The 218,783-nt window shown below is 41.8% G+C and overlaps 1 protein-coding gene across 1 annotated transcript; it reads left to right on the forward strand.

Moving 5' to 3' along the window:
* Window positions 1–12,112: 12,112 nt before the first annotated feature.
* pdxka (pyridoxal (pyridoxine, vitamin B6) kinase a) lies at window positions 12,113–179,442 on the forward strand. Its single transcript, XM_034009600.3, has 11 exons — window positions 12,113–12,439; window positions 34,201–34,255; window positions 64,465–64,569; window positions 82,490–82,573; window positions 83,124–83,158; window positions 87,264–87,349; window positions 114,740–114,785; window positions 142,204–142,315; window positions 153,828–153,964; window positions 154,107–154,173; window positions 177,027–179,442. The coding sequence occupies exons 1-11, from the start codon at window positions 12,359–12,361 to the stop codon at window positions 177,137–177,139; spliced, it is 921 nt and encodes a 306-aa protein (XP_033865491.1). The 5' UTR covers window positions 12,113–12,358; the 3' UTR covers window positions 177,140–179,442.
* The last annotated feature ends 39,341 nt before the right edge of the window (window positions 179,443–218,783 follow it).

Consider the following 218,783-nt stretch of genomic DNA (forward strand, 5'->3'; position numbering starts at 1 on the left):
CTAGGAGGAAGCGTACGATCAACCTTACCCAGCGCCTTTTCTGATCGGGAAGGAGATTTACAGTTCGAATTCTTTCTCTCTCTGTCACAGTACCGTATTATTTCACAGTGGGACTAATCCAATCTTTTGTGCAGCCTTCATACCTAGCATTTGTTCTACAATGTCCACGCAGGCAGGTAATGTCAGATCCTTGCTGATTGTATGAGGCTTTTTTGATTTGGCGATTTGCAGTGATGCAGCATATGATGCTTTGAGGGCTTTTTCTGGAACAGTTGCACTTTTCTTTAAACATGTGGTTTGGCGAATGTATTCTTTTTTTTCAGAGAAAAGAATCCTGTCCTTTATTTGTAAATTCCAGGGTTTGAGCAGTTAGGTGCCATTTTCATTTTCATGGATTCATGCTTTCCTACGTAAGGCTTTCAATACATAGCATGCACTTAGGAGCTGGGTCACTTTCAGGCCCACATGGAATAAAACCAAACTCAATGTAGTTTTCATCGTATTTCCTTGAAACGGGTTTGCTTTTCTTTTCAGGCTGAGGCAACGAACTTGAGCTTTGCTCGTTTGTTCGGAATCGTTTTAAAAAGCCATCCATTTTATTTTCTTATTTAAATTCCTTGTACAAAAAAAAAAAACACTCATCAAAACAGATTGTGACAGGGTGGCTGTGCGGTAACGTCAGGTCAGAAGCAGAAAGGGAAACACTGACACAAGGCAGTACTGCAGTTCAAAAAGATGCTGCACGCGCCGTTTATTCAAATAATACAAAAATAAGATGGACTGTCCTGGTCACAAAAGCAAAGTTTGTGGGGAATAATGAACATTTTCTATACTTTTGAGGCATAAGCAATTAGGAAATAACACTTACTACCCAGGAACAAAAATTGTGTTACATAGTGTTATTAAATTGTATTTCAGTAATGCAAAACAGTGATATTTGTCTCATTTATTATTTAATCATACAGTATTGTATATATATATATATATATATATATATATATATATATATAGTTTAAATTATTATTTTTTCTGTTATGTGTAGTTGGCGACCCACCTCAATTCGTCTCGCGACCCACAGTTTGGGAACCTCTGGTTTAGCGGATGCCACACCTAGATGAAATGGATGCAGTAACAAGTGACTGACTTGACGGATCTTAGACGGGATCTGGCAGCTGATGAAAACTGGCCATCGCGTTGGCGGAGAGCATTGACTAAAGTAACCGCTGTACAGGAGTGACCCACTCCCACCGACCAGCGTCAACTCCGAGGGTTCTTGGGTCTTGTGCTACCGCCGGTTTGTTCAGGACTTTGCCAGTATCGTTGCACTTCTGCACCAGCTACTGTGGAAGAAGGAACCGTTCATCTGGGCTGAAGTGGAAGCAGAACTACAATACTCGGGCCCGGGGGAGACACTTCACTGCAGGGAAACTGGTTTGGGTCTATCATCCTCAGTGCAAGCGGGGCCACTGCCCCAAGCTGGACAGCTCCTGGCTAGGACCGTGTAAAGTAATTGAGCGCATTGGAGAAGTTGTGTATCACATTCAACTGCCACCCCATGGACGGCAGGTAGTGTTACACTGACACCGGCTTGCCCGCTACCGAGTACATGGAACAATACAACTCGACCCAGCGGTACCTGCCTCCCCCTTACCCGGGAGCCCCCCACCACTGCAATCAAGCCCCAGCTCTACACTGTCAGCGGAGTCCCTGGACACGGGATTAGCCAGATCGGATCCCCCAGCTCAACAACGGCCCCAGCGTCAGCACAGACTGCCCCTCCGCTTCAGAAACTGAGTGATGCAAAGTGTGTGTGTGTAGCAGAAGCAAGAGAAAAGCCAAGAAGGTAGAAGAAAAGAGAAGCTGAGTGAGTGAGTGACCAGGACAGAGAGCAGAAGACGGCGAAGCAGAGGCTGGAGAGAAGCAGCGTGAAGCCGGAGAGAGCCAGAGTAGCATACAAGCTGAGTGGCATGTAAGCAGACCGGGAACGAGTGAGTAGCCAAGCTGACAGCGGGCAGTCCAAGGTGGGCACATATCCAGCTCGAGAGTGGGCGGACCAGAGACCGGTGACAAGTGTACAGCCAGACCGACAGCGTGGAACCAAGCAAAGCAGCATGTATATCACCCCGGGAGACTCGAGAGCTATCCATAGACCAAAAGGTGCTTGTCAGCACCCGAAGACCAAACAGTGCTTATAAGCGCCAGAAGACTTGTCAGCGCCAAAGCAATTGAGCAGAGAAAAGAAAAATAAATGATACCCCTTGGTGCCGTAGAAAATAAGAAACATTGCCTTGTCTCCTTCCTTACTGCACACACTAGCCTTTCCCAGTGGGAAACGCTACAATATATACTGCATATATATCAGACTTGTAGGACTCAAGTCCAGTACTCAGACTCAAGTCGGACTCGAGATGCATTTTTTGTGACTTGGACTCGATTCACGGCTGCAAAAGACTCGGACTCGACCTTGTGTGACTTGGACTCGGACTCAAAAATTCGGGCTCTGTGACTAGGAGATATTAACGTGAAGTCCTTTTTTATTTTCTATTACACAAGTAATATTACAGTTACTAGGAAGCTGCACAAAAAAACAAAAACATAAACAAACAAAAAAAAACAACATTATCCAATCACTGGTTAGCCCTGTTGTCTTTGCAGCCAATCATAGTAAGAATAAGAAATTGAAAATGAGTTAGGTTGTTGAGTAAACACAAGGCCACACAAATCCAACTGCAACCATCACAGACCAAGTTTTTTTCTCTCTCTCTTTTGCATTAAGTTTTATAAGGAATAAATAATGTCAGCGCGGTAAGTAATTATTTGGCTTTTAACGAGCCTTTCTCTTTACTACTTTAAACCTTGTTTTAAGTTTTTTTAAGCACTGTAGAAATACATTTCTAAAACTGTATTCTTGAAAAATACGCAATTTGATTTTGCTGAGCTCCCTGAATCTCTGGAATATAATTTATTTGTTTGCAGTGAAAACAATAGAACATTGGTCACCTTAATAATTTTTAGTTTACTGAAAGAATAATCATATAAGTTATAAAAAATACTTTTAGAGCTCTTAATTCATCAGAAAGTCGCTGTGTGATTAAATATTCCGTGCTTTGCTAATCTCCACTCGTTCCCAGCACACGCTATCACTGTTTGCACGCAACGACAATTAATTCACCTGGCAAATTCAGTGTAAAACTAGGCACTAAAGTCTCAAATCAAAAATTGCCTACCGTCAAACAGGCAGATATCAGACCGATATGACAGAAGGACTGATTGATAGCAAAAAAAAATGGAACAGAATAACTTAATACCAAAATGATAATAATTTATTATGGATGCGGGAAAAACACATTAAAAATACGCTGTGCAGCGTCAACTAATTGTAGAAGTATAAATACTCCGGTAAACATAAATAACATTCATCATACTCATACTTTGACGGTTTTTGTTTTATTTCCCTTTAAAAACTGCCATTTCTGAAAATAATACGGTCTCAAGCATATTCAAACTGGTAGAAAATGAATAAAAACATTAAATTAAATCTAAAACACACATTTTCAGTATAGTATAGTAACTGAAGAAGACATAACATGTGCAATGTAATTTATTTTTGCTCGTAGTGCTTTCTTGTAGTGATCTCAAAACAACGCATCACGGCACCACCTGTTTTCTTGATAGTGCAAAATATGCATTTCGAACGGGTCCGCGGCACCGAGTTTTATTTTTCTACACTTTTTTAAACTCACGGTTGATGAGTCCTGGTCGATTTTGATTCATGTTTGTGTAATAAATTAAAAGTAGACAGTCTAAACTTTTTGTCAGTGTAGGCCCTAAAGTGTACGTCATACAGAAGGGCGTTTTTTTTCGTTTTTTTTCCTTTACGCGATGATCTCAACACCTAAACCAATCAGGGCCGAGCTGACACTTAAACTATTGGTTGTTGAAGGTGTCTATAATAAAACGTAATTTAAATCAAGAGCCAATCATGGTCGACATTTTAGATATTAAGGCGTTAACATTGTACGCACTTCCTCACCAGCTTGTAATTTTTTGAACAGCTCAGTATAGTCTTTGTTATGATGTGGAGCGGAGCTCCCAACATTCCATCAGCGAGTACTATACTGGCGCAGCAGAGCAATACTTTATTGTACGGAATTAGGAATAGAGTTATTACATTTATTAAAGTTATTAAATTATAAAAATGTAAATGATAATTTATATGTACAGATTTTGAGTAATGGAGTTATACACGAAATATATGTATTTGCCGTTGCTAGACAAAATGATCGACCCCTGAAATATGCGTGTTGTGATATTTTAATCACTACTTCATCCTTAATTTAAAAAATCAAGAACTTAAATTTTAAACAAAAATGGTGTAGAACGTAATGGAATTAATTGAAAATAGAAATAAAATGCGTGAAATTAAGCTTAGACAAACTGCCTATCGTTGTACGGGGGGGTGAAACAGTGCCGCGGGTCCAGCAATGCTGAACATGAACTAGGTCATTTAAAATACGCTAGTACAGTAGTTGATATAGGTAAACAGTTAAAAACTATAGATAATGTTGATATAACATAGATCTGACATATGCTTGTGTGTGTGTGTCTGTCATTAGACTGCCGTTTGAGCTCATATCTCCTGTGTAGGTTGAATATTTTTAGGCTCGGTAGTTTTAACATGTAACAAAACGTCACAAAGTGGTCATTTGCATATTAATTAAATACTTATTTTATTTATTTTAACCATTGTTGTTTTAAACTACTCAACGGCAACAAATATGATACCAAATTATATATTATGCTTTAAATATATCAACTTTATAGAAATGACAAAGTTGCAATTGTGTAACAATTTACACAAGTTTAAAATAGATTAATATATTAATAAATTAAAAATGCTAAACACTTTATTTATATACAAATAATCACATTACCTGCCTTTTCAGTGGCAAATGCACTCTTTACAAATTCTTAACATGTAAAACATTGTTATGATGACTTTTGAACCCTAAACAAACACTATAACACATATTGCAAAACTGGAATAGTTATAATTTCTTAACAGACAAATAAAAACGCTTTTAAACAAGCTATAATATGTTATGTTGCGATACATTATAAACAAAACCCTTGCATTTAAAAATGACACCTAACCCATTTTTTTTCAGTACAGATTTACATACAGACACGTGTCTGTAGGTGCCACGCCTTCTGGGCAGTCCTGACACTTGGGTGAGATGCGTTTTTAGGGGCAGGTTGTTGCATTAAAAGAAAAACTAACTTTCAATTGAAAAACACGACCAAGCTTAGCGTAAACTTTTTCTTTAATTTATTTATTTTTTTTAATTTTTTTAATTTATTTTTTTTTAATTCAGAAAGCTAAAGTCAGTAGAGTGCAACACTTAAATCCAAGATGGCCGCCGAGAAGGAAAGGGTAGCAGGATTTGGTGCATAAAAAAGCATTTCTACACGTTTTAAATCATTTTTTATATATTTTAATTTTAGATATGTTTAAGTTAGGTAAAAACTGTTAATAATAACCTATTTTTTTTGTTTGTTGTTGAAATCTAAAAAAATATGTGGCCACCGGATGGTGCTTAACTGATTTGTATTTAATTGTACAACGAGTTGAAAACTGCCAAGTTCATGAGTATCAGACAGCGCTCTGAGCAGCGTGGCCATATAGAGGCAGAATTGCCAGGTGCATCTTTGAGCCAACCTACTATTATGAACCCACACAAAAGGGAAATACATAAATATAATGTTTTTGTGTAAAAGAGAAAAGATAAAAAAATACATTATCTGAAATCAAATTAACATAAATGCATCATTGTATTACAGACTTAATAAAAGTGCAAATGCAATGAAAGTGAAACATAACGTTTCTGTTTTGCAAAACAAATAATAAAAATAATACTAAATGCACTATTTAAGAACACAGTATATATACAGTTCCGGCAATGTCTAAATCAGATTGGCAGATTTTTTACCTTAATTGAAGTAAAAGTAGATGCTATGGCCAGAGGTGAAAGTAACTTTAATTTCTTACCTGTGTTATTTTCAGGTACGTGTTACAAAGTGGCACGCGGCGCACTGCGCTTGCCTAAACAACTTCCGCTAAGAAAGCAGGGAAGCGCCCATTCAAATCTGTTACGTTATGCTGTTTTCGGTCTTTTACATCTTTTTAAAATTGATTTTATTATATTTTTCACTATTATGAAAATAGTATGCAGATATTTATCATATGCAATATATTGGGTCTTGTCCATTTTTTTTACTTGTGAAATCTTGCAGTTTGAATTGTTTTTTTCTTTTTAGAGAAACTGATTGTCTGTTTCCAATTTAAGTTTGCAACAAAATATACTTGTAACTAAATCCATGAATTTCTTCTGCCTGGGTGTTATTAGCTACTTTCCTTACAGACATCAGGCATTGGATGTCACAGAATTGTCTAATGTTGAATTCAGATAAAACACAGCATTCTGAACAATTCCCTTTGTACCCTCGCTACAAAGTATTTACCATGTTAGCCAGTTCTCCTAAGATGTAATACTCACTAGCCCTGTACTACTGTACCTTGTGTTCCCTAACCCAGTACCCAGAACTCAGAACAAACATTGAAGCAATGAGTCACAAGCCACCTAGACCATTTATTATGCCTTTGTTCACAGACTTTACCAAAGCAATGTTGTCATGGACCCCAAAATAAGCAAGAGAGAGATATGTTTCCCAACAGCTACTACAGCACAATTTTTCATTTCCATAATCCATTGATGCATTTCTGCTGTAAAAATATTCTCTTTCATTCATTCTCATTACCCTGGTCCAGTCACACTCTCCATATTTTTTCTCAAACATATATATATATATAGAACATAAGAACATAAGAAAGTTTACAAACGAGAGGAGGCCATTCAGCCCATCTTGCTCGTTTGGTTGTTAGTAGCTTATTGATCCCAGAATCTCATCAAGCAGCTTCTTGAAGGATCCCAGGGTGTCAGCTTCAACAACATTACTGGGGAGTTGGTTCCAGACCCTCACAATTCTCTGTGTAAAAAAGTGCCTCCAATTTTCTGTTCTGAATGCCCCTTTATCTAATCTCCATTTATGACCCCTGGTCCTTTTTTCTTTTTTCAAGTCAAAGAAGTCCCCTGGGTTGACATTGTCTATACCTTTTAGGATTTTGAATGTTTGAATCAGATCGCCGCATAGTCTTCTTTGTTCAAGACTGAATAGATTCAATTCTTTTAGCCTGTCTGCATACGACATGCCTTTTAAACCCGGAATAATTCTGGTTGCTCTTCTTTGCACTCTTTCTAGAGCAGCAATATCCTTTTTGTAACGAGGTGACCAGAACTGAACACAATATTCTAGGTGAGGTCTTACTAATGCATTGTAGAGTTTTAACATTACTTCCCTTGATTTAAATTCAACACTTCTCACAATATATCCAAGCATCTTGTTAGCCTTTTTTATAGCTTCCCCACATTGTCTAGATGAAGACATTTCTAAGTCAACATAAACTCCTAGGTCTTTTTCATAGTTCCCTTCTTCAATTTCACTATCTCCCATATGATATTTATAATGCACATTTTTATTGCCCGCATGCAATACTTATATATGCAAACGTAATACCGATCCACAAAAAGGGAGACAAAACCGAACTAAGGTAACTACAGACCAATAAGCCTGACTTCTATTATATGGAAACTTATGGAAACTATAATAAGATCTAAAATGGAAAATTACCTATATGGTTACAATATCCTAGGAGACAGTCAGCATGGTTTTAGGAAAAGGAGATCATGTCTAACTAACCTGCTTGACTTTTTTGAGGATGCAACATTGAAAATGGATAATTGCAAAGCATAAAACATGGTTTATTTAGATTTCCAGAACGCTTTTGACAAAGTCCCGCATAAAATATTAATTCTCAAACTGAACGCAGTAGGGATTCAAGGAAATGCATGCACATGTATTAGGGAGTGGTTAACATGTAGAAAACAGAAAGTACTGATTAGAGAAGAAACCTCAAAATGGAGCGAGGTAACCAGTGGTGTACCACAGGGATCAGTATTAGGTCCTCTGCTATTCCTAATCTACATTAATGATTTAGATTCTGGTATAATAAGCAAACCTGTTAAATTTGCAGACGACACAAAAATAGGAGGAGTGGAAAACACTGTTGCAGCAGCAAAGGTCATTCAAAATGATCTAGACAGCATTCAGAACTGGGCAGACACATGGCAGGCAATAAAAATGTGCATTATAAATATCATATGGGAGATACTGAAATTGAAGAAGGGAACTATGAAAAAGACCTAGGAGTTTATGTTAACTCAGAAATGTCTTCATCTAGACAATGTGGGGAAGCTATAAAAAAAGGCCAACAAGATGCTCGGATATATTGTGAGAAGTGTTGAATTTAAATCAAGGGAAGTAATGTTAAAACTTTACAATGCATTAGTAAGATCTCACCTAGAATATTGTGTTCAGTTCTGGTCACCTTGTTACAAAAAGGATATTGCTGCTCTAGAAAGAGTGCAAAGAAGAGCAACCAGAATTATCCTGGGTTTAAAAGGCATGTTGTATGCAGACAGGCTAAAAGAATTGAATCTGTTCAGTCTTGAACAAAGAAGACTACACAGTGATCTGATTCAAGCATTCTGATTCAAGCATTGGCAAAATTGCTCAAGCTCTGTCAAGTTGGATGGGGACCGTTGGTGAACAGCAATTTTCAAGTCTTGCCACAGATTCTCAATCGGATTGAGGTCTGGGCTTTGACTGGGCCATTCTAAGACATTCAGGTTCTTGTTTTTAAACCACTCCAGTGTAGCTTTGGCTGTGTGTTTAGGGTCATTGTCCTGCTGGAAGGCGAACCTCCGTCCCAGTCCCAAGTCTCTTGCAGTCTGAAACAGGTTTTTCTCTAGAATTTCCCTGTATTTGGCTCCATCCATCTTGCCCTCAATCCTGACCAGTTTCCCAGTCCCTGCCGATGAAAAGCATCCCCATAACATGATGCTGCCACCACCATGCTTCACCGTGGGGATGGTGTTCTCAGGTTGATGAGCAGTGTTGGCTTTGCGCCACACATAGCATTTTGCGCTAAGGCCAAAAAGTTCAATTTTGGTCTCATCAGACCAGAGAACCTTTTCCCACATGTTTGCTGTGTCTCCTACATGCCTTTTGGCAAAATCCAAACAGGATTTGATATGGTTTTTTTTCAGCAATGGCTTTCTTCTCGCCACTCTTCCATAAAGCCCAGCTTTGTGGAGCGTCCGGGTTATAGTTGTCCCATGGACGGTTTCTCCCATCTCAGCTGTGGATCTCTGCAGCTCCTTCAGAGTTACCATTGGCCTCTTGGTTGCTTCTCTGACTAATGCCCTCCTTACCTGGTCACTGAGTTTTGGTGGATGGCCTTCTCTACGCAGAGTTGCGGTTGTGCCATATTCTTTACATTTTTTAATAGTGGATTTAACGGTGCTCCGGGGGATGTTCAAAGTTTAGGATATTTTTTTATAACCCAACCCTGATTGATGCTTCTCCAGAACTTTATCCCGGACTTGTTTTGATAGCTCCTTGGTCTTCATGATGCTGTTTGTTTAGATATGCTCTCTAACAAACTCTGGGGCCTTCCAGAAACAGGTGTATTTAATCTGAGATCATTGCACACAGGTGGACTCCATTCAACTAATTATGTGACTTCTGAAGGCAATTGGTTGCACCAGAGCTTATTTAGGGGTGTCACAGCAAAGGGGGTGAATACTTATGCAATCAAGACACTTCAGTTTTTTATTTGTAAATAATTTTGAAAAATATGTAGATTTTTTTCCCCACTTCGACATTATGGACTATTTTGTGTAGATCAGTGACAAAAAATCCTAATTAAATCCATTTTAATTCCAGGTTGTAACACTACAAAATGTGGAAAAGTCCAAGGGGGGTGAATACTTATGCACGGCACTGTATATATATATATATATATATATAGAGAGAGAGAGAGAGAGAGAGAGAGAGAGAGAGAGAGAGAGAGAGAGAGAGAGAGAGAGAGAGAGAGAGATTTTGAACTTAAACTGGGACAGTATGAAGATATTGTGATATTGTGAATAACTTCCAACGTCCAAGCTACGGGGAAGCTCCGCAGTGGTTCCCAACTCTGGCCCTCGAGATCTAATCTAGTCCAGGTTTTTACTCCAAGCAGATTCTAATCTAGTTAATTGAAGCTGTTAAGAGGCAATTAACTAATTTAGTACCTGGTTGGAATAAAGACCAAGACTGGAATAAATCTCAAGGGCCAGAGTTGAGTACCACTGCTAGTTCTAGGGTTTGTATTTTTGCTTTGGCAATGTTTGCTCTAATATCATATTGAAAGTGAATGCAGAGACTCATGGTGCTATTCAGAGTGGAAACTTTTACTTTCAACAAACATTTTTGTGAATAAATGATCTTATTGTCTTTGTAATTACATTTCTACAGAACAAGTATAGTTCTTACTGAAGATGATCTCAAAGTTTAAAGGGATGACCAAATTAAATAGAGATTTATCCTGCCTCTAAAGCAGCTAATTTAGAGGTTTTTTAAAGAAGGTAAAATGAAAACAAGGACGTGATTCTTTTTTTGTAATTGTTTTAAACTATGTGTATCATATACAGTACTCAACTATCAATGTAAATATATTTTTTAAAGAAATTTAATGGGCCCCTGCAGACCTGGAACTATTGTTTAATTATTGCTAAAAACAACATAAAATGTATACTTAAAGAAATAAATGTTCTGAAACTTTTAAAATATTTTTACAACATGAATTTCACAAATGTGAAAATAACTACCGGTAGTTAATACATTATTTTGTATTATTCACCTGTTGTGAACTGAAATTATATAGACTTATTTCGAAAATATATATTCCAAATACTTTTGTCATATTTTACAGACCCTCCTATTGTTGCGATGGGCTATTTTGATGCACAACAATAAGAGGGTCTGTAAAATATAACAAATATAAATATAGCAATTCATAGCTACACACGAAGCGATATACAAATATCATGGATGAAGCGAATAATTCCAACACAATACAACGGTACCTTAATATGAGCCGTTATTGTTAGACCAGTAGTCTAACCTCTTCAGGCAGCGAGAATGAGGATAGCCGCCAGTTCATTTAGCAACATTCAGTGGATAAACCAACCCAATTCGGTTGCAAATATGAACGTTGATGACTGTTCAGTAATTCTTCAGATTTACACGGCGTTGTACAACCACTTTGTGATGCTACTGGTCGTTCAACCTTCCCTTTAGTCACATACAGTGTAATTGTACTGTAAGTTATATAGTGACACAGCAGCGTGCATGAAAATACAATATTCTGTGTTACGGCGCGACGATGCTGGGGGGGGGGGGGCTAAACGGGACGAGATGAACATCCAAAGATAAGTTATGAGGACCTGGGACCAGTGTTATAAAACTGGTACGTCTAGATATATAGGCCTACATGTTGTTATTCATACAAGAAGGTAGGGCCTAAAAGTATATGTTTTCCTAGGGCATCGTGATGTGTTAATCTGCCCCTGCCTGTGTGGCGGGGCTGCCTGACAGGCGCTTTCTGCCTGTTTCGATTCGCATTACATACAACTCATTGTTCCGAATCAGCACAGCAGCTGCAGAGCTGATAATGCTCCGTTACGACCAATAGAAGACTTTCACTACGCGACACAAAAAAGAAGGACCCACGTAGTCTCACCGTAGTTGTCCAGGAACTTGCAACACCAACCGCTTCAGAACAAAATGCAAAATAAGTATACTATGCTTACAAAGTATCGAGTGATAAAACTCCAAAAAGACAGTAGGTTTATTGTGTATATGATCTGAGGTCTGCGATACATACATTTTTTTTGCTCGTTAAACAGTAATATTAACTTGTTTTCAGTAGATATATGTCCCTACTCAATTTTATTTTAAAGTTAAAATAGAAAACATTATTAGGGGGAGAAGAATTATCACTGTCAGTAAAAACAGATTTAATGTAAGTAGTCCGAGAGTTGAAGATAAACATGTCGCTAGCTACAGAGCAACAATTTATATTTATTTGCAAAAATAATCTCACATTTTGGTCACGTTTAATGGTTTTAATTTTTAGACTCGTGATGCAAGAGGTCTTAGGTGTCCGCCTTAATTGCCTGAAGAATTTTTGTCGGTCTGGTCAATGTGTCTTTCTGTGTTGCATGTCCTTCAGTCCTGCCACAGTATTTTTTATACTACTTATCTCAAACATATTTCCTGAAAGTAGGACCAGAAGCTAATACTCGGCTTAACAAATTGTTTATTTTGTATACGTCTTTTTAAAACTACGCACAACATGGATTGCAGGGTGCTGTCAATTCAGAGTCATGTTGTCAGAGGGTATGTCGGTAACAAATCCGCGTCTTTTCCATTGCAGGTAAGAACAAATATTTGTCTACAGTATTTGCGTGTAACGTTTACAACAATGTAATATTATTTGGAAAATATTATAACGTAACGTTACTAGAGAATTGTACCATATGTAAAATGTAAGGTCACATGCAGTAGGTATAATTACTCCTACTAATTGTAATGCATGCGGATAATTAAAATTTTATATATATATATATATATATATATATATATATATATATATATATATATATATATAAACATTACCGCTCGACGTGTTGTGTGGCATGTTACTGTTTCAGCAAACAAAATAATATAGACAGGTCTAACTGAAAAAACGTGTCAGTGTTTTACGATTCTGGTGTCACTCATACCAGTTGTATTTTTTAAAAAAAAACAAAAGTTACTGTATGGATCTGTGTGTGTCTACATCACATGCTGGTTGTATATTGTTAACCACACAAGGCTGTTTTTTTTTTGCTGCCCTCTGCTAAATAAGCTGGGGGGGAGGGGTGGTGACGACGACTTCGCTAATACGTGTTGAATTACTTGCAGTAGGAGAATACTAGTGCACTGTTCTACTGTAGCATTAATTTGAGTTTTCTAGATCGGCTTCGATTTTGGTGTCTTGGATTTCTTTTTTTCTTCAATTCGCCGAGGCCGTACCAACTCTGACGCCGTTAAAATGACACTATACAATAACACAATAATTTAAAAATTAAGCGACGAGTGTATTTATTGCAGATGATAACTCATTATTTGCTTTATATTGCCCTCTCAAAATGTTAGATGTGCAAAAAGCCAGATTTTAAAGAGATCAGCTGTTAATATTACCATTTAAACGTGATACACACAATTAGAATAATTAAAATCCATGACTGTTCAATGTTATTTTTGAATGGCGTTAACACAGCGCAATACATTGGCCTATTCTGCTAGTATTATCTTGCCGAGCACACCGATGCAGATTTTTGTATCCCCATAGAATTCTGTATCCGTCATATTTTTAAAGTGTTTACTTGACACCGGTTCACTTGCAGCTATTACAATTATAAATTAATAGTTTGTCCACACAGGTAAACGGTCAATGAACTCGAACTCTTTATTGTGTTCTCCACATGGCTGTTCTACATGTGTTTTCTTTCAGGTCTTTTCACTCTGAACCACACAACTCGCGTACACGTCACATATTAGTGCCGACGATACCAACATTAACCAAGGAGTTATGGACTGTACCATCTTTTAACTATCAGGTGTACCGCTCCATATACTACACCCCCCTTCTTGAAAGACTAAAGCTATTTGCTTTACTACTTACATTTACATTATCAACACAACATTATTGACAAGAGCATTATTAACGGGGTTAGAGGTTACAAGCACATAACCCAGGAGTGCAGACTTCACCTCTGCCTCGGGTCTGATCATATTGGAACTCTTGTACAATGTCCTGCTCTAGTACAGTAACGGTTCTGCGTGTCTTGAGCAGAGTCGGTCTCTGAGGGTTCCCGGTTTCTCTTATTTTCATGCTCCCTGTCTTGTGTTGTTGTCCCACCTTTGTCTCCTCTAGGTTCTTGAAGCACGTTACTGTTCTCAGCCTCCTCCCTTATAGCCTCTGTGTCTTTGTTTGTCTGCTGCCCTGTTTGGTCTCAGGTGTTTTCTGCTTCTACTGTACTTTGCTCCTGCCGGTATGACAACATTATAAGACTGCGGCTCATCTCGGATTCTCTCTACTGTGGCAGGTTGCCATCCTTCAGCTTCCATGCACACCCTCTCTCCCTCCCTGAGAGAAGAAAGTGGTGATAATGATCATTCAGTCTTGTCATAAAACCTTTACTGTTGCCTACGAAGTCTCATTAGACTCCTGTGCACATTTTGGGGCACTGTAGGTTTCAATGCTGCGTTGCTGGCTGGTGGAGTGGATCTCAGTACACGGCCCATCGGTATTTGTGCGGGTGAGTATTTTAACCCTGTGACAGGCGTGTTTCTGAGAGTGAGTAGAGCAAAGTGTGCATCAGTGTTCATTGCACCAAGTTCTGGAATAGGCTTTTCACTGTTTGAATGGTCCTCTCAGCCATGCTGTTTGATTGCTGGTAACCTGGGCTTGAATGTGTTATTCTGAATTCCCAACTTCTGGCAAATTGTGCCATTTCCTGACTCGCAAACGGAACATGGTCTGATATTAGTTCTTTTGGTATGTCATGCCTTGCAAACACTGCTTTCAGCTTGTTGATAACAGTACTGGTCTTTTTGTCTGACATTCGTAACACTTCTGGATACTTGGAGAAGTAATCCACAATCAAAAGATATGAGTGTCCTCTAAAGTAAAAAATGTCTGTCGCTAATTTTGTCCACGGTATGTCTGGCACTGAATGTGGGTGAAGTGGCTCCCTGTGGTTGCTTGGTAACCTTTCCTGACAGGCATCGCAGGACTCGACCATCATTTGCACCTCCTTATTCATCCCTGGCCAATACATCACTGCTGTAGCCTGTCCCACAGACCTCTGTATGTCCTGGTGTGCTGTGTGGAGTCTTCAAAGCATTTCTGCTCTGAGCTCTCTTGGTATGATAATGCATTTGTTTACCATCAGTAGATCATCTTCAATGTATAGTGTGTCTCTGAGTGACCAGTAGGACTGGATCCTGTGAGGTATTTGCTTCCTCCTCTCAGGCCATCCAGTGCTGTGCATTGTTATCAACATTTGCATGTCACTGTGCCTGCTCGTGGCTTGCTTCAGCTGGTGCAGTATGTCCTCACTGATTGCTTCATGTACACCTATGGCATATATGACTTTCTCACTGCTGAGGTCTAGGTCTTTGTTGGCTGTGCTGTCATGTACTGCTCTGGACAATGTATCTGCTATGAGCTTGTCCTTTCCTGGGGTGTATACTATCTGTATATCATACTTTTGTATTTGCAGTAGCATTCTCTAGCCTCGCTGGTGCCTTCCCGATGGGTTTGCATATTATGTCTTCTAAGGGTTTGTCGTCTGACTGGACTTTCACAGGAACTCCGTACACATATTGGTGGAACTTCTTCAGCACAAACACTATTAGAGTTCTTTCTCAATTCTCTGCATTAGATAGTGATCTTGAGGCATATGATATAGGTCTGTATCCTTGCAGTAGACAGATGCCTAGTCCATCCTTTGATGCATCTGCCTGTATCTCAGTTGACTCTCTTGGGTCATGGAACAACTACTAAGAAGTACTCTGAGAGGCGCTGTAAGAGCTGCTTCATTCGGAATGTAATGAGCCAAGTATCGCGTCATTCCTAACAATGTTTGTAAGACTTTTTTGTCACTGGGAGCTGGCATGTGTGTGATCGCTTCTATCTTTGAATCATCAGGCTTGACCCTGCCTGCGGTTATGATGTATCCCATGTACTTCACTTCACTCACCAGTTACTGGCTCTTGTCCCGGTTGAATTTCACATTGAGTTTCAAGGCTCTGTCCATCACTCGTTTTAGAATGCAGTCATGCTCCTTTTTTGTCACTGCTGCTATTATCATATCATCTGCAATCACAAAGACTCCATCAGTGTTTCCAAAGTGCTCAGAATTGCTGGAACACTGGAATTTCACTGGCTGATTTAACACCAAATGGTAGTCTGTGGAATTTATATCTGCCCTCAGAGTACTGAATGTACGCAGTTCAGCAGATTCATCGTCTAGCTTGATCTGCCAGTACCCATCCTTCTCATCTAGGATAGTAAATAGCGTCTTACCGGCAAGCTTGCACTGTGTCTTCAGGTGTGGGGATGGAAAAGTGCTGCCTCTTAATGGCTTTATTTAAATCTCTTGGGTCCAAACAAACCCTGAGTGATGACTAGACTGTTGAACCACGCTGTCAGTGTTGTTACTTTACTGATTACTCCATTCTCCTCTAACTGAGTTAACGTCTCTCTGTTTATCTGTCACAGCATATGGTATTTTTCTACACCTGTGTATTGCTGAAGAGATACTCGGGTCTGTATAAATGTGGTGAAAACTAGAAAATTCACCCAGTCCCTCAAGCTCTTCTTTAGTGCTTAGTGCTTTTAGACAGCGTGTCCACTTTTCTAATCAGGTCAAGATCTACACCTTCTTGTCTGCTCTGTAGAGGTGTTGTGGAGGCACTGGTGATAAAGAACTGTAAGCCAGCCTGCTTGTGTGAAGCCTGCACTTTCAGGGTCACTTCTCCCTCTGGCTTGAGCTGCGCACCACCGTAAGCAAGACAGTATTAATGTGTTTCACATTTAGCTTGCCTGGGAGCTGGTCAGCTACTACTTTAGGAAGTATGCTTGCTTCTGCCCCTGAGTCCAGATTGAAGTCTACTGACTGTCCTCTAATCTGCAGCTTTTCATACCAGCCTTCATTGCTCACAGCATGTCTAAAGCATTTACATCTTTGGCTTTCCTGTTTATCGGGGTGTAAGTCGTTTGCGTGTTGCACATGTTTGCAAAGTGATTTTTTTCTGCCGCATTTACGGCACTCTGCTTTATACGCTGGGCATTCTCTAAGCTTGTGCATTTTGCCACATCTCACACACATGTTTTTAACTTGCACGTGTACTGTCTGTGGGGCCTGCTTGCGGTCTACTTTAGCTCGCTGTTTTCTAACTTGTTGGTTTTTATTTTCCAAGGAGTGCACAATTTTTTTCTGAAGATATGTGTTAGACATTACTTTTGCTTGTGCTGTGGTTAATTCTTTTACACTGCATATGTCAATAGCTTTCGCCAACGAAATTGTAGTAACTTCTCTCTGAGTCTTCTATCATCAGTCATGCTGAAGACGATTTTGTCTCAACATGAGACCTTCTGATTCTTTAAATTCACAGTTGTGAGCCGTTTGTCTTAGCTCCGTTACAAACTTGTCTATGCCAGCATGCTCACTAAACTTGTGTGCCCAGAACTGATGCCGCTGAAGCACAGAATTTTTCCTAGGTGCGCAGTAATTTTCAAATGCTTTTAAGACCTCCGCTACCTTTTTATCTGCTGGGTCTGCATAGACTATGTTCAAGGTATTGTATATTTCAAGTGCTTTGTCTCCGATCGTGTGCAACAATACCACAATTCTTTTACTCTCGTCTAGCCCCATAGCTGTAAAATATAAGCCTGATCTCTGTTCCCATTTGCTCCAATTCTCAACAAGATTACCTGTCAACAATATGGATGGAGGCGGTGTAAACTGTTCCATTCTTTACAGGATAAACAGTCCCGAACAAATGCTTAATATAGCTTGTTTGACTTACGGTTACAGGCCCTCTGTTTTGGGTTGCGACGTGATCCAGTCCGCTGTCTCACAACTCATGTTTCTTCAATCCAGGATCTTATTTTCCTCTTCTATTTCTGACACCATGTCATATTTTTAAAGTGTTTACTTGACACCGGTTCACTTGCTGTTATTACAGTTATAAATTAATAGGCTTTCCACACAGGTAAACGGTTAATGAACTCAAACTCTTTATTGTGTTCTCCATATGGCTGTTCTAACATGTGTTTTATTTCAGGTCTATTCAAACTAAAAACCACACAACTTGTGTACCACATCACATATTGGTGCCGACGATAACAACATGAACCAGGTAGTTATGGACTGTACCATCTTTTAACTATCAGGTGTACAGCTCCATATACTACAATCTCCTTAGATTTGATGCTTGCGTAGCTCAAGATCGCTGTACGTGAAGCTTGATGTTTCTGAACAGTATTTACATGTAATAAAAATAAAATGTGTTTTATAAGGCTAATTTTAATCAAGGGTTTCATGTATTGAGCAACGCAGGAGGCTGAGCGTACTGTAGAAAATCAGTGGTGTTAAATGTGCTTTTTTATTTTGCTACAGAATTTTATATATATATATATATATATATATATATATATCATATGGGAGATACTGAAATTGAAGCAGGGAACTATGAAAAAGACCTAGGAGTTTATGTTGACTCAGAAATGTCTTCATCTAGACAATGTGGGGAAGCTATAAAAAAGGCCAACAAGATGTTCGGATATATTGTGAGAAATGTTGAATTTAAATCGGGGGAAGTAATGTTAAAACTTTACAATGCATTAGTAAGACCTCACCTAGAATATTGTGTTCAGTTTTGGTCACCTTGTTACAAAATGGATATTGCTGCTCTAGAAAGAGTGCAAAGAAGAGCAACCAGAATTATCCCGGGTTTAAAAGGCGTGTCGTATGCAGACAGGCTAAAATAATTGAATCTATTCAGTCTTGAACAAAGAAGACTACGCGGGGATCTGATTCAAACATTCAGAATCCTAAAAGGTATAGACAATGTCGACCCAGGGGACTTTTTTGACCTGAAGAAAGAAATAAGGACCAGGGGTCACAAATGGAGATTAGATAAAGGGGCATGCAGAACAGAAAATAGGAGGCACTTTTTTACACAGAGAATTGTGAGGGTCTGGAACAAACTCCCCAGTAATGTTGCTGAAGCTGGCACCCTGGGATCCTTCAAGGAGCTGGGATCAATAAGCAACTAACAACCAAACAAGCAAGATGGGCTGAATGGCCTCCTCTCGTTTGTAAACTTTTTTTATTTTCTGATGTCATGCTACACATTTACGATTGGATTTAGGTCGGGGCTCTGACTGGGCCACTCAAGGACATTTACCTTTTTGTTCCTTAGCCACTCCAGTGTAGATTTGGCTGTGTGCTTTGGGTCGTTGTCATGCTGAAAGGTGAACTTCCGTCTCAGTTTCAGCTTTCTTGCAGAGGGCAGCAGGTTTTCCTCAAGGACTTCACTGTACTTTGCTCCATGCATTTTCCCTTCTATCCTTACAAGTGCCCCAGTCCCTGCCGATGAGAAACATCCCCATAACATGATGCTGCCACCACCATGCTTCACAGTAGGGATGGTGTTCTTTGGGTGATGCGCTGTGTTGGGTTTGCGCCAAACGTAACGCTTTGCATTTAGGCCAAAAAGTTCCATTTTAGTTTCGTCGGACCACAAAACTTTTTGCCACATGGCTACAGAATCTCCTGAGTGTTTTTTTGCATACTTCAAACAGGATTCAAAGTGGTCTTTCTTGAGTAAAATACAACCCAGATTTGTGGAGTGCTTGGGATATTGTTGTCACATGCACACTTTGACCAGTCTTGGCCATAAAAGCCTGTCGCTCTTGCAAAGTTGCCATTGACCTCTTGGTAGCTTCTCTGATCAATCTCCTCCTTGCTCGGTCATCCAGTTTGTAGGGACTTGGTGCTCATGGTTGAGTCTTTGCTTTGAAATGCACTACCCAGCAGAGGGAACCTACAGGAACTGCTGAATTTATCCTGAAATCATGTGAATCACTACAATTCAACACAGGTAGAGACCACTTAACTTGGTGTGTGATTTTGAAGGCGATTGGTTACACGTGAGCTAATTTAGGATTGTTATTACAAGGGGGGTGGACACTTATCCAACCAAGCTATTTCAGTTTTTATTTTTAATTAATTTTCTACAAATTTCTAGAATATTTTTTTCACTTGGAAGTTGTGGGGTAGGATGTGTAGATTAATGAAAAAAAACTATTTTAACCACTTCAACTCCAAATGTAAAAATGAAACCCCTTCCCAGGAACCAGATTTTGAAAATAATAATAATAATAATAATAATGTTTTCAAACCTGTAATTGCTATAAAACATATGATGAATAAAACACAAATAAATGACCTAAACTGTGTTTTTCATTAACCCTTTATGCTGCTGTGTACTACATACCCATATTCAATATAGAGATAAAAACGTTTTGTTTTTTTTAACAATGAAAACAAAAACGCTGCTAATAACAATAATAATCCGTAAACAGTAATTATCAAACAATTTCAAAACATGTGCCAGTATTGACTTGCTCTGTGTTATTTATTGAAATGTTCAATACAACAGAACCCGGGGTTACTTTCGCAACCACTGCATGTTTTTCGTTCATCTTTTCTTTTGTTTTCATTTTTGTAGCAAACCCTGTACCTTTTTTTGCGGTCTCTGCTTCGCTTGTGTTGGAGGGATAGTCACAAATGCGTGTACACAGCTACTTTGCGCAGGCATTGTGATGGATCTGGCTACCGCATTGCCTGTACCCAGCGCTGTGTTTTGATAGTATTTCGTCACAGCACTGCTATTTCAAACTAAACAGCTTCCCGTTTGCAGCTGGCTTACCTGTAAAGTAGCTGCATGCTCTTCTGTTTGTACAGTTTGTATTGTTCTTCACTCCACATCCTCTTCATCATAATTGCTGAGTGATAAGTTAGCATCACTGTCGCTGGTATCGAAATCCTCCGAACCAACTTCACTCCTGTTGCTCATTATAGAAAGACCACGTATGTTGCCATGTTTAGCTTTTGCTAAAAACTATATAAACTATAACTAAACAAGTAAAACTAATTATAAAACAAAAAATAATTTAAAACACCATATATATATATATATATATATATATATATATATATATATATATATATATATATATATATATATATATATATATATAATATATATATACATATACATACTTGTAAAAGCTGAAGGGCTTCCTGCAAAATCTCAGCCTTCTAAACAGCTACAGACTGGAATTGCTACATGACACGCAATTGGATAAACATGTCACCTGACCCTCCCCCAACTTCCATTGCACATTCCACAGTACTAGCACTGCTTTAGAGAATGAAACCTGAAACGCTAGACTGAGAGACCGATCATAGAATAGAATGGGAAACTTGACGTACGCAGGTACGGCATGGTACTGTAAGTGGGTTTTCAATTGACGTACTTGTGTACGTCATGGTGTTGAAGTGGTTAATGCATTTTAATTCCAGGCTATACAACAAAAGGTGAACATTTTGAAAGGGTGTGTAGGCTCTGTGTATTTGTAGCGGACAAAAAAATGGAAACGCCAATGTAAAGTCATTTAATAGGGCGTTGGGCCACTATGGTATCACGCTCTGTGGAGTTCTCGGCGGACCGTTTTTGGCTGCTCGCGCCCCAGCTTGAAATTTGCAGTCAATTGATCTGCAGTTGCTCGCCTGTTTTGCCTTGCACTTCAAATTAATGTACAGATATTACTATCCTGGAGTATGCGCTTCTGCCCACAGGCTTATGCAGAGCTTATACTTTTAACCCTTTGTGGTCCTATGTCGGACCAGGTCCGACATTACAATTTTCCCTTTCCGGTCCAACGTCGGACCCTGTCCGACATCATCAAAAAGACGTAAAACACAGGTCTCAAGTTGTTTTTTCTCCGGAAAAAGCCGAGAAAACCATTCAATGGCAATTGAGACCGAAAAAAAGGGGCGGATCTGAGTAATACACAGAGATAGATAGCTTCTTCTGCATCCAGCGCTCAAAGAATATCACGGACATTTGCAGTGCTTTTTGAGATGTTATAGTAATAAAATAATGACATGGATCACATTCTTGAGGAGTTTGGTGATAAAACGAGTGATCAGAAGTTGATTTATCAGTATGCACGACTATGAAGAGGTATGTGAAAAATACAGCGAACAAGGGGTGGGGTGGGGCTGAAGATGCAGTACTGAGTGTCCTCTTGATATGCAGTGCCGTTTAAACCTGTTTTACTGTGAAAAAAAAACTTTTAAAAGGCGCATCTAAAATAAACTGCGTGTGTGAAAATAAATTGGACCTGGCACACCTGAGACGCGTTGAATAAATGGACAGCAAAGGGTTAAATGTCCTGTATTATCCTGTTAGGTTGCTAAATAACTATGTTTTCAATGCTAAGAAACGTAGGTCTGGCAACATTGCAACAAACTGTAAACATGCATGAATAAAAATTAGCCACCCTCACAGTTTGCAAACACAAATAATCAATGACACTCAAGTGTCAAAAAGAGAAACAGTTGCAACTGAGGATTGAAAGTAATGTATGCCAATAAGACAAATCAAAAAAACTAAATCAAGTGCAATGGAAAAAAAAAACACAAGACTTGCCATAAAGATTTTAGCCTTTGTGTATAATATCTGCAATGTCAACTTTATTTGGAAACTACTGCACTTGTCCTACTTTATTTATTATGATTTCCATTACACAAGAGTAGATGTTAAAACTTCATGCTGATTTGAACTCAGCTCTCGCCAAGATAAGCACCAACTAAGACGTAGCTTTACAGTAAACTAATGTGATCCATCTGTGTCTATCCATTTGCGTTTCCTTCCATCTGATGATGTAGCTGTCCTTCTGTCTGGTGTTGATGGCTGAAGTGTAATGCTGGCTCCAGGGATCAGCTTATTTGCCTCCCTGGCGCCTCAGCACACACGGCTGCGATGCTGGTTCCGGGAATCAACCACAGTGCAGTCTCCCCAGCGCATCAGCATGACAGTCATCTGGATAGGGTCATCTCTGGGGTCTTCAAGTGGGCACCTTCCATCCTCAGTGTTTCGTCGACTAGCCCAAACACCTCAAGAGGGCTCGACGGTGATTCTGGCGTCCCAGCATCACCCCCCTCCGTCACCCACTCAACTCAGCCCAGCTTACTTACCCGTACATCAGCGTTTCTTTCTTTCTATTGTGCTTGAGATCCCCAGCCAGAATCTTTCCGTCTCAACCACAGCCAGTTGCTGCTCCTCTCTGCTGCTTCAGATAAGTTCTTCACTGTGCGACGCAGCTGTTGGCCACTGAATCCGACGTCTCTGAGAAACCGGGTTGTAGTGTGCCACAAATCCTCGACAACCCACCTCCACTGGGTAAACCCGGACTCTCCATCCTCGCTGTTCCGCTTCAGCGGCTAGTTGAGCATACCGCAGTTTCTTCCTTTCATATGCCTCATCTACAGCATCCTCCCATGGCACTGTTAACTCTACCAGATGAACAAGATGTGCTGATCCAGACCAGACCAAGACAATATCTGGTTGAAGGTTAGTGGTGGCAATCTCAGGTGGAAAAATAAGCCATCTGCCAGCATTTTCCAGTCTCTGGTAGCTTCCAGTTGTCCTGGGCGAGGATTGGTTTTAACACCTTTTCTTGGTGGCTCTCCTGGGCGGAGGAATATTGTCTTTTGTGTGTAATGTTTTGATGGAACTGGTGGCAACTTATTGGTCATGTTTATGCTGGTCTTCCAATGCTAAGGCCAAACATCGCAGCACCTGGTCATGGCGCCAAGTAAACCGTCCTTGGCTAAGAGCCACCTTACATCCTGTCAAAATGTGCCTTAATGTAGCAGGTGATAAACACAAGGACATGATGGATCCTCTCCTACCCAGAGGTTTAGGTTCTGTGGTGATGGGAGAACATCATATGTTGACCTGATGAGAAAACTGATCCTGCTCTTTTCCATTGACCATAGGTCTTGCCAGCCAATCTTGTGTTGTTCCACACTCTCCCATCTCATCCATTCTCCCTGCTTGGCCTGGGAAATGGCCTTTACACACCTCATCCTCTCCTCCTGCTTTTGCACCTCGTTGACTACCAGCTTCCTCCGTTGAGCTGGGGCTGCCTTGTGCCATGTAGGAGGAGCTGAGACCAAGACCCCTCTGAACTTGCCCTATGATATCACCAATTTGAAGGGCAGCCTTTGCATCCTCCCCAACTTCCTTTGCCACCCACTTTCTTCCAGTTTTCAACACAGGTGCTGCCTGTGTTGCCACATCACTTTATATACCGGTATTAAGCGTAAACATCATAAGGATTTGAACACACTTACACATGCAAGTGTGATACTTTGAATTCTAACCCAAGTATTACATGAAAATGAATGATAGAACAAGCATTGGTTTGTATGATAGTGATAGTCACTAGAATTGTTAATTATTTATATAAGTAAGTACAGTGTTAGTCAGAGCCACCTATTTAAATGTTGCGATACTGTCGCAGTGCGACAATGCAAAATGTTGCAGCTTTGCAATCCCTGTTTTTTTCTGACTAAATCAAATTTGTTTTCCATTAAACAAACCAGCAGGAAGTGCTGAGGCCAATCGTGTGTATTTTCAGAGCGTTGCTAAAAGGCATGGTTTGGAGTTCTGCTCCTAGTCAGTGATTGTTCACACTCGTTCAAATGGGAGGAGTTACAGTTATTTAACTAAAGTCAATATAGCAGGTTCTAATATAATGATTCACTACCAAATTATTATACAGTCCTGTTAATTTTGTATTAATACTGTGTATGCATGAAAAGTGAAAAAATGAGTGTTGAACTTTAATAATGCACTGAAGTCCAGTGATAATCGAAACAGCTTAGTGATAAGATGGCAATGGCACATATCTCGCTATGTAATCGGTGTGTGGAAAATCAGTCATACTGTGTATGTTGTGCACATTTGTCAGAACTTGTTTTCTTCATTCTGACTTTGGCCAGGACGTGGTTAAAGTGTCTATTGCCACTTGGGCAGATGGAGGGGGGAAAGCAGGGTACTGGAGGCTACCGCAATGACAGAATGTAAGTGAAACTGAATTCCCAAATGCAGTGTTTATGTGCAACTGAATCAATTCTGTCCTGCTAAGAGCTGAATTTACATCCCCCCCTCTATATAAATGGAATAAACATTCACATGTAGTATAAAAATACTGTTATACAGAACAGTAATCATGTTACGTTACACGTAACTGAAGATGTTTGTGATACATACAGTTGCATTTCACAACTGCAGTGGACTTAGTCAAAACAAAACGTTAGTTCCTCTGAGCCTATGTCAACAGCCTGAAGGCCCTGCAATGTAACCACTGGGACCGTAGGTCACCCTGATGGTTGACATACACCACCACTGTTGTGTTGTCCATCTGGATCAACACATGCGTACCGCTTAGCACCAGAAGGAAGTGGTGGAGAGCAAGGGAGTCCGCTTGCAACTCCAGCATGGTTATGTGCAGGGATGTCCAGTGGTCTGGCCAGGATCCACGTCCTCTCCCAAGTTGGAGGGGTCTGTCGTCACCACTTGGTGGTTTAACACTACTCACATTCGCACACCTTCACGTAGGTGAGAGGTCGTCCTCCAACAGCATAGGGCTGCCGAGCATGCATGAGACAGTCGGCCAACGGTGTTTGCTGCGTTTGATGTTGAGGTGGAACGCATTGAGCCACGCTTGTAATGGGCGCATGCGAAGCAGACCCAGCTGAATGGCCGATATGGCTGCGGCCATCAGACCCAATAGTTTCTGGCACAATAGGAGGGTGACATGCGATCCCTGTTGAAACGGGGAGAGACAACCCTGGATCGCTGCAACTCTGTTGTCTGACAGGTATGCGCGCATCGTACTGGAGTCCAGCCGGAGCCCCAAGTACGTCGTGCACTGCACCGGTGTAAGCCGACTCTTTGCATCGTTGATGGTGAGGCCCAGCCTCGCCAGATGCTCTGTCACGACCACCATGTGGGCCACTGCTCCCTCTCACGACTGGGAACAGATCAACCAATCATCAAGATAGCGTCCACGCACTTTTGAAAACGTATGAGGGAACATGAAAGTACGAGTCCCCTAAGTCCACAGCGGTGAACCAGTCGTTCGGCTGGACAGACTGGAGAATGTGACGTTGCGTCAGCATCTGGAACCTCCTTTCTTTTAAGAACCCATTGAGACCTCGGGTCTAGGATGGGGAGAAAGCCGACATCTTGTTTGGGTACCAGAAAATACCTTGTAGTACCCCTCTCCGTGGGAGGTGGGGTCTACGAGATGAATGGCTCGCTTGCACAGCAAGGCAGCCACTTCCTTCTGAAGTACCGAGGCCAGGAGAGGGTCTGTCACGAAAGTATTCGTGATACCACGAAAGGGAGAAGGTCCCAAGCGGAACTGAAACACGTGACCGTTTTGCACGGTGACGAGCACCCAGGAGTCTGAGGTGCAAGCGCGCAAGTACTGCAGCTGTTGTGCTGAAAAGGGGGTCTGAGGCCGCCAGCCTTCAGGGCCCGGTTGTTTGCTGCTGGTGTGCCTTGTAGGCGATGCCTTAGTTCACCCAGCAGAGCCGTGGGCACTGGAACTGTTCTGGTGATAGTCCGCGTCTGAGGAGCTCGCCAGCAATTTGACCTGCCCCACGTGGAAGCGCGGGGAGGGAGCAACGCGGCCACTTGCTGGGATGCCTCGCGTTCCGGATGGGATCTCCTCCACAGCTGGCCCAAAGGTATGTCCTGGGGATATAGGCACGTCTAGCCGCATAGCCTTATCCGCATCAGGAACTCTGGCTTGTGACAGCCACAGCTGTCTACGAGCTACAATCAAGCTAGCCAGACTCCGGCCAAGAGCTTGCCCTTGGAAACTGGAGATCTGTAGCAGCATGCTACAGCGTTTCCTCCATGAAATCTGGGAAGACCGGGAACTTTTGAGGATGAGGAACCATCACCTGCATCCAGAACACGGACCGGCATGGTTCTGCCGCCGGTGTCCAGGGGACCTGCGGGAAGGCTGCAGCGCGTCCCATAAGTGCCGAAACTGAGCTAGACAACGGGGGAGCACTGGCTTCTGAGGCTACCTCGAAGCCAGGTTCTTCCTCAGCAGGGGTTTCACCTACCTGCATGTCGGAGAAGATGCTATGGAAAGCGTGTTCTCTTGCGTCAGCTGGGACGCCTCTTCCGATCCACCCTGAACTCCTATGGGGCATATGGCAATTGGGGCTGCAACGGAGCCTGGACTGCAGCCGGGGCTGCAGGTGCCTGTTTGGCCAATAACTCCAGGACCTGGGCCATCTGGGCTTTGAAGTCCATAATGTCTCTCGCCTACCTGGAATGCTTCACCCTTCTCACCTGCGGAGATGGGGAGTGACTAGTATGTACCAAACGCGTATTTCATGGTGAAGATGAAACTAAAACCCGTAGTTAATTCCAAGATCTTACGATGAGAGTTTTGGTTTTTAACCATACTTTCCTCAATGTTTGTAAGAATGCTAATTTGAGGTGTGGTTTTATGGTATGTCATAAATGCTATCTTATTTGAAATCTGCCAAACAGAGTCCGATGGAGGTACGTTTTGTCCTCTTTATCGAATTAACCAATCCTAAGAGGTTGCCAAGAGCTTCTCTGATTAGTTTTCCTAAATGCATTTAAGCTTATGTTTTGTCCTATTTTCTCGGTGCTCTCTTCCATTCAAGAGGTGTTCTCTCACTCATCCAGGACGTTCTCTCTCATCCATCCAAGACGTGATCACTTCAGGGAATGTGTTCTCCCTTCATCAAAGGTACTCACTGCCAACATCCTACGAAGAAGAAATCTATGTCACAGCCTGAGTGAAGTACCCGTTGCTATAGAAACCATCTGATACGATCTTACAAGCAACGTGTCTGCCTAACTTCCTGCCTGCTGGTCGACATCATTAAAGCTTTGCATCTCCAAAAAACATTTGAGCAAGATCAAGTACTTTGTTCTAGAAACTGCCATTTCTCCACTCAAATAATTGAGTGCATTTTCCGAGACCCATACGAGACCACGGTTAGTTGTGGTCTTGTATCTCCACATGACTGTGCATCAACTAAAGTATCCTGTTCCTGCTTGCAAGATTGCGGTTCTGTTTGAACTTCCCTCTACTGAAGTCACCACAAGACATCCAGCTGCAACTAACTACTGAAACTGGATACCTGCTTCCTGCAACACTGGGAACCTTGTTGCGTAACTATTAAATATGAACTCTACTTTTCATATTACTTCAATTTGGCGCATAGATTAACACTAGAACTGCCGAGATTTCGGACTGCATACAACCGCCGCACCTGCAAAATGTGCGGCTCCATTTTAAAACGGTTTCGATATGAAAAACAAACAATCGGATACAACTTATTTAAGAACATCATACATAACATTTTCAGAGCAGAAACACCGTATTTACATTGAAAATTAAACCTTTTTCTTATTTTTTTCAAAAAGAGAACATATACAGACGTGCTCAAATCTCCAGACTGCAAGTTTCAGCTCTTTCCATAGATGTTCGATAGGATTCAGATCAGGACTCATAGAAGGCCACTTCAGAATAGTCCAATGTTTTGTTCTTATCCATTCTTGGGTGCTTTTAGCTGTGTGTTTTGGGTCATTATCCTGTTGGAGGACCCATGACCTGTGACTGAGACAGAGCTTTCTGACACTGGGCAGTACTTTTCGCTCCAGAATGCCTTGATAGTCTTGAGATTTCATTGTGCCCTGCACAGATTCAAGGCACCCTGTGCCAGGCTCAGCAAAGCAGCCCCAAAACATAACCGAGCCTCCTCCATGTTTCACTGTAGGTATGGTGTTCTTTTCTTTGAAAGCTTCATTTTTTCGTCTGTGAACATAGAGCTGATGTGACTTGCCAAAAAGCTCCAGTTTTGACTCATCTGTCCAAAGGACATTCTCCCAGAAGGATTGTGGCTTGTCAATATGCATTTTAGCAAATTCCAGTCTGCCTTTTTTATGTTTTTCTGTCAAAAGTGGAGTCCTCCTGGGTCTTCTTCCATGGAGCCCACTTTCGCTCAAAAAGCAACGGATGGTGCGATCAGAAACGTACCTTCACCTTGGAGTTCAGCTTGTATCTCTTTGGCAATTATCCTTGGTTCTTTTTCTACCATTCGCACTATCCTTCTGTTCAATCTGGGGTCGATTTTCCTCTTGCGGTCGCGCCCAGGGAGGTTGGCTACAGTTCCACGGACCTTAAACTTCTTAATATTTGCAACTGTTGTCACAGGAACATCAAGCTGCTTGGAGATGGTCTTGTAGCCTTTACCTTTACCATGCTTGTCTATTATTTTCTTTCTGATCTCCTCAGACAACTCTCTCCTTTGCTTTTTGTTCAGTGTGGTGCACATAATGATACCAAACAGCACAGTGACTACTTTTCTCCATTTAAATAGGCTGAATGACTGGTTACAAGATTGGAGACATGTGTGATACTAATTAAAGAAACTAATTCGTTTGAAATATCACTATAATCCAATTCTTTATTATCTTTTCTAAGGGGTACCAACAAATGTGTCCAGGCCATTTTAGAATATCTTTGTAGAATAAACAATAATTCATCTCTCTTCACAGCTTCTTTGCTTTATTCTATGACATACCAAAGGCATGCAAGTATACATGATAAAATAGCTTTTAATTTCATCACTTTTCAGGAGGAATGAAGCATTATTTCAATGAGCTGTAAGGGTACCAACAAATTTGAGCACGTCTGTACATAAACATGAAAAACTGTAATAAAATAAACCTTATGCAATAAACTTCTGTGTAAACGGGTGTAGAAAGCTGTATGCACATATACAATTACAAAACATAAATAACTAGTAATAACTTATGCAACGTGAAAGCGCTTTGAGTGAAACAGAGTTCAAAGGCTCTGTCTGTCTGTTCAGAGTTTTATTACAGCTTTCTAAGTACAATCTACGTTAAAAACACGCTTTTTGACTGTACCAGTGCATTTGCCAAAGACTTGCCTTTTCACAACGGGCGCAGACATCAAAAATTCTGTTTTTATTGCATTTAGCAACCTGGCATTATCTTAGATATGATAAGTTTTAAGCATGTGATTCCTTATCTAAATAATGTTTGTTGAAATGTATATTAATGCAAGTTACTACATATTCTGGATTCAAAGGTTGTGTGCTATGCAATACTGACTGTTAAATCTCCTTTCTTCTCACATTAAACTAGTTTGACCACTAGTATTTAGGAATTCTCTATTTTGTGTTGTTAATCTGTGCTTTATAAATTGAGGTAGTTATACTCTTAACCCTTTGCGGTCCATTGTCGGACTGGGTCCGACATTGCAATTATTCCTCTCAGGTCCTTTGTCGGACTGGGTCCGACATCATTATAGCAACGCAAAAAAACGGGTTTCTAGTCGTTTTTTCTCCGGAAAAAGCCGAGAAAACCATTCAATTGCCGAGTGGGAGCGACAGGAGCCGAGACAAGTCGGGGGGGGAAAAGAAAAGGTGTATCTCATGAATAGTCATATATATGGCCCTGGTATCAGATAACGGGACGGTCATAGTAAACAAGCTGGCTGAGTGCGTCAGCGCACAGAGACTATCATGGACATTTGCAGAGCTTTTTTCAGATGTTATAGTAATAAAATAATGACTTTGATCGCAATATTGAGCAGTCAAAGCAGGCTCATCCTTTTCAGCTTGTCGCTCATACAGCAAGTTCTGTTACCGTTGCATCTGGAAATACACAGGAGCAATACTTTCCAGGTGCACTCACCCTAGGAGACGTTGATGTCATTGACTCCGCCCCCGAGGAGGTCCTTTTTGAGTACATAGACGGCCCCTCTCCCATATACACATGCAGATGCCGTACTGAGAAGGATTTCATCCTCTCTCAAAGTACAAACCTTCTTGGATGCAAGGGATACAGAAGCATTGAAGGGTTCCCCTTCCATGAGGCAGTCTAGAGGCCTGTTGAGGCAATTTGGCAAAGATCAGCTACTGCACCATGCCTGCCCAGAGTAGATAAATTCTAGGCATTACATATGAGACACACGCAAAGGTGCCTCCTTTCTTCTTGGAACCACACCCTGCCAGACTCCCAGCGCATCAAGGTCCCCCAGGGGCAGCCACAGAAGCCAGGTGGTGGCAGCTTTCACCTCGGGTATGCATAGGGATGCCGCTATCTCCACATTCACCTACTCTCCGTCTATATACATACGCCTCCCTGTTGGGGTGGGGAGCACACCTAGCAGACGCTCAGTCCAAGGCCAAACAGAAATCTCGCCACATAATTATTTGGAGCTCTTAGCAATCTCCCTGGCACTAAAGCACTTCACCCCAGTATTGAAACAAAAAACAGTACTAATCCTCACAGACAACACCAGTAAACCATCAGGGAGGCACAAGATCAAGGCACCTCTGCAGTCTCGCCATGAACATCTGGAACTTGTGCAGAACACAGGACATCTCTATAAAGGCAACTTATTTACCAGGACTCGACAACGGCGTAGCAGACCTGCTCTGCAGGGTAATGGCACTCCACAAATGGAGGATTCGGCCAGACATCCTAGAGTGGGTATTCAACGAACTAGGTCACCCAAAAATAGACCTGTTTGCAAAATACCCAGCTGACACTTTTTGCTCCCATGTTCACCAGGATGCAGCAATAGCAACAGGCGGTCTGTCCATGGTCAAATGACCTGATGTACGCATACCCGCCCTTATCTCTAATCCCAGAGGTACTCAGGAATAAGGAGCCAGTCTCATATTAGTAACCCCCTACTGGCCAAAGAGGTATTGGTTCTCTGAGATTCTACAACTAACCGAGACAGGACCCATGCACTTTTCACTAAATCCCGACCTGTTATTTCTGAACAAGGGGAGGCTACTACACCACAATCCAGCACTTTTTCAACTTGCTGCTTGGAGATTGAATGGCAACAATTGAGGGATAGGGGGCTATCTGAACAAGTGGTAAACATCTTACTCACTTCAAGAAGACCATCCACATTTCAAACCTATACAGGTAAATGGAGGGAGTTTGTTTCCTGGTGCAAATCAAAATCCTTGCACCATTCAAACATTCCCATTTTGGAATTTTTATCTTACCTCAGCCACTTATTCCATGTCATTCCATGTCCTCCTATTAAGGTACATGTTGCTGCAATCTCCATCATTTTACCTGGCTAGGATAATCACAAGGTGGGCTCCCATCCATTAGTTACCAGATTTATTAAGGGAGTAAACCATCTAAAACCCCCGAGTAAACATCTTATTCCACAATGGAGCCTCAGTCTGGTACTTAATGAGCTCTTAGGACCACAATTTAAGCCCATGGCAATTTGTGACATGAAGTATCTGACATGGAAAACGGCATTCTTGATGGCAGTGACATTGGCAAGAAGAGTAAGCGAGCTCCAAGCACTGGTTATTGACGCACCATATTTTCAGTCCTTAAGGACAGGATTGTGTGCAGGACTAATCCTCAATTCTTACCAAAGGTTTTAAATGAATTCCATATAAATCAAACCATAACATTTCCAGATTTCTACCCAAAACCTCACAAATCAAGGGAAGAAGCTAGACTTCATCTTATAGAAGAGCCCTAAACTTCTACATCCACAGGATCATCGGTAGCAGACCAGCAGAGCAACTTTTGATCTCATTCAACTCATTAGACACACTAGAAAACTGTCTCTGAACAGACGATTTCTCACTCCATTGAGTTCTGTTACAGGCTTGACTGCAAAACCGTTCCAAAACCCATCAAAGCCCACTCAGTAAGGGGAGTGGCTACTACTTGGGCAAAATTAAAATCTGTTTCGATTCAGGACATATGCAGGGCCTCCACTTGGGCATCTTTTGATACTTTTATCAAACACTATAAATGCAATGTGTCTTGCACTCAACCTAACTTTGATCGTTTGGTTTTATCTGTGGTTTCTTCTACTAGCATCTAACCTACCACCCTTCAGTCTACATACTTGGGTATAGTTCACATTGTGTGGAGTTCATCAAACGAGGTAAGAATACGAAGATTACCTGTAATTTTGGTTTCTTCATTGGATGATGATTGCCACACACCTATAGCCCCCCCTCCTGCCCCCCTTCTCTTTTCATTACTATTTTTTCTTGTTGTTTGGTTTACTTTGGTGACATTCGGACAACCTGACTTGGATTTGAGGTGGGGGTTTTATGGAGGAGGAGCATGTATTTGACGCCAATGAGGATTATAAAAAGGATCTCTGGGAAAGAGATCTGGTTCTTTCTTCTGACCCAAGCGACATGGAGACCGGAAGTTCATGTTGTGTAGTGTTATTATTATTATTATTATTATTATTTATTTCTTAGCAGACGCCCTTATCCAGGGCGACTTACAATCGCAAGCAAATACAAATACATTCAAGTGTTACAATACAGGTCATACAATAAGAGTGTTCATCATCCAGTGAAGAAACCATATTACAGGTAATCTTTGTAATCGATGTTAAATTTTCACAAGGACTGAAAGATCTGAAGTCAATGGATATTACTCTGTAGAGTCCATTGTTTGTGTTCCTATTGCGATTATTCCATTTGGGGGCAATAATTGGAATACAAGTGTGGCAGGATGGCTGATGTTGTGATGTGTGTGACGTCAGGTTCCAGGAAAGCAGTACACCAAGGGCAGAATGCGGGGCAAAACACTGTGTGGCTGCGCAGTTTTTTTATGAAACAAAATAAAGACTTTTCAAAACACAAAATAAAAGGGAACGAGGGCCAAAAAAACAGAGATACAATACAGAAAATAAACAGAACAAATACCTCATCAAAACAAAGGTAGCAGTCATTTTCTCACAATGCTGTCTATCTCCTTCAAACTCTCCAAACTCTGTCTCTGTCTCTGTTCCTAACTCCAACCAACACTAATGAGCCAGGAGCTGGGCTTGTATAGCAGGTGGTTAGGAGTTAATTGCACAATTGACAATCAATAGACTCCTGACCACCTGCATCTGAACAATCATCCCTGAATGGGAATTAACCCCATCCTAGCCAAACACTAATACAACTGCATTTTAACTAATACATAGCCGGTTTTCAAACAGCAGAATATACAAAATACCAACAATAACAATAAAGCATAATACTAATATATAGGAGGGGGGTGGGCACCCCGTCACAAGAAGTTAAAACAAAATTAGTAGTTGGGATTAATTCCCTAGATACCTAAATTAAGTAAATATGCGCTACAACAGTTTGGTACATACAGGGTCAAAGCCATCTTAAGTCTGTGCTCAAGTGTAAACAGGTGGCTCAAATGATAAGAATCTTTTAATATGATACAATCTATGCCAGCGCAGGTCTGAGTTGTAAGTGTAAATGCACTATAAGTGCCCACCAGACTAAATAAAAGAAAGATATATATTATTTTGAAAATCAGTTTAATTTTGTTTAAACTGAAATCTAATGCATTGTTTTTCTTGTGTGTTTTTGTTTCTCGTAGGTTCTGGGATTTGAAGTGGACTCTGTTAACTCGGTGCAATTTTCCAACCATACAGGTACAATGACAGTCAGGTTTATTACTTTCAGGTGCCTGATGGTCTTTGACCAGGTTGAGAAAAACATGGTTGGAACACTGCCATGAAACTCAACCATGTTGATACACACTAAAGAAGGACAATTGATTATAATGTTTGAGGAGGCCATTCTGTTTTGTCTGATTCAACCAAACCTGTGTGTGTGTTATTATATATATATATATATATATATATATATAATATATATAATGTGTGTGTGTGTGTGTTATACAGTGTTTCTGTAAATGTTACAGTGTTTCTGTAAATGTTAAATGTGCAAAGTGACAGGATAAGTTCTCTAACATATTTATGTAACACTACATTTTAGTTGTATATAGAGCCTCGGGAAATGAGATCGTGGTCTCAGTGATTTATGATTTCTGTTCATTTTAAAGCTAAAACAGGATTTTCTGACAAGTTTAAGCCACATAACTTGTCTGAAGTAGATTTATTTGTTACTAACCAATTAATGCAGAAGTCATGTCATTTAATTAAATTGACACATCTTGCAGTATTCTCTATCCATTAGCGAACCAGTGTTATATTGCAGGCACAATTGTATTGGTCATCCAATAAAAGTAGATGAGTAATGCTAAAACATGTGTCCAGTCTCCAAAGGTTTGTGGCCTCACTGGCCTGAATATTGATTCTGGTCACATACCTTCGGAGATTGACGATGCTCACCCATCCATTCTTTAAACAAACTTTGAAATTAAATTGCAGATATTCAGCAGACCTATCTTATCTGCCAATTTGCACAATAAGTACATATTGCTAGCCATACACACTGTATTGATATTTAAAAGCAGTGTCCAGAATGATCTGTTACTGCCCTGGTCATCCTTGATAAGATTAGGGTGTTGATCTTGATTTATTTTTTTTTTTTTTTTAACTGTCAGTCATTAAAGAGTAAGTAGCAGGTTTCTGGAAAATATAGCACCTCAGTCCCTATCGCGTGGTAAATTTGTATTTCTGTTCATTTCCAGAACAATGTATTAATATGATCCTGTTAAAGCTTTCCTATATGCCATTAAAACAGTCAACTAATATCAAGAAATGTTGTTTACAGTACAAGTAACAGAAAGGTGAGCATTTAACTTATTTAATTCATAAGGTTGATGCATATTCAGCAAAAACAAATATTTAGTTGGAAATTTGAGCCTATTCTTTATCCCAGTGCTGGGATTAAACATACATATTGTGTATAGGAATCCTTGTCTTTCATTCTTTTAGAAGGCACTGCAAACGAATGTTGATGATGTTGATTACAACCAAGAATTGAATGCTCCAACCCCCCCAACCACACACACACACACACATATACCACGCAGTTGCACAAAACAGACTATTCATAGTTGCCAGCCCCCAGGCTTTTGCCTGTCTTGTTGCTAAGCAACGAGTATCCATACTTATGATTATCTTGGTGATTCACCTGAATGTGACATCACTGTTCACACAGGAATAATATAATCTGACACAATACCCACAGAGGCAAAGTAGGTGTTGTTAAAGGGTGTATTTTAACATAGTCTTATCTAAATTATTTATATCATTTTGTGCTTTCAGTCTTTGCATAAGACTTTTTAAAGACTATTTTCCTTTCTTTCTGTCTGCTGTTTTTATACTTATGATAGCAAAGTTGATTTTTTTGTGTAAAGGACTACCTTTTTTTAAAGGTGATAGTCAAAGGTATTTGAACATTACCTGTTTTACTGTGAAAAAAAAAACTTTTAAACAGTGCGTCTAAAATAAACTGCTCGTGTGAAAATAAATTGGACCTGACGCACCTGAGACGCACTAAATAAATGGACCGCAAAGGGTTAATCACCTCCTCATATAACATTGTGCAGTTTAACCACTACAGCTCTCAATAAAATAAAATGTTTGAAAAACTGTGCATACATTATTTGTAATTCAGCAAAATGTGACATTACTGGTAGGGGGTGAATACTTCTGCAAACCACTGTATGTGTGTGTGTGTGTGTGTGTATATATATATATATATATATATATATATATATATATATATATATATATATACCGAGCATCAGCGTTTTTTTTATCACCTATTATAACACATTTACTTTAAAAAATAAAAAAGGTATAGAAATTATGGACATTGATGAAATGTTTTGGTTTCTTTTTAATCACTCGATCCTCCATCCTTGACCATGACATGCTTGAGTGACTATGACTGAAGCATATGCACTTAATCACCTAATTAGTGAGACAGTTAATTGGACACTGGATATGGAGTGATTTCAGTTCTTGAATAAAAGCAATAAAGAAAATCACCGAAAAATAAACAATATGCCACATCTGTCGAGAGCAGCGCCTTTGTGCAATCGGCATGTTGGAGGTTGGACTAGGGCAGCGTATTGTGGCTCGCCATCTTGGGTGCTCACAGCCAGTAATTTCAAACCTGGCGAGACGGTATAACCAGACACACTCTGTCAATAACAGGCCATGAACTGAGAGACCAAGAGTCACAACACCTGCCCAAGATCAACAGATCATTTTGCAGCATCTTCGTGATGTCAATTGTTAATCAGCACAATAAAATGTCACTGCACCTGCTCTAAAACAGAGTTTGTCATTTTTCGATCACATCTAGTGAATTTTATCCAAATATAAGTTTCTTTTGATGCTCAGTTTGTGTGTGTAATTTTATATATATATATATATATATATATATATATATATATATATATATATATATATATATACACACACAGTATATATGACACACACACACACTGAGTGTACAAAACATTAGGAACACCTTCCGAATATTGAGTTGCACCCCCTTTTGCCCTCAGAACAGCCTCAATTCGTCGGGGCATGGACTACAAGGTGTCGAAAGCGTTCCACAGGGATGCTGGCCCATGTTGATTCCAATGCTTCCCACAGTTGTGTCAAGTTGGCTGGTTGTGGAACTCTACTCCGAATAGCTCGTTCCATCCCATCCCACAGATGCTCAATTTGATTGAGATCTGGTGACTTGGCAGGCCACTGCAGTAAGCTGAATTCACTGTCATGTTCGTGGAACCATTCCTGGACAATCTTAGCCTTGTGGCATGGGGCATTATCCTGCTGAAAAAATCCATTAGCAGATGGATACACACACTGCTGCCATGAAGGATGCACCTGATTGGCAATGATGTTCATATATCCTGTGGCATTCAAACGTTGCTCCACTTTTATCAAGGGGCCCAATGTGTGCCATGAAAACACACCCCACACCATCACACCACCACCACCAGCCTGCAATGTTGACATGCGGCATAATGGATGCATGTACTCATGTGGTTTTCTCCGTACCCGAGTCCTCCCATCAGCGTGAAACAGCAGGAACCGGGATTCATCAGACGAGCCAATGTTTTTCCAATCCTTCAGTGTCCAGTGTTTTCGTTCCTTAATCCACTGCAACCGCAGTTTCTTGTGTTTTGCTGAAAGAAGTGGAACTCTGTTAGGTCGTCGGCTACTATACCCCATTCGTGTCAAGGTATGACGAGTTGTGCATTCTTTTATGGGTCTTTCGGCACCATTGTTGTACTGGACTGTCAGTTGACTAACTGTAGCCCGTCTGTTGCTCTGCACAATTCGTGCCAGCCTCCTTTGGCCTCTTTCAACAAGCCGTCATCGAGCCGTTTTCGACCACTGGCCTGCCGTTGGCTGGATGTCCTTTGCAGACCTGCTAACCTCTACGCATTTTGCGTATCCGCTACGCATTTTGAGTTGGCAATACGCGGGTATGCTTTAATCAGAAATGATACACAATAATACGTCATCCATCGAATGTCAGTAAAAATTTGATTTTAGAAAAATGAGCACAGCATTAACAATGTGGTTAAGTATACAATTACATTGTAGATAAATGCTGTTTCATTGTGCTTTAAACAAGTCATAACCGGTTGGTTTGTGATTTTATATTGAAGTTCAGTAAGATCATTAATGTAGCATTATGGAATTTGTTAACGGTAAAATATTTTTTTATGTAAGGACTGGGAATCACCGACCCGCATAAGTGTAATCCTGTTTAACGGTACAGCTAAATATTTATGAAAAAAAACGGTCATACAAGTAAGCGTTTTAAAGTGGGACTTAATACTACTACGACTAATAATAATAACGTAATATCAGAACTACCAATATATGCTTACTGATATTAACTTTTTATGAAGCGCTCACTATAAACAAATGGGTCAAGTCTTTTTCGTTTATTTTATTCTCTTTTAATCGCTGAAATCCATTTTACCCTCCTGTCTGGATCAGCAGGAATCCTGTAGAAGGAAACTATATTTCTGTCCAGAACAAAAGAATCGGGCATTACTGTAATGTTACAGCGCTAGGCATTTTGGTCATCTTCCACAGTAATGCTGACTGTGAAAGAGTGTTCAGCTTGGTGACCAAAAACAAAACCCAACACAGAGCCAGCCTGAGCACAGACATGCTAAGTTCACTGGTAACGCACAAAGTCATGATGTCAGCGAAGCAGCAGGTGTGTCACACACAAACCTTTAGTGACACCTTGCTCAGGAAAGCCAAGTCAGCCAAGTTTTTTTTTTCCTTTTTTGAAAGTGCTTTGTTTCTCTGTTTTAGAAGCTTATACATTTCAATTTGTTATGTTTTGACAGTAAATAAAATACATACTCAAAACTCACCAGAGTGTAGCATTTAGCTGTTTTATACCCTAAAACAATTCTTGGGGGAAGCCCCCCGGACCCCCCCCGAAATGTCCGCGTGAAAGAGTGCTACTCAAAAAAATATGTCAAGGTTGGCAGGTCTGCCTTTGGGTGGTGGACCATCCTTGATACACACAGGAAACTGTTGAGCGTGAAAAACCCAGCAGCGTTGCAGTTCTTGACACACTCAAACCGGCGCGCCTGGCACCTACTACCATACCCCTTTCAAAGGCACTTACTGTAAATCTTTTGTCTTGTGCATTTACCCTCTGAAAAGCACACATACACAATCCATGTCTCAATTGTGTCAAGGCTTAAACATCCTTCTTTAACATGTCTCCCCTTCATCTAAACTGATTGAAGTGGGTTTAACAGGTTACATCAATAAGGCATCATAGCTTTCCCCTGGATTTACCTCGTCAGTCTATTTCATGGAAAGAGCAGGTATACCCAATGTTTTGTACACTCAGTGTATATGTATGTGTGTGTGTGTGTGTGTATATATATATATATATATATATATATATATATATATATATATATATATATATATATATATATATATATATATAAAAATAAAATTAGGGTTGACTGTAGACCTATATATACAGTCAACCCTAATTTATACAGCCCGGTAAGGGCCATGGGCACGGGTGGTGTTATAGTGAGGGTCAAAAAAAACAAACAAACAAAAAAACCTATGTTTGCAATAAATCGTTTTTTTGGGGGGGTTATCAGGCCATTTAAATAAACATTTATCTCTTTACATTCATCCTTTTACAGTCATAATAGTCTTTTTACAGTAGTTTATATCATTTCCCATCTGTATGTAGCATAAGTGATTTACTTTTGAGGAAGTTTATACTAAAAAACAATTTTTTTTTTATAAAAATAAAAAAAAACTATGATTTCAATCTGTTCAATAATCTGTGTGTACTGTGTGTGGTACGACCCGTCTGCTGAAACTATCTATTGAATGATGAAATCTGCATTTACTGTATTTTCACAAAGCAATTTAAACTCAATGCCTCAAGTAGCATTATTAAAAAAAAAAAGTTTATGTACAGGCACATTTTTTTTTAAAGAAAAAGTAAAACTATTCTGCTCTTTACAAAACTGATGCAAAAACCTCCACGTAAACAAACAAACAAACCTCTTACCGTACCTTTTTCTTTTTTTAAACTGGTTTGTAAAAGTCATTTGTTTTTGACTGTGACAAACAGGACTTGTTCTAAATCACAATGCTTTGGAAGGCGTTGTTTTTTTGCTTGCAGGTCTATCGAAGGTAAGACATTTGTTTTTATTTATTAGAATGTCTCCAATCCAAGATGAGCAGTCCGCTTCACGGTGTGACGTGTATGCCTAGCAACGCGCCACCGCCATTCTTGGAGGGGAAAACAAAAGCAGGCTGCGTAGAGTTTACATAGAGTTCCACGTACTTTCGGAACTTGGGAAAACCAATTTTTTAGTGACAGAAATGGCATATGATTATATCAAAAGTCTTGATGCTTCAGTTAAAAGAGGTATAAGGTCAAATTGTGCTTGGTTGGGATTGAAAAATGTCCGTACAAGCTGCCAGCAACTGTAACCCTGGACCCCTGCCTCTCCTACTCCCAGCACTCCACTCTAGCACGCACCTGCCGATTTTTTCCTGAGCAACATACGAATCCGACCCTTCTTCACCAACTACTCCATGCAACTCCTCGTCCAGGCCTTGGTACTCTCCCGCCTAGACTACTGCAACTCCCTCCTGGCTGGCCTCCCTGCATCCACCACCCGTCCACTCCAGCTCATTCAGAACTCCGCTGCTCTGTGTCTTAAGAAAAATGGCCCCTTGGTTCCTGGCAGACATACTGAACAATGTGACCTACTGATTAGAGGACCGGACCCTGAACTGGATTAGGCTGAGCGGACAGTTGAATTATGTACAGATAATTCACACGTGCAACAACAATCGTTTTGACACAAGGAAGACATTAAACTAGCGATGTCCCAGTGGAAAAGGACATTAAAACACCAAAGGACTGTGAGTTTAAAAAAAGGCAAGATACACAAATGATCTCATGAAAGTGACTATCTAGCAGAGTGAAACAGACTATAAATATCCAAGCCAAATGAAACATTTTGCGCTCCACATCGAATGCTAAACAAGGTGCTGTCACTCTGCTAAGCAAAGCCGCAACTCCGGGACTGAAAACAGACCCAAGATGAGGAAGCAAGCTTCAAGCGAGTCAACCACCAGAAGCAAGACTGAGGCCCGGCTAAAGGACGGCCGTAAAACTTACAGAGACTGTTATCAGACAAACAAGTCTAGGTCTGCTGTACAACCAAAACCACAGTATCCAAAATAAACTGTGCCCTGCTACCTGCGTAGCTAAAAGATTCAGCGAAGGGACAGAGCGGACGGGCGCTGTTGTGGATCCTATACCGAGGATTGAAGACTTTGTTGCAGCTGTTGCACAATAAAATGTCACTGCGCCTGCTCTAAAACAGAGTTTGTCATTTTTTAATGAAAAAAAACGCAATGTGCTGTGCAGTAACTCCACTTAGAAAGCTCAAATTTGTCGTTTTTCTTTTTATAATACTTTAGAATACAATTATATTTTTTAATATTGCTTTTTAATTATGCCAAAAGCCCCATTTATATTATATGTTAGACATCATACAGTGGTTTGCAGAAGTATTCACCCCCTACCAATAATGTCACATTTTGTTGAATTACAAATAATGTATGCAGTTTTTCAAAATAACTTCTTTTATAGTGGCTAAACTGAACACTTTTTTATGAGGAGGAGGTTAAATGTCAGCAAAACTTGCAAAGAAAATGTACAAAATGAAATTTATTGGTTGCATAAGTATTCAGCCCCTTAAGTTTGTACTTGGTAGAAGCACCTTTTGCAGCAATTACTGCTATGCACAGTAGGATGGTGACATTTTTGCCCATTTTTTTTTTTTTCCCCACATGTCTGCAGTATCATCTGCATGCTTTTTCGCAAACTCCATACGTGCTTTAAGATGAGGCTTTTTGAGTAATGGCTCCTTTCTTGCCACCCGTCCATACAGGCCAGCTTTGTGTAGGGACTGGCTCCCATCTCAGACACAGAACTTCTTAATGATGGACTTCACTGTGCTGAGAGGGATAATCCGCGCTTTTGAAATTTTCTTGTAACCTTCTCCTGCTCTGTGCCTCTCTACCACTTTATCCCTGACTTGTTTCGAAAGCTCCTTTGTCTTCATGGTTCCGTTGTTGGATCACTATGTGAGTTGCAGCTTTAAAGTCTTTATATACCTGAGGGAAATTATCTACAAGTAAAACCACTTTGAGTACACACAGGCTGAAACCATTTCACTAATTTTGTGACCTTTCAAACAAATCATTTGCACCTGAGCTGATTTAGGGCTGCAGTAGCAAAGGGGTTGAATACGTATGCAACTGAGATGAATCTGTTTTTCTCTGTAAATCTTACTTATTTATATTCTATATGCATTTTTTAACTATCAATGTGGAGTAGTTTGTGTAGATTCTACATGTAAAGTCTAATTTGAAAGCGTCGTGGAGTACACTCAGGTGCCAACAAAATGTTAAAACTTTGCAGGGGCTGAATACTTCTCCAAAGCACTGTACGCAAGCCTTTTTTCTATATAAATAGTGCACAGGTTTTGTAAAGGTTGAACTTGTACTGGCTGACAAATGAAACATAGTTTTAGTTTCATATGACACCTTAATAAAAATCCACACACAGCATTCCCCACTAAAATATTGTGGAGGGCCACAGAAATAACTGCGATCATTGGCGGGCCACATATACATATTATAACCCCCTTATCCCCAAAGATTAAAAATGGAATACGTTTTTAATTTACCTTTATTCGTTGGAACTTCGGAAACGAGTAAACTTGCTTATAATATTCTGATAACGTGGTTCGTAGGAGGTGGTTGAGTCTGTTACAGTGCTTGTTCTTTATTGAGCTCATTGCCGAAAAGCTGGCTTCACACACATATGTGCTACCAAACATGGACAGTCCTTTAAAAGCACAGGATACCAATGTGGGGTATTTTTTGAGGTACTTCAAACCAGAATTCAGGCACAGAGCATGTCGAATGTATTGCTTGCATGTCGACTGTATCGCTTGCATGTCGAAGTTAGCTTGAAGTTCCAAAAGTTAAGAGTCTGAATTGGCAGTTGCTGCCCCCATTTGTGCCAGGTCAGTAGAGGTGGCTCTCACTGGTACAACAAAAGGATTTTGCAAAAAATAGAACAAAACCTTCCTATTGCAAAAAACACCAAATCATGCTTCAAACCTCTCCCTCAGTTGAGTCATGTACGTCACAGATATGTCAGATCTGTAGTGATCCTTCAGCTCAGGTCGTTAAGTGGTGATGCACACAAGTTTGGGGAAATGGTGTGTGAACTCTGCGCTTTGCAAGTCGCTTATCAAAAGTCCCACTTTGCTTTGGAAGGAAAGCACACATTGCAGCATGTCACTCACCATTTTACATTTTCCTTTCAGGGAGAGATTCAGGGTGTTTAAATGCCCAGTCATATCTGTGAGACAAGCTAGTTTTAATATCCAGCTAGGGTCGGAAAACTTTGCTCCGTTTTTTGCCTTGCTCGGTTAAAAAAATCCTGCCTCTTCCACGAGACAACCAACGAATCTCACTGTGCAGAATGATGTCGTTATACTCTGCATCGCAGTGACTGAGAAACTCGCGGAAGAGGCGGTGGTTTAAGGCTCGTACACGCAGGTAGTTAACATGACTTGAGAGAGTTCCCCTTCTTTTATCTTTGCAACCAGAGCATCTTGGTGAATTATGCAATGGTATGAAATAAACTTTCCAACACCTTTGGCTCGTCTGAGCAGCGACACTGCACCATTTTCACATCCAGTCATTGAAGGCGCTCCGTCTGTACAAACTGAAACTAGCCTATCACACTGTACATTATGATCATCAAAGAAATCTGTCAGCTTCTCACATACATCTCGCCCCTGAGTGTAGCCTTCAAGAGGCAGTAAACAGAGCATCTCCTTCCGAAACACACCATCTGACTGATTTGGAAAACGTACCAATACAAGTAGCTGTGCAATATTTCGGACATCGGTGGTTTCATCCAGTGCTATACTGAAGCAAGGCGCCTCGTTCAAGTCAGTTATCAGCTGTTCAAATACATCAGAACCAAGAACTCTGCGTCGCCTTGTAGCTGTACTGTCTGATAGCTGCAAGAGACGGATCTCTTTCAGTATTTTGTCCTTGTTTGGAAAGTTAGCGTAAAGAATTTTAGCAGATTCAATGAAGCACTCCTTTACGATTTCCGCATCACTCAAAGCTTTCTTATGTTTGAGTAAAATCCATTTAATTTGAAAAGATGCTTCAGTAACTACCGATTCCTGCCCAGTTGCCCGAGTTAACAACTCCTCCTGGTAGTTCAGGGATGTTTTCAGTTTCTTTACTTGCTCTTTTCTAATTATAGATCTCATCGGAAAGCAGGCTGAATAATCGCTGTGCACTGTTTTAAAATTCCTTTCCAGATTGCTCCGTTTCATTACTGACAAGGCTTTCTGACAAATCAGACAGATGGGTTTATTTTCTAACTTGATAAAAACTCATCTTCCCAGACAGAGTAAAGTTTTCTGTATTTAAGAGAAACATTTTTATTACTCCTCACATGTGTGTCTTATTTGTTGAATGTGAGGACTTGGTGCCTGGCACGAACCGTCTTCAGAATCAGAGAGCGCTGGGGAATCGCTTGTTGTACTTTGACTGGGAGCAGTATCGGTGGCTTCAGTAGAAATCTCTTCATTTTCATATCTTGCTTGTTTTTTGCAAAATAAAAAACGGTCCTTTTTTTTTTTTTTTTTTTTTGTTTAAATAAATTTAGTCGTTGCCAATTATTTTTATTATTTTCTCCCCAATTTGGAAATAGCCAATTATTTTTAGGCTCAGCTCACCGCTGCCACCCATGCGCTGACTCGGGAGGGCGAAGACGAACACACGCTGTCCTCCGAAGCGTGTGCCGTCAGCTGATCGCTTTTTTTCACACTGCGGACTCACCGTGCAGCCACCCAAGAGCTACAGCGTCAGAGGACAACGCAGCTCTCGGGCAGCTTACAGGCAAGCCCGCAGGCGCCCGGCCAGACTACAGGGGTTGCTGGTGCGCAGTGAGCCGAGGACACCCTGGCCGACCTTGCCCTCCCTCGTCCAATTGAGCACTGCCCCCTGGAAGCTCCCGTCCTTGGTCGGCAAAGGAATAGCCTGGACTCGAACTTGCGACGTCCAGACTATAGAGCGCATCCTGCACTCCACGTGGAGCGCGTTTACTGGATGCGCCACTCGGGAGCCCAAAAGCTCCATTTTTTAAGGCAGCTTTCAATCACTTTTCACAGAAATACAGTAAATGTTAGTATTAAGAAATAAATCATTATTTCCTTACCTTTTCTCATCCACGGAAGTGGGGAACCAGCCATGTTGGTGAGGGAAGCTTTTACTGACTTCCCTGGGTACTGACTTCCTGTAGTCAGGGCAGTACCTGTAGAAGATATTGAGAGGGGGATAGCTGGTTTTAATTAAGTTTCCCTCTGCTTGTTTTAAAGCATAGTTTTAATGCACATGCTAGATTGATGTTTAGTTATATATATATATATTCATTGATTTCTTTTTGAATACTTTGATATTTATTATTCACTATTTGCTGGTTTGTTTCTATATAACCACCTGTATAATGGTTTATTCTGGGGGAGGGGTAGGCCTGGAAGGGTATAAAGGCAGTTAGTTTGTAAGTCAGGATCTTCCTTTTGTGTAGATCAGAGGGCAGTTTTGCAGCTCTATGGTTGGACTCAGTTATTGGAGTCAGTACCTGTGATTAGGTAACTATAAATAGTTATTTTCGGTTTCTACTTTTTCTTTCTTCAAATTGTTTGATATTTTGTTCAATTAGCTTTTTGTTATTGTTCTTAAATAAAAATAATTAGTTTTGCACCAAACTTCATTGTGATCTGTGTGCTTCCCTGCAAATCAACACCAGGCGCTGGCTGCACTCTCCAACAACGTTGCTTCTGCGAATAATGGATACGTCTGTTCTTGTACTTGTGATCTGCAGCAGAATTTGTTGTCATTTTAGAGGGATTGTGGGAAGGTTCCCTATCTGCTGGCTTGTAGACTAAACCGACCAATTGCAGCTCTGTATTTTTTCTTTGTAAAGTTGATACAAAGAGAAAATGAAATCATTTCCAGGAATAATTAGAATGTGCTCAGTCTAAAACATATATTTTTTTGCTAGAGGATTTATTGTAGTAGAATAAACAGAATCTTTCCAAAATCATCCAATACCACTTCAAGTAAAGAATTAACTGTTTTCACAGGCATGAAAGAAAAAGATTATGCAGCCTACCTGCTGTTTTCATTTACATTGATAAATGCAGAACACATTTAAGCCACTCTATGGATGGGGATAAGCCTAGCGTAAAACTGATTTGAATTGAAGACAGTATCATAGCTACATGCTTGTGTTTAGTATTTGTTTAAAGGTCACTATGAATATGTTCTCATAAAACGAGCTCAGATCACTGCTGGATACCCGTTGTTGGTGGAAGTATTCTTTGTATTCTGGGAGTAGGTAATGACTAAATCAGCTACTTACAGGCTTATACACAAACACACAGATACTGTACTCCTACCCTTACTCTGGAAGAACCACATCACGTTAACAATGACCAAACATATTTTACTGTACCATGTTTTTATGAGTGTCTCATTTTTCTTATTTATGCATGCATCAGATAGCGTGGAATGAGGCTCATTTTAAGTACTGCAATTGCAATTTAATGGATTTATTTGACCTTCAGCAATTTCATTAACTGCAATATTGTATTACGTTGTGTGCAAAGCTAGAGAAATGTGACAAGAGTAAGGTTTATATACAGCAGTTTAGAGCTTTTGATGCCGCACCTGCCTAAACCTTGTGGGGAATGACAAACTGAAAAGCTTGGTAAATTAACACCAGACTTCAAGTGGAATACTGTTTTTAACCTGTTTCTTTTATCTTTCCTTTAATGAGACTGGGGTTCTGTGTATTGTAAATAATAGTTTGGGAGTGTAAATAGTGTTGTGTTTGTATAAATAATTGTGGTTTTTTTTGTAAATGTGTGCAATGGGGAAACCTGACGCTCTGTGTGGAGCATCCTGTCTACTGTGTTGAATACGGGAAGAAGCAGCATGCGTGATTACCAGCTACTGACTCCTATCCTGCAGGGGTGGGGGCAGAGCAGAGCGTCATGAATAAAAGGGTCACGATTATGCACCTCAGGACTGCTAAAAAGCCATAGGGGTCAGAGCACTGCTGCTGCCGAAGCACTGTTCCGTCTGTGCTACTGAAGGACTGGGTTCAGGAAATGAAGCGACCAACTCTCACGACGACCATGTGGATATTCCAGGGTCTGGGGTTTGTTACGGGAGAAGGAACCCACAACTACCAGCGATTGTGTGTACATCCCGATGTTGGGGTTGGGTGAACTGCCCGAGGGACAGGGAGTTAGTTTCGGGATAGTAGCTCCCACCCAGTATAATGCAGACTGGTGTGTAAGCGGGACCTCAATTAGTGTTACCAGCAGCTTTTATTTATAGTTTTTGTTTTGCCTTTTGTACGCCAGGCCGTATGTTGGTAGCGTCATGTGTGGTTCCTGTAAGTCTTTGATTATGTTTGTGTGACAAACATAGGCGCTGCACACTGTGGTGCACGGGTGTGTGTGGATGTGAGTGAGAGTTTGGTGGCTGGTGGTCATCTTGGTGAAGGGGCAGCCTGTAACCAAGATGATCCCTGTTTGCACAGCCACATAGTTTTGATTGTTTGATTGTGAATGAGAGGTGAGGAATGTGGCCAGGTGGTGATTTGATTGGGTGATTAATTGTCAGTCAACCACTGGCCACATGGTATAAAAGGAGACAAATGATGAATGTATGTTTGAGAAAGGAGAGAGACGTGAGTGTGTAACAGAAAGTGCATAGAGTGAAGAGTGGAAAGTAAGAGTTTATGCACCGGGATAGCAAAGCTTGGTGGTATTGTGTTTATTTTGAAGAGTTTTGTTTTGTAGTGTTTTGTTCGAATCTTTGATTTCTTCCTGTTTTGTTTATTTGTTTTTGATTTAATACAAGTGTGCAGAAAAGTGCGTAACTTGCAGTTTCCGAGTCTGGGTCTACTCTTTCAAAGGCTGCAGATCAGCCTTGCCTAGGAAACTACGCCACATGTGGTGTCGGGGTGAGATAGTGCCCCCTACTGACCCAGCACGGAACTGCAAGTGGGGGGAAAAAAAGATAAAGATTTATTAGAAAAAATGGAACAGCTTCTCCAGAAGTTGCTTGACGTCCAGCAGAGGGTGAAGAGCTGGTGCCATTGCGGGTTCCCAGCATCTAGAGCCAAAGAGGGAGGAGCCGCTGCCGTCTCCAGAGCCAAAGGGGGAGGAGCTGTTGCCATCTCCAGAATCGGAGCGGGAAGAGTCATCGCCACCGTTTACGGGAATGAAAGAGGAGGAAGGAGGTGTGTGAAGGATTGCGGCTTTGTGTGTTACACACAAGGGGGAGGACGCATGACTGAGTATAGGCTCTGCACATGGGGGTGCACAGGTGTGTGTGGGTGAGCTCTTGTGTGTGTGTGTGTGTGTGTGAGTGAGAGTTTGGTGGCTGCTGGCCATCTTGCTGAAGGGTGTGGGACATATTCCCTGAAGATGATAGTACATGAACGTGCATTAGAAATGTAACTGGATTCATTAATGAAACTGTGTGTCTTGAGAAACAGGGCAAACTGCTGTGTCTTGAGAAGGGGGCCCCTTGGTTCCTGGCAGACATACTGAACTATGTGACCTACTGATTAGGTGACCAGCGCCTGAACTGGATTAGGCTGAGCGGACAGTTGAATTATGTACAGATAATTCACACGTGCAACAACAATCGTTTTGACGCAAGGAAGACATAAACTAGTGATGTCACAGTGGAAAAGGGCATTAAAACATCAAAGGACTGTGAGTTTAAAAAAGGCAAGATACACAAATAATCTCATGAAAGTGGCTATCTAGCAGAGTAAAAAGACTATAAATATCCAAGGTAAACTAAACATTTTGCGCTCTACATCAAATGCTAAACAAGGTGCCGTAAAACTTAGAGACTTATCAGACAAACCAGTCTAGGTCTGCTGTACACCTAAAACCACAGTATCCAAATGAAACTGTACCTGTGTAGCTAAAAGATTCAGTGATGAGGACAGAGCAGACGGACGCTGTTGTGGATCCTATACCGATGGCTGAAGACTTTGTTGCAGCTGTTTCTTGATTCTATCGAGAATTGAAAGCTTTATTGCCGGGTTTGATCCAGTGTAGGATTGAAGACATCATTGCGGAGAGGAGAGTTTTTGTACTGGACACTTCAACAGATTGAGTTTCCAAAACAGCAGACCAAAAGTCTAAGCTTTAAGGAACCGTTGAGTATAATTCCAGTTACATTTTCCTTGTAACTACATTAATTAATTGTAACACATTCACATAGAATTGTACTGTTAATTGTGTATAATGTGATATCTTGTAACAATTGTAAGTCACCCTGGATAAGGGCGTCTGCTAAGAAAATAAATAAATAAATAAATACATAATTATTATTATTATTATTTAGTTTGCACACTTTGCATGTGAAATAACTTTTAGTGAAACTTGATGAAGTAACTATAAGTAATCTACCTCATATTGTTGTATGAAGAATTTCTTTCAAAGTAAACTTGCCATATACTTAATCTATATACCATTAATAAGCTTAATGTGATATATTTTAAGATTGTCTGCATCATTTCAGTTGAGGATGTGTGTGTGTGTGTGAGCAAGCTACTACATCACAGCCTGCTTGCTTGCTCGAGTGCTGCTGGTGTGTGAGAAGACAGGCAGTGTCATGTTTTGTGCTTAGACTAAGATATTTACATTCTGGCTTTTCTGATTTCTGTTTATTATTTGTGTGCTTAATTAAATACTACTATTAATTTGAACATTCCTTGTGTCTGTGCGTGAATGTGTGTTAATAGTAAATCCTTGATCTTTGTAACATTAAATATTGTTTAGTAAGAGAACTAATCAATCCAGATAAATATTAAATGATCAATTATTGAATTGTTCTTACAAAGGGCAACCTGTGAGTCCTGAAGTGACGATTCCTGTAGCATGTAGTGCGGCAGAGGATAAGCAAACCTCTAAAGGGCCCTGACCACAACATGCTGGACTACACTGTTATGTATGCACCAACGCTGACGCTTTGGGACTCCTGACGCTTTGGGACGCTGACTCCTGAACGTCATATACCGAGTCCTGATGGGATGATTCCTGTAGCATCTACTGATGCAGAGGATAAGAAAACCTCTAAAGGGTTCCCCTTCTATGAGGTGGTCTGGAGACCCAACAGGCTATATGGAGAAATCGCCTGCATACATGTATGCTGATGCTGGGAAAAGAAGTTTTTACCTCTTGCAATGTAAGGACTCAGACTTAAAATGGGTACTAGACTCAAATAGAAGGTGAGTATGGGTCTGTGGCGGTGTGTCCCGCCCCTATATATATATGTGCGCTGTTTTATTATTATTTGTATTATTATTGTTTGCGGCACAGATATAAAGCCGCTGCCATTATTTGTTATTGTTTTGTATTTTTTATTTTAAAACCTCGTGAGGATGTGTGACTGATTAGCTACTGATTGTTTAACTAGCTGACAGTCAGCATCCTTATTAAACTCGTGCAGACTATGGGGTAGCAGTGTGGTTAGGGCTCTGGACTCTTGACTGGAGGGTCGTGGGTTCAATCCCAGGTAGGGGACACTAATGCTGTACCCTTGAGCAAGGTACTTTACCTAGATTGCTCCAGTAAAAACCCAACTGTATAAATGAGTAATTGTATGTAAAAAAAAAAATAATAATGTGTAAAAAATATGTGATATCTTGTAACAATTGTAAGTCGCCCTGGATAAAGGCGTTTAAAAAAAAAAAAAAAAAATAGTTAACCCCTCGGCCAGAATATAAAAGCCTGCAGCCGCCTTTATTCGAAGAGAGTTCGGAGTAGAGAAAGAGAGCAGAGACGGGAGGTAAAAAAAGTTAACGATTGCTAAGCGTGTTGGTTTAAACACCATCACAAGACTTATTTGTTATCCGTTTATTTGTTTGGCCAACGCGCCTCTTTGTTTTGTGTCTTTTGTGTTTGTTTTATTATTTAGTAAAATAACTGAACACCGTAGCGTTTCAGTTCTCACCCGCTACTTCCTGAGTCTGTGTTTCTGGTCTGACGTCACCTCTGCAGCCATGCTGTTCACAGGGTCTTGTACCAGTGAATAAATAAAAATGTGTAGAAGACCTCTTATCTCTGGTCCAGATTTTTAATCCAACCAGCACTTAATAGTTTATTTTAAAATAAACACTGCTTAATATTGCATATGAAACACTTAACATAATATTTCCACATGCATGTTTTAAATATGATACAAATAACTACGACGACTACTACTACTACTACAAATAATAATAATTATAATGATAATTTTTAAACATACTTAATTTATCAGTGAGGGGATTTGAAACTGTACACACTCACAACCAGGCTTTTCACGCTGCCACCCAGAATGCATAAACTGTGGGGTTTTCACATAATTAACCAGAAAATGTTCACAATCAAGGCTTTTCCGTATTCACACCCATGATGCTATGATAATATTGTCTACAAGGTGCTAGAAATTTCAATATGATAATGCAGAACCTAATTCTAGAAAATGCTGGATTGTAGGTGAACATTCTTGGAGAGTATAAAAGGGTTGAGCATAGGATGATTGCTGTCATTACCAATAAGTCAATATGGGAAAAAGTAAAGAGCTACCTGAAGATCATAGGTAGAAAATTATTTATTAGCATAAAGCTGGAGAAGATACACAAAGATTTCCAAACAGTTGAGTATCCCAAATTCACAATTGTTTCTATTGTTAAGAAGTACAGACTCGTGGTACTGTCACAACGCTCCCTCGGTCTGGAAGAAAGAAGGTTCTTTCACCAAGAACAAGTAGAAGAATTGTGAGAAAGGTTAATAACAATCTGAGATTGACTGCCAAAGATATTCAAAGTGAATTGGCTGCAAGTGGGACTGGGGTTTCCATTTCAACCATAGGTCAAGTATTGCATGGTGAAGGTCTCGGTGTTCGCAGGCCAAGGAAAAAGCCACTGTTATAAAAACATCACAAAAAGTTTGTAAAACGGCATTTGAATGATCGATAAGAGTTCTGGTCAAAGGTTTTGTGGAGTGATGAAACAAAAACCGAGCTATTTGGTCACGCTGATAGTCGTTATAATTGGAGAAAGTCTGGTAAGGCATAGAAAGAAAAGAACACCATACCTACTGTCAAGCATGGAGGTGGTAATATCCTTCTATGGGCTGTATTTCCTCTAATGACACAGGAAATTTAGTTCCAATACATGGTAAAATGGATTCCATAGCATACCAAAAGATATTGGCCAATCATCTGAAACCCTCTGCTACAAAATTTGGTTTAAAGCGCAACTGGATGTTCCAACACAATAACAATCCAAATCTACTTCAGAATGGTTAAAGAAGAATTAAATCAAGGTTCTAGAATGGCCTAGTCAAAGTTCCGATCTAAATGCAGTTGAGAATCTTTGGTATGAGACTGTGCACAAGTGAAGTCCTTGGAATTTGAATGAACTGGAACAATTTTGCGTTGAAGAATGGTCAAATCTCATTAAAGAATCATGCCAAAAGCTCATTGACAAATATCCTAATCGTTTAAAAGAGATTATTGCTAAAGGTGCCTCAACTAGCTATGAATTTCATTTTGCTTGTCAGGGTATGAATACTTTTGAATTTGCATTTTTTGAGTTATGCAAACAAAACTTTTGTACAAATGATTTTTCCTATAATTTGTTTTCGGGAAGTTTTTAGAAATTATACATTTTCATTGGGGTATGTAAACTTTTGATTACAGCTGTACAGTTTATATACAGATATGATACAATCATTCAATTAATTGCACTTATCTAGATACCAATTAATTAGCACTAAACATGACTATTCAAAAATGATTAAGACTATATTAATTAACATTCTAATGACCACAATTAAGTTTGAAATTGACATCCAGTGTTTAAGATCTAATTAATGATTAGCTCTTTAAATACAGTGCCTATAGTAAGTATTCACCCCCCTTTGGACTTTTTTCACAGATTATTGTGTTACAACCTGAAATCTTGATGCATTTAAATGGGATTTTTTTCCTTTGATTTACACAACCTACTCAACACTTTGAAGAGGCAAGAGAATTTTTATTGTGAAACAACAGTTAATGAAAAATAAAAAAAACTGAAATGTCTTGGTTAGATAAGTATTCACCCCCCTGAGTCAATACTTGGTAGAACCACCTTTGGCAGCAATTACAGCTGTGAGTCTTTTGGGACAAGTCTCTACCAGGTTTGCACATCTGGATCGTGCAATATTCGCCCATTCTTCTTGGCAAAATTGTTCAAGCTCTGTCAAGTTGGATGGGGATCGTTGGTGGACAGCAATCTTCAAGTCTTACCACAGATTCTTAATCGGATTCAAGTCCGGGCTTTGACTTTTTTTTGTTTTTAAGCCACTCCAGTGTCACTTTGGCTGTGTGCTTGTGGTCATTGTCCTGCTGAAAGGTGAATCTCCGTCCCAGTCTTAGGTCTTTTGCAGACTGAAGCAGGTTTTCCTCAAGGATTTGCCTGTATTTAGCTCCATCCATTTTGCCCTCTACCCTGACAAGCTTCCCAGTCCCTGCCAATAAAAAGCATCCCCATAGCATGATGCTGCCACCACCATGCTTCACAGTAGGGATGGTGTTATCTGGGTGATGTGCTGTATTGGGCTTGCGCCAGACAAACGCTTTGCATTTAGGCCAAATAGTTAAATTTTTGTTTCATCGGACCACAGAATCTTTTGTCACATCTTTTCATAGTCTCCCACATGCCTTTTTGCAAATTCCAAGCAGGATTTTACATGGGCTTTTTTCAGAAATGGCTTCCTTCTTGCCACTCTTCCATACAGGCCTGATTTGTGGAGTACCTGAGCTATTGTTGACACATGGACAGGTGTATTTGATCTGAAATCATGTGAACCACTTTTATTGCACACAGATGGATTCCATTTAACTTATTGTGTGAATTCTGAAGGCAATTGGTTGTACCTGAGCTTATTTAGGAGTGTCATAGCAAAGGAAATGAAGAATTTTCAGGTTTTTATTTTTAATTTGATTTGTTTTTTCACCCCCCCCCCTCCTCCATTTTTTCACACATTGAAAGTGTTGAGTAGGTTGTGTAAATCAAAGGGAAAAAAATCCCATTTAAATGCATCAAGATTCCTCAAGACTCACCTCTTCAGACAGCACCTGTAGAACTTCTCTTTTTTTTCCCCCTGGACACTTATCACTCTTCCTTAAATGCGCTTTACTTGCTCTTATCTGCCCCCTATTTTACTGCATTTAATCCTGTACTTTAGAGTACTGTAATCTGTCAAGTGTTATTTAATCTGTAGTATTTTGTATTTAATTATATCCTGATGTAACTATCACTGACACTGTTATCTGCTCCATTATTGAATCGTATTTTGTCATACTTGTACTTGCTAGAACCAAAGTCATTGTATTTATCTTGCTCTTAATTGTATAATTACTTGTCCTGTGATCCTTGAAATGTATTTTTGTTTACGACTGTAAATCGCCTTGGAAAAGGGCGTCTGCTAAGAAATAAATAATAATAATAATAATAATCAAGATTTCAGGTTGTAACACAACCAACTGTGAAAACATCCAAGGGGGGTGAATACTTACTATAGGCACTGTACATGTTATCAATTAAATATCTCAGTTACATACATCTATTAAGAATAGAATATCAAGCATAAAAACAGATCATAATTAATTTTCAATTTCACATTAGCTTCTCATTGTGATTTCTCTTACAGAATAATTCAATCAATAGTGGAAGCAATCGAAATATATTCATTGACAATCACAATTGTTATTACACTGTGTCAATTAAAGATAAGATCTCAAATCCAAACATTCATTGAGATCATCTGGTTCCATAGTTCTAGTGTGAGTGTGAATATCCAATAACCTTCTCTTCTTAATAGTAATTTGACAATATTACCTCCCCTCTCTGGCAATACAATTTTTTCAAGTGCTATAAATTTTAAAGAAGAGGCTGAACCATGTTTCATTGCCTAATAATGTCTAGCTATTGCGTAATCTGCATTATTATTACGGATAGCAGCTTTATGCTTCTAAGATATTTATTTTGGTTTGTCCAATGTATGCAAAGCCACATGGACACTTCAACATATAGATGACATGAGTTGTATTACAGTTGATAAACCCCTTGATTGTGTATTTTTGACCTGCATGTGGATGATTAAAGTGTTTCGTGTTGTACGTATTGGGGCAATGGATACATTTACCACAACGATAGCTGCCATGTATGGGTGTTGTTAACCAATTCTTTATAGAAGGTGATTTATACATTGAGGATACAGCTGAGTCTTTGATATTTTCACCACGTATAAAACAAAATCTTGGTTGTGTAGTGTGACAAGCAGGCTGTAGTGGTGACGTCAGACCCGGAAGTACTGCGAGGTGAAATGTGAATTGCACTGTTGCACGGTTTAATAAGTAAAAGGTTTTAAACAAAAACAGCACACGGCACTTGAGGCCAAAATAAACAGACAAACAAAACGGACGAACACTAAACAAACAAGTGCCGTGCTGGTCCTCCAGCACCACGTAGTAATTGCTGTTTCTTTTCTTTAATTTAAATTCAATTACATTACTCTCCTCTCCACACTCGTTCTTCACTCACCAAACACACAAAACCCAGAGTGAGTAAAATGTGCATCTATATTTACTATTGTGCCGGGATTCAATTACTAATTAATTATTCACTTGAATCTCAGCACGTGAACTAATTTGTCCAATCCCGTGCTCACATACGATTACATACTTTATCTACATGTGAAGTGCAATCCCTGGACCATAATGGTATATTTTTGATCACGTGTTTTGGGTGGTCGTTACTAGCATGCAAAATCGTGTTCCTATCAGTTAATTTTCTGAAAATTGATGTATCAAATATACCCTTTATATTAATCGATATGAATAAATCTAAAAAATGTATTTCGGATGAGCTGTGTTCCATTGTAAATGTTAAATTAGGATTGGTGTTATTTATTTAATCTTTAAACATGAACAAATCAATTTCAGAGCTAGTCCAAACCATGAATACATCATCAATGTATTGCTTCCAAAACAACACATTTTGTAGGAGAGGATTAGAGGCCTTGTCATTAATGAATAAGCTTTCCCAATGTCCCATGTACAAGTTAGCATAATTCGAGGCAAAGGACCAGCCCATTGCTGTGCCCTTAATTTGCAGATAATATTTGTTTTTAAACAAGAAATAATTTGTTGTCAGGACAAATTTGGTTAATTCCAATAGGTAGTTAATGTGTATGTTTTCTTCCTTTAAGAGAAAAAATGACAAAGCCTGTAGTCCCCCCTCTGTGGGGTATATTGGAATACAAACTTTCAACATCAAATGTAACAAGGATAGCATTACTAAGAACTGAAAGTTGTGCCATTAATTTGACTATGTCCCTGGTGTCAGATAAAAACGATGGTAACCGTTTTACAATGTTTTTAATAAAATAATTAGTAAACAGACTTAAGGGTTCAGAAATCGAATTATTTCCTGATATTATAGGTTTCTAGGAGGCTTCAACTGATCTTTATGGACTTTAGGTAGCATATAAAAAAATGGCGTAATTGGATGTTCAGTTCTTAGAAACCCAAACTGACCTGTGATCCAGCCACTTGTTTTAGCTGATTCCGGTACGGCATCTCTTTAATTTGTAAAATGTAACAGTGGCTTGGTTTATATGCACGTGAACATCGACTCTACAGTCATGACTGTGTGACGTTGTCACACGAATACATTGTGAAACAGCAAAAGGACTTTTGGCAGCATGACTTTAAGGGCAGGGTCAATCGCTGTCTCACAATAAAAATGTAATGTAACTTTTAGATGTTCCACAAACACACACACATATACAAATTCTAAGAAGTAAAATTTGTACAGCAGTGGGCAGCAGTGTGGAGTAGTGGTTAGGGCTCTGGACTCTTGACTGGAGGGTTGTGGGTTCAATCCCCAGTGGGGGACACTGCTGTTGTACCCTTGAGCAAGGTACTTTACCTAGATTGCACCAGTAAAAACCCAACTGTATAAATGGGTAATTGTATGTAAAAATAATGTGATATCTGTATAATGTATAATGTGATATCTTGTAACAATTGTAAGTCGCCCTGGATAAGGGCGTCTGCTAAGAAATAAATAATAATAATAATATTTTATATTATTGTGTGTGTGTGTTGAAAAGATAACCAGACAAACAAGTAGCTAATATGTGGCGTAATTCAGAATGTGCACAACATGTGAATTAATTTCTCTTGTTAAATGTTTTTATCTTAATGGCAATGCATGAAGTTCTCCTCACGATATTCAGAGTCATTCTTTTCATACTTAGTAAGCAGACAGGCATTTAAATATCCCCTCCCCTAAATGACTATGAATTGAGTAATCTGCATTGGTACAGCCAATTTTTTTTGTCCTAAATCAAAACTGCATAGCAATGCATTTCCTGAAAAGTACTGCAAACACGTTGTGAGGAAAACTGTCATGACTTGTGCATGTAAACACCTCCAATGGGTCTGCTGGTAGGGGCTCATAACAGTTGATATTATTTAATTGTCTTAACCCTTCATGTACATAGTCATCATTGTTTTGGACGACTATTGATTCCCCTTTATCAGCAGATTTGATTACTACGTCTTTATTGTCTAAGTTCTTGGGTAACTTTTTTTTTTCTCAGCTGAGCTAAGATTAAAGTTTTTAATTTAATTTAATTCTTCCAGAGAGCAGGTGAAAACGTGCAACGGATCAAAAACTGAGAACCCCTTATAATGATTCTCGATTATGTAGTCCAGCGGTTTTCAAACTGGGGTACACATACCCCTGGGGGTACTCGAGAAAAATCCTGTAATGGCGGGCAACAGAATTTTTTTTCTTTTTTTTTTTACCACATTGTAGTACTTTGCGACTTAGCAATCGAATTAACAATGTTGAATCTCCTTTCAAATAAAACCACAGCCGTACTGGTGTACGTTTCCTTTCTGTTGGGCGAGGTTAACTATAAACACTCGATAAATCACATATTTAAACAGCAGGGCGGTGGTTCTGCAGTCTGTAGGCTAAAAAGGAAAAAAAAATCATCGTATGATGTTGCTTCTTTTAAAAATGTGTAGTATTTACTAGGTATGTTTACTTTCTGGAGTTTAAATGTTCAGTGTTTGTAGTTTAATCAGTTCAGTGTGTTTTATCTAAGTTTATGTTTTTAAATAACAGTGGGGCAGTTTACAAGCAAAATCTGAAAAACGTGACAACAGATCTCTCGCGCTTTTATGGTCATGACAGTTCTGCTTCCACGTTTACATGAGAGTTTATTTTAAAGAGAGAATTTAGTTGTCCAAGTGCAAACAACCTCATTAAAAATAAAATAATGGGAGGGTTTATTTAAATATCACCAAATGCGCTGAAAAGAGATGCTGCGTGATAAAGGATATCATTCAATAATGCACAGGGGTTTACATGAGGCTTTACGCGCTAGGCAGAGATGAAGAGAAGGTTACCCCCATCTGTCTAGAATGCAAAGGGCTTGCAGTTAAAACGGTTCATGCTACCAAGAAGAAGAAAATAATAATAGTTATTACTATTATTGTTTAGAATTAAGTGCCATGGGGTAGGCACCTGCAGTTCTCTTGTTATTGTGCACAGAAATTTGGCGTGCAACGCAACCTCTTGATCAGCGTGGTCCAGCCTTTCCAAGAGGTGGCTGTATTGCCGATCCTGCCTGGCAGCGGTGCATGCAATCAGACGGTACATCCTTCTGTACTCAGCAGCTACACCAGCTACAGCGGACATTTTAGTATAATTCGAGCTTACCAGCTTCTCAGCCATAATGCTGTTTGTTTACTTATAACCTCGTGGACATGCAGGCAATACTGATACACACAAAGAATTAGAAAAAAAATTACTGTCTTCTTGGGCTGTACAAAAATGTTCTGTAATCACATTTTTTTTTTACAACGCTGTCCTAGCTGAACAGAAGCCAAATAAAAATAAAAATACACTTTTTACTGCTATGGCATCTGTTTTTTTTATTTCATAACTACAGTGATAGTTATAATTATTAAGATTAAACTGATAAAACAACAATCGCAAATTCTGAATATGTGGCAACGAAGCCAAGCACCCCAGATAGCCAATCGTTACACTATTATCACTTTCTATTGCATTAAAAATGCACATTAAATGATAGGGGCATTAAAATATACAAGAACCAATACATGCTGTAGACTTTATTTTATATTGCAAAATCAAGAATAGGTCACCACACGCACACAAACTCAAACAGAGCGATTTCCAATTTAGAACAATGTTAGCCTCTTATATGCATTATTTTCAATGTATATGACTGCATACTATTTAGAATTTTGTGTGCATCCAAATAAAATTTAAATTGGCTATTAACCAATAATTCCAATATTTGTGCCAAAATTAACATAGCACAGTTGTGATGATAAAGCTTCATCTATAATAACCAATGCGCTTAAATTTTACAATAACTGCTTGGAAGCCGTAAAGTTGCTCGCAACTCTGGGTTTTTTTTGTAACTTTTAGTCCTATTCGTTCATTTTAAAATACAGAATAACATACCCTTGTGTGTGGGCTGCATTGTTTACTAATCAGGGTGCAGTTTTACTGAAATCTGTGATAAAAAGCAGGCACGTCCATCACATTGGTAGGTAAGCATTTTAAAAAATATATATTTTCAGTTAACACCAGTAAGTACTTAAGCCTAGTAATTAGAAAATACCATTTTTTCTGTTTTCATAGGTATATTATGACCCTATCTCAGATGGGGGTACGCGGTAGACTAGATTTTTTGGAAAGGTGTACAGGGCCTACAAAGTTTGAAAACCACTGATGTAGTCCAAGCAGAGAGATACTGTCCATCTAATATATATATATATATATATATATATATATATATATATATATATATATATATATATATATATATATATATATATACACACTTTTTTTTTCATAGAAACTTTTTTGTACTAACTTTTGTACTTGATAACATTAATTAAAAAATCCAATTGATGCCTATGATTAATACATTTTGTGACTCATTTGAAGCTATTAATATGTTTCAATATTAACTAAATTGAGTTATTAATCAAATGTTACTTGATTTAATTACTGTCTTGTTCACAGTCATCTTAAAATAACGTTAGAATATGTTTTGTTCAAAATATATATATATATATACAGTACTGTACTGTGTGACTCACACTTGGACTCTGACCCTGATGACTCAGACTCGAGGTTTGAGGACTCAACTGCAAGTGATGTTGAATCCTGGAAGTGATGGTATGGCCCCCACAGAGCCCTGATCTCAACATCATCGAGTCTGTCTGGGATTACATGAAGAGAGAGAAGCAACTGAGGCTGCCTAAATCCACAGAAGAACTGTGGTTAGTTCTGGGCCAACCTACCTGCCGAGTTCCTTCAAAAACTGTGTGCAAGTGTACCTAGAAGAATTGATGCTGTTTTGAAGGCAAAGGGTGGTCACACCAAATATTGATTTGATGTAGATTTTTCTTCTGTTCACTCACTTTGCATTTTGTTAATTGATAAATATAAACTATTAACATGTCTATTTTTGAAAGCATTCTTACTTTACAGCATTTTTTCACACCTGCCTAAAACTTTTGCACAGTACTGTATATATATATATATATATATATATATATATATATATATATATATATATATATATTTTCAACAAAACATATTCTAACATTATTTTAAGATGACTGTGAACAAGACAGTAATTAATCAAGTAACATTTGATTAATAACTCAATTTAGTTAATATTGAAACATATTAATAGCTTCAAATGAGTCACAAAACGTATTACTCATAGGCATTAATTGGATTTTTTAATTAATGTTATCAAGTACAAAAGTTAGTACAAAAAAAAATGTGCATCTCAAAACCTAGCCCGTAAAACTGCATTCTTTACAACTCATAAGCAAAAACATCATTCTATGAACAAACTTAACAAATTAATATCCCAAAACATGTCTTTTTTAAAATACTGAACCATCTAACCACCCATTAGTTTAAGGCAGAATTTTGTGAGACAGACAGACTTCAACACGTTCAGCTTGTTCGATGTGGAACAGGAACAGATTTTAGCCTTTTGGATGACAGCGATTTGAGGATGCTGTTTGTGCATTGTGGTGATTTTGTTTAGACAGAAAGTTCCAAGCAGTAGTTACATCATATATAATAAGCTATAACATTAATATTATGGGTCAAATATATAAAACATCTCACTATACAGTACAGACCATCGTATGTTTATTGTATTTTGCCAGTATTGCATGTACAGTTGTAATGTATCTGTTAGAATACAGTGAATTGGCAGTACAGCTATGGTCAAAAGTTTTGCATCTCCCTATAGAATTACTTTCTTCATAGAGTCGAATGAAGCGTTAAGATACTGAATTACATACTGCTTTGTAGTTTTCCATACTTAACAAAAAACTGACATTTTAAAACGTGACATTTCGAAATCCAACATGCCTTAAAAAACCAGTATGGCTTTCAGTAGACTTTTGCGATATCGTTCTTTAGTTTCTTTGATTACATGATGTTAAATTTAAACATCTAAATTGTTAATATAAGCTTTTTTTATTATTATTATTTTTTATGATAATTGTCTCAATGTCTCAAAAAAAATTGTACGTGATGCAAAAGTTGTGGCCATGCTGTACCTGCGGGGCTCCACCATGTTCCACTGAACAATAGTAATAAAACTGAATACAAATAATCTCTCTTAGCAAAAATATAAATATATATATATATATATATATATATATATATATATATATATATATATATATATATATATAATGTGTGTAAAAACGTAATAGTTGATAGTTTTCAAGCGAGGACGTTTAATTTTACTATAACCATTAAAATGAGAGAGCAGAGGAACAAAGGGATCTCTTGTCTTTCTAACTTGAACAGAGGCTGAGATATGAGCAATTAAAATGTAAGGGAGGTACCTCACACTGCTGCCCCGGGAAGTCCTGTCTGTCTTGGGCAAACCTCTCCCAAGTACTTGGCGGTGACTGTCCAAATTCTGTCAGATTATTTATTTTTTTGCAAGAATGAAAGTCCCGAATCCTTTTTCGTCATGTCCAATTCTTTTTTCGCACTAGCGAAAAAAGTTTACGAGAAAAGAATTGAGGGTATAAAATCTTTATTTCTTAACATTTTATAATATATATATATATTTTATTTTTTCTAAAAAGACACATCGCAGACCGTCAGGTGTTCAAACGAGTACAACCGACCCACTGTTGTGTCTGTATGCTGCCCAGCTGCTGACATAACGTTTAAATAAAAAATAAAAAAACGGAACAAGATGGCGGCCTCCCCTTTCTGATGACAAAAGAATAAGGTCTGACTAAAAAATATATTTTTTGTGATGGCCACATTATCCAAAAAAGTAGAAATCCCATAGAATGGTGGATGAAAATGTTAATAACTTTTTTTTTTTTAATAAAGTTAGTCGTTGCCAATTATTTTTATTATTTTCTCCCAATTTGGAATGGCCAATTATTATTTGAAGCTCAGCTCACCGCTACCACCCCTGCACTGACTCGGGAGGGCGAAGACGAACACACACTGTCCTCCGAAGCGTGTGCTGTCAGACGCCACTTTTTTTCACACTGCAGACTCACCATGCAGCCACCCAAGAGCTACAGCATTGGAGGACAACGCAGCTCTCGGGCAGCTTACAGGCAAGCCCGCAGGGGCCCGGCCAGACTACAGGGGTCGCTGGTGCGCGGTGAGCCGAGGACACCCTGACCGACCTAACTCTCCCTCCCCCCAGGTGACGCTTGGCCAATTGTGTGCCGCCCCCTGGGAGCTCCCGTCTACGGTCGGCTGTGGAATAGCCTGGACTCGAACTCGCGACGTCCAGACTATAGCGCTCATCCTGCACTCCACGTGGAGCACCTTTACTGGATGCACCACTCGGGAGCCCCCCAATAACTTTTGAACTGATTAATATTTTTACACGAAACAAACACAGGTATACTCAGTAACCCTAGAGTGTTCTACCACAAAAAAAATTCCCAACAGTATTGGTGCAGGACGAGGGAAAAAATCTTTATCTCAAAAACCGCACAAGCTACTGGAATGGTCCATATCTACACCAGGGTACAGGTCATACCATTTTCCAGGCAAATCTGTCAAACGACTCAAAAGGTATTAAAGGGCACAAATTTGAGTTTAACATTGAATCCATGGTCAAACTCTATAGCTATAACTATAGCTACCGCACCCCTATAATATATCGTACACCCTCGCTATAACAAATCTGTTGGGTTCCAAGCCTTTTGTTCGTTATATCGAGGGGTTTGTTGTAGCAAAAGGACAATTAAAATGAACGCTAAACTGTTGGAGTAAGTTAATGAGATGAGATTGTGAATAACAGTAGAATTACATGTACCTATTCGTCTCATGTATGCAGTGTTCTGCCTTTGCTTTATCCTATTCGTTAAATAATTAAAACGCAGTACAAAAAGCAAAAATCCTGAATTGAAGCTAAACTTCTTATACCAGGCTGCTAAGGGCAGCTATTCAGTCTACCTTTTACAGCATGCACTCTGAAGTGCGGGTTCTCCCCACACTTTTTGGGAACAGAGTGCTAAGGGCAGCCTCCCGTCTACCCCTTTTAGCACATCTGCTAGTGCTGCAAGTCCCAATAACATTTCATACTTGAAAGGGAACATTAGGTTATATACCATAACCCTGGTTCACTGAAATATAAATGTTATCCATTACCTTTCGAGGTCGCTGTGTTCACTCCAACCAGCGGGCTTGAATAGAAAATTGGTGCTGACCCCTTCTGCTTGCGGCACTTTACCTACTCGGGGTCTCCGAGCCTGATGCAGGGGGGGAGGGGGGGCTCTGTCTAGCAGCTTTGACATATGACTCGGGCTACACAGAGGTATATTCTAATCGGTAATGGATAACATTTCTATGTCAGGGAACCAGGGTTATGATATATAACCTGACGTTTGTTTATGTAATACTTTGTAGTGTTGCTTTAGATTATTACAGTTTCAGTTGGTAACATTTGTGGGTGTTGTTCTTGGAAACCTACCTACATTTTTATGATGCTTATCTGCAATGTGGAGTTCTATCCTTGGTTGGAATATGTTACTGACATTCATTGTTCTTAACGACAAATCAATTTTTCCCCTTTTCCCAGGTTATGCGCACTGGAAAGGGCAGGTTCTGACAGCGGACGAGCTCCATGTTCTCTATCAGGGTCTTAAACTTAACAATGTGAACCAGTACGACTATGTATTAACAGGTAAGTCATTTCAATGCACCTGCACCTACAACTGCTAATATCGCTGTGAACCATTTAAGTTTCCAACTTCATATTTTCAGTGCTGTGGTCCTAGAAGATCACATTGAATGAATGAGTCCTGAGGTGTGAACTGTAGCAGATTTATTTATTTATTTAATCAGAATATTACACATCCAGGATTGCATCCCTGGTTTACTCTCTCAATGGTTAATGATAATGTACACCTAACTGTTAAGGTGTATTGAATCACTAATAAATTCATGATTTATTCACACTAAACTGACTACTACAGAGTCAATAGGTGGCAACTGGTTAAATGATCTGCCTAAATACATTAACCCCTTTACAGCCAAGCGTTTTTGTCATAGATGTCACCTCGCAGCCAAGCATTTTATGACCGTTTTTACCATACTGTCTTTAGTGCTGTTAAATACATTTATTTTTTTTATTTCCAGACTCTTGCCAGAACACATTACCAAATATTAACCCTAACAAAACATTATTTGTAAGATCATAATATATATATATATATATATATATATATATATATATATATATATATATATATATATATATAAATTATAAAAAAGTTACAAATTTAAAATGTTTTTTATTTTAGGTATTTTAAGATAAATGAAGCACATAAGTAGACAACGCATTTTGTTTTTTTTTAATGTATTTATTTATTTTTATAATCCCTGCCATTGTTGTGTTTGATTACACACATCAAATAAATAAATGTGCAATAAGGGGCATTGTACATGGAAAAAACAACAGTATTTACTCCCTTTTTTTCTTTTTTCTTTCATTCCACATAACAAAAACTAGGATCACAACATAAAAGAAAAACTAAACATTGACCACTATACAAGAAATGTATTTTGTATGTTGGGCCACTGTTGGAAAACGTGAGTGAGGCATTTTGGAATGATCTGTATGACAGACAGAAATGGACCCTGATTGACTCTCTTCCCAAATATCAGATAGAGATCACTATTTGGCAGCTTGTGTTGCTTGCAACACAAATCTGGACTCCCACACAGACAGAGCCATTTTTCCACTTGTCCAAATTCTGGCAGGGTGGTTAATCGTTGGAGCTATTCAAAGTTCTTAATATAAATGCTAAAAATACAATTTCATGTATAATTCAGGGCTTATTCAAAGTATTTGACCAGTGCATTCACAAGCAAAAATGAATGAAAATGGTTATAACATTGATTACATAAATTGAATAGTTCAAATGAATCTTTACCATATCAAGTTTCATTTAACCGTGTATTTGACAAACAGTTATACCATTTCAGAAATAAAAAAGGTTCCCTTTCAAGTACGAAATGTAACCATTGCCGTATGGGTATCTTAGTGGGTTTTAATGTAACTTTAAAATTGCTGCTTTTGTATATACTGTTATTTAAATATGTTATTAAAATGGTCTGATTGTGGCAGTTGTATGTGTGACATGCTATACTAATGTATTGTGGTTTGTTCTTTTTTTCTGCTGTGTACTGTACAGTACTTTGGAATACTTTTTGTATAAAAAGCGCTATATAAATGCAATAAATCAAATAAATAAATTTACCTCCTAAGACCCCAATCTTGAATATTGTATACCAAAGCTGCTCAGTGAGTCTGTGATGCAGTCATGGCCCGCCCCCGAGGTATCAAAAGGACTGCGCTCACAGATCTCAGTGCCATTTTTCCTTTCATGACTGACCTGATCATAGGGTCTTGTTCAGATAAGTATATATTTGGCATTTAATGTCGATGTAATAGTTTTTACTAATTATGTGCATTATGTGCACTACAGCCTGTTGCTTGTTGCATCCCGCTACGACCTTGTGCTGCAAGTGAAGCCAGCAGCTCGAGTCGTTCCTTCGCAGGTATCCATCAACATAAGTCAGCTGACTTTGTGCTCTCCCCGCAGGCTGCATAGCTCTGAAAAAAGCTAATTTTAATTCTCGTTTTTGCTTTTTAGCACCTCACGAGACGTTTTATATTATTTATGTAACTGTTTAATTACTGGGTTTTTTTTAGAGAGTATTTTCTCTTTGTGTGTTTTCTGTTCTTTTACAGATTCTACGCGCAGGCCTGTCTGCAACTTGGTGCTCAGCACACATGCAGCAAGAGCAGCTGCTGGGCTCAACAGCACTGTGCAGAACCGAGATACTCGCTTCAGTTGTTGTTGTTGCTTTAAGCAATTTCAACCACAGTATCTTGATGTCGTTTTGGTGACAGCTTTATAGCATCACCATTACGAAGGCTGTTTGTCCATTCTAACAAGCAGGCTTCCCTCAGTCTTGTGTGTGCTACTGACTGAGTGGTTTTGCCAGTGACTTTTACAGGTGAGCATCCCTGTACGTTGCCACCCCCGGTGACTGTGAACTGATGGACCCATGCCGAACCGGTACTTAGGTCACCGACCCACTCCACTCCCTACCCGGTACTGAACCGGGTCTGAGGTTACTGCACCATCCCCGACCGTACCCATACTGACTCAGTGCTAAAGTCACCGAACCGACCCTGTACCGTACCCATACCGTATCTGTACCAACCCGGTGCTAAAGTCACTGAACCGACCCCATACCGTAGCTGTATCAACCCGGTGCTAAAGTCACCGAACCGACCCCATACTGCACCCATACCAACCCGGTGCTAAAGTCACCGAACCGACCCTGTACCGTACCCGTACCAACCCGGTGCTAAAGTCACCGAACCGACCCCGTACCGTAGCTGTACCAACCCAGTGCTAAAGTCACTGAACCGACCCTGTACTGCACCTGTACCAACCCAGTGCTAAAGTCACCGAACCGACCCCGTACTGCACCCATACCAACCCAGTGCTAAAGTCACTGAACCGACCCCGTACTGCACCCATACCAACCCAGTGCTAAAGTCACTGAACCGACCCCGTACTGCACCCATACCAACCCAGTGCTAAAGTCACTGAACCGACCCCGTACTGCACCCATACCAACCCAGTGCTAAAGTCACTGAACCGACCCCGTACTGCACCCATACCAACCCAGTGCTAAAGTCACCGAACCGACCCCGTACTGCACCCATACCAACCCAGTGCTAAAGTCACCGAACCGACCCCGTACCGTAGCTGTACCAACCCAGTGCTAAAGTCACTGAACCGACCCCGTACTGCACCCATACCAACCCAGTGCTAAAGTCACCGAACCGACCCCGTACTGCACCCGTACCAACCCAGTGCTAAAGTCACCGAACCGACCCCGTACTATCTCGGCATTCCATGACAAGTAGTCTGTGGATTTGGAGGCTTTCCATCCACCTCCTTACCAGTCTGACAGAGAGTGACAGCGCCATACGCTCTGTCCAGTGTAGACCCAGGCGTACTACATTGTCTGCTATGGAGCTAAGTCCCATGGGCAGCAGTGTGGAGTAGTGGTTAGGGCTTTGGACTCTTGACCGGAGGGTTGTGGGTTCAATCCCCAGTGGGGGACACTGCTGCTGTACCCTTGAGCAAGGTACTTTACCTAGATGTGGCTCCAGTAAAAACCCAACTGTATAAATGGGTAATTGTATGTAAAAATAATGTGATATCGTGTAACAATTGTAAGTCGCCCTGGATAAGGGCGTCTGCTAAGAAATAATTAATAATAATAATGGTCAAGCTCTGTCTAAGCAGCGGCTGTCCAGATGGATAGCAGACACGATCATGACTGCCTATGAGCTGGCCAACTTGCCCCCTCCAGAAAAGCTCACTGCCCATTCCACCAGGGGCATTGCAACTTTGTGGGCTTATTCCAGGGAGACAGTCAGCATGGTTTTAGGAAAGGGAGATCATGTCTAACTAACCTGCTTGATGTTTTTGAGGATTCAACATCGACAATGGATAATTGCAAAGCATACGACATGGTTTATTTAGATTTCAAGAAAGCTTTTGACAAAGTCCTGCATAAAAGATTAATTCTCAAACTGAATGCAGTAGGGATTCAAGGAAATGCATGCGCATGGATTAGGGAGTGGTTAACATGTAGAAAACAGAAAGTACTGATTAGAGGAGAAACTCCAAAATGGAGCGAGGTAACCAGTGGTGTACCACAGGGATCAGTATTAGGTCCTCTGCTTTTCCTAATCTACATTAATGACTTAGATTCTGGGCAGAAGTGTGGAGTAGTGGTTAGGGCTCTGGACTCTTGACTGGAAGGTTGTGGGTTCAATCCCTGGTAGGGGACACTGCTGCTGTACCCTTGAGCAAGGTACTTACCTAGATTGCTCCAGTAAAAACTCAACTGTATAAATGGGTAATTGTATGTATCTTGTAACAGTTGTAAGTCACCCTGGATAAGGGCGTCTGCTAAGAAATAAATAATAATAATAATAATAATAATAATAATAATAATAAATATTAAGCAAACTTGTTAAATTTGCAGACGACACAAAAATAGGAGGAGTGGCAAACACTGTTGCAGCAGCAAAGGTCATTCAAAATGATCTAGACAACATTCAGAACTGGGCAGACACATGGCAAATTACATTTAATAGAGAAAAGTGTAAAGTACTGCACGCAGGCAATAAAAATGTGCATTATAAATATATGGGAGATAATGAAATTGAAGAAGGAGTCTATGAAAAAGACCTAGGAATTTATGTTGACTCAGAAATGTCTTCATCTAGACAATGTGGGGAAGCTATAAAAAAGGCCAACAAGATGCTGGGATATATTGTGAGAAGTGTTGAATTTAAATCAAGGGAAGTAATGTTAAAACTTTACAATGCATTAGTAAGACCTCACCTAGAATATTGTGTTCAGTTCTGGTCACCTCGTTACAAAAAGGATATTGCTGCTCTAGAAAGAGTGCAACGAAGAGCAACCAGAATTATCCCGGGTTTAAAAGGCATGTCGTATGCAGGCAGGCTAAAAGAATTGAATCTATTCAGTCTTGAACAAAGAAGACTACGCGGCTATCTGATTCAAACATTCAAAATCCTAAAAGGTACAGACAATGTTGACCCAGGGGACTTTTTTGACTTGAAAAAAGAAACAAGGACCAGGGGTCACAAATGGAGATTAGATAAAGGGGCATTCAGAACAGAAAATAGGAGGCACTTTTTTACACAGAGAATTGTGAGGGTCTGGACCCAACTCCCCAGTAATGTTGTCGAAGCTGACACCCTGGGATCCTTCAAGAAGCTGCTTGATGAGATTCTGGGATCAATAATCTACTAACAACCAAACGAGCAAGATGGGCTGAATGGCCTCCTCTCGTTTGTAAACTTTCTTATGTTCTTAAGTTCTTATGTTCTTATCTGCTCACAGGCTTGCTGAGGAGCTTTGCTATACAATTTTCAGGATCTGGGTCCTTTAGGAGGTAAATATCCATACGGTGATGGTTACATTTCTATTTCAGGGAACCAGGATTATGATAATTAAACATTATCAAAGGTTTATAAAAACTAATAGCAAAATAATTCAGAGTAGCAGTAGTTTTCAAATAAATCCACAAATTCTAGTTAGTTATTTAAAACAATCTATATTTTAGAAAGCATAGACGTGATTTAACAGTAGTTGATTTTGCACAATATATAATGTCATGGAAAGTCTTAATATGAGCTAAGTAAGTCTTATAATTTTATAAAAACATTCTAAAATGATTTAAGCATGTTCAATTAAACACTTAACATTTTTAATACATTGCAAATATTATCACTAGTTAGGCACAATCAAAACGTTATGAAATATATAGTTACCACTGCAGTGTGTGTGAGTGTAGTTATTTTAGCAAAGAAATCCCTCACAGCACGTGGAGTCCGCTGGATGCAGAAAAGTTTTCTTTTTGTTGGAATAAAGAAACCCGCAGTCTTTGAGTTCACTTGAAGCAGTGTCGATTTTCTTTAGAAGTTAGTTCCGTGGATGCAGAATAAGTTCAGTTTCTGTTCATAAGGTTGTTTAAAATACGCTCTATTTTCAAGTATTTAATACAAAATAAAAAAAAAACTCATAGCATCAGCTTGGTTGCAGGCAGTCTTAAGGCAGGATCTTCTCCAGAACCAGGAAACAGCAAACAGCACGTCAGAGGTGAAGTGATGGAATGCCCTGTTGATGTTTTGATAAGCGCGTCAGAGAGAGAACGAGAATGTCCTGTGTTGAAATGTGAATATCCAGGTAAAAAGGAGTGGTGCCAAGGCTACTGTCACTCAATTGGATGACTCTCCCAGTCATTTGATTGGTGAACTCTCACTCAGGGGTGTTTCCTTTCGAATGAGGTCTGCTTTTATCTTGGCATTGTAAAAAGGCAACGTCCTTCCTTGTCTCATACAGTTTTACATCAGATTTTAGATAAAATGTCTTTTTTAGTCATAACATGAATGTAATTTCTCATAATCTTTTATAAGTTTCAAATTCCTTCGCCCTACATGATTTCAAACATGCTCATATTAAAATGTGTCGTCTTGTAAGAATGAGATTTAAAAACATGCACCTTACTTAAAATACTTTTATATTTCCATTCTGTTGTGATATTTCATTGCAGACTTTTTTGAATGCTCATTCATCGAGTTGTTTTAGCAAAATATGCTTATAAGTATTTCAAATGAGTGACAATCTTCAGTTTTATTGTAAATGTTTTCATGTCCATTCAGTTAATCCAACAAAGTCTTGTATTTAGTAACGTTTTTGAAGGCATGAGCACTTTCAGAGCTGCAGATGATAGCTCTGGATATTCTTGTCGCACAGAAATCCAGAGGTTGCTGAGAAAACCTGAGCTTCAGTGTCTCGTCACAAGAAAGGTCCATCAATGTTTCTTCTGCTTTAAGTGGCAAATTAGCCCTTGCAGTCAGTAATAAAGTGGTTTCTAATCCACCCCTCTGCTTTCCGATCCTTTTCAGGGAAGTACTCTCAAAACTGTAGCTGAAGACTTTCCAGGTGGCTGACGATAATGGATTGTAAGTCACTCTTTGAAAAGGTGCTCCCATCAAAAAAGTTAACTAATAAATAAAATGCTTCCAGACTGCCACGATTTACGCGATAGTACCACAAGGCCAGCTTCTTGATCCAGCTTTCGATTTTGTCAATGAGAGTAAGGACATACTGTATGTATCTCGTCCTTGGAGTGACGTGTTAAGGATATTCAAGCTATCGGAAATATCTGCCAGGTAATCTAGCAAAGCAAGCCATTTAGCATCCTCAAGCTTTTCGGCCAGCCGAGAATTGTTGTCGGAAAGAAATATTCTCAGAACTTGTTTCAGAATGGGTGGCATTTTTTGTTTTTTAGAAACAAGGTCTTGCCTCTGGTGACTAACCTGCTGTTTTTTCCTGTCATGGCACCAGCACCGTCATTGCAAATGCCTACACAGCGCTGCCATTCCCAGCCAGCATCGGAGACAAAACCATCCAAAAGAGCAGAGTTCCTGTCATCTTCAAATCTAATGTAGGTCAGCATCTGAGCAGCACCTGACACATCAGTCGTTTCATCCAACTGAATAGCAAAAAAAATAGCAATACTTTGCTTTACTTTGACGATCACTTGCTCATACAGGTCAATAGCCATACTGTGAATTCGCCTGGCACCAGTGTCATTAGACAGGGGAAGCTAATCAAGCTGGCTGGCAGCACTTTGTCCCATCATAATCGAAACCACCTGCTTGGCACACGGTAGAAAAAAAGTTTCTCCAATATTGGGGGGTTTACCAGTTTTGGCTATCCAGTGTGACACAGCAAAAGATGCACAGAGAGCCTTCTCGTTAGTTGTAGCCGCCAACTTCAGTACTTTCGCCTGGCCCCTTAGCTCTGTCAACTTTCGCTGAAAGAAATTGATAGGTTTCCCTTGAAGAGAACTGTGCTTTAACTGCAAGTGTCGCAACATTTTCAATGGTTTTAAACTCTCCTTAGCCAACACTTCACCACCCACCACGCACTGGCTGAGGATCCTCTTCAGAACCAAACCAAGTCAAACCGTATTCCAAATATTTATCATACTTCTGGGATCTTGTTTTTTTGCTGCTGTTGGATCCTTGTTGTCAGCACTTGTTTTGCTTGCAGTGCTGCTCGACTCCCCTTCATTACTACCGTTTCCAATATTCTTCTTCAGAAAACACTCCATTTTAAAATGCTGTGGCAAAATATTATTGCTATGGTGAAGAAGAAACACGGACAGATGAAAATAAAAGGATGCATGCACCAAAACACACAATAAAATAAAAAGGGTAAAAAAAAACAGTCTTGTACGCTATACTTTCTTTATCGTTTTCCAATCGGACAGAAGCTCCCGCCAATCTCCAAACTAGCTTGTGGAGCACAGATTTCACCCAATAATTATACCCCACAGCCACCCCACAACTGCAGCATTTAATCAGCCCCCAACCAGTCACACCCCCTTTATCCTGTAGCGGCAAACGCTACAATATAGTAAAACTTTCTGAACTCCCTTCACAGCAAATATAGTCGAGTTAACACTACAGAAGTGTATTTCACTGATTGGCTGACATGCAAGACCGCTGACATGTAACAGCGGAAAAAAGCCTTAGTTGGTTGCTAGGTAACCAGTTCAGAACATTCAGACAAAGGCAGGAAGAGAAAATGAGGACCCATTAGGAGTAAAAAGTGCCAAAGAATATTTTCAAAGAACGAGCCTGGAAGCATGTAAAGTTTGTGAAAACTCAACCCCCCCAGTCTCCACAAACACAGACTACAGATTTTAGAAATGGTTTAAATCCTGTGTTCACAGACCCAGATATATTAATGGAAGGAAAATAATTGTATTAATAACACTATGTAACACAATTTTTGTTCCTGGGTAGTAAGTGTTATTTCCTAATTGCTTATGCCTCAAAAGTATAGAAAATGGCTATTATTCCCCACAAACATTGCTTTTGTGACCAGGACAGTGATATTTTGAAATGTACCTATTTCCAATGAGAAAACGGGCGAATTTGTGTCTTTTCGTTCACATAAAGTCAGAAAAAAACAACATCTGAATCCAAATTAACATGTATTTATACTAAAGTAATACAAAAATGACTACAAAAGATTTAGAAAAGAGTAGTTTTTCGAGATTTACAATTATACTGTAAATCACTTTCACGAATCAGCCCCCAAATGTAGTCTCCCATCATGTTCTCGTTATACTGTCCTTGGTAGCGGCGTTCAAAGTCCAGTATATCCTGGTGGAAGCGCTCGCCTTGCTCCTCCGAGTACGCTCCCATGTTCTCCTTGAATTTATCAAGATGAGCATCAAGGATATGGACTTTGAGGGACATCCTACAGCCCATTGTGCCGTAGTTCTTCACCAGAGTCTCAACAAGCTCCACATAGTTTTCGGTATTGTGATTGCCCAGGAAGCCCCGAACCACTGCGACAAAGCTGTTCCAAGCCACTTTCTCCTTACTAGTGAGCTTCTTGGGGAATTCATTGCACTCCAGGATCTTCTTTATCTGTGGTCCGACGAAGACACCGGCTTTGACCTTTGCCTCAGACAGCTTAGGGAAGAAGTCTTGAAGGTACTTGAAGGCTGCCGACTCCTTATCTAGAGCTCTGACAAATTGTTTCATAAGGCCCAATTTGATGTGCAGTGGTGGCATCAGCACCTTCCGGGGGTCCACCAGTTGCTCCCACTTGACGTTGTTCCTCCCCATAGAGAACTCAGTCCACTGTGGCCAGTCCCACCTGTGGTAGTGCGCCTTGGTGTCCCTGCTGTCCCAAAGGCAAAGATAGCAGGGAAACTTGGTAAAACCGCCTTGGAGACCCATCAGGAATGCCACTATTTTTAAGTCTCCTATGACCTTGATGCCATCTCAGAAAAATGCAGATATGTATCCACTTAGGCAGCTGGAACTAAACTGAACTGGTGGGCTTAAGGCTCCTGTATTTATACTACTATTTATATTACTGGAAAGTTCTAGAAAGTTCTAGAAGTTACTCCAAGTTTACTCAGCACTGAATCTATCTGGAATGTTCTGGAAAATAGGTAAATTTCAAAATATCACTGTCCTGGTCACAAAAGCAAAGTTTGTGGGGAATAATAGCCATTTTCTATACTTTTGAGGCATAAGCAATTAGGAAATAACACTTACTACCCAGGAACAAAAAAAAAAAAAAAAAAATTGTTACACGGTTATACATTTTCTCCACAGTGATTTCTGGCAGACACAGACATGTGTTTTTCTTGCATTTGAATACTGTACATGTAAATAAATGTTTGTTCGGATATTTGTCCCAGCACTAAAACATATTTGAACTCCACATATTCAATTCTGGAAACATGATCGTCAGTCTGTCAGATGACAGAATCCAGAGGCTAACTGCCCGCTTGGAGCTGTTTCAGCTCAACACAGCAGTGAGGGTATTGACCTGCCAGATCCTTCTGGGCCTGATGGCAGCAGCATCCAAGGTCCTCCCCTTAGGGCTCTTACGTATGCGTCCTCTCCAAGCCTGGTTCAACCACAGGGTCTGGCACCCTGTCTTAGAATGCCACCGCTTACTCACAGTTTCTCGTCAATGTATGGAGGCTCTGTCGTGGTGGAAACAACCAGCTGATCTATGCTTGGGCACAGCTCTTGGCAGTGTCACAAGGAGTGAGGTGGTGACTACAGACGCTTCAGATTAGGTTGGGGTGCAGTCTAAAATGGCTTGGGGGTACAGGGACTGTGGGAATATTTTGGAGCTGCGCTCAGATCGTCTGGCCCTGCAGCATTTTTTCTGAGAGATACATGTACAGTGCCTATAGAAAGTCTACACCCCCTTGAACTTTTTTCACATTTTGTTGTGTCAGTGCCTCAGAGTTTCATGCATTTAAATGAGGATTTTTTCCCACTTATCTACATACCATAATCCACACTGTTTAGGGGGAAAAAAAGTTTTTATTGAGAAAAAAATTATATATTAAAAATACAAAACTGAAAGATCATAATTTGATAAGTCTACACCTCCCTGAGTTAATACTTGGTGGAAGCACCTTTGGCAGCAATTACAGCGGTGAGTCTGTTGGGATAGGTCTCTACCAACTTTGCACACCTAGATTTGGCAATATTTGACCATTCTTATTTACAAAACTGTTCAAGCTCTGTCAAGTTCATTGGGGAGTGTTGATGGACAGCAATCTTCAAGTCATGCCACAAATTTTCGATTGGATTTAGGTCGGGGCTCTGACTGGGCCACTCAAGGACATTTACCTTTTTGTTCCTTAGCCACTCCAGTGTGTGCTTTGGGTCGCTGTCATGCTGAAAGGTGAACTTCCATCCCAGTTTCAGCTTTCTTGCAGAGGGCAGCAGGTTTTCCTCAAGGACTTCTCTGTACTTTGCTCCATTCATTTTCCCTTCTATCCTTACAAGTGCCCCAGTCCCTGCCGATGAGAAACATCCCCATAACATGATGCTGGCACCACCATGCTTCACAGTAGGGATGGTGTTCTTTGGGTGGTGCGCTGTGTTGGGTTTGCACAAAACATAATGCTTTGCATTTAGGCCAAAAAGTTCCATTTTAGTTTCGTCAGACCACAACACTTTTTGTCACATGACTACAGAATCTCCTGAGTGTTTTTTTGCATACTTCAAACGGGATTCAAGGTGGGCTTTCTTGAGTAATGGCTTCCTTCTTGCCACCCTACCATACAGGCCAGATTTGTGGAGTGCTTGGGATATTGTTGTCACATGCACACTTTGACCAGTCTTGGTCATAAAAGCCTGTAGCTCTTGCAAAGTTGCCATTGGCCTCTTGGTAGCCTCTCTGATCAGTCTGCTTCTTGCTCGGTCATCCAGTTTGGAGAGACGGCCTGATCTAGGTAGGGCCTTGGTGGTGCCATACACCTTCCACTTCTTAATAATCGTCTTCACCGTGCTCCAAGGGATATTCAAGGCCTTTGATATTTTTTTATACCCATCCCCTGATCTGTGCCTTTCAACAACTTTGTCCTGGAGTTCTTTTGAAAGGGCCTTGGTGCTCATGGTTGAGTCTTTACTTTGAAATGCACTACCCAGCAGAGGGAACCTACAGGAACTGCTGAATTTCTCCTGAAATCATGTGAATCACTACCATTTAACACAGGTAGAGGCCACTTAACTTGGTGTGTGATTTTGAAGGCGATTGGTTACACCTGAGCTAATTTAGGATTGCTATTACAAGGGGGGTGGACACTTATCCAACCAAGCTATTTCAGTTTTTTTCACACATTTTCAGGATGACTCCCCTTTTGAAAAAGAACGCTCAGAGACCAAATTCCAATCATGTGTAATCTTGTGTATAGGGCAATTTACATTTGACAGAATGAGCTAACAAGTTACACCATGTTATATACATAAATATGTGGATATTTATATACATACATATATCAATTAAAGATCAGAGGGTAGTTTATGGTATAGTTTATTCTATATAGAGCCCATTTGTATGCGTTTTTTTTTACATTTTACATTTTAGTCCTGCTAATAAACCCTAAGAAATTATGCCCCTTTTTAAAATTAAATTCAGTGTTAAAAATATATATATATATAAAATATATTGTCCTCATTTTATGCTTATTTTTTTAAACATTTCATTTACATTTTAAACATATTAAATATATAACGTTAACATGGAAAACTACATTTTGTGTTTTTGTGCAGCAAAACAGCGCAACGTATAATTATTATTTTCTTCTTTTCTGGGCGTTCTTTTTCAAAAGGGGAGTCATCCTGAAAATGTGTGAAAAAAACTGTTCTGCCACCATTTCCGATCACCACAACCATCAATTTCAAACTTCTTACATATAAATCTTCAATAAAAAATAGGTTGTGGCTTGTTCTACCGTGGGGAGGGGTATCTCAAAAACTAGAAGCCTTTTCACGATTGGCCGCAACACTAAAATACCTCCTGACAGAGGACCAACGCGGTGGAACAACGTGTACAACATGAACCCGGTCACAGTGAGTACGGCGTATTGTGTTTGTTCCTGGATGTGTTGTGGTACAGGACTGGTGCTTGTTTTTAAGAAACCCGGCTGAAGCCAATGGGGTAACGGAACGGGACAGTAACTAAAAGCTCACAACATACGGATATTTTAAGTGGGGCTATCCACAATGGGATTGATATCCATAAGAGAGGAACCCTGTAAGGAAAGATATAATACAGAATTGTGAACAGTACTCTGACTGTGGTTACAGTACAGTTAATAAATTATTAAATTTGAAGAGCAGTTTGTTTTTACCTTCACAAAAGGTTGGCTGGGCTGTGCAGTTCTACAAAGGACCACCGGGGTAAAAGTAAGTATAAACCTGAATGTAGTGAAGCCAGAGGGACCTGACTCCACAGCACCTGGAAAGAGAGGAAAGGGGACACAGCAACACAAAAAAGTCCATAATGTCAAAGTGAAAAATAAAATATACAAATTGTTCTAAATTAATTACAAATATAAGCAGGCTGTGTGGTCCAGTGGTTAAAGAAACAGGCTTGTAACCAGGAGGTCCCCAGATCAAACCCCACCTCAGCCACTGACTCACTGTGTGACCCTGAGCAAGTCACTTAACCTCCTTGTGCTCCGTCTTTTGGGTGAGACGTAATTGTAAGTGACTCTGCAGCTGATGCATAGTTCACACACCCTAGTCTCTGTAAGTCGCCTTGGATAAAGGCGTCTGCTAAATAAACAAATAATAATAATGATAATAAAACAGAAAATAATTGATTGCATAAGTATTCACCCCTTTGCTATGACACACCTAAATAAGCTCTGGTGCAACCAATTGTCTTTAGAAGTCACATCATTAGTTGAATGGAGTCCATCTGTGTGCAATTAAGGTGTTTCACATGATTTCAGGTTAAATACACCTGTTTCTGGGAGGTCCCACAGTTGGTTAGTACATTTCCTACAAAAACTACATCATGAAGACAAAGGAACATTCAAAGCAAATCCGGAATAAGGTTCTTCAAAAACACTGATCAGGGGTAGGATATAAGAACATTTCCAAGGCATTGAATATCCCCCCGGAGGTTCTTTAAAAGCACCAATCAGGGGTAGGATATAAGAACATTTCCAAGGCATTGAATATCCCCCGGAGCACAGTAAAGTCCATTATTAAGAAATGGAGAGAATATGGCACAACTGTGAATCTGTCTAGAACAGGCCGTCCTCAAAAATGGAGTATCCGGGCGAGAAGGACACTAGTCAGGGAGGCCACCAAGAGGCCTATGGCAACTCTAAAGGAGTTACAGTCTTCCACGGCTGAGTTGGGAGACACTGTGGATACGGCAACAACAGCCCGGGTGCTTCACAAAACTGGCCTTTATGGGAGAGTGGCAAAAAGAAAGCCATTGTTGAAAAAAACTCACATCAAATCTCGGCTAGAGTATGCCAGAAGGCATGTGGGAGACTCTTGAGACCAAGTGGAAGATTCTATGGTCTGATGAGACCAAAATAGAGCTTTTTGGCCTCAACGCTAAGCGTTATGTTTGGCGCAAGCCTAACAACGCATATCATCCTGAGAACATCATCCCTACCGTGAACCATGGTGGTGGCAGCATCATGCTATGGGGATGCTTTGCTGTGCCAGGGCCTGGAAAGCTTGTGAAGATAGAGGGCAAAATGGATGCAGCAAAGTACAGAGAAATTGTGGAGGAAAACCTGCTGAAGTCTGCAAGAGACTTGGGAGAAGATTCATCTTCCAGCAGGACAATGACCCCAAACATACAGCCAAAGCCACACTGGAGTGGCTTAAAAACAAAAATTTCAATGCCCTGGAGTGGCCCAGTCAAAGCCCGGACCTCAATCCAATTGAGAATATGTGGAAAGAGTTGAAAATTGCTGTTCACCAAAGGTCCCCATCCAACTTGATGGAGCTTGAGCAATTTTGCAAAGAAGAATGGGCAAAAATTGCAGTGTCCAGATGTGCAAAGCTGGTAGAGACTTATCCAAATAGACTCATGGCTGTAATTGCTGCCAAAGGTGCCTCTACCAAATATTGACTCAAGGGGGTGAATACTTATACAATCAATTATTTTCTGTTTTGTATTTGTAATTAATTTAGAACAAGTTGTTGATTTTATTTTTCACTTTGACATTATGGACTTTTTTTTGTGTTGATCAGTGGCAAAAACTCCTAATTAAATTCATTTTGATTCCATGTTGTAACACAATAAAATGTGGAAAAGTCCAACGGGGGTGAATACTTTTGAGAGCCACTGTACTTACCTGAGTTCTGGAGCAAAGGGTTGCCTCCAGAAACAGTCCATCCATGAAGAAAATACTGTACTGTGCTCACTGTAGTGGTTATTAATTTTGGATCTATTAAAGGAACTTATTACTTGCAATTATGGTCTGGATCACATTTGTCTGCACTACAATACAGACACCTTAGCCAGGTCCCAAACTACGTGAACACATTTGTTTCACACTTGGTGTTAGAGTGGGATTTGGTTAACCCTGCAGTGGTTGTTCACATGCTCGTCACCGTCGTAAGGGGACAGCAGGAAAAACATGCAGGCTCAACAAGACGCCACGCAAGCTCAACTAGAAGCCACGCAGGCAACTATGCAAGCTCATCAAGAAGCCATGCAGGCAGGAGGGGCTCCAGAGTGGCGCATCCAGTAAAGGCGCTCCTCGCAGGATGTGCCCTATAGCCTGGAGATCGCTGATTCGAATCCAGGCTATGTCACAGCTGACCGTGACCGAGAGTTCCTAGGGGGCGGTGCACAATTGGCTGAGCGCTGCCCGGGTAGGGAGGGCTTAGGTCGGCAGGGGAATCCACGGCTCACCGCGCATCAGCGACCCCTGTGGCCGATAGGGCGCCTATGGCTCTGCAGCGGAGCCGCCAGATCTGTGTTGTCCTCCGGCACTATAGGTCTGGTAGCATTGCTGTGGATCTGCAGTGCGAAAAATGACGGCTTGGAAGGAGCACGTTTCGGAGGACGCGTGTTTCAGCCTCCGTTTCCTGAGTCGGCGGGGGGTTGCGAGCGGTGAGCCGGGGATACAGATAATAATTGGGCATGCTAAATTGGGGTGAAAACCGGGGTAAAAATAATTGGCAACGACTAAATTTTTTAAAAAAAAAAGAAGCCATGCAGGCTCAACGAGAAGCCACACAAGCCCTGATGCTATGAGTGGAGCAATTGGCCGCCCATATTACGCCAGGGGTAGCTGGTCCGGTCTCCACCAATGCATCTATACGGTCTACACATGTCCTGAACAAGATGACCGCAGGAGATGACGTGGAGGCGTATTTACTATCATTTGAGAGGACAGCAACCCAAGAAGGCTGGCCAAAGGATAAGTGGGCTGGCATCCTATCCACCTTTTTAGTGGGTGACGCTCAGAAGGCATATTTTGACCTATCGCCTGAGGCTGCTGAAAAATATGATGTTCTGAAAACAGAAATCCTTGCCAGGGCAGGAATTACTACTGCTCTACGAGCTCAAAAATATCACAGCTGGAGCTATAAAGTGTCGTTACCACTAAAAATTAAAAACCTACCGGTATAAATTAGTGGCAGTTACCGGTGCTATGTTTTGAATGCAGTTTATGCATGTTGTTGCTTTACAGTGCTGGCAGGATGCAGTCTGCTTGTTTCTCTCCCGGTCGACTGTATAATTATTAAAAGCGAACTCCACCACCGCAGGTACTTTTAGTGTACTCTCCATGTTGTTGTTTTGTTTTTTTCGTGTCTGTGACAAAACTCAGAAATCACTATTTTCTTCAGGATTATCTGTAATCAGAAATCTGTCTTTGCTTCCCGCCTACACATTTTGATTCTGGGGCTTCCTGCTGCTTGTAACGTTATGATCACTGACCGGTGCTATAGGCTAGAAGGGTGTTTTCTATTTCCTTAGCAATGGTTTAACAACCATGGCAGGACCCTATTTATGTGTAAAATGACATGATGACTGCATGTGTTAAGAGAGGGGCTGCATATAATTGAAAATGAAATAAGTTTGTTATTGATTTTATCATAAAGACAATGATTCGAGTCTTTTGAGCAGGGAGTCGAGTCGATTCTTCGCTTGCAGGGACTCGAGTCAAGTCGAGTCAAGTCGAGTCATTTGATGGCAATGACTCAAGTCATGTCGAGTCACGAAAAATTGTGACTTGATTCCGAGTCATTGACTCGAGTCATTACAACTCTGCTAGTTAGACACGTAGGTTTATTACTGAAATGCATTTAAATGTAGTTACATTTTTTTTTTTTACTTAACATGTTGCAGTGTTAGCACAGCAAATATATTGTCAGTAACTGGTTGTTGTTATATATAATTGTTTTTATAGAAGTCATGTCATTGGCTTGCGTCTGGGTCAAGAGGTCAGTCAAGAGTCTGAAAGCTTGCGTTTAACATTCAAAATGATTAATGGTATTGAGATAACTAATAAAAACTTTTAATTAGAATAGTGGTTTTGTGTTTCTATATAGCAACATGACCTGAATGCTATAGATCCTGGAAAAAATAATCGGATTGTCGACAGTTAAGTTTGTGTTAGCCAGAACTGTGGCTGTAGTAATCCCATTGGTATATTATTGTTTGTGGGGCTGGTAGTATAGTTTAATAGACACACCAGCACATACGTCGCACTGGTGTATTAGTCTCTCCCCCCTTTTAAATGCCCTCAAAACATGCCTAGAAAATCGTTTTTTATGGTAGGTGTAAGCATTCTGTTGGCTTTTTTAATTGCCTCCCCACACTGCCAGAGTGGTGATGCCATTGAGTCTACTACAACACCTACAAGTATTTCTCTCAACGGGCTAGTTCTATTTGGGAACCCCCTATCGTATTTGATATGAAATTGAATTTGCCATTTTCCTGGCAAATTCTGTGTGCGATCTAAATCTCTTTGCACTATGCAATTAGTGCAACTATTTCCAGGCCTACTGTTTAGCCACCCTCCGGTTTTGTTTCCTATTCATATTTTCCCAGGTTGCTAATTATCCACCTTTGTGATCTTTATTTGATAATTATAATTTGTGTGTCTGGTACAGTATATTTTTCTCTTTTTTTTCCTAGGTTACACAAGAGATACATCATTCTTAGAAATGGTAGTTGATATTGTTCAGGAGCTGAAGCGGCAAAACCCCAATCTTGTTTACGGTGAGCTCTCAGCAAGGCACTATTGTCCTGTAGCCATCGCCATACTTATAAGCAGTGAAGCACCAGGACCACACTACAGATAATCAATCATTTTGACTCTTGAGTATGTGCAATTGGTACCAGGAAAATGTATTAATTTGTTTCACATGCCTCTAACTGAAAAAACAAATTAGTGCAAATCTGTAGTGTAGTTCAGATTAATCACAATCAATACAAAAAGTACTGCAGTAGCAAGATTACCCATTACATGTATGCAGTAATCGTGCATCGTACTGCATTGCAAGTTCCAAAATGGGTTAAAATGATTAATTTTTACTGCAATAATACCCAGTAGGAGATACTGTTCTGTCTCATGTCCTGTAATTTACCTTATACAATCCAATAATGAGTAAATATTTCTAACTTTATTGCACAAAATATCTAGTCTTTGCAGATGATTTTAATAATTTTTGTAGTTAAATCAAAAGAGATGCTAAGTTTGAATATGAAGATTTAACCATCATAAATTGTAAACTGAAATTGAATTATTTCTGTCTCACCTTTGTTGCAGTTTGTGATCCAGTGTTGGGCGATCACGGCTCTATGGTAAGGGACTTCTCTTTCCAGCAACAACATTGGCTGTATGTATTAGAGGTGTGCAGATACCAAGATTTTCAGAGGGAGAGCTTTGTTTTGTGTTGAGTAATTAATGTTTTATTCAATTTCATGAATACCTAACAACTTTAAACATCTTTATATGAATTTCTCTGAAAATCTGAGTATCATTCTGCTCAGACCTACTGTATAATGTATACCATAAGTGGTTTTCATATACCAACCATTGTTTTCACCATGTTTTGTTTATTAAGTATAATGTTTACTGCTATACACAAAAACATGAAAACATAAATTTTGCTGTGTGGCTCAAAACTACAGTTTTGACTGCAACAGAGACACTATACCTGCAGTGCGTGGCTGAGCCCACAAATGTGAGATGTCTGGAGTCTCCTAAGCAGACTGTTCAATTGTGGACAGGGCAGACAGGAGTTGAATGTGGTTTAGTTGGAAGATGTAATTTAATACCAAGTGCACACTTAGGCAGTCTTTTCCTTTGTGTAATGGCTGACCAACTACCCCTGGGCTCCTTCCTTTTACTTAATAAAAATACCCACCAAAAGAAGGCCAGCAACCATGTTTTTTTTCAACATTTAAAAGTTAAAATCCCTTATGACTTGTTTTTTTTTGTTGCAACGGAAATCTGCAGTAAAATTTCCTAAAATCTGCAAACAGAAAAATGTATTTCCTGCAAAGAACTTGTCCATATCTGCGGCAATGTTTCCCTTTCAAGTATGAAATGTTATTCCATTACTGATTGGGATATACCTCTGTGTAGCCTGATTTACCTGAGCAAAGTAAGTGCAAAAAAAAAAAAAGAATGCAAGTGCAGAAATGTACAGTACAGGTAGGCTACATTATATGCACATTGTTTACATTGAAGAACTTTGTGATATGCATCTGGACGGTCTTTTTTTGCAAGTATGGATGGCAAATTTTGCCAGCGTTTTCTAAAAAAATCACAATTTGGCTCTATATCCGGATGCTACTCCACAGCAAGCCGCAGTGTTAAAAGTGCAGCACGTACATACGTAGCCATTCAGAAAACATTTCTCCAGTCATCCAAGCAGTTCTCTTTGCATGCTTAACACAGTATAACCAATGCCTTTGTTATTAAAATCAATGGCAATGGCAAATGGCAAACGCTATTTGCCCAATATAAGCAGCTGCCCACAATAATCATGGACAGTGTAGACTGTACTAACATATTTCAACAAGTCTCTGTCAGTCTTTTGGGATGTTTTCTTTGGGTCCTGTTCGTACTTTTGGGATTTCTCTAGCTGTTGTACTTGAACAGACATTATTATTATTATTATTATTATTATTATTATTATTATTTCTTAGCAGACGCCCTTACCCAGAGCGACTTACAGTTGTATACAAAAAATACATATCAAGAATTACAGTACAATTAAGAGCAAGATACAAAATACAATGACTTCAGTCCTAATAAGAGCAAATACAAAACACAGTAACTTTAGCATAACAGAGGCAGAAGTGTTAAAGGGACTAGGAGCTCTTAAAATAAACAAATCCCCTGGGCCGGATGAGATCCTCCCAATAGTACTCAAAGAAATGAAAGAATTTATTTACAAACCACTAATCAAGCAACAGTCTCTTGACACAGGGGTTGTACCGACAGACTGGAGAATTGCATTATAAATATCATATGGGAGATACTGAAATTGAAGAAGGAATCTATGAAAAAGACCTAGGAGTTTATGTTGACTCAGAATCTGGACAATGTGGAGAAGCTATAAACAAGGCCAACAAGATGCTCGGATATATTGTGAAAAGAGTTGAATTTAAATCAAGTAAAGTAATGTTAAAACTTTACAATGTAAAGTAAATGTACATTGTACAGTGTAAAAAAGTGCCTCCTATCTTCTGTTCTGAATGCCCCTTTATCTAATCTCCATTTGTGACCCCTGGTCCTTGTTTCTTTTTTCAGGTCAAAAAAGTCCCCTGGGTCGACATTGTCTATACCTTTTAGGATTTTGAATGTTTCAATCAGATCAATGCGTAGTCTTCTTTGTTCAAGGCTGAATGGATTCAATTCTTTTAGCCTGTCTGCATGAGACATGCCTTTTAAACCTGGGATAATTCTGATTGCTCTTTGCACTCTTTCTAGAGCAGCAACATCCTTTTTGTAACAAGGTAACAAGAACTGAACACAATGTTCTAGATGATGTCTTACTAATACTTTCCTTGATTTTAAATTCAACTCTTTTCACAATTTATCCGTGCATCTTGTTGGCCTTTTTGATAGCTTCCCCACATTGTCTAGATGAAGACATTTTCGGGACCATAAACTCCGTCTTTTTCATAGTTCCCTTCTTCAATTTCAGTATCTCCCATATGATATTTATAATACACATTTTTATTGCCTGCATGCAGTACCTTACACTTTTCTCTATTAAATGTCATTTGCCATGTGTCTGCCCAGTTCTGAATGCTGTCGAGATCGTTTTGAATGACCTTTGCTGCTGCAACAGTGTTTGCCACGCCTCCTATTTTTGTGTCGTCTGCAAATTTAACAAGTTTGCTTACTATACCAGAATCTAAATCATTAATGTAGCTTAGGAATAGCAGAGGACCTAATACTGATCCCTGTGGTACACCACTGGTTACCTCGCTCCATTTTGAGGTTTCTCCTCTAATCAGTACTTTCTATTTTCTACATGTTAACCACTCCATACTCCATGTGCATGCATTTCCTTGAACCCCTACTGCATTCAGTTTGAGAATTAATCTTTTATGTGGAAGTACAAGACAGTCAGAAAGCATGGATTCCAGGTATCATGTTTTGAAATTAAAATACATGTTTGCTATAAACACATTTGAGTCTTATAAAATGAGTAGATGGAACATTTATGGAACTATTTTGTTAGCTACAATTACTTTAAAATGAATCAGTCAAAAAACAAAAAATAACCCTGAAAGCAACTGTCTAAAATGTAAAATGAATATTACATTCAGGTAAAGAGTTCCACCTGTTGCCTTTGAGCCTCCCACAAATGGTCTTTACCTGTGCCAATCAGTGTACTGTCTCCACTAACCATAGCATGAGGCTGCTCATTAGAATTTTAGTCTAAAGCCCGAGACAGAGAGGTGCGGCATGGCTCCCCTGGGCATTTTCACAGTGCGGTACTGCTAGTCTGCACCCGGACACACAGGAGCGGTATGCACTGCGCAGTACAGTAGTTGTCAGTACCACACCGTAGGCTATGTACTCGAATATAATTTACATATATGGCCAAATGTTTTGCATCACCTAGTAGAATATTAGGTGCAGACTTTAATTTCAATATGTCAACGTAACATTATTAATTCTGTAGGGCATAATGCAAAACTTTTGGCCATAGCTGTAATGCTGCCCATATAATCTACTAAATAACAACACTGGTTTGTTTTTCAGAGTTGTTTTTCTGTCATCTATATGCAGGTGTATGAAATGAGCGATCTGAGCTTAGCAAAGAAACATACAATACGGTGTGTTGCTGACAGCAAGTAGTCTACTACTAAAGTGTTAGAAAGTTATTACGTTATTAAGTAAAAATAGTAGTGAACTACAGAAATAATAAAAACAAAGTCAGGAAGGATGCTTATCAGGGGCGATGTACAAAATACTGGCTGTCCTTTTATGAAATATGGGAGGGGTCAAACACTTCAGGATGCTTGGACCTCTGTAGACAACAGTTTCATTCATGATTTTTCCTGGCAAGTATGTGTTGTCAGCTGTATTTGGTTAATCCACCTACAGTATTGCGCGGAAGCCAGAGACAATCACTCTGGATTCAGCGTCACCACGGGACTAGTGGTATCGTCCTGTGCTAATCCGTCCAACAACAGGCCTTAAATTGGAACATGTCCCAGCATTGCCACATAATTTACTCTTTTATTGGACACTCATTTTTGGCTGAATGAATTACATTATATATGGTTTCTTAATATGATGGGTCACATAATAATTTTGTGGGACATATCCAGTGTATGTGGTGAGCACATGTCCACACATGTCTTAGGTAGTGTACCCCTCTTTTTGCCCTGTACAATCGTGTTTTTTTTGTTTGTTTTTTTTTTTGTTTTTTTGTAGTACGTTCCAGAGAATCTCCATCCAGTTTACAAAGAGAAGGTTGTTCCAGTGGCGGATATCATTACTCCAAACCAGTTTGAGGCTGAGTAAGTATATGTGGAATATTCATTTTGTGGAAGTCCAGTAAATATTTAGTAGAATGAAATGAAACCATACTAAATTTCACTAGTTATTGTTTTGCTGATGTAACACTTACTGCACTTGCTGGTCTATTTCTGCTTTTGAGTGCTCAATGTGAAAATGGGATTGCCCTCGTGTGGCTCTTGAGGTAGGCAAACAAAAACAAAGACTGATCTGTAAGTTGTAACCTTTTTGCTACAGTGATGAGGATTCCTCTTGTGGTAACATTGTGGATTGTGCTTAATCTGTGAAAATTGTGATTTTAAAATAACAATGACCAAGCCTATATTGTTGCATTTTCAAGCATAAGAAAATATAGTACCCATTTTATTTAGATGAAAATCTTCACTTTTTTATTTGTATTTTGCTACCAAATTATAGGTTAGATTGTTAAGACTGCTTCTTTTTGGTACCTGTTTACTGTTTATTGTTTATTGCTTGAGGTCTGGTCAGATACAGTAACTGTAATCAGAAGGCTGAACTCTAAATATATAGTGTTACTAAATCTGCAGTTTCCCAATTATACTAACTAATCAGTTTACTACATTTCATCTGTGTAGGCACTAGCTAAAACTAGATATCTCAATGGCAGATCTCAGGACTTCACATAGTCCTACCTGAGTTTAACATATTTGTGTCTTATATCAGCACTTTAATTGAATATATTGCTTTATTTGTTACATGCTGCAGACCACAGCACAGTACAAGGGAAGCTTTGTTGAAGATTGTATAGAGAACCTCTTGGAGCATTCAGAGTTCCATGTGGAAGTGCCTGATTTCTTTTTAACTGATAAATGTTGCAAGGTTGAAGACAGTGTTGTCACAAGTTGACGTAGAAACATTCCTGCTTTATTACCTCACATGTTGATTATTGCAGCTTATAAAACGGAATGTTTGGATGCTGCACGCTGATTGGCTGTTGAGGATTTCTTACTGTGCAGTTAAATAGTACAATGCACCATGGAACTTATTTTGCTGAAGCACAGTTCGATTAATAAATTATCAGTACACAACTTACATTGTTGTGAGAGGTCTTCTAAAGTTCTTTTTAAAAATGAGTGACATTCCTTTCGTCCCATTTGATCTTTTCGGAGGCATGACAGTAGACAAGTGGCTATGATTACAAGAAGCAAAACCTCCATTGGAAAAAAAATAAATAAATAATAAGCAAGAGACACAAAGATCTAACAAGTTAGCAACTTAATGAAATCAAAGAAAACAAAAATGCTTGGGCAGCTGGTGTTTTTATTGATTGGATGAACCATATATAAGGTGACCAGATTTTTAAGTCCTAAACTGGGACAGTATGGAAATATTGTGAGTAACATCCAACTTCCCAGCTACGGGGATGCTCATTTTCACTTTGGCAATGTTTGATCTAATATCATATTGAAAGTGAATGCAGAGACTCATGGTGATATTCAGAGTGGAATCTTTTACTTTCAAAAAACTTGTTTTTTTTTTGGTGAATAAATTATCGTATTGTCTTTGTAATTTAATTTCTACACAACAAGTTACAAGTATAGTTATTACACAGTAACAATTCAATAATATCAAATTCCGAGATTCTATTTTATTGCTTACTGCTGCAAATCTAGTCCCTTTTCTGCCTAAGAAACTGCATCTTCTCTCTTTGATTTTCACTTTCCATCTTGCTCTGTCTCTGTCTCTATGCTATCCTCCAGTGTCCAATCCACAAACCAGGCCCTTCCTGTGTGAAAACATTACATATCTCAGTATTTCTAATTAATTAAATGGTTACTTCATATAATCTCTCTCTCTCTCTCTCTCTCTCTCTGTATGTGTGTGTGTGTGTGTGTGTGTGTATATATATATATATATATATATATATATATATATATATATATATATATATATATATATATATATAATTTCTTACCATTTAATATGACATGGTATTTGTTCTGTATATTTTTTCTATTGCAGTTTCTGCTTGGATCTAGTGTGCTGTGATTAATAGATACCAGGGTTTTTTTCAGCCACTTTCTACTATTAAACTATTACTATTAAAGGTGATGAAATGTCTTAAATACCCTTTTGTCTTTTGACTGTGTGCAATAATTGAAGCCTACTAATCAGCTTTTAAGCTGTTTATAAGCTGCCCTGATTGCAGAAACAGTAATTTCCTTTTGAAGTAGTTATGAAATATGGCAAATAGTAATCCACATAGACAAACCCTTTAAGTTTCTCTGAATAGTTGAATTTCCAAATTCCCCTTTAACATGCTTAACATCACTTAAAGCGGAAAGAAACATGTTAAACTTGTAATTGCATGATGAATTTTCCTGCATATTCCATTTTTTGATACCAATCAATGAGCATGAGAAAGCATCTTCTGACAATCTGAATTTGATAACTGTGCATTTTACAAAGCTAATTTCTTTGTTGATCTTGGCTGGAGTTTATTTTTTTGAGTCAACAATATAAGCTGAGACATGGATCCATGTGTAATATGATTAAATTGTACTCTTTTTCAGGTCAAATTAAATGTTGTCACTTCTTTACTTACAAAAGGAATACTATGTAATCTTCCTTAATATTATCATAAGCATTAGCCTATGTAAAATGCGCAGAGAAGTTTTCAGATTGTCAGACGCTTCCTCATTATCATTGATTGGTACTGAAAAACTGCAGAGACAAGGCAGGAAATGTCATCACATAATTACATGTTTTTAAAATAACGGGAACACCTGCTTTTAGTTTATGGCACCTGCAGTGAAAACAAAATAAAATAAAAAAACAAGGTGCTAGGGTAATTGAGAACATTATTTTTATAAAGTGATTAACACTTGCGTGTACGGTCATTTTGTAGCTGTTCAGTTCTGGCTTGATTTAGCCCAGACAAGCAGCGAGGGGTTGCAATCATCCGAATTCACCAGTTAAACCACATCAACAACGTCAATAAATAAAGCCAGACACAGTGAGTAAAAAAAGAAAGAAAAATGCCAAAACGTAAATGTATTTTTAATGATTTAATGTATTATTAAAATATATTTAAATGGTTTAATTAGTGTTGTCAATTATTTAACAATGTGTCCTGGTTTTGAGCTTTGAAAATCTGGTCACCCTATCCAAGGAGAGTTAGGTTTTTGTTTTATTATTTACAAAACAAAATGGTTGTAAGAAATCCAGCTTGTTAAACGTTAAATTCCAAAAAAATATGAGTTTGACTGAAATCAATTTATATAGGATAAACGTCGGTAAAACCACTCTCTGTTTTTTTTTTTTTTTTTTTTTTTTTTTACCAAAAATAATAATTTAAGAAATCATCTCATCTCTGTAGTTTTTATACTTGTTGTCTGTCCCGTCTCCGTTCTGCTCTGAATGGCTAGGGGTCGCTGTCAGTCAACTCAGTGGTTCCTTAATAGGCTAGTGTAGTTTCACAGTCAGTCATTTAATGCTGTTTTGGCAGATCTCGTTGGCTGAAGCAGCACTAGAATGATCTCATTCGTTTAAATGACTGCCAATCATCAAGACCGACTGTGCACTTTCGTTGCCAGCTACGACGCCTGTCATTCAAAGCGCCTAGTTTGAAATGAGCGGGTTAAGGTGAAGATTTTGCTATTATAGGTATATACGGTGACAGTTACTAGTTTGATTTGAAAATGGGGCGCAAGAGGAAAACACTTAATGAGTGTTGTGCACAAGACCCCGATCGACGGCTGGAATCTCCGCGGCAGGACGAGCGGGTCAGTCTGCCTTGCCTCCAGTGAATTCAGCTGTGCTTAAGCAGAAGAGCGGCGGAGCTCAGAATAATAAGTGCAAGTTAGTTCTGTTCAACTATGGAATGTTTTGTTCTGTGTATTGTTTTTACTTGTAAATGTATGCTATAAATGTCTGTGTAATCCACTTCATATGCTGCGTTTTCTATGGTTTGACAGTTTTAATTTGTGTAGGAACTTTAGCTTTACAAGGTATAGCTTCGCTGTGACCAAACGTTATTTGAACTAGAATGTTGGTAACCATGGTTTTGTTGCATGTCGAATGTGATAAAGGAGTTTCCTAAATGAGATGTTTCTCAATGGCATAAAGGTCGATTTCACCCATGCTCTGTTTGAATTGAAAAATAAAGATCGAAAACAAACGGTAAATTCTTTCAAAAATAAACGTCAATCTTAATCGTCGATTTGGCAGAAAAAAAAATAGAATAGTAGCAAGCCTACGAATGCTATTTGAAAATAATAAACAGGTGAATGTGTTGTATTGTCTTGGAAAACTGCATTGTTGGAATGTCCCAGCAGTTTGAAAACCACATTTTTTGAGTATCACTTGAGTACTGATAATACTGCATTACTGCACTGGAGATGAAATGGGGACCCGTATTCATGGTATTTACTTTGCATTGGTTACATATGGAATAACCAATGTCAACATGATTAACAAGCAAATAACTGTAGTTTTTAACAAGCCTTTCCCTTTACTTCTTTATCCTGTATTCTATATGTTTTTCATGCACTATAGAATGGGATTTGTTGAAAAGAGCATTCTTGCAAAATATGTAATTTGATCTTGCTGAGCCTCCTGAAATGTATTTGCATGCAGACTATTGAGTACACATCAAAAGGCAGCCAAGAACACTCCTGTAAATAGTTGTACATAGTTCAGAAAACTGATACTGTATGTGTGTATATGTGTGTTGAGTCATCTCAGTTTACTTTTTCTAAAGCCCCTTTCACACTTGCATGCTCTACCCGGGTCGCGACCTGATGTCATGCGGGCTGGCTACACGATTTCACACTGCTTTTGAAGAAGGGGTCAACGTGGGTGACGGAAGCAAATACACAACGCGCGTATCAATGCCCCGGAAGCAGCTGGTTACGGACGCTTCCATCCAAGCTTCTCTGGATTGAACCGTCGGCCCAAATGTTGATTAGAGCAAATGTTTCTTCATCCCTGCTGCAATCTGGCTCATGCTGTGTCTCAATCAACAAAACTATGGCTAAACAGACTAAACAGAAATGTTTATTGCGGAAGTGAAACCTTCACGCAGGTGTGGCTGTTTATTATTCCGTCTTAGCTTTTTGTGCTGCAGAGACACAGCCAGTGTTAACAGCTTTTTAGCTTCACTGTGCTGTCGAATTGGCAGAGCCTTTTTCACTGGAGAATATTCCGAGTGTCTGTATGCCGTTGCTGTGTTTGCTTGCTGCACTCACAACAAAGGCTACTTGATTTTTTCTAGTTAGCTGGCAGCTGCAGCCCCTGTCTGTTTTACAGTGCATGCTTTCAGTTTGCCAGTAGCTTTTTCAGGTCTTTACCTGCTTGCCACTTGTCATGGTACCAGCCCAGTACCAGTGACTCACTATGATGGTACCAGACGGAACCAGAGCCTGTACATTGGTTGTTACCAGAGCTTGTACCAGTGGTATAGTCGGTACCAGAGCCTGTACCAGTGGCCAGGTTGGTACCAGAGCCGTTGTCCCAGGAAATAAGTTGATCGAGCTCTAGAATTTAAAGGGGAGGTTCCATTGTTTCTAGTGTAAACAAGCCTAGGCTAGGAAGTAAGGGACTGTTGCCATGTATGACAAATACGTAATTTAAAAGTGTTACATATTTAACATTATTTTGCATTTCTAGAGATGTTCTTGTTTTGGGAAGCACTACTGTATGGACAGGTATACGAGCGTTTTTCCAAATGTTAAAGCATGAGTTTCAGTCATGGAAAAAATTGAGCTCCCTGCTGCGATGGTGCACATCAATCACATGATGTACTTGAAAAATGTTGCTTATACAGAGTATTGTTATTTAGTAATATGTGCTTTGTTGTTTCATTTATTTTTACATACAGTACTTTGTATAATTAGGACAGAAAACAAACAGGAGTTATCATCATGCATGTATTTCAATTACAAGTTTGGGAAGAAACAGTATATTAATTAGTTAAAAACTAAAGAGTTAAAATCTTTGCTAAAACGAGGAGTCTTTTCGGCAATATGTTGACACCCAGTTCCAGAGGGTCAATTAGTTTGACGGAATCATCTGTTGCTCAGCTGGAGCGGTCAGTGGTGGATTGTTTTAACCGTTGGAATGAGCATTGGGACATAGAATTTAAGAAGCTAGAGAGAAGAGCCAGTACCCCCAGAGTGTCGGCAATACCATCACGCCTTCATACATCAAGGTCCCATCCAGCTGATCGCAGGACGGAGGAGCCAGAGATCACTTCTAGAGGGGCCCATGACCCTAAACTGCCGATAAAAATTAATTTTCCTGAGTTTGGAGGTGACGAGAGCAGTGATGCAGTGGGATATATTGATTTGTGTGAAGAGTTTTTTAGCTTTGCGGCCATTAAGAGACATTGAAATTATGGCAACATTATCTTCAGTGTTAAAGGGGTCTGCCAAAAACTGGTGGATGGCTGAGAAACATGGAATACGCTCATGGAGTCATTTTAAAAATGAATTCCTGAAAGCTTTTCTCCCAGCAGTTTTTCTCACTACTGTAGAGGATAGGCTACGTGACAGAGTACAGTCCCCTGGAGAAAGTATTAGAGATTTTGCATATGATTATCGCGCACTGTGTTTGAGGTGGAATCCGGACGTAACGGAAACAGAGATTGTCCGACGAATACTGAATAACAGCAACCCAAAGCTGGCCAGTGGTCTCCGTGGCACAGTGAGTACTGTGACTGATCTGGTTTGCGTAGGCACCATGATCGAAAGGGACTGGAGCGAGCAGAAACAGTATTGGGCTAAAGTAAATAATAAAACTTCCACAGATATCACTGGAAAGAAAGGAACCAAAGGAGCCTTAAGAAAACCAGCAGAGGTGAGTGTAATGCAAAATATCCGAAGATCCATCCCGGATACCCCCAGTCTCTCAGGATTGACTCTATTAGTCGTGAAGGTTGGGGTAAGGAACACACACATTTCTGCATTACTGGACACAGGTTGTACATTTACTTTAATGAAAAACCAATTATGGCATCAAATTCAGAAGCCAAGTGACGTGCTGCAGCCATGTGAGGATCAAGCCTTTGTGTTGGCGGATGGACAGTCTCATAGCGCTTTAGGGAAAGTCTGCCTTGCATATGATTTTCATGGCGAAATTTGGTCGGTCGACACTTATGTTATGTCAGACCAACACCTGGCATTTCCTTTGATTCTTGGTTTGGATTTTTTATATAAAACCTCTACCGTGATTGATCTGCGTAAGAAACAGTATGGAGTCAAAGGACAAAAGGGATATGCATATGTGATAGGGGAGAGATCTGTGCTGACTCTGCTGGCGTGTTCACAGGGCTGCAGGAGGGGGGCGGCAGTCATCCAACAACCGCCTGTCAGTCATGGCCGTGACACGGGGAGGTGGGTCTTGGAGAGATTGTTGGCCCTATAAGATAATGCTCTGCTGTTTCCTCAGGTCTGCCGTTTTAGACGCGCTGGAGGTGCGGAAAGTGCTGACCGGGAGCGAGGATCAGCGGAGAGAAAGGAGCCTCCGGATAGAGAGAATTAGGGAGAGCGGGGTACCTTTGGGCAGAACCCCAGTAGTGAATAGGCAAGCCTAGCGAGCCGGGAGAGTAGAACGGAGATCCGGGTCGTGCTTCATGCTCCTCCGGTTTTATCACACCCAGATTTTTCAAAGACCTTCTGGGTCTATACAGATGCTTGCTTACCATTGAGTCAGGGTTGATATTTGCCAGATTTCTGATCTTACTTAAGACTTACTGTTCTGATTACTCCAGGGTACACCGGTGCTTAGTACTATATACAAATAGACATAATAAACCTATCCTGTTTAAAATTTACTCCCTTGGTTGTCGTGAAATCCTTGTTTTTTTGCTGTACTGATTTACCTGCTGGGACTGTAGTATTGAATGTTTCATGCTCGGTGCTAGTATACACTTATGGCCTAGGTGTTTGGTTATTGCACACTAGGTAAGTTTGTTACAACGTGTAGTTCAATACCAACCAAGATAGCTATTGTAAGAAAGAGATCATACAGTAGGCTACTGTAGATCAGCATGATTTTAAAAATGGTAAATTCCTGTAGTGCAACAACCATAATGAGCAATCATATCTACCATGGCATACGTTTTTCATTTCTGTATTTGTCCTATCAAGAGGATTTGACAGGGTCCTTTTTTAACATAGTACAAATCTTATCCCTTAGTAATACTATATATTACTGCAAGGAATACAATTGTCACGTTTATGAAGATTATTGCATTTATGTTAATGTATTGTGCGCAAACAACATGAGAGATTTTTTTTTTTTTTTTTTTAATTCCCAACCTGAGTACACAACACAATTCCTTACTAAAAAAACTTTCGTCTGGCTATTTATTTGTGGTTAATTTTCTTCACCTTATCCCAATTTAAAAACCACAACCTAAACCTAGAACCTTTTTTTAAATAAACATAATTGTATGTGTAACAATAAACGTTAACGCTTAAGACATGCAGACAAATCAAGGTACTGTATATACTATTCATTTTTTTTAACTCTGTGTAGGCCTACGTTTTGCCACGTCTAAACTGTAGTAAAGTTACAGCTATACTAATATTAAAATGTAAAAATACAACCTTGTCATACTAATATGATGGATACAGCATGTCGTCAGATTATATTACTATTTTGATTAAAGATTGACAACATTTTGACGTGTAAAAATCATTTAATATATAAATAAATCTCTGCGATCACACATAAACTACATCAGATTGACATCGATGTTATAAAAACATAAAAAGACATAAAACAGTTTACCATAGAAACATTGATCACACATTTTAAAGTTCATACGAAAAGACAGTGGCACAAACATGCACCACCATACACAGTCTAGTAAATAAAACGGCCAGATAAAAATAAAAAGCCATGTAGTGAACCTCCCCTTTAATCAAACTGTAGCCCCGCCTTACTTTTGTCTACTTTTGCCTTACTGCACTTGCGCGATCAACTTATTTCCCGGTCAACTTATTTCCTAGGACACCGGTACCAGTGACCTGGTCGGTACCAGAGCCTGTTCCAATCATTTGGTTGGCAGCAGTGTGGAGTAGTGGTTAGGGCTCTGGACTCTTGACCGGAGGGTTGTGGGTTCAATCCCCAGTGGGGGACAATGCTGTTGTACCCTTGAGCAAGGTACTTTACCTAGATTGCTCCAGTAAAAACCCAACTGTATAAATGGGTAATTGTATGTAAAAATAATGTGATATCTGTATATTGTGAAATAATGTATAATATGATATCTTGTGATATCTTGTAACAATTGTAAGTCGCCCTGGATAAGGGCATCTGCTAAGAAATAAATAATAATAATAATAATAATAATAATTTGGTTGTTACCAGAGCCATACCAGTGACCAGGTTGGTACCAGACCTGATACCAGTCGGTATGAGAGCCTGTACCAGTAACCTGGTTGGTACCAAAGTAGGTGCCAGTCACCTTTATTGGTACCAAGGTTGGTACCAGTCATCTGGTTCATAACAGAATCAGTACCAGTGACCCGGTTCATTCCGGTTTGACACCACTACCGTTATCAGTGTCCCATTTCTCCAATTCTTCCAATTATTTTGCAGACAGGCTAAAAGAATTGAATCTATTCAGCCTTGAACAAAGAAGACTATGCGGTGATCTGATTCAAGCATTCAAAATCCTAAAAGGTATAGACAATGTCGACCCAGGGGACTTTTTTGACCTGAAAAAAGAAACAAGGACCAGAGGTCACAAATGGAGATTAGATAAAGCATTCAGAACAGAAAATAGGAAGCACTTTTTTACACAGAGAATAGTGAGGGTCTGGAACCAACTCCCCAGTAATGTTGTTGAAGCTGACACCCTGGGATCCTTCAAGAAGCTGCTTGATGAGATTCTGGGATCAATAAGCTACTAACAACCAAACGAGCAAGATGGGCTGAATGGCCTCCTCTCGTTTGTAAACTTTCTTATATTCTTATGTTCTTACTCTTTGTACACAACAGTTTTCTGCACCAGTCAGCTTGCTGTCTGTTCTTGTGCTGATACATTGCACGGCTGAACTGGTTTTTCAACCTTGCACCGTGCCTGGGTTTCACCTTTGTCCTGGTTGCAAGAGAAACATTCCAGCAGAGGGTAAGCATGACAGGTGGAGACACTGCCTGGGAAGAAAGCATGCAGAGGTGGCAGTTAAACTGCAGCTTTTGCGTGTTTGTGCTCATTTTTCTAAGGGGTACTGGAAAAGCAGGCTGGCCCACTGTTCCAGAGACCGATCTGCATCTCTGACACCGGCGCCGCATGACTCGCCCCATTCGTCCCCTGTAGTGCGGTCAACAGAGTCCCCACTCCATGTTACACCGGGAGCTAGGAAATTCTCCTCTAGGGGTAGGATCAGTACTAAGAGCCTGTGCTCCTCCAAAGGAAGAGGAACATGAGCCGCCGTAGCAGGCATTCTGGTACTGACCGGGTTGTGGGGCAAATGGAAAAGCTTTTTCAAGCTATGAACCAGCAGCAGTCCCTTTTGACGGAGCTGCTGCGAGCTCCCCCTGTTGTCTCAGTCCCCAGGATTCAGACACCATTGCATGACCCATAACCAGAGTATGTCCCTTACTGCATCTGATGGCATGGAAACCCAGGTGCCTTGGACCACTGAAGATGAGCCTAAACGCTCTACATTTGATAGGCTGCACACTGCTGTGCGTCAGTGCCCGACCCCCCTGGTTCTCCCGGATTTTTTGCATGCGATGCAATCATCCTGAGCACCCAGCAACTGCCCTGGCTGTCTCCAGGTCACGGGACAGTTTGTATAGGGTGCGCGATGCAGATAAGCTGGGCCTTGCCCAGTTTCTGCCTGTTGAGGCTTCCATCCCCTCTATGCCTAATCTAGCAATGCTGCAAAAGGATGTTTCATGTCCTAATAAACAGTGCCGCGTCACTGAAATGATGCTGAAAAAGGCCTATGCGGCCTCAGCATTTTGCATATCTCGGTAGCTACAGTAGCAACTAGTGACTTACCAGTCCATGCTGCTACAATTGCTGTCCTCGGACCATAGGCCCTCGCCCCTCAAGCTGAGCTGAGCTGAGCTGAGCCTGGTCAAGAACCACCTGCTCCAGTTGTCTAAGTACAGTGGTCATGTATTGGGCTGGAGCGTGGCTGCATTGGTGGCGGCAAGAAGGCAGCTCTGGCTTGCTCAGGCTCGAGTGCCTGACAAAGTCAAAGTGCCGTTACTGGATACACCTGTAACACCGGGGCATAAGTTTGGGCCAGCAGTGGATGAGATGCTAAAACATTCTCACCAAGCATGGGCATCTTCCAAGGAGTTGGCATGCCTCCTCCCCAAGCAGAAGCCCCCAGCCCATAAGCCATCAAAGCATTGGCAAAACAAGCACCCTCGGCTCCAGAAGGAGATTCATGCTCCTGCAGCTCCTGCTAGAACTAATGCGCAGAACCGCTTTCACGGTGCGCAACACAGAGGCTGGCGCAATTGTCAGCTCCCTACTCACAAGCAGCAACCGCAGGCACGAGACTCTAGAGCCAGAAACCCTATGGATCTGCTGCCACAGGTCCAGGGCCCACCTGGATTATTGGCGATCATGCACCTGGGTGATTTCCACCATCAGGGCCGGTTACTCTCTGCAGTTTTGATTAGGGATGTGCACGACAAATATTTTGACTATCGATAATTCCACAGCTGTTGAGGTCGACTAATCGAATAGTCGCCCCCCCCCCCCCCCCCCCCCCCCGCCTCCCATTCAAAATGAGACGTACATTAAATGCGAAATAATGCAAAGTGACAATTATTGCAATTGCAATAAATTCTGAACTTTATTTTAAAATACTTAGCTAACACAACAACTTTAACAACTTTGTTAAATAAACATTAGGCTATGTAAAAAAAACACCTTCCTATTAGGAAACATACAGAAATGCCATACAGCAGCAATAACATAAGCATACCTGTCAACTCTCGTGTGAGATTCTCGTATTTTGCAAGCAAGTGTTATTTTTTTTACCGATATTGTCACAAGCTTTTCCGTTAATTACAATTTCAAATGAACTATAAAGGTTGTGACAATTAAAAAAAAAAAAAAAAGTAACGCTTGCTTATAAAATATGGGCGTCTCCTGTATAATTTTTATTCAATTATTAATTAAATTTTCATTCAATAATAGTTTAGCAATGTGAGCTGCGAGGCAAATGCCTTAACATTAGCATCCTTGTGGCAATAATGTTTTCCGGTCATAACAGCAAAATACAAAATGCATTAGACTATCTAGCTAGCTAATTTATACAATCCACTTAACTAAACGATTTACTTTTCCCACGTTTTCAAACCACACACAACATATAGACTACCGGTCTACTTTAAATCAAATCGGCAACATACCTGTGCGTTCGAGTTCCAGTGAGTAAAAAATAAATAGCCTGTATAGGCAATAGCTTGCTATGTATGTATGTAGCTAGCTTAATAATATTAATAAATAAATGAATGAACAAAAAGGCCTGAGTGGCATTAATGCACTAGCCTTCCATGGAAGCAAAAAAAAAATCCTAACAAAAACTTTAGGAATAGTTAGGCTAGCAATGTCCATAATTATTATCATGTTCATTTATTCTTGTTTAAAAAAATCAGCATGTCCATCAGGTCCGGCAATACTGCAGCAGACGGTGCTCAGGCAGAGTTTGTTGTTTTTGTTTCAACTTTAGAGCCTGAGTAGCTATTGCACTGTGATAAAAATGTGACACAAAACGGCTGGCCGCACCGACTACATTGTGTATGGCACCAAGTTTAAAGCCATCGTTGAAGGCGAGCTGCAGAGTGTGTGCAAAGCACAAATTCGAGTCCCATTCAACAAACTCCGAAGATGATGTTGCTGGCATTGTCGTGAACACAGGCAGTGATTTCCCCCCTTAAACCCGAATGGTCTACAGCGGTGTTTAACACATTTGCGAGATTCTCTGCTGTATGCCTCTCTGGCGTGGCGCGAGTCTGTAGAACTACGTTTTTCATTTCCCAATCCTCAATGAAATGACAGGTTATTATGACGTACGACTCGGTATTCGGTGCAGTCCACGCATCTGTAGTAATCACCACCTTCTCAGCCTTTGACAAGTTTCTGCGGACAGACGCTGCTGAATCGGCATGCATTTTTTCCGAGTCGAGTGGTAATTGTTTTAGTGCAGGGTTATTCGTGCATGGACTGTGTATTCAGGTTCCACAAATTTCATCAACTCCCGAAATCCCTCACCTTCAACAAAACTTATGGGAAGCATGTCCTTTGCCACCATATTAGCAATAAGGGCTGATGTTTTTTCAGCACGTACGTTGTCACACTGACGAGGCCTCACCGCAAAGGATGCAATGGCGGTTTGTTGCAGTCCTCTTTCCTTTTCTGTCGTTGCTAGCGTCACAGAAGGGTGTTTGGCTTTTAGGTGGGTTAACATACCAGTTGTAGATTTGTGGTAGTTTAATTGCACTGCACATATTTTATACTTAACAGTGTTTTCATTTACTTTGTCAAAGTATTTCCATGCAGAACTTTTCTGTGAGGAAGCCATCGTTAGCCGAGGTACGTTCTAGTTTAGCCAATCACAGACAAGAAATAACAAATCCCACCCTCCAGTCAATCTTCATTACCGCTACATAGAGAGCCAATCAGCAGTACAGGCTTTAAAATAAAATCAATATATACATTTTTTTTTTTTTTTAACTTTTGAATGTTGGATTCACTTGTCGATAGGTGCCATCGTTATCGAATAGTCGAATGTTCGACTATTCGGTCTCACCCCTAGTTTCGATTCAGCCCCCCTTCCTTTCAGGTCATGATCGTAACAATGTTCATGAACCCTCAAGACAGTGTCTGTGGTGGGGAACACCAGCCCCTTTGTGGATTTTGTTTATTTCATCTGGCTTATTATTTAAAATGTATGTATTTGGGCACAGGTGTTTAAAGTCGGCAGGGAAGGGTTAATTACCTTCCCTGCCCAAGCATTTCATGTGTCAACTGTGCCCAGACTCGATTGAATGATTAACAAGCAATCGAGTCCCGGCATAGCTGCATAAAAAGAGTCAGCTTTCGCTCACTTGGGGTTGGGTTTGTTCAGAGGTGGAATGTAGAAAGTGAGAACTGGAAAATACAGAAAAAAACAAATGCTACCGATCCGATCACTGTACCGCATGGTATTTGTTTTGATTATTTAGTGTTTGTTTATTTTGGCCACTGTGCCGTTTTGTTATTTAAAAGTATTTTGTTTAATTTTTTTTTTTTAAATTAAGAAACAAGCGGATTTGTGTCTCGCTTCCTAGTACTTGCCTGTGTTGATCCATGCATTTCCTGGTCTGACGTCACCCACAAGCCATCCGGGTCACAGTGTCTCAGGAGGTGTCAGTCCTATTTGAAAGATACGATTTAAACAAATACAGGACACTACCTGACAATCCTACAAGATTCTCAAGACGTTCAAGCAAAGTTGGATGATCAGTAGTGTCAAACGCTGCACTTAAATCTAGAAGAATAAGGACAGAGGACGAGCCCATGTCTGACAATAATAGCACATCATTTACCACTCTGATAAGAGCAGTTTCAGTACTATGACCCGGGTGGAAACCTGACTGAAATTTCTCATGTTTATTTTGTGCTGCAAGGAATGTATTAAGTTGGATTGCTGCTACTCTGTCTGAAACTTTGGATAGAAGGGGAGATTAGAAATAGGCCTAGAATTGTGAATAACTTTTGGATCTAGAGTAGGCTTTTTAAGCAATGGTTGTACCACAGTGACCTTAAACGGTTTTGGAACAATACCAGATGAAAGGGAACTTTAATAATACTTAAAACAGTAGTATCGATCCTAGAGTATACTTCTTTAAACAGGTTTGTGGGAATAGTGTCTGAAGCACACATTGTGGATTTTGTCTGAATAACTAAGGGGTAGGCGAACATACCGCACTTTGCATTTTTGTTGTGATACTTAGCAAAGTAAACATTCTGACTTATGTACTAAGAGAAAATATGGTAATGAAGAGAGCCGCAATATACTAATTTAAATATTTGTTGCATCTTCTTAGCGAGATCTCTAGCATTATACACTGCGAGAGTCGTGTGACATTGTTCAAATAAATAGCGGGAGTTGAGTTGTGGTTTACTGCAGCAGAGGGTGCCCAAAGGATAATGTCTAAAGGTGCAAGAATCAAAATAACATTTGTTTTTGTTAAATGTAAACGTCATCTGTACAGTGCATTCTGTTCCATCTTCATTTTAGCTATTTTAATACTGTTATATACATATATATAAAATGATAGGCAGATTAATCCGATCAGATTCTATAGGTGGGCCCCCACCTTCACCACCAAAAAGCTTTTCATAATCATACAGTAGCTCCTCGCTAAACTGGACATGTTTGTCCTGCATAAGGAGGTGTCGAGTTTAAAAACAGTACAATAAAATTACACACACAAACATTTATAGTGCTCAATGCATTTTAAATGTAAATCATTGCACTGAAATAACACTAATGTGTTTTGGGTAGGCCTGTACAGTATACAGTGTTCCGCATTTCCGGTTTATTCCAAATATTACTGAAAAATTACACGATTTTGACTGGATGTTGGTTTTTACTGATTTATACCCGATTTTTGTCTATTCAATATTTTCCTGGTATTATTTCCTAGGAAATACGCAATAATTTGATTAAAATGCTGTTTTATTTTGACTCTGACATTGTAATAAGCAGCCCTACACTGTATCCTAGGATACAGCAGATGTTTAGACGTCAGAGTTTCAAATAACTGTTCTCTGTCACTTCACAAACACACTATCACCTGATTATGTTGGCCACAATTCCGAACTGAAAGTATGTCCTCCTCAAGCATAACCCATGGGATATATATATATATATATATATATATATATATATATATATATATATATACATATATATACAGACGTGCTCAAATTTGTTGGTACCCTTACAGCTCATTGAAATAATGCTTTATTCCTCCTGAAAAGTGATGAAATTAAAAGCTATTTTATCATGTATACTTGCATGCCTTTGGTACGTCATAGAATAAAGCAAAGAAGCTGTGAAAAGAGATGAATTATTGCTTATTCTACAAAGATATTCTAAAATGGCCTGGACACATTTGTTGGTACCCCTTAGAAAAGATAATAAATAATTGGATTATAGTGATATTTCAAACTAATTAGTTTCTTTAATTAGTATCACACATGTCTCCAATCTTGTAATCAGTCATTCAGCCTATTTAAATGGAGAAAAGTAGTCACTGTGCTGTTTGGTATCATTGTGTGCACCACACTGAACATGGACCAGAGAAAGCAAAGGAGAGAAAGAAAATAATAGACAAGCATGGTAAAGGTAAAGGCTACAAGACCATCTCCAAGCAGCTTGATGTTCCTGTGACAACAGTTGCAAATATTATTAAGAAGTTTAAGGTCCATGGAACTGTAGCCAACCTCCCTGGGCACGGCCAAAAGAGGAAAATCGACCCCAGATTGAACAGAAGGATTGAATGGTAGAAAAAGAACCAAGGATAACTGCCAAAGAGATACAAGCTGAACTCCATCTGTCGCTTTTTGAGCGAAAGTGGGCTCCATGGAAGAAGACCCAGGAGGACTCCACTTTTGAAAGAAAAACATAAAAAAGCCAGACTGGAATTTGCTAAAATGCATATTGGCAAGCCACAATCCTTCTGGGAGAATGTCCTTTGGACAGATGAGTCAAAACTGGAGCTTTTTGGCAAGTCACATCAGCTCTATGTTCACAGACGAAAAAATGAAGCTTTCAAAGAAAAGAACACCATACCTACAGTGAAACATGGAGGAGGCTCGGTTATGTTTTGGGGCTGCTTTGCTGCGCCTGGCACAGGGTGCCTTGAATCTGTGCAGGGCACAATGAAATCTCAAGACTATCAAGGCATTCTGGAGCGAAACGTACTTCCCAGTGTCAGAAAGCTCTGTCTCAGTCACAGGTCATGGGTCCTCCAACAGGATAATGACCCAAAATACACAGCTAAAAGCACCCAAGAATGGATAAGAACAAAACATTCTGAAGTGGCCTTCTATGAGTCCTGATCTGAATCCTTTCGAACATCTATGAAAGAGCTGAAACGTGCAGTCTGGAGAAGGCACCCATCAAACCTGAGACAGCTGGAGCAGTTTGCTCAGGAAGAGTGGGCCAAACTACCTGTTAACAGGTGCAGAAGTCTCATTAAGAGCTACAGAAAATGTTTGATTGCAGTGGTTGTGCAGCAAATTATTAGGTTAGCGGTCCCATCATTTTTGTCCATGCCATTTTCATTTGTTTTATTATTTACAATATTATGTTGAATAAAAAATCAAAAGCAAAGTCTGATTTCTATTAAATATGGAATAAACAATGGTGGATGCCAATTACTTTTGTCAGTTTCAAGTTATTAAAGAGAAAATTGTGCATTCTTCATTTTTTGTGGAGGGGTACCAACAAATTTGAGCACGTCTATATAAGAAAGAACATAAGAACATAAGAAAGTTTACAAACGAGAGGAGGCCATTCAGCCCATCTTGCTCGTTTGGTGGTTTAGTAGCTTATTGATCCCAGAATCTCATCAAGCAGCTTCTTGAAGGATCCCAGGGTGTCAGCTTCAACAACATTACTGGAGAGTTGGTTCCAGACCCTCACAATTTTCTGTGTAAAAAAGTGCCTCCTATTTTCTGTTCTGAATGCCCCTTTATCTAATCTCCATTTGTGACCCCTGGTCCTTGTTTCTTTTTTCAGGTCAAAGAAGTCCCCCGGGTTGACATTGTCTATACCTTTTAGGATTTTGAATGTTTGAATCAGATCTCCTCGTAGTCTTCTTTGTTCAAGACTGAATAGATTCAATTCTTTTAGCCTGTCTGCATACGACATGCCTTTTAAACCTGGGATAATTCTGGTTGCTCTCTTTGCACTCTTTCTAGAGCAGCAATATCCTTTTTGTAACGAGGTGACCAGAACTGAACACAGTATTCTAGGTGAGGTCTTACTAATGCATTGTAGAGTTTTAACATTACTTCCCTTGATTTAAATCCAACACTTCTCACAATGTATCCGAGCATCTTGTTGGGCTTTTTTATAGCTTCCCCACATTGTCTAGATGAAGACATTTCTGAGTCAACATAAACTCCTAGGTCTTTTTCATAGTTCCCTTCTTCAATTTCTACCTCCCATATGATATTTAAAATGCACATTTTTATTGCCTGCATGCAATACTTTACAATGTTCTCTATTAAATTTCATTTGCCATGTGTCTGCCCAATTCTGAATGCTGTCTAGATCATTTTGAATGACCTTTGCTGCTTCAACAGTGTTTGCCACTCCTCCTATTTTTGTCGTCGTCTCCAAATTTAACGAGTTTGCTTACTACACCAGAATCTAAATCATTAATGTAGATTAGGAATAGCAGAGGACCTAATACCCTGTGGTACACCACCGGTTACCTCGCTCCATTTTGAGGTTTCTCCTCTAATCAGTACTTTCTGTTTTCTACATGTTAACCACTCCCTGATCCATGTGCATGCATTTCCTTGAATCCCTACTGCGTCAGTTTGAGAATTAATCTTTTATGCGGGACTTTCAGAAGCTTTCTGGAAATCTAAATAAACCATGTCGTATGCTTTGCAGTTATCCATTTTCAATGTTGCATCCTCAAAAAAGTCAAGCAGGTTAGTTAGACACGAACTCCCTTTCCTAAAACCATGCTGACTGTCTCCCAGGATATTGTTACCATATAGGTAATTTTCCATTTTGGATCTTATTATAGTTTACATATAATAGAAGTCAGGCTTATTGGTCTGTAGTTACACTGTTCGGTTTTGTCTCCCTTTTTGTGGATCGGTATTACGTTTGCTATTTTCCAGTCTGTCGGTACAACTCCTGTGTCAAGAGACTGTTGCATGATCTTGGTTAGCGGTTTGTAAATAACTTATTTCATTTTTTTTAGTACTATTCGGAGGATCTCATCTGGCCCAGGGGATTTGTTTATTTTAAGAGCTCCTAGTCCCTTTAACACTTCTGCCTCTGTTATGCTAAAGTTATTTAAAATTGGATAGGAACAGGTCGACATGTCGGGCATGTTGTCCGTGTCCTCCTTTTTAAAAACCTGTGAAAATTAATCATTTAATATATTTGCTATTTTTTTTTCTTCATCTATGATTTTGCCATTTGTGTCTCTTAGACATTTAAACTCCTCTTTGAATGTTCTCTTGCTGTTATAATATTGGAAAAATATTTTGGAATTGGTTTTAGCCCCCTTAGCAATATTGATTTCTATCTCTCTCTTGGCCTTTCTAACTTCCTTTTTGACTTGCGTTTGCAGTTCCATGTACTCTTTCTGTGTACTTTGTTTTTGTCCCTTTTAAACGCTCTGTAAAGTGCCTTTTTTCGCTGAATATTTTTTTTAATTGATCTATCAAACCATTTTGGCCATTTTGTTTTAGATTTAGATTTGTCTACTTTTGGGATGTAATTGTTTTGTGCCTCTAGTACTACATTTTTAAAAAACAGCCATCCTTTTTCTGTGGATGTTTTCTCTATTTTACTCCAATCTACTTCTGTTAAGTCTCTGTTTCATACCTTCATAGTTTGCTTTTCTAAAATTGTAAACCTTAGCTTTAGTCATTACTTTTGGGGTTTTAAAAAATATTTCAAATGAGACCATGTTGTGGTCTGAGTTTGCCTCTCTGACCTCTGTTTTAGTTATTCTGTCTCCGTTATTTGAAAAGATTAAATCAAGGCATGCCTCCCCTCTAGTCGGTGCCTTGACAAATTGCGTTAGGAAGATGTCATTTGTCAGTTCCACCATTTCAATTTCGTCTGTTGTGCCCCCCATCGGGTTTTCCCATTTTATATGGGGGAAGTTGAAATCCCCCATTAGTATGACTTCTCCTTTTCTACACGCATTTCGAATGTCATTGTATGACAGATTATTTTGCTCAGCGTCTGAATTTGGTGGTCTATAGCATGCTCCTATTACACTATGTAACACAATTTTTGTTCCTGGGTAGTAAGTGTTATTTCCTAATTGCTTATGCCTCAAAAGTATAGAAAATGACTATTATTTCCCACAAACTTTGCTTTTGTGACCAGAACAGTGATATTTTGAAATTTACCTATTTCCAATGAGAAAACGGGCGAATTTGTGTCTTTTCGTTCACATAAAGTCAGAAAAAAACAACATATGAATCCAAATTAACATGTATTTATACTAAAGTAATACTAAAATGACTACAAAAGATTTAGAAGTGAGTAGTTTTTCGAAATTTAAGATTATACTGTAAATCACTTTCACGAATCAGCCCCCAAATGTAGTCTCCCATCATGTTCTCGTTATACTATCCTTGGTAGCGGCGTTCAAAGTCCAGTATATCCTGGTGGAAGCGCTCGCCTTGCTCCTCCGAAGCCCCGAACCACTGAGACAAAGCTGTTCCAAGCCGCTTTCTCCTTACTAGTGAGCTTCTTGGGGAATTCATTGCACTCCAGGATCTTCTTTATCTGAGGTCCGACGAAGACACCGGCTTTGACCTTTGCCTCAGACAGCTTAGGGAAGAAGTCTTGAAGGTACTTGAAGGTTGCCGACTCCTTATCTAGAGCTCTGACAAATTGTTTCATAAGGCCCAATTTGATGTGCAGTGATGGCATCAGCACCTTCCGGGGGTCCACCAGTGGCTCCCACTTGACGTTGTTCCTCCCCACAGAGAACTCGGTCCGCTGTGGCCAGTCCCGCCTGTGGTAGTGCGCCTTGGTGTCCCTGCTGTCCCAAAGGCAAAGATAGCAGGGAAACTTGGTAAAACCGCCTTGGAGACCCATCAGGAATGCCACCATTTTGAAGTCTCCTATGACCTTGATGCCATCTCAGAAAAATGCAGATATGTATCCACTTAGGCAGCTGGAACTAAACTGAACTGGTGTGCTTAAGGCTCCTGTATTTATACTACTATTTATATTATTGGAAAGTTCTAGAAAGTTCTAGAAGTTACTCCAAGTTTTACTCAGCACTGAATCTATCTGGAATGTTCTGGAAAATAGGTCAATTTCAAAATATCACTGTCCAGGTCACAAAAGCAAATTTGTGGGGAATAATAGCCATTTTCTATACTTTTGAGGCATAAGCAATTAGGAAATAACACTTACTACCCAGGAACCAAAAAAATAAAAAAAAAATTGTTATACGGTGTTATTATGCCCTTTGAATTTGTGTCCATTATTCTGACCCATATTGATTCTGCATTGTTTTCTTTGTCCTGATTTAACACCTGGGCTTGAAGACTATTTCTTATGTATAGCACTACCCCTCCGCCTCTTCTGTCCTGCCTGTCATTCCTATATAGTGTGTACCCACTAATATTATATTCGTCTCCATCACTCTCGGACAACCAAGTTTCTGTAGTAGCGATCTTGGTCAAAGCAGGCAGGTGCACCACACTGGGCAAGGCAATCCACACACGAACCCGGGACCTCTCGCACTAAAGCATAGCACCTATACCACTGTAGAAAAGAGCCGGCTTCTTTGCAAGGAGCGTATATCGGGCTTATGTCTTTGTGTGTGAGTACGTCACCTACCAGCCCTGCTGCTGCCTTCCCCCGTGCACGCCACACCCTCCCCTGCCAGCCTCAAGTCGTCCCGAACTTGCTCACCAGGCTACAGTCTGATGAGTGCATGCTGGGGTACCTGCATCCCACTATGACACCAGTAGCGATCTCGGTCAATGCAGGCAGGCGCACCACACAGGGTGAGCCAATCCACACACAGGCGGAGGGCGGGTGCGAACCAGGGACCTCTAGCACAAAAGCATAGCGCTGATACCGCTGTACAAAAGAGCCAGCTCCTTGCAAGGAGCGTATATATCGGGCTTATGCCTTCGTGTGTGCCCACCGCTGCCCCCATGCACGCCACACTATATATATATACAGTGCCGTGAAAAAGTATTTGCCCCCTGTCCTGATTTTTCAGCATTTTTGCATATTTTTGACACTGAATGTTATCAGATCTTCAACCAAAACCTAATATTAGATGAAAGGGACCCTGAGTGAACAAATAACACAAAATTTGATACATATTTCATTTATTTATTAAAGAAAGTTATGCAACACCCAATGCCCCCGTTTGAAAAGAGTAATCGCCTCCTTAGACTCACTTTAGCAGCAATAACTGCATTAGTCTCTCACAGCGCCGTGGAGGAATTTTGGCCCACTCCTCCATGCACAACTGCTTCAACTCGGTGACATTTGTGGGTTTTCGAGCATGAACTACTCGTTTCAGGTCCTGCCACAACATCTCAACGGGGTTTAGGTCTGGACTTTGACTAGGCCATTCCAGAAATTTAAATTTCTTGTTCTTCATCCATTCTGATGTAGACTTTCTTGTGTGATTATTGTCTTGCTGCATGACCCAGCTGCGCTTCAGCTTCAGCTCACGGACGGATGAGCTGACATTCTCCTGTAGAATTCTCTGACACAGAGCAGAATTCATGGTTCCTTCAATGATGGCAAGGTGTCCAGGTCCTGATGCAGCAAAGCATCCCCAAACCATGACACTACCACCACCATGCTTGACCGTTGGTATGAGGTTCTTACTGTGGAATGCAGTGTTTGGTTTTCGCCAGACATAACGGGGGCCATGTCGGCCAAAAAGTTCCACTTTTGTCTCATCTGTCCATAGAACATTGTTCCAGGACTCTTGAGGATCATCCAGGTGCTTTTTGGCAAACTTGAGACGAGCATTCATGTTCTTCTTAGTGAGCAATGGTTTCCGCCTTGCTACTCTGCCATGAATCACATTTTTGCCCAGTGTCTTTCTGATGGTTGAGTCATGAACACTGACCTTAGCCGAAGCGAGAGAGGCCTGCAGATCCCTGGATGTTGTTCTAGGGTTCTTTGTGACTTCCTGGACGATTTTATGCCTTGCTCTTGGAGAGATTTTGGCAGGACAGCCACTCCTGGGAAGATTCACTACTGTCCCAAACTTTCTCCATTTGGACAATATGGCTCTGACTGTGGTTCGGTGGAGCCCCAGAGCCTTAGAAATGGCTTTGTAACCCTTTCCAGACTGATAGGCATCAACAACTATTTTCCGGAGGTCTTCAGGAATTTCTTTTGTTTGTGGCATGATGTGCCTCTAGAACCTGTGTGCTGACAACTTCACTCTGATGTTAAGGGCCAAAGTTAGTCAGATTTATATTGGGCAGGGCTGGCCCAAATCAGGCCTGGTTGTTAACCAAAGTACTCAAACAGCTGATCCTAATTATCCCTTTAATTGGGTTGAGTTAACTAGGAGGGGGGCAATTACTTCTTCACACCTGAAGATTGCATGTTTGATTACCTTGCATACCAAACAAATGAAAAAAGCACCAAACTTTCATGTCATTTTTTTCTCTCAGACTCCCTCTATATACGACTATAACCCACAAAAAAATCTGACCAAATACAATGTGCAAAATGCAGAAAATCAGACAGGGGGCAAATACTTTTTCACGGCACTGTATATAATTCTGAAACTGTGGGTTGTGTGGATTACAATGGTACCGGACTCTAACCCCTCTTGAACTTTCCCCCTCTTGTAATGCATAGAGTATAGCATGCCCAATTTTCATTTTCAAAATTAAGGATTTTCACCTCACATTATAAGGCATATTCTAAGTTGAAAACTTCAAATTGGCAAGATAACTATCACATTTTGTGCACTTTACAAAAAGTTATTTTCAAAAACGAAAACATTTCATACTTTTTCAAAGCTGTTCTTGCTCTAAAGGACCAAATATTTATTGATCATACAAAAAAAAATCGAAAAATCATAAACTTCAGATTTACTCTCAATGTTGTGCTACAAAAGCTAGATACATGAACAACCATATATTTTCATAACCCATAAATTATACAATTCAGGGAAGGGTACCCCCCCCCCCCCCACCCAAAGTCTGTTACCCATAACCCCCTCTCAAATTAGGCAAAAATATTTAAAAATGAAAAGTGGTAACTGACAAAAGTTCACATTTAGTCTCACAATTGTGCCCCAAATGATGCATACATGTACTTCAAATATAGAGAGATATGTGTACTTTAGAGGCCTATGTCCAATACACAAGACTTGGGTTTGAGGGGAACTTCAGTCAACAGTAGCGGCTGTCTCTGCGTATGCTTTTCTTTGAGCAGATCTTGCATTATTCTCTGTGAGCCTCAAGATGCTTTCTACCTGCATATTTGGTGCCTTGTTATCCTGGAACACTAGTGCTCCAATGACTGGTCATGAACTCCAGGAATGGCATAACATGGTCTTGTGTGGATGCCTAGTAACACCACATAGGAATTATATAATGTCATCTGAGTCATGTGCAGCCCTAATTTCTTGAAGCAAGCCAGTTTTTGACCCATGTTAAAGAAGGAGTACATAAGGTCCCATACAATTTGTTAATTGATATTCAGGGTGGGAGGACAGCTGGAGATGGGTGTCATTCCCTGAGTACACCCTGAATCTCAGTGTGTACCCTGTGGTGGCACTTGTACAGTTTTATTCCATACCATGCCTGCTTTGATGGAATGTACTGCTTGAAGATTAAACAGCCTTTATAAAGCATGAGAGACTCATCCACCGAGAGTTGCTGAGTAGGGGAGTACTCTTCGGCACATTTCTTACTCAGGTTGTCTATAAGTGGCTGAAGTTTATTTATTTATTTATTGCATTTATATAGTGCTTTTTATACAGAAGTATCGCAAAGCACTGTACAGTACATAGCAAAAAAAAAGAACAAACTACAATACATTTGTATAGCATGTCACACATACAACTGCCACAATCAGACCATTTTAATAACAGTATACACATAATAATACAGTAGTAATTTTAAAGTTACATTAAGCCCCACTTTTGTGATCTCAGAGTGTGGTTTGGAAGATTTAAATTGGGGGAATTTTAATGTACAGTTGTACATTTATCTGACGGCTACAACAATTCTAAAATGTACTGGGATAGTGTTGGCAAATATATAACAATTATTTCACTAATAAAACATGAGATGAATGTATTATAATAAGTGATATAAGGAATTAAATGTAGAGTAGTAAATGTATTTGACAGAGCTACCAAAGTTCTGAAATTAACTGGGATAGTGTTGGCAAATATATAATCAATAATATTATAGCACAAGTATTTCACACACACAGAACAGCTAAAAAAGAACACTCAAAAATAGCTGTACAAAGTACAGAAATTAGTACAGATCTATTTGTTTTAATTGATTTATTGTCCTGTTTGAATGATTTGTCCCTTTTTGCTATTGATTTTATGATTTTTATAATCTTATTATGTTGTTTCCTGCTGCCTTCTCTTGTCTTGATATTGAGAAGCATAGCTCAAGGGTTCTATCCTGGTTAAATAAATTAATTAATTAGTTCTAAAAAGAACTGTTGAATAATCAATTCATTTTTCAATATACAGTGTGATTCCTTCAACGTTGTAGCAATCTCGATCCGCTCAGCTCACACCATGACACAGAGAGTGATGACTGGTTAGCTACAGTTTCCAGACAGTTAATTTAATTCCAGACAAAACAAAATGGAGAAATCTTATAGGCCAGTGTGACAGAGATTGAATGATTCTTGGTGTTAGATCTCCCTCTCGACCTGTGAGGGCACTGTGTAAAAGGAACAGAGGACCCTTAACTAAATGGCACAACAATGTATTTCTTAGGTAGGTGGAAGTCGGTCATTTAGGAAGGGGATGGAGCTACGGCCTGCAGCAATCAATAGCGATCCATTAGTTCTGAAAATCTAGCTCCTTGGGTCTACTAAATGTTGTAGCCGTCACAAGATCAAAGCACTATTTGAAATATAATACAGACGTTAGTTTGCTGACTTGACTTTTTTTTTTTTTTTTAAATATAGTCGTTGCCAATTAGTTTTTATTATTTTCTCCCCAATTTGAAATGCCCAATTATTTTAGGCTCAGCTCACCGCTACCACCCCTGCGCTGACTCGGGAGGGGCGAAGATGAACACACGCTGTCCTCCAAAGAGTGTGCCGTCAGCCACCCGCTGCTTTACACTCTGCAGACTCACTGTGCAGCCGCCTCAGAGCTACAGCGTCGGAGGACAACGCAGCTCTGGGCAGCTTACAGGCAAGCCCGCAGGCACCCGGCCAGACTACAGGGGTCGCTGGTGCGCGGTGAGCCGAGAACACCCTGGCCGACCTAACCCTCCCTCCCCCCAGACGACGCTCGGCCAATTGAGCGCCGCCCCCTGGGAGCTCCCGTCCACGGTCGGCTGTGGAATAGCCTGGACTTGAACCGGCTACGTCCAGGCTATAGAGCGCATCCTGCACTCTAGCGAGTGCTTTTACTGGATGCACCACTCGGGAGCCCGCACTGACTTGACTTTCTGTATTCCAGACTAAAAGACATGGATAAATCCTATAGGCTAATTTAGACGTCAGTCAACCATTGTTTAAATGATGTGACCGATGCATCATTCACATATTTAGAGAGAGTAAACCCTCCCGTACACGGCGTAACATTTTTGAAGCGATTGGATATTCACAGCCTGTAAGACGAGTGCGATATATGGGAGGACATACAATATACATTCCCCTAGCACTTTAAGAGTGTATTTTTAGGACGTACACTCCTAGCACTGAAGGGGTTAAGACACACTGATGTGTCTGACATTTGTTCATTTATAATGCCCCGACATTACTAAAGCAGCTACAATGTAGTATAACGACTCCCTCTGAAATATTATATTTTCACATATCCGATGGACCCCTGGAACCAATTAAATTGGATATGATGGGTGCTACTGTAATATAGCGGGGCAACTATGGCAAACCTGGTCATTTGGAGTGTCTCGCACTGTTTCCTTCCTGCAATTCACCACTGTGTGTCTTAACATGACATCAACTGGAGCAACCCCCAATATCTGCTCTTGACAATCCCACAACACTGTACACAACTGGAGCAACCCCCAATATCTGCTCTTGACAATGTCACAACACTGTACACAACTGGAGCAACCCCCAATATCTGCTCTTGACAATCTCACAACACTGTACACAACTGGAGCAACCCCCAATATCTGCTCTTGACAATGTCACAACACTGTACACAACTGGAGCAACCCCCAATATCTGCTCTTGACAATCTCACAACACTGTACACAACTGGAGCAACCCCCAATATCTGCTCTTGACAATCTCACAACACTGTACACAACTGGAGCCAGGTCAAGAAGTTGCTCCTTGTTGCATTAAGGTGAATTTAGTATTACCTAGTGTTGCACTGAAGTGAAAAAAACATGCAGTCAAAGAGAGAAACACATACATTTAATTCTCACATTTTAGGGCCACCGTATATTGTACATTTAGTATGAATATTTCATGTTCTCTATTTTTCTTTTTTTTTTCTAGGTTACTCACCGGGAAGAAAATCAGTATAGAGAAAGAAGCACTTGAGGTATGTGAAACAATAGAAATGCTGCTAGACTCATGTCGGGCTAGCAGTTAGGATAGCTGTGTGTGAGTGAAGCTCTAGAAACCCAGACATATCAAATGAAAATGTGTATCTAAAACATATTAGAAAGCGATTCAGTAGCATCAGTCAATCGGCTTCCAGTTCTGGCAGGCTTCTATCAGACGGTGGATGTCTGCTGCGACATCACAGCATTAGCTGTGAATCAAATTCAAAACCAGTCCACGCAAATATCAGCTTTTTCATTTTGACTTGCCATACTGAAATCTTAATTCATTTCTATTGGACATCACATTATAAACAAAGGTACAATTGGTCCAAATGTATTTTATTATCCACTGAATCATCCAATCAGTGCTGTGCCTCAAAACCAGCCAATCAATACTGTGCAACTACGGAAGCAACCTGTCCTGTACCTAGCACTGCTGCATCAGCCAATCCAGCTCGACTGAAGCTCAGTTATCTTTCAACAACAACAAACCGAGACATGGACAGTTCAGTAATATTGCTCCATTCAGTTGTCTGGCAGTGTCCAGATAAACTATAAGCAATTCTTACAAATAAAAAGTTCTTTGATTTATCTCTCAATATATGTGGCATCCTTGTTTTGTTTAAATAAAAATTTCCCTGACTGTTTTTCTCAGCAGAAGTTCCCAACAAATCATTCCAAGTTCAAGGTAAATCCTAGGTTTTAAAATGTTTATTTTAACCCTTTGCGGTCCTATGTCGGACCTGGTTAGATACGTCGATTTTTTTCTACTTCTCTTCCTTTTGGAAAAACATTCACTTTTTTGCGTGTTTTCTGTGCCTTTGGCCTTCGGCCTTGTGCATCGCTGGAAACAGCCAGGTTTCCGTGATCTTTCTTTTCTATTCTTTTCATTAGGGAAGAAAAGTAAATACATTTATCTTTCAAGTACGAAATATTAACCATCACTAATGGGTTATTTCCCTTTAAGAACCCAAGAACTGAAAAGCATTATGCCAACAAACTCTCGCGAGAGTGCATGACGCAATGTGAGTTGCCCCGACAAAAGCACATTGCAGCCATTTGCAAATTCTCTTTTTCCTTTTTCACGAAGAGTGAAAGCATCTGAGCTAAGTATTTCTTATTACTTAGTAGTATTGCCTTGTTTAACTTGTTTTTGCAGCGTTCTGTCTCTAACAGTGTTTTTACTCACGGTCGCTACCGTTGTTTAAAATATTATATTATTGCCGAGTTTTTGATCTAGTCAGCCCGACCTGGCAGTGCGCCAGCGGGAGCCTGCGACTTGCGTTCGCCCTCCCCCGGGTCTAGTTCACTATTACGGCAGATAACTCTTATCTGGACAGGGCTCTGTTCCAAAAAAAAAAAAAAAAAAAATTATATATATTATTTTGTGTATTCAGTGTTGTTTACATTACTGTATACCCCTTCCCTTGTTTTTTCTTACAGAAAACGGGATTCAGTTCTGTGGGCTCACAGGACACTGTATTACGGCTGTAGTACAGAGGTTATTTTCAGGCTTGAGAATAACCTGTAATTGAGTGTAGTATTTGTGCTGCTCATTCCACTGTTACACAGTTTTCTTGACTGTACAGTTAGCTAGCGTGCATCTCTTCGTGAGATCTCCTGCTTTTTTGTAGGATTGCTGGCTGCTGTTGTGCATTAGCACAAGGTTAGCGTTTTCTCTTCTTGTACCTTGGTACCAGAGCTGACGCAACCTTTGAAGTATAGTACTGTTACACTTCACTTCGTCTTCTTCACTGTACGGTTAGCTGGCGTGCATCTGTGAGATCTCCTGCTTTTGTAGGATTGCTGGCTGCTGCTGTTGTGCATTGGCATAGGTTTGCGTTTTTTTCTTCTTTGTACCTCGGTACCAGAGTTGACGCAGCCTTTGACTTATTAATTCTCTATTGAGACACAGTACCGCGTCTCAGTACCGCGTTTTCATACGCTCGGTACGGACGCTACCGCGTTTGCATACGGTTCAGTACGGACGTTACCGCATTAGCATACGCTTCGGTACCGACGGTAGGTATTTGTATTTGGTACCCAGACTGGTTCATACCAGGTCTGTTGATACCAACGGTACCCAGAACTGACGTTCGGTACCAGGCTTTTATTGGTACCCAGACTAGTTTTACTAAGTCTGTTGGTACCAACTCCCTCAGTACCTAGAACAAACGCTCAGTACCAGGTTCGGTACCAAGCTAACTGTTGGGTGTACTTTACATTGGGTACCCACACTAGTTTACTAAGCCTGTTGGTACCTACACTACTATGTTTCACAGTTGTATTGACTGTGGCACCAAGCTGCCAGTGGCTGATGGCCACGAAAGATGTGTGCGCTGCTTAGGTCAGGAACACGCAGAGCGAGCTCTGGTAGACCCTGCCTTTTGTGTGCAGTGCGCTGTTTTCAGCAAGCGATCACAACGGTCCAGGCTTATGCGCCAGTCCAGTGATGTCTCCATTACCCCGGCGCAGTTACCTCCTGCAGAGGCAGCTGGTAGTAGTAGGGGGCGCTCTAGGGAGCGCAGTTCTGGAGAGCACTGCTCCATGGAGCGCCATTCCAGCCATTCCAGGGAGCTTAGCCAGAGGCCTAGCTCCACTGAGCACGGTGCCAGGGCACGGGGTTCCAAGGAGTCCAGGAAGCACAGGAGGAGGAGTCCCTCTTCCTCCTCATCCTCTTCCTCTCCTGCTTCTCCTTCCCCAAGGGGTAAGAAAAGGAGGCACAGGTCCCGATCATCGGACCACTGGCGGTATATGTGTGAGATGTTCCAGCAACAGCAGTCAACTCTGACCCAGTTGTTGCAGGTGCGGTCTCTGCCAGTGCAGGCACCTGCTGTGGTGCAAGCACCTGTTGTGATGCGAGCGCCTGTTGCTCCACCTTCACAAGCGTCTTCTCTCTCCCCCCCTGAGTTGAGTTGGTGGGGGGGGAAATGGAGGACGCTCTCTCTGTCCTCGCTTCAGAAGGAGCTGAGGAGCATGAGGTGTTCTTTTCAGAGGATCCAGCGTTGGACTCGCTGCCTCTGATTCCCTTGCCTAGGGAGCTCATACCCCTGATGCGTCGAGCCAATGATGCACTTAGGGTGCCATGGCCAAGTGCAACAGTTGAGAGGTGCTCTGTTTATGACGAGCGTAAGGAGCTACCCTTTGAGGCCCCGCCCATCCACCCGGATTTCTGGCAGGAACTGACCTCATCGTGGCAGCACCCGGCCACAGCCCCTGCGGTCCCTAGCTAAGGTACGACCTATAGGGTTCACGAGGGGGATAAAAGGGGTCTGGTCCAGTTTCCCCCTGTCGGGTCCACTATTCCAGCTTTGGCGTAACCAGCGAACCTTGCGCTGCTGTCCAAAGATGCGGCTTGCTCAAACAAGCAATGTCGGGTCACGGAGGTCCTTCTAAAGAAGGCTTACTCCGCTAATGCCTTTGTTGCACAGTTGGGCAACTACAATACCTGTTTGGTGGCTTACCAGAGCCACATTTGGGGCTCCGCTGCTGAGGGGGGACTGACCCTCGATCAGACAGAGGAGCTGCGGCTGATCTCCCGAATGTTGCTACGACTAGCACAGCTTCTGAGTCAAGCAACAGGGCGCAGTATGGCAGCATTGGTGGCTGCGCGCCGTCAGCTGTGGCTCTCTTAAACCAGGCTGACGGAGAATAACAAGGCTGCTCTGCTGGACGCGCCCATCACGCCAGGGCATACATTTGGCCCTGCAGTGGACGATTTGTTGCTTCGGTCCAAAGCGGCAAGGGAAGCGACAAAGGCATTTAGTGACCTTGCCCCTAAGCCGGCACCACCGCCTAAGAAGCAGTGGTATCAGAGGCCACCGCCTTGGCCACAGTGGCAGCCTCAGGGCGGTCCACGGGGCTCTCCAGCGGTCACTGATAGGTCAAGCCGGGGATGCGGTAGGCAAAGGTGGTTCCAGCGCAATGCGTCTGATAAGAGACCGCAGGCGCCTAAACCAAAGCAGCAGCCCTAGGAATTTGCTGCCACAGGCCCAGGGCCCCTTCTCCAAAGCCCATCTGGAGTACTGGGGCCAGTGCACCCGTGATTCGTGGGTGCTCACCACTATACGTCGGGGGTACTCCTCCTTATAATTCAGGGGGGTGGTCCATACGCTGGTCAGGGACCCCTGTGCCAACGACTCACTGGCTCAGGAGCTAAAGACCCTCCTGCAAAAGCAGGCTATTCGCATCTTACCACCCTCCGACATGGCCTGGGGGTTCTACTCCAAATACTTTCAGGTGTCCAAACGGGACGGCGGCCTCAGACCGATCCTCGATCTCAGACAGGTCAACCTGTATCTGAGCCGCAGGCGGTTCAAGATGTTGACCTTGCGACAGCTGTCGCAGTCCATCGGGCCGGGCGACTGGTTCATGACAGTGGACTTGCAGGACGCCTACTTCCACATTCCCATAAAACCAGGGCACCAGAAGTATCTTCGGTTCGCCTTTCAAGGGAAAGGCTACGAGTTCCGTGTACTGCCGTTCGGCCTATCCCTAGTGCCACGCGTTTTCACGAAATGCATGGACGCTATCCTGGCCACTCTGAGACTCAACGGTATCAGAGTTCTAAACTACCTGGACGACTGGCTCATTTGTGCGTAGTCACCAGGTCAGGCGCTGCAACACACGGAACTTGTCACCGATCACCTATCCAGACTAGGTCTGAAGGTGAATCATGCGAAAAGTCAGCTGACGCCAGCTCAAGTAGCGCGCTACTTGGGTTTGAGTCTGGACGCCCGATCCATGACAGTAGTGCTGTCGGATGACAGGGTGTCAAGCATATCAGCCTGCCTAGACCTATTCCAGTTAGGCAGAGCTTTACCAGTGGTGACATTCCAGAAACTTCTGGGCCTGATGGCAGCAGCTTCTCAATCCCTTCCCCTGGGCCTCCTGCATATGCGGCCCCTTCAGGCCTGGTTCAACAGGATGGTCCCTCACCCAATGATGAATCGCAACCGTTTGGTGACAGTGTCCAGATATTGTCTCCGAACTCTCTCTTGGTGGAAACAACCGGCCCACCTACGCCTAGGCGTCAGGCTGGGAGCGGTCACAAGAAGAGACGTCGTTACCACCGACGCCTCCAACCATGGTTGGGGTGGGGTGTGGAACGGTCGGGGTGCACAAGGGGTTTGGCGGCCTCCGTGGCTGGGCCGACACATAAATCTTCTAGAACTGCAAGCAGTGTTTCTCACTCTTCAGTTCTTTCTAGAGGAAATCAGGGGGAGACACGTGCTTGTCCGGACGGACAACACGACAGTGGTGGCTTACATCAACCACCAGGGTGGTACAAGATCACCCAGTCTCAACAAGGTGGTCAACAGGCTTCTGGTCTGGGCACACACCCATCTCCTCTCACTCCGAGCGGTACACCTACCTGGAGTGGTGAACATTGCCGCAGACCTCCTCTCGAGGCAGGTTCCGGGCGACGCAGAGACTCCATCCCGAGGTTGTCAGCCTCATATGGAAACGGTTTGGGAGAGCGGAGATCAACCTTTTTGCCTCCCAGGAGTCGACGCATTGCACCCTGTGGTTCTCCATAATGAGAGACGAAGGGTGTCTGGGGGTCGACGCATTGGCTCACCAATGGCCAGCGCACCCACTGTATGCGTTTCCGCCGATAGCTTTGCTACCTCTGTGTCTGGAGAAGATCAGACAGGACAGGGCCACGGTCCTACTAGTAGCACCTCACTGGCCCAGGAGAGCCTGGTTTGCCTCACTGATACAGCTCCTGTGCGGACAGCCTTGGCAGTTGCCCAGTCGCTGCGACCTGCTCAGCCAGGCACAGGGTGCTCTGTGGCATCACGACCCATTGAGCCTACAGCTCTGGGTTTGGCCCCTGAGCGGCTCCATTTGAGCCATCTGGGTTTGTCTAATAGGGCCATTGACACCCTACAGAACGCTAGGGCTGCCTCCACTCGTTCCCAGTATGGCTACAAGTGGGGCGTTTTTCAGACATGGTGTCTGTCGAAGAGAGAGGATCCCACAATGTGTCCAGTGGCAGTGATCTTGCAGTTTTTGCAAGACCTGCTGGACGATGGGAAGAGCCCTTCTACCCTAAAGGTCTACCTGGCAGCTATTTCAGCTTGCCATGTGAAGATAGACTCAGTCTTCCCAGGAGCACATTTCCTGGCGGGACAGTTTTTGAAGGGGGCTAGGAGACTCCGTCCTCCAAGGAAGGACGTTGTTCCTCACTGGCGGTTGAATGTCGTGCTGAATGCACTAACGAAACCTCCTTTTGAGCCCATGCATTCCGCAGAGCTAAAGCTTTTGTCTTTTAGACAGCTTTTTTGGTGGCAGTCACTTCTGCTAAGCGAGTAAGTGAGCTGCAGGCACTTTCCGTCGCAAAAGCCTGTTTATATTTTGCGAAAGGCCGGTCACGGGTGACACTCCGGACCAACCCTGCGTTTTTGCCGAAGACTATTTCGGCTTTCCATGTCAATCAGTCGGTGGAGTTGGAGGCTTTTCACCCTCCTCCTTTTCAGTCTGACAGAGACAGAATGCTCCACACGCTATGCCCTGTCAGAGCGCTGGCGTATTATGTGGAGAGGACAAGAAGTTGGCGCCAGTCGGAGCAACTCTTTGTTTGCTACGGTTCTCAATCCCAATGTCAGGCTCTGTCTAAACAGCACCTGTCTAGGTGGCTAACGGAGACCGTGAAGATTGCGTATCAACTTGCAAAGTTGTCCCCGCCTGAGAAGATCACTGGCCATTCCACTAGAGGGCAGGCCACTTCTTGGGCAATGTTCCAGGGTGCATCTGTCATGGACATATGCAATGCAGCAGTGTGGGCGACCCCCCCACACGTTCACGAGGTTCTACAGGATAAACATCGTGGATCCGCTGTGTCCTGGTTTTGGATCAAGAGTGTTGAGGGCTGCCTCGGTGGTCGTCCCCTCAACTACAGATTGATCGGTGAGTAACTTGTCACCTTGGACTGCTAGCGCGGTTAGCTCATAGAGTCTTGCGCCTGTCCTCACGACAGATTGGGTATACTTACCCATTAGTGATGGTTAATATTTCTATTTCAGAGAACCAGGGTTATGATAATAACGTTTTCTGCCATGCTCGTCCCTGAGAGCATAAGAGCACTGCAGACACAGGTACTGGCATCGTTTTCCTTTCAGATCCTGCAGCGGCCTTGTGCCCCGCTTGAAGCCTGCAGCTTCTGCTGCCCCTTCCAGGGATCAAGTAACTTAATGTGCTCTCCTACAGGCTGCTAATAACTCTGGCTGGGTTCAAATCCCGGTGGGGACACTCCTGCTGTACCCTTGAGCAAGGTACTTTACCTAGATTGCTCCAGTAAAAAAAACCCAACTGTATAAATGGGTAATTGTATGTAAAAATAATGTGATATCTTGTAAGTCGCCCTGGATAAGGGCGTCAGCTAAGAAATAAATAATAATAATAATAATAATAATTATATATATATATATATATATATATATATATATATATATATATATATATATATATATATAATATATATAAACAGAAGTTTATACCAGCGCTAAAAAATATATTTGTCTGCTCCTTTCCAAACTGGGGTGCCTTGTCCAGGGAATTAAACATAGAAAAAAAAATATCTATCTGTAGAAAACCACAGAAGGTGGGAAACAGCAACTCCCTTGGATTGGTCCAGATCTGCACTTGATTTGTAGATAAGTATTTTTATTTTCATATTGTAATATGAAAAAAAGTCTAAATACTTTTGATTATTTTATTTTTTTTATTCAAAGCTGTAGTGGTTAAATGGAACACTTATATGAGGAGAAGGTTAAATATCAGCAAAACTTGCTGATGTAAAAAAAAAAAAAAAATGTAGAAAATATAAATATGAAATTTACTAGTTGCATAAGTATTCAGCCCCTTAAGTCAGTACTTGGTAGAAGCACCTTTTGTAGCAATTACTGCTATGAGTCTTTTTGGATAGGTCTCTACTAGCTTTGCACAGTAGGATGGTGACTTTTTTGCCCATTCTTCACGGGAAAATTGCTCCAGTTCTGATAAGTTTCTTGGCTGACTCATAAGAACATAAGAAAGTTTACAAACGAGAGGAAGCCATTCGGCCCATCTTGCTCGTTTGGTTGTTAGCAGCTTATTGATCCCAGAATCTCATCAAGCAGCTTCATGAAGGATCCCAGGGTGTTAGCTTTAACAGGGAGTTGGTTCCAGACCCTCACAATTCTCTGTGTAAAAAAGTGCCTCATATTTTCTGTTCTGAATGCCCCTTTTTGTAATCTCCATTTGTGATCCCTGGTCCTTGTTTATTTTTTCAGGTCGAAAAAGTCCCCTGGGTCGACATTGTCAATACCTTTTATAATTTTGAATGCTTGAATCAGATCACCGCGTAGTCTTCTTTGTTCAAGACTGAATAGATTCAATTCTTTTAGCCTGTCTGTATACGACATGCCTTTTAAACCCAGGATAATTCTGGTTGCTCTTCTTTGCACTCTTTCTAGAGCAGCAATATCCTTTTTGTAACGAGGTGACCAGAACTGAACACAATATTCTAGGTGAGGTCTTACCATTGTAGAGTTTTAACATTACTTCCCTTGATTTAAATTCAACACTTCTCACAATATATCCGAGCATCTTGTTGGCCTTTTTTATAGCTTCCACACATTGTCTAGATGAAGACATTTCTGAGTCAACATAAACTCCTAGGTCTTTTTTCATAGATTCCTTCTTCAATTTCAGTATCTACCATATGATATTTAAAATGCACATTTTTATTGCCTGCGTGCAGTACTTTACACTTTTCTCTATTAAATGTCACTTACCATGTGTCTGCCCAGTTCTGAATGCTGTCTAGATCGTTTTGAATGACCTTTGCTGCTGCAACAGTGTTTGCCACTCCTCCTATTTTTGTGTCGTCTGCAAATTTAACGAGTTTGCTTACTATACCAGAATCTAAATCATTAATGTAGCTTAGGAATAGCAGAGGACCTAATACTGATCTCTGTGGTACACCACTGGTTACCTCACTCCATTTTGAGGTTTCTCCTCTAATCAATACTTTCTGTTTTCTACCTGTTAACCACTCCCTAATCCATGTGATTACATGATTAATTAAAGCTCCAGCCACAGTAGGGTGATCACGGGTGTTAGGGTAGAGTTTTGTGATGGTGAAAAGACGGTGCGGGCTAATGTGCAGTTTGTTGCTTTTTAGTGTTGTTTTGATGTGTTGTAAATGTAAATAAATGCACGGAAGCGCTTAACTGCAGCGTTTCTGGACTCTGAGTCTCCTTGCCAACGCACCCCGTCGCAAGTATTTACTCATGACTTCAAGGTAATGTTGCATTTTACCCTCAAAATACATTTTACTCTCTCAGTCCCAGATTTATAAAAGGATTGCACATGTTTTACGACCGTGAAATGACCGCTGAGGGTTCTGAATTCTTGGATGGGATTTATAAAACACACGCAATGGCATAAACACGCAATTAATATGTGATTGGTCTCTGTGCACTTTAGCCCTTGATGCATATGTAATTCTGTATATGCATATGTAATTCTGGGGCATTTCTGAACGAAACCGCTAAAATTGGGATTTTGCAAATGAGGTATGTTAAATATTCCGTCAAATTTATTAAAGCTGCCGGTAATTGCGGGCCTCGTATTTGCTTGATTATTTTAAGAACTCTGAAAAGCAGGTCTTAATTTGCCGCAGTCAGGCAATAGGCTATATAAAAGGCAAGGTGATGTGGGAGACTTGTCTGCAGCAAGAAGGAGATGTCGTTTTCAAGAACAAAGAAACATTTAATAACATTTTGCAAAGAGCTCATTTTTTAACCCTTCTGATCAAGTCAGTTTGTAAATTAGGGTTTATAATACCAGTACTGTACTCTTTTGCAGACTCCAATTTTCAATACATGTTTCATAGCTTACATGACAAAACAGAAATTCTGCAAATAGAGAATATAGAATCCATGCAAAAAAGTTTCTTAGAAGCACCTGAAAAGGTCTCCCCACAGTGGCAAAGCAAGGTCCTAACAAGAGCCTTTACTTCTAGAGTGTAGGCATTATTTTAGTAATGCCTACAGAATGTATTTTTTTGTAATATGGCATTCTGGTATTTAACAATACTGGTTCAGGCAGTATTGTTAAATTCGAGCTGGAAAGAAAATGTTTAAAAAAAAGGACAGAGGGACAGATGATGCAGTTTGTAGCTAGAGCAAGTACAGTTTTTCGACCATATATACCATACAGATATGCTTTAAAATCATACATAGATTAAGAAATACAGACAAACATAAGAAATAGGAGAATTGTAACTGCATAAGTCTTTAAGGAGATATAAGTTGTAGTTAAACTGAAGACTGTTAGTATGCAGCTGTATTGTTGCTGAACATATTGCTGTACAACAATGGAAGGATTATCCACCCGTTTGACTGCCATGGATTTAAGTAAATAAAACTTATTGTTTCTGAAGTTTGAAATGTCTATATGCCTGGAATGATTCTATACGAAATAAGAAGTTGAACTAATATGCGAAGCACAGTAACTGGATGATGCGTTGTAATGTATAAGCAACCTACTACAAACTCTGAAGTGGTACATTTGTTTATTAAGAAGCCACCGCACATTCCATATTTTATTCATTTGTCCTGGTGATGTATTTCGAGCTTGTAACACATCTTCAAGTACTGCTTGTACCAAAATCGCAAATTCCATATTGGTAAATTTCAGTTTTCGCTTATGAGCATCCTCATCACCATGGCTAGTACCAGGCGGAGGTCTTTGTGTGCCATTCATTTTCTTTTGGAATGTGTAGCCTACACACGCAGGGTTGCCCCAAACCCGGTACTTATTGTGAGAGGTGTGTAATTCTCTACCGCTAATTGCGGTGAAGGGTATTTAACCCTTTGCGGTCCATTTATTAATCGCGCGTCAGGCATGCCAGGTCTAATTAATTTTCACACGCGCAGTTAATTTTATACGCGCTGTTTAAAAGTATTTTTTTTCACAGTCAAACGGGTTTAAATGGCCCTGCATATCAACAAACTCACTCTCACTAGGCATCTCCAGCCCCACCCCACCCTTTCATTTGCTATAGCGTTCACCTATGTAAGAAATAATAATAATAATAATAATAGTCGTACATACCGATCGATCATCTCCGGATCACTCGTTTTATCACCAAACTCCTCAATAATGCTATCCAAGTCATTATTTTATTACTATAACATCTCAAAAAAGCTCTGCAAATGTCTGTGTTTTCTGTGCGCTGATTCAGTCAGCCAACTTGTTCACTTACGTCCGCCCCCGTTATCTGATATCTGATACCATGTATGACTAGTCATGAGATACGCCTTTATTTTTTTTTATTTTTTTTTTTCGACTTGTCTCGGCTCCTGTCGCTCCCACTCGGCAATTGAATGGTTTTCTCGGCTTTTTCCGGAGAAAAAACGACTAGACACCCGTTTATTGCGTTGCTATAATGATGTCGGACCCAGTCCGACAAAGGACCAGTGAGGAATAATTGCAATGTCGGACCCAGTCCGACAATGGACCGCAAAGGGTTAAATTGGTTGATTGCAGAATTGCCTGCTTTACCTAATTAGTAAAATAGGTCGTTATTTTGACGATGAGTGCGGCCGTACTGAACACGCACATTACGTGGCTTTTTGCGGTCGGTTTTTTCCCTTTATAAATTTGGGCCTCAGTGTTAAAATTAGAGGGTAAGTTCCTCCTATCCCCCAAAACTTATCTGGAGCGCTGGTTACACTTGTTAGTAACCATGTCTTGGCACAGCTGCTCTGTACCAAGTTTCGCCTTCACTTTCTTCACTAGTTGAGGTTATTACTAATATTAAACACAGATATATTATATGAAATCAGGATTATAATGTACATTTAAAGGTGTATTTGATGCAATTTGCATGTTCTCTTTACCCATATTTTTTGTACTTTTTTCTTTTGTATTTTATGTTGCTTGTGAGATTTTATCACAGACTAGCAGCCCTAATATACAGCACCACAGAGATAACACGGACATAAACAAACAAGATAGCTACTTCTGCATCCAGCGCTCAAAGAATATCACGAACATTTTCAGACCTTTTTGAGATGTAATAAAATAATGACTTGGATCGCATTATTGAGGAGTTTGGTGATAAAAAGAGGGATCAGGTGATGATTTATCGGTATGCACGACTATGAAGAGCTATGTGGAAAATATAGTGAACAGGGGATGGGGTGGGGCGAGGCTGGAGATGCAGTACTGAGTGTCCTGTTGATATACGTGTGAAAATAAATTGGACCTGACGCGCTGAATAAATGGGCCGCAAACGGTTAAGGACCGGGATTGTCTTAACACGATCATACTGAAGTGGGCTTCTAGGACCACAATCATGTAAACATGATAGAAAAAGCACTTTGTTTTAATGAATTACAGGGCCACCCTACTTTGCAGTACAGGCTTGAAACGCATATCACTGAGAGGGGCATTTAGTGTCTAAAGGGCAGAGACAATTTACAGCAGCACGCAGAGACAGGAGCAGAAGCAAAACATCACAGGAACTAAAATAAAATAAAAAAGGGGAAACACTAAATCTGCGATTTGATTTTGCGATTTGAGCACTGACAAATTATCAAAGAACGAAATTAAAGGTTATTGGTGTTTGAGCAAATTATTTTGCTCAAATTTCGAAATTGAAAATATCAAACAAGTAAAGATCGAAATGCAAAAGAAGAGACAGTTTCTTCGGTCTTATATATACTTCAGTTCACCACAGGTGAGAAATGTATGTTTGTGAATAATACAAAATTTGTGAAATTCATATTGTAAAAAATAAGTTTCAGAATTTTTTTATTTCTTTAAGTATACATGTTATGTTGTTTTTAGCAATAATGAAATTGATAGGTTGCGGATGCAACCCCGGTTCCCTGAAACAGAAAATAACCATTAAGTATGGGTTATCACCGTCCGGCGGTAGGAATTGGCTGAGCTTTATGTCAAAGCTGCAGATAGGCCTCTGCACAAGCTGACGTGTAAGCCCGCCCCCCTGGTGGCTTACAAAACGCAGTGTGCAGAGATCCAAATCCGCTTTTGCTTCAGGCTGTGAAGGCTTCCGGAGCGACCTTGCAGCTTGATGGTTATTTTCTCTTTCAGGGAACCGGGGTTGCATCCGCAACCTATCGTTCCCTTTCGATTCGAAAATAACCATCAAGTATGGGAACAGTGTACCCAAGCCGACGCAAGGGAGGATTCTTGGCAGTAGGACAGACTTACTTCATAACGCAACTGCGTAGGCAATCCATCTACACATATGCGGAGCAGCGCTTCAGCGTCTATACTCGCAATGACACCTGTCCTAAGATGGAATAGTCAACACCATATTGTCAAATTACTCTATATGTCTGCATCCTGAGGCGTCATAGAGTGTAACACAGATGCTCCAAATGATGGAGCAGAGGAATCCAGTAAGTTTTAACCGGTAGAACCTTGTAAAAGTATACAGTGTAGCCCAGCTGGCTGCAGCGCAAGTGTCAGACACGGGCACTCCTCTGAAGAGGGCCCAGGATGTCTCCATACCCCTAGTGGAATGGGTCTTCAGCTGCCCTGGCAGCGGAAGGTCTGCTGATTCATATGCTAATTTAATAGCATCTACTATCCAGTGGGAAAGGCGTTGTTTAGACAACGGCTGACCCAGAGTCCTAGAACCATGGCATACGAACAACAGTTCTGTTTGCCTCACGCCCCTCGTACGGTCGATATAACACCGTAATGCCCGCACCAGGCAGAGCACGTGTAACCGTTCTTCCTCTGGGGAAGAGAAGGGGGAAGGATGGAACGCCATCAACTCCACTGACTGGTTCACATGGAACGGGGATATGACCTTGGGCAAGAAGGCCGGATTTGGGCGCATGGAGACTCTAGATCCGTCTCCTGCAAAGCAAGTACAGGATGGATGTACTGATAGTGCATGTAACTCGCCCACACATTTTGCTGGTACTATTGATAGCAGAAACGCGGTCTTCATAGACACGAACTTCATATCCACTCTGTGGAGAGGCTCGAACGGGGCCTTGGTAAGGGCTTCTAGCACCACGTCAAGGCTCCACGACGGTAAACTGGTCGTCCTTAGAGGTCGCAAACGTCTTGCGCCATTTAGGAACTGAGATGCCTGAAAATGGCAACCTGGTGATAGACCGTCAATACGTACATGGCAAGCCGATATGGCGGCTAAATACACCTTAAGTGTAGAGGGAGACTTCCCTTCATCCAACAGTTTCTGCAAAAACTGTAATATCACTGCCATAGGGCAAGATATTGGGACATGGCCCTCAGCCAGACACCAATCTTGAAACAGCTGCCATTTGTACATAAATTGAGACCTAGTAGACGGCGCTCTCGCACTCTGGATGGTCGAAATATCCGCTGTTGAAAGCCCTAAGGCTGACAAATGCTCCCGTTCAGGGGCCAGGCCCATACCTTCATGAGCTCGGGATTCGGATGCCAGAGCCCTCCCTGGGCTTGGGATAACAGGTCTGCTCGCAGAGGGAGTTCTCTCGGCGACTGTGCAATAGTTGTACCAGGCTCGAGAACCATATTCTCCGAGGCCACCGAGGAGCGATCAGAATCACTGTCGCCTGCTCTACCCTAACCTTCTCCAAGAAGGCGGGGAGCATCGGTATCGGTGGAAAGGCATATAGGAGTCCTGGCGGCCATTCGTGGACCAGTGCGTTGACTCCTAGGGGGCTGTCGAGGTCCTTCACTGAGAACCACAGCGGGCAGTGCATGGACTCTCGCTCAGCCAATTCCTACCGCCTGACGGCGATATCCCATACTTGGTGGTTATTTTCAAAATGAAAGGGAAACAATTGTTTCAGGTCTCCAGGTGCCAATATAATTTCTTTAAAAAAAAATATTTAGGCTACATTGATAGTTGAGTAGACCTACTGTATATGATACAAATATTTTAAAACAATTACAAAAAAAGAACCACGGTCTTGTTACCTTTCTTTGAAAAATATGTAAATAAGCTGTCTTAGAGGCAGGATAAATCTCTTTTTAATTTGGTGACCCCTTATTTTTATTTCTGTGTTAAATGTCTAGAAGTATATTTTGCAAAGTTTAAGAAAAAAGTTAGAACTCATATTTAAGATGAATGCTATCTGTTGCATAGGTATGATAGCTCTATAAGGTATTTTATAAGTATTTTACTTTATCACAGCTATTAGTTTAATAGAAGAAAAACAACACATTGATTAAAAAAAAAAAAGAACATATGTTTGTCCTTCAGCAAACGAGACAAATGTCAGGGCTCAAATTACTGTGGATGCCTTTAAGTTTCTCCAAATAGTTTTATTTCCAAATTTCTTTTTTGACATGTTTTAAGCCGACAGGTAGCATTTAAAACAAAAAGGATTCTGTTAAAAACATGTTAATTGTATGATGACATTTCCTGCCTTGTCTCTGCAGTTTTTCAGTGCCAATCAATGATAATGAGGAAGCGTCTCCTGACAATCTGAAAACTTCTCTGCGCATTTTACATAGGCTAATGGTTATGATAATATTAAGGAAGATTAAATAGTATTCCTTTTGTAAGTAAAGAAGTGACAACATTTCATTTGATCAGAACAGGAATATGAGTTTATCTTATTACACACTGATCAGCCTATACTGAAATTAGGTAAAATGCGTCGTTATCTATTATTTAGATTGTCAGAAGGCGCTTTTTCATGATCATTGATTGGTACCGAAAAATGGAGTAGGCAGGAAATGTTATCATGCAATTAACACATTTTAACAGGTTTCTTTCCATTTTAAGCGATATGCCTGTGAGCTTACAGCATGTTAAAGGGGAAATTTGGAAACACAACTATTCTGATAAACTTAAAGGGTTTGCCTATACATGGTTCACTATTTACCATACTTATAACTACTTCAGAAGGAAATTCCTGTTTCTGCAATCGGGGCAGCTTCTAACTAAACTCAGAAAAGCTGATTAGTGGGCTTCATTTATTGCACACAGTCAAAAGAGGATATTTAAAACATTTCATCACCTTTAATAGTAATAGTTTAATAGTAGAAAGTGGCTGAAAAAAAAACCCCTGGTATCTATTAATCACAGCACACTAATGATCCAAGCAGAAACTGCAATAGAAAAAATATATAGAACAAATACCATGTCATATTAAATGGTAAGAAATTAAATATTATATATATAGATTCTATGAAGTAACCATTTAATAAATTGAAATACTGAGATATGTTTTCACACAGGAAGGGCCTGGTTTGTGGATTGGACACTGGTGGATAGCATAGAGACAGAGATAGAGCAAGATGGAAAGTGGAAATCAAAGAGAGAAGATGCAGTTTCTTAGGCAGAAAAGGGACTAGATTTGCAGCAGTAAGCAATAAAATAGAATCTCGGAATTTGATATTACTGAATTGCTACTGTGTAGGATGGGATTCACCTGGCTCCAAATGATAATGGATACCCCCTGCTTGCAATTAGCAGGCAGTTATTTAACCAGCGAAAATGTTTGTACTGAGCAGTCTCCAGTGTGAAGTGAAGCTGTCATGAAGAAGAAAACTGTGTTTGATTTTTATTGTAAAATAAAACAAAAACAAAACAAACAAATAACTCCCACTCGGAGTACTTACTAAACTTTTATTCGTTGCCCTAACTAACCCACTGGATGGCTAAGCCGTTTACTAGTCAAAACAACACTTTAACACGCACAGCGTTGCATGCTACACACACAACAAAAAAGGTCTTCACTCTACCTTTTAAATACAGTTTTCTTTAAACACACGCTGGAGACTGCCCAGAACAAGTATTTTCGCTGGTTAAATACCTGCCTGCATATAGGAACACCTCCTAAAATAGTAAGACGTGCGCACAAGATATTTTATTCTCTCATGTCCCCGGGCGCCGTACAAAGCAGATAAATAAAAAGTTGTTTATAACAATACTTACCTCTTGTTATTTTTTTATTTTGAATACATGTGTAACACTTATTTATGATTTTCTGTAATATATATTTAAGTCTTAAATGTATGCTGGTTTTTGGCCTTTAAACACAATTAGGCTACTTTTTGGCCGTGATACCAAAGATTAAAATATAAGGAATATATCTCAAAATCCTGCCCAGCCAAGCCTTCGCCGAGGAACCAGCGGTGTCCGTTTTTTTGTTTTCACATGTGCAACCGGATGATGTGTTACATGTGTGTGTCACTGGATAATAATGAGGCAGTGTGAACAGGCTGGCTGTAGGGGTGACGTCAGGCCAGAAAGAAACACACACAAACAGTACTGGCAGATGAAACTGAGACGCTGGGGCGCTCAGTGCGTTTAATTGTAAAATTAAAAGGTTTAAACAAAAATAGCACACGGCACTTGAGGCCAAAATAAACAGACAAACAAAACTGACTAACACTAACAAACAGGGTGGACGAATGCTAAACAAAGGCTAAGTATCGTGCTGATCTAATTCAGCACGTCTAGCAATTGTAATTATTATTCTTTTAAATAAAACTTTCTGTCCCGTTCCCTCCACACTGAACACCCAACCCCGAGTGAGTGAAAAGTGCATCTATATATACTGTTGTGCCGGGATTCAAATATTAATTAATTATTCACTTGAATCCCAGCACGTGAACTAATTTGTGCAATCCCGTGCTCACATACTTTATCTGCAAGTGAAGTGATTATGCAATCCCTGTGCCTAAATACAACTATATATTTTAAATCACTTGTGCTACACAGACCCATTCATATCCCGTGCACCAATACCTATACACCAACATTAACACACCACATGCAACACATAACACATAATCCACACATGGGCGGGGCACACTGCCACAGGCAGACACAGAGCATTGGTGTTGACGCGCCACACAGGCGTGCATATTTAATTGTACACAGGTGCTGACACTAGGGTAGCAGCAATGCTAGCCCTAGTGTCACATTTAATAACAAAAAGAAAACAGAAAAAAGCTAACAGTGAGTTAGTTCCACTACAAGGAACGTCCTGCACCAGGAACCTAGTACTCTACGGTAACCCTCACTATACTGTTTGGGATCAACATCCCCTAAACTGACCTACTACTGTTGCTCCCGAAGTCCCGGCCTCCCAGCAACGCTGGGCTGTTCCGACGGTCCAGGCAGGGCAAGCGCCTTCACAGGCACCGTCTTGCAGTTGAAGGGTTCTGTAGTAGTTCCTGCAGAGTGGACGCTCCCCTCCTGGATGTAAACAAACACACTTCCGCTCACATCTATGCAGTAGCCTCGAACTGTGGCGCAGACTCTTTCTTTTTTTAACTCAATCCGCTCAGCCCTGGGTGAGACTAACTGTCCAATCAGTTGCCCAGCAACGCGTCTCAGGTGCACATGCTTGCACAGCAAACAGCGACGGCTCCCTGTCACAACACAACATGAAATACATAGAAACCAGTGGTGGAGGGGAAGCAGGTGAACAAAATGAGGAGTCTTTCGTTTAACAGGGGGTGAGATACCAGTGAGTAAAACGTAAGGGGCATATCTCAAAGTCTTGCCCAGCTGAGTGCTCTCTTTCTCGGATAAACCTTCGCTGGGGATTGCTTTTTTGTGGGGTCTTTAGTTTTTCTAACTTTAACAGTGGCCAAGATGCCAGCGAGTACAATGGAAGGGAGGTCCATTGAACTGCTTCCCTGACAAGCATGGTTGGCTCTTGGTTTAAATGACAATGCATTATAGACACCTTCAGCAGCAAATAGTTTAAATCTTACCTCAGCCCTGATTATGTCCAAAAAGCTGGCAGAAAGCTTAGACTGTCTGCTTTTCATTTATTTTACAACCATGAATCAAAGTCGACCAGGATGGCTAGATGTGGAACTTGAATAAGGTAGCAACTAAAAATGCAGTGGCACAGACACATTTTGTGAGGCAGTGTTTTGAGATAAATATAGAGGATACTACAAGAAAAAAGAAAAAAAAATTCCACGTGGTCTTCTTCAATTGCTATACTATACTTAAATGTGCATTTTTTACTCTAAATTAATATTTTTATTACATTTCTACCAGTTTCAAAATGCTTCAGATGATGATATTTTCTAAAATTACGTTTTTTACAGGGAAATAAAACCAAAACCGTCAATATATATAATCCAGGGCTGGAAATGGAGTGTGAAAAAAGCAATGTGATTGGTCGAGCTAGGTTCATGTTGTCCGTTTATTGGATGGACACGGACAGTTCGAGCCTTACCACGTATTAGAAATCACTGCGCTGCCTCACAGAATGTGCAGTACCTGCAGCCATCTTGTTTACAGTTACAGCAACTATAAAACTGAGTGACCAACTACCTGAAAATATGGAGGTTTGAAGATACTGAACCACCAAAAAAAAAAAAGTAAGTAGACATGCCGATTTAGATGAAGAACAATTTAATGAACTGGAAGATAGCAAAATGTAGAACAATACCAAAAAAAAGTTACAAAGTGGGTAAATGCTGTCTTTCAGGACTGGCTAAAACTGAAACAAACTGAAATACATATCTCAACTGTGGAAAATGCACATCTTAACAAAGATGGAAATGTAAGAAATGCCCAAGGAGAAGAATATAACATGTCAGGCTACTTTAGTCTCCTAGCTGCAATAAACCGCTATCTAAATGAAAACAAAACTGGGGAATCTGTCAATATACACACTCACCCCGACTTAGTCACTTCAAGTAATGTCTTTTTAGTGGTTTGTAAATGCTACAGAAAAACAAAAACTGACACTTGTGCGCATTATACACCCCTCTCTGATGCAATCCTTTTAAAATTAATGAAATCTGAGACGGCATTAAATTATTATTTTTTTACTCCCATCTCTGTTCTGAAACAGCGTCTTGTACCGAGAGAAAAAAATGAATTCAGTGCTGTCTCAACTATGCCTCCTGGTGGATCTTTTCAAGGGCAATGTCCAATTCAAAAACAAATAAGTACAGGTGAACCCGCTTTATGTCATGCAGGCATAATTTGTGATATAGAGCGGGTCCTGATATAAAATGGGTTTCACGTATGCCTATGACAACACATTTCAAGTGCGAGAAAAAAAGAAAGAAAACTATTTTTTTCTGTACATTTAGTCATTCTTTACATTTAAACAAATGCATAGTGTTTACTACAGGACAAGTATGTTTTGTATCATTAATTGGAAAGAAACTGTTTGTGTCATTATCTAAAAAAGACATGAACTGTCGACTGATGAGAGCTATCAATTAGGTGTTGCACTTGGTTTTATTTGTGAATAAGACTGGTGTTTTGTAACTGAACTGTATCCTGTTAAGACCGCCCACACAGTATTTGACATGCTGCACAAAATGTCAGTTTATCAGCTGAGATGATTATTGGTTGTCATATTAGTTGCACTGGAAATTAATTCTATTGTGTGGTTACTTAGTAAAGCCCGGCCACGCAGCATTTGACAGACTGCACAAAACGTGACAGTAAGCGGGTTTGGAGATGATAGAGAGGTAATTTCTCAAAGAAATATGGTGCATGGAAAGTGGTTTTTGAAAAATCGGCATAATAAACAGGGCATGATATTAAGCAAGGTGATACAAAACAGGTTGATCTGTACTTAATTTTGCAAGTTTCAATTAAATCATTTTACTCAGTGTGTAGTTCAAAGTTATACATGGGACTACTTTTGTGGTCCCTTTATTGGCATAAGGATATTTAATAAAAGAAATTAAAAAAATTGGCCAACAAATTATTTATGCTTTTTTTTTTTTTCCTAATACACTGTTTGACCAGGATTATAAATGCAATAATGCCCTTCAGAGTGTCCGTATACGTCTAATAGACAGACTTCTCGGGGGTTGGAGGCACTCCGATTCGCCTCATGAAGCACAATTAAGAAGTGGAAGATGCATCATACCACCAAGACACTACCCAGATCAGGTTGGCCTCCCAAACTGAGCAGCCAGGCAAGCAAGAAACTGGTTCAGGATGTCACTCTGAAGCCAACAATGACCTTGAGAGATCTGCAAAGTTCTGTGTCTGTTCACACATCAACAATAAGCCGGTCCCTACACAAAGCTGGCCTGTATGGACAGGTGGCAAGAAAGAAGCCATTACTCAGAAAGCCTCATCTTAAAGCACGTATGGAGTTTGCGAAAAAGCATGTAGACGATACTGCAGACATGTGGAAAAAGGTTTTGTGGTCAGACGAGACAAAAATTGAACTTTTCGGTCTAAATTCCAAACGTTATGTCTGGCGCAAGCCCAACACTGCACAGCACCCAGGTAACACCATCCCTACTGTGAAGCATGGTGGTGGCAGCATCATGCTATGGGGATGCTTTTCATCGGCAGAGACTGGGAAGCTTGTCAGGGTAGAGGGCAAAATGGATGGAGCTAATTACTTGAGGAAAACCTGCTTCAGTCTGCAAAAGACCTAAGACTGGGACGGAGATTCACCGTTCAGCAGGACAATGACCCCAAGCAAACAGCCAAAGCGACACTGGAGTGGCTTAAAAACAAGAAATGTAATATCCTAGAGTGGCCCAGTCAAAGCCCGGACTTGAATCCAATTGAGAATCTGTGGCAAGACTTGATGATTGCTGTCCACCAACGATCCCCATCCAACTTGACAGAGCTTGAACAATTTTGCCAAGAAGAATGGGTGAATATTGCAGGATCCAGATGTGCAAACCTGGTAGAGACTTACCCCAAAAGACTCGCAGCTGCAATTGCTTCCAAAGGTGGTTCTACCAAGTATTGACTCAGGGGGTGAATACTTATCTAACCAAGACATTTCAGTTTTTTTATTTTTCATTAACTGTTGTTTCACAATAAAAATTATCTTGCCAAAGTGTTGAGTATGTTGAAAGAAAATCCCATTTAAATGCATCAAGATTTCAGGTTGTAACACAACAAACTATGAAAACGTCCAAGGAGGGTGAATACTTATTATAGGCACTGTAAATTAGTCCCTCCAGGATTCCGCGATCGAGGAAAAAATCATGGAATTTCCTCTCGCAGAATTAATTTTTTTGCAAAAAACCAAAAACTCAAACATTTGCGCCCTGCTATCACTGTACATGTCACTGGAGCGCATACACGCTATTTGTATAGTGAGAAGTGTAGCGGGGTTTCAGTGCGAGCTTTAGTTCAGCTATGGAGAGATTCATAAGACCATCGATGAGCTCTGGAAACAAATCTAAATTAGCACCGAATATAACGGCAAAAGATAGGGCACAAATGCAAAATGCAAGTCTGGTATTTCAAATAACTCACCGTCACAGCTTCTGTTAAAACGATAGAAGACCGTGACAACGATCATGGATAGACAATTAGTGGCTACTGAAGAACGAAATAAGGTATTATTATTATTATTATTATTATTATTATTATTATTTTATTTTTTTTTAAAAGGATTTCATAGTTTAGTCTCAAGTTCAAAGCAAAGTGTTCTGTTACTCCTATGTGAAAGGTCAGAGAAAAACAATTAGGACCTTGCTTGTACTCCCTATGTTGCAGGTCCTGAAAGATGTCATTCTAATTATATATGGAAATACACACGTTTTTTTGTACATAGTGTAGTAACATGAATGTTCAAAAAGGAAGGGGGCGGCGAACTATGTTAAATATTATCCGATTACTTGGGATGACTTAGATTTTTGTGAAAATCCTCTTTTTTTTTTTAATTGCTACTTTCCTGTTTTGTTTCGTGGTATGTGATGGTAGCACTTTCACATTGTGGTCTTGGTCAAAGAAACAAAAAAGCTTTTATCAGCAAATCAATGTCACATGTCACTGTTTCCAAGTGCTTGTCACAATTTCCAAACTATTTTTATGTGCTGTCTTGATGTGGATACGTTTTTAAATTACAACGTTTTGGTGAACCACAAATGTTTATAAAACTTCCCGTTACATTTGTACAAAAATGCTCCAAGCCTAGTATACATTTGTAAAACAGTGCATTTGTACAATGTACCAATGCTAATTTGAGTCCCAGTGCATCACTACAATCCTATTCTGCTAGGCAAATGTTATTATTACTAATGTGATTAAATATAGTCTCATGTTTTGACTATAACTGTATTTAATTTATTTTTTAAGAATTTTGTTTTTTTTCTTCTTTGATTTCCATAAAATATGCAAACATGTTTGTTCTGTTTTTTTTTCTTCAGATTTTAGTAATGCAATTTAATTAAAAAAAATGTTTTTAACTAACTGTGACTTACTTTTTCTTATTTATTTATACTCATTAACAACTGTTTTTCATTAAAAAGTCATTGCCGCAGAATTTTGCAGAAAACACTCTTTTCTCATCGCAGATTTTAGGAAATTTTATCGTGAATTTCTGTGGAGACTAATATATATATAGATGCTATCAAGATTAATAATGAACCAACAGAAGAAAGACTTACCTTTATCACCGACTATAGTTACGTTTCTCATGATATTAAAAGTATAGTTTTGAAACATTGGGAAGTGTTGAAATGTGATCCTCAACTCAAATCATTAATAGGTTCCACTCCGAGATTTGGTTTTAGACGGGGGAGAAATGTTAAAGATTTTGTAGTTTCGTCTATGTATAAAACACCAGCAACTAATGAAAATTGGTTAACAAACTCTCTATATGGCAATTTCCAATGCGGTAAATGTACACATTGTTCAAATACATATAACACTAAGCATTTTAATCATCCACATACAGGTAAAATATACACTATTAAAGGATTTATTAATTGCAATACTACTCATGTGATTTAGATGCTTAAATGTGCGTGCGGATTAGCTTATATAGGACAAACAAAAAGGAATTTGAAAATACGTATTGGTGAACATAAAGCTGCAATTCAAAACAACAACATGGATTATGCTATAGCACGACATTATAAAAAATTGAATCATGGCTCTGCATCAAGCTTAAAATATATAGCGATTGAAAAAGTGACAATCTCTGAAAGAGGAGGTAATAGAATTAAAACTCTTTTGAGAAGAGAGTCTTTTTGGATTTTTACTTTAAAAATGATGGAACCATATGGGTTAAATGAAACCCTGGATCTCAGTTCTTATCTCTAATCTAGATATATTGTCATTTGTTAAGAATTGAAATGGATTATATGTTAAGTAAATACAGCTGATATGTTTATGTAAAGGAGTGTTTAAAGTATAATTGTTATTTAACTGAAGTTGATTAATGCATAAATGAATATTTTGGTGTGATTACTGATAATGTGAAATGTTCATTTATTTGGTAACTTGTTGCTAATCGCATTATGTTTTAATATTAATGGTTGGAGGCGATACATGATCAAGTAAATTTGGTAATTGACACAGACATAAGATATTAAACTAATGATTAATTTAATTGGTATAAATGTAAAGCCTACTTCCATTCACATTCAATGTGAACCTGACATTCAATGTGAACCACATTCAATGTGACACACTGGTGTCGAAATGCGTTGTTTGTTACAATCACGGTTTTAAATTAATAAAGATACATTTTATGAAGAAAATAAATGAGCAGGAGTTTAATAACACCGTGTAACACATTTTTTTTTTTTTGGTTCCTGTGTAGTAAGTGTTATTTCCTAATTGCTTATGCCTCAAAAGTATAGAAAATGGCTATTATTCCCCACAAACTTTGCTTTTGTGACCAGGACAGTGATATTTTGATATGTACCTATTTTCCAGAACATTCCAGATAGATTCAGTGCTGGGTGAAATAAATGTATTTTTGTAGGATGGTACAGAGGGGAAAAGAGAGCCATGAAGTTCGCTATCCCAAGAATTTGGCAGGAACCCACTGACCACTCAAGCAACTGCTACTTCTGCATGGTGGACCCTTCCAAACGTCGGACTGGCAAGAATACACCTGCTATCACGTATCCGGACCTTCCTTCATCCATCACCCCGGTGCCACACTGCCATGAGCTCCCCGTACCCACTCCTCCGGAGAGAGAGCAGCCGTCTTTAGAAGAGAGCAGCAAGTCAGAGAGCGAGGAAGACGTTGTAGATCCAGATGACAACTTCAGAGGTGGAGCTGAGGAGAGAAACCCATACTACCCCAACTAAAAAGACCTCAACGACTTGATTAGAGATCTTGGTCTCACCAAGTCCAATGCCGAGCTTTTGACGTCTAGGCTCAAGCAGTGGAACTTGTTGGATGAAAGTTGCAAGTTGCAGATCAGAGGAAGTGTCACCAACCTTTTTCCAGCTTCTTCACCCGTCAAGATGGGCTCTGCTTCTGCCACAATGTGACCAGTCTGTTCGAGGCAATCGGAATCACCTGTAACCAGAATGAGTGGCGTCTCTTCATTGACAGCTCATCCAGGAGCCTCAAAACCGTGCTGCTCCATAATGGTAACAAGTACCCGTCTCTTTCCCTGGCTCACTCGGTGCACCTCAAAGAGGATTACAACAGCATCAAGACCTTGCTGGACGCCTTGAAGTATGATGAGTATGGCTGGAAGGTCATAGGAGACTTCAAAATGGTGGCATTCCTGATGGGTCTCCAAGGCGGTTTTACCAAGTTTCCCTGCTATCTTTGCCTTTGGGACAGCAGGGACACCAAGGCGCACTACCACAGGCGGGACTGGCCACAGCGGACCGAGTTCTCTGTGGGGAGGAACAACGTCAAGTGGGAGCCACTGGTGGACCCCCGGAAGGTGCTGATGCCATCACTGCACATCAAATTGGGCCTTATGAAACAATTTGTCAGAGCTCTAGATAAGGAGTCGGCAGCCTTCAAGTACCTTCAAGACTTCTTCCCTAAGCTGTCTGAGGCAAAGGTCAAAGCCGGTGTCTTCGTCGGACCACAGATAAAGAAGATCCTGGAGTGCAATGAATTCCCCAAGAAGCTCACTAGTAAGGAGAAAGCGGCTTGGAACAGCTTTGTCTCAGTGGTTCGGGGCTTCCTGGGCAATCACAAGGCCGAAAACTATGTGGAGCTGGTTGAGACTCTGGTGAAGAACTACGGCACAATGGGCTGTAGGATGTCCCTCAAAGTCCATATCCTTGATGCTCATCTTGATAAATTCAAGGAGAACATGGGAGCGTACTCGGAGGAGCAAGGCGAGCGCTTCCACCAGGATATACTGGACTTTGAACGCCGCTACCAAGGACTGTATAACGAGAACATGATGGGAGACTACATTTGGGGGCTGATTCGTGAAAGTGATTTACAGTATAATCTTAAATCTCGAAAAACTACTCACTTCTAAATCTTTTGTAGTCATTTTAGTATTACTTTAGTATAAATACATGTTAATTTGGATTCATATGTTGTTTTTTTCTGACTTTATGTGAACGAAAAGACACAAATTCGCCCGTTTTCTCATTGGAAATAGGTAAATTTCAAAATATCACTGTCCTGGTCACAAAAGCAAAGTTTGTGGGGAATAATAGCCATTTTCTATACTTTTGAGGCATAAGCAATTAGGAAATAACACTTACTACCCAGGAACAAAAATTGTGTTACATAGTGTAATTAATCCTTAAGAAGAAAAATGATGAGAGTGCGACCATAAATGTCTCTACGAAAACTTTTTGGTAAGCTGTTTAAACTGGTCCTTCTCTGAAATGTTGGTAAATGAGGGCCATTCTCTCCTGAGATGTCTGGTGAGGTTGATGCACAACTTCTACAGAGCATATGTACCAAATATTATCTTCACCTCTGGCTTTATGACAGTTAATAGAATAATCCTTATTCATTGGAAAGAACACCAACCTGCATGTGTCTCTACCTAGATCTAATAAACTCCTCCTTTAATCACCAACATTTCAAAAGGGGCTTGGAGGGAGTGGATTAAAGTTTTGCATGAACTTTTGCAGGTGTACAGCACAGTAGTTATCCGTATATGTATACTGATAACTGAAACTGAGACTCTTTTGTGTTTACTTACTCTTTTTTGTTAACACACCTGTTTTTACTTGAACAATGCTCTTGGAGCTACACATGGTGGCATGTAGTAGCAGGTCACCTGTGCACAACTCTTCATCAGTGCCTGGATTAGCCTAAATGGGGTGTCAACCAATGCAAGAAGACTGTGGCTTGACAGATCAAGTTTTATCCTATTTGTAAAAGATGGAAGGGAGTTGGATGTGGCATGAGGTTGTGAAACCCACATTTATCATTCAGACAGTGCAGGCTTCTGGAGGTGGTTTCATGGTCTGAAGCATGTTTAGCAGGCACAGTTGTGGTCCACTCATACCATTGCGTGGCTGGGTGACATCAAGTGAATAACTAGGTATCATAGCAGACCAAAGGGATGAGACTTGTTACAGAAAATTACAGTGGTAAGGTGCACTGTGAAGAATTAGCCAGTGCCATTGTTCTTTCATGAGCACTATAAATAAAATACAATATTAAATCTGTGGGCTGCAGCAGGTCAAACATGAACCTTTACACTTTAGATCCTGTGAAAACAGAGAGTGGATGGTGAGTTCTGACTGTTTCTTCCTTTGTGTTCTAGGTAATGGACTTGCTTCATGATATGGGACCGGACACTGTGGTGATCACCAGTTCGGACCTGCCGTCCTCTTTTGGAGAAAATTATTTGATTGCACTGGGAAGCCACAAGAAAAGTAAGGAGTACTTTTACAATCTGTGTAATAAGATGTTTAAGTTAAAAGTGCTTTCAGTATATACAGATGCTACTTATCTCAAAGGGTGTCCTGGGGGAATTAATGACTCCTTCCATGCTTTAAAACATGGAGTAATGGACTACATCAGGGCTACATTTTATGGAAAAAACTAAGGTATCGCCAAAACTATTCCAATTGCTTGAATGCAGTTCTGCAGTGGGCTCCATGGAAAATATCCAGAGTGCCACGGTTGGCACAGGACCTGATAATGCAATGCACTGCACTGCAAGTTACCTGTCAGTTGTTGTGGAAACTCAAAGAAAACAAATAGCAAAGTCAATACCACTGCCCGCTCAGTACCAGAGCCTGTATCAGTGATCTGGTCAGTACCAGAGCTGGTACCAGTGACCTGGTCAGTACCAGAGCTGGTACCAGTGACTTGCTCAGTCACCTTTATTGGTACCAAGGTCGGTACCAGAATCGGTACCAGTGACCTGGTGCGGTTCGGCACCAAGACCGTTACCCGTGCCCCATTCCAGCGCACTCAGTGTACACAACAGTTTTCAGCACCAATCAGCTTACTATCTGTTCTTATGCACATTGCAACTGTTTTTTCAACCTTGCACCGTGCCTGGGTTTCACCCTTGTGCTGTTTACAAGAGAAACATTCCGGCAGAGAATAAGCACGACAGGTGCATCCACTGCCTGAGAAGGGAGCATGTAGAGGGAGCAGTTAAAGACAGCTGCTCTTTTTCTAAGAGGACACTAGAAAGCAAGCTGGCCCGCTGTTCTATGGACTGTTTTGCATCTGTGACACCAGCACAACATCCAGCACAACATCTCCCCATTCGTCCCCTGTTACACCAGGAGCTAGGAAGCGACCCTCTGGGGGTAGGAGCAGGACTAAGAGCTGTAGCTCAGACAGTTTTTGAGCTTCGCGCAACTTTCCTAGGCATACCTCCCAGCCAATCCGCTCCTCCCGATCCAGTGCATGGTGAGCCCACTGGTCAACTGGTCACTAAGCAACACGTCACCTGTTGCACGTTGCAGCTGCTGTCCCAAAGGCATACACACACACACTCCACGAACCAGTGACGGGTCTCCCTGTCACAGAGAGTCTTCACGTAAATGTTTTGGAGTTGAGGCCAGTTCATCTGGCCCTGCAGCATTTTTCCTGGGAGATATGAGGGAGACGTGTTGATCCGCATGGAGAACACCATAGTGTTGCCTTACATCCAACTACCAAAGTGGTCTGCCGTTCTCAATCATGTTGTCCAGAAGCTTTTGCTATGGGCTCACGATCACCTGCTTTTGGTGAGAGCAGTTCACCTGCCAGGGGTGACGAACTGGCTGGCGGCCCTTCTCTCAAGACGAGGCCCCCACAGTTTGGAATGGCGACTTCATCCGGAGGTTGTGAACCTCATCTGGCGGAAGTTCGGGAGATTAGATTTCTTAGCGACCCAGGAGTCCACCCATTGTCTCCACTGGTATTCCCTAATGGAGAGCGGCCACCCGCTTGGCATAGACGCGCTGGCCCATAGATGGCCCAAGACTCTGCTCTGTACTTTTCCACCGGTGTCACTGCTTACACTGTGCTTGGAGAAGATCAGGCAAGACCAGGCACGGGTGCGCTTAGTATTCCCAAAAGTGGTCCAGGAGAACCTGGTTCTCGGCACTGCCACAGCCTGTACAATCATCCGTAGGAGTTGCCGGCTCGTCATGACCCGCTGACTCAGGAGGGAGTGTGGTCCAGTGGTTAAATTCCAGGGCTTGTAACCAGAAGGTCACTGGTTCAAATCCCACCTCTGCCACTGACTGACGCACTGTGTGACCCTGAGCAAGTCACTTAACCTCCTTGTGCTCCATCCTGTAGATGAGATGTTAAATCAGTGTCCTATTGTAAGTGACTCTGCATATAATGCACAGTTCACAGCCTACCTCTGTAAAGCGCTTTGTGATGGTGGTCCACTATGAAAGGCGCTATATAAAAATAAATAAATATTATTATTATTACCTGGCAAATATATCGGCTTGCCATATTAAAATTAACTCGGTCTCCCCAGGAGCACACTTCCTGGTGAGACAGTTTTTGAAGGGTGCTCGGAGGTTAAGACCCTTTGTCGCTCGCTGGCGGCTCAATGTGGTGCTGGACACACTTACAAGACCGCCATTTATAAGAACTTAAGAACATAAAGTTTATAAACGAGAGGAGGCTGTTCAGCCCATCTTGCTTGTTTGGTTGTTAGTAGCTTAATGATCCCAGAATCTCATCAAGCAGCTTCTTGTAGGATCCCAGGGTGTCAGCTTCAACAACATTACAGGAGAGTTGGTTCCAGACCCTCATAATTCTCTGTGTAAAAAAGTGCCTCCTATTTTCTGTTCTGAATGCCCCTTTATATAATCTCCATTTGTGACCCCTGGTCCTTGTTTCTTTTTTCAGGTTGAAAAAGTCCCCTGGGTCGACATTGTCGATACCTTTTAGAATTTTGAATGATTGAATCAGACTGGTGCATACATCTTTGTTCAAGACTGAATAGATTCAATTCTTTTAGCCTGTCTGCATACGACATGCCTTTTAAACCCAGAATAATTCTTGTCGCTCTTCTTTGCACTCTTTCTAGAGCAGCAATATCCTTTTTGTAGCGAGGTGTCCAGAACTGAACACAATGTTCTAGATGAGGTCTCACTAATGTATTGTAAAGTTTTAACATTACTTCCCTTGATTTTAAATTCAACACTTTCCACTATATATCTGAGCATCTTGTTGGCCTTTTTTATAGCTTCTTAGTCAACATAAACTCCTAAGTCTCTTTCATAGATTCCTTCTTCAATTTTAGTATGTCCCATATCATGTTTATAATGCACATTTTTATTGCCTGCATGCAGTACCTTACACTTTTCTCTATTAACCCTTTGCGGTCCTATGTTGGACCAGGTCCGACATTACAATTTTCCATTTCCGGTCCGATGTTGGACCCTGTCCGACATCATCAAAAAGACGTAAAACACAGGTCTCTAGTCGTTTTTTCTCTGAAAAAAGCCGAGAAAACCATTCAATGGCTGAGTGAGACCGATAGGAGCTGAGAGAAGCCGAAAAAAAAACAAAACATTTTTTAAAAAAAGGGCGGATCTGAGCAATACACATAGCCCCGGCACCACATAGATAACACAGACATAAACAAACAAGATAGCTGCTTCTGCATCCAGCGCTCAAAGAATGTCACGGACATTTGCAGACCTTTTTGAGATATAGTAATAAAATAATGACTTGGATCGCATTATTGAGGAGTTTGGTGATAAAATGAGTGATCAGGAGATGATTTATCGGTATGCACGACTATGGTATGTGAAAAATACAGCGAACAAGGGGTGGGGCGGGGCTGGAGATGCAGTACTGAGTGTCCTGTTGATATGCAGTGCTGTTTAAAACTGTTTTACTGTGAAAAAAAAATACTTTTAAACAGCGTGTCTAAAATAAACTGCGCATCTGAAAATAATTTGGACCTTACGCGTCTGAGACGCGCTGAATAAATGGACCGCAAAGGGTTAATCAATTCACATTGACTTTACCCTTTTCCACAGTTTGCCTAAGGGAACACCTTTGTGGTGGAGCAGATCTTCCCATTGTAAATACTCCAGCTAAAGGAATAGGAACTTCACTTAAAAGAACACCTTCTTAGCACCGATAGTGATTTGTTCACAATGGATACAGTACTGTTTTGTAACCTGATAACTGGTTTATTCAAAAGCAACTGTACGTGAGAGTGCACACTGATTGGTTTATTAAATCTTTCCAGAACTGCCATCCTATCATTGACTTGTTTTGTATTATGATTTCCACGAGTGCACTTCATTGCTACAAAATGGCAAAATGCACTGCTGTTTCTCTTGCTACAAAAAGTTGGAAATTGTTTGAGCTCTTGAAAAAAACCCGAATCAGACACAAGTCGTCGAGCAATTTGGTGTTTCCCGTTCTGGTGATTTGCTTCACCATTCTGTTAAATAATGTGCATGTCTTGTATATTACTGCTGCATTTTTTAACATGTGTAGGTGTGCTGTGTTAATTTAGTTTGACAGTTAGTTTATTAACTTAAGTTTGTCTGTTACTTCATTATTATAGTTTAATAACATACACTTGCCTATTGCTTTTCTTTTACTGTGACAGGATGGTGAACAAAACAGCGTCCGCTCAAGAGTTCAGTTTATCCAACAATGTGGAAGATTTATTTATTTACAGACTCAACAATAGAGACAGCAATTGCAGCAGTTAGTAACCTCACGTAGTGAGTAGTACACAGTTCAAAACAAAAATAAGACAGAAACAGAAAATAACGTCCTGCTCTGTAAACCTTCTCCTTCGGGTTGGTCTTACCCAGGCAGTCCTTTTAGTCCTTGGTGTTGTCCACGAATATAAAAGCAGTTAATCCTCTGCTGGAACAAAAGCAAACTGTGAATATCCAAATAAACACTGTTGTTGTCGCTGCTGTCTCTCTCTGTCCCCACACACTAACCTTGAGCTCTCTGGTTGGTTCCCCTTTTATGCGCCCAGCCCCACCCTCTGATTAACGGCACACCAATCATAGTGATTGTGTTTAAACTCGCCTGTCGTCACAGGTGAAGCTGTGCACATACCAACCACTGCCCCACACAAAGATGGCGTCCGTTCAAAACAGAGCTTCTGCCCTCGTCACATCATGTTTGTGTGGGGCACCCGGGATTAGGCCACAGCCATCTAGCGTCTGGGAGGACGAATTACAGGACGGGATCACTTTACTCTGTCACATTTACTAATTCAGTTCATTTCATATGTTGATGCACATGTGTCAGGACAAGTAATACATATTTATTAATTGATTGATTCATATTGTGTCTGGTGGCTAACGTCTTAGAAAACACTTCGACTATAAGAACACTTTGCTTGCTCGCCTTTGATTTCTTTGCCACTTTCAGGACCTTTATCTTGTAGTGTAAAATAAGTATTCCAGACCACAGAATATATGGAAAACAGGGCGGTTCCTGTATGTTTATTTACAATACAAAAAAAACAAACAATACAAAACTCCAAGGAGCGCTATCTAAACTTTGGCAAGTTCTAACTATAAAACCGGACGGCTAGGCCGTTTACTTATTTACACAATAATTTACACACAGTACAAGTACTAAATGCTTTTGCTAATTTTTCCATGTCTGAACAATACACAGGTTACACACAGGCTTCATACAGAGGCCGACAGACAACCTACAAAAAATGTAGACCTGCTTTTATACTTGCCTACTTAATCATAGGCAGGTGTCCCTCATTCTTATTCAAGCCAATGGATTCTAATTCTGGCTCGAATCTGAGCTCCTGCTACCCGCAAGGACTACGTTATCCTTTTTCATACTCTGTCACAAAATATATGTATACCCTGAGTGTACAAAACATTAGGAACACCTGCTCTTTCCATGAAATAGACTGACGAGGTGAATCCAGGTGAAAGCTATGATCCCTTATTGATGTAACCTGTTAAATCCACTTCCATCAGTGTAGATGAAGGGGAGACAGGTTAAAGAAGGATTTATAAGCCTTGACACAATTGAGACATGGATTGTGTACTGTATGTGTGCCATTCAGTGTGTAAATGGACAAGACAAAAGATTTAAGTGCCTTTGAACGGGGTATGGTAGTAGGTGCCAGGCGCGCCGGTTTGTGTCAAGAACTGCAGCGCCGATGGGTATTTCACGCTCAACAGTTTCCCGTTTGTATCAAGGATGGTCCACCACCCAAAGGACATCCAGCCAACAGCAGACCAGTGGTCGAAAACGGCTCATTGATGAAAGAGGCCAAAGGAGGCTGACACAAATTGTGCAGAGCAACAGACAGGCTACAGTTAGTCAACTGACAGTCCAGTACAACACTAGTGCCAAAAGACCCATAAAAGAATGCACAACTCGCCGTACCTTGACACGAATGGGGTATGGCAGCCGACGACCTAAGAGAGTTCCACTTCTTTCAGCAAAACACAAGAAACTGCGGTTGCAGTGGGCTAAGGAATGAAAACACTGGACACTGGAGGATTGGAAAAACATTGGCTGGTCTGATGAATCCCGGTTCCTGCTGTTTCACACTGATGGGAGGACTAGGGTATGGAGAAAGCCACATGAATACATGCATCCATCATGCCGCGTGTCAACATTGCAGGCTGGTGGTGGTGGTGTGATGGTGTGGGGTGTGTTTTCATGGCACACATTGGGCCCCTTGATAAAAGTGGAGCAACGTTTGAATGCCACAGGATATCTGAACATCATTGCCAATCAGGTGCATCCCTTCATGGCAGCAGTGTGTGTATCCATCTGCTAATGGATTTTTTCAGCAGGATTTTCAGAAGATTGTCCAGGAATGGTTCCACGAACATGACAGTGAATTCAGCTTACTGCAGTGGCCTGCCAAGTCACCAGATCTCAATCAAATTGAGCATCTGTGGGATGGGATGGAACGAGCTATTCGGAGTAGAGATCAACAACCAGCCAACTTGACACAATTGTGGGAAGCATTGGAGTCAACATGGGCCAGCATCCCTGTGGAACGTTTTTGACACCTTGTAGAGTCCATGCCCCGACGAATTGAGGCTGTTCTGAGGGCAAAAGGGGGTGCAACTCAATATTAGGAAGGTGTTCCTAATGTTTTGTACACAGTGTATATATATATATTGCGGCTCGGGTTCATTTCACCCTTTAAAGTACTGACCAAGACACAGAGATGGAGGGTTTTGAAAGCGCTTGCGCACTAACATTTTTAATAAAGTAAAATAAACAAAACAGAAAACAAAAACCTAGCTCTATACGAGCACTGACTACCACAGACAGGAACCTAAAGTAAAAACAGGACAGCTAAGCTGTTTACCTGTAACACACCAAAACAAAATAAACAAAACGCACAGTTTTTAAACCACTAACACCAAAAAGGTTTTACACAGTACCTTTGTCTTTATACGCTTGAGCACACTAACAAGTGGGCTTTCTATACACACCAGCACTGAACAGACTGGCTGCTTCCTTTATATACTCTGCACCTGGCTCTAATTTACAATGATCACCAGGTGCAGGGGATAATTAATAATAAAACAATTAACAATTCTAATAAACCATTAAACAAAACAATCAAATTAAACCCATGTGCAATTGCACATGGTTTTCTTCAGCAGGGAGGAATTTAACCCTCTCCCTGCTCACACACCCTCCCCCATGTCTTTCTAAGACACCAGCCATTTAACGGCCATCTCCTTCCACCCTTAAAAGACCACCGGCCCTCAAGTCCCGAAAGGCAGGCCGATGACCGGGAGCAAGGAGCGACAGACACCAGTGGGCATCTCGGGACCGGCGTAGCGACATCTTGGACCTCAGGGGGAACACAGTGGAAGGAAGGAGGAGCGAATGCGACGTCTGACGCCCACGACGTGACGTCTCAGGTTCCAGGGGGAGCGCAGCAAGGGACTGTGTGCACAATTGTGCCTGGCAGTGCTGCGACCTGGGGACAAGGACAAGTGGATGGAGGTCAGGGCATTCCGGCAAGGTGTCCATGATGCCGGGACTAGGGACCACACTCGGCAGCGCCGGACTGGCTTGTGGTCGGGACTGTGGGGGTGTTTGCCTCACCAACTCCTCTTCAGTCTCTGCCGATGGCTCTCTCTGCTTCCTCTCAGACAACAGCTCCTTCCCCAGTGACAGCTCCTGTTGTGTCACCGGCGGCAGCCCATCCTGCTCCTCTGCAGACGAGGGCTCCACCTGCTCTAGCACTGTAGATATTTTATTTTAAATCTGCGCTGGGTCATATATACAGACGTGCTCAAATTTGTTGGTACCCTTACAGCTCATTGAAATAATGCTTCATTCCTCCGGAAAAGTGATGAAATTAAAAGCTATTTTATCATGTATACTTGCATGCCTTTGGTATGTGTGGCAAAGTGCCCCGCCCCTGTGTGCATTTGTGTGTTCTGTGTATGTATGTTGCGTGCGTGTGTTAATGTTGGTGTATAGATTGGTACACGGGATATAAACAGGTCTGTGTTTCACGTGTGTTTAAATTGTATATTTGTATTTAGGCACGGGATTGCACATCACGCACGTGCATTTAAAATATAATATGCGAGCACGGGGTTGCACAGAATTAATTCACGTGCTGGGATTCAAGTGAATAATTAATTAGTAATTGAATCCCAGCACAACAGTATATATAGATGCACGTTTCATTCAGTCAGGGTTGGTGTTCGGTGAGTGGAGAACGGGAGAGAGAGGAGAAACTAAAAAGTGAAAGAAAGAAAGAACGTAAATATTGCTTTACTCACCGTGTTTGTTCGTCCCTGTTTGTTAGTGTGTGTTCGTTTTTGTTTGTCTCTTTATTTTGGCGCAAGTGCCGTGTCCAGTGTTTTTTGTGTTTCAAACCTTTTATTTTCTGTTTATTAAATGCTGAGCGCGATCACGCGCCCAGCTTATACCAAACCACATCTCTCTGTGTATTCCTTTTCTGGTCTGACGCCACCCACTCTGGCCGTCTTTGTGACAGTATGTCATAGAATAAAGCAAAGAAGCTGTGAAAAGAGATGAATTATTGCTTATTCTACAAAGATATTGTAAAATGGCCTGGACACATTTGTTGGTACCCCTTAGAAAAGATAATACATAATTGGATTATAGTGATATTTCAAACTAATTCGTTTCTTTAATTAGTATCACACATGTCTCCAATCTTGTAATCAGTCATTCAGCCTATTTAAATGGAGAAAAGTAGTCACTGTGCTGTTTGGTGTCATTGTGTGCACCACACTGAACATGGAGCAGAGAAAGCAAAGGAGAGAGTTGTCTGAGGAGATCAGAAAGAAAATAATAGACAAGCATGGTAAAGGTAAAGGCTACAAGACCATCTCCAAGCAGCTTGATGTTCCTGTGACAACAGTTGCAAATATTATTAAGAAGTTTAAGGTCCATGGAACTGTAGCCAACCTCCCTGGGCACGGCCAAAAGAGGAAAATCGACCCCAGAGTGAACAGAAGGATAGTGCGAATGGTAGAAAAAGAACCAAGGATAACTGCCAAAGAGATACAAGCTGAACTCCAAGGTGAAGGTACGTCAGTTTCTGATCGCACCATCCGTCGCTTTTTGAGTGAAAGTGGGCTCCATGGAAGAAGACCCAGGAGGACTCCACTTTTGAAAGAAAAACATAAAAAAGCCAGACTGGAATTTGCTAAAATGCATATTGACAAGCCACAATCCTTCTGGGAGAATGTCCTTTGGACAGATGAGTCAAAACTGGAGCTTTTTGGCAAGTCACATCAGCTCTATGTCCACAGACGAAAAAATGAAGCTTCCAAAGAAAAGAACACCATACCTACAGTGAAACATGGAAGAGGCTTGGTTATGTTTTGGGGCTGCTTTCTTATTTACAATATTATGTTGAATAAAAAAATCAAAAGCAAAGTCTGATTTCTATTAAATATGGAATAAACAATGGTGGATGCCAATTACTTTTGTCAGTTTCAAGTTATTTCAGAGAAAATTGTGCATTCTTCGTTTTTTGTGGAGGGGTACCAACAAATTTGAGCACGTCTGTATATATATATATATATATATATATAAAATATATTTATTGTGAGGAAAGGATAGCGTCGCCTTTAAGAAATGGCGGCGCTAAGGAAGAAACTACACAACCCAGAAATCCGAGTGTCAATTAATGGGGTGGGGTTTCTGGGTTTAAAAAGGAACAGGGCAGAGCCATAGGGGAGAGAAGTGTGGGGAATACGGCCCGGTTGTCCTGAAAGGAAATAGCGTGCAAGCTCCAGTGTGTTGGGAAAACAACTAAAAAGAAAGAGATCACAAGGTAAAGCTATCGTTTGTGTTAAAATATAGTCGGCGTTTAGTTTTTCAAAGTGCGTTTTTTTCCTCTTGTTGAGATAGCCTTTTGTTTGTTAAAGTTTATTTTTATTTTCTGTTGTCGGGGTGCGACTTGAAGATAGTGTACTCCGTAGCAATTTAAGAGACCCGCGGTATTCTGTGCTATGCGGTTGTGCGCCGCCACAACCATAGTGTGTTGTGCTATATGCTTTATAACCCGGAGAGGTATTGGTTATTTACGTGTTGCTGAGACAGTAAATAATAACCAGAAAGAACAGGCTTGTGAGACTGGAAGTGCAAGACATTGTTTATTCATAACACAGACACAGGATACTTTGCATATAATGAATACAGGAAAAATGGACACTGGCTTTTAGAAGAAACACAATTTGCTTTTGTGGATGACCGGGTGTTGGTTGCAGGAGTTCTTTCTCCACAGCCCGGATATAACTTGTTTTATCCTTGTTCACTTCTCTGGACATCTGGGGTTATCGCTGTTGTGTTCCTGGAAGTCTTCATTAAAAACGGATTCATTCTTCTACTCACCTGTGTCCCAGGATTCCTGCATCAGAGGGAGCCTGTCTTGTAATTACCAGTATTCTAGAACTACTCCAGCAGAGGGAGCTTGCCTTGTACTTACTTATGTTACAGGACTACCCCAGCAGAGGGAGCCTGTCTTGTTCTTACCTGTGCTACAGGACTACTCCAGCAGAGGGAGTCTGGTGGATAGTTCCCTGTGTGGCGGATATACTCCAGCAGAGGGAGCTCAACCTTCACTTACCGGTGACTCAGGCCAGCTCTAAGGAGGAGAGCTGGCCCTGTTCGTACCCGCAGGCTGACTCACTTCAGTCGGAGGATCCTTGGACTTCTTTTGCTATCTCCCTATCCTGATATAGCTAGAGAGGGTTGAAGAAGTGAGTTAGTCAGTGGCCCGTACAGGGCGAGAACCGTGACAAATGTAAATATTGTAAATAAAAATTACTTGCCTGCAAACGTATTGAGTCTGTGCCAGTTGGTGGAACGGGAAAGAAACGGTTCAGCAGCACGTGTCTACTGGATCGTTTACAATATATATATATGTTTTTTTTTGATTAACAAGTGTGTTAATGTCCTTGTGTTTTCATGAATTTTTTTATTCTTTTCAACAGTTAAATCATATTACAAAAGTGTTAAGGAATAGAATTTGTTTTTCCATTAGCAACACTGGTACCTCAGCAGAGTGTGTCTTTTATAACAAAAAAAATGCAAGTTGCCCTCTTTTAATAGACAACATTTTTGTGACAATTTCAACAGAGATGCAGAATCGCATTGTAAGAGCAGTTTAAGATTACATTTAATAGAATCACTTTGTAACTGCAGTTTAATATAAAAAAAGCAGTAAAAAAAACACATTGCAACTGCAGTTTAACAGTAGCCTGTAATATAATCATATTGTAATGCCAGATTACAATGTGGCAATGAGTTCAACCCTAATTGCTGCATTAATGTAGTTTTTTGCAATATACTGTATATATAGGTAACCAAACAATGGGAGGTTTTAATCTTTTACTGTCTGCAGGAGTAATAGATTACAATGTTGCTAGTTCTACTGGGGGGTTGACTTATTCAATGTTCTGACACATGAGCATGGTTGCTTTTCCCCAGTTAATGCTGATGGTACTAAAGTGACACAGAGGATTAGAATGGACATCCCCAAAGTGGACGCTGTCTTTGTTGGGACGGGGGATTTGTTTGCTGCCATGCTGCTGGCCTGGACACACTTTCATCCCAATGACTTAAAGGTGAGCTTCACATAATGTATATGTACACATGAATCATATAATACTTTTGAACCTGTTGTTGATATTAAGATCATTGGCAAAACTATTTGAGTATGCTTGAATTATAAGAATTCTAAAAAGTATTTTTGAAATTTCCTTCCAGATGGCTTGTGAGAAAACTGTTTCTGTCATGTATCATGTCTTAAAGAGGACAATCTCATGTGCCAAAGGTAAATAGTATTTTGATGTTTTCAGTGATTGATATCAGAGTTTCCTACTGTTTTAGATAATCACATTCTTGCTTTCACAACAGCCTTTTCTGACAACAGTTCACCATAATAAAATTGTGGTGTTGATTGTGTTGATTCCAAATTAAAATGTTTTTTTAGAAAAGTACTGCTGGAGGAAATCAAAATAAGTATCTTCAGTCTGGAAATAAAAAAAAATCTTCCGTCTATTTCAGCCAATGGCCGGGTTTCCACGCAGCTTGAAAGCCATCACTCTCTCTCCACAGTGATTATTTATGTGCCGTTGCACGCATATAGGAACTGCATGTCTAAAACACTGCAGAACTTTAAAGGGTGTGAAATCACCTTCTCACACTAAAATGACAAATTTTGTTGAACTGTACGGGCTACCGATATACTGGTTCATCAATAACACCAAGAACATATATATATATATATATATATATATATATATATATATATATATATATATATATATATATATATATACATACAGTACTGTGCAAAAGTTTTAGGCAGGTGTGAAAAAATGCTGTAAAGTAAGAATGCTTTCAAAAATAGACATGTTAATAGATTATATTTATCAATTAACTAAATGCAAAGTGAGTGAACGGAAGAAAAATCTAAATCAAATCCATATTTGGTGTGACCACCCTTTGCCTTCAAAACAGCATCAGTTCTTCTAGGTACACTTGCACAAAGTCAGGGATTTTGTAGGCATATAGTCAGGTGTATGATTAAACAATTATACCAAACAGGTGCTAATGATCATCAATTCAATATGTAGGTTGAAACACAATCATTAACTGAAACAGAAACAGCTGTGTAGGAGGAATAAAACTGGGTGAGGAACAGCCAAACTCAGCTAACAAGGTGAGGTTGCTGAAGACAGTTTACTGTCAAAAGTCATACACCATGGCAAGACTGAGCACAGCAACAAGACACAAGGTAGTTATACTGCATCAGCAAGGTCTCTCCCAGGCAGAAATTTCAAGGCAGACAGGGGTTTCCAGATGTGCTGTCCAAGCTCTTTTGAAGAAGCACAAAGAAACGGGCAACGTTGAGGACCGTAGACGCAGTGGTCGGCCAAGGAAACTTACTGCAGCAGATGAAAGACACATCATGCTTAGTTCCCTTCGCAATCGGAAGATGTCCAGCAGTGCCATCAGCTCAGAATTGGCAGAAAACAGTGGAACCCTGGTACACCCATCTACTGTCCAGAGAAGTCTGGTCAGAAGTGGCCTTCATGGAAGACTTGCGGCCAAAAAGCCATACCTCCGACGTGGAAACAAGGCCAAGCGACTCAACTATGCACGAAAACACAGGAACTGGGGTGCAGAAAAATGGCAGCAGGTGCTCTGGACTGATGAGTCAAAATTTGAAATATTTGGCTGTAGCAGAAGGCAGTTTGTTCGCCGAAGGGCTGGAGAGCGGTACACGAACGAGTGTCTGCAGGCAACAGTGAAGCATGGTGGAGGTTCCTTGCAAGTTTGGGGCTGCATTTCTGCAAATTGAGTTGGGGATTTGGTCAGAATTAATGGTCTCCTCAATGCTGAGAAGTACAGGCAGATACTTATCCATCATGCAATACCATCAGGGAGGCATCTGATTGGCCCCAAATTTATTCTGCAGCATGACAACGACCCCAAACATACAGCGAAAGTCATTAAGAACTATCTTCAGCGTAAAGAAGAACAAGGAGTCCTGGACGTGATGGTATGGCCCCCACAGAGCCCTGATCTCAACATCATCGAGTCTGTCTGGGATTACATGAAGAGAGAGAAGCAACTGAGGCTGCCTAAATCCACAGAAGAACTGTGGTTAGTTCTCCAAGATGTTTGGGCCAACCTACCTGCCGAGTTCCTTCAAAAACTGTGTGCAAGTGTAAGAATTGATGCTGTTTTGAAGGCAAAGGGTGGTCACACCAAATATTGATTTGATGTAGATTTTTCTGTTCACTCACTTTGCATTTTGTTAATTGATAAATATAAACTATTAACATGTCTATTTTTGAAAGCATTCTTTATTTGAAAGCATTCTTACAGCATTTTTTCACACCTGCCTAAAACTTTTGCACAGTACTGTATATAGTCAGTGCTTGGAAATTCTGGCCTGTGGTTGAAACATCCTAGGAGCAAAAGTAGATTGAACTATTGAACTATTACCCTCACATCCTTACAACTCCGGGCAATAGGCTCTGTCTGTCATGTGATTAGTTCACATCACTGTCAGTCCTGCACCTTTTCAAAGGAATGCCCTCCACCTCCACTATTATTATTATTATTATTATTATTATTATTATTATTATTTATTTCTTAGCAGACGCCTGGGCGACTGACAGTCGTAAACAAAAATTAATTTCAAGAATCACAGTACAAGTATTAATACAATTAAGAGCAAGATAAAATACAATGACTTCGGTTCTAGCAAGTAGAAGTATATGACAAAATATGATTCAATAACGGAGCAGATAACAGTGTCAGTGATAGTTATATCAGGATATAATTAAATACAAAATACTACAGATTAAATAACACTTGTGACAGATTATAGTACTTTAAAGTATATGATTAAATGCAGTAAAATAGGGGGCAGATAAGAGCAAGTAAAGTGCATTAAGGAAGAGTGATAAAGTGTTCAGAAGGAAAAGAGGCGTTCTACAGGTGCTGTCTGAAGAGGTGAGTCTTTAGGAGGTGCCAGAAGGTGGTCAGGGACTGGGCAGTCCTGACATCTGTAGGAAAGTCATTCCACCACTGTGGAGCGAGGGTGGAGAAGGAGCGGGCTCTGGAGGCAGGGGAGTGTAGAGGATGTACTGCCAGTTTTCTAGTGCAGGAGAGGTCGAGTGGGGGTGTAGAGAGAGATGAGGGTCTGGAGGTAGCTGGGTGCAGTCTGGTCAAGGCATCTGTAGGCGAGTACAAGAGTCTTGAACTGGATGCGAGCAGTGATCGGGAGCCAGTGGAGTGAGCGGAGCAGTGGAGTTGCGTGGGAGAAGTGAGGTAGAGAGAACACCAGGCGAGCAGCAGAGTTATGGATGAGCTAGAGCGGACGGGTGGCGGACACAGGGAGGCCAGCCAGGGGGGAGTTGCACTAGTCTAGGCGGGAGAGTACCAGGGCCTGGACCAGGAGCTGGGTGGCGTAGTTGGTGAGGAAGGGTCGGATTCTTCGTATGTTGCTTAGGAAGAATCGGCAAGTGCGTGCCAGAGTGGAGATGTGCTGGGAATAAGAGAGGCAGGGGTCCAGGGTGACTCCGAGGTTCTTAGCTGAGGAGGAGGGAGAGAGTGTGGTAGATTCCAGAGGAATGGAGATACTACCAACAAGAAGATAAAATGGCTGAATGAAAAAACTGCTGAAAGGCGATTCTATGACTTAAGAACATAAGAAAGTTTACAAACGAGAGGAGGCCATTCAGCCCATCTTGCTCGTTTGGTTGTTTAGTAGCTTATTGATCCCAGAATCTCATCAAGCAGCTTCTTGAAGGATCCCAGGGTGTCAGCTTCAACAACATTACTGGGGAGTTGGTTCCAGACCCTCACAATATTCTGTGTAAAAAAGTGCCTCCTATTTTCTGTTCTGAATGCCCCTTTATCTAATCTCCATTTGTGACCCCTGGTCCTTGTTTCTTTTTTCAGGTCAAAAACGTCCCCTGGGTTGACATTGTCTATACCTTTTAGGATTTTGAATGTTTGAATCAGATCGCCGCGTAATCTTCTTTGTTCAAGACTGAATAGATTCACTTTTTTTGGCCTGTCTGCATATGACATGCCTTTTAAACCCGAGATAATTCTGGTTGCTCTTCTTTGCACTCTTTCTAGAGCAGCAATATCCTTTTTTTAACAAGGTGACCAGAACTGAACACAGTATTCTAGGTGAGGTCTTACTAATGCATTGTAAAGTTTTAACATTACTTCCCTTGATTTAAATTCAACACTTCTCACAAAATGTCCGAGCATCTTGTTGGCCTTTTTTATAGCTTCCCCACGTTGTCTAGATGAAGACATTTCTGAGTCAACATAAACTCCTAGGTCTTTTTCATAGTTCCCTTCTTCAATTTCTATCTCCCATATGATATTTATAATGCACATTTTTATTGCCTGCATGCAATACTTTACAATGTTCTCTATTAAATTTCATTTGCCATGTGTCTGCCCAGTTCTGAATGCTGTCTAGATCATTTTGAATGACCTTTGCTGCTTCAAAAGTGTTTGCCACTCCTCCTATTTTTGTGTCGTCTGCAAATTTAACAAGTTTGCTTACTATACCAGAATCTAAATCATTAATGTAGATTAGGAATAGCAGCGGACCCCACTGGTTACCTCGCTCCATTTTGAGGTTTCTCCTCTAATCAGTACTTTTTGTTTTCTACATGTTAACCACTCCCTAATCCATGTGCATGTATTTCCTTGAATCCTTACTGCGTTCAGTTTGAGAATTAATCTTTTATACAGAACTTTGTCAAAAGCTTTCTGGAAATCTAAATAAACCATGTCGTATGCTTTGCAATTATCCATTGTCAATGTTGCATCCTCAAAAAAGTCAAGGAGGTTAGGTAGACATGATCTCCCTTTCCTAAAACCATGCAGACTGTCTCCCAGGATATTGTTACCATATAGGTAATTTTCCATTTTAGATCTTATTATAGTTTCCATAAGTTTACTTATAATAGAAGTCAGGCTTATTGGTCTGTAGTTACCTGGTTCGGTTTTGTAGGCGCGGTCTTATCATTCAACTGGCATGGTAAACAGGAAGAAATGACTGGGGCAAAGTGGTTGATTGTGTACAGGTTCAGGAGTAATGCAGTGCGTTATTAACAGATGTAATCCAGTTGGAAAGGGTTGTTTTAATTATAATCCTGGTCTGGTGACCAAACATGATTTCCATTACACGAGAGTAGATGTTAAAACTTCATGCTGATTTGAACTCGGCTCTCGCCAAGATAAGCACCAACTAAGACGTAGCTTTACAGTAAACTAATGTGATCCATATGCGTCTCCATCCATTTACGTTTCCTTCCATATGATGATGTAGATATCCTTCTGTCTGGTGTTAATGGCTGAAGTGTAATGCTGGCTCCAGGGATCAGCTTATTTTGCCTCCCTGGCGCATCAGCACACACAACGGCTGCGATGCTGGCTCCGGGGATCAACCAAAGTGCGGCCTCCCCAGCGCATCAGCATGACAACCGTCTGGATTGAGCTAAGTAGGGTACATCTCTGGGGTTTTCAAGTGGGCACCTTCCATCCTCAGTGTTTCGTCGACTAGCCCACGACACCTCAAGAGGGCTCGACGGTGATTCTGGCGTCCCAGCATCACCCCCCTCCGTCCCCCACTCAACTCAGCCCAGCTTACTTACCTGTCCCCAGCCAGAATCTTTCCGTCTCAACCACAGCCAGTTGCTGCTCCTCTCTGCTGCTTCAGATAAGTTCTTCACTGTGCGACGCAACTCTTGGCCACTGAATCCGACGTCTCTGAGAAACCGGGTTGTAGAGTGTGCCACAAATCCTCGACAACCCACTTCCACTGGGTAAACCCGAACTCTCCATCCTCGCTGTTCCGCTTCAGTGGCTAGTTGAGCATACCGCAGTTTCTTCCTCTCATACGCCTCATCTACAGCGTCCTCCCATGGCACTGTTAACTCTACCAGGTGAACAAGGCGTGCTGATCCAGACCACAAGACAATATCTGGTCGAAGGTTAGTGGTGGCAATCTCAGGTGGAAAAATAAGCCGTTGACCAACATCTGCCAGCATATTCCAGTCTCTAGCAGCTTCCAGTTGTCCTGGGCGAGGATTGGTTTTAACACCTTTTCTTGGTGGTTGCTCTCCTGGGCGGAGGAATGTTGTCTTTTGTGTGTAATGTTTTGATGGAACAGGTGGCAACTTATTGGTCATGTTACGCTTGTCTTCCAATGCTAAGGCCAAACATCGCAGCACCTGGTCATGGCGCCAAGTAAACCGTCCTTGGCTAAGAGCCACCTTACATCCTGTCAAAATGTGCCTTAATGTTGCAGGTGATGAACACAAAGGACATGAGGGATCCTCTCCTACCCAGAGGTTTAGGTTCTGTGGTGATGGGAGAACATCATATGTTGACCTGATGAGGAAACTGATCCTGCTCTGTTCCATTGACCATAGGTCTTGCCAGCCAATCTTGCGTTGTTCCACACTCTCCCATCTCATCCATTCTCCCTGTTTGGCCTGGGAAATGGCCTTTATACACCTCATCCTCTCCTCCTGCTTTTGCACCTCGTTGACTACCAGCTTCCTTCTTTGAGCTGGGGCCGCCTTGTGCCATGTAGGAGGAGTTGAACTGAAACCAAGACCCCCTCTTCCATGCTGAACTTGCCCCATGATATCACCAATTCGAAGGGCAGCCTTTGCATCTTCCACAGCTTTCTTTGCCGCCCACTTTCTTCCAGTTTTCAACACAGGTGCTGCCTCCCTTACGCATTTATCGCGTGACTCTACTAATGTCATTTCCAGTCTGACCTTGGCGCACTTAAACTCCTCGGTTAGAGCAGAGACTGGTAGCTGCAGTATTCCTTTACCATAAAGTCCCACTCTGCTGAGGCAGCGTGGAACTCCCAACCATTTCCTGATGTATGAACTGATTAAAGCTTCCAGCTTCTCTACTGTTGTCAAAGAAACCTCGTACACAGTCAGTGGCCACAGCAACCTCGGCAGTAGACCAAACTGAAAGCACCAGAGTTTTAGTTTACCTGGTAGAGCGCAGCTGTCTATGCTCTTCAACCCTTCCACTGCTTGTTGTCTAACTTCTCCCACACGAACTGTGTCCTTTAGATCCCCGTCGTACCATCTCCCAAGACTCTTCACTGGCTTCTCAGACACTGTTGGTATTGCCTCACCATTAATGAAGAATGTTTTATCTACTACTTTGCCTTTAATTATAGAGATGCTCCTTGATTTAGTGGGCTTGAATTGCATTCGTGCCCATTCAATGTTATTGGTTAATTTGCCCAATAATCGATTAGTGCAGGCTACTGTTGTAGTCATGGTTGTCATGTCATCCATGTATGCTCGAATTGGTGGTAGTCGCATTCCAGAAGCCAAGCGCTCTCCTCCTACTACCCATTTTGATGCCCTAATGATTACTTCCATTGCCATGGTAAAAGCCAGTGGAGAAATGGTGCATCCTGCCATTATTCCAACCTCTAGGCATTGCCATGTAGTGCTGAATTCTGAAGTTGAAAAACTGAATTGCAAATCTCCAAAATAGGCTTTCACTAAATTTGTTATTGTCATCGGTACACTGAAAAAATCAAATGCTGCCCAAAGTAGTTCATGTGGCACTGAACCATATGCATTAGCCAAATCCAGGAATGTCACATGGAGCTCCTTCCTCTCCTTTTTAGCTGATTGAATTTGTTGCCAGATCACATTGATGTGTTCTAAGCAACCTGGGAAACCTGGAATGCCCGCTTTTTGTATTGAAGTGTCAATGAAGCAGTTCTTTAATAGGTAAGCTGACAATCTCTGAGCAATAATGCTGAAGAAAATCTTGCCTTCTACGTTTAATAGGGAAATGGGACGAAACTGACTGATGCTTGTAGAATCTTTTTCTTTAGGTATAAAGACTCCACCTGCTCGGCGCCATGCTCTTGGTACAACCTGTTTTTCCCATGCCACTTTCATCAATTTCCACAGAATTCGTAGAACTCCTGAAGCACTCTTGTACACTCTGTACGGAACTCCATTAGGCCCTGGAGATGATGAAGCCCTTGCTTTTTTCACAGCTTGCTCTATTTCTTTCCACTTAGGTGCACAGTCCTCCATTTGGTATTCTGGTGGATTGATAGGTGGGATGTCTGACGGAATTGACATAGGCTCCTGCCTTTTTGAATCTGTATGTGTTTCCTCCAAATATCTCTCCAGCTCAACCTTAGATGCTTTTAGTGTGCCATTCTTCTCACTGGTGAATAACTTCTTTACAAATTTGAATGGGTCTTTATAAAAGTTAGCTCTCGCACGCTCCTTCTTTTTGTAGCGTTTCCGTAGGCGCTCAGCTCTGCGCAATGTTGCAAGCTTATCTTTTATGACCCTTTGTAAGAGATTGAGTCCCTCCTTCTGACTTTGTTCTGCTCTTCTCCATTGGTTCCTCAGCTGTCTCCTTTCTCTAACTAAGCGTTCAATCTCCTGCTGCCGTCTAGACTTTCCAGGAATAGTTTGTACTTTTTCCTTCCTTTTTTCAACTCCAAACCTCTCACTTCCATATGCGTAGATGATGTCCCCAAATTTATCCAGCTTCTTTTCAACTGTTCCACTTAATCTTTCCAATGCAACGCAGAGATCTGTGTTTACTGTGTCCCATGCAGTTTTCTCACAAGCTCTTGGCCATTTAACTCCAGGCTTGTGCCCGTTGAGGTTCTTTTCTCTCTTATGCTGGTTTGTCTGACCGGGTTCACAAGGATCATTAGGTTCATCACTAACTGTGTCCATGCAAGTCCTCCTCACATCTATGACAGGGGTGCTGATATCCTGCGAACTGTGGTTTGCTTCCTGTCGCTGGATTTCATTCGACTGACTTGACTGACTTCGTAAGAAGTACTGATCAATGCGAGGCCCTTGTCCCTTCTCCCTCAAGCATTTCATTCTCCCTTGATGAATCTTCAAACCCCTGACAGTTGTCGCCTTGCTCCAGCCGCAGACACAAACCTGGAGTTCCATGTCTTTGTTAACTGCAGATCTTGAACTAGTCTTTTGTGAAGTACTCTCCATACTCATATCCGTTTCCGTTCCTAAGTCGTTAACCGTGTTGTCCAACGTTGAGTCATCTTCCGCCCCCGCTCTCGCAGACTCTAGGGGTATTTTTCTCTTTAATTTCTTAGAAGCCTTGGGCGGGTGTCTCCAGCATCCTGTAAACACAGAGCTGGATACTGCCGACAAGGGTAGCTAACCCTTACCAGCCCCAATGGGGTCTCTTTCCTCCTGTCAGCTGTCTCTCCAGGCTGTCACAAGGTCTTTCCCTTGTTGCCAGCTGCACTATTCACAGCAGTCACTGGACGTATCCAGATCTTCATGATTTCCATTACACGAGAGTAGATGTTAAAACTTCATGCTGATTTGAACTCGGCTCTCGCCAAGATAAGCACCAACTAAGACGTAGCTTTACAGTAAACTAATGTGATCCATATGCGTCTCCATCCATTTACGTTTCCTTCCATATGATGATGTAGATATCCTTCTGTCTGGTGTTAATGGCTGAAGTGTAATGCTGGCTCCAGGGATCAGCTTATTTTGCCTCCCTGGCGCATCAGCACACACAACGGCTGCGATGCTGGCTCCGGGGATCAACCAAAGTGCGGCCTCCCCAGCGCATCAGCATGACAACCGTCTGGATTGAGCTAAGTAGGGTACATCTCTGGGGTTTTCAAGTGGGCACCTTCCATCCTCAGTGTTTCGTCGACTAGCCCACGACACCTCAAGAGGGCTCGACGGTGATTCTGGCGTCCCAGCATCACCCCCCTCCGTCCCCCACTCAACTCAGCCCAGCTTACTTACCTGTCCCCAGCCAGAATCTTTCCGTCTCAACCACAGCCAGTTGCTGCTCCTCTCTGCTGCTTCAGATAAGTTCTTCACTGTGCGACGCAACTCTTGGCCACTGAATCCGACGTCTCTGAGAAACCGGGTTGTAGAGTGTGCCACAAATCCTCGACAACCCACTTCCACTGGGTAAACCCGAACTCTCCATCCTCGCTGTTCCGCTTCAGTGGCTAGTTGAGCATACCGCAGTTTCTTCCTCTCATACGCCTCATCTACAGCGTCCTCCCATGGCACTGTTAACTCTACCAGGTGAACAAGGCGTGCTGATCCAGACCACAAGACAATATCTGGTCGAAGGTTAGTGGTGGCAATCTCAGGTGGAAAAATAAGCCGTTGACCAACATCTGCCAGCATATTCCAGTCTCTAGCAGCTTCCAGTTGTCCTGGGCGAGGATTGGTTTTAACACCTTTTCTTGGTGGTTGCTCTCCTGGGCGGAGGAATGTTGTCTTTTGTGTGTAATGTTTTGATGGAACAGGTGGCAACTTATTGGTCATGTTACGCTTGTCTTCCAATGCTAAGGCCAAACATCGCAGCACCTGGTCATGGCGCCAAGTAAACCGTCCTTGGCTAAGAGCCACCTTACATCCTGTCAAAATGTGCCTTAATGTTGCAGGTGATGAACACAAAGGACATGAGGGATCCTCTCCTACCCAGAGGTTTAGGTTCTGTGGTGATGGGAGAACATCATATGTTGACCTGATGAGGAAACTGATCCTGCTCTGTTCCATTGACCATAGGTCTTGCCAGCCAATCTTGCGTTGTTCCACACTCTCCCATCTCATCCATTCTCCCTGTTTGGCCTGGGAAATGGCCTTTATACACCTCATCCTCTCCTCCTGCTTTTGCACCTCGTTGACTACCAGCTTCCTTCTTTGAGCTGGGGCCGCCTTGTGCCATGTAGGAGGAGTTGAACTGAAACCAAGACCCCCTCTTCCATGCTGAACTTGCCCCATGATATCACCAATTCGAAGGGCAGCCTTTGCATCTTCCACAGCTTTCTTTGCCGCCCACTTTCTTCCAGTTTTCAACACAGGTGCTGCCTCCCTTACGCATTTATCGCGTGACTCTACTAATGTCATTTCCAGTCTGACCTTGGCGCACTTAAACTCCTCGGTTAGAGCAGAGACTGGTAGCTGCAGTATTCCTTTACCATAAAGTCCCACTCTGCTGAGGCAGCGTGGAACTCCCAACCATTTCCTGATGTATGAACTGATTAAAGCTTCCAGCTTCTCTACTGTTGTCAAAGAAACCTCGTACACAGTCAGTGGCCACAGCAACCTCGGCAGTAGACCAAACTGAAAGCACCAGAGTTTTAGTTTACCTGGTAGAGCGCAGCTGTCTATGCTCTTCAACCCTTCCACTGCTTGTTGTCTAACTTCTCCCACACGAACTGTGTCCTTTAGATCCCCGTCGTACCATCTCCCAAGACTCTTCACTGGCTTCTCAGACACTGTTGGTATTGCCTCACCATTAATGAAGAATGTTTTATCTACTACTTTGCCTTTAATTATAGAGATGCTCCTTGATTTAGTGGGCTTGACAAAACAATAACTCCAGGCAATACACAACAATGTGTACTTCACTGGAACAAATAAACGGGTTGCAGTCCCAAATAACAAACACACGTATCTTTCCCACAATGTACAAACATGGTCACCAGTCCTTGGTGCATGCTGTAGTGCTTGTGGTGGGTGATACAAGTTTATGCATGACAAAAGTGAAGTGCTGTTTCGGGTTTTGTGCTGGCCATTGGCTACGGAACGTGTTAGCCATCTAAAGGTGCTTTCACACAGAGGAGTTATGACGGTTCAGAACCGCCACTGTAGCGGCTTATAGGTCTGTGTGAATTGCTTATACTGCCACAGAACAGTCGTATTTTATGCCATCTCTGAACCACCTCGCGAGGTAGTTCAGAGATGGCACTGAACTGTCATAACTGCCTGTGTGAAAGGCTATACCGCCACTTAAGCGCTATAGTGGGTGTGGTTTCAAAGTCAACATGCCATGTCACTATAGCGTAGGTAGGTAAGAGGCGTGCATGTGTTAGGTCTTCACATGCGATTCGGTACAATGGCGGAACAAGAACGAGGTAGTAACAGGAGTCCCGAAGAAGTAAGGGAGTTTCTAACTTTGCGGGCTGACGAGGAGGTGAATTCGCAACTAGAAGGGACTGTACGGGATGCTGTAATCTATGGGCGAATCGCTGACATGATGAGTGAGCATGGGTACAGCCGTACAAAAAAGCAGGTGATATTGAAACTGAAGGCCCTGAAATTAGCATACCACAAAATCAGAGATCACAATTCCAGGAGTGGCAAATGTGGCACTTTGATTTGTGCAGTCAAATTTGGGGGCACAGACCCTGTGCAAATCCAGTCAACATAACTGGTGGACTTCTCCAGACTAGAAGAAAATCCAAATGAACAGATCTCAGGATTTATTGTCCATGGTGTTAGGATTTTGTACAAACATGTTAAAGAAAAAAGAAAGAAATCACAAGTATTTTCTTAAAGTTTTAATTTTATTATTTTTATTAATTGTGATTTTATTTATTTATTATTTATATTATTTGTGATTTCCCCCCCACCTGTTATTATTTCTGACACTTCAGACAATCAGCAGAATGAACCGTTATCCAAGGTGACTACAAAATTAAAAGTGCTAATGCCTCAATAAAACAAAAAAAAATATCCTAACACTTATATCAGCATTACGTTTTTTTGTTCTTATTTATGTACAAGTATGATAATGATGCTTTGTTAATCACACCCCAATATATTCTGTAGCAATTACACAATGCTACTCGGTTATACAGACGTGCTCAAATTTGTTGGTACCCCTCCACAAAAAACGAAGAATGCACAATTTTCTCTGAAATAACTTGAAACTGACAAAAGTAATTGGCATCCACCATTGTTTATTCCATATTTAATAGAAATCAGACTTTGCTTTTGATTTTTTACTCAACATAATATTGTAAATAAGAAAACAAATGAAAATGGCATGGACAAAAATGATGGGACCGCTAACCTAATATTTTGTTGCACAACCTTTAGAGGCAATCACTGCAATCAAACGTTTTCTGTAGCTCTCAATGATACTTCTGCACCTGTTAACAGGTAATTTGGCCCACTCTTCCTGAGCAAACTGCTCCAGCTGTCTCAGGTTTGATGGGTGCCTTCTCCAGACTGCAAGTTTCAGCTCTTTCCATAGATGTTCGATAGGATTCAGATCAGGACTCATAGAAGGCCACTTCAGAATAGTCCAATGTTTTGTTCTTATCCATTCTTGGGTGCTTTTAGCTGTGTGTTTTGGGTCATTATCCTGTTGGAGGACCCATGACCTGCAACTGAGACAGAGCTTTCTGACACTGGGCGGTATGTTTCGCTCCAGAATGCCTTGATAGTCTTGAGATTTCATTGTGCCCTGCACAGATTCAAGGCACCCTGTGCCAGGCGCAGCAAAGCAGCCCCAAAACATAACCAAGCCTCCTCCATGTTTCACTGTAGGTATGGTGTTCTTTTCTTTGAAAGCTTCATTTTTTCGTCTGTGAACATAGAGCTGATGTGACTTGCCAAAAAGCTCCAGTTTTGACTCATCTGTCCAAAGGACATTCTCCCAGAAGGATTGTGGCTTGTCAATATGCATTTTAGCAAATTCCAGTCTGGCTTTTTTATGTTTTTCTGTCAAAAGTGGAGTCCTCCTGGGTCTTCTTCCATGGAGCCCACTTTCACTCAAAAAGCGACGGATGGTGCGATCAGAAACTGACGTACCTTCACCTTGGAGTTCAGCTTGTATCTCTTTGGCAGTTATCCTTGGTTCTTTTTCTACCATTCGCACTATCCTTCTGTTCACTCTGGGGTCGATTTTCCTCTTTTGGCCGTGCCCAGGGAGGTTGGCTACAGTTCCATGGACCTTAAACTTCTTAATAATATTTGCAACTGTTGTCACAGGAACATCAAGCTGCTTGGAGATGGTCTTGTAGCCTTTATCTTTACCATGCTTGTCTATTATTTTCTTTCTGATCTCCTCAGACAACTCTCTCCTTTGCTTTCTCTGGTCCATGTTCAGTGTGGTGCACACAATGATACCAAACAGCACAGTGATTACTTTTCTCCATTTAAATAGGCTGAATGACTGATTACAAGATTGGAGACATGTGTGATACTAATTAAAGAAACTAATTAGTTTGAAATATCACTATAATCCAATTATTTATTATCTTTTCTAAGGGGTACCAACAAATATGTCCAGGCCATTTTAGAATATCTTTGTAGAATAAGCAATAATTCATCTCTTTTCACAGCTGCTTTGCTTTATTCTATGACATACCAAAGGCATGCAAGTATACATGATAAAATAGCTTTTAATTTCATCACTTTTCAGGAGGAATGAAGCATTATTTCAATGAGCTGTAAGGGTACCAACAAATTTGAGCACGTCTGTAGATGCCATGATAGCATTTCTAATTTCACATGCAGGGGGCTCATAAAACAGGTCAGTTTCCTCTCTTACCGGCTGTTGTAACCCTTGTTGTCGCTCTACCTCCTTGCGTTGTTGGTCCCAAACAGGAAGGTAAAGTTCTCTCCATACCTCACAAACATTATGCAACAACACAACATGCGATAACAACATCAGAAACCAGAGAGGTATCAATATCGCACCACTTTGATAATCTACACCATCTCCCTTTTAGTCGACCAAATGCGTTTTCTACCACCATACAGGCTGAACTGAGGCGGTGATTCTTTCATCATTTGATTCAGTGTTTCCTGGGAACCCTTTCATTAAAGCCATCTTCGGGGGGGGGGGGGGGGGGGGGTACGTGGGATCGCCAATAATTACAACAGGTACTTCAGTGCCATTGATGACCTGGGACTGCTATACCCACCAACCCCCCCAAAAAAAACAAAACATATATAAGTGTGCATTTATATAAACAAACATATTTTTGTAAGATATCAAAACAAATATTGCCATATAACTACTACTCACCGATTTGTACAGAGGCGGGCTTAATCCATTTAAAAAATAAACAAACAAGCATATCTCTCTTGCAAAAAGATAGCCATCGTGGTTTTCTTCTGCCAGAATGTACAAATCGGAGTTTGCCAATACTCTAGCATCATGGGTCTTACCTGGCCATCCCACATAAGTGTCTGTAAAACTGAGAAAAGTATTATCTTGTTACAATAATGTTATATATTAGTGATGAGCAGATATTTGCATTTTCCGACTATTCCATTTCAACTGTAAACTACTAAAGCTCAATTACAAAATTAAATAACATACATATTGTGATATACAATAGACAACATGAGGCCTAACACATCATATTAGGCTTATACTTTAACATAAATAGATTGATTTACAAATAGGCCTAATTTCAATCCATGTGTACATTATACTGTACAGTGTACGTGTGTGTGTGTGTGTATATATATATATATATATATATATATATATATATATATATATATATATATATATATATATATATATATATAGTGTTACATTATTTTCTCAGCTTACCAAAACTTGTGGTCCACAACTGCCTGCATGGTAACCGAGTGCCATCCCTTCCTGTTGCAGTAATGGCCTAGGTTTTGTGATGGGTTTTGTGATGCTATTGCTCCAGCACATTGCAGGAATCCTCTCTTCATAAAGCCGTCGATAGTGTTGTCTAGCCTATGCCCCTCTGGTAGCCTGATGTACTTCTTATATAACACATGTTTGATAGCTTCACAAACCTCACGCACAAGACCACATAATGTGGTGATTCCTATTCCAAATATATTCGCTACTGTCCGGTATTCACATGGTGTTGCAAGCCACCACAACACTATAGCCAAGCGTCGTTGGTGACATATTGGTGTTCTCCAATTTGTCGTCTGCTTTGTGAGTGATGCACGCAGTTGTTCAGCCAGGTACTCAAAAGTTGATTTTCCCATCCAGAAATGTTTTTTCCACTCATTATTCGACAATCTCTGGAGTGTGTGGTTCCAAAATAAATTGCCATGTTGGCGTTCCATTGCCCAAATCGAGCGTTCGCACAAGCTTCCTTCAAGTACAGCAAATGCCATCATCCACCGGATTTTCAATCTCTGATTTTTCCTGAAGTGCTGGACCCTCTTTTGCAGAAATTATAACGCTTTCTTTGCACTAAAATGTGCGATCTGCTCTGTCAGTTTCACACTTAGCAGGTTGTTAGATTGTATAATATAACTTAAAATGAGAAGAAAACAAAATGCAGCCAAATGTACTTCTTCAACAAAAGATAGCGCCATGTTTTGGTTTAAGATTACACAAGAACAGTCTGTTGTTGCCATCACAACAATCTGTTGATTGACAGGTTTGAAATTTGTACTCACGTGATCCCTTTGGCTGTGTGAAAGGGTTATGACGGCATAGATTGTGCAATTTTATGCCTGTGTGAAAGGATATGAAGGGGTATTTTACACACTCGTTAAAACGCTTCAGAGACGGCACAGTAGCTGCATTTCTGTGTGAAAATGGTGTAATAATAACAAACAAGACAATTGTAGACAAACAAACAAAACACTCACGATTAGTTTTATCACTGGGTCTGTCACAGGTCCTTTCAGGTTCAGGTTCAAATCACAAACCAAAGTGAAGGAACAGATTACGTCTCTCCGTCCCCTTTTATGTCGTCATACGTGACCCCTTGGTAAACAAGTGCAGCCATCCCTCCAATCTGCGACTGCCACAAAGCCTTTGTGTACAAAGCCTTTGTGTACAAAGCCTTTTGCACAGCCGCTGAGAGGTAGAGGAGCTGTAGAAGTTCCTAGCCTGTTGACTCTGCCCCAGGAGATATCAACAGCTTTCACATAGGGATCAACGCAATTTTTCTTTGTCTGCCTGAAAAAGAGTGAGCTGTGACTATTCAGCCAAAACTCGGAGATAAGTTTATATTTTAATTTCTCTTCTCTCTCTCTTATTTCAACTTGCATTTAAAGTTGAGGTCTAGTATTACCCACAACTTTGGAACAAGGAACATCGGAACAAAAATTAACATGAGAAACCCCATTGACGCTTGCGTAGTACCATCGGCAAGAACAAAAGGAAGGTCTGCCTGTCACTCAGAACAGGAATGACAGAACAGAGGGAGTGATTCGGACTCTGCCCGAGAAGCAGTTAGCAGACCGCGGTTTGCCCGAAGTCAGCGGGCAATACATTTATAATTTCTAGAAATTCCTCAAACGAAGAACTATATGTACGTATATGTTTAAAATGATTTTTTTTCACAGTAAAACAGGTTTAAAAGGCACTGCATATCAACAGGGCACTCATTACTGCATCTCTAGCCCCGCCCCACCCATTGTTCGCTGTATTTTTCACATACCTCTTCATAGTCGTGCATACTGATAAATCATCTCCTGATCACTCTTTTTATCACCAAACTCCTTAATAATACGATCCAAGTCATTATTTTATTACTGTAAATTCTCTAAAAGCTCTGCAAATGTCCATGATATTATTTGAGCACTGGATGCAGAAGCAGCTATCTCGTTTGTTTATGGCCGTTTAACTCTGTGGTGCTGGGGCTATGTGTATTGCTCAGATCCGCCCCTTTTTTCGGCTTCTCTCGGCTCCTATCGGTCTCACTTGGCCATTGAATGGTTTTCTCGGCTTTTTCCGAAGAAAAAACGGCTAGAGACCTGTGCTTTACGTCCGACATCAGACCGGAAAGGGAAAATTGTAATGTCGGACCTGGTCCGACATAGGACCGCAAAGGGTTAAGCGATTGACCTTGTGAGGTTTTCCTAAGAGTGGCTTTTTCCTTGGCCTGCGACCATTGAGACCTTCAACATGCAATACTCAACCTATGGTTGAAATGGAAACCCCAGTCCCACTTGCAGCCAATTCACTTTGAATATCTTTGGCAGTCAATCTCGGATTATTAACCTTCCTCACCATTTTTCTACTAGTTCTTGGTGAAAGAACCTTCTTTCTTCCAGACCAAGGGAGCGTTGTGATAGTACCATGATTCCTGTACTTCTTGATAATAGAAACAATAGTTGAAATTGGGATACTCAAATGCTTGGTATCCTTTTCCTTTATGACAATAAATAATTGTCTGCCTAAGGTCTTCAGATAGCTCTTTACTTTTTCCCATATTGACTTATTGGTAATGACAGCAATCATCCTATTCCTAACCCTTTTTATTCTCTCTAAGAATGTTCACCTACAATCCTGCATTATCATATTGAAATTTCTAGCACCCTGTAGACAATACTATCATAGCATAAAAGGGTATGAATACTTTTGTGTGACAGGATGGCGCAAGGGATGAGGCCCAGAGACAGACTGCAGTTCAAACAAAAGACTTTTATTAAATAAGACTCAAAATAAACAGGCACGAGGGCCAAACAAAAGGTTTTTAAAACACAAACAATAAACACAAAGTAAAACTTAAAAAAAAATAAGGCTTCCAGGCTGAGCTTTGCCCACTGGATTGCAAAATTAACAAAAAAAACAGCATACAAAGAAAAACCAGCAAGCAACACAAAATACCTGCTTGCTTCCTCAGCTACCTCTCCCTACTGAGGAGCTGAGGCCTCCTTTTATGTCAGGTGGCGGTGTGCTAATTAATTACTAATTACTTCCACCTGACACAATAAATCTGGGCAGGGAGGAGAATGTAACCCTATCCCGTCCAATATTTACAAGGGCAGAGCCCTGCTCTGCCACATTTTGAATTAGCATTTTTGGAGTTTTGCAAAAAAATTGCTGAAATAAATAATTGTAGATATCCATTTCTTGTAACTTTTTTTCCTCATCCACAAAGTTAAAACTTTTGCTCACATAGCTCAATCTGTACTTGAGAGTACAAAGGTTCAAGTTGCTGACAACATGGCAGCTGTTGCAGTCAGTAAGGTCAGGCGACTGGTTCACTACAGTGGACCTCAAGGACGCCTGCTTTCACATCCCTATAAGACCCGGCCACAGGAAGTACTTGCAGTTCGCCCTTCAAGGTACCATGTGCGAGCTCCATGTACTGCCATTCAACCTCTGTCTAGCTCCTCGTGCATGGATGCTATATTGGCCCCTCTGAGACTAAAAGGCATCAGTGATCAATTACCTGGACAACATGTGCCGAGTCTCCAGCACAGGCAGTGTAACAAGGAGTTTAACACTGTCTAACAAGGATGAGCAATACTTGAAGATAATATCCTTAAGGAATAGAAAGAAGACAAGCGTTGAATTGACAACAGAACTGGCAAAAGGCACAGGTGTCGTTGTCCATCCATCAACAGTCCAAAGCACCTTTGACCATTGTTCCATAGTCCAATTTCTTTGTTCTTGTGTATATTTTAGCCTTTTAGTCTTTTTCCCCTTTCTTAACAGTGGTATTTTTTACTGCAACAAGTCCTGATTTCAAGAGTGGCCTTCGTACTGTTGATTTGATGGACGACGACACCTGTGCCTTCTGCCAGTTCTGTTGTCAATTCAACGCTTGTCTTTTTTCTAAGCTTTTTGGTCTTCCAGTCCTGACTTTGTCAATTACAGATGATGTTTCTCAGTACTTGTTGATTATGCTTCAGATACCACACCTTGAAAATCGAGTGATGCGAGCTAATTCACTCAATGTTTTTCCTTCTTTATGCAAGTCAAGGATTTGTATAATAGTAGAAAACACTAGTGGAGGCTTTGAGTAAATTGTTGATGCTCATAATGCATCACAGTATAAAAATGTCTAACACTTTGTATATATTTCTTTCTCACTTTTTTCTTTCCTCTTTCTGGTCACCTTCAGCTCTTTCTCTCTATCATGTTTTCTTTATCACCCTCTTACTGCCTGGGGTAATTCATATTGTACAGTGGATCCCCTGTTAAAAATTAGTTTAATGTACTGTTTCATGATAGGAGAATGACAAGGGTGTAGAAAATGTATTTTGTGGGTGAACCGGCAGGGTGGGGGTGGGTGGGAATCTGCTGCTGTTTCTTGTCATTCTTAACTACATTGGGTTGATTACTGTATTTGATTTATTTTTTGTTTGTATTTGTGTATTGTTTCTTCTCTGCTCTGTTCTTGTAAAAATGTAAACACAATAAAAAGAATTACAAAAAAATGGCACTGATCCCAATATGAAAGTCGTTGTTATCTCCTGGGGGCGGAGATGGGGCTTCTTAAAGGAGCAGCTTTGATATAAGTGCTCAGGTAATTCTGGCTGCAGAGTACATCCCATTCGGCAATGGTTACATGTCTATTTCAGGGAACCAGGGTTACGATAATAACCTCACCCAGGGGTAACATATACAAAGAAAATAATATGAGACCAAGAATAGAGCCCTGGGGGACACCACAAGCAATAGTATATAATATTGATGCAGACTCCCCTAAAGAAACAAAGTACTGTCTGTTAGTTACGACTTAAACCATATTGACTTAGCCATATGCTGTAGGTTGTTGTCGTGTTGGAATTTGAACTGTCTGCCAATCAGGCTACGAGCAGATAGTATCATTGTACTTCGTAGAATGTTTTGATACATGGCTGCATTCATTCAATCTTCAATCACATGAATGTCTCTAGTCATTGAACTGCTGAAACACCCCCACATCATGATCTAACCACCTCCATGTTTAACTGTAGGTACAAGGTTTTCTTTATTGAAGGCTTTCCCTTTTTTTCTCCAAACATACTATGGTCCATGTAACAGGGGAGATCTGTGCTGACTATCTGGTGCATGCGTGGTACTGCAGGAAGGGGGCAGCAGCCTTGTAGATCTGCCTGTCAGTCATGGCAGTGACACGGAGAGGTGAGGAAGAGGGTGTGTTGGCTTTCCTTCTCCCTGAGTGGCTGAGAGATGGTCCTTGGGGGATTGCTCAGCCCATAAGTACTGCGCTTGGTTATGCATTCCGGTGGTCGTGATTGGGAATACGCAGTGACGCTGACGGAAGACGCCAGTGTAAACAAAGACCAGGCCAGCACGGCTGAGGGAGACAGCCTGCCTTAAAATAAACTAAAAAGTAAAAGAAATAATTACGTACCCGAGGGGACGTGTGTAGTTATACGGGGAACTCTGGCCACCCCAGTGTATAGAAATAGATAGCTGAGCATAGGTCGGAGGCCCATACTGACCGGCTTAGCGGCAGTGGCAGTAAGCAGCACTTTTTGTTTCGTAGTTTTTATTACTGTGTTTTATTTTCCCTTTTTTCGTTCTGCCTTTGGTTTTCATTATTATTTTTGAGCACCTGTGAGTGCCTGCCAGTACCTGTATTGGTATTACTGTGGACCTGACTACCGTTGTCAGTATTCAGGCCACGGACAACAGCGCCCTCTGCGGGCTAAAGAAAATAATAAAACTGGGCACCAGTACGGTATTGCGAATAAAACTTCTGTCTCCCGTGTGTGTCAGTGAATTGCCCACCACCCTTCCAAAGTCCATTTTAGGGGAACCATTCTATTTTAGTCTCATTGGACCAGAGAATTTTGTTGAAGAATGCTTCAGATTGTTCATATTTCTTGGCAGTTGAGACGGTTTGTTTTATTAATTTTCTTTAAAAGTGGTTTGCAGCTAGGTTTGTGTGCATACAGCTCTTCTGTGTTCAGGTGCCTTTGTACAGTTATTTCATGCACTATTATGCCTGATGCTTCTACATCTTTCTTTTAAGTCCTTGGCTGTTAATCCTGGATTTTTTTTTTAGCTACTTGGACTATTCTCCTACCTGCTGTACCCTTAATTTTCTTTGGACGTCCACTTCTTTCAAGCATTTCAGTTGAATTTGTTCTGTGGTACTTCTTGATTATTGCTTAGTTACTGTGTAATGGTTTATAATCAATTAATATATTTTTTATTATTTATTGTTATTTATTTATTTAGCAGACGCCTTTATCCAAGGCGACTTACAGAGACTAGAGTGTGTGAACTATGCATCAGCTGCAGAGTCACTTACAACTACGTATCACCCGAAAGACGGAGCACAAGGAGGTTAAGTGACTTGCTCAGGGTCACACAGTGAGTCAGTGGTTCAGGTGGGATTTGAACTGGGGACCTCCTGGTTACAAGCCCATTTCTTTAACCACTGGACCACACAGCCTCCTCCTTTTTAATTCATTCTATTACATTTCTACAGACTTTTAATGTAAAGGCACCAATATACTTTTGTCATGCAAATTGCTTGAATGCGTTTGTATTTTTTATAAAGATTGTTAAACTCAGTAATTGTGTAATTTTGTCTTTGTAGTATTAATTGTTGGCAAATGTTCATTAAAGGCTTGTATTTAACATGATTTCTTGAATGATCTTATATTAAGTGTAGGGTGCCAATGCTTTTGTCTGCAACTTTATATCATAGTAAATGCCTATGCAAAGTTAAAACAAACATACGGACGTCTCCCCTGTATCCTTGTCGCCACAGGGAAGTGTAAATAGAAATGTTACTGAAGTTAATGAGGTAGTAAAATTAATCTTAAAACTATCCTTGGTACAATATATTAACAACATTCAACAGCAGATGATCGGGGAGCAGTGAAAATGAAATTGAAAATGAAGGACACACAAAATAATAAAGCAGGGGTGCCAATACTTTTGTCATGAATGAATACTTAACTAAGTTTGTTTTGTTTTCTTGATCGATGTTAAATTACTAGAACATGTATGTTGCTTTTTGTTTTATTAAAAAGTGGTTTACATTTACTAAATGGTTTTCCTTAATCCGTTACCTTGAATTATGGTATAAAAAGTATAGGGTGCCAATATTTTTGTCTTTGACTGTATTCTACATACTGTAGATGTCAGTCATGGTGACCTACTTACATGTGTAATGTGTTATTTGTATGCTTGATTGGGATACCTGGTCATTATTGCTTAGTTTAACTTTCTGTTGCTAAATATTTCAAAAAGATTTTCCCTGCTTTCCTTATCATTGTTTAGTGGAACTTTTTATCGTTAAAGGTTTTTTTGCTAAAGGTTTTGCTCTGACAATCAATCAGTGATGGAGATGACAAGAAACAGGGTGCATATGCTTGCTAATACAAGTTTAAATAAATAAAAAAAATTAAAAAAGCAGAATTTCTTTCCACTATGGCTATTTTAGTTAACAAAACAAACCCCATTAATACGAGCATGGCAAATAGTCTGCTGGAGAGTGTCCTTTATAGACAGGTGATTAACATGGTAAAAGTATATACATGGATGTTCATGACCCTATAGATAGATGGTCCTTTAATACAGTTCGTGTTGTTTTGACTGTACATTACTTTAAAAATAAATTTCCCAACAGAAATACAATGTAAACCTGTTTTTTTCCAGACATGGCAGGAGCTGGGAAAAAGCCGAGCGCGGCTCAACTGGAACTGCGGATGGTACAGAGCAAAAAGGACATTGAGAACCCAGAGATTGTAATACAAGCAACTGTGTTATAAGCATCACATCAACCCCAATACTGCACAATGTATAGATGTTGTAAGTTTGACCTGTAATGTGACATTTGCCTTAGATCTGTTACAAAGCACAACATTTCCACAAGTCAAACAGCAAGTTTAAAGGCAAGAAAAACTATGGGCCAGTACAAAACCATATTGTTGACCAGAAGGATGGCGATTCCCTTTTCTCAGGCATCTTTACTGTTTAGAGTTGTATTAACCTTTTTCCAACATCAACATGTAGTCTCCCAATAAGGCTTTTTACTTAATAGGTGACCAAAAGGTTGCATTTCAAATCAGGTATTTTATCTTAGTTTGGATTACCTATAATAATTATAAAAACAGGGAAGCATTTTTGCTGATAATAAGCAAACAAAAAAGAAAGACAGCATAACCGGTCTCTGCCAGTCGATGTGTATACAGGTAACTCGCACCCCCTTTCTGAAGCTACCCTGCCAGTCGATGTGTATACAGGGAACTCGCTTCCCCTTTCTGAAGCTGCCCCTGCGAGTCGATGTGTATACAGGTAACTCGCACCCCCTTTCTGAAGCTACCCTGCCCGTCGATGTGTATACAGGTAACTCGCTTCCCCTTTCTGAAGCTGCCCCTGCCAGTCGATGTGTATACAGGTAACTCGCTTCCCCTTTCTGAAGCTACCCTGCCAGTCGATGTGTATACAGGTAACTCGCACCCCCTTTCTGAAGCTACCCTGCCAGTCGATGTGTATACAGGTAACTCGCACCCCCTTTCTGAAGCTGCCCTGCCAGTCGATGTGTATACAGGTAACTCGCACCCCCTTTCTGAAGCTACCCTGCCAGTCGATGTGTATACAGGTAACTCGCACCCCCTTTCTGAAGCTACCCTGCCAGTCGATGTGTATACAGGTAACTCGCACCCCCTTTCTAAAGCTACTTGGAGATTAAAATAATTGTGATTATCCATGAACCGACCAACCACCCTCAACCCACCCACCCCCTTTGCCAGAATTGATGATAATTTTGTTGCTTTCTAGTGACATGCAATATATTAAAAAAGGTGTAAGGGATATATACAAATGCTCCCAATCTCCTATTAGCCTATATGTCTAATGTTGTAAAATCATACCAACGTGTATGACTTGCCTTGTAGGAGTAAAAACTGACACAAAGGTCTGTTGTAAAGCATTGGGTTAAAAAAATCAGTCCCTTCCTTCCATACTTAAATTTGATGACACCTTTTCCATACATTTACATATTTAGTAAGACAATGGGAGTAATATTTTTTTATGGCCAAGAAAAAGAGGTTAATGCAGCTCTGAAATATATTCTTCATACTGCTTTACATGAACCAGTGTACTGTACTTGTATGATTGTGTTTCTGTTGAGGGTGGGTGGGTGGTTGGGGGCATCTACAGTAGTTTGGGGTTACAAAAACGGAACAAAAAAACAAATTGATTTTATCGAGGTTTAAAAAGATGTCGTGTTCTTCGTAAAAAACATATATCCAATTTGGACAAAGGATTGCTTCACACGAAAGTAGACTAAATAATACAGAGATTCAATTTCAGAAGACTTGCACAACATATTTTACAAGACACAGGTGGTTTAATAAAAGCCAAGTAATCACCACAGAGACATCTTACTTTTAATCTCTTCATGACATTTATTTTGTAGTAGTTGCTGTGCTTCATTTGAATAAAAATAGAACGTGCAAAGTAATCTTACCTTAAATCATTTCCATTTGAGATATTATTGATTTACTTGATACTAATGATACTCATTTTAACTGTGATTTTATAAAGATAATTCTTGTTTTTCAATTCACATCCACATCAGTTTATGAGTCAGAGCTGTGCTCTAGGGAATGGTTCTTCTTCAGTTTGAATCAAGGAAGAAGAAGCAATGACAGACAGTGGATATAGGAACCCACAGCAGGCATCAACATTTCATGATAGTAAGGGGGAGTTTAGGAATCAATACTGTAAATGGAGAAAGCTGGTCATATAGAGATTAACCTTGGTAATAAGCATTACCAGTAATCAAAAGATCATAGAAAAAAGCAGGATTGCCTTTTGTCAATTAGTCTTCTACAGCTGATATCCCTCAACCCTCCCATATCTGTAACTGTCTGTTAACATTTTAACGGTATCCCACGTTTTTTTGTTTTTTTTTTTCAATGGAAGAAAAGTATTTGACTGGTAAAAGTTGTTAGTTATCTGTTTTTTGAGTAAGACTATTTTATAACATGTTTCAATGAAGATTGTATTGTACAAATCCACATTTATATAATATGTATGGTAAAATGCAATAAAAATGATTATATTACCTTTTATGAAGTCCTTGTCTTATTGTACCAGTGTACAGGAGCATGTAGGATACAAATGTAACAGATTGATGAATTATAAGTAGGGGCCCAGAAAATTCACGGTATTTGATAAAGAAATTCACGAATGACAATAAAAAAAAAACAGTGTAACGAAACCATCATTTTATTTAAAAAATAAATAAATAACTCACCAGAAAACACTTTTCTATTTAATTATATTCTACTGATGTAATTTGCCTAAAATGTGTTATCATTATTATTATTATTATTATTATTATTATTTATTTCTTAGCAGACGCCCTTATCCAGGGCGACTTACAGTCATAAACAAAAATACATTTCAAGAATCACAGTACAAGTAATACAATTAAGAGCAAGATAAATACAATGACTTTGGTTCTAGCAAGTACAAGTATGACAAAATACGATTCAATAACAGAACAGATAACAGTGTCAGTGATAGTTACATCAGAATATAATTAAATACAAAATACTACAGATTAAATAACACTTGACAGATTACAGTACTTTAAAGTACAGGATTAAATGCAGTAAAATAGGGGGCAGATAAGAGCAAGTAAAGCACATTTAAGGGGAAAAAAAGAGTTCTACAGGTGCTGTCTGAAGAGGTGAGTCTTGAGGAGGCACCGGAAGGTGGTCAGGGACTGGGGCAGTCCTGACATCTGTAGGAAGGTCAATCCACCACTGTGGGGCGAGGGTGGAGATGGCGCTTTATACACATTGTAAAAAGAAACATTGGCAAACTGCAAGCATGCACTGTAAAACAGACGGAAACTCTAGTACAGGGAAACAACCTACGTGCATGCTGGGTTTCTGAAATTTTAGCAAGTTTCTAATTATTTTCTGTTTTTCATTCAGAAACCCAGCATGCACGTAGGTTGTTTCCCTGTACTAGAGTCTCCGTCTGTTTTACAGTGCATGCATGGAGCCGCTTCACCCCAATGCAGAGGTGAGGGTACTGACCTTCCAGAGACTTCTGGGCCTGATGGCAGCAGCATCCCAGATTCTTCCCTTAGGGCTCTCACACATGCGTCTTCTCCAAGCCTGGCTCAACCAGAGTCTGGCACCCTGTCTTAGAATTCCACCGCTTAGTCACAGTGTCTCATCACTGTATGGAGCTCATCTGTGCTTGGGCACAGCTCTGGGCAGTGTCATGAGGAGAGAGATGGTGACTACAGACACTTCCAACTTAGGTTGTGGGTGCTGTCTGAAACTAATTGGGGGTACAGGGAGTGTGGGAACCCCCATGGGAGGGTGTGGCAGAGTGCCGCGTCCCTGTGCATGTTTTTGTGTTTTATGTTTTATGTGGTGTGTATGTATTGGTGCACGGTGTGTGGGTTATGTAGCACGGGTGACTTAAAATGTATAGTTGTATTTAGGCATAGGGATTGCACAATCACTTCACATGCAGATAAAAGTGTATTAGTATGTGGGCATGGGGATTGCACAAATTGGTTCACATTCTGGGATTCAAGTGAATGATTAATTAGTAATTGAGTCCCGGCACAGCTGTATATATAGATGCACAAATCACTCACTCAGGTTTGGTGTGTTCAGAGAGAAAGAACGTGAGAGAGAAGGATAAAATAATAAATATAACAATTGCTACCCACACTTTACTTGTTTTGGTTCACCCCCTGTTTGTTTGTCTGTCTTTTTATTTTGGCCAATGTGCCGTTTTGTTTGTTCTGTGTTTTGTTTTTTTGTATAAATCTTTTACTTATAATAAACCGGCGCAACAGCGCAATTCACTCACCACTCTGTGTCCTGCATTTCCTGGCCTGATGTAACCACCAGCCAGCCTATTCATATATAGTGTCAGAACTGGAATAACAGTGCCTCTAAGACTCAGGCCAGGAGATGTATTGCAGTTGCAATTAAAAAAAAAAGACCTATGAGAACTGGTTCTGTAATCAGCTGCGGCAGTAGGATGAGGGCGCACCCCAGTGTGAAAAGTGCAGGGAGTTTGGGCATCTCCGGGGGGAATGCCCATACAAGGACCCCTTTTCTAGGAGTTGGTCTGCCAGTAAGAGGTGGACACCTTGGATGACTGGTTCCACCTCAAGAGATGAGCTAAGGATCCCGAACGCCCATAGCCCAAGAGGGGGAAGCCGGAACAGTCACAGCCAAAGACGGGGACGGCCAAGTGTCCAGAGCCCAAGAAAGGGAAGCCCAAGTCTCCAGTGACTGAGGGAGAGCCGCACCAGTCTCTAGTGCTAAAGGGAGACTACCTGCTGCTCCAACCTCCATCGCTAGAGTGAGACCTGCAGCTCTCACCTCCACCGCCAGAGGGAGATCACTTGTTGCTGAAGCTACCGAGCCTGCACCGCATAGGGGTGCCGGTCCTGCACTGCTTAGGGCTGCTAAGCCTGCATCGCCCGGGGTGGCCTGCTCGCCGTCACCTGAGGAGGGATGGTCGCAGTCGCCCGGGGAGGCTTGTTCGTCATTGGCTGACGGTTGTTTGCCACTGGCAGCATGTCCACTGCCACACCTGCCTTTACTGGAGGAGCCAGCCTTGGTGCTGTTACCACGTCCGCTGACAGCATTGTCATTGTCAGCCTTGCCACGGGTAGCTTTTCCGCTGTCGGAGTGGGTCACCCCGCTGTCAGCCTTCCCGCTGCCAGCAGGGCCACGGGAGGAGGACTTCGCCCCAGTCAGCATGTCCGCTGACAGCACTGCCATTGGAGGAGGACCTTGCTCCAATGTCGGCATTTCAGCTGACAGCATTGGTGCTGCCAGGATCGCCCCAGCTGGAGGAGCCAGTCTTGGTGCTGTTGGCACGTCTGCTGACAGCATTGCCGCTGTCAGCATTGCAGTTGCCAGCGTTGCCAATAGCAGCTTTTCCACTGCTGGAGTGTGCCACCACCATTAAGGCCATATGTGCTGTGCATAAGGGGGAGATATGTGGTGGGGTGCCCGGTGCGTATTTTTGTGTTTTATGTTTTGTGTGGTGTGTATGTATTGGTGCACGGAGTGTGGGTTATGTAGCACGGGTGATATAAAATGTATAGTTGTATTTAGGCACAGCGATTGCACAGTCACTTCAAGTGCAGATAAAATGTGTATTAGTATGTGGGCACGGGGATTTCACAAAATTAGTTGCTGGGATTCAAGTGAATGATTAATTAGTAATTGTATCTCAGCACAGCTGTATATATATTGTGAAGAAGGAGCAGTGGCGCCTTTAAGAAATGCCGTCACTGGGGGAAAAACTACACAACCCATAATCCCCAGTATTGATTAGAAAGGCGGGGTCAGATTTAAAAGGAAGCTGGGCAGAACAATCAGGGCTTGAGCGATTGTGGGGAACTCTGCCCGGTTGTCCTGCCTGTGCAAGCTTTGGAGAAGTATTCCTGTGCTGGGGAAGGTGTAGTAAGTGTGTCTCGTTTGAATCATAGCGATTTTGGAAGTGTCTAGCATAGAGCGTTTTTACCTCTTGGTGAGGCAGACTTTTGTTTTGAACTGTTTGGTTTTGTTTTGTAGTTTTGGATTAAAATATAACACGGTGTCAACACTGTTTGGTTTCCAGCTGCAGGAGCAGCAATACTTTGACCGAGTGTGTTGTTTATATGAGCGGGACTGGTTAAAAATACTGCGTGTTTTCCAGCTGCAGGAGCAGCAATACTTTGACCGAGTGTGTTGTTTATATGAGCAGGATTGGTCAAAAATACTTCGTGGTTTACAGCTGCAGGAGCAGCAATTACACACCAAGAAACAGTTTACAGGACCAGGACTGGCTTATCCAGGTTGGATTACAGGCTGCTGGAGTAACGATACATTTCTAAGAAGGGGTATGCGTTTTGAAGGAAACTGCCAAGCACAAGATCGTGGTGTTGGAATAATTTTTATTATTGCTGTTTCCTTCTGGCCTTCCATACAGTCACGACAGGGAAACAGCGCGACACCTTGTGGCTGTTAAATAGGAACTCAGCTTCACTTTTAGGTGTTCGGAAACCCGGCTGTAGTGTAACACTATTGCATATTGTGGACTGCTCCTTGCTGTCTTCCAGACAGCCTCTTGCAGAGGATGTGCTGTTCTTTCCTATGTTCCAGGAGATAATCTTCAGAGGGAGCCCAACCTGTACTTACCTGTGTCCCTGGCTCACTCCACCAGAGGGAGCCCAACCTGTACTCACCTGTGTTCCTGGCTCACCCCACCAGAGGGAGCCCAACCTGTACTTACCTGTGTTCCTGGCTCACTCCACCAGAGGGAGCCCAACCTGTACTAACCTGTGTTCCCGGCTCACTCCACCAGAGGGAGCCCAACCTGTACTTACCTGTCTTCTTGGCTCACTCCACCAGAGGGAGCCCGACCTGTACTTACCTGTGTTCCTGGCTCACTCCACCAGTGGGAGCCCAGTGGTTACTTACCTGAGTTCCTGGTGTGTTCCTCCAGAGAGAGCCCAAACCCAACTTACCTGTCTTGTAGACTTGGGACGTTTACAGGCTAAGCCTGTCACCACTTGGTCGCCTCACCGTAGCATAGAGAGATGAGAAGAAGTGAGATAGTTAGTGGCCCGTACAGGGCAAATAAACGCAATTGAATGAGTGTGTCTGGTTGTAAATATTGTAAAATAAAAGTATTCACCTGAATCAGTGACGTGTTCACTCCAGTCTGTGAAGAAAAATACCGGTGTCCAGCAACACCACACTACCACTCTTTTACAATATATATACTCAGTCGGCATTGGTGTGTTTAGGGAGAAGGATCGGGAGAGAGAAGGAGAAAATAATAAATATAACAATTCCTACTCGTGCGGGAGTTTGTTTGTCTGTCTATTTATTTTGGCCAACATGCAATTCACTCACCACTCTGTGTCCTGTATTTCCTGACCTGACGTAACCACCAGACAGCCTGTTCACAGAGGGTCTCCACACAAATATTTTGGATCTGCGGGCAGTACTTCTGGCCCTGCAGAATTTTTTCCGTGAGATACAAGGGAGACATTATTATTATTTATTATTATTATTATTATTTATTTCTTAGCAGACGCCCTTATCCAGGGCGACTTACAATCGTAAGCAAATACAATTCAAGTATCACAGTACAAGTAATAATACATGAGACATACATCCATACAGATAACACCCCAGTGATGGCTTACATCCACCACCAGGGGGGTCTCCGGTCTCTCAGTCTCAATCGTGTTGCCCAGGAGCTTTTGCTATGTGCTCCCGAGCACTTGCTTTCAGTAAAAAGCATATTATCAGTAAGAGCTTCTCGATGAGCAAGCGAAATAACAGCAATGCAGCGTTTATTTACTGTGTACAGTATATATTAAATGCCCATTCACCTTTTATTACTGACTAACACATTTTTTATTTTAGTTTTTACTGACTAGTAAAATGTTATGCTTTTGAGTGCAAACTGTATAATACATTGTTATTTATCAAAACTAAACCTCAAAGCTTGTCTCTGTGTTACTCCATATGTTTTAAAACCGATTCATGTAGATTTTACCAGTCAGCTAACTGACAACAACTAAACACAGTCGCACACTAGTAATGTAATGAGATATATTTGGAACAATTACCCATTAACATTGCTTGTCATGGTCAGTACACATGTTTAGAGTGTTCAATCTCTAAATGCACACCTAAGAGTCAACAGTAATATAATATCAAATGTAAATAAAATACCTCTTAATTTACCCATGCTTGCATAAATGCACAAAAGAAAAGAAAATAAGATTACAATTCAAAGTATTTATTTACACAAAGTATAGCTCATTTTTGTTTTTCTTGAAGAGCAGGAATCCGGTCCTGTTAGGCTGAGATCGGATGGAATGTGGAGGGTCTGTCTTCAGATACTACAGCATTTCCATTTCTCTTTGCTCCCTTCTTTTGTCGCGCAGCCTTTTTCTTCTATTGCATTTTGCTGTCTCACATGTATCCAGCAGGACTCTATAACAGCAGCTCGTCCATGGGCGTGTTGCTCATACTGCTCTAAGAATGTATGTGTGTGTGGCAGGATGGCTCTCAGTGGTGAGGTGTGGTGACGTCACGGACCAGGAAGTAACTGAATCAAAACAGTGGATGGGCGGGTGAAGCTGAATGCTACGGCACTCAGCGTGTTTAATAAATAAATAAACAAAACAAAAGATTTAAACAATCAACAAAACACAAACCAAAGGGCACGAGGGCCAAACGAATAAACAGACAAACAAGTAAGTGTCGTGCTGGCTAATCCAGCACGTTTTAGCAATTGTTATTTCTGTCCCCTCTCTATCTCCCCGTACCTCCTCTCTGCACCCAACCCCGCAGCACGGACAGCTGCAGGTTCTTATACTCTGGCCGAGGGGTTAACTGGCTGTTAATTATCTTATTACCCCGCGGCCACAGTCTGCATGTGTTTGGTAAGGATGCATGACTGTCAGCTAGTTAAATAATCAGTAGCTGATCAATCATGCATCCTCACTGGGTTTTTAAATTACACCGTGTAACAAATTTTTTTTTTTTTTTGTTCTTGGGTAGTAAGTGTTATTTCCTAATTGCTTATGCCTCAAAAGTATAGAAAATGGCTATTATTCCCCACAAACTTTGCTTTTGTGACCAGAACAGTGATATTTTGAAATTTACCTATTTTCCAGAACATTCCAGATAGATTCAGTGCTGGGTGAAATAAATGTATTTTTGTAGGATGGTACAGAGGGGAAAAGAGAGCCATGAAGTTTGCTATCCCAAGAATTTGGCGGGAACCCACTGACCACTCAAGCAACTGCTACTTCTGCATGGTGGACCCTTCCAAATGTCGGACTGGCAAGAATGCACCTGCTATCACGTATCCGGACCTTCCTTCATCCATCACCCCGGTGCCACACTGCCATGAGCTCCCCGTACCCACTTCTCCGGAGAGAGAGCAGCCGTCTTTAGAAGAGAGCAGCAAGTCAGAGAGCGAGGAAGACGTTGTAGATCCAGATGACAATTTCAGAGGTGGAGCTGAGGAGAGAAACCCATACTACCCCAACCAAAAAGACCTCAACGACTTGATTAGAGATCTTGGTCTCACTAAGTCCAATGCCGAGCTTTTGACGTCTAGGCTCAAGCAGTGGAACTTGTTGGATGAAAGTGTGCAAGTCGCAGATCAGAGGAAGCGTCACCAACCTTTTTCCAGCTTCTTCACCCGTCAAGATGGGCTCTGCTTCTGCCACAATATGACCAGTCTGTTCGAGGCAATCGGAATCGCCTGTAACCAGAATGAGTGGCGTCTCTTCATTGACAGCTCACCCAGGAGCCTCAAAGCCGTGCTGCTCCATAATAGTAACAAGTACCCGTCTCTTCCCCTGGCTCACTCGGTGCACCTCAAAGAGGATTATAACAGCATCAAGACCTTGCTGGACGCCTTGAAGTATGATGAGTACGGCTGGGAGGTCATAGGAGACTTCAAAATGGTGGCATTCCTGATGGGTCTCCAAGGCGGTTTTACCAAGTTTCCCTGCTATCTTTGCCTTTGGGACAGCAGGGACACCAAGGCGCACTACCACAGGCGGGACTGGCCACAGCGGACCGAGTTCTCTGTGGGGAGGAACAACGTCAAGTGGGAGTCACTGGTGGACCCCCGGAAGGTTCTGATGCCACCACTGCACATCAAATTGGGCCTTATGAAACAATTTGTCAGAGCTCTAGATAAGGAGTCGGCAGCCTTCAAGTGCCTTCAAGACTTCTTCCCTAAGCTGTCTGAGGCAAAGGTCAAAGCCGGTGTCTTCGTCGGACCACAGATAAAGAAGATCCTGGAGTGCAATGAATTCCCCAAGAAGCTCACTAGTAAGGAGAAAGTGGCTTGGAACAGCTTTGTCGCAGTGGTTCGGGGCTTCCTGGGCAATCACAAGGCCGAAAACTATGTGGAGCTGGTTGAGACTCTGGTGAAGAACTACGGCACAATGGGCTGTAGGATGTCCCTCAAAGTCCATATCCTTGATGCTCATCTTGATCAATTCAAGGAGAACATGGGAGCGTACTCGGAGGAGTAAGGCGAGCACTTCCACCAGGATATACTGGACTTTGAACGCCGCTACCAAGGACAGTATAACAAGAACATGATGGGAGACTACATTTGGGGGCCGATTCGTGAAAGTGATTTACAGTATAATCGTAAATCTCGAAAAACTACTCACTTCTAAATCTATTGTAGTCATTTTTGTATTACTTTAGTATAAATACATGTTAATTTGGATTCAGATGTTGTTTTTTTCTGACTTTATGTGAACGAAAAGACACAAATTCGCCCGTTTTCTCATTGGAAATAGGTAAATTTTAAAATATCACTGTGCTGGTCACAAAAGCAAAGTTTGTGGGAATATTAGCCATTTTCTATACTTTTGAGTTATAAGCAATTAGGAAATAACACTTAATACCCAGGAACAAAAACTGTGTTACATAGTGTTATAAATATAAAAAACAATAACAAAAGACGCGGCGCAAACAAAAACACAAAAAATAATAAATAGGGGTGGGACACTCCGCCACACATGCCCCCCCCTTGTGTGCAGCACACATGGCCTTTTCGGCCACCTCCCCCCCTTATTCCCTAAAGTCCCGGCTAGCAGTCCCGGCCCAGGAACAGGGGAAGCAAGGTGTCTCCGGGGGCTGCCACGGCGGGATGTCCTCCCACCCCAACAACTGTAGCATTCCAGTGGACCACGCACAGACCGGCTCCTCTGGCCAAAAACATTTTGGGGGTGGTCTCCAGACCTGCCCCCCCTTCTTCATGGCCGGCAGCTCCCCTCCGTGGGGCTCCAGCCACCCTTTCTCCTGCAGCGAAATTGCTGCTGGGGGAGCTGGTCTCCTGACCTCCCCCCCTTCTTCATGGCTGGCAGCTGCCCTTCATGGGGCTCCAGCCACAGTATTTCCTGCCGCGAAAATGCGGCTCGGGGAGCTGGTCTTCTGACCTCCCCCCTCTTCTTCGTGGCCGGCAGCTCCCCTTCATGGGGTTCCAGCCATAGTATTTCCTGCCACATGGCAGGACTGGTAGCGACCCCAGGCAAAACAGGACCCTCAGGAGATGACAGCAGCAGCTGCAGACCCTTGGCAGGCAATGGCAGCAGCAGCGGACCCTCAGGAGGCGACGGCAGCCTCAGCGGACCCTCGGGAGGCGACAGCAGCAGCAGAGGACCCTTGGGAGGCGACGGCAGCAGCAACGGACCCTCGGGAGGTGACGGCAGCAGCAGCAGTAGTGGACCCTCCAGAGGCGAACTCGGGAGGGGAGCCCCTGGCCATGGAGGCGGCAGCGGGAGCTCCACTTCTCCCTCATTCCCTGTAACTGGTGGCTCTCCAGGCTATGCTGATCAACAGGCAGCCCCAGGCGATGCGGAGCAACAGGCAGCCCCGGGCGATGCAGAGCAACAGGCATCCTTGGGCAGTGCGAAGCAGGCATCCTTGGGCGGTGTGAAGCAGGCATCCTTGGGCGGTGCGAAGCAGGCATCCTTGGGCGGTGCGAAGCAGGCATCCTTGGGTGGTGCGAGGCAGGGCAGGAGCAGTCCTTCCCATGATGGTGGATGTGGAACCAACAGGTATTCACCCTCTGCTGGTGGAGGTGGGAGGGGCAAGCAGTCCTCCCACAGAGGTTGAGGCGGAACCAGCAGGTATTCACCCTCTGCTGGTGGAGGTGGGAGGAGCAAGCAGTCCTCCCATGGTGGCTGAGGCGGAACCAGCAGGCATTCACCCTCTGCTGGTGGAGGTGACGGAGGCAGATGCAGCTCCTGCTGCTCTGCCCCTAGCGGTGGTGGAGGCAGAGGCAGCTCCTGCTGCTCTGCTCCTGGTGGTGGAAGCGGTGGAGATGGCGGAGGCAGAGGCAGCTCTTGCTGCTCTGCTCCTGGTGGTGGAGGCAGAGGCAGCAGGTATTCTTCCTCTGCTGCTGGAGGCCTGGGCGCTGGATGCACGGGCTCCCCCCTCTGGGCGCTGGATGCACGGGCTCCCCCCCTCTGGGCGCTGGATGCACGGGCTCCCCCCTTCTGGGCGCTGGATGCACGGGCTCCCCCTTCTGGGCGCTGGATGCACGGGCTCCCCCCCTCTGGGCGCTGGATGCACGGGCTCCCCCCTTCTGGGCGCTGGATGCACGGGCTCCCCCTTCTGGGCGCTGGATGCACGGGCTCCCACCTTCTGGGCGCTGGATGCACGGGCTCCCCCCTTCTGGGCGCTGGATGCTCGCTTTCCCCCCTCCTGGGCGCTGGATGCTCGCGCTCCCCCCTTCTGGGAGCTGGATACAACGGGACTTCGGGCTCATCCCTTTCCTCATCTGTGTCCTGGTCGACCTCTGGGCTGCTTTCCTCCTCATGCCCAAATCGATGGCAGTACGTACACCACTCCTCCATGGAGTCCTCCCTTTGTACCCACCATGCGAGATCCCATGGCCGGAGCTCAGGATCCATCCTCTGGCTTCCACTGTCCCTCTGTTGTGGGGGCTGGCCATTCCTCTCTCTTCCCCTTTTTCTTCCCATTTTTTATTTTTTTATTTTTTTTTCAAACAAAAAAAACACTATTTTTGGAAAGAAAAAGAACACACAAAAAAAACACTCTTTGCTATTCCTGGCTCGGCTCCTGGAGGCGTTGTTTGTCCCGGGCAGGACACCATATGTGGCAGGATGACTCGCATTGGTGAGGTGTGGTGACGTCACGGACCAGGAAGTAACTGAATCAAAACAGTGGATGGGCAGGTGAAGCTGAATGCTACGGCACTCAGCGTGTTTAATAAATAAATAAACAAAACAAAAGATTTAAACAATCAACAAAACACAAACCAAAGGGCACGAGGGCCAAACGAATAAACAGACAAACAAGTAAGTGTCGTGCTGGCTAATCCAGCACGTTTTAGCAATTGTTATTTCTGTCCCCTCTCTATCTCCCCGTACCTCCTCTCTGCACCCAACCCCGCAGTACGGACAGCTGCAGGTTCTTATACTCTGGCCGAGAGCTTAACTGGCTGTCAATTATCTTATTACCCCTCGGCCACAGTCTGCACGCGTTTGGTAAGGATGCATGACTGTCAGCTAGTTAAATAATCAGTAGCTGATCAGTCATGCATCCTCACAGGGTTTTTAAATTATAAATATAAAAAACAATAACAAAAGACGCGGCGCTTTTATCCGCGCCGCGAACAAAAATACAAATAATAATAAATAGGGGCGGGACACTCCGCCACAGTGTATCACGGCTTTGAAGCCCTTTTCTTTTTGATGGTTTTGGTTGTGAATGAGGTAGATGGTGTGATACTGGGTTTCAGGCTGGTGAGGCATGGAGTATTGAGTATTCAGTTTGGGAAGGAAAGGGAGGGAGTATGTGCAGGGTGCTGGAGGTGGTGGTGATGATGATGATATGTGAGGTGCACAGGTTACTGGAGTTCTGTGTGAATGTGTAGCTTTGGATGTGGGATATAATGTGGTCAAAAAATAAGACCAGTTGCTGGTGGTGCTCCCACAGTCTTTGAAAACAGACCGTCTATAGCCTGAAAAACAAAGAAAGAAAAATTGCATTCAACATACATAGACTCCTTGAATGAAAATCATGTATGTCAAGTATGCAAAACATTTACAATGGACTGCTTTACTGAATAGCCATGAAAACGATTGTCATTAATGCCAAATATTTAGCAATTAGTGATGGTAGTTTAAAAAATAAATAAAAAAGTGAAGTGACCCTAACATACCTCAAAGTACTCCCAGTTAATTCTTCCTTGGCCACTATCTCTGCTCCTGTCTTTGACTCTTTTATATGTCACCAGAAGATTGTTCCACTTCTTCCGGATTTTTTCAGGAGGGAAATTGTATCCATGATAGAGAAATTCCCCCTGTAGCATGTTGAAGAATTGGACTTTATTGGAGTTGAAGAGTTCCCATTCTAATCTTGTCATTTCAATAAGCAAGAGGGTACTCTTACTGCTGAACTCTAAAAATTAAAGAGTTAAATATTAAAACGATTTATTATGATAAGCCCTTGAACAGGTTTGAATAATATTGTCATGTGTTATGCTCTCTATATTACACACTGCAAAATGTAAAAAATGCTGCTGTTTCCAGTTATCTTCCAACAATGGAGCCTGGCTACTCAGACTGAGAACTGCATGCAGATTCATCATTTCCTAAAATCAGGTAAAACCAGGAGAAATTAGGTTTCAATGAGCAACATGTTATAAAATAAAATACTGTATTACCTTCCAACACAGAAGGCATTTGGGAGTGGGACCTTGTGACAGAGAGCCAACAATCTCCCTCCCGATCTGTGAAGAGAGAGGAGATGTACACAGCACTTATAGAGAGGATTGGCATCAGAGATGCACCCCAAATACCAGCAGGACCCGTGATGGCACCCCCTAAAGAGCGGGCGCAGAAGATGACAACAGGGGATGACCCGGAAGGATACCTAGTCGCGATTTGAACGGCTGGATACCTCCGCATCATGGCCTCGGGAATACTGGGCTAGCCAGCTGGGTCCCTGCTTAATTGGGGAAGCTCAAGCAGCCTACCAAGCCATGACCGAGGAAGAGGCCAGCCAGTACTACCTGGTCAAGCAAGCCATCCACCGGTGTCTTAACATCACAGGGGAAACGCAACGGGTACGCTTCAGGGAGTACCTGCGGACACTGGAGACCCGCCCTAGGGTGGTTGCCCAGTGATTGTGCTGAGACCCAGGCGTGGATACGGCGCCACAATCTGGCCACCCTGGAAGCTACAATCAGTACCTTCTGCCCCTCATCTATTCCAGGTGCCATCTCACAGGACAGTGATGGCATGTTATCTGGCATTGGAAGCGACGGGGAAATGAGACGGGGAGGAGCCTTGTATTGTTGATGTGGTTGTCGGTAAAGTGAGTACCCATGCATTAGTGGACTCAGGGTGTGGGCAGACCTTAATTCGGACAGCTCTCTTGGGTGGTGTTTCATGGCAGCCACAAGGCCAGTTGGCAATCTCCTGTACCCACGGAGATACGGCGACATACCCCACACTAAAAACATACCTCGTACTGGGGGTGGTGGAAAGGTTGCCACACCCAGTAATTCTTGGCCGGGACTGGCCAGAGTATAACCAATTATTTAAAAAGGCAGTAGTGACCGTACACGTAAACGTGGCAGACAAACAGGGGAAAGCGTTTGGTGAGATTTTCCCTTTATAAGCTAACTTGTTTTCTTCCATTTTTCGACCTAGAAAAACAAAGAAAGAGAGACGGATCGAAAAATGGAAAGGTGCATCAATGAGACATGGTTGAGGTCTTGTAGGAGACAGCTCGGCTGGTATCAAACGCCAATCAAAGGGAGTCGGTACGCAGTTTGACCGAGAGGGCGAGGTTACTGGGCCATCCAGGGCAGATGTTACTCTGGACACTCTCAATATACCGGACATGTGGGACCGAAGCGTGGACCTGCTGTGGGACCAACACAACGACCCCACACTGGTGCGTGCTTGGGAACAGGTCTGGTCTATTGAAGGTAAGGATGTTGAAGGCGCTGGGGCACTAATATATCCACACTTCATTATCAAGGGGAAATTATATAGGGTGAACCCTGCCATGGGCACGGGACAGCCTGTAACACAATTGATGGTACCCCAGTCTTATCAGCCCGAGGTCATGACGCTGGCGCATGATATCCCTTTTTCGGGACACCTGGGAACTGATAAAACTAGGAAACGCATATGGGCCCGATTTTATTGGGTAGGACTTCATAAGGAAGTGTTGAAATATATAGCCACATGCCCAGACTGCCAGCGAGTAGCACCGGGTCGAGTACGCCCCGTCCCTTTGGTCCCACTGCCAAAAATTTCCACTCCCTTTGAACGCATTGCAACGGACATTGTAGGCCCTTTGCTACCTTCTGACTCCGGGTATATGCATATATTAGTAGTGGTAGATTATGCAACACGATACCCGGAGACAGTTCCATTGCGGTCTACGAGTGCAGCTGCAATAGCCAAAGAACTAGTGCAGATTATGTCTAGAGTAGGGATCCCCAAAGAAATACTGACTGATCATGGAACTAACCTTTTGTCTCAAACATTACAGCAAGTGTATAAAATATTAAAAAATACATCCCATGATTTTGGACCCCCCTAGCACTCCGATGGGGGAACAGTTACTTCCAGATCAGAAATGAGATCTGCGTGTGTTAATTGGAGAGTTCAAGGATGTTTTTCTGATGTGCCCAACAGAACTAACCTTGTTGAGCATGCTATTGTCACTCCCCCAGGTATCACGGTTCGAGAGAGACCTTACCAGAAGTTGACGAAGTGGCGTTAGCAAAGAGGTGCAGGCCAATTGTGATAGTCGCCAAAAAGGACGGTACCAACCGCTTCTGCGTTGATTTCCGTAAAGTAAATGCAATTGCCAAGTTCGATGCATACCCCATGCCTTGGGTCAACAAGCTTCTTGACAGACTGGGATGGGAATGGCAAGATTCATCTCAACTTTGGACCTGACAAAGGGATACTGGCAGATCCCCTTAACCAGCAGTTCACAGGAGAAAACTGCATTTTCTACCCCTGATGGTCTGTTTCATTTCATAACCATGCTGTTTGGGCTACATAGTGCGCCCACTGCCTTTCAGAGACTAATGGACCAGGTCTTACACCCACATCGTGAGTATGCAGCAGCGTATATTGAGGATGTGGTTATTTACAACTCCACCTGGCGAGAGCATATGGCTAGGCTCAAGACCATCCTGCAGTCTCTGAGGGTAGCCCAGCTGACAGCCAACCTGGGTAAATGTGCATTTGCCAAATTAGAAACACAATATTTGGGATTTATTATGGGACATGGGCAGGTGAAACCCGTTGCCACCAGTGTCCAGGCTTTGATGGACATGGCAATCCCGAAAGCCAAGTCCCAGGTGAGGTCTCTCTTGGGGCTGGCTGGTTATTACCAACGCTTTATCCCCGAATGTGCCACAGTGGTCAACCCTTTAGCGAACCTCACTAAAAAGTGTGTACCAAATTTAATTAAATGGACAGGAGAGTCAGTGAGCGTTTGATACTATTAAGCAGAGACTGCCAAGCCCCTACCCTTATCACACCAGATTTTGACAAGGAATTCATCCTTCACACCAACGCTTCGGATGTTGGTCTGGGGGCGGTCTTGTCCCAGCAGGTCGATGTTGTACTACTCTGTCATTGAGAAGGAAAGTCTACTACTTATTGGGGCTTATCACTCAGCGATGATGATGAAGAGGATGTGGAGCCAAGAACAGTGCAAACCGTACAAACAGGTAAGCCAGCTGCAAACGGGAAGCTGTTTGGTTTGAAATGGCAGTGCTGTGACGAAATACTATCAAAACACAGCACTGGGTACAAGGCAATGAAGCAGCCGTCTGTGGCAGCCAGATCCATCACAATGCCTGCGCAAAGTAGCTGTGTACACGCATCTGTGACTATCCCTCCAACACAAGGGAAGCAGAGACCGCAAAAAAGATGCAGGGTCTACTACGAAAATGAAAACAAAAGAAAGGACACAAGAAAAATGTGCAGCGGTTGTGAAGGCAACTGCGGGTTCTGTTGTATTGAACATTTCAATAAATGGCACAGAGCAAGTCGATAATGGCACACATTTTGATGTTGTTTGATTTCTATTTGATAATTATTGTTTATTGATTATTATTGTTATTAGCAGCGTTTTTGTTTTCATTGTTAAAAAAAAAACGTGTTTTTATCTCTATATTGAACATGGGTATGTAGTACACAGGAGCATAAAGGTTTAATGAAAAACACAGTTTAGGTAATTTATTTGTTAACATATTACATCAATTACAGGTTTGAAAACATTATTATTATTATTTTCAAAATCTGGTACCTGGGAAGGGGTTTAATTTTTACATCTGGAGTTGAAGTGGTTAATAAGCTTAATGTAATATATTCTAAGATTGTCTGCATCATTTCAGTTAGGCTGGGTGCGTGCAGGTGTGTGTGTGAGCAAGGTACTAGCTAGGTCACAGCCTGCTTGCTGTTAAAGTTGATGCCTTGTGTGTGAGAAGATAAGTGGTGTCATATTTCAATTGCCTGCTAGCCAGCATGAGTGCAGTGAGAGCTTTGGACTTGTGTTTGGTGCTTAGAGTCTAAGAGATTTATTTCTGATTTTTCTGATTTCTGTTTATTATTTGTGTACTTAATAAAATACTACTGTTGATTAAACATTCCTTTCATTCCTATGTATGTGTGTTCATAGTAAACATTAAATTAACAATTATTGAATTGTTCCTACATTAATTGGTGACCCCGACGTGATAAGATTGATTTAGTACAGTAAGTGCCGGGTTTATGAACATACAAACACAAAGAATTAAACTTGGAATTTAACTTGTAGTAGTTGTTTTTCCCTTACAATTGTGTATAACAAACAGCGTTAGAACAGAAAATCACAGAGCAGTAAAGTAATCTTTCCACAAAACACATTTATCAAACATTATTGCCACAGTGTTGTTTGATTTCTTGTGTATTTTTAACAGTGTATAACCGCGGGCTGTATAACCATGGGCTGATGCCATGGTGGAGATGCCTAGATTGGAAGTTGCTTCCAAGCAGGGGCTATATGAATATTTGGTAGAGGTGATTAAACAGGATACACCAGGGGGCCCCAATCCAGGGGATCTTGTCGTTTCTCCCAGGCAGTGCGACTTATCAGCGCAATTGCTACTATAGTATGCCTGTTGATTAAGAGGTTGGACTTGGCACAGGACAAATGTCAGGTTGTGCAGGAGAGATGTCAGGTTTTGAGGAGAAAAAATTAGGATTTGATTGGAGAGCTTCAGACTGTAACTAGAGAAAATCAGGCTTTGAGGCGAGAGCATGCTAAGCTTAGAGACGAAACAGCAGCCGAAATTCAAGATCTCAGGATTAGCCTGGATAGGTGTCAACTGCATAATACAGAGCTTAATGAAGCAATGCATAGGAATAATTAGGTGAATGGTGGTTTGATCAGTGAGAAGGCTGCATTAAAACGTAGAATTGAAGAGTTGGAAGAGCAATGGTAACTTGGGATAGAACTAAGGCTGATGACGAGGAGGCTGCGTTTGCAGCCCTGCCTCCCCGAAACCCCCAGGCTAGCATCCCAGGTTTTCAATATCCCAGAGATATCCATAATACATGCGCATAAGAGCCTGAGTTGTCAGTGCTGTCTCCATGAGACCAGCACCCGAATACACCTGGCTTTCCGAACGCAAAAGACACACACAGAATGCAGTTAGGGTCTAAAATGACATTCAGTGAACTGTTAAGCATGACTGTAAAAGTTCCACAGTTCGACCCGACAAAAACGGGTAATCATATAGAAGACTTCATCTCTACAACTAGAGGTTTTATTAAATCAACTGGAAGAGGAGCAAAAGTCATTTTTTCTTAAACAAAGGTTACTGCATGCTAAGTAATTTACCAGAGGAAACGCAAAATAACTTTGAGAAATTATGTCAGGAGTTAATAAAGAAATATTCCCCCTTTCCAACCCAGGTGTAGCTCTAACTAGGGCTTACAACATGAAATGTAGGGAAAGGAAGATCCTCGTGATTTTTACGATGAGCTTAAGCGCACATACCAAGCAGGTTGTGGTCCAGGTGAGGATCCTGATAAAATGGTACAGTTTAGACAGTTGTGTTTGAATAGCTTGCTTCCAGTGATAGGAGAATTAGCAAGTTTGGTTGTGAACTCTGCATCCCCAATGGCTGTGATAGTGGATAAGGCACGAGAAATGTGGTCCCGTAAAATAGTGAGTTTTTAACTCACTAAAGATGCAGCAGCTGCAAATATGATTTATGAAGTAGCACGTGAGGAGCCGTCCCTGCAAATAGAGGGATCAGAACAGCCAGCCGCTAAAACAAATAAACAACAGTACCGGGTAAGGGAGGCGAGACCTCAGCAGTCCAAAAATAATTACAGTAACAATTCAGCCAGCAGGAACCAAGCTAGCCAGCGCTGGGGTAATAACAAAGAACACCGTAAGAATAGAAATAACAGGGGTAAGTTTAAAAACACTTCGTATCAGGAAGAGAACCCCCAGGCTAAATCAGAGATTAAAGAACTCAGGGAATCACTTAAGCAGATACAGGAAACTTTGAAGCAGCTGACTACTAAGCAGCCCTCAAGTGACACGGGTGTCAGTGTCACGGGTGGAGTGACCTGAGATAACCTTGACGATAATACCTAGATAGCTGATGACTACGCCACATTGTTTTTAATAAGGCAAAGACCTTAGTAACTGAATGATAATTATACTCTCCCATTCAGGTTCAAGGACCACACTAGGGAATGCCAAAAACAAAACAGAAAAAAAGCAAACATCCACAGCACACTAAGGCAATCCCCTCCTGTCGGTCACTGGCTCAGAGAAAAAAATAAAAACATAAAAACAAGGTCCACATAAAACACCACAGTCACGGACGTAACACAAAGATGGGACGAAACAGAAAGAAATAGTCCGGGGGTAAATCCCACGCTCCCGGGGTCTCCCCCTCCAACTCGCTTGGTCTGTAATCTGACCTCTCCTCACTGGTAGGACAGCCGCTTTCTGCTGGACCTCTCCCGGCCGATCAACCACCACCCCGAAGAACCTGAGACCAGAAAGCGGGGTAAAGAAAAAGGGTCTGTCAGGAACTTTACCACAGGTAAGTAAACTGCACTACTTCCACCCAGAAGCTCTGGTCACTTCCCTTCAGCCAGTCTTTCATTTCGCGTTTTTCTCCTACGTACCTACCACGCCCTCGGACCTTGCCCGATCCTCTGTGTACTGCCACCACACCCGACCTGGAAGCTGGACTGGAAAACCTGGAGGTAAGGTAAGTAACACACCGTAGGCCTCGAATACACCCAAAAGGGTGGTACGGGGACAACCAGCGTAGGTAAGTAGTTTCTTTTTTTCTGCAATAAAAAAATAGACTAGGAATTTGTCCGTCTGTGTAACAATAACACAAGTAATCCTTTCTTCTTATTTCTTTTAGATTCCTACGAAACCCAAGAACGCACCTGGCAGACAGTCAAAGGTGGAGGCCAGTCCTGGACAACCGCCATCTTCTCGGGGTCCGTGGATACACCTGCTCTGCTCACCCGATGTCCCAGATAGCAAACCTCCCGCTGAAACAGCTTGCAGTTGGTGGGCTGTAGCTTTAACTCATGATGCCATAGCTTCTAAAACACCTGTTCCAGGTGACGGAGATGAGCTTCAAAAGTAGGAGAGAAGATAATTACGTCATCCAAATAAATTAATAAGGAATCATGTACCTGACTTCCCAGACAGCGCTGCATCAACCTCTGAAAAGTGGCAGGGGCATTACATAGCCCAAACGGCATCCGCTCGAACTCATATAGGCCCGGGGGGGTTGTAAAGGCCGTCTTCTCCCGGTCACGGGGGTCTACTTCCACCTGCCAGTATCCACTGGCCAAGTCCAAGGCAGAATACCATTCTGCCTTGGTAAGGTTGGTGAGGGATTCTTCTATCCGGGGAAGGGGGTACGCATTCTTATGGGTCAACGCGTTGAGTTTCCTATAGTCTACGCAGAACCTCCAAGAACCATCCTTCTTTTAGACCAGGACTACAGGGGCGGCCCACGGGCTGCTACTCTCCCTGACCACACCTTGGTCAATCATGTTCTGCAGTAGCACCCTCAACTCTGTATACAGGGTGTGTGGGATAGGCCGGTACCGCTCCCGGGAAGGTGGGGCGGTACCCGTAGGGATGTTATGGAGGACGGCATCAGTTCGTCCAAAGTCATCCTCATGTACCACGAACACTTTCTTCCAATGCTGTAATAGATCATCCAGCTCCCTCTGCTGAGCAGGGGAGAGTCCATCCCCCTCAAAGGCCAGGTCTGGTTCTGGTTCAGTCGCAGACAAATGCACGGGGCAGACATCCACTTCCACTAGGTCTGGGTGGTGGTACTGTAAGTCAAGGTCACGGTGTACATCTGTAAGTTCTACCCTAAACACGGTCGCTAATGGCCATCGCTGAGGGATCTCAATGGGGTAAGGGTTCATATTATGCAACTGGAGGTGTACCCTCCGTTGTCTTACCCACGCGAGTGTGCGTGCTACCTGCCACTCGGCATCTTCCTCTATCGCCTCCACCAGTGCACAGCATTCGGTCCGTGCTGGGTGTTCGATCACCTGGGTCCAAACCACCATCTCACTCTGGGGAGGGATTTGTATCGGCTACTGCCAGGTTAGCCACGCGGTCCCCACCTTCCCATCGGGGGCCTCTTCCTGCTTGACCTTTCTGCAAACGGCGAAGGCCTTATCCCACTCACCCCTTGCCTTGGTGGACACGGCCGATTTGAAGCTCCTACGTCTCGGACCGGCTCCCCTGAATAGCTCTTCCCAGCAGTGGCTGATCACGTTCATTCCCAGGATTCCCCGCTGTGCACTCAGGGCACTATCCTCCATGATGACAACCTCCCGATCTGGGACCTTCACTCCTCCTATAACGAAATCCAAAACAACATACCCAATATAGGGTATCTGCAGCCCATTTGCGGCTCAAAGTTTGAGCCAAGAGATGTCGGTGGCCCCTCGCACAGATTCCTGGCCCAACCACCTCTCAAAGAAAGATTTACTAAATAAGGTCACCTGGGATCCGGTGTCCAGCAGGCAGGGCATCTGCACTCCCCGAATCTGCACTTCCACCCCCGGACATTCCCCCAGCAACATGGGCTCTTCAATAGACTATCCTCCCTGGTCTAACCTCCCGTCCACTTGTCCCACGGTGGCCGGGCATCCTAGTTTAAATCTTTCTGCCGGGAGTTACCTCTCTGTTGCTGGCACTCGGCGGATGTGCGCAGATGGGGCGCCCCTGTTCGTCCCAACGTAGGCGGGGCCGTGGCTGGTACTGTTCCTTCTTCAACCCTTTGCCTAGAAGAACTAGCAGACACAGGTGTTACTGCAATGGCCTGAGGCCCGGGTTGTCTCCGTATTTCTTCTCGGAGGGACTTACCCAGCTCTCGCATCTGCTCTTGAAGTTCTTTGGCCAATTCCGCCCGGATGCTGTTCTTCCAACTGTCCAGCTCCTGCAGCGGGGCAATGGGGGGATCTGGGCAACATCACAGGGCAAGCGATTACCTTGGTCTCCACCTTATCGCCCTCCCTCTCCAAGATCTTGGCCTCCCATATAACTTCCAGGAAGGTCAGCTGCGGGTTTCGACGTACCTGTCATTGTAGCTTTTGGCGAATGGGTCCAGGTAGGATTTCGAAGACCAGCTGGTCCAATAGTATCTCTTCTCCCTGTGCCACGCCACCTGGAAAACAGCTTATGCAATCAGAGAATGAAAGCTCCCATCAACTCTCCCCGATTCTGGTGTGCCGCAAAGAAATCCACCCTTAGCTTCACCCCTGGAGCCTTGTCCCCATACAGTTCGTCCAGTGTTCTCCATATCTGTGCACAGGTGTCTCGTTCTTCTTCCTCCAGTACCATCACTTCCAGTTTGGCTATTCCCTCTAGCACTCCACACAGGAGATCCACTTGCTGGGTTTCTCCCAGCCCACATGATCGCAACACTGCCTGCACCTGAGCCCGCCAGTCTCTATAATTCCCTTCTCCATTAAATTTGGGCACCCACGCTAGCCCCATAAACCAAGGCATGCCCATTACACCACCTACTGGGGTGGCCCCAGCCCCTTGAGTGTCCATTGTGTGTATGGGGAAGAACCGGGAATCCTGCCAACTACGCCAAAAAATTAGCAGTGTCACGGGTGGGGTGACCTGAGATAACCTTGACGATAATACCTATGTAGCTGACGACTACGCCACCTTGTTTTTAATAAGGCAAGGACATTAGTAACCGAATGATAATTATACTCTCCCGTTCAGGTTCTTTGATCCCCAGGTTCCCACACACACACACAATGAAACCGTATCGGGTAAAACTAATTTTATTGTTCTCGACAGGGTACTAAAAACACGGTATAAAAAAAGATCGCTAGACTAAAATCGAAAAAAGGAACACACTAGGGAATGCCAAAAACAGAACAGAAAAAAGCAAACATCCACAGCACACTAAGGCAATCCCCTCCTGTCGGTCACTGGCTCCAAGAAAAAAATAAAAACATAAAAACAAGGTCCACATAAAACACCACAGTCACGGACGTAACACAAAGATGGGACGAAACAGAAAGAAATAGTCCGGGGGTAAATCCCACGCTCCCGGGGTCTCCCCCTCCAACTCGCTTGGTCTGTAATCTGACTCCTCCTCGCTGGTAGGACAGCCGCTTTCTGCTGGACCTCTCCCGGCCAATCGACCACCACCCCGAAAACCTGAGACCAGAAAGCGGGGTAAAGAAAAAGGGTCCGTCAGGAACTTTACCACAGGTAAGTAAACTGCACTACTTCCACCCAGAAGCTCTGGTCACTTCCCTTCAGCCAGTCTTTCACTTTGCGTTTCTCTCCTCTCTCCCACGTTCCTACCACTCCCTCGGACCTCGCCCGATCCTCTGTGTACTGCCACTACACCCGACCTGGATGCTGGACTGGAAAACCTGGAGGTAAGGTAAGTAACACACCGTAGGCCTCGAATACACCCAGAAGGGTGGTACGGGGCCAACCAGCGTAGGTAAGTGGTTTCTTTTTTTTCTGCAATAAAAAAAATAGACTAGGAATTTGTCTGTCTGTGTAACAATAACACAAGTAATCCTTTCTTCTTATTTCTTTCAGCGCGGGTAGAATTCAAAATATAACCCCTCTCCCAGATCCGTGGGGAGAAAAGCCCAGGTGTCCAAAAGCTGGGACACCAACCAATAACCCGTATCTTGTTCCAGAAACAATCCAATAACAAAAGCGAGTGAACAAAAAAAGCAGAAAAAAATAAAGTGTCCAAATTAAATCAACAATAAAGTAACAAAAAAAATGTGAATGTGAATCCCTTTGTGTTTTTTTTTGTTTAGGTAAGATAGCTATGTTGGTTATCACATATAATAACAGCCACAAAATACAGCCTTCCGTCCTATACTGTCCCGCACAAAAAGATAAGAATAAAAAAAAAATAGTTTTTCTAAACCCGTTGGATCCAATGATTGAAACTCTGGCCAGTTCCATCAGCAGCGTTCCAGCCAGAAGAAAAATAAACCAGCAAATAATCCGTCGATTTCCCAAGATGATTCCTCCAAGGCTATGCGCTTCTGCCTGCACGCACTCCTAATGCCCTGTCCAGTCTTCTGTTTCCTTCCTCCACGTCTCTTGCTTCCTGTCTCAACTCCCTGCCTCATATAGTCCCACCTGGAGCGCCATTGGCACTAACCAGGCGGGGCTTCCTGTTGCTAGGAAGAACAGCACTCTGTCCATGAATCAGCACAGCAAAAAAACAGCAGAGGTTTAAGAGGAGCAGATTCCACACAATTTAAAATATAAAAAATAAACACCCAGGAACCCATTAAAATTCGTCACTTGTGACATCAGCACTGCCCAAAGGCAGAACACACAGGCTACAGCAACAACAGCTACCTCCACATGACTAGACGGGGAACAAATATAGCTTCCCCAGATTAATACAGTCAGGCAGAGAGGAGTCACTGAAACAGAAAGTGAGGTGGGAAGCATGGAAATGCATACTGTGTCAGACCTGGATGGTGTTAACCCTTAGCGGTCCATTTATTCAGCACGTGTCAGGCGCGTCATGTCCAATTTATTTTCACACGCGCAGTTTATTTTAGACACGCTGTTTAAAAGTATTTTTTTACACAGTAAAACAGGTTTAAAAGGCACTGCATATCAACAGGACACTCAGTACTGCATCTCCAGCCCTGCCCCACCCCTTGTTCGCTATATTTTTCAAATGCCTCTTAATAATAGTACATACTGATAAATCATCTCTTGATCACTCGTTTTATCATCAAACTCCTCAATAATGCGATCCAAGTTGTTATTTTATTACTATAACAGCTAAAAAAAGCTCTGCAAATGTCTGTGATATTCTTTGAGCGCTGGATGCGGAAGCAGCTATCTTGTTTGTTTATGTCCGTGTTATCTATGTGGTGTTGGGTCTGTCAGTATTCATGCAATACACCCTTTTTTTCGGCTTCTCTCGGCTCCTATCGGTCTCACTCGGCCATTGAATGGTTTTCTCGGCTTTTTCCAGAGAAAAAAACGACTAGAGACCTGTTTTTTGCGTCTTTTTGACGATGTCGGACAGGGTCCGACATTGGACCGGAAAGGGAAAATTGCGATGTCGGACCAGGTCTGACATAGGACCGCAAAGGGTTAAAATACCGGGAATAAAGTTGGGAGATACCATAATCAAAGGTAATCGACCATATTTTCCAGTTATGATGCAGGGAGCTGTAACTTGCGAGCTGTTACTGGATTTAGGTGTAGATGCTACACTAATGACTAAAGAGATGTTTGATCATTTGAATCAAGTAATAGGAAGCTCATAAAAGAAGGAGTTTCATAGCTATACCAATGATTGTATCCACCACCTTGGAATTAGCTGGATCTGTTTTAAGTTTGGGAAAGTCAAGAGTTACCCACCCTGATTGATTGCAGCAGTAAAGTGTTGTGAGCCGGTGTAAAGAAACCGATATCCTACAAAAAACTGGGTTTGGCAAGTGAAGTAGGAAGTTTGAAAAAAAAACAGGAAAAAGAGAAGGGTCAGTGTTGAATGTAGTTTATGATGGTCCCCTACAGCCCTCATTTTCAATACGAGTGGAGTCTGTGGACCTGATAAAAAAACAGCTCAAGCAGACCCCCCCCCCCCCAAAATCAAAACAAGTATCTGTAGCTGACAGGATTGAAGGCAGTCATGGGGCCGAAGGAGGCTCGGTGTAAATGCATGTCCCTCTTGACCTCAGAGCCGACAGGATGTGTGCGTGTGTGAAAGTAGAAACCACTGAAGTGGCTGATGCTGTTGTAACTCCACAGTATGAGACACTTTGGTCAGTGAGTATCTGTTTGATCAGATTCAGGAGAGTAAACCACAGCTGGTACAGGTAAACAAAAGAGAGATGTTAAATGACGTCCCTCACAGTAAGCACCCTGTCCTCAGCACAGGTATTAGTGCTCTCAGTGTTGGGATTGGAGATAGGATGTTTAAGCATTATGTGCATGCGATCAGAGGCTTGCCAGTAAACTGTGTGGTTGGAGCCGACTATCTTGTAAAGATGGAGGCGCAGATTGACTTTAGACCAGGCATACCGCATGCAAGGGTTAGAGACACACATGACATAGACGTAGGCATGGTAGGGGGTGTCATTTTATGATTTTGAATTGACCCTTCCCTTGGTGGGACATTGTCCTGAATACTTGGATAGGAGGGACGAAAAGGTTAGTTATACTAAACCCTGTCAATGGATTCAAGTACAGTATATTAGCAAGAATGAGTCAAAGCCAGGTCCTGTTCTCTCCCCCATAGAACAGGATGCTGTGATGACTCTCACAGCCATACAGCATGCAACACAAGAAATTGTACAGCCCTTGCAAGTGAATTTAGTGTACAGTTTGGGAAGTGCTGTCCTAATATATGTGGATACAAGTGCAAGAGAAGTCACCTTTTTGGTTAATTTGCTGGTGGTGAAATCCGTGAATGTCTATCGATTGAAAGCTGTCTTGAACGTCGGATTCTGGCAGGGCGATAAGTATGTGCAGTTAGTCACACCACCTGTGGTGGCATATCAAGATAGCAGTCCTAATCTCTATCTGGTACCTAACTTGATAATGTGCAGCACTATTCGGGACATTCATTTGCGCTGCCCTAGCAAACCATTTATTAGGGATACGGCTCAGATATTGTGTGGTTTGAGGAAAGATGCTACTGCTGAGAAATGCAAAGTTACTGTGACAATGCCGGGGGGACAGGCAAAAGCCAGAGCCGAAATAGCTAATGACATGACCAGCACAATACCGTTAAGGTTATTAAACTACCGGCAGACCCTGAGTTACTCACGGTGCTGGTGGGGGCGACTGCCCACATTGGAGATTTAGCCTTTTATTAATTGGAGACTGATTTTCACAAGGCAGAAGTTGAAATATTAGATGTCTTTAGAGGACACGAGTTTCAAATGGATCCTGCTATAGAGCAGCTCCTAAATCAAAAGGAGCGCCACACAGTGGAAATTACAGTCACTCCAACTGACCTTCAGGTCTCGGATTTGAGACTGGGACCCAGAGACAACTTAGTTATCCGTAGGACAGAGTTTGGAGTTATATTCACTCTGATCATATTGTCGGGGTTAGTGACTGCTTTGGTCATAGGAGTGGGGTTAATTGTCCAGAAATACCTGGTGGTAAGGGGGAGCCATGGACGTAATATTCCTGGTTTTGCCTCTAGTGGCTGTTAACTGGAGATCTAAGACAATTCATTTACTGAAAAAGGAAAAGTCTGAGAGTGATGAACATGAATAATACAGTAATCCGTCGCATATCCGTCTGCCGTGGGACCAGAGTAAGGGCGGATATGTAAAAGGGCGGATAAATGAATCCTGTTTTAAATACCATTATACACAGCTGTAACAATTATTATTGTAGCGACCCGGACAACTGGGGACTCAGAAGACCCGCTGCTGTGGTTGTTATGTGTTGTACGCGTTGTGTGTATTGTTAAACTGGTATGCATGCGAGTGTGTATGCGCAACCGGGAGTGAATGGGGTTAGTTCGATTGCACGGCTCCATGTGTGAATGGTGGAGGAGGAGCCGTTAAAAGTGTGTGACAGTTTTTTGAGTGAGAAACAGTATACAGTGTGAGATTGGAAGCCAGCTACAGTTGTTTGTGGTTTTTGCTGGCACTGCAAAGAAAAGGGACGGCGGTACATTATATTCACACAGTTATTGTTTTGAGATTCAGCTTTTATAAGAGAACTCCCCTAAATCCCTTGTTTAGAAAGATGCAGGGTATTAATGCTTGTGACAGAGTAGCCATCTGCAGCATGGGTGAGTGCATTTGCTGCTGAGTGACAGGCAGGAGAGCGAGACAGAGGTTGAAGTTGATACACCCCCCGCAGGAGAACAGGATTTATTTACACACTGAACAGCTCACGTGACACTTCCAGCAATGGTTGTGCACGGAGCACATACAACACAGTGTACAATCTACAATCTCTGAACTAGTCTTTTCTGTTCAATAATAAACTAACGTTGCTGAAGCGATTGATCATGGCGGGTAAACGGGTACGCGGGTACGCGGGTACGCGACGGATTACTGTAGTTGTCCTGCAGTTGCAGCAGGTCAGAGTGAAAATGCGTAGGCAACAGTGTAAAGGAGAAAGTCACAGTAACAAGCATGAAAGCAGATATAAACCCAATGTGTGCTATCCTGCTACTTTCTTCTATTTTTCTATCCTTTCAGAATATATAACCTTAGTGTGATATACACATACATTTATCAAGTTTCATTAAAAAGGGTTAATGTGGGGGCTCCCGAGTGGCGCATCCAGTAAAAGCACTCGCTAGAGTGAAGGATGCGCTCTATAGCCTGGACGTTGCGAGTTTGAGTCCAGGCTATTCCATAGCCGACCGTGGACGGGAGCTTCCAGGGGGCGGCACTCAATTGGCTGAGCGTCGCCCGGGGGGAGGGAGGGTTAGGTCGGCCAGGGTGTCCTCGGCTCACCGCGCAGCAGCGACCCCTGTAGTCTGGCCGGGCGCCTGCGGGCTTGCCTGTAAGCTGCCCAGAGCTGCGTTGTCCTCCAACGCTGTAGCTCTGAGGCGGCTGCACGGTGAGTTCGCAGTGTGTAAAGAAGCGGGCGGCTGACGGCACACGCTTTGGAGGACAGCGTGTGTTCATCTTCGCCCCTCTTGAGTCAGCGCAGGGGTGGTAGCGGTGAGCTGAGCCTAAAGAATAATTGGGCATTTCAAATTGGGAAGAAAATAATAAAAACTAATTGGCAACAACTAAATTAAAAAAAAAAAAAAAAAAAAAATAGGGTTAATGTGATTTGAATGTGTTATAATACAAGTCCATGTGCGGTTTATGTTGTCGTTCCTGAACTTCAGAAATAATTTCCCAAATGAAAGGGGGGATGATGTGGAACATATTCCCTGAATATGATAATAATACATGAACGTGTATTAGAAATGTAACTGGATTTATTAATGAAACTGTGTGTCTTGAGAAACAGGGCAAACTGCTATGTCTTGAGAAGGGGTCCTCTGGCTTGCAGACATACTGAACTATGTGACCTACTGATTAGAGGACCGGCGCCTGGACTGGATTAGGCTGAGCGGACAGTTGAATTATGTACAGATAATTCACACGTGCAACAACAATCGTTTTGACGCAAGGAAGACATTAAACTAGCGATATCCCAGTGGAAAAGGACATTAAAACGTCAGAGGACTGTGAGTTAAAAAAAAAGCAAGATACACAAATGATCTCATGAAAGTGGCTATTTACAGAGTGAAAAAGACTATAAATATCCAGGTTTAAAAGGCATGTTGTATGCAGACAGGCTGAAAGAATTGAATCTGTTCAGTCTTGAACAAAGAAGACTACGCGGTGATCTGATTCAAGCATTCAAAATCCTAAAAGGTATTTACAATGTCGACCCAGGGGACTTTTTCGACCTGAAAAAAGAAACAAAGACCAGGGGTCACAAATGGAGATCAGATAAAGGGGCATTCAGAACAGAAAATAGGAGGCACTTTTTTACACAGAGAATTGTGAGGGTCTGGAACCAACTCCCCAGTAATGTTGTTGACGCTGACAACCTGGGATCCTTCAAGAAGCTGCTTGATGAGATTCTGGAATCAATAAGCTACCAACAACCAAACGAGCATGATGGGCTGAATGGCCTCCTCTTGTTTGTAAACGTTCTTATGTTCTTATGTTCTTAAAACTAAACATTTTGCGCTCCACATCAAATGCTAAACAAGGTGCTGTCACTCTGCTGAGCAAAGCTGCAACTCTGGGACTCAAACTAAAAACGGAATCAAGACAGGACTGAAAACAGCCCCAAGACGAGGAAGCAAACTGCAAGCGAGTCAACGACCACAAGCAACGAGACTGAGGCCAAGCTGGAGTACTGCCATAAAACTTACTGTGACTGTAAGTGATCTGTTCCTTTGTAAATGGTTAGAGCAACCTAGAAGGAGACCGCTGAAAAAAAGGAAATGTGAGTGTTGTGTTTATTTGTTTTGTCTAGTAAAAACTGTTTGTTTCTAAAGACAGCTAACACTATCCGGAGCTGCAGCCGCAGCCAGCAACAAACCCGGACACCAGCACTTCCCTGTTTCATAATGAGCACTAATTTCACTCATTAAATAAACACTGTGTTTTGTGTTTTGTGTTCTGTGTTACGTGTGGGTGAGGATAGAACCTGGACTGTGTTTTATGGTTTTGGGTGAAACAAGAAGGATTACAAACGAAGTGATACATGCCGTTGTATCACTTCCATCATTTATTATTTACAGGTGTTTGCCCTAAGGCTCTGGACATTGTATAATTAATAAACACCTTGCAGCTGGAAATCATTGTCTGTCTGTTTGTATCCATTCTGCACTGCACACACCTGTAACCACTCACCACTCTCCCACATTGCCATATACTTAATCTATATACCATTAATAAGCTTAATGTGATATATTCTAAGATTGTCTGCATCATTTCAGTTAGGCTGGGTGCGTGCAGGTGTGTGTGTGTGAGCATTGTACTAGTTACATCACAGCCTGCTTGCTGTTGAATTTGATGCCTTGTGTGTGAGGAGATAGGCGGTGTCATATTTCAATTGCCTGCTAGCCAGCATGAGTGCTGTGAGAGCTTTGGACTTGTGTTTGGTGCTTAGAGACTAAGAGATTTACTTTCTGACTTTTCTGATTTATGTTTATTATTTGTGTACTTAATAAAATACTACTGTTGATTAAACGTTCCTTGTGTCTGCGCGTGTATGTGTGTTTATAGTAAATCCTCAAGCTTTGTAATACGTAAATTAAATATTATTAATAAGAGAACTAATCAACCCAGATAAACATTAAATGATCAATTATTGAAATGTTCCTACAATAGCAATGCCCGGATAACTCGGTGGTATCTGGCACTTCAACCCTTCATGTATTTTCATGACAGGTAAAGATCACCAAAATGTGGATTATTTTTCCCGGGAGAGGGGTGTAAGGGGGAAAGTGGATTTAGTGTTCCTTCGGCTCCACTCTGAGCGGTAGGATATGTGACAGAGAGCGCATGAATCCAAGTCCACAATCTCCCTCCCGACCTGTGAGGGCGCTGTATAACAGGAACAGTGTGCCCCGGACTAGATGGTTTGACAGTTCATTCCAGGGTCAGTCAGAAGTCGGCCATCCAAAAAAGGGGCGAAGCCACAATACTAGAAGTCAGCGACTTACTGCGGTAGTCGATGTGTCAGTCATGTATTGGAGGAGATGTGATTGCACTCGCTACCAAAGGGGGCGTGACTGAAGATATATCAGGGGATGTGGCCAAGTGATCTGTTCCTCTGTTATGGTTATAGACTGACCGAGAGGAGTAAAAGAAACCGTGAGTGTTTAGTGTTGTATTGTCTGTCTTACTAACTGTTGTTATTTGTCACTGTAGACGGCTAAATATCCGGGAGCTGTCGCTGTTAAGCCAGCATCAATCCAGGACTGCGCTACACCACTGTAATCACTATTAACATGTATTCACAACACCACTGCACCCAGAGCACTCACTATTGGACTGGTGACCGTGTAGGTGTTTTAAAGTGTGTGTTTGTTATTATTGTTTCGGTACTGAACCCTGTGGTTTTGACTGGCTGTACACATCATTGTGTATGGTCTGTCTTATAAATTAAAAGCAATTAATAAAGCTTTGTTTTCACCATTGGAACTGTTGTTGGACTGTTGTTATTAAGCACTGCATCACCTCTACACCTGTGAACTACAAACCACTTTGCCACAGACCTGCATGCAGAATCATCCTTTGCTAAAGTACAAAAAAAAGTAAATTATGGATCTGTAAAATATAGTTATCCATATAGCAACAGTAAATGTACTGCACATACACATTACCTTGAAACACTGGGGAAGTGCTTGTAGGATGGGAAGTGTGTGCAGACAAATTTCCTTCAGTACAAACAAGGTAAAAGGTTATGCAATGATATACATTGACCCGACCATCTTTATTATGGTGAATATCCCATTCTGTTCAAGGATTCCTCAACCTGCACAAGTTTAAGTTGATGTAAGGTCTGGAGTATGGAGGGAAAGTAAAAGCTATGAACATGCATTGGGAAGCACTGCACTGTCTGAGCTACCCTCTTCACAATAAGTTTTGACGTTCAGGCTATGAAAGAATGTCATATTAAGCATCAAAAGCAAATTGACAGTAGCCTATGATTTAAAAGTAATAATTTACGGTTTAGTATATAATGGTGTGGACTACATTGAAACAGAATGCTGCCTTGTGGCAAAGTGGTTAACAGTGTGCAGGTGCAAGTGATCAGTGAACAGACAGACAATTATAATCCAGGTGCAAGTTTTTTTAATGGGTTTGTATGTCCAGTGCCTAATGGCAAAACAAACAGTAAACAATAAATGATGGTAAGTAATACAGCAGTGTGTATTACTTAGTTTCTAAAATAACAGTCCCATTTATCGTACACCCATGTGTGACAGCATAAAAGAGGACGGAGAATCGTAATCTGTTACTTCGCATTGGTTTTGTGTTGAGAAACTGAGAAGGACTGTGAGAGATCCCGTAACCAGTGAAACAGTATCGTGAGTGTTTTTGTTTGTTTGTGCATAATTGTCTTGTTTTGTAAATCACTAGACAGCTAACACGATTCCGGAGCCGAGGGCCAGCACTAAGCCGCAACAGCACTGCGCTACTTTCACAAAAATAAACTGTATCACCCACCATGAGCACTACTGCATGCACCCAGGACTGGTGACTGTGTATGTATTATTGTGGGGCGGATACATGTTGTTTATTATTTATTGTTTGGGTCTGCATACATCGCTGTGTATTGCCGGGGGATTATTGTTAATGGTCACCAGACCTGGATACAAAATAAAAAGCACTTTCCAAACTGGATTATAAGGCTCTGTGTGTTTTATTACTGCACTGCATCACTCCTGCACCTGTTTCCACTCAGCCACTTTGCCACACACTGTCACAGGTCAGGAGGGAGATTTACCACCAAGAATCATTGTCTTTCTGTCACATGCCTAAAAAATGCTTACCTTTTGTTTGTACTGTGGAATTGGCCTTGAGCGCCTCAGTAAAAAACAAGCTGCCATATCCATTAAATAGTTCAATTAAATAGTCACACAGTCAACCATATATAATGAGTTTGTACAAGCCTTTGTTTTTACATATTATAATGGCTTTGTAATCATGCAACACTCAATGACTGTAGCTAAAAGGACTACTTTATATTTACATTTGGAGTAATGTCTACAGATCTGTTACAGACTATTACAAAGACAAAGTTTGTCATTGGAGAAAATACATACATAAGAACATAAGAACATAAGAAAGCTTACAAACGAGAGGAGGCCATTCAGCCCATCTTGCTCGTTTGGTTGTTAGTAGCTTATTGATCCCAGAATCTCATCAAGCAGCTTCTTGAAGGATCCCAGGGTGTCAGCTTCAACAACATTACTGGGGAGTTGGTTCCAGACCCTCACAATTCTCTGTGTAAAAAAGTGCCTCCTATTTTCTGTTCTGAATGCCCCTTTATCTAATCTCCATTTATGACCCCTGGTCCTTTTTTTCTTTTTTCAAGTCAAAGAAGTCCCCTGGGTTGACATTGTCTATACCTTTTAGGATTTTGAATGTTTGAATCAGATCGCCGCGTAGTCTTCTTTGTTCAAGACTGAATAGATTCAATTCTTTTAGCCTGTCTGCATACGACATGCCTTTTAAACCCGGGATAATTCTGGTCGCTCTTCTTTGCACTCTTTCTAGAGCAGCAATATCCTTTTTGTAACGAGGTGACCAGAACTGAACACAATATTCTAGGTGAGGTCTTACTAATGCATTGTAGAGTTTTAACATTACTTCCCTTGATTTAAATTCAACACTTCTCACAATATATCCAAGCATCTTGTTAACCTTTTTTATAGCTTCCCCACATTGTCTAGATGAAGACATTTCTGAGTCAACATAAACTCCTAGGTCTTTTTCATAGTTCCCTTCTTCAATTTCACTATCTCCCATATGATATTTATAATGCACATTTTTATTGCCTCCATGCAATACTTTACACTTTTCTCTATTAAATGTCATTTGCCATGTGTCTGCCCACTTCTGAATGCTGTCTAGATCATTTTGAATGACCTTTGCTGCTGCAACAGTGTTTGCCACTCCTCCTATTTTTGTGTTGTCTGCAAATTTAACAAGTTTGCTTACTATACCAGAATCTAAATCATTAATGTAGATTAGGAATTGCAGAGGACCTAATACTGATCCCTGTGGTACACCACTGGTTACCTCGCTCCATTTTGAGGTTTCACCTCTAATCAGTACTTTCTGTTTTCTACATGTTAACCACTCCCTAATCCATGTGTATGCATTTCCTTGAATCCCGACTGCGTTCAGTTTGAGAATTAATCTTTTATGCGGGACTTTGTCAAAAGCTTTCTGGAAATCTAAATAAACCATGTTGTATGCTTTGCAATTATCCATTGTCAATGTTGCATCCTCAAAAAAGTCAAGCAGGTTAGTTAGACACAATCTCCCTTTCCTAAAACCATGCTGACTGTCTCCCAGGATATTGTTACCATATAGGTAATTTTCCATTTTGGATATTATTATAGTTTCCATAAGTTTACATATAATAGAAGTCAGGCTTATTGGTCTGTAGTTACCTGGTTCGGTTTTAGTCTCCCTTTTTGTGGATCGGTATTACGTTTGCTATTTTCCAGTCTGTCGGTACAACCCGTGTTAAGAGACTGTTGCATAATCTTGGTTAGCGGTTTGTAAATAACTTCTTTCATTTCTTTGAGTACTATTGGGAGGATCTCATCTGGCCCAGGGGATTTGTTTATTTGAAGAGCTCCTAGTCCCTTTAACACTTTTGCCTCTGTTATGCTAAAGTTATTTAAAATTGGATAGGAACAGGTCGACATGTGGGGCATGTTGTCCGTGTCCTCCTTTGTAAAAACCTGTGAAAAGTAATCATTTAATATATTTGCTATTTTCTTTTCTTTGTCTATGATTTTGCCATTTGTGTCTCTTAGACATTTAACCTCCTCTTTGAATGTTCTCTTGCTGTTATAATATTGGAAAAACATTTTGGAATTTTTTTTAGCCCCCTTAGCAATATTGATTTCTATCTCTCTTTTTTTACACTACTGTGTATAATTTTTTTTTTTACCATGTTCTTTCACCTGGGACTACTGACAGTAATATTGCACCGATTCTGACATTAAAAATCAATATATCATAGTGAGACGAATCCTTTTTAATATAAAAAATGTGTTTATTTTTTTTTATCAAATTGTTCCTCTTTCGAATCCACTCTGTTACTATTTCCAAAATATATTTCAACACATTTTAAAGAGATAGCAAACAACGAAAAAAAAAATAGCTGTTATCTTTTGAAGCTGCGTGTTTCTGGCTTGCCGTCTGTGAAAATGTTTTCGGGACTGTGGCGGAGTGTCCCGCCCCTATTTATTATTATTTGTATTTTTGTTTGCGGCGCGGGTAAAAGCGCCGCGTCTTTTATTATTATTTAAAAACCCCGTGAGGATGCATGGCTGATCAGCTACTGATTACTTAAATAGCTGACAGTCATGCATCCTTACCAAACGCGTGCAGACTCTGGCCGGGGGATAATAAGATAATTACCAACTAGTTAAATCCCTCGGCCAGAGTATATAAACCTGCAGCTCTCTGCACTTGATGTTGGGGTGTTGGAGTAGAGAGTACGGGGAGCGGAGAGAAGGATAATATTTAAAAAACAATTGCTAATACGTGCTGGATAATCCAGCACGGCACTTACTTGTTTGTTTATTTATTCGTTTGGCCCTCGTGCCCTTTTGTTTGTATTTTGTTTAAATATTTTGTTTGTTTGTTATTAAATACGCTGAGTGCTTTTGCACTCAGTTTCACCCGCCCATCCACTGTTTGGAGTCAGTTACTTCCTGGTCCGTGACGTCATCCACCACACCACTGCGAGCCAGACTGTCACATATGGTGTCCTGCGTGGGACAAAACAAACGCCTCCAATAGCCGGACCAGGAAAGAAAAGCTCGTTTTTTTTGTTCGTTTTTTTTTCAAAGTGTTTTTGTGTGGTTTTTGGGGAAAAAAAAAAAAAAAAAAAAAAAGAAAATATGGGAAGAAGCGGACGGAGGAAGCAGCAGCTACAGCAGCGTGGGGCCGGTCGCAGGTCCCACTGTAGCTCAACCATGCTGGACGTCTGCCCCACCTGCTTGAAAGGTGAGGAGTGGTGCTTCGCTGTTGGGGAGGTGGGTCACATAGCACCCGACCAACCCCCTCCATGGCAGGAGAAAGAGGAGCCAGAGCGTCCAGTGAGGGAGGACCTGCATCCTCCAAAGAGGACGAATGCACTCTCCTCTGAGGGAGTCTGGGACTGGCTGGTGGAGCCGGGGAGGGATTATGAGGAAGCCCTCCCTGCAGTGATCAACCTCCTGTGGGCAAGAGATGGGGAGCGCTGGGAGGCCTGGGAACAGCAACACCACCCAGCTTCCCTCCCAGACATCGCAGCCATGGTGTTCAACTACCTGGCTGCGGATATGGGAGAGACCCTGCTGCTGCCATCTCCAGCACAAAAGGGAGAGGAGCCATCGCTACCGTCTCCACCAGCAGAGGGAGAGGAGCCATCGCTGCCGTCTCCAGCGCCAGAGGGAGAGGAGCCATCGCTGCCGTCTCCAGCATCAGAGGGAGAGGAGCCATCGCTGCCGTCTCCAGCGCCAGAGGGAGAGGAGCCATCGCTGCCGTCTCCAGCGCCAGAGGGAGAGGAGCCATCGCTGCCGTCTCCAGCATCAGAGGGAGAGGAGCCATCGCTACCGTCTCCAGCATCAGAGGGAGAGGAGCCATCGCTACCGTCTCCAGCATCAGAGGGAGAGGAGCCATCGCTGCCGTCTCCAGCATCAGAGGGAGAGGAGCCATCGCTACCGTCTCCAGCATCAGAGGGAGAGGAGCCATCGCTACCGTCTCCACCAGCAGAGGGAGAATGCCTGCTGGTTTCGCCTCCACAGCCTGGGGAGGAGCCCGAACGTCCTACGCCCGAGTGGGAGGAGCCCGAACGTCCTACGCCCGAGTGGGAGGAGCCCGAACGTCCTACGCCCGAGTGGGAGGAGCCCGAACGTCCTACGCCCGAGTGGGAGGAGCCCGAACGTCCTACGCCCGAGTGGGAGGAGCCCGAACGTCCTACGCCCGAGTGGGAGGAGCCCGAACGTCCTACGCCCGAGTGGGAGGAGCCCGAACGTCCTACGCCCAAGAGGGGGGAGTCGGTGCGTCCACAGCCCAAGAGGGAGGAGTCGGTGCGTCCACAGCCCAAGAGGGAGGAGTCGGTGCGTCCACAGCCCAAAGAGGGGGGAGTCGGTGCGTCCATAGCCCAAGAGGTGGAAGTCTGCGCTTCCACAGCCTTAGGACCCAAGCTGCAGTCCCAAGAGCCAGAAGGGGAGGAGTTACAGGCTCAACCCCCTGAATTTTTCTGGGGGGGAGAAGGGCAGGATGCTGGTGTTCCCCAGCAGCCTCTATTTATGCTGCTGAAGGGAGCACGGCACACGCCAGCCCAGCCGCCACAGCCTCCCTCTGAGTGGCCAGCATCCGCCCCATCGCCTCTGCCTCCACCACCACCAGGAGCAGAGCAGCAGGAGCTGCCTCTGTCTCCACCACCACCAGGAGCAGGGCAGCAGGAGCTGCTTCTGTCTCCACCATCACCAGGAGCAGAGCAGCAAGAGCTGCCTCTGCCTCCGCCACCTCCACCAGCAGAGGGTGAATGCCTGCTGGTTCCACATCCACCGTCGTGGGAGGACTGCTTGCCCCTCCCACCTCCACCAGCAGAGGGTGAATGCCTGCTGGTTCCGCCTCCACCGTCGTGGGAGGACTGCTTGCCCCTCCCACCTCCACCAGCAGAGGGTGAATGCCTGCTGGTTCTGCCTCAACCGTCGTGGGAGGACTGCTTGCCCCTCCCACCTCCACCAGCAGAGGATGAATACCTGCTGGTTCCGCCTCAGCCGCCGTGGGAGGACTGCTTGCCACTCCCAGCTCCACCAGCAGAGGGTAAATACCTGCTGGTTCCGTCTCAGCCGCTGTGGGAGGACTGCTTTCCCCTCCCACCATCGCCATTGCCTGGGGATGGCTGTTCTGCATCGCCTGGGGCTGCCTTTTGTTCTCCACAGGACACAGGGTACGAGGGAGAAGTGGAGCTCCCGCTGCCGCCTCCATGGCCAGGGGCTCCCCTCCCGAGTTCGCCTTCCGAGGGTCGGCTGCGGCTGCCGTCGCCTTCCGAGGGTCCGCTGCTGCTGCCGTCGCCTTCCGAGGGTCCGCTGCTGCTGCCGTCGCCTTCCGAGGGTCCGCTGCTGCTGCCGTCGCCTTCCGAGGGTCCGCTGCTGCTGCCGTCGCCTGGGGTCGCCAGGGATCCTGCTTCGCCTGGGGTCGTCGAGGGTCCGGCTTTGCCTGGGGTCGCCAGGGATCCTGCTTCGCCTGGGGTCGCTACACGATGGCCGGAGCTCCATGAAAGGGAGCTGCCAGAAATGAAGAAAGGGGGGGAGGTCAGGAGACCAGCTCCCCCAGCCGCACTTTCGCGGCTGGAGATCATGTGGTCGGAGCCCCACGGAGGGGAACTGCCGGCCATGAAGAAGGGGGGAGAGGTCAGGAGACCAGCTCCCCCAGCCGCACTTTCGCGGCAGGATAGAGTGTGGCGGGAGCCCCGGAAGAGGGAACTGCCGGCCACGAAGAATGGGGGGGTGCCAGAGATTCCACCATGGCCACCCCCCAGAAGTAACTTGCTTCCCCCTCTTCCGGGACTTTAAGACTGAGGGGGGAGGTGGCCGTTGGGGCCATGTGTGCTGCGCACAAGGGGGGGCATGTGTGGCGGAGTGTCCCGCCCCTATTTATTATTATTTGTATTTTTGTTTGCGGCGCGGGTAAAAGCGCCGCGTCTTTTATTATTATTTAAAAACCCCGTGAGGATGCATGGCTGATCAGCTACTGATTACTTAAATAGCTGACAGTCATGCATCCTTACCAAACGCGTGCAGACTCTGGCCGGGGGATAATAAGATAATTACCAACTAGTTAAATCCCTCGGCCAGAGTATATAAACCTGCAGCTCTCTGCACTTGATGTTGGGGTGTTGGAGTAGAGAGTACGGGGAGCGGAGAGAAGGATAATATTTAAAAAACAATTGCTAATACGTGCTGGATAATCCAGCACGGCACTTACTTGTTTGTTTATTTATTCGTTTGGCCCTCGTGCCCTTTTGTTTGTATTTTGTTTAAATATTTTGTTTGTTTGTTATTAAATACGCTGAGTGCTTTTGCACTCAGTTTCACCCGCCCATCCACTGTTTGGAGTCAGTTACTTCCTGGTCCGTGACGTCATCCACCACACCACTGCGAGCCAGACTGTCACAGGGACCAGAGGGTATGTTTGAAACCATGACTGCTTCACCTCCCTGTGACTATCACGGTCATATTTCAGTTGTGTGTACATGGTTGGTATTCTTTGGGCTACATCTTTCGGAACATGATTCTGATAATTTGTGGGTAAATTTTTTTTTTTTTAAAACATGTCAAGAATTTTTCCATTTGGATGCCATTTTTTTTATATATTTTTTACAAGCAGCGCCATCCGCTGACTGTTTCTAATTAGCACCTCTGTCCTCCCACCAAATACAACATTTGTGGCATGCATTTTATGTGAACAAGCTAAAGGGCTTTTGTTGTGTGAAATGAAATCAAACTAAACAGTCTGTATTGATTCAACTACCAGCACATGTTGAAAGTAATCGTGCTGGCAGTCTTACACAAGTAAATGTTTCAAAGCCTTCACCACCATGGCGAACTTGGTAAAAAATAGCTGAGCCACAATGGAAAATGTTTCACTTGTGGCGACGTGGTGAGCGGCTAGCAGGAACGTAGTATACTTATGATTGTATTGCAATTAGCTGCAACATTATGTCTCGCTGTGTTCTGTCAGTGAATCCCACAACCCCTTTGACAGTTCAATACATATGTCAATTAAAAATGGCGATAATAATCAAGCCACAACTTGGCCGAAATTGGTCCCCCCTTTTTAAATCATGAAAATAGCTTTATACTACTGGTCTGTTTTCTAACCTAGTATGAAAACCTAGTATCTAAACTAAAAAGAAGCTAGGCATTTGGTTTATTAGCAGAGGAACAGAAAAACACACAAAATATTTACATACTTAACCCTCTCCTTTTTAGAATGTAAACACAACTGAATTGTCAACAGCATGCATATAAAAAAACTTAAATATATAATAGCTAAATATAATATAATTGCTTAATCAACAA

This window comes from Acipenser ruthenus, chromosome 9, assembly GCF_902713425.1.
Source record: "Acipenser ruthenus chromosome 9, fAciRut3.2 maternal haplotype, whole genome shotgun sequence".
In the NCBI taxonomy this organism is placed as follows: Eukaryota; Metazoa; Chordata; class Actinopteri; order Acipenseriformes; family Acipenseridae; genus Acipenser; species Acipenser ruthenus.

Bases quoted from the DNA above. Each gene is read 5' to 3' on its own strand.
- pdxka (XM_034009600.3), top strand. From the start codon at position 12,359: ATGGATTGCAGGGTGCTGTCAATTCAGAGTCATGTTGTCAGAGGGTAT. The intron at 64,570-82,489 runs GTAAGTCATTTC...TTTTTTTCCTAG, and splicing joins GTACGACTATGTATTAACAG to GTTACACAAGAGATACATCA. The intron at 153,965-154,106 runs GTGAGCTTCACA...ATTTCCTTCCAG, and splicing joins TTCATCCCAATGACTTAAAG to ATGGCTTGTGAGAAAACTGT.